Consider the following 230,150-nt stretch of genomic DNA (forward strand, 5'->3'; position numbering starts at 1 on the left):
GATTTGACCCTTTCTTTTCAGTTGTTTTTTAATTTAATTTGTTGCTTTTATGAATTTCTTACTTCCACCTGCTGTTTCTTTTCATATCCTCCTCCCGCTGTCCCTACACAATTATCACCCTGGTTTTAATCCGTGGTTGATTTCCTAAAAGGTTAGCTAAAATAATTGATGTTAACTTGCCTTCCTCTTTTCCAGGTTGATTTATCAACTCTTATTGGTTTCTGTTGCATGCAGGTCACAGCTGAGGCTTTCCTTTCATCCTTCTATTGAATCTATATGGGTTGTTTCTTAGTTTGAAACCTCTGTCGTTTATATAAATTTCTATTGTTACAAGTCCTAAATCCCTATTTCTTATCCAGTTCTGTTCATTTATCACTTCCAGTTCCTTAAGTGCCAGACTATTCTTCTTCTCCTTTTTAGAATTTATCTGTAATATTAGGTGTTGTGCTGTCTATAAAATTTACCAATTGATGCCTTCACATTCTTGGTTGTTATTTTATTTACTTCTTTCTCAGTTCTCTTATTAACACCTATTTCTTCTGCCATGGCTCACATCTGGCTCTTTTTTCCATGGCATAGCATAGGACTGTTTTGCATTGCCTTCCACATTTTGTCCTTGCACGTGGTGCTATTTTTTCTGTTTTGAATTGTATATGTTGAGAAATTTTACCAGTGGTGTGGTGTGGTGGTGGTGGGTTTCGCAAATAATTTTCTGTTTGGTTCCTGTGAAGATTGATTTCTTAGGTATTCGTTTTGCTGAGCTAACGTGACAGTTAAGTTTGTGTCTTTTTTAGGATTAAAGTATGATTTTAATGTGTGATTTCTTTGGTATTCGTTTCATCTTTACCTTATTTTAGCTCATTGATTTATTCCTTTTTCCAAAGAAAAAAAGAGGTTTAGGAATACTTATACCAGAGCATACTGCTGATGTTTTGAGGCATATGTATAATTTTACCTTATCAAAGTAGAGTTATGTTATTGATGTTATTTTGATCATTCTTTTAGATCTGATATCCGTCAAACCTATTCATTCCTTGAGAATAATAGTTTTCCAACATGGCTAAATTTGGATTGAATGTCATCTTTGACAATCTCCTTCTTTGCAACTCTTAAAGATAGTTTTGTTTTTCATTTTGGTCTGTTGTATGAAGTTTTTTTTTTTTTAATATGGAGATTGTATTTTAATTCCCTTAGTCATTGATTTGGTTGTTTGTCTTTCATTGCAAACCAATTATACTTTTTCCATTGCATAGAGGGGAATAGTGGGATTATTTTTGGTTTTGGACTAGGGCTGCATTAAGTTTGCGGTTTTTTTTATTAAAAAAAGGAGTTGCATGTGATCTATGATGTGGCAGTGTTAATTGGTATTATCATTGTTCCAATTAGAACAACTGTTTTCCATCATGACAAATATGAATTGAATGTCATCTTTGACAGATGTTGTAGCTTAGTGAAAATAATGAAAAATTTTGTTTTTCTTTTCAACTCTTAAAAACAGTTTTGTTTTTGCATTTTTGGTCTTGGCTAAGGCTGGATTTCAAATGATGCATCACTCCTAGCATAATATTGAGTTTATTGTATTGGTTTGAAGCTGAAATCAAACTGTAGTTTGTAGAAATACATTTAAAACAGCTTCCGTAGCCAATCACTAAATGCCCCTCCAGTAGGTTTTGTTTGTTGAGTGCATTGTTTTACCATTTTTGTTCAGTTATAATATCATCTTCATTCGTTATGAAGAAACAAAGAAATGGCTGCTATAATGTCCACAACCAAGTCTGAATATTCTTTTCAAATTGTGGATAAGGTTTTCTCTTCAACATGATGTTCTTTGATTAATAACAACTACATTGTTAATACATTATTGGTATATTTTTATCTTTGCAGAATACATATTCTTTCATTATTATTCCACTCATGATCAGATTGTTTGCTCTTCTTCACTCCACAGGACCTCTGATTTAGACACACAACTACATCAACAATGCTTTGAATCTCTGCTTCATCAACAAATAAGTTTTAAGACACTATCAAAGCTTTCGCCATATGTACCTCCTTTTGTTTTACAGCTCTTACCGTGTTCATATATAAACATCTACTTTTGTAAAAGCTTATGAATAGTTTTATACATATGTTTTCATTTCACTTCAACTACTTTCACATATCTTTTAAGTTTTTAGCTGAATTATGTCTATCCTTGATTAGTTTTTCTTCTTTTTTTTACAATCCATTTAGAGAACTCGCATACAATAGTAGATGTTACCCGCAGCTAAGTGTGGGCAACAAAACTAGTGGCTTAACTGAAGGGGAAAGACTCATTCAACACAAGTTGCCTGATTCGTAAGGAGTTTAGTGTTCACAACTTCCCATTAACACAGAAATTGTTTTGATGTGACTTTATTAGAGGAGAGATCATGACTAGCCAAGCCCATCATGCAAGCAACCAGAGAAAGTAGGGTTGTGTGTGTGTGTGTGTGTGTGTGTGTTATTACAAGATGGTTTGTTTTCATGTCAAACAGTCAATTCATTACCACTACCCGACTCATCAGTTTCCACAGATTACAACCAAAGACTTTTCTCCTTTCACTTTTTTCACTCTGGACTCTTGTGTGTGCTTCGAGTTGTTGGAAAGCAAGAAGACTTGTACATAAAAGAAAGTCTTCTTTGAAGGGGAAAAAAAATGATGTTTCCTACCTCTTTCTCTTGTTCAAATCAACTCAACTCAACCCCATCTCCACGTTTTCAGTGTAATAATAACTGTGTTCTTTCTCTTCATTTTTTTCCTCATTCTTCTTGCAGCATTCTTCTTGCTTGGTGACTTCTTATATGCTCCACACTTCCATTTCATCATCATCATCTTCATCTGGGTATGTCTCAAATCTTGTTTTCTTTCAGTGAATCTCTGAGATAAGTGAATTGGGATTTTAGTTGGATTGTTTAAGATTCGAGGTTGTTTGTTTGTTGACTTCTCTTTTGCTTTTTCCAAATTACATATTGTTCTGGTGGATCACTAGTAAAATTGGATTGTGTTTTTGGTGGAGTAGTTAGACCTTCTTTCTTGGATATATAGAGATGGGTTTGAGTGTTTTATTTAGCAGTACAATTTAGCGAGAACCCTTCACTTTGTAGATTCTGTTTTGGGCCAGGGACAGAAAGTTCGAGGATTTTTTTCCCCTTGCTAATGGCACTGAGCGAGAAAAATCCTATGGTTGTTGCCCATATTTTGATTGGGATGGTTTTGGTTTTGCTGAGTAGTAGAATATCTGTGAGTAATGCTACTGAGACTGATTTAGCGTGCTTGAAATCCATCAAAGCTTCTCTGGTGGACCCTAATAACTACTTGAACACTACATGGAATTTCGACAACAATACTGAAGGCTTCATATGTAGATTTATGGGCATTGATTGCTGGCACCCTGACGAGAACAGAGTTCTAAATATCCGCCTTTCAGACTTGGGTCTTGAGGGCCAGTTCCCCCCTGGAATCCAGAATTGCACAAGCTTGACTGGCTTGAATCTTTCGCAGAACCAGCTATCTGGCTCAATCCCTGCTAATATAGCAAAGTTTATCCCCTATATTACAAACCTTGATCTTTCATTCAACAATTTTTCGGGTGAAATTCCACAAAATCTTGCAAATTGTAGTTTCTTGAATGATCTCAAACTTGACAACAACCGGCTAACAAGCAAGATTCCGCCGGAATTTGGCCTGCTTGATCGGATCAAGGTATTTACGGTTACCAACAATCTTCTATCAGGGCCGATCCCCTCATTTATCCATAATAACATCCCAGCTGATAGCTTTGCAAATAATCTGGACCTCTGTGGGAAGCCATTGAATTCCTCCTGTCCAGGTGTCGCAAGGAAATCCCATGTTGGAGTATTTGCTGCATCAGCCGCTGGCGGGATAACATTTACATCAATTATTGTTGGTGTCTTTCTGTTCTTGTCTCGCGGAGCGGCTAAGAAGAAGGCGGAGGATCCTGAAGGTAACAGATGGGCAAAGAGCATCAAGGGAACCAAAGGCATCAAGGCAAGCTATCTAGCTCATCATGTTCAATGGATATACTGTGTTTTTTTCTGGCATAGGAATTGAATTTCTGTTCTTTTTTCTGGTCATGCTAACTCATCGATGATTTCATTTTTTATTTGACGCAACAAAATATCTAACAGCAAAGATTCTGTTATCAACAGGTTTCCATGTTTGAGAAATCGGTTTCAAAAATGAGATTGAGTGATCTCATGAAGGCAACCAACGACTTCAGTAATAACAACATCATTGGAGCAGGAAGAACAGGACCGATGTACAAGGCAGTGATTTCTGATGGTTGTTTCCTTATGGTTAAGAGATTGCAAGGCTCTCAGCGTTTAGAGAAAGAGTTTGTATCAGAGATGAAGACACTTGGGAATGTGAAACACCGAAATTTGGTCCCGCTGCTGGGCTTTTGTGTGGCAAAGAGGGAGAGATTTTTGGTGTATAAATTCATGGAAAATGGGACCCTTTATGATAAACTGCACCCAGTGGAACCTGAGATCAGGAACATGGATTGGTCCCTGAGGCTCAAAATTGCAATTGGAGCGGCTAGAGGTTTGGCATGGCTTCATTATGACTGCAATCCACGAATTATCCACAGGAACATAAGCTCCAAATGCATACTCTTGGATAACGATTTTGAGCCAAAGTTATCTGATTTTGGCCTTGCCAGACTCATGAACCGAATCGACACACATTTGAGAGCTTTTGTCAATGGGGAGTTTGGGGGGTTGGATTATGTTGCTCCTGAATATCTAAGGACCCTTGTTGCAACGCCCAAGGGGGATGTTTATAGCTTTGGTGTGGTTCTCCTGGAGTTGATCACTGGTGAAAAGCCCACTCATGTTGCTAATGCCCCTGAAAGCTTCAAGGGAAGTTTAGTGGAGTGGATCAGACAACTGACAGATGGTCCGCTTCTTCATACTTCCATTGACAAGCCTTTGCTTGGAAATGGATTCGATCACGAACTCAACCAGTTTCTTAAAGTTGCTTGTAACTGTGTGGTTGAGAATGCCAAGGAGAGACCAACAATGTTTGAGGTGCATCAGCTCCTCAGAGCTATTGGGGAGAGATACCATTTCACAACTGAAGATGATATTATGTTGCCAACTGATACAGGTGACACTGATTTCCCGGATGAACTTATTGTTGCCGATGCAACAAAGGAAGTTTAATGAATAACAGAGGTTAAGATTGATAGAAAAGAGTCTGAGGCCATCAATCGGCACTCGCAAAAATATATTCTACGTTGTAGCTGTGATCACATAGGTATAGTGTGAGTGTTTGTAACTATATTTGTAGCATTTCAAGCACCTGCTTTGGTTGAAACACCAACTTTATATATACCGCTGTCCTATTATCATAAAATCTTGCTCATTTATCCTCGTACATAGACAATTTCTTTGTTGGATATTGAGAATCGATAAATAAACTTGCTTAAGTAGTCGAGGTGTTTGTCTGTAAGCCTTTCGGTTTTCTAGTATTTTCTTTTTATTTTTCCCCCCAAAGTGATATTGTATCATAAGCAAGTATGCAACTTTATTACTCAGTAATTTCAAGCATCCGAGTATTGTTGCCTGGCCTGGACCCAAAAAGCAGAATAAGGAGATCCTTTGTCACCATGAGGAAGAGTAATATTTTTTTTAGAAATTCTCCAGTTCTTATATTTTATTTTTCTTACAAAAAAAATACTAAACTTAAAGTTTTTAGTCCATGTTTTTTTTACAATGAATACAGTTACAAACTAGTCCCCAATAAAAAAAAATTTCAATTTAGTGAAGTAGCATGTCGTTTAACTAAAACTTAGTAGCATGTCGTTTGACTGAAACTTTTAGTATCCAATAAAAAATGGGAATGCCATTTCTGAAGAATAGAAGGTTTAAGAATATGAGAACAATTGTTTAGGCAAGACTCCTAAATTTACTCTCGTATTTGTGTTAATTATTCATTTTTATTCTTATGTTTTTTATTATGTTTTGTAAATTTTTTCAGTTAATCCTAGTGATTTCTAATTTTTTCTAATAAACCCAGTAATTAACTTACATTAAGTCTTGATTTTACTATGCATGTCGATGTAACTTTATTTATTTTTCACTCTTGTATTTTTAATTCGATCAATTAACTTTTGTGTTTTTTGAAGTAGTTTTTTTAATCATTGTGTTCTCTGAACGTGTTGGCTTTGACTCAATACCTGGTTTTTAAAAGGGTGCTGATTATTTTTTTAGATGTTTTTTAAAAGTATTTTTTTAATATAAAATTAATATTTTTTTTAGTGTTTTTTAATAATTTTAATGTATTTATATTAAAAAATAAAAAAATTATTTTATTATATTTTCAAATAAAAAACACTCTGCATCAAAGTATTAAATACACTCTAATAAGAATATGTTTGATATTGTAGTAACAATTGTTTTTCAAAATGTTTTTTATTTGAAATATATCAAAATTATATTTTTTATAAAAAAAATTATTTTTAATATTAACATATTAAAATAATTTAAAAACACTAAAAATTTAATTTAAAATTAAAAAAATAATTGTTTTCAAAAATAGTTTTAAAATACAAAGTCTACGCTACGGCTTCATGTTAACCATGCATGTTAATAGTGTTGAAATTAAATACTTTTTATCGCGAGATGACTTTTATATTCATATGGGGTCTGAACCTTCAATTAGCTATGGAGCCAATTGAACATAAAAAAAATAAATAAATAAATAAACTGATTCAAGGAATAAAAAATGAAAAAGAAAATAATTTTATATTACGAAACACACGCATGATATTTCATTGTCTCGAAGAAAAAAATAAAGAGACAGACTGGCGGCTATGAGAAATCCAGCGTGAGAGGAAAGAGAGGAGAAACTGCATTGCTTTGCACTTTGCAGAGTTGATCATCCCAGGATTGGACACGCAACCAATGGCAGTCAATGCCATGATTGCCGCGAAGAAATGACAGGGAGCCAAAAAAATGTTAGAACGTAGAGGACCAGATTATAATTAATAAGTATTTTTGTCGAAAAAAATGTTATTTGTAACAATGTTTTATATTTACCGGAAAGTAATTTTTTTAGAGAGTGATTTTTTTTAGAAAATAGATTTTTCAACAAAAATTATTTTTTAATATTTAATAGGATCATAAAAAAAATAAGTTGGAAAATATTTTTAGTATTTGGTTATGTAATAAAAAATAAGTTGGAAAACATCTTATTAATAAATGTTTTTTAAGTTTATTAAAATAATAAGAAATAAATCTTACAAATAAAAAATTTGAATAAGAATAAAATTTTAAAAAATATATCTAATTTCATAAATTATTTTACATAAAATAAATAATAATTAAAATAATAAAGATCAAGTGTAATAGATAAAAAATTAAAAAATTAAAAAATTAAAAAAAATACAATGAAAAAAAGTTAAAGCTGTTGATGATTTATCCCATTATATTTATCCAATTATTAAGATTTTATAAATTATTTTAAATAAAATAAATAACAATCAAAAGAATAAAGATTAAATCTGATAGATAAAAAGTTTCAATTAAAAATATATATAATAATCAAAAATTAGAGAACTAAATTTGATATAGTCAGTAAATAACATGACATTTCTAAATTTTTTACAACTTCTGAAAAATATTTTTCCGTCTAAAATAGAAAGAACATATTTTTTCCGAAAACAAAGCTAATTTTTTTAAAAAAAATATTTTTTATTTATTAACTTTTTTAATAATAAATACACACATAAAAGTTTTAAAAAATAATTTTAAAAAACCACTTTCTATGAAAGTAACCTTGACAGTGAAATCATCGTTATTAAATAACTGCCTTTGTTATAAAAAAATATCATATGAAATTTTATTGTCTCGGATCTGTAAATAAACGTCATTTTATGTTTATTTTTTCATTTTTTTTTATCACCACATCCTTAAAAATTAAAAATTTATGTGTCATGTTTTTACATCATGAATTTTTTGTTATGTATATCTTGATTAGAGATGAGAAAAAAACTGAAAAACCGATTAAACCTAGATAACTAGAAAAAAAATAATTAAAAAAACCAAATCATGAAAAAAAAATCATTTAAATCAATTAAAATTTTATAAAAATTTTGAAAACCAGAAATTTTTATTAGGTATATCTTGATCTCTTGTTTTTTTTTTAGAAATTCTCTTCAGTTCCTGTATTTTATTTTTCCTGCAAAAAAAATTTCTTAGCTTAAAGTTTTTAGTCCATGTTTTTTTACAATGAATACAGTTACAAACTAGTCCCCAATAATTTTATTTTTTCAATTTAGTTCTTAAATATCAAATCATAAACTTTGTCGAGATTCTTCAAATAGATATAAATTATTATAGGAAACAAAAGTAAACAAAATCACAATAATATCAATCACAGTCATGAAAAGTAATCACATCCATGACCAATTGAACCAATAAAAAATTATCAAGAAATTCAAGTACCGTTACGAGACAAATTCGTTCTTATAATATCATATATTTATTATACTATTTTTCTGCTTTTATTTTTCATCTCAACTTCTTTGGACTAAAAGCAGGAAATAATTTTTTGCAGGAGGAAGGAAATTCTTAGAGTAAATATCGATATTACATTAAATAAAATCTATTTTTTAAACGAGCACATCTATTTAAATTTATCTAACCCTTACTTTATTCATCAATTCATTTAAATTATTTGATAAATTCTGAATGTTAGATGTCATCATCTAGATTGATGAAAATACAAGAAATTCAAACCTAACCTAGTTTATTAAAAAAAAATCATGTAAAAAATAAATTTGAACATAACAAGACATTTCTTTAATAAATAAGGTGGGATTTGAGTTTTTTAAGTAAGTGTTTGCAAGAAAATATATATTAGAAGAATATATTGGAGAATAACTTAATAAATATAAATTAAGAACAATTAGACTTGTAAAGATAGATTTGAGATGGATCTAAAATATAAAAATAAACTGAAATAATTTTTATAAAAAAAGAAAATCCTATTTGTTTGGTTTATAAATATGACACGAAATCCAACCCAGTCCATGTTATCGGGATGGGAATTAGTCAAATATCCTTACTTCTTTTCCGAGGGACTGGAAACACATGCTAGATATGATAATTTTTCTAGTGAGAGTAATTCCTTTGCATTTTATATTCTATTTCTCACTACTTTGACAAGAATCCTGTGGTTAAAACATCACAAGTTCCTTTTTTATTATTATTATTATTATTAGTGGTTAAAAAGCAAGGATGATACTAGTGATCTAAAAAGGAGAAGTAGCCAAGAAATAATGGCATGAGGTTGTCAATGGTGCGAATATGAAATGGACTAGCCCAAGACTTATCCCTGTGCTCAGTTTGAACCCGGCGACAGAAATTGTGGTGAGATTAATGAGTGAATATGAATGAATGGCTTAACTGAAGGGGAAAGACTCATTCAACACAGCTTGCCTGATCCGTAAGGAGTTCAGTGTTCACAACTTCCCATTAGCACAAAGAAATTGTTTTGATGTGACTTTATTAGAGGAGAGGTCATGACTCATGCCTGGCCAAGCCCATCGTGCAAGCAACCAGAGAAAGTAGGGCTGTGTGTGTGTGTGTGTGTGTGTGTGTTATTACAAGATGGTTTGTTTTCATGTCGAACAGTCAATTCATTACCACTACCCGACTCATCAGTTTTCCACAGATTAGAACAGTTCTGCGCGTCATTGGTCCGAATTTTCAAACCAAAGACTTTTCTCCATTCACTTTTTTCACTTTGGACCCTTGTGTGTGCTTCGGGTTGTTGGAAAGCAAGAAGACTTGTACATTAAAGTCTTCTTTGAAGGGGAAAAAAAAATGATGTTTCCTACCTCTTTCTCTTGTTAAAATCAAATCAACTCAACCCCATCTCCACGTTTTCAGTGTTATAATAACTGTGTTCTTTCTCTTCATTTTTTTCCTCATTCTCCTTGCAGCATTCTTCTTGCTTGGTGACTTCTTATATGCTCCACACTTCCATTTCATCATCATCATCATCTTCATCTGGGTATGTCTCAAATCTTGTTTTCTTTCAGTGAATCTCTGAGATAAGTGAATTGGGATTTTAGTGGATTGTTTAAGATTCGAGGTTGTTTGTTTGTTGACTTCTCTTTTGCTTTTTCCAAATTACATATTGTTCTGGTGGATCACTAGTAAAATTGGATTGTGTTTTTGGTGGAGTAGTTAGACCTTCTTTCTTGGATATATAGAGATGGGTTTGAGTGTTTTATTTAGTAGTACAACTTAGCGAGAACCCTTCACTTTGTAGATTCCGTTTTGGGCCAGGGACAGAAAGTTTGAGGATTTTTTTCCCCTTGCTAATGGCATTGAGCGAGAAAAATCCTATGGTTGTTGCCCATATTTTGATTGGGATGGTTTTGGTTTTGCTGAGTAGTAGAATATCTGTGAGTAATGCTACTGAGACTGATTTAGCGTGCTTGAAATCCATCAAAGCTTCTCTGGTGGACCCTAATAACTACTTGAACACTACATGGAATTTCAACAACAATACTGAAGGCTTCATATGTAGATTTATGGGCATTGATTGCTGGCACCCTGACGAGAACAGAGTTCTAAATATCCGCCTTTCAGACTTGGGTCTTGAGGGCCAGTTCCCCCTTGGAATCAAGAATTGCACAAGCTTGACTGGCTTGGATCTTTCGCACAACAAGCTATCTGGCTCAATCCCTGATAATATCTCAGATCTTATCCACTATATTACAAACCTTGATCTTTCATTCAACAATTTTTCGGGTGGAATTCCAAAAAATCTTGCAAATTGTAGTTTCTTGAATGATCTCAAACTTGACAACAACCGGCTAACAGGCAAGATTCCGCTGGAACTTGGCCTTCTTGATCGGATCAAGGAATTTACGGTTACCAACAATCTTCTATCAGGGCAGATCCCCTCATTTGTCCATAATAACATCCCAGCTGATAGCTTTGCAAATAATCTGGACCTCTGTGGAAAGCCATTGAGTACCTGTCCAGCTGTCGCGAGGAAATCCCATGTTGGAGTAATTGCTGCATCAGCCGCTGGCGGGATAACATTTACATCAATTATTGTTGGTGTCTTTCTGTTCTACTTGTCTCGCGGAGCGGCTAAGAAGAAGGCGGAGGATCCTGAAGGTAACAGATGGGCAAAGAGCATCAAGGGAACCAAAGGCATCAAGGCAAGCTATCTAGCTCATCATGTTCAATGGATATACTGTGTTTTTTTCTGGCACAGGAATTGAATTTCTGTTCTTTTTTTCTGGCCATGTTAACCCATCAATGATTTCATTTTTTTATTTGACGCAACAAAATATCTAACAGCAAAGATTCTGTTATCAACAGGTTTCCATGTTTGAGAAATCGGTTTCAAAAATGAGATTGAGTGATCTCATGAAGGCAACCAACGACTTCAGTAATAACAACATCATTGGAGCCGGAAGAACAGGACCAATGTACAAGGCAGTGATTTCTGATGGTTGCTTCCTTATGGTTAAGAGATTGCAAGACTCTCAGCGTTTAGAGAAAGAGTTTGTATCAGAGATGAAGACACTTGGGAATGTGAAACACCGTAATTTGGTCCCGCTGCTGGGCTTTTGTGTAGCAAAGAGGGAGAGATTTTTGGTGTATAAATTCATGGAAAATGGGACCCTTTATGATAAACTGCACCCAGTGGAACCTGAGATCAGGAACATGGATTGGTCCCTGAGGCTCAAAATTGCAATTGGAGCGGCTAGAGGTTTGGCATGGCTTCATCATAACTGCAATCCACGAATTATCCACAGGAACATAAGCTCCAAATGCATACTCTTGGATAACGATTTTGAGCCAAAGTTATCTGATTTTGGCCTTGCCAGACTTATGAACCCAATCGACACACATTTGAGCACTTTCGTCAATGGGGAGTTTGGGGACATGGGTTATGTTGCTCCTGAATATCTACGGACACTTGTTGCAACGCCCAAGGGGGATGTTTATAGCTTTGGTGTGGTTCTCCTGGAGTTGATCACTGGTGAAAAGCCCACTCATGTTGCTAATGCCCCTGAAAGCTTCAAGGGAAGTTTAGTGGAGTGGATCAGACAACTGACAGATGGTCCGCTTCTTCATACTTCCATTGACAAGCCTTTGCTTGGAAATGGATTCGATCACGAACTCAACCAATTTCTTAAAGTTGCTTGTAACTGTGTGGTTGAGAATGCTAAGGAGAGACCAACAATGTTTGAGGTGCATCAGCTCCTCAGAGCTATTGGGGAGAGATACCATTTCACAACTGAAGATGATATTGTGTTGCCAACTGATACAGGTGACACTGATTTCCCGGATGAACTTATTGTTGCCGATGCAACAAAGGAAGTTTAATGAAGAACAGAGGTGTTAAGATTGATAGAAAAGAGTCTGAGGCCATCAATTGGCACTCGCGAAAATATATTCTACGTTGTAGCTGTGATCATATAGGCATAGTGTGAGTGTTTGTAACTATATTTGTAGCATTTCAAGCACCTGCTTTGGTTGAAACACCAACTTTATATATACCGCTGTCCTATGCTATTATCATAAAATCTTGCTCATTGCTCCTCGTACATAGACAATTTCCTCGTTGGATATTGAGAATCGGTAAATAAACTTGCTTACGTAGTTGAGGAGTTTGTCTGTAAGCCTTTCGGTTTCCTCGTCTTTTTTCTTTTCTTTTTCCAAGTGATATTGTATCATAAGCAACTTTATTACTCAGTAATTTCAAGCATCCGAGTATTGTTGCCTGGCCTGGACCAAAAAATGCAGAATATGGAGATCTTCTGTCACCATGAGGAAGAGTAATATCGTCATTTGCAAACCATCTAGGTGGTGGTCTAGTAGTAAGAGTTTGGGACCAAGAGGTTTGCTTCCTCTGTGGTCTCAGGTTCGAGCCTCATGGTTGCTTATATGATGGCCACTAGAGGCTTACATGGTCGTTAACTTCAGGACCCGTGGGATTAGTCGAGATGCACGCAAACTGACCCAGACATCCACGTTAAACTTAAAAAAAAATATATATATCGTCATTTGCATATGTATCAAGTTTTAATTGAAAAATTACCAACATGAGATTTGAAAAACAATGAGACAACAACTGAATTCATTGGCTGTATGGGATCAGTAATCAATAGACTGATGATAGGAGATCAGACTGATTAGAGAAAAGCCTTTCAATAAAAGAAATTTCTTCGAATAGCCGAAACAAGAGGGGAAAAAGAAAAGGAAGACAGAATTGAAAGAATGTTCTAAATTGTCATCGTTACATTTTCCACCGAGGTTCATCTTGGAGGCAAACATCAATTTCCTTGACATTAACTTGTCTGCAGGTTCATTTTACCATATTTGCCTCAACCTTCTCTCTTGAAATTCCCGTTCTTAGACAGGAAGATTCAACTTCTTTTAGTATAGTTCCAACAATTTAGGGGCTTCCTCGTAACAAATTCACATACATCTGCAAAACGAGACTTCAAAGGAACAAAACCCTTTTCTTCTACTCCCTCAACAGTCTGTTTAAACGCATCCAGATTTGAACGAGTGATTGAGGCATGAGGCAGGGAGCCAAAACAGTATTTGATCAGGCACTCCATTATCTAGCAAAATCTTGATGTTGGGTGCCTTGGTATATTGACGGTTCCTATGTAAAATATCGGTACCAGGTTTAAGAGCAGCAATGGTCTTCTCATCATATTGAAGCGAGTCTCTAATGAATTTGTAATTAGGAATTGTATGCTTCTTTAAGCTTCTAATGACCAGGTGAGGGTTCTTATAGAACACGGTGGCAAGATCTGGTCCTAAAGCACCCTGAGAGTAGAAAACCTGAAACTTGGCAAAAGGTTCTTATCGGGAGTGTACGAAAGAATTTTTGGCCATCTGATGATTTTTGATATCTGGGTTTGACAGAAACCACGGGACTTGAACAAGTTAAAGACAAAGTCAGGTTTCCCAGGGCAATCAAAATGGAGATATTTAGAAGCTGATTAAGCTGATTTTAATGGGAATCCACAGGTGATTAGACCAAGTGACATGTATTTTTATAAAAATACATTTGGATTGAGAAAATTTCAGATATATATTCAGCATCAACGTATTAAAGTCATATAAAATCAACTAAAGAACATCAAATTAATGATTTTACAATTCAAACTTATTTTAAAAGGCACTTCTAAACACAGCGTAAAAGCAATACCAAATACTTTAGTCACTACAGTTCAAAACTCAAACCAGGTTAGGTTATGAGAAGTAAAATTCTCATAAATACCTTAATTTCTGAGTGCGGGCCATCTGTTTTTCACTGAAACCTGGAGATGGCTTGATTGCATTTTACAGAGGCTAGCTAGTTGGCAGCCATCACGCAACCATAATCACGCAGGATAATAGGAATGCTTGAGTTGTGATATATAATTATAGGAGGCATCTGCTTTCACCTATATTTGAAATACCAATAATATATGAATGGTTTCCCTATTTTATCTATAAAAAAAGGGACCGTTGCTCCCATGGAACGTGCAATAGCCTCTTGGAATGTTGAGAGAATAAGTTGCTTTACATTACATGTAGTTCCCGGAAATAAGGAAATGTATATAGAGTTTAATGTAAAAGGGCCATGAAGATGCATAACATTTTCCAGCTGCAATGATTTTGTATTTAGCAGGCACAAATATGCATCTGCTCTCTGTATCTGTCTGCGCCTATTTCCTATTTGCACCTTTTTATTTTTATTTATTTATTTTGTAAATCCCTTTTTAATTGTTAACCGAACCGATTACTCTTCACTGCATTGTAATTGCTAATCAAGGCGTTGACAAAAGGTATATTACTCTAACTCGATGGTACAATGGATCAACAGTACGAATGTACGATGAACACGCCATTCTTTTTCCTTGAGGTAAAATAAGAACCATGATATTATTAGTTCCTCTAGCTAAAGCAACCTCTCTACCTGAGCCCCGACATGCATGTTGATCAGCTCTCCAACAGCCCCGGGACGCGGGAAGATTTGGTTTAATTTTCTTCCTTCCATTCCCTGTCTGGAAAAGGGGACAGTAGGAAAGGAAACTGCATAACAAAGTGGGAAAGAAACTCTAGTTGAGATGATCTAGATTGACAAGAACCTACTAAGAGTCTTAAATATTATAATGGAAGAGGAAATCCACGGAGGTGTGAGGAATCCACGCCTGACTCTCGCACCAATGCTACCCTCCCAGTCCGTGCCACCTTCAACAAAGAAAAGAAGTTCTCTAAATGATAAGATGGAAACAAGATAAGAAATTCCATTTCATGAATGAAACTGAATTCTGGCAAGAAGTTAAATTGTATCACTAGTGTCTTCAAATCCGACACAATTGCAGACTAAACCACCCTCAATGAAACAACTGTTAGAAACAAAATCAGCTCCAAACACTCCTGAGACAACATAGTTGTTACTATGTTGAACTAGTGGTAACTTAAAATCAACAGATTGAAAAGATTTAGTCTAGATAATTATGAAGAGGCCAGTCCACATGGAACTACCAGATGGATCTTGAAAAAAAAAATCTGAAAACTTCAGCGACTGATGAAATTAACCAGGTTCAGCAAGAATCAGAAGACATACCTCACATATTCCATATGGCTCCAATATTCTCTGCAGAGCAACCATCTTATTAAGATCTCCTGTAAGCTGAAATGGATTCGAATGGCTAGAGCATTAGTAACAACAAGGACAAATAACGGGAGCTTGGAATAAACCACGGAGAGAGGCTAATACTGTCATAAAAATAAATGCGAAACTCCTGAATAGTGTGCAATAACAGGCATCCTTAAAGCAATACTCTAACTTGATTTTAATGCAAAAAGAAATGGACTTTCAGTTGCCAGATTAACTTTCGGGAAAGTGCAAGTAACCAGTAATGTGTTATATCAAGTTGATAACTGATTGATTTTAGCAGATTGTTCAAGTAACAAGACTAATGCCGACATTTATCTTGGCATCCCCAGTTCACATTCCTTCAGAGCTCTTTAACTACAAAAAGTTGAGACAAACAGCCAACCAATTTGAACTCCAGCATTCAAGAATTGATTTTAGCATTACGGTGCTTCTGGTGGACTTGATAACTATGTTGTGCAGGTATTGCTCCACTAGTCAAATCCAGGAAGACAAGAACTACGAAATGTCATGTTTTTCATGCCACAAACCCCAGAGATCTTACATTTTTTCTATGACAAGGAAACTTGACCTGCGCCGTTCGAACAAGGAGCGGGTAAACCCTGGGTAACTATGTAGCCAGGTAAGCCTCATGTACCAGAAATACAAAATAGTCTAAGTCTCCATGGAAATAAATAGATTTTCAAAACAAAAATCTTCGGCACAGATACCTCGATTTGCTCCAATACTAGGATGATGTGAGATGGTATTTGAGGATGCAATACTCTCACAAATTTGCAAGTCAGGACACCATTAAATAAAACCCCAAACACCAGTCTAATTAAATCTCCGCTGCGCCATCCTTATCCTTTCAAGCACCACGCATTCACCAATTCCTTGTCATCCCTAGACCTTCATCAGAAGACCTTAAGCGACCAACCAACTGATTCTTCAGTTTGCCAGCCCTTAAAAATAATGCTTGTCTAAACCCTTCGCCACAATAACCAAATTGTAAAAATAAGTTGAGAAGCTAGGAAGAGTACATTCGATCAATATATCAACCTAAGTTGACGCAGACTGTAAATAATCTTAGTTTTACTAGACAACAGGTAGGACCAGCCAAGTCCTATCCTGATATTGATTAATGTCTTAATCATCATCACAGTAAGATTGAGGTTTGTCTTGCAAAAAGAAAAGGCAATTAAGTGTCAGTGTATAAAAATGCTAGATGAGAGATTCGGTTGGTAAATGGGAAAGAAATTTACCTCAAGAGTAATTGTGTGATCAGAGAAGTCAACAGCTTTTGCCCGAAATATTCTAGCAATATCAAGAACATCCCTCCTAGCAGCACTATTTGCAGCTATCTTTATCAGAGTCAATTCTCGTTCTGCAAATGGCGAGTGAGTAATATCGCGAACCTGAATTAAATACCAACTTCTTTGTCATCCATTATGTAATTTAGACTGAAATTTCATTCAAAAGATAACAAAAACCATTGCAAGAACAGATCATTACTGCAAAGTTTAACAATTGAAAGAAATCAATTATTCAACAATGTCACAAATTTTTTTACAGAATCTGTAAAAAAAGAAATCTGTTGGGATCTTATATTTCACTATATTTAGTGAATCTCTCTCTAGGGGTAAAAGGGAAATTAATATTAAGTGTAAATATAGACTAAGGGTAGGACGGTTAACAGTGCTTATAAAACTTTGTTCTTCAAGATTATAAAATTGTTCAAAAAAAGATTTATTGAAGTGAACTAATTTTTTTAACAAAAACAAGATTCCTCCCGTAGACCATCGCATCCCTCTAGAAATATGATATAATTGATTTAGATTCTAGATTTAGTTATCCAGGTCCTCGACATATATAACCTGATATTGTTTCATATATAAGATTGGAGTGCATCTGACTCTCATGTTTTTACCAAACACTTTTGCAGAAAAAACTTATTGCCACATAAAATAATAGCAATTCCGACTTCCATGTGATTTCGAGGCCACTTGGTGTTCATTTTCATTTTCTTCCCTTTTTATTGAGATCATGTAGTTACTGAAATGAGATGCTCAAAAGTAGGGTTTTTATCACATGTTAAGGTCACCACCCCTTACCTCATGAAAATCTATTGACTTGTGAAGTTGCTGAACCAACTTGCCAATTGACTCGTCTGTTCCAGGAATAACCGTAGTAATGCGAGAAAGTCCCTCTTTTTCAGCATGCCCCACAGCAAGACTCTGAGAGGTTTAAGTTCAAAGAACTATACAACACATGTAAATAATCAAAATTAGGATGAACAGAATGATAAATATGATCATACTTACCTGAATGTTATAGCCTCTTCGAGATATAACCCCGGTGAGAATATTGAGAACTCCGGGACAGTTATTCACAAGCATAGACAAAGTGTGAGACCGAAGACCATTCGACTGAAACATTGAATCAAACAAACAATCAAAATTCTGTAATATATGAGAATGAAAGGTGAGGCAGCTACTCAAATATAGCTACCATTTACCATCTTCGCCAATTATAGTATATCAATTAAAACCACTGTTAACAAGTTACCAGTCCAGAAGGACAATTGAGTTTCTCATTTTAAATGCCAAATCAGGTGAATGTTAGCTCATATATCTAGTGATACAGAAAATGGAACCAAAGGAAAAAAATAACTTTCCCTGTTGACTATGATAAGAACTTGAAAATAAAGGTATAGGGTAAAAAATCTGAATCATAATTAAGTTCTGTGTCAAGATAACCTTTCAAAAAATTTGCAACACATTTGAACTGAATATTTTGATCATCATCATCATCATCACTTTAGTTATCCACATACCTCATAACTCTTAACTAAATAAATTTAAGTTTACTGATTAAAAATAAAGTTTAAGGTTTTGAAAGGCAAACGAGTGTCTTAGTCTTACATCTTCGTCATAAAGTACACCCCAGTGAGCATCAAGAACTTGATTTGCCAAGAAATCATCGTAAGGCTCCACGGCATAGACATCACCCTTCAATTAAAAAGAAAAAAAAATCAACAAATATCCAGTCTAGCATACTGATGATCCAATCCGAAACTCACAGCATACATGAACCAGAGGAATACGGGAAAAATTGTGATGTGGAAAACAAGTAAACTACATAGAATTTTGCTCGTCTACTACCTCGTAAACTTAAAAAACAAGTAAACATGGTATTTCGTCTAACCCACACAGGCTACCAAACCTACATGTGAGCATCATCATGGTCATTTAAAAAGAAATCCAAAGGACAATCTTGTTGGAACACAAGTAGGTAAAGTGTGAAAAGAGTAGATTAAAAAAGACGTTTTCTTCAAGCAATATGTAATCATGCACAAGTTTAGTGGGCTCTGATGATATCAGATATCACTTGTTTGAAATTTAAGAACCCATTAAATAAATAATTTTGTCTTCAGATTAACAACATATTTACCATCAATCTTACATCAACAACAACTGTTTTGAGTTCAGTAACATAATTAACATCCCAAAAATGGCAGTAAAATGAAGAAGTTATACCTTCGAGGATGAAGTGTTGCTGCCATTAAGTGATAGGTCTCCATTCCCTGCAAAGGTGTTAGTAGAATTCCTATCAAGAGCAACGCCAGATGGAATCCTGTCAAGGTCAGGATATGAAGCTGCAGAAAAACCCCAAAATGGAGCTGTCTCGCCCATTGTTTCCCGTTTCAGAGCAATCTAGAAATAGAGTGAAATTCAAACCACATTACTGAAAAAAATCATCTTAATATAATCAATGTTAAACTTGAATCTCTATTTCTTGTACGTGTGAAATAACATTGCAGACATTTACACATGTAAAATATTGTTTTGAGAAAGGAATTCCAGAGTTTGAATATGCTTGGAGACAATTTTAGATTTGAAGTTGTGCAGGAAAGAGCTGCATGTTTTAAGTAGACATTAACTTAATATGTTAGGTGAGGTTCCAAGAATAGTTTTATATTACTCTCTAACACAAAGAAACAGGCTGTACCTTTCCAGTTCTAGCAAGTTCTTTGATTCCAAACTTGCTTAAATTCCTTTGAACAGCAGCCATCTTCCCAGGGTCACCAGTGACCTGAGACATGAAGATAATATAAGCAGACCACAATCTCAGCCCTAAAAAGTATAAACAAGAACATATTTTAAGTAGACATTAGCTTGCCCTCAGGCAAACCGCATAAAGTAATTGTTCTGTGATTTGCAGTTCTATATAATTAGTTTACACCGACCAGTCAAACCACAATTTCATGTGGCTAATAAGAGGATGCAAAATACATGGAAACAAGCTAAACAGGTTTGGACTCCAGAGTAGCTATAGAACAGCAAGAAGTTTTTCTTAACATTGTTTCTAACTTTGATCTTTTAAGTTTCTTGCACAGAAGGCTTCTGCCCCACAAAATCTTTGACAAATTTATAGTGCCCGTCTAAAATGCCTAGAATTTTATATCAGACAGGTTTCTCAAATTAGATACGATACGACATAAATCCCCAACAAAGCTGTTAGAGAATAATATAAATCATATCTTAAGACCTCACCTAACAGCTTAAGCTATTGGATTGAGATGGTTCTTTAACATGATATCAGAGCCTTGATGACAAAGTGGTCACGAGTTCGAATCTCACCACCCCCATTCATTTGATAAAAATCAAGCACAAGATAATGTGGGCCTGTGCAAGTTTCAAGCCCAAAGGGCTTTCACTTGAGGTGGTGTGTCAGAAAATAATATAAATCATATCTTGGGACCTCACCTAACAGCTTAAGCTATTGAGTTGAGATTGTTCTTTAACAAAAGCCTTGACAAAATTTACCCTCCAGGCATCTACCTAGACCAACACCATCTGATCTCCAACTCTAATCACTAGTTCAAATCAACATTAAGCATCGTAGCCATGGGATGTAAAACAAGGAAAAAATTGCAAAATGGCAAAGCATCCTATCAAAGTCACCTCGATAGTAAGTGAATGTTCTGAGATATCAACAATTTTGGCTCTGAAGATGTCCACTAACCACATGATCTGAAGTTCGAAGCAAATAAAAAGAGATCAGCTACCTGAAAGCGCGGTGACTAATAAAATAAATGATCTTTGAACTGTAACACAATGGAGAACTACATGCTCAAAGAGAACTAGTTAAATCAATTGCTTAGCTTGTTTGCATTGGAGTAGTCATCAAAGAAATAAAACATCAAACAGATTTTGAGTAGTGTACAATTTGTGTACATAGCTAAAACTAAATACCACATTATTACCTCAGCACGAGTACTTGGATTAGCATTGAGTTTTATGAGCATCAGTTCACGTTCTACTTGAGGGTCCCTGGAGATATCTTCCACCTGATAAATCCAATCAGAATTATCAGTGTGCTAGGCAAAAAAGTAGAACGTGTTTGTAAGGGAAGAACAAATGCAAGGAACAGGCAATAAAAATTCTTTGTAGGTTTTTGCCAAATTTTGTGACGTAGGTGGGTCCGAAGAATTTGATAGTTGAATCGTTAGCCCGGGGATTTGTCGCAATTTTAACGTGCTAGTCAGGTATAGTTAAATTCAAGAAAAGGCATATTCATTTAAAATAAATAATCTAACAATAAAAGCTTTATTAAATTAGCTCAAATTTGATCAGATAATTTTAGAGGCTCGGTTTTACATGAGTTCGGCTTACTATTACCAATCAGAGTTCCAGAAAAGCCTCGAATTAGATTTGAAAAATGCTCTTTCAACCAATTTCGATATTTTTTCTTTTTCTTTTTAAATTTTAAGTTTTATATTGTCTTTCCTTTTTTCAATTAAGATTATGATTTTTTTACAAGGTGGCTTATTTAAAAAACTATAAACCTCGTTAGAAAAAATATATTCACTAATAAAGTGCGAAATTTAGCTAATTTTGCCCTTCTTCGTGATATGATTGTTGTTTCCTGTTTCCGTCTGCGTGAGTTTGCCTTGTTAAGCAGAGATACTTGGAAGTTCATATGGATGAGTCTTAACCTTTATGACATTCACAAGCTTGTTAAGCTGTTCTACAACTTGCCGCAAGACTTTTTCAGTTCCACAGACAACTATGGTAAAGAGAGCCTTATCCTTGTTCAAACCAACAGCAAGGGATTCGATGCTGTAACCTCTTCTAGCAAAGACCCCTGCAATCCGGTTTATTATACCAATTTCATCACCCACGAACACTGAAATTGTGTGCCGTTGCATCCTGAAAATAGACTTGTTAATTCATGATTTAAGGTTCCATCGATCTTGGATTATCTAACCTATATTATCAAATAGCTGCCAAGCCTTCGAGCTTCTAATTTCTTAGTATAAAAAGAAATGAAGAACTGGATTGGTCTAGTGATCAGCAGCTACTACTCACCGACCAAAATAAGCAAATCAAATCCCAATAATAAAGTATAGTGCCAGGAAAGCAAGAATGAACGACTTAAACACTTAAAGCACAAAGGAGATTAATATTTTGATTAAATTACCATTTTTAACCAGATAGAGAACATGAACCCCACTAAATTCAACAAATGAAGAGACAAAACAAGGGAAAAACGACAGCCCTTTCAATTTCAACTGAAACCCAATTGAAAAGGAAACTTCTTTATATATATAACCACAGTAACACAAACATAGACACCCCCCCCCCCCCCCAAAAAAAAAAAAAAAGTAATCTTGACATGAAGGAGCAAAACAAGGCCAGAACAAAAGAGAAACAAAAATTGAAAGATAACAAAAATGGAGCTTGAGTTAGAGTTAAAGACTGACTTGGAGCGAGTCACGGTAGGCACAGAATCAGCAACAGACACTGCATTCCCATTATCTTTGCTAATGGCACAGGAGACTTTAACAGCATTGTTGTTCTTCCAAATAGAGGGCCTTAAAAAATGTACAGAACCAGAGCTTTTCCTTGAAAACCCACCATCAAGATCCAGTTTAGAGGACGGGTTTTGAGCTGTAATGCGACTTGAGAGCAGTAAAACAGAAGCCGCCATGACTGATTGCACTAGCTGTAGGACATGTATTTAAGGGAGAAGGTGAGATGACTAGCCTCTAATGCTCACAAGTGTTCATGAACTAGTACAGTATATATATAAAAAGAGAAGGCACTTTGGTCCCTTTTGCTTGTACTTTGCAGTGAAAGGTAAAACCATAATTATTAAATTCAAATTATTAATCGTCATTGGTCGGACGGATTGATGGAGATTGACTAAAAAATTAAAATTATTTTTAAAAAAAAATAATGATTTTTAAAATAGTTTATAATAGTTTACTTTGTCATTGATTTAGATTCTTTTATTATAGAAAGTGTAAGTATTCTCACAATACTTCTCTTTTTTTCCACGTGATTTTTCAACTGTTTTACGAGCACGTGGAGCTTTTTACTGCTGGCCCTGAAATAAATTGTGTCGCCGAGGTAATTGCCGCGTGTCCTTTATTTGGACCACTATCCATCATCCCTCAACCCTCATGTCTAATTTTCTGTTGATAATTGCCTCGCGTGACACCACGTTTAAAATATTCCAAGAACATACGGCAAAAAAAAATTTCCCAATCTATTGAAAAAGAAAATTGTACATTATTACAAACAAAACTAAAAAGCATCCGTTTTTTACTGTGCTTCAAATATTGTGTAATTTTTTATAATACACTTTGGATTGAAGAGGTGTATTTTTTTTTGTAATTTGTACTTTAATTCTTGAATTTTTATTTTGCATGATTTGGTTTCTTTGAGCCCAGATTAGCTCTCGATTGCATATATCTTTTTGGAGTAAAGGTTGAATTGAAAGATGAAGGACTAAAGTGAAAATCTCTGGTAACATGGGGGTTGCAAGTTTTGTTGAAACATTCATTTTAATCTCTCGTATTTTTTAGTTATTAGATTACTGGTCCCTTGAATTTGAAGACAATACATCTTTGTACCTAACTTTATTTTTTTATTTTTAGTCTTTTTTTGTTGGGAGGAGAGAGAGAGAGAGTCATCGAATTCCGGCTTAAAGAGAGAAAATGGCTGGTAGGAAATATTTCAGTCACCAGAACGGTTAATTTTTGTATCAAAAGTTTCATATGATAAGGGGGTACTTTTAGGTGTTTTTTTACCTTGAAAACACCTAAAACAACATATCTGAACTCGATAATAATTTTTGTTCCGGGTGGATTTCAGGTTTTTGAGCGGTTTATTGGCCTTTTGTGGTCATAGATTGGTTTAACAAGGTCTCTGGGGTTTTTTAGGTGTCTTGGGTCAAAATGAATTGAAAATGAGATTTTGGGTGAAAAAAACAAAGGATCATGTTTTTCCAGCCACCACATAGGCTGGGTTCTGGGTTGACAAGACAACGTGTCATCTGCTGACGTAGACAACACGTCCTTTTTAAATATATACTTGGGGTGGACAACGCGTCGTCCACTCTATTAAACTTTTTAAAAAAAGACCCACGCGCAGGCCATTGCTTTATTAGATCAGGCACTAGGTCTGGTTTGTCAGGCCCAGCAACGCCTGACCTGGTTCTTTTTTTTTAATTTTTAGTTTTAAAAAAAATAGTGTGTTATTTGTCTATATATTTTCAAAAAAAAATTGGGTTTATGTTTTAATCAAATTGCAATTATTTTTAAATGATATTGGGTGTGTTTAATTTTTAAAGAGGTAGGTATGATTCATCTGTGATTCTTTTTCTTAATTTTATATAGATTAATTAATTTATTTTTTAATATTTATTTTTTTATAAGATTTTTCATATGTGCAGCCTTGTATTATTTTTTTTAATTATTGTTCAATAAATTTTATGTGTATGTCAGTTTCTATTATAAATTTTATGTGTTTTTCTATTACAAATTTATTTTGATAGAGGAATTCATTAAATATAACCAGATAAATTACTCGTATTACGATATTATATATCTTGATCTTTATTTTTTACTTTGTTTTCTCAATTTCATTTTTATTTATCATTTATGATTTTTTTTATTGCTTTACACAATGGTTATTGAGTTATTTAATTAGATGCGTGCATAAGTTTTTCGATTTACATCTAGAAGTTTTTTTTAGTGTAAAAAAACACGTTGAAAAAATATGTATATTCATTTTTTTATTATGTTTTGATGTTTAGGATTTAATACTTATTCTTATGATGTTTTTTTTTCCTTGAATCTTTTATGAAAGTTTCATTATTTTTAGTTTCACCTTTCAATCCAAGTTTATAATATATATTTTTTTGTTTTTGATTTTTTTTCTTTTGTTAATGTTTTCATTCTTTTCAATTGAACTCTCAAATTTAAAATTTGTTGTTGCCTTTTGATTTATTTTTTATTGCAATTTTAACATTCATTATTTGTATTGTATTTTTTTTTTATTTTGGATTTTTTTTATCCACTTGAGTTTTTTTTTCAATTTGATTCTTTTATATTGGGTTGATTTGAGACTTGACGAGTTGTTTCAATTGGCTTTATATAGGATTCTCATGGTATTGATAAGGAAGTTTGATAATTAATTGATACTTGATTTGGTCAAATTGAATTTGATTGTATTTATTTAAAACAATTAAACCGTTGAGAGTCAAATTTGAAACCGATAGATATAACCAACTATTTCTTTTTTTCTCAAACCAATGACTATAGTGTAAGAAAAGAAAAGAGTGACTGGCGCGTGTACTACAAGCGCCAACATGTGAGGGAAGTTGTCGTGCTTTGGCAGGAATGTGACTTCTTTTAACCTCTGAAAATGACCTTCCTTGTGTTGTTAGAATCATCTTTCCAAGGCTTTATTATAAGATGACGCATGTTGGGGTTGGGAGTCTAATGTGGCTCCAATAACCCATTCTTCTTTTCTTTCATTTCCTTTCCTTTTTCTTTATTTTCTTCTTGATCCTCATGTTTGAATCTTTATAAGATAATGAAGTGGGTTTCCATGTGTTTTTATGTCACATCTTGTTTTTATTTTTTTTATTTTTATTTTTTTGCTATTTAAAAAAAATGATATTTTTTCTCTCAATTTTATCATTCAATGTTAAGTTAGTTGAGAATTGAGCCTTGTAATGTTTTTGGATTTACCTGTACGAGGTGATCCCGATCTCATTACCAGGTTATAATTTTTTATGGTTAACTTGGATTTTTTTTTTCTTTTATCATTTGGCATTGGGTTTGTTGGGGACTACACTAATTTTTATTTTATTTTATTTCTATTAGATTATCTTGGTCTCATGACCCTAATCCTTCTCACTCTCCTTGCCTCGGATTTCACGCCAGCCCTTCTAAGAATTGAACGTGTCCTATCAATTTGTATTTGTATTGGTTTTTGTCTTTGTTCTTTTGCTATCTGTTTTGCTTATAATACTTTGTTAAAGTTGTTTTTTTTTTCAATTTCTCTAGTTAGCATTTTATTTGTTTAATTTTTGAACCCAATTTGATCATCTTTTTTTTTTATTGTTGTTTTTTTTCCTTTCCTTGATGATTTTTTGTTCAATTATTCCCTCATCATTTTATTTTGTATATTTTTTTATCTTGTTTGGTCCTCATTCTTTTTATTGCTGTTTTTTTTATCACTTTCTTGATTTTTTTTATTTTTCAAATTAGTCTCTTGTTAATTTATTTCATTCAATTTCCACATCATATTTGGTCCTCATTGTTTTAATTATTATTTGTTAGTTTTTTTTTTAAAAAAAGTTGGATGGTAAGGAATTTTACTTCGTGATTTTTTAATGTTTGCTTTCTATAGAGTAATGGCAGTCTTGTGATCTAAATCATAAATTTTGAAGAACATCATGATTTAATTCTGGTCTTTTTGAGGCCTTATTTGCAAATTGATCTTTTTTTAGTTTCGTCTTTCATCGTTTAATTTGCTTGATAGTTAACCTCCATTGTTTTATTAGATTCTGTATGTGCGACGTTGCCCGATCTCATGATCAGATTATGAATTTGGGTTACCGACTCGAGTCAAGTTTTTTTATACTTCTTTAAAGTTGATTTTATTTCTAGTTCCTCCCTCAACTTTTACTTTGTTGGTAATTCAAGTTCAAATTTCTTTTATTTTTCTATTTATGAGGTTATCTCGTTCTTATCAATTTTGTTTTGTTATTAAATAAGATTATTGAGACCTTTTAAGAATATTTAGAGGGTATATTTTTATAATATTAATGAACGTTAATTTTTTTCAATTAGTTATTGTTTTTTTTGGGTTTTTTTGTAACTTTCATTGATTTTTTTAATTATAATATTAAATTAACTAAGATTATTAAACCCATTCAAATCTCAATGATATGTGTTTCAAATTTTTGTTATTTTTTTTTAAAAATAATATCATCATCTGAAATTTTATATCTTTTTTATTTTAGAAAAAATCTGATCTGCCCTACATACCGGCTAGTTTCTACTATAAATATATGGCTTGAAGAGCTACTACTATGGTGTAATCCAACTCCTGTTTGGAGCTCTCGTGGAGGAAAACAAAATATACGAAGCAAACATTATATTACATTAAAATTACAAATGCCTGTCTCCGGTGTCTCTCCGTTCACGAGGAGGACATGGTTGGAAATGGAATACGAATTGTAAATATTGATGACGCGAGCTGTGCGTACTCTACGGAGTGGGCTGCGTGGACTGCATTGTATCCGAGGAGTGTTGTCAACGGTCCCCTGATAGTCCTCACCTTACGGGTTCAATGTCTCAAAAGCAAAGGATTTTAAAAATAACGTGATTAAACCGTGTATTTTTAAAATTTTATGTTGTTATGTTCAAGTTTTATGGTTGTTAATATTGATAGTTATTGAAAATTTATCTTGTTATTAATTTGAAGACCTGTAAAAATTAATTGAGGTATGTATAAACTGGCTCGAAGACCCTATAAATAATAAATAAATAAATAAATAAATTTTTCTGAAAATCATACACGGCCAACCTTCCTATAACAATTCTTTCAGCAATTCGCCATGTGAAAAACACTTCGTCACTACTGTTGATTGCTCAATGCTGTTAGTTCAACATTCATATGTTAAATGTAACTAGGTTATTTTGATATAATTTATGTAAATTAATTTAAGTTGTTTTTAAAATTTTATCTGAAAAAAATATAAATATGTTTAGTTTTAATTTTTTTTAATTAAATAACAAAAATTATTATGAAATTAAGTTAAAATTTCGAGTTAGGCCATGTTTGGTATGGTTTTTATAAATTAATTTAAGTTATTTTTTAGGAGAAAAATCATAAACATGTTTGGTTAGAAATAACTTGTTATGAATTTAAATTGAAATTTTAATTTGATGAAAAGTTAAAAATTTTAACTTAATTTATGGATTTTGTATCCTTTATTCAGAAAATTTTTTAAATCATTTTTACCGAGTATATTTATAGCCTAACTTCATCTTAACTTATTTTTATTAAAAGTTACTTATAAAAAAATAATTTTGAATTATAATTCAAAGTTTAAATTCCTAATTTAAAAGTTATGTCAAATGAACTCCTAATCAAAAGTTTGAAAATTTAACCTCTAACATACAAATAATAACCTATAATATATCCTTTCTTTGAAAAAAGTTATTTTTACGAAATAAATTTCTAATTTAAAATCAAATCAATTTATTTTAATCATAAGTTGTTTATAAAAAAAATATAATCAAAGTTTAAAGTCAGCCAGACAAAATTCTTAAAATAATTATATTTTCTTCTGTTTCAATTTCAGAAATAAACTCAAGTTTTAAAAGAAATGCTGGCCTGGCCAGGGTTCCTTTTATGAAAAGCCAAATCCAATGCAAATCCACTTTCATCCCATAACACTGTATTATGTCTTCACACACACACACACACACACACACACACACACACATATATACACAGATTAGATTAGCAGTATAGTTTTTTTTTAAAACGTGATAAAAAATGTTTAGATTGTGTGTGTGTATATATATATATTATTGCATATAACTGTAAATTATTATTATTATTATTATTATTATTATTATCATACATTATCTTCCTTGACTAATTAAATTATTATTGCCAAGATATTTGACCACGCTCCCTCACCTCCGAATCACCCTATTCAACGGTTCAAACCCATCTATAAGATCCCACAACTGCAAATGACACTAATCCAACGAATACAACACAAATGGGCTCCACTCATATAAGCCTAATATCTGCACTGCAATATACCCGAATATCTTTCCATTTGTCGCCCCAAGCCCAGGCGCCAGGCGGTACAGGCACAGCATGTTCTTCCCTCTCCCTCCCGAACTACCTTCCATCTCACCATGAACTAAAAACACTCTCTGTACTCCATTTTTTCACTCCTTGAAGATTTCCAGGGTACCTGTCGAACTCCTTCCCTGCCTCTCTCTCTAATTCTATGATTTTAAATCAAATCCTCATGCTTAATACCCGACCATCGTCAAATTCAGTTATCATTAATCACTTGGAACTTGTTTAAATGTGTTAATTGTTTGTATGAATCGAAACATTTAGCTGTTGTTACGTTTATTTAGTTTCTACTATTTTCTGGTTAATCTTACTTTATTCATCAAATAATCGCTATGGTTTGTTTGTTTGTATTATCACTCGAGCTAATGTTGTTTGAGAAATTAATTATCTGGGTAACATGAGATTATGTTTTACTGTTTTTTTTTTATCTATTTATAATGTTTAATTAGTATTAATACTGTGAACTACAGGCTGGCGAAGTCATGTGTATCGGATATGAAACTATTTGTTTAAAGCTTTGCTAGAGACTGAAATTTGTTGTAATAATAATGGCTTCGAGAGCAATCTTGCGGAGAAAGCGATCCCTCTTTGATTTCCTGAGGGAACCGAATTGCTTGATTCGGGGGGGGTTTTCGAGTTTCCAGTACGGGCGAGGACCGCCTCAATCAAATGACCTGCAAGAATCGAGATGCGTTATCAATCATCCGTTCGGGAGTACTGATAGTAGAAATGAAAGAGGTTTGTCATTGGTTTCCAGGGATGGGGTGTCGAAGGTTTTAGCCGCAGCAGGGTTTCTTAGGCATAACTCTTTTGGATATTCAGGTTTAGGTTGTGGAATTGGAAATGGAGATTTTGATTCTTCTTTGGGCATTAGGTGTTATTTGCAGTCTGTAAGTTATGCTTCAACAGCAACTGCTGGTCAACCTGAATATGGCCGTGGGAGTGATAGAAATGAACAACTGGATGCCAAACAGGCGAAGGAAGCTTCACCGGAGGAGTGTGATGAAGCTGTTGAAGATTTGACCGAGGTAAAAGCCAAGGCTAAGGCTAAGCAGGCTCATGAATCCCAAAAGAGCACTAAAACAGTAATGCAGAAAGTATGGGCGAAGCTTTTGGGGATTGGCCCGGCTTTGAGAGCCGTTGCTGCTATGAGCAGGTTAAAAATTCTACTCCTTGTTTCTTTTGGTTTGAGTTGAGTCATTGATTACACATTGACAATCTATTCTTTATTTAGGGAAGACTGGGCTAAGAAGATTCGTTATTGGAAGGATGAATTGAAGTCTACCATGCAACACTATTGGTTGGGTACTAAACTACTCTGGGCTGATGTCAGGATTAGCTCGAGGTTATTGGTGAAACTTGCCAGTGGGAAGGGCCTTTCTAGAAGGGAAAGGCAACAACTAACACGTACTACTGCTGACATATTTAGGCTGGTTCCTTTTGCTGTTTTCATCATAGTTCCATTCATGGAGTTTTTGCTGCCAGTATTCCTAAAACTATTTCCCAACATGTTGCCATCAACCTTCCAGGACAAGATGAAGGAACAGGTAGAGATACACTCTTTGAGCTTTGTTAGTTCAATGGTCACAATATCAAATGGTTTTGTAGGAAAAGAGTTGGTGTTCCTACCTTCATACCCCAGTTCCATATTAAATGCTTGACTTGTAGGAGGCATTGAAAAGAAAGCTAAATGCAAGAATTGAATACGCTAAGTTTCTTCAAGACACCGTGAAAGAAATGGCAAAAGAAGTCCAGAACTCTCGAAGTGGAGAAGCAAAGCAGACAGCAGGAGATCTGGATGAGTTTATGAACAAGGTACTTTTTTCCTTGTCCTCCTCCAAGCAAGAGAATGATATCTACTTTATGTTTCTACTCTTGTATCACAAACTAATGTTAGGTTTCATTCTGCCATCCAAACAGGTTAGGACTGGTTCTCGTGTTTCCAATGAAGAAATTTTAGGCTTTGCCAAGTTATTCAATGATGAGCTTACTTTGGATAACATTAGCAGGTCCTCATCTCTGCTGTCACATCAGTATTTCTGAAAGTATCTTGTCCTTTCCTTTCAGACTGCCCTTGATTTAACAAAGCACTGCTTTGGTTGTTATATGCAGGCCTCGTTTAGTAAGCATGTGCAAGTATATGGGTATCAGCCCATATGGAACAGATGCATATCTACGTTATATGCTTCGGAGAAGACTGCAAGAGTAAGATATCTCTTGTTAATTGTTTTTGGTATTTCTAGGAATTCTGTTCTTCTGCACCTTCATAAGTGAAGACTAATGGTGTGACCTGTGAAGAATGTTGGGTTTTTTCCTTATTAGCCAACTCTTATTTCATAATTGATTTAGAAATTATCCAATTATATATAGTAATTTGAAAAAATTGTTGAAGTATGTCCATCAAATCCGACTGTTAATGCTTTATGAAATGGAGACATACATGTTAAGATCTTTAAAAGATTTGCAGAGAAGTTATTGCCTATTTGAGGACTCGGATTTCCCAAAAAGGGGGACAAGAAATTCCATGAAACTCTAAATAATTGGTTAAATTCTTGCTTAAAACCTTTTAAGTTTGTTAAATCTGGCAGGATCAAGAATGATGATAAGATGATTCAAGCTGAGGGTGTGGAGTCCCTTTCTGAAGCTGAACTTCGTCAAGCATGTAGAGACCGGGGCTTACTTGGATTGCTTTCTGTGGATGAAATGCGGCAACAGGTTTGTCTAAATTTGATATTTGTAACTCTTACATACTTGGCAGAAGAACAATGATAGGGTACACAGGAGAAAAGAAAATGTCAAAGCCCTTGGTTGGAATCAAAATCTATTTATCATGGTAATTACATGAAACCATGACCACAGTTATGCTTTTTGTATCAGCTGTAAATAACTATCACTTTCCAGTTTCCATGCAGTTAAAGAGCCAAGCTACTATTGTAAACAGTGAAAAGATTTTATCATATCTATTTATTAAAGGTTTTCTATAAGTACTGAGGCAATTGCTATTTATTTTAGCACTAATTGACGTTGCCTTTCTTCTTTGTTTAATTCACCTGCCTGGCCATGAAAACTCAGATGTCATGCAGTGACCTAAAGCTAAGTTCCTGGTATATATGATAAATAACAACTCATCTCAAGCTCTTCCTCTAAATACACTTTTCACCACTTGCTAAAGTAGCAAAAGCTCCCCCACCCCACCCCCCCCCCCCCCCCCCCCCACACACACACACACCTGCATCTTGCCAACTGTTAAGAAGGCCAATGAGTCTTACTCTAGATTTGCTCAAATAACAGGGCATGTCTGAAGTGAATCTCACTACTGTGCACAAAGAAAGGAATACCATTGGTCTCAGTTAATTTTTATCCTATTCTCCATAGAAAGTAGAGAAAAGCTTCATGCTGTTCAGGAATGTAAATAATTATCTTTCTGCGCAGTTGCGTGACTGGCTGGATTTATCTCTCAATCACTCTGTTCCATCCTCTTTGTTGATATTGTCTAGGTAACTTAACACTTCATTTTTTGTACTTGTCTCAAGAAAAATGGTTGCAATCTAATCTTTTTTCTTTATTACTCTATACAGAGCTTTCTCTGTTTCTGGAAAAGTTAGGCCTGAGGAAGCTGTTCAGGCTACACTGTCATCTCTTCCGGACGAGGTTGTGGATACTGTTGGAGTTACAGCCTTGCCATCTGAAGATTTAGTTTCAGAAAGGAGAAGAAAGTTGGAGTTCCTAGAAATGCAAGAAGAACTGATCAAGGTTGGTTATTTGTTCGACACTTGCTCTAGCATTTTCCCTGTCTCTCAAACCCAACAAAGTAGTTGCATTTGCATATTAATGGTTTCGTTGCAGTCCAATAAAATCCTATACATACATTCATAATATGTATGCTGCATTTTTGTGCACATGGGAGTGCTGTGCTAATAGATTTCATTTTCCTGTTAGCTTTATTTTGACGTATTCCTTGAAACTTTCTTTTAGTCATGATTTCTCCAGTTTCTTTTTTTCATCTACCTATAGCTTGTATAGTGTCCTCCATGCCATTCTTACTCTGTTTAGCTTATATTCATAAATTCAGCATTTGAATAATACATCTCATTACAAAATTCTAAATAGTAAGGCCTTGCCCTGTTATGGACTCTTCAGTGTGAGGCTCAAGGCTATTACAGTTGCACTAGCGATGGGCCTTAGCTTCATTGTATTCTTCTGAACACATAATCCTAATTTAATTGTCTTGAGCATCCTTGCTGGTCGTGGAGCATATATAGTAGCCATATGCTGCTAGATTTATTGTGCTTTGTTTAAATGCTTTGCTTCTTGGCTAGTTGTTCTAAATAACCTATTATGCAGGAGGAGGAGGAGGAGGAGGAAGAAGAGCAGGCTAGGATGAAGGAATCTGTTAGTAGTCAAAAGGACGTGGCTTTGGAAGAGATGACTATTCCAACAGCTGGAGAAGCACAAGAACAGGCGAAAGCAAAAACATTGGAGAAACATGAGCAGCTTTGTGAGCTTAGTCGTGCATTGGCTGTTTTAGCTTCTGCATCTGTAAGGACCAGGAACATTTGTTATCTGCTACACATTTTTCTGTTATAATTTTATGTTATGTCATCTACTTACTCCACATTATTCACTGCTACCTATTCCAGTCTGTAAGTAGGGAGCGAGAAGAGTTCCTGCGACTTGTCAAAAAGGAGGTAGGAACAACTAAATTGTTTCTGATTTGTGATCCTATACATCTAATTTTGAGGGCATAAAAGGGGATGACATCACTCTTTTCTATTTCCTCTTTTAACAATCTTGCTGTTACATGACTTTCGAAGAAATGGTGGAATTTCCATGTTCTTGTTTTTTTCATTTTGAACCTCATGAATTTAAGTCATCCAAGATCCACTGTTGACAGCCCAGTTCAAGATCACCCTTGAGCTTTCTTGCCATTTTTTCACTGTTAGGCTGCATGAATGCTTTGTAATGTCTGTTGTTCCATATGACATGAATCTTTTTTGTTTCTGGCACTATCTGCTCATTTAGTTTATATGTTATGAACCGTGATAATTTGTTCTGTATGACGTTCATCTTTATGTTTCTGACTTCATCTGCACATTTAATTTATATGTTCTGAATCCTGTGAGAATTTGTTCGGGTGTGGTTCAAACCTCCTAGATGCCCTGGCAGTGAACCCCTATCCATTTGAGTTAGACAGGAAATATACTGCACCAGTTCCTCTTTGGAATATGATGCTTGTTCCTGGGAGATTAAACCGGTAATGCTATCAAAGAATTGTTCTTTTTCTTAATATTTTTTCTCCTCCGCTGATTGATGGTCTTGCTGAAAGCTGTCTGCTGAGGGTAAATTTCTTTGTAATCATTCTTGTTGTAGGTAAATACTATATTTGGTGTTGATAGAGTTTTAATAGAGCTCTCATTAGCTTATACAGGAATTCATATACGCTAAGCAAGAGAATATCCTGACCTTTTAGGAAACTTTGATAACTCAATTATCTGGGGATCTCCATCTAGGCCATTCTCACTTAAATAGCTTCGCAGTTGGAGTCCGTAGATTTGAGCTTTGCTAAGCTGCATTTCCTCTACCTCACTCATTTGTTATGTCATTCCAGATAGACTTGTATAACAATATGGTGGACAAAGAAGGTACAGAAGGTGAGGAAGAAACTAAGAAGGCATACAAAGCTGCCAGAGAGGAGAGCGATCATGCTGCTGGAACAGATATCTCTGGCAAAGTTTCTTCAGCCCTGATCGATAGAGTAAGTTTTTTGAAGAATTTTTTTCTTTGTTAGCTTCATTATCCATTTTTTAAATTTACTTTCAAGTCTTTTTCTTATAGAATACCAATGCATACTATTTGAAGCTCTGAACTGGAATGTAACTGAGGATGTTGCTGTGATGTGTGCACATTTCAGGTAGATGCCATGCTCCAAAAGCTGGAAAAAGAAATTGACGATGTTGATGCTAAAATTGGAGATAGATGGCGCCTGCTTGATAGGTTTGCATATTTCTGTTTTTGAAATTGTGGGGATTGTGGTGGTTTTATGTCAAACACACTCTGGAACTGCACATGGAAATTTCTTCAGGCTACTCCTGAAGAAGTTTTTCTGAAAATCAGCTTGATATCCGTGCTTGTAGCTGTCCAAAAACATGAGGCTAGTGATGTACATCGCACTGCATCTTACAAAGTCATCTGAATAACGTAAATCAGTTAAAAGTTCATTGTGAAATCTCATCTCACAGAAATTTATAGACCAATTGGATTGCAACTCAGTGATATGAGGATGGTTGTCACAAAACATAGTGCATTTATACACACATACATTGCAGGCACCCAATGCTGCCTGTCAAGTGTTTAAATCAGTCAGGGGTTACCTTAGAAGACAGGTTCACAATTCGGCACTTCTTGTTTGTATTTAGTTGCTCATATGTGAAGATTGCCTCGATGACTTAAGCTGTGCAAGATGATACAGGAGCAAACAGCATGTATAGTTTGGAATCAATCTGGCAAATTAATGGCTCGATTTGGAGATCTTAGGGTTTTCAAACAGATGAAGTAGTCAAGTAGAGGATAATGCTTTATGCTTGGAACATTATTGCTGGTTTCATAGCAATTGATTTTATTCGATGTTTCACATTTATGTATATATAATCTGAATTTGCTGGTGTCTCAGCCAGTGTTAGGAAATGCTGCTGCTCTTTGTCCCTGCAAGATGATTACTATTTACATGCCTCATTCAATTATAAGTTGTTTGCTTGCGTTAAAACTCACAGTTTTCCATTGCAAGCTCAAAAAAAAAAAAAAATTGAAGGTGCCCTAGCCTCAAGAATTTTGGTTTGAACTCTGTAGTGGTTTTTAAGAATTACCCCAGTAAACCTTTCATTTTGATGTCAGGGATTATGATGGTAAAGTGACTCCTGAGGAGGTTGCCTCTGCTGCTATGTACCTCAAGGACCACTTGGGAAAGGAGGGCATCCAAGAACTCATAAGCAATCTTTCCAAAGATACAGGTTAGTGATGAATTCCATCTTTTCTTGTCAGATCTCTCGCTACCACCTTCACTAGATGAATAATGTTTAAACTACCGCTATAATATAATTATGTTGTGGTGTTATCTACCAATCACATAAATATGCAATTTTGGTTTTGTTTGCTGAGGATTGTTTTTTTATGCAACATACTAACATGTAGATGGAAAGTTTTTAATGTTCTCGTAGTAAAAAGGTTGCAACAACACACCCCGGTTTATTATATATAGATATATGCTTTACATTATTCTTCATACTTTTGTTTTAACCTCCCAAGTATAATTTACTATTTTCTGTATTTTGTTGCAACAGAAGGAAAGATCCTTGTGGAAGATATTGTCAGACTAGGCAGTGAAATGGAAGATGCTGATGAAGTGGAGAAAGGAAAATCATAGAAAACATGTACCCAAAATTTTCTTATCTTTTCTTTTTTTTCCTGCCGAACTTCCATCTTTTCGGTTGAGTTGCTGCCCTGTTGGGCCATGTATTCCGTTGACTAGACACTGAGGATGACACCTGCATCGGTATCCATGAAATTTGAAAGCAATGGGAAAAAATGGGGAAGGTAAGGAAAATGAAAGATTCTTTGTCAACAGTAGGTAACTGAAATGCATATATCGGATCCTCTTCAAAATGGCATCTGTAAAATAAAACCAAATATGAGTGGACAAATTAATACAATCATGACCTTGTTTAGCATCGTAGTCTAATAATGGTAGCATTGTTGGCTGTTGATGACATGTATAATTTGCAAGAATATAACATCCTAATGCCTTTTTACATGGGTTTTTTAACAGCTAGAATTAATCTCCCTTGCACGGCTGACTGCTAAAGAGTAAATCCCGGAGATTAAACACCCCCTTGCAAGGGTAAGGATAGTACCAAAGCCACCAAACAGCCTTCCTAAATACCACCGGCCGTTGATCCGACTAGTTATGGTCTTGCTTACCTGCCTGTCCAGTCAAGTTACTTGGGAGCTACTTCCGGGTAATGCTGATTGCCGAGAACTCGGGTCGTCCTGTTCCACGGTTTCATGTGCCAAAACCCATCAAATTCTGTGTGCCTTTCGTTATGTAGGGGATCGAACATTCCCTTCTTCTGTAATGCTCTGCTTGGAACTGGAAATAGGCCATGGGTACGTACACTCGTTGCTTCACCCCAGGATCTCAGACATCGTAAGCGTCAAGCGTGACAAATGTCACGTACCCCGTGCACAAGTGTATCCACTCCCCGTTTGAAATATAAATCAAAACTAATTTTGGCTATTTTTATCACGAAAACTAAGTGTAAATTGAAAGTATTGTAATAAAATTACATATATATTGAAAAGAAAAAAATATTTTGTGATTCATAATTTTAATTTTATTATCAAGGACAAGCTTTCTTTTTGGATATATATTGATTTTTTATTTTATTTTTTATAATGAACAAGTTTATATTTGTTTTTAATCTTTCAAAGTATTTTATATTTGTCATCTATTTAAAAAATGACTCGTACAATCGGCATGATTCCTCGCTATTTATTTGAGTCAACTAACAACAGTTATATCCATTTAAAAGAAGTCCATGATAAGATTTAAAATCGTCTTTAGTTGGTAAATGGCTCATTTTTTGTCGATTATATTACAGAGGGTTCGTTTGACCAAAAGTCTGGAGCATGGGGACAACAATAATTTTTAGTGTGTGTATATATATATATATTCAAAAATATATATATATAAAAAAAACTTTTATTTAAAGTGTACATAAAGTGTATATATATATATATATATTCAAAAATATTTTAAAACACAAAAATAAACAATTCTTGTGAAATCCAACTCGAGTATAATTATGAATTACAGTGTCCCCCCTCCTCCTCTCTTTTTTTTTTATATATATAAAAGTTTCGAACCTTAAACTTTTTAAAAGAAAGAAAATATAATATCTGTTGAGGCAGGAATTTATAGGCAAGACTCATGTTCGTTGAATCCAGTTAAATATTTGATAGTCAAATAACTTAGCCTGGCCTCGCACTACAAAAACTCCTCCTAATCTCTGTATTGCCTTTTGAATGTTGATTGCGAGACTAGGAATAACCAATGAAATAAACAGCTGAATTCAGGCTATTGCCATTGCCATTGCCTCAGAGAGCTTCCTGAAGGGTTCAAGATCGTTGTGCTACACCCATACTTGTTGCTTCTACCTCAAGTAGTGTACGTAAAATATAATGTTTTGAGAATTTCTAACGTCATGTTTCAAGAAAATCTTGTATTTCTTTGTTAAATTTCTTTTATTATAAAATCAATATACCACTTTAATTTGCCTTCAGGTCTTTCTTCATTTCGTTTGACACGTCCAATCTCTGTCGAATTATATATATATATATATATATATATAAACACCTCGGTTTTTAGGTCCTCAGGTATAATTTCCGATGTGTTCTCAACAATATACTGGATATTTTTTTTCCCGGGCCCAGTTGCTGGGCTCTAAATCCATACCTACTAGGCTATTTATCAGTGAACATAGACTGCAAAAACACTTTCTTTTTTAGTAATAATTATTTTTTAAAATATTTTTTATTTAGAAAAATATTACTATAATATTTTTTATTTTTAAAAATTTATTTTGATATAACACATCAAAACAATTTAAAAATTCTAAAAAAATAAATTTTAATAAAAAATATATTCAACGATACCCCTGTCGTCTTGTTGGATACAAGGCTCTAAGCTTGCTTGTCCTCCAATTGGTGTCCAGACAGAACAATCAAATTGATTGGTAATGAACCAGGATGGTCAAAAAATAAAATAAAAAATTATATTTGAGCTTGCTGTAGCACGTCTTAAACTTATTATAAGATTTTTGGTAGATAATTAATAAAAAAATGACATTGTTATTTTCAGATTTAAATGTCATATTAATTTCATACAATTCTATACTTGTATTTATTTCAATTTAAAAGTCCTATAAGAATTAACTTGTTTCTGTGTTTCATATCGTAAATAATATATAACAATGTAATATTTCCATAATTATATACATATTTTTAAATGAATGAATAAAAGATTGTGTTGGATAATAATTACAATACTTGTATGTGTTAATATAAAACTGAGGACGCAAGATAATAATGCTTAGAAGTTAGAATAGTACGAGATATGGAAACATGGCTGACAGTTTCCAAACTTGAAAAACTTTAATATTTTTTTTTTTAAATAAGCGGCATTTTATCAAAAACAAAATCTATAATATTTTTTTAAAAACATGGATCTAGATGAAATCACCTTTCAATCCTTAAAATTAGACAATAACTATTATTGTTGTAATCACCCCTTCATCATTACCGAGCGTGTTTGAAAATATAATTATGGTTGTTTTTTTTCACTCAGAAACATATCAAAATAATATATTTTAAAAAAAATTATTTTTGATATCAATATATTAAAATAATTTAAAAATACTAAAAAATATTAATTTAAAATATAAAAATAAACAGGAAAAACTACCATAAAAAAACACAATCTAGCTCGCCCACTAGTACCTCGATTGTCTCCACTGCCGATAAAACTTACCAGTAACACCACCACCATGACAATTCCTTTTCCGTTACCACCGCTTTTGATGTTGGTCTCAGTGTGTATAGTAATAGTTTTTTAAAAAGAGTTTTTTTCAGAAAATTATTAAAATAAATTTTTTAATTTTTTAAAATTTATTTTTAACATTAATATATCAAAAACAATATAAAAACACTAAAAAATAATTAAAAATAAAAAATTTATTTTTTAAAAAAAATAAATTAAGAATCGTTCTAAAACACCCATGATTGCTACCACAACAACCATCATTTAATGACTACTATCATCATTAAAGTTAATTTTTCTATTACATACAGTTATGACATTATGTTTCAGAGGTGTTTTTGAAAAAAATAATTTTTTTTTTGTTTTAAATTAATATGTTTTTGATGTTTTTAGATCATTTTAATATATTAATATCAAAAATAATTTTTTAAAAATATAAAATATAACTACTCCCTCGCTGCCACCGCTTTAGTGCTATCAATGGAAAATTATTAAAAAAAGATCTTAACATGCCAAGCTAACCAAAAATTATACTCCATAAAAAGTATACTCGATAATCTATAAACACTCGCGGGGTTTTAATAAAATTCAAATTCAAATACACTTGCGTACATTGAATATTTTTTTTTTTGACGTCAAATTATATATTCAAGTACTACTAGTATATTTTCCAGTGAAACAAATTTTTAATCATAAACTCTAAATATAAAATATAATAGATGGTATTTATTTTAAATATTGATATGACAACATGTTAAATGATATTTTTTAAAAAAATATTAAGACGATGTCATATTAAATCGAACCGAGTTAACTTGTTAAATATACAAATTGAATAATGAGATCGTGATAACCCTATAGAAAACAAATTAAAATAAATTATAAAAACCAATTAATTCCTAATCAACCTAATGTTAAATGATGAAGTTAAAAAAAATATTAAATTTTAAAAAAGAACAAAAAAAACTATTCGGGTTAATTTGTCAAACCCGCAATCCAAGTCATTAGACTGAGATAACCACGTGAAAGAAAATAAGACAAAAGTTACAAAGCTCTATTCTAAACAAATTCAATGATGAAATTTAAAAAAAAATTCATGAAATCGGGGTAACTCCACACAAAGAAAATTGAAAAAAAAAAAAGACAACCCAATTTCCAAACAACATAGTATTGAAGGATATATTTTTTTAAAAAATAAAAGAAGACCGAGTTGTTGGAGGGATAAATTGAAAAAAAATATTCAATTAAAAATAACTCAAAAAATAAACCAAGTTAACCTAACAAACTCGCGATCTGAATCATGAGATCGAGATATATAGATAACCCCATAAAAAAATTGAAAGAAAAATATGAAGCCCAATTAAAAAATGACAAAAAAAAAATAAATAGAATCAACCTACCAATCTCGCGACTCAAGTCATGACATCATGATAACCCTATTAAAAAAAAAACAAAACCCAAATCTCAACCAGCTTAGTGTTGAATAATATATATATATATATATATATATAAAAGGCATCAGAAAAAATGACTTGTGTCAACTCGAGTCACGAGATAGGTATAGATTCCTACAAAGTAAATTTTAAAAAATTATGATGTTTCACTCATAGTAAATTTAACGTTGAAAGTTGAAATCAATGAGAAAAAACACTAAATTCATGAAACTGGTATGTAACTCAATAAAAAAATTACAAAGTATAATTTCCGAAACAACATAATATTGAAGAATAAAATTTAAAAAATAAAGAAAATAAGTTGCTAAAGGAAAAAATTTCAAAAAATAAATGAAAAAAACAACAAAAAAATACAGAATACTATTATGACTAATAATGTTTTGTGGGTGTCGCTACTAAGATATATAGCCACACCCTATAATGTCTTGGCGATGTTAAGGCTTGATAGGCGATAAAAGTGTCATGTAAAGAAAACACATGAAGCCTAATTAAAAAAATTAATTAAAAAATAATCTAAAAAATAAAGAGTGACTCAAGTCAATTTATCAAACTCGTAATTCAGGTTACGAGATTAAAATAACTCTATAAAAAACAAATACAAAAAATACAAAATCCAAATTCTAACCATTAAATGATAAAATATATATAAAAATTGATAAAAAAAATAACACGAATCAAATTAATATTTTGAAAAGAAATAAATACAGTAATATGAGATACTAATTACTAGCAATGAGATGCACAGAGAACTCTGAGGATCTACTTTGAAAAAAGTGTTTATTTTTATGTTTTAAAAATATATTTTTAAAAATTATTTTATATTTTAAATTAATATTTTTTTATATTTTTAGATTATTTTAATACGTTGATGTCAAAAATAAATTTCAAATAATAAAATATTATTCTAATATATTTTAAAATAAAAAATACTTTAAAAAACAACTAGAAACCTCTCAGCTCAAAAGAAATCAGAATCCGAAAAGAAAAGAATTGACCCGGGAAGGTGCTTTTTATTTTTATAAGAAAAGGCATGAAGATTCCACCAGAGGGAAGCTGTAATTAATCATTCAACTGATAACAACTGGCGAATTAGATAAAAATATAATTGTTAAATTTCAAGAAAGCCATCATCATGAAGAAAAAGAACTGTAACAGAAAGAAATTTCACCAGACACCTTCAAGGTGTAGCTGGATCATCAGTAAGTAATCATGAGTGAGCGATGCATGAATTGGGAAAAATCTAACTTGAATTTAATGTACACTGTCGAGAGTCAAGGCAAGGCATGTTAGCCCTCAGCTCTCATCATCAACGGGGAGAAAAAAGAAAAGAAAAAGGAAAGAGGAATTGAGTCGGCCCACGAACCTGCACTGGCTGGCTGTCAATGGTCGCTGGCACGACTGTACAGCAGCACTAATGCTTGAGAGCGGGGTTGATGCTGATTTTAGATGTTTTTTTTTTTAAAAAAAAATATTAAGTTAATATTTTTTATGATTTTAATGTATCTGTATTAAAAATAATAATAATAAAAAATTATGTTAATATATTTTAAAGTCAAATATACTTTTAAAAAATATATTATACTCTAATGCCAAACAAATCACTCATTTTCAGCTAAACCTACGCTTTTTTTTAAATTCGATTTGTTCAAAAAATTCAGTCAAACAATGATATTTTTTTTTGTAAAAAAAATTCATATATATTTTTTTTAATTTTATCATTTAACACTTGATTTATTAAAGATTATACTTCATAGCTTACCATGATTTGCTTTTTTCATGGTTATTTTAGTCTCATGACTCATATAACGGGTTTGACGGGTTAACCCAATTGACTCGAGTTTTTTATGTTTGTTTTTTTAATTGATTTTATTTTTACTTTTATCATTTAATATTTGGTTAATTATAAATCAGGTTTTGTCATCTGTTTTGGTTTGTTTTCTATGAAATTATCCTAATCTCACGACCCAGGTCACAAGTTTTGCAAGTTAACTCGAGTAGACTCAGGTTGTTTTATGGTCTTATGACCCGAGTCGATACAATATGTTATCGTCTCAACATTTTAAAGAAAAATATCATCTTGATTTTTTTGAGTTAAACTATATTTTTATCTACCGTCCAAGTTATTTTTAGACCTATCGAGTCGATCAAGTCATATCAAGTCAACCCTTATATTTTTATTTGTGTTTGAAAATTAAATTGTATAATCTCAAATTAATTTATTATTAAATTTGAACTGAAATTATATTTATTAAATTAATATTTTGAATTTAAATTAATATACATATATATAACCCGAAATCACAAGTTAAAATACTCGGAAGTCAAAATATACTGATTCAATTGAAAAAATAAAATGACACCGGATTGGAACTGTGAACCTTGCTGTCAACCGTCATCGCATAAATTCTTTTAATGTAAGAATTAAAACAAAATATTTTTAACAGACCGATCTGTAAGAAAAGTTGGTAAAAAATGGCTGCCATTAACGGGGGAGGGAAATTAGGCAAGGCGCCTTGAACCCTCCCAAAAAAGGAGGGCATGGTAATAGAATCAAATTTTGGAGCCCCCCCAATCCAACATTCAAAAACCATTCCGTTAGCACATCGGACGGCTGGAAACGCTTAATCCAAGTCGAACTACAGCTGCCAGCACCCAATCAACAGTAGGGGCGTAAGCAGAGGAAACAAACAGACAAGCCACCCAGCACCACAACGTCAACAGCTTAAATAAATAAATAAATTAATGAAATAACAACAGCAATAATCTCAAAAACACAAAGAGTAACTAAAGACTCCTATTTTACTTTACTTCACTCTCTCTCAAAAAAATATTATATTTTTTCTCTTCGCTTACATCTCTCCCACTCTGTTTTTTTCCCCTTCATTCTCCCTGTTCGATCTTTGACTCAGTGTTTCTCAACTCGCTCCAACTCAGTCTCTCTTCACCTCAAACTCCTCTTTGAACAAATCTCGCTTTCAAGACGTTGTCGTTTCGGTGGAGCTAGGGTTTCGGGTTCCTTTGCAGTTTTTTTAAGCTCCTGATTGGCGAATTATTTGAATTTCATGGAAATGAAGCTGTTTTGTTGTGCTTGGAAGTTCCTGAGATCGCATGGTAGCTAAATAGTGTAATTAGGGTTTCGTTTTCTGGCTGTAAAATTGGGGGTTTTGTTTTTGCGTGCCGTGTTCAATTTTAGGGTACAGGTAGAAATTTAGGGTTTTTAGGGGTCACCTTGGTATTGAAGGTAGGTTTGTGGTCGTTAATTATATCATAAATTGCTAAATTTGAAGGGTTTTTTTTTTGTTGTTGTTGGGGGCGTGTCATTAATAATTGAAAGCTCAGAGCTTCTGGCGGAGAACTTAGAGGGAACAAAGTGTTGTGTTTGAAATTAGGGTTTATGTTGTAAATCAATTAAATTTGTGGGGTTGAAGTGTTTTGGTTTGCTTTAGAAATTTAACTGGGCAGTGAATAAGATAGTTTCGAAGATTTACGGTATAGGTTGTTGTATGAGAACTGAAGAGGGTGGATTTTAATAATTAGTTGGTAAGAAATGTTTTATTCACAGTTTATATTGGCCAAGAAAGGGCCTTTAGGTACAATTTGGATAGCTGCTCATTTGGAGAGGAAGCTTCGGAAGAACCAGGTTGCTGATACCGATATTGGTGTCTCTGTAGGTTAGTTTTTACTCACCTTTGTGCTATTTATACTTTCAGTAATCTTTTATTTTGAATTTTTTGAATATTTTTTTTGAGAAAGGAAATGACACTATTAGGCGTAGTTGATTGATGCAGTGGACATCATAATTCCACAGTGTTAAATGTTTTACTATGGAATGCATCTGCTTATTTTTTTTCACTGAACAGATGTAACATATGATAATATTTTGAGCCAGTTGTGAATAAAATGAAAATGACAAAAGAAATTATTTTCAATCGAGGTACTTCACTGTTATTTACCGAAGTTGTCTTTAGTTATTGTGGTTTACCTTATTGGAGCTCAAACATTGACATAAGCAGTTGGTAAAGTGTAACCTTGAACTATTTTAAATTTATAACCCCTCGTTTTGTTGGAGGGAAATTATTCAATAGATCTAGTATATACATATATAGGATCCTACCTGTGAGATTCACTTTTGGTCTCCGCATGGATGTGAGAGAGGAGGGATGTCTACCCTGTGCATAATTGAATGGTTGTGCTTATTTTGATGAAATGAAATGAAATGAAACCAGGGCTTTGATTTCCTTTTGTGTTTTCTTTTATTAATTTTTTTCCTTTCTTGAGTTCAATATCTTTTCAAAGCTAAGCTGATGCTGTAGAAAATAATTGATGATTTTTTGTTGTAACTCTGGCAGTAATATTTTAATTTTTTGATTATTCGTGATCCAGTCATCTGTCTTATTTGGTTATTAGTTGATCTCCTGCTGACTTTTTGCCGTGTTATCTTACCATTGCTTTCCTTTTCTATCAACCCTTTGTAACCATTGACATTAAATTGCCATTGTTATTAAAGCTGGCTTTGCCTTTTGTTTTATGCTTTACTAACTAGTCATGCAAGATATAGTTTTTGGGGCACCACCTCCTGCACACTTTTAGTATGTATGAAGGAAACCAAAACCTATCAATCTACTTGCTATCTAAAAGCAGAAATTAAAGAAGGAGCAATTGTAGTTTTATTTCGGTGCTAGTTCCATCAAGCCTCTTAAAAAGATTCTTCCGACTTAGAAATGGGATATCCTCTGCTTCAAATGCCATTATTTCTCTCCATTCAAATTAATAAAAATAGAATACGAGAACGTAAACCCCAAAGGTGCTTTCTATTTCTTGGATACAACTCTGCGTTGCTAGCTTTCTGAAAGTAAGGAAACCAAACCTGCATGAACAAAAACAAAGCTTTTAGCCTGAAGCTCCATTGCAACAAATCAATAATAGCATTTTCCTCTTCTTGAACATGGTGCATCATTGATTTGAGTTATCATGGTTGATTCACATGAAAAAGTAATCATTAGTGAAAAGAACTCTCGTGTGGTAATTATGATCCATGTGAAGTAAAATAGTTGTGTGCTAGAGATGAAATGCATGTGGTAACAAGCCATTACGAGCCCATGGGACCCTACTTTATCTTCCTTATCAGTGCAAATTATCACTTTTGTTCAAATCCTATTACATTGACCATGCTCTGGAAAAGGTATTTCACTGGAAAATCAGAATGCTGTTTGACATTAAAAAACCCAGTATAATTGGTTCTTTCCTTGGTATTAGTTTGGGCTTTTGTATTCAAAATAGGAAGTGCTGCTGTAATTCATGTTGATTGAATAAATGTATCAGTTCTATATTATTATAGAACTATATGAACCTGCAAGCATCAAGTATATTTTAAGCTTATGCAAGTGGTAGATGTGTGACCATAGTTGAGTCATGTCCATCTGTTACAATTAAACATTGAAACTCAGAGCAGTTATATGAGTTGGAGAGCATTGTATGGTCTTTGATACAGTTTGTATTTGTCAGCCGTTGGTTGTCTCATATATGGCGTTTGTTGTACCTTTTCATTATCTTCAAAGAATTACCATTTTTGATGCCTTTGGCCTTCAAATATAAACTTTGAAATTTTCATTTTCTTACTTCCCATAATCTTCCATTTCATGTGTGTTTATCTTCCGGTAGCATCACAGTTAGAGATTCATTTAAATGGATATAATAAATTTCAAATTTGGTTCCTTGCTGCTTCCTGTTTTTGATTATTGACTCTTTCTTGGCTCATGCATCTTCTTTTTTTGAGCAGATTCAATTCTTTTTCCTGAAGTACCAATTGCGCTGAGATTGTCTAGTCATCTTCTGCTTGGTGTGGTGAGGATATATTCAAGAAAGGTGAATTACCTTTTTGATGATTGCAGTGAAGCTTTGCTGAAGGTAAAGCAGGCTTTCCGCTCCACTGCAGTTGATCTACCACCAGAGGAATCGACTGCCCCATATCACTCCATCACCTTGCCAGAGACTTTTGACCTTGATGATTTTGAGCTTCCAGACAATGATTTTTTTCAGGGGTTAGTTCCAAAACATCTGCATAATGTTGATAACTGAAGCTAATCTGCTGTATGTAGTGCTTTACTTTTGTAGTTCAAAAGAGTTTCAGATACAAGTTGACCTTGCAAAGATCTAGAGTTGATCATATATTTCTTTTGGGTTTATTCTTCAAAGGGTCCAGCCATTATATGTGCCAGTCTTTATCCAGTAATTGTTGGATGCCTGACCATTGAAGTTTTTCAAGTGACTGCATGGCCAGTTCTGCTGGACTAATTATATAGGATTGATTTTTATTTTTTTTGGTATTTAGATGGTAATGTCGTGCTGCAATTTTCTGATGTCTATAGAAGATTTGGCAAATTTTTTAAAAGTGTTCATGTTATCTGTTTTATTGATTGAATATAGGCCCGGATTATATTATATCAAATTCCTTCTAAGAACCTGTGATGCTTTCTCATCTGGATATTAACATACTACTCTATTGCAGCAACTATGTCGATCATCACATTAGTACAAGGGAGCAAATTACCCTTCAAGACACAATGGATGGTGTCGTGTACTCCACATCACAATTTGGGTTGGATGGTTAGTGCATGCCTTTGCAAGTCATTGGAATAATGCATTTAATTTCATAGAGAAGGCAATGCACTTAATGGATTTCTTATATATTTTTGGCTTGGTTTCAGAGCGGTTTGGTGATGGTGACACTTCTCATGTTGGTTTGGACATTGAAGAGGTAATTTTCTTGTGCTTGCGTCTAAATGTCTTTGCAAGTTGGGTTGGAATCTACATTGATATGCACTATGGTCGATATGGTTTTACAGTTTTTCTGATATTTAGTGATAGTACATACATCTGACTATATTGTCAAACAGGAAACTCATATGTACCACATGCATGGGTGTGCCACTCAGCATCTAAACATGAGCTTTTCTCAATGTTCTATATCATTCTATCATTCAGTTATTTATGGTGTTGGATAAATCTGATTCACTAGCTCACTTTATTGTATTACGTCATTTATAAAATTTCTTTCTTGGGATGATTATAAACAGGACCTGTTCCTAGCCAAGGCTGCAACTCCAAGGCCTGATGAAGTTTTAGAGTATGGCTTTCTATGTCCTTGCTATCTGATTTCTTCTCATACCATTCATGTAATTGTGCGTGTGTTCATTTGTTGACATATACATTTGAACTCCAAATTTTTTTATTCATTCTTTTGGGGGGGGGGGGGGGTGCTATTGAAAAAAACTCTTGTGCTTGCCCCTTAGATGTTTTTGCAGATTGCAGTTACTCAATGTTGATATTCTTATACTAATAAATGCAAATTAGAATTCATTTTCAAGTATGTGATTGAGCATGATTCCTATTCATATTATTTATATATGGACAATGTTTTGATATCTTTGGTCAAGTCTTTTGGTGAAAATGAGATATTTGTGACCAATGTTATTATAGCTGCTGTTAATTCGTTGAGAGCACAATGTATATATATAAAAAATCTGTTCTATATAAATGAGAGGTTAATAAACTTCTTGGTTGCAGGACAAATGTATCATTTCCATGTGCTTTTGTTTGCCCAGGCACTCCTCTTACTGCAAATTCTTACATATGGGATATTAACTTTTATCTTAAAATTGCTCTTTTATTTGTGCATTTTTGAGTTTAGTGTTTGTGGTCTCGAGTTGAAGCATGATGTTGTGGTTGTAATGAGGCTGTTGTAGATGCAATTACTCCAGAGGAAGAAAATAGTTAGCTTCCCTTTTATTTACATCTGGGCTCAACATCTACTCTATAAATAGTCTGTCACAAAGCTATTATTATTGTCATGGGCAATCATTATGGTTGATTCATGGATCATTTACAGCATACAGACTTTTTAAATGATGAATTCATAGAATTTGTGGGGGTAGTTATCCTGGTGATTGATTCATAAAATCATTCCTCTTTTTACAGGCTGAACCTTCAGACAGCTGTCGAACCAGCAGATCGAAAAGTGGAGGAAGATCATGACATGATTGGAGGTGCAGAAGCCATGCCAGTGAATGGTATTAGAAACAAGGTTGATATGGATATCAAAAAAAAATAAAAATAATATATATATATATATATATATATATATATATATATATATATATATAGTCACTTAATTTTCACCCAATATTCATTTTCCTTTTAATTGGGTCCGTTGATTTTTGCCTGTTATTTTTCGGATTGATCATTTGTCTTGTAGTGGGAGGATAATTACTGTTAGCTGATGAAAATGGTTTACTGTTGTGAGCAGATGGTAAGTCAAGCTTCAAATTCAGAATCTCTTGACTATGCTCAGGCTCCTTCCACTCCTGGTTTAATAGAAGAGCCAAACTTGTCCAGTGTTCAGGATGGTCTGGCCTGTGATGATCATTTGGAATCAGAAGATCACAATTTAACTGAAGTAGTAGGAATAGAGAGCACAGGCAATGCTTCCAGTAAGCCAGATCTTCATCAGAGGGATGGCACAATGAATTTGTCTCCGGGCAATCATTTAAACTACGATACTGTTGTGTGCATGCCTGCCGAGGAGAATGGCTGCCTTTCTGGTGATCTGGAAATCAATCAAGCAAAGTCACAAGGAGAGTTGCAATCCACTGCTTTGGCAGATGGGACCATTTGTGCGTTGGATGGATCAGACAAGTTAGAAGTGATAAATAATGTTGTTTGCAAGTGCAGCGAATCCACAGGAGTTAGGTTATATGAACCAGATAATTTTGAAATTACTTATGCTGTGGAAGACTTGAGCTCACTTGGAAAAACTGTAGATGCAAGTTCTGGCTGTCCATTGGAATTGGCTGGTGCCCCAGAGGATGTTGCTCAGGCTTGCGAAGGACCAGAGGATCCTGATACTTTGAACAAAAATGTTGATAATGAAAAGATACACACTTCCATGGGTATGCTCCGGGCATGCAATTCCCATTTGAATGAGCCCGATTCATCATCTCATGGGATTAATAATGATGAGCTCCCCCCTGAGCCACAAGATGTGCCAAGCAGGGAGGAAGCGCTCCATGGTTCTGGAATTTCCACTAAGGTGCAAGGTTTGTTCGGCAAGCTACATGAATGAACTTTGAGTAAATTTCTGTATAAAGTTTTGTTCGAATAATCTACACGTTCCTGTATACTATTTAATGTTTTAATGAATGTCTTACCTTTGCAGGTGAAGAATGCCATGCGACTGATGGTACACAATCAGTGGAGAATCAGATATCAGAGCTCAATTTACATGGAGAAATTCAAGTAGGAGGGAAACAAGATGAACAACCAGACAATGCATTCTATAGTGATAATCAGTTGGAGAACTTGAATGGTTCCTTGACCGCCGAATTGCCTACACCTGAAAAGTTGCTTTCTGTACCACAAGAACTTCTTGATAAGCCAAATGATTTGCTGGTCGAGTCAACACCAGACAAAGAAATGGTAGATGGGGGTGACAGAAGCAGTGCTGGAACCAACATTACTGGAAAAAAGCGCAGTTTTACAGAAAATTCACTAACTGTGCAAAGTTTAAATTCAATTGATTCTTTTGGAGTCTCCAGATCAAAGAGAACTGTAGATTCCATTCCTGATGATGATGATTTGCTATCTTCTATATTAGGTATATGTTTCTTCTTGATGCTTCTAAGCATGCCATATTGTGACATGACTCATGAAATGGGTTTGAAAAACTAAAAAGATTCTCCATCTGTTCCTAAATTGTTCACTAACTATTTGCTTTGAGAAAAGCTGATAATTCTATAAATGTTTTTTTTGCCTGACATTTTTTGTTTCAGTTGGAAGAAGATCTTCAGTTCTGAAAATGAAGCCTACTCCACCTGCACCTGAAGTGGCATCCATGAAACGTGCCCGGTCTGTATCTCGACCCAGTGCCATGAAGAGGAAGGTGCTCATGGATGATTCAATGGTCTTGCTTGGCGAGTATGTCATTTTTTTCATGTTCTACTTTTCATTTCACAATCTATCTGTCATTGATCACCATCTATAATAGTAAATATCTCTGCTCAGTATACGTGTCTGGCAGCAAAGAAAATCTCTTGGATGTCAAACTGTTGAACTAATGGGGAATTTTTGGTTGCTATTATGTCTTTTACAAGCCCTTCCCTCCTCCATCCTCATTGACCCATCACATCTTATGCATTTCTATAAAGTATGTTGCTGCTGATTTTTCTTGGAAGAGTCTCTTCTATCTACCTGTTGCATAAGCATGTTGCCTTAGCTCTCCTACAATCCCACCAGCCTGATTAAACAAATCTGACTCCTTTTGATATAATTGCATGAAGACACCCACAAGGCTTAATCTAGCTTTGCGCTTTTGGGTGCTGGTCTTTGATGGTGGGATATGCTATAATTTCTTATGAAAACTACTGCCTGGTTGTTTTGTTTTTCAACACCTCAGTATTTTTCTGATTCTCACTTGCATAATCAATCAGTTTAAACACATTAAGCTTTCAATCATGTACTCAATCTTTCCGTGTCATAGATTTTTTTTCTCATCTGAAAAATACTGACAATTTTCCATTATTTCCTGTCAAGTACTATACGCCAACAATTAACTAATACTGAAGACATACGTCGCTTACGAAAAAAAGCTCCTTGCACACGCACTGAGATTTTGACGATCCAGAGACAATCCTTAGATGAAGAAATTTTCAGTGAACCGGTATTGACTGGTGAGTGCATTTCTCTAAACCTTAAGCATGCTTGTTTACTGTGATTAATTTATTTGTTATTTTATAAACAGTGAGGATTTATTTTCTGCTTGATTATGTCCTGGCCTTGGTTATAATTGCTGATCTGACTCTCCTATTAACTTTGGAAACAACTTTCTATGTCTCACTAATCAAAGTTGAATACCCGTGATAATCACCCGTGTCTATCATGTACTCAATGTTTTGGTGTCCTAGATGTGATCACCTTTTTTTGTCTTCCAGCTCGTGCTATGAGTTCTCATGATTGATTCTTCTAGCTTGTGAATATGCAGGCAAAATTTCAGTATACATGAATTTGGCTCATGACCTTAGTTTTTCATCTGTCTTCAAATCCTGCATCCTTCTTTTGATTTTATTGCTATTCTCACAACCAAATTTCATTTGCTTATGAAGATACAGCTGATTAAATTTTGGTCTTTCAGGTATGTCGGCAGAGCTGACATGTTTGCAAAGTGAAACATTTGATTTGAGCAGAATTGATTTGGCTGAAAATGATGATAACAATACTTCTTCTGAAGTGGCGAAGGATTCTAGTAGACCAACTGTTGCTCAAGATAATGAATTGGAAGCAAGCACTGAACTTGCCAATTGCAGAAATGATGTTGATGGACAACCAGCTGAGAGTCCCATTTGGACTGAGAACCAGCAGGGTGAAGATCAACAATTGAGTTTAGATTTTGTTAATCAAGGGCAGATGAATGCTATTGCTGATGTTGCTGATTATAGATCTGCAGAACACAAAACATTGGGGGAAATGACCGAAATGGAAATTGACAAAGAGAACACAGAAATTGCAGATGCAGCAAACCACGCTGCTGTTCTGCAATTTGAGGGATCTCACACTGAACTGATTTCTGGCGATGCTGGTAATATGCTGGATGGGTTGGCTCTCATGGATAGCACCATTGGCGAAGATGGTTCTCTTCATATGGATACTTCAATCCTGCCATCAGATATGATGGATACTGAACTGTTTGAGGAGGCTGCCTTGAGGGATGTGGGTGATGGAAAAACACTTGATGATGGAATTTTAGATCATCATACAAAAAATGTTGTTGCAGTTGTTACTGAATTGAGGGAAGGGGGAGAGATTTTGTTGGAAGAAAGCAAAGCTGGTGCACCAGTGGAAGTTGGAGTAGATTTGCAGGCTGATGGTTTTGCACCTTCTGATGATGCAGACATGTTGCTTGCAAATATGTCTTCAAAAAATGGTGGATGCATTAACCTCGCTTCTGTAAATGTTGACCAAGCTCAAGATGATGTTGAAAATGACAAGCTAGGGGATGGTAATGAAGATGGGGTCCTAGCTGTGAGCCCAGGGCATGCTGACAAGGACAGAGAGTTTAATCATCTATGCAGTGAAGATAAGATGAATTCTGCATTTCCCAAAGGACTTGACGGAGACTTCAAAAATGCTTCTCTAAATTTTGGAGATTATCTAGTCTTTCAAGAAGCTGATCAAGAGAGAACTGCAGATGCTGAAATAACTTCTGCCGACCATCCTGCTGTAAGTTAAAACTCCTGATATCATCTCTGCTATGATTTTTTTTGCCGTGAAGCTTCTTCATTAGAACTCATTTCTTTGGCATTTAGGTTCTTCTAAATTTTTCTTGTTTCTTCTTTGTTGAATAATGTTATGAAACACGATCCCCTCTGTTGTTAATGAACTTGGTAAGTTTTGTTTCAGTTTTTTTTTTTTTTTAATTTTAATTTTCTATAAGAGACGTGCACAAGTAAGAAACCACTTGCAATAGATAGAAGACTGATAGGCATGCATTGATTTTTTGCATTATTGAAATTTATTATGCTTATGGAGTCTCACCTTATTATTGGATGAGTAGAATCTCTTTTAAATAATTCCAGCTTCAGCTAAATAGATTGGGTTATGGTGCAGGATCTTCAAGATGTTGCATTTGCAAATGATACAGGTGAGCTTCTTCTTCATATTTCAATGGTGTATTTGTAAACCTAATTAATCACGTTTCTTCCTTACCATGTTTGAATACGAGTACTTTGTCATGAACAGTTATATACATAGTGGAAACTCTTACATGTTCAGTGCTGGACAATCTTTTTGTAGCTTGTGATGTCTAAAGCTTAATGTTGAAGAAATCTCTACCTCAATTTTTAGTGTTTGGTAAATTATCTGCGACCATCATTTCTGTTAGGATATGAAATGCCTAAATAAGTCGCAAGCCATTCCCCTGTTATGACAGTGATGCAAACATGGAGCTCAAGCAAAGATGTTTAGAGGTTCGAGGAATTTAAAATTGTTTAGGTTTTGATATCGAAGCTTATTTGGGACTTACAGTGTTTTAGAATCATCTTTTTTATTTTTATTCAACCCAATTAACTGCTGATCAGTGTTCCTACAGTGAACCAAATTTCATATTGTAAGAATTCTCTCCTGCTTGCATATGCTATCTTGTAGAGTTTCTGTTGTTAATGGTTGTTAGTCTATTTTCTTTTCAGAATTTTTGAACGTAGATGATGATATGGGTGAAGAAGATGATGATGGCATGCCAGGTCCTGAAGATGCCCGCCTTCTTGACAATAGTGGATGGTCTTCCCGCACCAGGTGTGTGCTTCCAGAGTTTGGGTTCATATGACATCTTACTGGATGATATGGAAACAAAGTTTAGTTTGTGTGTGCATGTATCTGTTTGTTTGTGTACATTCATGTAGGATCTAGGACAACAATTTCCATTGGCATGCTGGCTTGCGTGTTCTGCTGTACACAGTATTTGAGAGTATGCTTATGTGGTCAAATTGATAGGTATATGATATCCGCCTGATTAATGTGTTGAAAACTTGGCCCTCCCCTTCCTCTCTTCTTGGGAAGTTTATCTGAGCTGTAGGGAGTAAAGCAGTATACTGTGGCTGAGGCTGCACTCTCTTTTCAAAGCGTTTCTTTTTACCTCTAAGCTTGTTTGGGTTGCTTTATAGAGTGGGATACTCGTTTTTGGCAAGTGTTGGTGCATGGGTAGCATATCTGGGGAAACGTGATGACATTGAAGACTTGGATTTTAGTTGAAAGCCCTGAATTTTTTGCATTGCAATCTCTGTTAAGGAAATTAATAGTAAACAGTTTAATGCTAACTATCTATCCTTTCTTTACTATAAAGGGTGAAAAAACTATCTATTTGTTGCAGAGTTTTGAAGATGTTGCTGGATGTTTCTTAGTTATGACGATTAGGATCATTTGATAATCTTTCTGAGCTTAGAGAATGGTTTTCCTGTTTAATCCTTGACTGGCTGTCGAGATTATTTGTTTACTTTTCAATCCACTGTTTTCTATGTTTTGTGCATTTCTAATTAAAAATTAAGTTGAATGATTCCTGATAAATTGTTATACTCTCTTTTGTAGAGCTGTTGCCAAGTACCTTCAGACTATATTTGATAATGAAGGTGGAAATGGTAGGAAGGTCATTTCAGTGGACAGCCTTCTGGCTGGTAAAACGCGGAAGGAGGCATCAAGAATGTTCTTTGAAACTTTGGTATGTGTTTCACACTTGGATTGCAGTAAACACCTTGTTGTGTTTTGAAGTTCTGCTGTTAAGTAAAGTTTTTGTAAAGGAGTTGGAAAATGGTGTAGACTGGGTTAACGTGGATTTTTCAAAATTTTGAGGCAGTAAGGACTTGTTAGTATAAACAGTAGCAAGCTGTTTTAAATTTTAACAGTGTCAACATAATATGGAGATTGGAGCTGTGCAAGGACCAAGACATTTTAATAGGGGTTTGAATGTGAAAAGATTAATCAAGAAAATAAAACAATGAAGAATATGCTAAAATGCCAGATGATTTTCTTGTTCTAGTGTTATCCATCTGTTATTTACAGCTTGTGGTGGTGGATCCCCTCTTTCCCTCGGATGATTATTGATGATGTACATTTACGCTTTTGCAGGTTCTTAAAACAAGGGATTACATCCATGTAGAACAGTTGAAACCCTTTGACAGTATCAATGTAAAGCCACGAGCAAAGCTCATGAAATCAGACTTCTGATCTCGGTAGGAAAGACAGAAACAGTTGATAAGGTCAATGTAGGTCTAGTTCAGCTAATGCTCTGAACGAGCAGGGTTTTGTTTTTTAGTCTCCCTTTCCATCCTATTTATTTCTTCTCTAAATTATTTCCTTTATATTTAGCTGGTGTAACTGATAGTTTAACGTTGGCGTAGAGTTTTGTAGCGTGGATCGTGTGTAAATACGTGTAACATATTAACACTGCAATTGAAGATTCTAATTTATTTGTTTGCCTGTACAATCACCGTGCAATTTGTTATTTGACAGGTACACTTGAGTGCTAGTTTCTATCAAGAAATAATTTCCATTTTAATTTATTAGCAGCAATATTGACAAATTAATATTTTGGTGTATTGACTTGTATTTGTGAGCCAAATGGGAAATATATGATTGTGTTTTCCTTCATCTATTGGTAATGTTGCGATTACTTTCATGTATCCTAATATAAATTAGTTCAATTTCAAGAACGTTTAGTTTATTCATTTTCATGCAAATACCTCCGAGCTATTGGTCTAACTATTACTAAAATCATATGCTTTGCAGAAATTAAAATACTAACGAGGATGAGGGATGTCATGGGAAGCTCTTTGTTAAAAGGCAATATAGAAGCACATGAAAGTAGCAAATATAATCCAGAGTTTGGATAGCCGCATGAATATCAAGTCAGGTCGGGTCAAATTACGAACACTTAAAATTATTAAAGTAAATGACGCTCAAATTGAAAGGATTGAAAATTACAAGCGAGAAAGGATCTCTCCAATCTTTATTTACACCCTTGTTCTTTTTACCAAACAGATGACAAGTACAATCCCTCCCCTTTCATCAATCTTTTCCTCAATCCCTCCTTGACAAATTGAGTGTAAAATTTAAAATTATATTTGAGGAGTGAAGCTAGTGCGGGTAAAATTCTTGATCCAAAAAAGTTCAGTTTGCTACGATAAAATTTAAACTAACACTGTTAATTTCTGATCCACAGTAACTAGAATCACAATCACTGCACTGCACTGCACTATCAAACCGGTAACATATGAAGCTACTCTCATGCGATTGCTGTGACTATGCACCATCTGCAAGTGTCCTCTTTGAAGTGCTGATGTACAGAACTGCATCAAAGGAGTTCAAATATGATCATCATCATGCAAACCTTGTAGACAGTTAAGAAATTACATTTGAAAGACATATAGGTTACTACCATTATTTCCTCGGATGAAAGCATCACCATATTTGTTTTTCAGTTGGCCATTTACGTATTCCTCTGTTTGTTCCATTGCTATGTTCATGTACCCATCAAGACAAGCTAAAATACCTGAACAAAAGAAAATTGCTTGTAATAATAAGCATAACCATGGAAGAAAAAAGAGATGCGAGCATGCTCTCTAAAGCGAGGGAGATCCAGCTGAAGATCAAGCAATATCATAACTATTTGACATCTGATTATTAGGATCATCATACCATATAAACACATCCTGAAAATCCTTGGATACAATCTAATCATAACCAAAAAATCTCTGAACAAGCAGCCCTGGGTCAAATTTGATGGCATGGGAGAAACAAACAAAAGCTGCAAACTTTAAGAGGTCAATCAATTAACAAGTCTTTATGTTTTCTAAACAGTTATCCTATTTCTGAACACAGCCTTGATGAGTAACAAGGAAAGGAAATGCTATTGATCTCAACCATGGACACCAGCAGGAAGTATTTATTTATACAAAAATGCTCTCCTTGTAATTTAATCCTCTCCTCATCAATACCATGGCATGACTTCACAGAAAAACTAGTGGTTCACTCAAGAGTAGCAGACTTTTTTAGTTCACAGATATGTTGCAGTGATGAGCAATGGCCACTGGCCTGTTGTACATATCTATAGCGTGACATGAAGCATATTAGAATCCATGTGGATGTGGCTCAAGTAGTATTCCATGTGAGTTTTGTTGTAGGGGTTAAGTTTCAATATTCAAGAACAGCACCCATCAATTTCCATAGCGTGACACTTACTAATTATGAAAGAAAAAAAAAACCATTTACTGGGAAAGCAAGAAGGTAGGTAGCTGTATTTTAGATAAAAATCCACCATTGCATCCATGTTGTAAGATAGATAGATAAAACCAGCAGAAAAGGGCATAAGAGAAAGAAAAAAAAAGACTTTACAGATGAGGTTATACATAGAGAGCACGGATTGTAAATTAAGCAAAGAGAAAACGACAGACCTCTATAATCAACTCCAGAATTGAGCTTGACTACAACAGGGCGGCCGCGTATCGATTTGAGGAAATCAGCGGGTGTTTTCGTGGTGGTCGATCCCTTCTCTCCTCCGCTTGACATTTTTTTTTTCAACTTTTCTGCAACGTACACATTAAGGAAGGCCAACAAGGTAACAATCATACATTTGACAAACAAAAGACCTAAATAAGGTTAGCACGTCAACGTTTTTGAATGACCCACAAAAAGAAACTTAAATCAGAAACCCTAATTTCATACCTGGTAAAGATTAAAGTAGTAATAATAATAATAATAATAATTGGAGAAGAAGATGGAAATAGTGGATTATATTTCTTACCTGAGCTTGTGTGGGCGACTGCGACGATCTTGTGTTTTTGCAAGTAGGAAATAATAACAAGGCAGTGCCTCTCTCACACTCACTGCCTCCTTCCTTCAGTTTTATGCCTCGCTCGTCTTTTTCACGCGGACGACTAGTCGTCTGGTTATTTATGCTTCTTTCCCGAAACTAGTGCAACGAATACAAACCATGGCAGCTGTGGTAATTAAACACAATCTTTTGGGTCTTTTATCTTTCGATAAATCATTGTATATTATACTGCACATTTTCCCTTTTGTGAAAAAAAATCAATAACATAACATTTAGTTCACTCATATTTACAAGTATTTGCCACCACTCAGTTTTTTTCACCTATTGACGCAAATGCCCTTTCAAAGTCAAAAGGCAAAGATAAATGTTAGTTAATACAGTTAGGTTTTGAGAACTGGCAGTCTTCTCAAGTTCTCTAATCCTAGAAACACCATCTCTTCGTAACCTTTTTTTTCCCAGTGATTTGTTTCACGCAACATACAAGTGACTGAGCCTTGATCAAATCAAATTATCAGTGTAGGAAAAAGAGAAAGGAGAGAGAACCACGATTTCATTCTAATATATATTTTCTGAGGGTCCAAATCCATATCCTATGTTATCATGCTTCTATGTACATATATATAAACCTAGGGTTTTTGGGAAAACAGAGATGTCTTGTGACCTCCGCAGAGAAATGTGATGGCAATGCATGTGTAAACCTTCATTGAGAATAAATAGGCAGATTTGTCTTTAAGATTTTGTTAACATGCACGAATAATGGTATTTTGCAGCAGCATAGCCATGCATAACATCTGCTAGTTTTTTATTTTATTTTTGCTGGCAAGAAATAGCAAAGAAGAGCTAACCGTAACCAGTTAACCATAAGACGTCTGATTAACTAGAAGATGCAGTTTCAGACATAAAAGAAGCACATAAGAAGTCCCTTCTTCGTGGAAATCAAATAATACTCTGACTAGACAGGATTATATCAGCCTGGCTAGTTCAATAATCCTGTTTTGCAGCTCATTTAATGCTTGCTTAAAAACAGGAGTTTATTTTTCACTAGCAGTACATATACATGCCGTCCATCACTCTTCTTTGCCGCTTTTCCCTTCAACACCTTTTAAGAACCGCATGAACCAATAAGCAGAAGATTTTGGGTGCCGAGAGAGCCCATTCTTGTAATCCACATACACCAAACCGAAACGCTTGGTATAACCTTGAGCCCACTCAAAGTTGTCCAGTAATGACCATGCAAAATATCCCTTCACTTGTACTCCATCCCTGTTGGTGCAGTTTATAAACAAGACTGATTATTCTTTCTTTACAGTTACAGACATTATTAACAAATTATTCAATATGCAACTCATTTTGATTTGATTTATAACGTCAATGAAAAATGCAAAAACTCCCACAGGTACATAATTAGGCATCAATCTCCAATACACCGCAAAAATATGAGAACACATCAATCAATACACTCAGGTCTATGACATAATAATAGTTAGCAACTCACTTGATTGCCTGAGCAACTGAAGCAAGGTATCCTTTAAAATAGCGAACTCTCAGATTGTCATCTAGAACTTCATGAAGTGGGGCATCAATGTCCTCGTCATCCATACCTGTCAAAACAAGTACAGTGAGGTTCAAGAGAATATTGATGCTGGTTTATTTTGTTCAAGACTCCATTTGGGAAATAGCAGATAAGAATGCACAAAGAAAGTTCTCTGGCTGGTAAACCGTAATCCTATATCCCAACTTATAAGATTCTAAGGTTGTGTCTCGCCAAACACAAATAAGAAGGTGGTATAATATTTGAAGTGCGAAAATAACAAAAGATATCATTAACACCACATAGAATTCTAATTGACAGACAAGTGTAAGAAAATACCATTCTCTGTAACATATATTGTGGGATTGTTGTATTTCTGAGCTAAGTAATTGAGAACCTTCCGGAGTCCCCAAGGACAAACATAAAGCCACTCTGATGCTGCCTGTCATTAGAAGAAAAAAATTCACCATCAGACTGGAAGAAAGGATATTTGACATGTGTGCAAATGTCTGTGTGTGTGTGCGCGCACGTGAGCATACATGCAAGCAAGAGAGTCATACCTTCTCACCAATTGGCTCCCCCCCTTCAAATTCAACTGATGATAGACAACAGCATTAGAAATTGAGAAAATTAAGCATGAAAAAGTTGGAAATAAGCTGCAGGTAATAGTGATTTACCTCTTCTCTCCATCAATTGTGCTTTATAGTAATAGGATTCTTCAGGGCTCTCTGTTGCATGAGTTATGAACCTTGAGGTGTAATGATTTAGACCTACAAAGTCCATTGGGTTTCTAAGCAACTCCTTATCTTCCTCTGTGAATTTTGGGAGCTGTTCTCCCAGTATTTCACGCATAACTTCTGGATAGTCTCCGTAATATAATGGATTCAAGTACCTGTTGGAAACAGTAAAAGGAAAATAGCACTTAAGAGAAGTCGCTAAAGATAAAGTTACAACATTTTGCAAGCGTTTGGGCATGAATGAACCATTCAGGATAATCATTAAGCAAGTGGCTACTATATTGGCATGGTCTAGAGCCTGGTGAGTCAGATACTCTAACAGAAAACAACTGCTTGGGGTTTAAATTTGGGATAATGAAGAGGTCGGATAATAATATTTTACAGCTTCTTATCATTTCTCACCCACCCCCCTAAACAAATGTAATCACGCACTTGCATAACTCAATAATCATGCATTAGTGTGAGTCAGAAACAGTAAATAGTTCAGTAACCATTAACATAACTGATTTTCAACCTAAAAAGTTGCAAGGAGAACTACCATCCAAGCTGAAATTCGAGGCGTCTAGATGCTGCAACTTTGTCTTCTGTTTTGTTTGAACCAGTTTCTGCCCATTCACAGTCAAGGACCAATCCTATTTGTCCCCCTTGCTTGTCCTGAATAAGATATCAGCAGCAGCAGCAATCTGTCAAGCTTTGAATGATTTAAAAAACAAAAAAGCGATTGACATAAATTTTAATTGATTCTTCCCTCTTAACAAGTTCATTTCTCAACTGATGAGGCAGTGCAAATGCCTGTGACGTACAAGAACCTTGCCCTACAACATTAATAAGTGTCTAAAAGTGGCCAATGTCCAGCATCTTTATTGACCATGTATTAAGTAGTTTCACCTATTGCTATTTTCTTGGAAGATAAAAACATTTGTGTTCGGATATCTAGTAATACCTCAAAGCTTAGTGGAGAAAAAAAAAGAGTGGATACAAATAAGAAAAAAATTCATTCTATTACTGCGGCAAATGATGTTGTGAAACTTTTAGTGAAGCCGAATAATAACAGATTTGATACTCAAATGGTACACACGGACACACTATGTAAGATCCCACATCGGAAGCAAGCGTCCAGAGCCAGGGCCTTATAAGTGCATGCTCACCTTGACTAGTAAGACGCGTTTTGGGGCCATGCGTGGCTGCCAAGAACAAACCCGTGAGGGAGACCTGGGTGGACTGGGAGGCCCAAAGCGGACAATATCTTGCTAGTGAGGTGGGGTGTTACATTTGGTATCAGAGCCGAGGACGGCTCGTCTTAAGGTGGGGGGATTGTAAGATCCCACATCGGAAGCAAGCGTCCAGAGCCAGGGCCTTATAAGTGCATGCTCACCTTGACTAGTAAGACGCGTTTTGGGGCCATGCGTGGCTGCCAAGAACAAACCCGTGAGGGAGACCTGGGTGGAAGCCCTGGACATGGGTGGACTGGGAGGCCCAAAGCGGACAATATCTTGCTAGTGAGGTGGGGTGTTACACACTAGCTTCATTTACATTAACTAACACTCTGATTAGAATACCACAATCAGTTCGAGAACATTTTGGATAATGCAAAAGAATGCAATAATCAATGCAGATAAAAATACAAAACTGAATAGTGTAACTGAAAGTGATTTATCGAGAAGATAGAATGATTAGTTCAAACAGGAAACAATTTGCATCATACCTTGTACTTGTTTCGGTATATGGAAACAGCTGCTGCATGGGCCAAGATCTGGTGGTGTGAAGCCAAATAAGGTTCTGTTGATGGCTGGTCATGTCTTCCAGGTGCAAAACTCCCAGAGTCATAACCATTTATTGCTGTTTGGAGAGGCTCATTAAGTGTGATCCAATGCTTAACTCTATCACCAAAACTTGCAAAACAAGTATCTGCATAGATTGCAAAATATTTTCTGGATGTTTGCAAAGAAAAAGATCACATGGATCATTAGTGACAAATCTAAGTAAACGTTGCTACTGAAGTCACATGAATGATGCAAATGTTTTTTAATTTATTATGTTTATTATACTGAAGTGCATAAGTTACACATAACCACATCTTTTTTCAGCAATTGTACTATATAACTCACAATTAAATAGGCAGCCACCAGATTTCCTGGTCCTGGTAAATAAGCACCTACAATCACTTAAGGACACAAATCTCACACATATATACCATGTAGAAAAGTGAAAAGGTTCCAAGCTCAAATTCTAATGAATTAAAATGACCTCTGTAACTCACCCAAATCTCAATTCCTCAGAGTGGGACATCTCACATTTGGATCACAAGCGTATTGGAATAATCTTATCTTTTTGGTAGTTTGGTTGCTTTAGGATATTCAAAAGATCTTTTTTTTTTTTTTCATGTTTGGTGATCTAGAGAATTTTGTCTGACAGGATGGAAGGATTGAAATTCTTCTACATTTTGCTTCTTCCCATGTATCTTTTGTTATCCGGTAATTTTTCTTATTTCATGTTATATTTGTTCAGCTTCTTCCCTGATCCTTATCTCTTTCTTCTCCCTCTTTCTCTCCCCATCTGCCCAACAAGAAAAGAAAATCCTTGGATCTGAATCTTTTACATGTTTAAATCACATGAAGCCTTCTAGACCACAGTAGCCTCCTTTCAGCTTTAGCATACGGGATACTTTTATTCAGAGCAAAAGGAAAGTGTGGAGACCCAAAAAGCACAAACACTGCTTGAAATTAAGCAACTTCTGAAAAATGATTTTATTATTGACCAAGTAGTTGACTTGTAGCCTTCTTTGCAAACAAGGGACGAATTAGAATGAGGATCAACCAAGTTTCTATTGCTTAATCATCTTTCCTAAAAATTCTATTTTTAATACACAAGTGGAAGGAGTTGCAGCGACATTAATTACAAGCCACAACATATAACAGCACAGTAGGAGAAGTACAGAAGGAAATCACTACTTTTCCTTTTTCAGATTAATAAGCTAGTCTCAAATAGAGAAGAAATGGTGAAGCTGAGGTCATCGCAAAATAATTCATGTTAGTAAGTGGATGTATTCATTGTTTACCATATTTGGCAGACACACAATAATTGTTCAATTTTCATAGGTGAGAAGTATATTCATGAACATATTTCCATTAATAATTGATTTTTAGAGGATAGCACTACTTACACAACTTCTTTATTTAACCACCCTTCCATTGACTCCTGAAGATGCAGGGGAAGGTCCCAGTGGTACAAAGTTACATATGGCTGAATACCTGCACAAAGTAGTTAAATATGAATTAATGATGCAACAAGAGGGAAATCGAGAAAAAATCAACTTCATAGTTCACACCCTTTTCAAGAAGAGCATTAATGACGTTATTGTAGAAAGCAATCCCTTCGTCGTTGACTTTGGTTCCCAAACCATCTGCCAGCATGTAAAATAAAAGAATAAATGAAAAGCATTATAGCAGCTGTAAATATAACTACATATGGGAAGACAGGGGGAAATCAGGTCATCAAAGGAAGGGGGTAAACTAAAAAGGCGAAACTGCATCAGCGGGACAACAAGATTTAAAATGGAAAAAAGAAAAAGAAAATACTTTAAAAATGGATATCCTTGAAGACCAAAAAGAAAATTAAAATCTAATATTGCACTCATCATCTGCTGAGTAAGCTTCCAGGTAAATTCAAGTAACTAAAGTAACTGCGTAGCTTATGTGTGGCATAATTGTGAATTAGTACACTCACACATATAAGCACATAGTTCACCTACTGAAGCAGGAAGGGCAGTATGTTTCAACTATCATGGTTAGGTTTCAGGTCACAGATTCATTTATCAACAGTCAGGTGAAGACCAACTTTGTTCTTTCAACCAGGTTTATTTTTGGAAGTGAATTAAAACAGGCTTATCTATCAACAAAGTATTAAAGGACTTCAAAAAATTATAAAAGTAGTTATTTCCTCCAACTGCTAACAATGCAGAGAACTAAATGGTTAAAACTGAATTCATCAAGGAAGCACATACCGGGGAAGATTCGAGACCATGATATGGAAAATCGATAAGCATCAAACCCCAGTTTGGCTATGATCTCAATATCTTCCTGTATATCATTAATGAGTTTTAGAAACTAAAATCTGAAAAAGTAAAAAAGGCATGGCACAAGGAGACATGAAGAAGTATCTCTAACAGTTTGTGTGTATATGTATAACATGAATACTAATGATACAAATCATCAATAACATCATCCATGCTTAGCTAAAATTTGCTGAGAGGTCATGAAGCATGCCACGGAGTGGTTACTGCCAAAGCTAACAAGCTACCAGAGAGGCAATAAAGAAACACCATCCAGCATGCTCCATGCCACATCAATGAATGTCAGAGAGACAACAAGGAATAAAAGAAAATGCAGGCCACTCGTTGCTAGTTTTGTTGATGCTGACCTTGTATCGATGATAATGATCCACTGCTACATCACCATTGCTTCCATCAAGTATGTTTCCTGATAAAACAATAGTGAGAACTTTATAATCAAGGTCAAAGACTATGTAAAAAAATAACACCATGGGAGCAGTTCACTATAAGCTTGTAATCAATACACGATAAAGTCATGTATCTATTTATTTAGTTTTAAAAAAATTTACCTTTAGACTGCGCAAAAGCGTCCCATATAGAAGGACCCCTGCCACCTTCGTTGCTGGCTCCTTCAATCTATAAGCAAGTAACAAGGAGCTTAATTCAAAGAGTGCAAGTTCTTCGTAACCAATACACACAGCATGAAACTATAACTATGCCAATTCCAAAGCATCTGGGACATCAACAATTGAGATCCGCTAGGGATCAGAGAAAACAATATATCAACAGAGAGAGCTGGATGATCCCTTTATGCGCGAGAGAGAGGGGAGAAGTCAGATAAAACCTCTGGTTTCTGAATGCAAACAAAGCAACTTTTTAATCAATTGAACTCATCAATCATCCCTGTACCCTAATAGAATCAGTATCGAGCCTCCTTGCGAAAAGGAAAGTTGCCCGCAAAAAATAAGAAAAATCCCTAAAAATATTTCCTCGCTTGATCGTCAAAAACTAGCACAAGGTAGGCATGATTTCAGAGGATAAGAAGCAAAGGTGAAAAAAATGTAGTAGTTTTAGAGAGAGCTAAAAAAATTCTTTTATTTTTATATTTTTGATGAATAAGAGCACTGAAAAAACATCCAAAAAATAAAATCAAACAACCAAAATGAACAATGGATCAATCAGTCACCGTCTTTAACAACATTGATATCATCTACACAATCAAAACTGTCAAACAACCCAGATCAGAATTTGCCACCAATTAACAGAAATAAAGACACGCACACAATGGGGCGCCTACCTGATAAGCAGAAGTGGCAACTCCAAAGATAAAATCAGGAGGGAAGTCAGAGCGGGACACTTCTTTCTCGTTCAAATATTCATGTTCCTTCAAGAACTCCTCTTTCTTTGCCATTTCTATTTCTTTTTCTTGTTGCCGTGAAGAAGAACGACTGGGAACCAAGTGTAGCTATTATATACAGTAGTTTTTAAAATACAAAAAAAAATTAATTTCTTTTAAAAATACTTTTAAAATATAAAAACAAACCTACCCACGTTGCATTGCAGAGGAGAAGACAGGGACGGAAGATTGGCAGTTGAGCTGATTTGATGTATTTACTAACAAAAACAAAACATTTTAAATTGATATCGCATTTTTATTCCAAACATCTGCATTATTGAAACGTGGAAGGCATAATTTCCATTTAAACGTATTGTTAACAGTCATCATAGATTGTAATGTCGGAGAGCAGATCTTGAGGTACTATATTCCGTCTTCTTCTCTTCTTTTTCTTGTTTAAAGAAAATATCCTACAATCCACAATTTAGACAGTGAGGAATTAAAATTAATAGTTAATACTTTTACTTTAATTAACAAAAAAAATGATAAGGAGGTTGTTGGCGCGTGATGAGCATATTTTCCTTTCAAAATATGCGATCGGCGGCTCCTCTTGCTGTTGTGCATAAAAAAAGAAGAAAAAAAACTATAAGCATATTTAAAATTGCAGTGATACCTTCATCTTTAGACAGTGTGTGGCTTCCTAATCTTTAATTTATTGTCAACAATTTTTATTTCTTCATCCTTTTCTTTTCTTCTTGATTTTAACATTTGACCCTTTAATTGTTCAAAATAATTTTGTAATTTATTTTTCCTTTATATTTAATCAATGTTATTTTAATTAATATTTATTTTATTTAAAATAATTTATAAATTAGACTTTTTTTAATTTCATCGTACTTCATTTTTTAAATTTGTCATATTTAGTTTTTTTTTTGCTATTTATCTTATTTTAGATAATTTTTAAATTTTTTTTTTTACAATTTTATCATATTTTAAGTTTTTTTTCCTATCATATTTTATCGTTATTTTTTTTGTGGCTATTATTTTTACTTTGATAAATTTTTTAAATTAATTATTTTTTTTATTTCATCCTTCAACATTAATTAATTAAAAATTAAACTTTTTGATTGAGTCTGGGTGTGGGATTTCAAGTGTTGTGAGTTTGAGAGATTAACCCAAACTTAAAATATTCTCTCGAGTTTCTTGATTTTTCCCTCCTTTTAAGGTCATCTTTTAACAATTTTATACCTAGGCATTTTTTTAATTAGAGATTAAGCTCTATTATTTTTTTAATATACAGAGTCTTTCACTGATTTTAAAAATGACTCGGGATATCTCAAGGTTTTTTATTTATCGTTATTTGTTAAGTTTAGCTTTTTCAAAAAAAAATTGTTTTTAAAATAAATTAAATGATTAAATATAAATATGAGATACTTACTTTATGGTATTTTATTTAATTTTATTACTGGATCATTGATCTAATGACATGTGCAACCTCTTTCGGTGTCGCATACAGTGTTTCACAATGAAGTTAAAAATGAATCGGTGAGGTCTTTAGTACTGATGGGGCAGTGTCCACGGTGAAGTGACAATAAATCTTTAATAGACTTTTATGTCTTGAGTAGTCTCAACATTATTTTATTGAATATATATATATATATAAAAGTTCATTACAATCACACTGATAATGTGTGTTTTACATCCGAATTAATGATAGGTTTTTAATTGTCTCAGCAGATGCCCTACCCACTCTCATCTTGTATTCTAGCGTGACGCAGATGCCTTCACTCTTGCCGGGTCTGTTTGGAACATCGAGCAACCCTGCTCTATTCTAGCCCCCAGTCTACTCAGGGACGCACCCACAATGGCACCCCCTTCTTCTTTTTTACTATGTTTGTTTTTTTAAAAAATAATTTTCAAGAAATTATTTTTTAGAATTTTTTGTGTTTATTTATCATAAAAAAATTAGTCAACAAAAAATATTTTTCGATCAAACAAAAAATACTTTCCAGTAAAAAAAAAATTAGTTTGGTTTTCATGAAAGTGTTTTTCTTTTATTTTGGACGAAAAACACTTTTTGAAAGTTATGAAAAATTTAGAAATATCATATTATATGCTGATTATATCAAATTTGATCCTCAAACTTTTGATTGCTATATATATATATTTGTTTTTTTTTTGTTTTGAATATTTTTTTTCAATTTCATCCCTTAAAATTTAATTTTTATATTTAATTTTGGTCCTCATTTTTATAATTGTTATTTGCTTTTTACTTATTATTTTTTAATTGAAATTTTTTATCTATCAAATTTGATCCTTATTCTTTTGATTGTTACTTATTTTATTTGAAATAATTTATGAAATGTTAATTATTATTATTTTAATTTTTTCATCTTTCAATTTTTTTATTTTTTAGATTTGATCTCTATTATTTTGATTATTATTTATTTTATTTGAGATAATTTATGAAATTATATTTTTTTTCAATTTCATTCTCATTTAACGTTTTAATTTGTAAGATTTGTTCCTCATTATTTTAATAAACTTGAAAAAAATAAAACATTAATAAGTTATTTTTCAGTTCATTTTCCATTACACAACCAAACACTAGAAAGTGTTTTCCAACTTATTTTTCATTATACTATCAAACATAAAAAAATAATCTACTTTTCTGGAATTTATTTTTTTAAAATTTATTTAAAAAAAAAAAACTATTTTTCGATAAACAAACGGAACTAAATAAAAAAAAAGTTTTTTATGCTTTTTTACCACTGATTGTAAAAATGGCCGGCTTGCTTTCCTGTCTCTATCGACCTTGAAACTTCATTTGAAGACTCCTTAGCTACATGCAGTTTGTTTCTTCTGTCCACTGACAAGTGGTGCCAGGCTCAAGGCATGATGATGCAAGGATATAAAATTTAGTGCTTATGCTTGAACTCCATTTCTCTATAGCTACTTGTAAGATATTCAGAATCAAATCTCACACGCACCAAAAGTGAAACGGGTTGAGAAAGGGGGAGGATTGATTAGTTACCTTCTTGCGTGACCCAATGGCCTAATATACTCTTTTTTTATTTAATCAAAGGCTCAATATGTTTTTTATACGAATAAAAGAAATTGATTGATGGGAGAGAAAAAAGGGAGCAGGAGCCAATCCCTGCTACAAAGCTTGAACACAAGAGAGAACAAACTCTCCCCGTTATCCAATGAGAAAGGGGACAAGAGCTTGACTCTGTAACTGAAAGTCATAAAGGTAACTGAAAGTCGTAAAGCTACGTAACTGAAAGACATAAAGCTACCTTCCAGGGCTTGACTCTGTAACTGAAAGTCGTAAAGCTACGTAACTGAAAGACATAAAGCTACCTTCCAGGGCTTGACTCTGTAACTGAAAGTCATAAAGCTACCTTCCAGTTGCCTGGTGGGAACTTTCCATGTAATTTCCTAATGCTTTTGTATTCAATGAGGATGTACCCGAGATGGTAAATGGCAGACAACTGTATAGTTCTCAAGAACACACAATTTGCTCTAACTTCTTCTTTTTCTTGTTTTTTTGGTTAGTGTAACAGTACTGAAACCATATCTATTTGGGTTTAGTTTTCTCTAGCAATGTCAAGCGGAACAAGGAGCCTCTTTGCTGCATGGGGGTTAGATGGATTCCGAAGCGTCCCATTCTAACGTTATTGATGGTATTGAGTCAGCAACTCTTTTTAGGATTCACTGGAACGTTGTGCGTCTGGGACGGCTAAAAATCAATTGCTCTTTGAGACACTAGAGTGGTTGTGTTTCAGTCAAGAGAGCCTACGGCTCAGCATAATTACCTCTTAAAACTATTTTGATACTAGAATTTCACCTGTGCTGCTGCATAGGATGTCTGAAAGATTGTTTCCATTCCAGTGTCTGTTTGATTTGATTTTCATCATTTGTGAAGCTGTGTTTGACAGAAGCTGAGATTCAAACAAAGCTGATTTTTTTACCTCTAATAAACGGTGAACGTTACGAACATGAACAGCACGAATGCGCATACCATTATACCACATGGGAGTTCTACGGCACTTCCATCAATCATCAACTGGTGCAAGAGGCATCACTTTGTTCTTGCACCAGTTCCCCATGACATGCTGACGTGTCAAAGCTCCCATCAACATCCAACGGGTACAACCAATCAGAGATGATAAGAACTATTATTTTATCAGAGACAAGCCATGAAAAAGTTGAGCTTTAAACACGGCATCCATTTTAAAAAACATCACTATCATTTACAATCAGAAATCACATCAGAAGCTTTTCTGCCCCCCTCCTTTTTTGTCTCTTTATCATGGATATCAACTTCTATTTTGGTAAAAATTAACATCAGGAACACATAGCAGTGTAACTGCAGCTTCAAAGTTAATTCAGTCAGCTTCAAGTTCAGCGCCAAACTGCTCCAATCGAGCTGCATCCTCATCATGATAAGTTAATTCAGTCAGCTTCAAGTTCAGCACCAAACTGCTCCAATCGAGCTGCATCCTCATCATGATCCCGGACCAAAGCATGATTAATTAATCCGTCATCCTCGCTAGCATCTACCTGTCTTCCGCCAAACCTAAATAGCAACAAGATGAACCGTAACATAATAGTTGTAGTAATAATAATAATTAGAAAATTTAGATGAGCTAAGAAAGATTGAGAAATGCCAAAGCATTAATCCATATTGATTTCATTTGATAACACATTCTTGGGTTGATCTACAACACTATTCTGACAGAATGTCTCATAGAATGCATGCTTCTTTCTGATTCACAACGTGATAATCACCTGTACTGTATGATATTGGAGATGGTGGCAATTTGCACTATCCAACAATATTTCCAAGCAAACAACAAAAACACTGAACAAGTTCTAGCATCCAACATTGTGCAGCACACTGGTTGTGTTGTAAATAATGCATCATACACAGTTAAGACAACAAGTGTGAGCTCAAGAAGGCAACCGTAATTTTACCACCAAATTGTATGCATGTATAGAGCTAAGATATCCCCATATGCATGTTCAAGTATACTTCCATTTCCCTCAAACCCACCGTCAGATGTAGTCCTCTATTCAATTTTGTTCAAGCAAATCAAATTTCAAGAAAGTTTGATATTGAAAGTATTCACTTCATATTGTGACAAATTGTTCATATTTTGTATTGCATAAATTTTCAATTTCAAAAAACTTATGTAGATAAGCACTTGGAATTTATCATTTATGATCCATACATATCATACCTGACAGTTTGATGAAAACCTCGTCTCAGTAGATCTCTTCCCATGTATACATAAATTTAATTATTCTCTTCCCATGTATACATAAATTTAATTATCTACTCGTTTAGTGCTGATACTTTAAGGCTATCAATGTCTGACTATTACTGCTTATCCAAAAGTAAAAATGAGGAATCATCATGCCAAACTTGTTACCGTGCTGGTCAAGTTCTAAGAAAGTAATTTCTTCACTCATGTCCAACTGAGTCATTTGAGTAACTACTAATTAACAAATCAGAACATACCATCGCCCATTCATCAATTCTATGCAACTTTGAGCATCCTTTCTGTCTTTAAATTTCACTAAAACAACACCATGTGGATTATTCTCACAGACCTGCAAGCAGAGCCATAAGAGAATATGAGGAGGCGGGGAAAATTAAAATTAGCAGAACATAAATTAAAATATAGTCAACAGCAACTTGACAATGGAACTCAAAAGTGGTAAGAATGCATTGGTAAAGGAATACAAGGAGAAGAAATATGAAAATTTTCAAAATTAGTTCTTAAAAATTGCATGGAGGCAGTAGGCAGCCAAGCAAAATCAAACAAAAGTAATATAACGACTTCTGAGCTTCCTGTTGCCATGAAAGGGAAATAATTCTTTTGTAAAGAATTCAGGCTGTATGAAGAGAAGATCTTACATTTTTTTTTTTTTTTTTGGGGGGGGGGGGGGGGGGGAGCCTGATAGGTTCCCCTGCTAACTTGGCCCAGGCCTAATTGAAAATAAAGTGGTGATGGAAGAAAATAATTTTCAATTCATGTTTGAAATTGCACAAACTGGTCCCCAGTAATGAAAGATAAATTTGGATACCCAGGAGTTCATAAAAGGTCAGTGAAATCAGTTTTGGAGAATGTAGGACTCTACCAAGTACCAAGAAAGAGTGCAATTAGATGAAATGAACAAAATCTGTACCATTACATGCAGAATTTACCAGCCAGCACTAAACACAAACCAGTGCAAAGTTTCTACTGCATGACTAGTTTCTTTAGCATGATTTGTAACAGGGTATTTAAAAATGCAATGCTTGGCTAAAACATTTCAGTTACCTTGACAGAATCAACTGGACCAAGCTTCGCACATTCCTCTCTAACATCTACCTCAAGTTCTGAACGTAAGCTTTCATCAGCCTATAATAAGAAATTCAAATATGACAATGGTACAAAAATCACTGAACTTCCATATACAAAAACAGAATGCAGCAATCCTACCTAAGGGTCCATGAAAAATAAAGAAATGAGATGGCGTTCTTTGTTGAGAAGAAAGTAACATGTTTAAATAGATTTAATGATGATAACATTTGTAATAAGAAGCTGCAAAGCAGATGCTGAGAACAAGAGACAATGTTTTTCCTCAGCGTGCATGAAAATTTTGGGATGGGTCACTTTTAGTTAGTTCCTTTGAATGCTTCACCCCATGCTAGTATGTTGTCTTTAAACTGTCAACACTTGCACTGTTGCATAATCATAACCACAGGTGGCAAAATTACATCAAGGGCACAGCTAAAAACACCCTTAACAAAATGAACTGCTAAAATAGACACAAGACTTGCAACTTTATCACCATAGGTCAAATTTTGTCTCTTAAAAACTGTGTGCACAAGGAAAATATTAAGCAACAAAAGGATAAGAGAGTAAACGTTCAACATGAAGTAAATAACAGAAAAGAATAACTTGCTGTTTCTTTTGCCTTATTTGCTCAACAAACGATAGAAGTTATCCGCGTCCAAACAAATGTTGGACAGATTCCAATAAAAGATATCTAAGCAAACAGTACTTTTGCTGGAAGTCGCATCCAAACCATAGATGGTTCCACACTCACCCTCATTTCAGAAAGAGTGAACATTTGGCGAAGAACTACAGTAGCTGGAATTGACACCTTGGCATCATCACGGCCACCTGTAGCATACAAGCACATGATGTCAGATGCATGCAAGGCACCAAGGCATCACATGTAAAAGCAACTCCAAAGAAACTCAAGATAAAATCCTCAAGGAAAAATCAGAAACACTCATGGAACAAAATTAAAAGAGCTACTTCGAAATGAAAATAGAAATGAAAATAAAAGCACGGCATATAATTTTCAAGCCTTCATCCACATCAGATCCACTCAAACCTGGTTCAAGATTTACCCTAGCCTTTTATTTCAATTGTATTGAAGGAATAAAACAAAAACACAGAAATTGTATTGAAGGAAAATTGTATTTTTCATGTATTGAAGGAATAAAACACAGAAATTCCTCCTTGATTTGAACAAGCCAAAGAAAAATAGCTGGAATTGACCCTTTCACAATCAAAACTTCTTAATGAAGGAGTGGTTTAAATCATGGATATTATGCAATGTCATATGAGTATATTTATTTAATTTCAGACAAGAGAGGGATAGAGAAAAGTAACTTTCACTAAGAACCCTTTTCTGCCACATTTACTGAATTACATTCAATGCCTCAGATTGAACAAGAACCTACCCCAACCAAGTATCCTGTCCTCAACCTTTTTCAGCTTCCTTTTCTTCTTGCTGTCTACTTGTTTGGTTATAAATCTGTCCCCTGCATGTATCATGAATAAGGCTCACTAAAAGTGCACAGCTTTTAATAAATAGATGCAAATAAAATAATTGAAAATCCTTCGGAACATAGAGATATTATTCATGTACTAATCAATATGCAAACAACGGTAACAAAAATCCTCCGTGGTATTGCAATCTGGAAATTTGAAACATAACAGTTTGCATTTGTTACCTTTCTGCTCAAACTTGGCTTGGGTGACCGACATAGGAATTGTGCCCCCGGGACGCAAAGGTGTCCCATCCAAAATTTGCATAGCCAAATCAACTGAGGGTTCCTACCATACAAAACTTGCATATACTCTGAGATACGAATCTTGTCAGTTTCGTGTTGCAAGTACAGTAACACAGTAAAGCAATTACCTTCAAATATGTAACTAGAGCATCTCCCTTTATTCTTCCAGTCTCTTTGTCAACGTAGATCTTCACGCGAGGCTTTTTTTTTTCAGGATCCTACAAATTTCGTAACTTGGTTTCTTAGATGTGCAATTCCAAATGAAAATTTATCTAGGATTAAACATCACAAGTCTGAGAAGCAAATGCACACACAAAAGAGAACCATAAAAAAAAATCCATTTCACCTTCTGCTAATGCATAAAGAATGAAAGTGAAAAAATAAATATTGTGTGAGGATGATTAAACATTAAACAGTATTATAGCCTAAAAGATTAATTTTATGATTCTGAAGGTATCATACTGGAACATAAATGCCAGCTAGCAAGTGTGATTTTAAGACAGCAAGATGTGACATCTCAACTATGTCCAGAATAATAAATGGAATAATAAGCATCAGCTCTTCTAAACCTGCAGAGATGGGTAGTTGGGCAACAAAAACAGTATTTTCCATCCTCTTAATATGTGCGTGCACTTTACAAGTACCATATGCACAAATTCTCTTTAATTTTATCATTATACAACAACAACAAAGCATTAATTGTATCATTTGATTGTAAAAATAAATAACCATATCCAGTCTTATCTTTCTGGAGAGGACTTCACCTAACATTTTAAAAGCCCTTCAGGAATATACAAAACAAATTAACCTTGTGTTTAATGCTCTCTTCTTTTGAACTTTTTTCTATCTCTAGTGCATGTATGTAGCACATGATTACTGAATTATTGAATTCACATCATATAGGATGATAGCTGAACATACTCTGCTACATTAACCAACAGATTTGCGAGCATTTTTTAATTGAAAGACTAATGATTATTTAACAAGATTCTTTTCCTGCACTGCTGAGCCTAGCCTAAGTTAGACTATCACAGGATAAAGGTGAGTCAAGACTTCAACCATGGGTAGATTAAGAAAATCTGTAAAATACAAACAATACCTCCTTAATTACCCCACACTTGGAAAATACCTCTACCACCTGCAATGTTTTTCTAAAATTAGTTTCTAGCCAAGATAAAACAATAACACAAGATTAGACAGCAAATAACTTACTTCTTCGGCAGTGACATCATCGGGCAACCCAGTTACATAAACATGCGTATTGACTTTCAATTCAAACCAACTATCAGGGGCCTTATTGGCTTCCTGCAAGATACATAACAAGGAGGTAAGCACAGCCAAAAACATACTATCCAAATTAAGAGACAAACAACAAATATCCCAAAAAGTCATCATGTAAGCTGCTGTACCTTCATTCTTGTTGTAATTAATTTTGTTGTATATTCAATTTTTATAGTCCCAAAACCCATGAAAATATTTGATAATAATGGGAACAGCAGGCTACAGTGGTATACTGTCAGTCGTTCTTAAAACCAACTTGCATGAACAAGGTTACTAGAAAAGAGGCAAGTTTCCATCTTCAATAGTTGTATGACAAAAGAAGATATGAAATAAGATACCTTCTTATCAGCTTGCTTGTCCTTATCAGCTTGCTCATCCTGTAATTTCCTCTTGTCACTACGTTGTGATTCTACTACTTCACCAGTACCATTGGCTTCATCCTTCAAAGAGGCATCAGCAGCATTTACATTCAGAAATACCTCCTCTTGTTCATGGAAAGTCATCTGTTCTACCCCATACTGCCCACTTACACTTGATAGATTATCCTAGAGGATCAGTTGATTATGACCAGAAGATTGTGATCACCATTTCAATCATATCAGTAAGAAGATGATATTAGGCCAAATAAAACAGTGGTAAAAATGGAGAAAAGAAAAGTAGCATAACCTTTTCCAATGCATCACTAGGAAAAAATTTGGGCTTTTTGATGTGATAGGGGAGGCAAGAAAACCATAACAAGGTATCCTCAACATTTTTTTAAAAAAATAAAAAAAACCACCATGATAGAACCAAGAAATCCAGAAAGATAGCAATGAAAGTTCAGAAGAGATCTCTGACTTGCCATGATCACAGAGATGATCATTAGAGACTGCCTTTTCCAAGAACAGGAAGTGCTGATCACATGATACAAAATTAATTTTCTTAAGACGCCAAAATTTAGGTTGGCAATGAGTGATAATTTTTATGATATTATCTATTGAGAAGACAATCTTGGCTTCATAGAATGGGCCACCAAAGGGTATGCTTTCTTCCCTAGGAATCCTCCATGTCCAATTGCTCTTACAGACCCTATTAATCATATCACTCGAGCCTAAACCCCATTGCTCTTTAGATACAAAAACCTAATTAGTCCTACAATTGCCCTGCACTGGAAATCCGATACACTTTTAGGCCATTCATCAAGCCCGCAACCCAAGAATTCAGCAATGCTGCATTTGATTAGTAATGATATCAAGAATCAGAAAATAAATCATCTCAAAAAGCTTCAAATAGAAAAAGTGATAACTCCCTCCATAACCACTAATGATAAGAAATAATCAACAGATTGCAAATGACACAACCCAAACCTATCCCTAGCCACTTCATATCCCTCAGCAATACTCTTCTCGATCTTAATCACAATGGATTATATGTGCAAGTATACAGAGGTGCATGCATATATGTTTACATATGCATGTATATGAACTTCTAAGAAAATAATAAGGTTAATATATGAATGCCAGAAAAATAATAATGCTAACACTGAATTTGAAAATAAAGTTTTAACAGTTCTTGAACTAATATCGGAATGAAAATGAACCCTCCAAAAGCTACAAAATGACAACCAACCTGAGGAACCCAGGCCCTAAGGCTTCTATCCCACTTGTATGTAGTCCCATCATCATCTGTGAATTCATCCTCACCATCTGGTGGTGACAGAATCCTATCAGAATCATCTATCCCGAAATCGTCTCCAGTGTTGCCTGGAAGAGATCCATTTTTTAACCTTTCTGCCTCAGCTTCTGCCTCTTTTACCTCCCTTTGCCATTTCTCAAACTCATCTTCATCATCGTTGGAAGACACTGCAGACAGAACAAAGTGTAAGACAGTCTTTTCTAGGAGCAAGAGGAGAAAAGATGGGGGGAAAGGATCTTCACCTAAAGTAGAATAGTTGGCTCTCTGTTCATTGTTAGAATGGGATCCATTTCTCAATCCAACAGATCCCAAAGTGGCCTCTCTGACCTCCTGCAACTTCTCCCCCTCGTTATCATTGTAAGAGAGTGCTGCATGAAACGTCCAAGGTTAAGAGCCCTCATTCAGAAGATGGAAATGATAAATATGCTAGTGAAAATACAAAATTGCATTGCATATGCATAAAGATATACAGACAGTATAAACAGGAAGAAAAGGAGATTCATCACCTGCTCTGGAATAATCAGATCCCTGTTGAGAAGTTCCTGACATCAACTCAGGGATTGAGGACAATGGCTGCCAGTCACTTCTTCCTTCGGACCATACAAGTGTACTTTCTAAGAGATACCCATTCAAGAAATGCTCTGTCCAGGCGAAGCAAATAAGCAAAGGAGATGGTTCAATAGCTCATTAGACCAATTGAACATGTTACAGGTGAAACAATTGTCCTGAAACCTTGCTATTGGTTACTGGTAGAACTGAAATTCCAGAAAGCAGAGAAAAAAAAAATTCTCCAGTAAATTATAAGCTCCCACAAATGAAATGTCAATGCATAATAAACCAAAAAAAAAGTTACAAGCACCCTTTTTTTCAGTCTTGTTCGTTCACCAAAACAATTCAAGCATGCTCCTTTTTATTCTTTATTTTTTTTTTAACAGAATGGCACAAGGTTTCAAGACAATTATTCCATACTTTGAAACCTAAATAACTTTAAAACAGCATTCAATGAAATACAGAATGCTCCCACAAATGAAATGTCAATGCATAATAATAAACCAAAAAAAAAGTTACAAGCACCCTTTTTTTCAGTCTTGTTCGTTCACCAAAACAATTCAAGCATGCTCCTTTTTATTCTTTATTTTTTTTTTTAACAGAATGGCACAAGGTTTCAAGACAATTATTCCATACTTTGAAACCTAAATAACTTTAAAACAGCATTCAATGAAATACAGAACTAAACTCACCACGTAGCTCAGAAAACACATAAGGTCCGACCTGTTGTTGATCTTCACCTAGTATATACCATCCAACTTCCGCAACTGTGTTGTAATTGCCATCATAGCCATTTCCAGCACCTGTACAGTAAAAAGAAGAGAATCCCATTTCAACTCCTTTTAGTTGCATGCAAGAAAACATAAATACAAGCATAAACATGATTACATGAACACTATTTTAAACCACAATATTTTTCCTATCTATAATTCCTCACAACATTTCACGTAGCATTACAGAACCCATCAATGCCAACGCAATTTAAAACCATAAAACAATCAAAACCATAGCCTAAGAATTAAAACCCATTATTTATACACGCAATTACACACTTAAAAATAAATAAAGTCACAAACTTTTTTATGTGTTTAAGCTATCCTAAGAAAAAAAAACGACCAGAACATATCCGCAACAACTAGTAAAACCCAGATTAGAACAGAACCCTAATTGACAACATTCAACCTAGTTAAACCTCTTACACAAGTAGTAACGATACATGTAAACTAAAAAAAATCGGTTCTCTGAAGAAATATTATAACATTAAAAAAATTTGCACGAGAAGTTATTATATTTATATAAGAAGTGCAGTGCTAACCGGAGTATGGTTGTTGTTGCTGCTGGGTTTGGAGATCGACGGATGAATCTTTCAGAGACGACATCGTTTTTCTTTTTATTACAGAGTGCTGCTGTTATTATTGGAGACGATGAAAAAAGGGCAGAAGAGTGGAGGGGGCCTAGGTGGAAAGGAATCGTATTGTTTGGATGTGACAGTTGTTTTGTCCGACTTTGAGCATAAGGATGTCCTGTGGGTTAAACTGACTGATGCGGTTTGGGAGTACATTAAAACATGAGACCCATAAAAAAAAACATAAGGTAGAAACTCAGTTTCAAGATAAGAATCTTATATCAGTTTCTCAAGAGTTCTAACATCGATTTTTTTTCTCTCTCAACCAACAACATACACTATCAGTGAGGGAGAAATAACCGTTACCAAAAAAAACTTCCAAAATAACCTCGGAAATCATATCTCTGTTAAAGATTGTCAAATTCTAGTAAAACTCATTTATCCCCTTCCATCATAACTCCCTCCCTCTTCACACGCTTTGCAGTAACACATATTTATCTCTCTAAAATCCTCCTTCAAACCCCACAATTATCTCATTCTCCTTTCAAAATCCCTTCATTTTAGATATCAGCATGGATGAAAAACTATACTCAAACACAACATATAGTTAAAGACTGTATTAATAATCCAATCTATAATATTTTAACTCAAAAATTATAAAATTAATATTAGTCGTTTTGTTTTTAAAATCACTTTTAAATATAATTTTAACCAAACACTCTTAAACTATTTTTTTATTCAATATCAATTTCAATCATAATTTTAACCAAATATGTATTTTATCAAATCAACCATAATTAAAAGTGTTTTTTTTAATTATTTTTTAAAAAATCATAACCACAAAAACTACTACAATATTAAACTACTACAATACTTGTCAGAAAATTTGCATATCCAAAATGTATCTCTTCACACACCTTGTTTAAAAAGTAATTATATATATATAAAAAAAACTTTAATGGTCTCTAAAAATATGATAATCATTATTTTTTAAAATATTTTTTATTTAGAAATATATTGAAATAATATTTTTTTTAATATTTTTATTTTTCACTTAGAAATACATTTAAATAATTTTTATTTTATTTTTTAAAATTTATTTTTGATATTAGTATGTCAAGACGATATGAAAAAAAAATTGAATAAAAAAATATAAAAAAAATCAATTTTTTTAAAAGTGTTTTCAAGAAAAAAAATAAACAATTTTTTTCCATGCTGCATTTTATTATAGGAAAAGTACCCTATAAAATAAACTTATATTTAATAATTGAAAACGAGTTGTTTCTAAAATGAAAATTCTTTTCATCAATGGCAGTCATTTATATTGAGGCCACGTGCTATTTTATAAGTATTCGAAACTAATAAATAAATTAATGATAAAATCAAAATATTTGATATGCAAGAGAGAAAAATAGAATGAATATCATGTGATTTGCAAAATAAAAAAAGTTGGTGTACTAAAACGAAAAATTAAAATTCATGTACCCCGTCAAGAAAAACTGAAACTTGATATCCCAACATTACAATTTTTCTCTAGAACATGTCCTTGTTTACATTGCATGCTTTCTAATCTAATCCGTGTAGTTACTATTAGAATATGTAAATAAATCTATTATGCGCTACCTAGACTCTCCACTGTCATGTATTTATATCAGCTTTCAAATGAATGACAGGCAACGAGAAACATGCTCATCAATTCTATCATGGTATCAGAGCAACCCTAAATCCATCTCCTTCACACCAAGCCGCCGCCAAGGAACTTTGTTCTCTGTAAATAAATCTTCTCTACACACACCTCCCCGGTGGCCTTCATTTTTCAGACCCATCTAGTTCCACCTTTCCCTTTCCCTTCCTTCTCCCTTGGCTCAAAAGAGCTGCTAACCGATTCCCCCATCCTCTCTGCTGTTCCCCCACTCTTTGACATCGAACCAGTGCAGCCTTCCTTCCCTCCCTCTCAGCTGCTCCTTTTTCCAGCCACCAGCTCACAATGAACCGTTTCCATGCAAGACCAGCCACCCGCACACTTCATTTCTGAAGCTGACAGACCCAGCCTTCGTCATTTCTATCTCCTTCCCCCTTCGTCATTTTTTTTTCCTTCTTCTGGCCAGTTAAGAGCTGAGCTCCCTTCTCCCCCGCAGCTTTCCCTCTTCTTCTCCTTCGGTCCCAGCATCTAGGCTGCCTCAAAACTGCCTCCCCACAAACACCATGACAGAGCTCACATCCGACCCAGCAAACTCCCCCCCTTCTCCTCCTCCTCCTAGACAACCTCCCAGACCTCATCCCTCTCATCCTGCTCTTGCAGTATCCAACATCAACACCTTCATCAAAGTCACCTTAGACATTGAAAAGGGTCAATACATTACGTGGTCGGAGCTATTTAAAATCCATGCTAGGGCTTATCAAGTTCTTGATCATATCATTCCTCCCTCAGCAGCAGAGATGAAGCAGGACACATCTCTTCAAGACACGGACCCTGACCTCTGGTCCCGTGTTGATGCCATTGTTCTACAATGGATTTACGGCACTATCTCTGAAGATCTTCTCAACACCATCCTTGAACGTGACTCCACCGCTGCACTTGCATGGAACAGATTGAGGGACATTTTCTCGGACAATAAAAACTCTAGGGCTCTTTATCTAGAACAAGAATTTTCAAAAGTTCAAATGGAGCATTTTGCAGATGCCTCATCCTACTGTCAACATCTTAAGTCCCTCTCGGATCAGCTGTCAAATGTTGGATCTCCCGTAACAAATGAAAGGTTGGTTCTTCAACTTGTTTCGGGTTTAACTGATGCCTATGCTAGTGTTGGTTCCCAGATGCGTCATGGTGATTCTCTTCCTCCCTTTTACAAAGCACGATCTATGCTGGTTTTGGAGGAGACCGCAAGGATGAAAAAGGCTGCCCAGACCTCTTCCAACTCTGCCTTCTTTGTCTCTCCAGTCGCCCATTCCAGTGGCCATACGGCTGGAAATCCATTCCACCACCGCTCCAATCGCACTTCCAACCGAAGCTCCTCCACCCGTAATAGCAGAGGAGGTGGCAGTGGTGCCCGTAGTAGCAAAGGCAGAGGAAGGGGTGGTGGCTGTGGAGGCCAGTTGCACCAGCAACAGTACACTACACCCTGGCAGCCAATGTCCTCACAGCAGCAGCAATGGTCTTTTCCTCCTTGGGCTGGGCCGTGGCAACCTTGGGCTACACCCTCATGCCCATACCCAACAGCAAACCACTTGTCTCACCAGCCTAGCTCTCAACGTCAGACAGGCCTTCTCGGGCCAAGGCCACAGCAGGCCCACATGGCAGCCTCTACACAGCAGGCCCCATCATCTTATGCTCCAACCGACATTCAAGCAGCTATGCATACACTCTCAATTACTCCTCCTGCCAATCAATGGTACATGGACACCGGAGCCACATCTCATATGACCGCAAACGGAGGTAATCTTACGTCTTATTTCAATATGAGCAACAATCATAATATTACTGTTGGTAGTGGTCATACTATTCCAATTATTGGTTGTGGAAACGCATTACTACCTAACCCCAACCCCTCTTTCTCTTTGAATAATGTCTTGCATGCCCCAAAATTGATTAAAAATCTTGTCTCTGTGAGAAAATTTACCATTGATAATGATGCTTCTGTTGAATTTGATCCTTTCGGTTTTTCTGTGAAGGATTTTCAAACGGGGATGCCTTTACTGAGATGTAACAGCACAGGTGACCTATATCCAGTTACCACAACACCACCCATTGGAATCTCACCACCATCAACTTTTACCGTTTTGTCTCCTGAATTATGGCATAGTCGTTTAGGACACCCAGGAGCTCCTGTTTTAAGCTCTCTTCGTAAAAACAATTTAATTGTTTGCAATGAATTCCAAGATAATTTTGTTTGTCATTCATGTCCTCTTGGGAAGCAAGTTAAATTACCTTTTTATGACTCTCTCTCATATACCTCTTTGCCTTTTGATATTGTGCATAGTGATATTTGGTCATCCCCTACTCTTAGCTCGGGTGGTCATCGCTATTATGTTTTGTTTCTTGATGATTTCACGAATTTTCTATGGACCTCTCCAATTGCCACTAAATCTCAAGTGCACTCCATTTTTCTATCATTTCGTACTCATGTTAAGGCACAATTTGAAAGGGAAATCAAATGTTTCCAATGTGACAATGGCGGGGAGTATGATAATGGACCATTTCACAAATTTTGTCAATTAAATGGAATGACCTTTCGATTCTCTTGCCCTCATACATCTCCTCAAAATGGAAAAGCCGAGAGAAAAATTCGTACCATCAATAATATCATCCGCACTCTCCTCGCTCATGCCTCTCTCCCATCCTCCTTTTGGCATCATGCACTTCAAATGGCCACCTATCTTCTTAACATACTCCCCAACAAAAAGCTTGCTTTCCAACCACCCACAAAAATTCTCTATCAAAAAGACCCGTCCTACTCTCACCTTCGAGTTTTTGGGTGTTTATGCTATCCTCTTCTTCCATCTACCTCTAGAAATAAATTGCAAGCTCGGTCAACACCATGTGTTTTTTTAGGGTATCCATCTAATCATAGAGGTTATAAGTGTTATGAGTTATCGAGTCGTAAAATACTTATTTCACGGCATGTGACTTTTGATGAATATACATTCCCCTTTTCTAAATTACATGCTCCTCCATCTCCTACTTATGATTTTTTGGATGCAGGAATTACACCTCTCTTTCACTCACCTAATCAACCAAATCCATTTGAAGCCCAAGTCTATCCCACCCCACTCGTTGATCCACCAGCCCAACCTACACCTCCTCTACAGGCCCAACAAACACCACTCATCACCCCAATTCTTACTTCTCCAGTTAGGGACCTCTCCCCGCACCAATCCGCTTCCCCTAACCGGACGCTGCCCAGCCCATCCAACTCCTCACCACGGCCCATATCTCCTTCTCCCACCGATCAACTAAATTCACACAGTTCACCTCCTCCAATGGACACAACCCAAGCCATTCCACTTGACCGTCCACCTCACTCTCCACAAATGACAACACGATCCCAACATGGTATTTTTAAGCCCCGCAAATTACTTAACCTTCATACCTCATCTGATAACTCCATTTCTCCATTGCCCACAAATCCCCTTAATGCATTCCATGATCATAATTGGAAAATGGCCATGAAAGACGAATATGATGCTCTTATTGAAAATAAGACGTGGGACTTGGTACCCCGTCCAGTTAATACTAATATCATTCGAAGTTTGTGGATTTTCAGGCATAAGAAGAAATCTGATGGTTCCTTTGAGCGGTATAAAGCCCGTCTTGTTGGTGATGGTGCAGGTCAGCAAACGGGTATTGATTGTGGTGAGACCTTTAGTCCGGTGGTCAAACCGGCCACTATTCGAACGGTACTCAGTATTGCTTTATCTAAATCCTGGTGTCTTCATCAATTGGATGTAAAGAATGCTTTTTTGCATGGGAATCTCGAGGAAACAGTTTATATGCATCAACCTCCTGGCTTCCGAAGTTCAGAACACCCAGATTATGTTTGCTTGCTTAAGAAGTCCCTTTATGGGCTTAAGCAAGCCCCTCGTGCTTGGTACCAACGTTTTACGGATTATGTGACTACATTGGGTTTCTCTCACAGTTTTTCAGATCATTCTTTATTCATTTATCGTCAGGGCAACGATATGGCATATATTCTTCTTTACGTGGATGACATTATTCTTACTGCATCTTCAGCTGCTCTTCGCCAATCCATCATGTCTAAGCTTGATTCTGAGTTTGCTATGAAAGATTTGGGTCCCCTAAGTTATTTTTTGGGCATCTCTGTTACCAGACATTCAGGAGGTCTCTTTCTTTCCCAAAAGAAATATGCCAAGGAAATCATTGAGCGGGCCGGTATGTCTTCTTCTAACCCATCTCCTACACCGGTGGACACGAAAGCCAAACTCAGTATCTCTTCAGGAAATCCTTATCATGATCCAACTGAATATCGTAGTCTTGCTGGCGCCTTACAGTACCTGACATTTACAAGACCGGATATTTCTTATGCTGTTCAGCAAATTTGTTTGTTTATGCATGACCCCAGAACTCAACACATGTCTGCTTTGAAGCGTATCATTCGCTACATTAAGGGCACTATCGAATTCGGTCTCCACCTTTATCTCTCTTCAGTTCATAAACTCATTTCCTACACCGACGCCGACTGGGGTGGCTGTCCAGACACTAGACGGTCGACTTCAGGTTATTGTGTCTATCTTGGGGACAACTTAATCTCTTGGTCTGCAAAAAGACAGCCGACCTTGTCCAGGTCTAGCGCTGAGGCTGAGTATCGTGGGGTAGCTAATGTAGTGTCTGAATCTTGTTGGATTCGAAACTTACTCTTGGAGCTACATTGTCCTATTCCGAAAGCCACTTTAGTATATTGTGATAATGTCAGTGCGGTGTATTTGTCCGGTAACCCTGTTCAACATCAACGCACTAAGCATATTGAGATGGATATACATTTTGTAAGAGAGAAAGTCGCTCGTGGTCAAGTTCGAGTTCTCCACGTCCCTTCACGTTATCAGATTGCTGACATCTTCACTAAGGGACTTCCGCTGCAACTATTTGATGATTTTAGAAATAGTCTCAACATTCGATCACCTCCAGTTTCGACTACGGGGGTGTATTAGAATATGTAAATAAATCTATTATGCGCCACCTAGACTCTCCACTGTCATGTATTTATATCAGCTTTCAAATGAATGACAGGCAACGAGAAACATGCTCATCAATTCTATCAGTTACACTACAAATATTATGTGTGTTTTTTTTTATTATAATAAATATTAATTTTTTTTTTAATGTGAGTCTTTGATTAATTTGTGCGTATTTTAATTAATTTTATAAATCATAAAACTAATAATTATATAAATATTTAATTATTCTGAAATTTATAAAATTTAAACCGAACTGAAAAATAAATTTAAAATCTGAATATTTAAGTTATAGCCAAGTATTTTTATTTCATTTCCTGCCAAGGAAGCGTTCTTGTCCTTTTGAAAGTCGTAACGTTAATATAGAATTTCCAAAAACCACCTAGGATCCCACAAGTCGCGCAAACGGATCATTTCTGGGGTGGGGTGGGGTCCCTTGATTCCCCTCCAACGGTCACATTTCCAAATATGACCGTTGCACCCAGAAAACCCCTCCCTATATTAACTCTCTCTCTCTCTCTCTCTCTCTCTCAAGCCTGCACACAAACCAGTCTCTAACAGATCTTTCAGAATCACTTGCAAAAACCACTTGGAAAAAATCATCAAACATCAAAAGGGTCTGTCTCATCAGTTCTCAGAAAAAAAATCAACAAATGGGTGCTAGTATCACTCTAGGCAGCACCAATTCTTCAGTGTCCCAATCCCATTACCACACTCACAGGGTTTTCTTGTTTTGCAACTACATTCTACTTGGAGCAGCCTCTAGCTGCATCTTCTTAACCCTTTCGCTTCGCCTGGTACCTTCAATATGTGGCTTCTTTCTCATTCTCCTTCATGTCTTCACCATTGCTGGGGCAGTTTCAGGCTGTGCTGCAGCGTCATCCGGGACTAATAGGTGGTATGCTGCACATATGGTGGCCACAGTGTTGACAGCCATATTTCAAGGGTCAGTATCGGTTTTGATTTTTACTAGAACTGGGGATTTCCTAGGGAACTTGAAGTCATACGTGAGGGAGGAGGATGGTGACGTCATATTGAAGCTTGCTGGTGGGTTGTGTGTGGTGATCTTTTGCTTGGAGTGGGTCGTGCTTACTCTTGCATTTTTCTTGAAGTACTATGCTTATGTGGAAGGTGATGCTAATAATGGTGGCGATATTGCTATGAGGAGGAGTGCTAAGGTGCAGCAAGACGAGGACTTGAAAGATTGGCCATGGCCTTTCCAAGTTTAATTAATTTGGGTTTGGATTTGCTGGATGGTTTCTTCAAGTACTATGTTCGTGGTGCTGCTGCCACAAAATTCTTTATTTGTTCATTCAACTATACAAGTATCATCTTTTTGGATATTGTTTGAATTGGCTTTTTATGGATATATACATATAATGGATTGTGCTTAAATTCATTTGTTTTGTACCACTGGTTGATGGAACGATGGTTATCACGGGTGCTGTAAATCTGAATTTCACTCTTTTACTAATAAAAATTTGAACTCTTTTATTAGCTGTTTTTTGTTCTTCCAAGCGTTTCCGGGAGTTATTTAAAGAAATTATTTATCCATGTTTGAAATTCTCATATAAGCTTTTGGTGGCAAAACACCTCTTTTGAATCACGAGCAAGAATGAAAATACCCAAAAAGCTTCCTTCATGGGATTAAAAAATTCACACTACAAGCTTGCACTCAAGATTCTATAGATAAAACGAGGTGTTCAATACATGCATATTTAAGCCAAAGATTTTGCCAACAGTTTATATATAGCTTACACTCGATAACAGGAAACTACTGTTAATCGATGCAAGAAAACATGTATCTACAATGCTTTCACCGTGCAGCAGTATCAGTACCAACTTATCACTTCACACCACAGTCCATCAAAACAGAGCTAAACCTGAGAGGCAATTGCCGTGTATTAGTCTTAAATCAATGAGATGAGATGGTGGATAGCAGAGAGTAGTTCTATGAGCTCAGAGCTTCAATTCTCTACCAAAAACCCAGCTGAATGGAGCAGTGGATGCTTGCTTGACCCTACCCTGAGCTCTCTCCTCCAGCCTTCTAATTCTCGGAGGCAATCCACATACAAAATCCTGTGCTTTACGTCCCTCACCAGAAAGACCGGTCAGCTTCTCTACTTTCCATCGCCCTACAAGAAATTCCAGAATATCTGCGTAGTCCTTGGCAGTGTAGACCCCAATCCGCTGGGCAACAGTTGAGTAATTCTCAAAAAGGTTATCATCCTGACCATCAAACATCAAGTGAGCTGGCATTGAGATCTTTTTCCTCATCATGTCAGCTAACGCCAAGATGGTGGCATCTGGATCAATCTCAAAGAGCTTCTCCACAATCTTGGTGTAAGCAGTTTCGTGGCGTTTCTCATCTGCGGCAATGATGCCACATATCTGTGCCAGTTTCATATCCCCATGCTCCTTCGCTAGTCTAGCTGTGTTCCCATGTGAGATGAATGTAGCACGCTCTTGAAATGAAGTGTATATGAAACCAAGGTAGGGGTTGTTTTCTGTTTTAGGATCCTGAAAAGCAAAATAATACATTTTCTTAAAGTACTGCGTTAAAAGACAAAATGACGTAGATCGGAAGGTAAACCTTAGATCAAGGTAATAGCAATGCTGATCATCATATCCTTTAAGAAATTGGTATTGAGAAATGCTGGGGAAGCCTGGCAGGAGATTTAATCAATCTAATCACTGTCATTCCACAAAAATAGCCACTGCTCATCCATACTGAACAGGCACGTATGACTACCTATCCAAGCCGAGACATGTATGCAAAGGCAAATGGAAGTTTTTTTCATCAAAGTGTTGTAAGATCTAACCTAAATGCCATTTAATTTGATATTCATACCAGCTAAAACAAATAAATCCAAAAACAATGAGTAATCCAGGCATCTGCACCCCTAGAAACAGTAACCAAACTCAATTTAAAGAGTCTAGACAACCAAACAAATTCTTAATATCATTAAAACTGCAGTTGTGTATGGATTATTTTCAGTAACTGGGCAAATATGGAAAACAATAATATGATCCAGTTGCCATGTAAAAATTCTCAGCTATTTGAACGACAGAAAATTGACACAAACTATTAAGATTTTATGATGCCCTCCCCCTCCTCTTTTCGAATGAAAAGGAGGAAGTAAGTTTGGGTTCACAAGGCAAGTGAATTTGTCAAAATAAAATCCACGTGGAGATTGGCTATGGTTGTGTGTGCACGTGCAAACTGTGTCACAAGTTTGCACAATTCACAGTGCCGGAAAAATAAATAAGGGATCTCACCATTCACAAGTTTGCACAATTCACAGTGCGAGATAAATAAATAAGGGATCTCACCATTCCTGACCCAATAAGATACTGAATTGTTTTCTCAATATGCTTCATGTCTACTCTTCCAGAGAGGTAAAGATACTTGTTGAGAAGGTCACCATGTCTATTTTCTTCAGCTGTCCATGCCCTTGTCCAAATTGCCCAAGGAGTAAGGCTTGCACCAGTCTCATCCCTAATACCACCATCAAGGGTGTTAAGCATTGTCTGGTAAGTTGGGAGGGCTTCTTCAGTAATCATATCTCCAACCAGCACAACAAAATAGTCATCAGGGAGTTCCCTTGCTCTTTCCCTCAATTCCTTAACTTGCTCATAAAATCCATCTGACTCGGGTTCTGGAAGGAAATCTTGTGGCTGCCAACAACTCTCAACAGGTTTTAGGAGCACTAAGAGGTTCTCCTCTGCCCAATTTTCCATGGATTTGAAAATCTCCAGCTTTTGCGGAGGCATCGAATGGGTCACTTGAACATGTACCTCTTGTGGAGGACACTTAGGCTTCTTCTTTAGATTCTGAACCTCTCTACAATCAGTAAAAAATAAAGTTACAAAAACTAAAATTATGGACCAGATTAACTGTCCTCTGTAATGCTACACAGATATCGTGAGATCACTCCAGCCGTTTCTAATCTGTAGATAGCATGAAAAATTTGGCGTAGTAACAAGTATCCAATTTTTGTGTCCTGAGGGTCATCCCACACTTAATTGCATATGAATTGGGTAGGGGTGTAAATTTTGACATGGTGCATGTACACAGAAAGTATTTCCTTTGGCTGCAAATATTTCCATTTACCATGTTCTCCTAGGTGAGCCAAACATGGAAAAATGTGAAAAATGTTTACCAAAGCATATTTTACATGAAACAAATATAGCCTTAATTACACATTGCAGTATAGGGCATGCTTCACAACTAATGATGCCCAACGCACCACCTTTAAAATATAGGTATACAAGCAATTGTCTCTAATACATTGGTAAGTGACAAATATTCTCTTTAAGATAAGTCAAGATTATTAAATATTTTCAAAAGAAATATCTCCCAGAAAATGAAACCTCGAGGAAAACTATGAATATTCATACATGAAAGACTATAGAGCATCTCACATAGAACAGCCATTTGGAACACACACGCATATAATGGGGGTGGGAGAGGGGAGCGAATGAATATTTAACGAAACTGAAAATTTGTGTAGCTGAAATAGTGTGGAGTTTTGTGTAGGTGCAGCAGCAAGTTAAACAGTGCAGAGCAGTGGGTTTTTGCTTTTTGGGTTGTTCGGCAGGGAATTTTAGCTGACAATGTAGCAAAGGGACGGAGGGAGGGAGTGGCTTGTTTTTTTCATTTAAGGAAAAAGGTATACACAGAAGAAACAAAACCAAACTCGACCAACTACCACAATATTGAGAGACAGTTAAGTAAAAAATCCAACCACCCAAATCTGTGGAAGTATAGCCCAAACACGAAATGCATACAGCCATATTCAATCAAAGAAAAAAGGTACAAATTCCATGTCAAGAGCATTAACAATCTTTAGAAATAAAATCCTTTGCACAAAATAAACCAATGCAGAAAACAAAGGATTAAAAAAAGAATTTTTGCAAATTGTATGCAGAATATGGTGGAAACTGAAAGTTCAAATCCAATAGAAGCATTTATTCAATTATTTCAACATTTTTTTCCACAGAACCTGATAAACTAAAAAAACCATATCATATTTTAAATATTTTCTTATAATACAGACTATATAATTACAAAATAAATTAAAAAACCAAAGCATTGTATTTTTGTTTGCCTTTCTTGGTAGTTCCATCTATATTTTGGTTCGATATGGTTAGTTCAGTTTTCATGATTAAAGAACTGAGATTTTGGTTTGGATTAGACATTAACCAACCAGTAACCAAATGGGAAGACTGAATGCTCACCCCCTAGATATTACATGAGATAAGCTACCCTGAATTCCGATCTCCAGATCATGTTGTATGACAAGATATGGAATTTGCGTACTAACAAGCAAGAACTATTTGTTCATAATATACTTAATCCAACTAAATCAAAGCATCCACTATAAAAGATGCAGCATCAAATCTGACCCAGCTTCAATGGTTTCTATATGGATAACGAATATTCAATAGCATGAAACAGGTTAAGCCAAGCATAGAGTTACTCATTCCCATCAAAGAAGGCAAAGCAAATCATGAGAAATCAGAATGGCATACATCAATCTCAGTACATATAAACGATTTATAAAACACGATTACAAAACACAACTGGTGTATTGAGGGGGAGAAACAGCAAGCTATTACAACCAAATAGGAAGAAAACAAGGACATATAAGACTATACAGGCACTGAAACCAGTCAACCAACCGGACTAGTTCAAAGGAATAAGTTACCTCACACAATCAGACCTAACTCTCGACGAAGGGGCAAAATAAAATAAAATGTACGCCCCCACATGCAGCTCACACGGCACACAAAAAAAATCCCTTTAGAATATTACCGTATGCTGCATTATATAATTGTGAAAACGATATTAACCGTACATGAGTCAGAATTTTCTTCTTTTTTAAGTCCCAGAAATAAACCAATATTTTTCTTCTTACATGTCTAACTGATCTTGAATAAACAATTCCATGCCTCTAGCTTTAAAAACAGTTTTATAAATTATGAGAATCACTGCAAGCATTTTTTTTAAAAAAAAAAGGAAAGAAAAAAGAGTACTGTGAAGTAAACTTAGATTCATACCACCTCATAAAAGCATCCTATAATAAAATTAGAGCTCCATGCTGATGCATGCATTCAAGAAATGGAAAAGACTATGTTAACAACATAATCAACCAATCTAATAAACCAACCTCATAAAATGAAAAGCAAAAATCAGCTAAAAAAATGTTAGGAGGAATTCGGCAAATAAATTCCAAGAACCATGTTTTGATCAAACAGAAATGCAAAAGATTGATTTATAGCAACATGATTGGTTATTATTTATAAAAAAAAAATGAACGAATCCACCGACTTGAATAAATCAAAAGGAGGCATACATAAATTAACTGCGGATACAAAATCAAGTTCAAACAACTGTACACAGAGCACAAAAATATTAATGAAATCACAGGGATCTAAATGAAATTTTAACAGTGTCAGGCCCATTTATAATAATAATAAAAATCAAAATCAATCTTTGATCAATCAACTCATGAGACCTGTCCAGTTCAAATTAAAAATGAAGAGGTGACAGGGAAATGACAAATTAAGCTCGTTTAGCACGAACTAAAGACAGCCCAGATCAAAAGAAAAAAAATGATAATTTCCAATCATACCCATTCACATCGGCAAAGGAAAAAAATTAAAAAAACCCATGATTCGTTTAATAGAAGAAAATGAGAGAGATGGGGGGGAGAGGGGCTCACTTGGTGGAAATGGGATTCAATGTAGAGGCCATGAGAACTCTATGAGGAGATCTCATAGAGCCAGATTGAGAAGGAAGGTTGTGGATTGATGGGAAGGTTATTTGGTTCAGCTTCAAAGCCATTTTCTCTCTTTCGCTTCCGAAACACACACAAAAGAAATGAAAAGAAGAGAGAGAGTTGTGGTGGTTTTGGTTTCTCTGCTCTTCTGTTTTTGTTTATGCAAGCTTCTTTTTTTTAACGTAAACGCAGAGAGGAGTTAGAGAGAGCTCGAGGAAACCGAGCACCGAGAGAGGGAGGAGAGCGGAAAATGAGAATGGTGGGAGAGAGACGCGGCATAAAAAAGAGATTGATTTGAAAAGGACCACTTTCTTTACCCATTTTACCTGTTTGCCATTCCCTTTTTCTTCTTGGAGATTACAAATTGTTAGTTAGCCCGACAGGAGACAAAACCAGGATGTTGTGAAATTATCAAGGATGCTTGCTTACACGTCACAAATATCATTTTAATTCATACTTTATTGTTTCAACTAGAAATAAATAAATGCTTTCCGAGGTATAGATCTTTAATCTTCTACAAGGTGACAAGATGTTACCCTGTTTTTTCGAACTTGAAAAGTAAATTATAAATTAATATGAATTGTATTTTGCATGGTTTTTAAACCCGACCCGATCCAAGCTCGGGTTCCGGGTTTTGACCGAGTCACCGGGTCGGCCAGATCAATCCCTATTTTTAAAAAAATTCAAAACGGCGTCGTTTTAGTAAAAAAAAAACAAAAGTCAACGGGTTGCAACCAGGTTTTTGACCGGATCAACCGGGTCGCCGGATCATATCAGATCATAGCTTATTCTATTTTTTCATTAACCCAATCTAATTTTATTCCTGAATTAGTTAGATTTTGAATCAACCTGTCAAGCCAACTGAATTTAAAAATTATGATATTTTGTGATGTGTGAAAGATCACTTAACATGAAATTGAGAGATTAAAAAATAAATATTGTTAACTCTAGAAGGCTAGCGCGATGGGCAAAGGGACAGGCTTCCTTTTAATATTTGATTTTAAGAAAAATTTATTTAAAAATATATTAAAATAATATCTATTTTTATTTTTGACTTTAAAATTATTCAAAATCATAAAAAAAATTAATTCAAAGAAAAAAATCAAGAATTTTTAAAAACACCACACAAACAAACACATTTTTAATGTCTTAATGCCCGTTTGATATTGAGGCTCAACTTGTTTTTCATCAAAATTTAATTATTATTTTTTTAGAATTAATTTTTTTAAAATATATTTTTATCATTTTAATATATTGATATCAAGACTAAATTTTAAAAAATTAAAAAATATATATATTAATTTATTTCAAAATGAAAAACATTTTTTTAAAAAAAAAACATTAGTTTTGAAGACCTATTTTAGTTGATAAATAGATATAAATTTGACACCATCATCCTCAAATTTTATAAAAAGGTGGAGGAAGATGATTTTTTCTGTGAATGTACTTAGTATAGAAGTGAAGAAACTTGATCGAAAATAGATTTGATTTTGGTACACGAGAATTGGCGTGACTTAATAATTTCCCTTCAATCTGCCAATCACTAGTCGTGAAAAAATTAATTAACGATTAAAATGGACGTGTTTAGCATAAACTCGGGGCTTTGTTTGTTAGAAACGATGAGTGGGGATAGACGTCAAGTGAAGGATGAAGAGTGTTTTTTTTTTTTTAAGATCATTTTGATATCAAAAATAATTTTTAAAAAATAATAAAAAAATTATTTTAATATATTTATAAATAAAAAAATATTTTAAAAAAAATTATTACTATATTCTCAAAAATCATCTAACTACTAGAAACATATATTGTTTTACACGTGTTGACGCATGAAGTATGAGGGGAGGTGTAAAATTTTATAATTTTAAAGTGCTTGTTTGTTTGTTTTCCTGTTATAATTTGTTTTTTAATATATTTCAGATTATTTTTTTGTTTTAAAAAATATTAAATTAATATTTTTAAATAATTGTATATATAATTTCAATTAAAAAATACTTCAAATAAAAAAACAGACTGCACGTATGTATCCCTTTGCGTGATCTCTAACAGCTTGCTGAATGTCTTCCCCGCCGTTGACACCTCCCACGCCTCGTATGTCGTTGCTTTGCAGCTTTTGACGATGACAACCTTCATTGTTTGTTTCGTTTATCAATCCGTGGTGGGAGAGTTCGTGTTTCAGTCGCCATAGCAGGACCCGCCGGAAAATGCCAATATGAACGGAAGAAATCTGCTCGATTTCATTTCCCAAGGCTACAACAAGTTCTAATCTTGTAATTATAGCGTGATTTAATCATAAAAAACTAGAGATGCACAAAAAAATATGTTTTTCATAAAAAATTATATATTTTTAAAAAAGAATGTCAGTCCTTTTAAAAGTTTTTCATGATTTTTATATTTTTTTTTGTATATTTTTAGCAAGCATAGAAACACGAAAAGAAAAGGACAAATTAAATTAAAAAAAATACATGAAAGAGATATTTACAAGTCTCGTACTAGATAAGGATAGATCTAATATTCATTCATTGTATTTGGTGTTTTCAAATATCCTTAAACCAGAGCTATTTATTATTTCATGCGGTGTGTGTGGAGTTTCATATTTAAAAAAAAATTATTACACTTGATTTGTAAAGATTTCTTTTCATATAATTTTTAATTTGACGTGGATTATCTCTCCATTTGTGGTGTCTAGAGTTTTCACAGGTTTTCATTTAATAGCTTTTTAACCGTGTATTAAAAAAATAATATAAATTATATTTTAAATTTGAGATTTTATTTAAAAATTTAAGTTATTAAATTGAATTAGTCATTTAATATAATGTTAGAATCTTAATATCAAAACGATCATAAATTTAAATATTACAATCCTTATTTTATCACAATATTTTTTATTTTATTTTTTATTGAAGATACCTAATCTCATTTCCTTGGCTATGTTTTATCATTATTTCTATGCATATAATTTGTTTGATGCATAACAGGTATTCCCTTTTCCCTGAACACGCAATAAGCTTAGATATTTCAACATGAATAAAACCGAGAATGAATATATTGTACAACCAATCCCTTGTTTTTTTTTTAATTATTATTAACGTGAATATCCAGATCAGCTTATACGTATTTTGACTAATCTCATGAACCTTAAAGTTAACTACTGTATAAGTTTCCAGTAGCCCTAAGGTTTGTGAGACTTGAATTGATAACCTTTAAAAAACAAATCTAAAATTTGACCAATTAAATTATTCTCAGTATGTTAACCAATCCCTTATACTTTATCTTTAAATAAATCAGTCAAAATTTCCACGCTATCTTAATATTAATTAATATCAAGTGGAGACTTTTTTTGTTTAATTTTCTCTCTCAAAATTCGTCGTTTGGTACCCACGCCACAAGAAAGAAAGAAATTTCATGGTGGGTTGAGTTTCTTATAGGCAAATTATCCGACTCGAGGCTGGAGTCAAGTGAATGAATTACAACAAGCTGTGGAATTTGATTTACAGAATATGGAGAGATGTTGGGTTCAATTTCTTATTAAGTTTCGAGATTTCAAACACGCATGCATGCCCGTCCATGAAATGCACGAAATTCCATTCATGAAAAACACAGAGCCAGCAATAAACAAAAAAGCGATGCCATTCCTCACAAGATCTAAGTACTACAAGAGCGAAGATCCTCCTGCTCGACGCCATTATTTTTTTTTTCTCTTCTCCCCTCTGAAAACACGAGCTCAATGAAAGTTCGTGAGCAACGAGCTTCACTTTCCACTGCTATAATCTCACATATACCAGGCCATTTCAAATATAAACGAAACGAGGCATTTATTATATGCTGAAGGAGCTTATACCAGTACATGGTAGTGTATTCATTACTGATGATGCATCGTATATCATAGATTCATGCTAAAAATATACAAAAAATACATGAATGGCTGTAATTTATCAACTGACTTCGTGAGGTCTGCTAAGAGCTAATGAATGGTTGTAATTTATCAACTCATACTTAGTTTTTTTAAGATATATAAAACAGTAGAGTTCGATACAATCAATGGCCTGATGACTAAGTATCTGACCAAAACATCGACAGCTCATGTATTGCTAAAATTTTCTTCGTGGCAGAGAATTCAATGGCTTTGTCTTTTTGTCAACCATCATCATATACTTTCTATTAAATTACAAGCTACTTTTTCCAGCAACTCAACCATCGAACAGCATGGGGCTTGGTGACGGATCGGGATAGCGGTGCAGATATTTTTTTAATGGCATGAGCCCAGCTATGGTTTCAAGAAACACGGCCTTAAAAATTGATGGTGATATGAAAAGCAAGCAGAAAAAAACAAAGGATCGGGTTCTTTTTTCATTTCACTTTAAGATGAAATTAATCGAATGCAGATCTGAAAAATAAGGGGGCGAAGTTTAGTGTGACTTGTATAATCATGTGAAGCGAGATAGATTTTTGCAAAGAATGGAGAGAAAAGGTGGAGAGCGAGATCACAATGCCTAGCGAGATTAAAAATAAAAAAAAATGTAAGAGTTCGGTCTCTAGGGTATCTTGAGGATATTTCGAAGAGTTTTCACCATATTTTAATATTTTAATATTAAAAATATTTTTTTAATTCATTTTCAAGTCTCTTCGTTATACAGAAGTATCATATTTGACAAAAATCATAAACTATAATTCTCTATCAATCAAATATTAAATAATATAATCGAAAAAAAAATTAATTTTTAATGCTAAAAGATAAAAATAAAAAAAAATTATATCTAAAAAAATTATCAAAATCAAATGAATAAAAAAACAAACGAATAAGGATCAACATGATATAAAAGTAAAGTGAAATTAAATGTTGAGGGATAAAATTAAAAAAATAAATTTAATTAAAAATATGATTAAAAATAAGATAAATAACAATTAAATGAACGATGACTAGATATAAGAGATGAAAAATATCAAATAAGAATAAAATAAAAAATAAATCTAATTTTATGTATCATTTAAAATTAAAAAAGGATCGAATTTAAATAAAAAATAAATTAAATGACTGGTTTGAAGTTCTAAAATGCAATACATGAAAATCAAGGTAAAAAAAATAAATCCAACAACACTAAAAAGGAAAATATATTGAGACAAATCCAACAATATTTAAAAAAAATCCTTTATTTACCTTTGAAAATCATTGTACCCGCCACCTAAAAGTGATGAAGTATATGGTGTATTGGCGCATGCTATCTATTTTTAATTAATATTTTATATTCAATAAAATATTAAATTGTGTGTGAGTTAATATAAATATAACAAAGAAACATATGTGAGAAAAGATGAAATAATCCCTAGATGACAACTTATAACTTTTTTGTTTTTAATGGTATTTGTGTCATTTAATTGTAAAAAAAGAGAGACTAAAATACAATAGCATAACAACTTGCTATTTTGTTTTTAAAAATATTGTGGTAATTTTATTATTTTAAAAAAAAAACAAAGAGACGAAGTTGTCCGCGGACACCTGCATAGCAACTAATGGCCCTTTGAATTTTTTTTTATGAGAGATAAAATAACAATTACACTATAACGGTGAATTTTTTCTTCGGTAGAAATTGCCACGTACTATTGTTGTCAACTTGTTTTATATTATAATTTTTTCTTCGGCAGCTAAGAAAACAAATCCTTGTACATATTGTGCCGTGTTGGACAGGCGGGAAAAGTTTGATCAGTAAACGGCGTGAGCATGTTTTCCGTTCTTTCTGACGGATCGAGCTCAAAGTCCATACTTGCTAGTGGGCCTGTATGCAATAAAATGAGTCTAGTCGGGCCGGGTTGGCTTCATATTTTTCATGTCCTATCTGGTTTTCCTATCCACGACCCCATGCCTCATACTTAACGGGAAGTGTTTGAAAATATAACAGTAATTGTGTTTTTAATGTGTATTTTACTTAAAAATATATAAAAATAATATTTTTTATTTTTTAAAAATTATTTTTAATATCAGTACATCGATCTGGAAACACCAAAAAAATATTAATTTAAAATTAAAAAAAAATTAATTTTTTTAAAATACTTTTAAAACACAAAAACTCGTGAATTATAAAAAATTAAATCTCTGACCCAGCGATTATAAAATTTTTATAATGTTATAGTTGATTAATTACAATTCAATTAATAAATATCTTATTACGGCTAAACAATTTCTAGCTAATAACAAGAAGAGTACGATTAATGGAACTCTTGATTGGGGGTGATTATTTTTTGTTTGGTTCGGTTTTTATCAAAAAAAAATAATCAAATTGAATTTTTTTTTTAAAAAAAACCAAAACCGGATCAAACCGACCGGTTTCATTTCGGTTCGGTTTTTAGGGCAAAAACCGGTTCAAACCGGTTTGGCTCGGTTTTCTCCGGTTTTGGCTCGGTTTGGGTCGGTTTTTTTCCGGTTCGGTTTGGTTTTTTTGGTTTTATAAACAAAAAACCGAAACCGAACCGAACCGGCCGGTTTTTTCAAAATTTTAATCGGTTTAATCAGTTTTTTTTTCGGTTATTTTTTTTTCGGTTTTCTTGATTTAATCGGTTTTTCGGTTTTTTTACTCTTCCCTACTCTTGATGCAAATGTTTTGTGAAAAATATTTTAATTATTTTTATCGACAATCACTAATACAATTACCATAGAAAACTATTATTAGAATATGTTATTATCACTGTCACTATATTATTCCTTAAACCTCTATAAATTGATATACATGAGATTATAAAAAATTAATTAATGATCTAATCAAAAAACTATTCGAAGTTCATATTTGTATTAATTAATTAAAATATAATTCAGCTAGGAAATTATTTAAAATTCATATTTAAGTCAGGATTGAAAAAAGCATTATTTAATCGATCGAGATCTAAAAAGAAACATGAGAGTATTTATAATTACGTGATGTCACTTGAGAGGACACTTTATACATATATCATAGATAGACTGCAAATTATACTGAAGATGAGCACTCTTTGACAGCTGATAGGTTGAAGCTATCATTCCCCACACACGGCACTGAACTCAAACTCTTACTTCTCTACCATGAATCCAGCTAAAAGGAATGGTTGATGCTTGCTTTGCCTTTTCTTGAGCTCTCTCTTCTAACCTTCTAATCCTTGAAGGCAATCTACACACAAAATCTTGAGCCCTGCGTCCTTCACTAGACAAACCTGTCAATCCCGCTACATTCCATCTTCCCACCAAAAATTCTAAATTATCGGCATAGTCCTTGGCAGTATAGACCCCAAGATTCTGGGCAACAGCTGAGAAGTTCTCAAAAAGGTTATCATCCTGACCATCGTACATCAAGAGGGCTGGCATAACGATTTTTTTCCTCATCATGTCGGCTAAGGCCAGAACAGTAGCATCTGGGTCAATCTCAAACAACTTCTCCGCAATCATGGTGTATGCAATTTCATGTCGCTTTTCATCTGCAGCAATGGTGCCACATATTTGTGCTAGCTTCGCATCTCCATATCTCTTGGCTAGTCTAGCTGTGTTGCCATGAGAGATGAATGTTGCCCTCTCTTGGAATGACGTGTAAATGAAAAAGTTGTACGGGTTGTTCTCAAATTTGAAATCCTATAAGAAACAGAGACAAAAAGAAAAGATTCAATTATTGAATACTAGTTGTGCTCATGCACGTTCAAGTGTCCTTGATGACAACTAGCATGGAAAAAAAAGAGGATCTATAAATCAATGGATAACCTTACCATTCCACACCCTATCAAATACTGGATTGTCTTCTCAATCTGTCTCATGTCCACTCGTCCAGATAGGTAAAGATACTTGTTGAGAAGGTCACCGTGCCTGTTCTCTTCAGCAGTCCATCCTCTATTCCAAACTGCCCAAGGAGATAGTGATGCACCAGTCTCGTCCCTGACTCCATCCAGTGTGTTAAGTGCTGTCTGGTATGTTGGAAGTGCTTCTTCTGTGATCATATCTCCCACCAAAACAACAAAGTAGTCATCAGGAAGTTCTTTTGATCTTTCCCTCAATTCCTTCACTTGTTCATAGAATCCTTCGGAGTCAGCTTGTGGCAGGAAATCTTGCGGTTGCCACGATTTCTCAACAGGCTTTAGATGCGTTAAGATGTTCTTCGTAGTCCAACTCTCCATGGACTTGAATATCTCAATCTTTTCTGGTGGCATGGAATGCGTCACTTGAAAATGGACTTCTTTGGCAGGCCAATAGGAGTCCCTCTTTGTACTCTCCGACCCTCTAAAACCAGTGAATAAAGTAGACTTAGAATGTGTCGTTTTTGCCTTTGCTTTTCTTTGCTAGAATGCTAGAATGCTAGTATACATTATACGATCATAAAATTTAAACTGGATAATGTTTTGCAGCTGGATACAAATTATAGATGAACAGCTTCAATTTTTTTGTGCTTCAGTTACAATCTTGAGCCTGTCAACAGACAGCCATGGTCTAACGATTGAGGCTTAAACAGATAGATTGCTTTAACTCATTAAACAAAATTAAAAATATTATTTTCGGTTAAAAGAAAGAATAATTTTACATTTTTATTTATTTATATTTTTCCTAATAGTTTTAAAGAAAATTCTCATATTTTCAAGTATTTTTAATTAAAAAGAAAATTCTTAATACTGTTCAATATTCATAATTCAAAAGAATGTTTTTTTAATTTTTAATTTTCCTGAAAAAATTAAAAGAAGTTTTAATTTCTTTCTTTTACTATAAATATCATAGATAAATCATTTTTTAAAAAAATATTCTTTTACTGATAAAATCTTGTTTTTATATTTAGCTTTCTATTTACATTTACATCTTTTTACTAGTTTTTTTTTCTTATAAATTAAATTTTAAATATGTGATGCCTTACAAATACGTTGTGTATTCTAAACGTAAAAGCCAGGATAATATATTCAAGAAACATAATAAATTAAAGTAATAATATATAAATAAATTAAATTAAAAATATATATATATATATATATATATATATAGAGAGAGAGAGAGAGAGAGATAGTTTGTTTTTACGTTTTAATTTTTTTTTGAAAAAAATTTAATTTAAAATTTTTTTACTTCATATAATTTTTTTGATATTTCTATATCATTTTAATATACTAATATCAAAAATAATTTTTAAAATAAAAAATATTTTAAAAATCAACCATTATTAATAATAATAGCCCGACAGTACAGGAAGAGAATTCAGTGCATTAACTCTATATATATTTAATATTTCATGATGTTGAAAATGAAAGGGGGGAAAGAGGTGAATTCGAAAAATAACAAAAGTGAGCTTTCATGTTTTCTCACGACAGCTAAGTGCGCAATAGAGGGCAGACAAAAAATCTTATTTTTAATATGTTGGTGGTTTCTATACACCTGTGCAAATAAATTCAGTACAGTCTGCATGTACATGGACCTCGCGATCCATGGAATATATATATATATATTCTTAACAGCTAAGCGTTTCCATAATTAACATGTCTGTGCTAATCAACAGAGCCCACTCTAAATAATGTTATAATCTTATCATTAAACTATAATCTTCTAGGCCTAATTATAATTATAATGTCAATTGCAGGGTTTTCATGCAATGGCATGCTAGGTACGTATCCGTCTAGCTAGCTAATTTCATAACAAATTAGTTTGTGAATGAATAAAAAAAATATTTATATTTAATTTACAATGAAAAGAAATATTCATAATTCCTAGTGTTTATATAAATATAGAGTTTTATTATATAGTAAATTAAGTGAAACCATGATAAATGATCTCTTCTAAAATAACATTTAATACTTGGACATTAGACATATGAAACTTAATATGTTAATGAGGTTAATTCTTCTTTGAGTTTTTTTTTTAGTAATTAGTTTTAATATTTATTTTTAATTTTTATAATTAATTTTGATATTTATAAGTGTTAGGATAAAACTGAATAATAAATATTCAGTTTTATCCAAAATATAATTATTTTATTAAAAATCATAAATCTTAATAGTCATAATATTTCAAGCTTATATAAGTAATTTCAAGCTTATATAAACTTACTATTACACAAAGAAAAAATATATACAAAATAAAAGTTATTCAATTCAATTCAAATTATAATTATTTTATTAGCAGTCTATATAAATTTGGAAAAAACAAATATTTTTTTTATTTGTATTTTCTTATTATTCCTTAATAGGATTAGTTTTATACTAGATGTTTTGTCTCTATGTAGACAAATAATAAACACGTTGAAAGCGTATCCAAACCAAATCTTTAATTGTTTTGATTTCCAAGCACTTTCTTTAAAAATATATGCCCTCCCTCTATATACGTTGAGAAAAATATTCTAGCATTGTTGTTCCCGAAACAGAAAAGTAGGCTTAGCATTCCTTTCCGGCAACTTGCAAAGTTTTTACATATTCAACATCGGATACCTGAAATAAGTGTTTGGATGCAGTTCGCAAAACAGGTTCTTGTTTCTTTAAAGAGGAAACTGTGGCATCATTTACTCAGTCTGTGGCAGCTAAAAATTTAAAAACAAAGACCTCTGTAATGGAGTGTGATATTAATGGACCCTGGCCTTACAGTATCAATATCAATGGACTCTACAAGCTGGAACCATGCATGCAACAAGCAGTAGCAGTCCCAGCAACTGTACCGACATTTTTAACTAAATGCTTGTGGTGTTTTTGGGTGGCAAGGACCACTGCATTAAAAATCCATAAACAGCAGTTTGCAACTGGGTTTTTGAGTTTTTGAGGTGTCCCAACTCACAGGCATTCACTTGAGTTGAGCTGAGCCAGTCTCTCTAATTTTTTTAAAAAATATATAATTGCAAGAGCCCTTCGAGTTATAAGGTGGTCGAGTAGCAATTATTCCCCAAGGACCAGGGTCGATCTCGAGTCTCGACTTCAAGAATTAATCTTCTTCTCTAATGTTAAGGGTTATGTGACTATAGATCATGTTCTTAGCTGGCTACATATTACTTTGAAAGAAAAAGTAATTCAAGAAATGAAAACAATCTAACCAAAACAAAGGCTGACCCGTTTAATTTGTAAGGCCATTACATTAATATTTGTAGTGGTCAACAAATATAGTAGAAGTGGATCAGCATGATTTATCCAGATATCACGGACATTTAGCCTTAAATAAAACCCCAGATAGATGAAGTTTCGTTTTTGTTGAGAATACTGAAGTTTAGTATGAGAGAGTTAAAGGAAGAAAAATAAAAGGAAAATAAGGAGGAAGAAGAAGAAAAGAGTAGATAGGAACTCACCTAGTAGTGGAGTACTGCATGGTGGAGGCTGCAAATACTTTGGCAGACTTGAGATTGTGGGACGGCAAGGCTACTAGGTTCAGCTTGAGAGCCATTTTTTTTTTTTTTTTAGGTTTGCTTATACTGTGTGTATGGGAAAGAGGAGGAGGAGGAGACGTCGTTGAGGATGTGTTTGGAAAGGGCAGCGTTGGGAGATGTGAAAATTAAAGTGTTGTATGTTTTTTTTATACTGCACTCAGTTTTAGTCAATTAAATTTCTATCTATTTTTGCTGGTTTGATTTTTGTGCTATTACGTGGGATGACGCTTTTTTCTTCAATTAAAAAAAAGGGGACTGTTAACGTTTCTTTTTCATAGAAAAAATCAACTATAAACTAACAAAATTAATATGCAATATGCATACGTTGTTAAAAAATTATCCAGACGTTAAGATAAAGATCTTGTTTCCCGAGAAAAAAACCATTGAATATTTATTTGAGTTTAAAATTGGGTTTATAAAGTTAAAATTTATTTTTAAACCTAGCTAAAGCCACATGTAAAGTTAATCGAAACAAAATATCAAACTTAATTTAAAGTTAATTTAATGTAAAATAATAAAATTAAAAAAAAAAAAAACAACCTACAATGAATTGTTTTTCTTCTATGTTACATTTATATCATTTTCTTAATACTTTTTTCATTGCGAATTGTCTATCATGTTTATAATTTCAAATATCATTACATTGTTTACCAAACATCAATTTTATAAAAGTAAATTGCAATTATGTTTCTAAGTCAATTTAATATTAACTAAAAAATTCATGATGAAAAGACGGAAAACCCTCAAAAATAGTTTATTAGATTCTCCTGTAATTAAATAATTTTAATATGCTAAAAGTCAAAAGGATTACAAAGCTGCTGGAAGATAGCTTTAATTGTATATTTATTTTAGGAGTAGCTAAGTAATTTTAAAATGCAGAAAAGCTAAAAGAATATTCTACCCTATATAATTTGGAAATGATGATTAAATCATGGTAATAAAATCACATTGCCCGAATACTTAGTTGAATTGTTAATTTTTTTTCTAGAAGTTTAGAAAAATGTGAACGAATTTTTTTCAGTTGATAATATAAAGTTTTGATAAATTAATTATTCTTAAACACAAACTTATACAATAAAGCTAATAAAAATTTAATATCAATAAAATTATTATATAAAATAAACTGGTGATTACAGAATATATCCGAATATCATTTTTTCTCCCAGAAAGCTTCATTTTATTATTTGATATGGTAATTTTTATATAATGTACCAAGAATACTAGTATCTTTCTGAACAACATATAGTAGAATATTACCAGACCCTCCATGTACTTTTAGAGAGAAAACCCACGAACTCTACATCCGAAATGCATATTTCAAACATATGGCTGTTTGTTTTTGAAACAATGTTTTTAAAAATATTTAAATTATTTTTAAATTAATATTTTTTAGTGTTTTTAGATTATTTTGATAGACTGGTGTTAAAAATAATTTTAAAAATATTAATTTAAAATAAAAAAAATCTTGTTTCATAATCCACGTTGCTTAAGAAGTATGAAAGTAATGGGGGATGATGACTGTGAGAAAGAGTTATGACCAATTACAATCAAGTGGTCCTAGTTGACATAACTTGTTTCCCTCTGGTTGCAGCCTCCACGGTGGGTAGGAAGTCAACTTGTCAAAGCAGTATATTGAGAGATCTGTGTAAAAAGTAATCAATACAGTAAACAGATGTACGTCCTCCCCGAGTTTGATGAACAACCTTTGTTCTTCTAATGCCATCGAGGTTCTTGAGAAGTGTGAAAGCAATATTGAATTGTCTTTTCTGTTAATGATTTCAAACATGGGAATATTCCCATCTTTGTCTCTTATGCGCAATGAATTATCTTTCTTCAATATTGTATTTTTTTCATTTTTTTAATATACATTATTTTATAATTTCAAATATTATTATATTGTTTACCAAACATCAATTTTATAAAACTAAACTGCAATTAATTCTCTAAGTCAACTTAATATTAACTAAAAAAACCAGCTGGAAAATAGCTTTAATTAATTTTTGTTTCGGGAGTAGGTACGTAACTTTAATATGCAGAAAAGCTAAAAGAATAATCTACCCTATATAACTTGGAAATGGTGATTAAATCATGGTAATAAAATCACATTGCCCGAATACTTAGTTGAATTGTTAATTTTTTTTTCTAGAAGAAATATGTGAACGAATTTTTTTAAGTTGATAATTGTTGTTTGATTGTTTTCTAAGTCGGGTTTCTATTCATTGGTCTTTTCTAAGGTTCAAGGTAGATATCTCTTCATGAAAAAGTCTCCACCTTATTGAGTTAAATCTTAACCATTTTAAAATCTGAATTTTAGCATCACATTTTACACCTTATATCTTTAATATCTGAGGGTGTATTTTATCGTGTAATTTTACACACCACAGATATTAAAGTCTACATTTGAATCCTAGAAAAAAGCTTGGAAAAAGGATTTTGATATTTGGTCAAATTCTAATGGATAATCATAAATTGGCTATGATATCCATTTTGCATTTTAAAATGTGAAAAAGATGCAATTTTTGTTTTTATGAAGATATACTTGGAAACATTTTAGAATTTGACCGTATGCATGAAAATATTTTTTTTTTTGAAAGGAAAATTAATTTAAAAGTTTTTGAGATTTTTTTTTAAAATTGTTTTGAATTTTTTTTGGAAATTTTTTGGAGGAAATCGGATATTTTAATACTGAATTTGTATTTTACAGTGTAAATATACAACCCGATATTATGCAAAATGGGTAGAAAAATATTTGAGAAAATCACAATTTTTTGAAATGATTTTTTTTTATTTTTTTATTTTTTATATAATAATAATAATAATAATAATAATAATAATAACATATTATTATTATTATTATTATTATTATTATTATTATATTAATATATTACAAAATATGTGGGGCTGGGCCGGCCCAGAAAAGGATGCGTCGGTCCCAGCCCAAAAATGATTAGGCGAGATCGGCCCAATGAAATCTTCTCGTTTTTTTTTTGGGCAGGGCCAAACCCAGCCACTTGGACGGGGCCATAACTGGCCCGGCCCAAACCATAGGCTAATTAATTAGCTACTGCATGCAGCAGCCACGACGAGGAAGAAAGAGGCGAAGCAGGGAGGAGAAAGTTGCCTGGCGTGGGGTCTCGGGCATGATGAGATGGTTTGGCCGATGGCTCAGGAGGCGTTGACTGGGGTGATGGTGGCCGGAGTCGGCTGTGGGAGGAAGAAGAAAAGGTTGCAGAGGAGAGAGAAAGGCTGGAAGGAGAAGAGAGAGAGAGCCGCGATGGCTGCTTGGTGGTCGGTTGGTCGTTGTGTTGGCTTCATGTGGTGTAGCTGGTGGCGGCCTTGGTCAGTAGCTGGAACGGCGGAGAGAGAGAGAGGGAGAGAACAAATTGCAGAAACCAGGGGTGGAGAGGTTGGTTTTTGGCCGATTTTGGACTCGATTTTCTCCTCCCTCAGACCCTAACATCCACCTCTATTTATAAGCGGGGAAGAGGGCAATCTTGTCTACACTGAGAAAAAATTTCAGCCCTTGATTCAGTTGGGAAGGATCTCAACCGTTGATTCAAAGCAGGCATGGTGCACTGTCAAATCTGCAGTTGTAGGCTGCCTGATTTGGCGTCTTTGGGGTGGTGCCACGTCCGTTTCTTTGCCAGTGAGTCGGTGACGACCATACACAGACGTAGTTGAGGGATGTCTTGTGATTTATTTCGTGCAAGTTTCGTCAAATTTGGTGGACGTTAGGTACATTAAATGCAGCTGCAAAGTAGGTAACCGAACCAATTTTTCGAGGAAAAAAATGAAGAAGATAATGAACAGTGTTGAACGACGCGTCGTTTGACCGTTTTTTTCCTTTTATGAAACGACACCGTTTTAGGTTTGAATTAGGGATTTTTGCCGTTCTTCAATTTCGTCCTCCAGCTTACATGACGTGCAATTGTACCCCTAATTGACCCTAAATTTTTGATTTAATGCGATTAAGCCCCTGAGAACTTCAATTGCGATTTGGTTCTTGGTCTCGGATTTATGCAATTTAACCCTTAATTGACTATTAAACTTTTGATTTCTTCAATTTCACCCCCGATTTTTGTCAATTAAGCCCTCTGGCACCTTTTGCAGATTGGTCATTGACTGTAAATTTTGTTAATTTAACCCCTAATTGACCCAAAAACTTCAATTTTCTTGCAATTTTGCCCCTAATTTCAATCAATTAACTTGGAAAAAATTAAATTTGGTCTCTTAAAATTCCAATATTTTCAATTAAGCCCAAATTAGGCTCCCAAACTTAATTTTTCACCAATTAAGCCTCAAATAAAATTAATTTGACCTATTTAAAGCATAATTAAGTCCTTGCACTTAATTAAATCCTTTAATTGGATCCAAATTAATTCTTAAATATAATTAAAATTTAGTTTTGCCCATGATTAAATCAAATTGGCCTATTCAAAATTTAATTATGTCATTGAACTTGATTTTTATGCAAACTCATCCAATAATCATTTAATTTGACTTTGAATTTATATTTTTTTGTTTTTGTGCATAATAGGTACAATTAGGCCTTAAATTTCCTCTAAAATTGCTGTTTAATTCCCGAACCTGCTTTCTCTTCTTTTCCAGTCTTTATTTCATTTTTGTATTTTTATTTTTTTAAAAAATAAATTTTAGAAAATAACCCAGAATTGAGTTATTACCTTCTATATCCAAAATGCATTTTTCACTTCTGCAATAGTCAAATTCCCACTCATTTTCACTAACTTCTTATAAATTTCCTCCACCAATTTGGTAAACAACATGCCACTCTCTTCCATTAACAAACCCACCATCGCATTCACATTACTACACTCATTTCCATTCAAAAGTTGATGCTGCTGTTTTGGTGTTAATGTTGCTCGCTTTCTCTTCAGGGTCTTCTTTGGTTGATCTTGGCCGTTCGGCTTAGACTCATCTTCGCCGTCGATTTCCATCTTCACCACTTCGGCCATTGCCTTCGCTCCAAATCGAAACCCAATCTTTGGGATTTTTTTTTTGTTGTTGTGGAAAGGATGATGCGACAGTGTTTACTTGAACTATGGGGTTTTCTTCTTCGATGTGCTTCTCGGGCAAGGAGGAGCCCTTGATTTCATTTCTCCCTCCCTCTCTTCTTTGATCTCTTTTAATTATCTTGTTTCTTTTTAAATTTTCAGATTTTCGTTTTTTTTTTGAAAAATGGGATATAAGAATGAGAGAAGAGGATGGGATTAAAAATACTTATTGTGATTTTATTTATTTTTATTGTATTAAATAGAGAAAGGTATGATTATTTAATCAGAAAAATGGGAAAAATATATATTTCCCGCCAAAATAAAAAGCGGTTTGGCTCCACAAACCGCCAAGATATTTTATTGCCTAAAATAAAGCTCCATTGGGCGCCGGGTGGGTGGCTTTGTAAGTAGATGCCTCCTGTCTATAAGCCCAACTCCAAATCATATTAGTCTTAAAAATGTGTGTCCAGCAAGGCTTGAGCCCAAATCCAATACGACTACGTTGCTTTTAAATGCACCTGCATTTATTCTTTTCATTTTTAAAAGTTATCGGCCCAGATTTTATACCTAGCATCTTCTAGGGACGTGCTGAATGAAAAATAAAAAATACTAATTTGATTTTTCAATACTTATTTTCCATGTTCCAAGATGAATACTAAATAAAATACCAAAACACAATTTCTCTTGCCATATTTTTTTGGATTGGCACCGGATATATGGGCCGAGACCCGACTAATTATGGGGATGCACAAGCTCTCGACAAGGAATTTCTTGTAAACACAATAAAATTAAATCATGGGCTTTGTCCATGTCTAATGGGTCCATGGAATTGTTTGCACTGGCAGGAGTTGAACATGAAATCTTGGATATGAATACACTTCCAAGTCCTAACTCTTCTTATTAGGCTAGTTATAAAGGGATTTCTTACAAAAATATTATTCCTATATATTTTGCAAAAATATCAAAATATTATAAAATATTATTCTCTGTAATGGTGTTTTTTCACTATTTTTTCATTCATTTTTTTTTAAAATATTTATTTTGCATTGTATAAGATTATCCTGGTTTCATCACCCTTATCATGAGATTAGCGAGTTTATTCGAGTTGTTTTTTTTATAATTTTTTTATTGAATTTTTTATTTTTATCATTTAATATTGAGTTGATTGAGAATTGTCTGGGTTGTTTTAAGATTAATCAAATTAACAAAGTCATATCATATTATTAAAATACAATCCGTTATTCTAAATATTTTTACTTTTAACCATTGTAGTCTATATTATATATATATATATAAAATAGAAATAAAAAACAACTATATTTAGCTTTTAAAAAATAATATTAACAATTTAACTATTCTAAATAACATCCATGTTCTAAGAGCATCTCCATGAAAATATTCTATCATAAAATAACATTTTGAATAGTATAAACATAGATTTTTTACCATGTATACTCCAATGAGAAAAAAATAATTGTATTGCAACGAAATAAATAAGTGTTTTATTTTTTTAATGATTTTGATGTTATTTTTTATATATATTTATATTTAATTGACTTTTTTGTATTAGCTCTACTTTACTGGTTTTGGTTTTTTTAAGAGATATATAATAATAATATTTATAAGAAATAAAATATATTTTGGCATTTTATTTAGCTTTCTGTTTGGAAAGAAAAATTAAAATATTAATTTTTGGCTTTTTATTTAACACTGGGTTGGAGTTGCCCTAAGAAAATCCAGTCCTGTACCTAGGCTAACTCTAGGTAGGTTGGCAAGAATCTAAAATCTTGATTTTATCAGAGAGTGAGACTGATTAAACTTTAAAGCATGAGCAAATAACAGCCCTTTCAATGGCAGCAGGAACAGGAACAACTTGAGAGTTCCATCAGCTTCTGCAACGCAGGGAGAATTTTGTATTGAAAATATGTCTCCTAACAAAATACATGTGCGTGTGATACCTGCATCTTATAAAATTCCTAATCAGAGAGGTTTTTTGTTTTATTATTATTATTATTATTATGGATATTTAGGTTAGTTTATGTATATCACAATTAATTTTATAGATTTTAATGTAAACTTTTAATAACTCTAAAAATTATAAAATTTAAATTAATAATTTAAAATCAAACTAATTAAACTATTGGACAAAAAAAGGGTTTTAAAAACACGGGATAGTTACAATAGTACGGGCATGTTGTGTTGCACAGAGAGAAGAACATAGATGCCCAAAGAAAATGGCAGCTTCCATTCATAGGGAATAGCGTGTGCATCATCATTCATATCACCATGCGATTTGACCAGTGACTGTAAAATGACATGATGAAAAGAAAGACAATACACTTTAAAGATCGGGTACTTTGGGAGTTTCCTCGCCATTTGCAAAACAACATAATAATCTAGAATAAATGAGATTAAACATGAACACTGTACGTAGATGAGGAGAGAAAAACACCAGCAGGCAAAAAACACAACCTGTAAAAGAGAGAGTAGCAGAGGACTGCCACATGAAAGTGTCAGACAAGCAAAAACAAAACAGGTCCTGGCCTGTCAAATAGCTGATTATTCATGCACTGAGAAATACCCTATCAAGAAGATGGTAATTGCCTCGACCTGGACCATAGGGTTATAGAAGCATTCTGGTCTTTTCATCCTTCTATTAGAACACGATACATCAAGGGTGTAAAGTGTGATTACAAGTTAGACAAAAGGTAAGGACACTGAGTGTTCACACACTCAGAATAAACTTTACCTTAAAAACATCATTTAATTGTAATGTCGAGTTTATTCGTGTAATTCTCTAATATGTTCGTCCATCGAACATTTTATCGAAATCAATTACAAGGAATAAAGTGAAAGTTGACGCGGACTATACATTAGTCAACAAAGATAGAGAGTTATTGACTACATGATGGTAAATTTTAATTCAACATGTGTACATAAAAGCCAATTCAGCAGCATGACGAATTAGCTAATCTTGAGTTATCTAAAAGTTCAATTCATCGGGACCACCCGATGTTTAATGATTCTTATTCGAGATTATGCTTAATTTTATATTATGATCTGATTAGATCTGTATTTACTCGTTTAATTTAAATTTTCTGGGTTTTTAAGCCGCCATCTCAACTTTGTTTTACAAAAAACAGCACCGGGAAAAAATCAAATACAAAGCCGAGATTTTGATTATAAAAGTGGTTTAATTACTGTCATTCATTCTCCATTTCCATTATTTTGACGGGGTTCTTGTCATTTATCATCCACTCCAAAATGAGTGGACAGAGTTGCGACACGTAGTATAAAAAGGAAGGAGAGATGTAGCGATCTCGATACCTTCAATAATCATAGTTTCCCCATTTTATTGATATCTTGATGTACTTAGACATTTTCATTGGGGATCATAGCGGAAGCTAGATAATATTGTGTAAGCAGCCATATATATATATATATATATATATAGAGAGAGAGAGAGAGAGAGAGAGAGATGGGCTAGTCCTCCTTCCTTCCACCATCGGGATTGAAGGGAATCTTTCTCTCAAGGTCTCCTTCCACCGGAGCCACTCTCCCTCTGGCAGTTGAAATAAACAGCAGCCACTGGCGACCCTAGATTGTAAAGTTCAGCAAAGTCCCTGGTGTTGAAATTCTGGCGCCACCCAGGGGGATACACTGTTTGCCTGCCTAGTTGCCGAAACAACACAAAAACAAACCGATGAATTCCCGCTGTCGGCCTTGGGCTCTCGTAGCACACAACCTCTTGCCCTACGCAAATCACCAATACATGCTTAGTTCATTGTATATACGAAACAACACAAAATTAAAAAAAAAAAGAGCATACAGTAAAATGGTATATTAGGATCAACCTCCGCACATCAGACTGAGTTTATTTTCCTAATCAACAAAGACAACCGCAACAAGTCGTGGTAATTAGCTGGAACACATACAATATGGCTCCGTACGTACATAGTAACCCTTTTCACTATCTTTGCGGGCCAGAATTCTCATTCACACTTTCTCTTGCTTTTTATAAAATTGCATTAACCGTGACTGGTAACGAAATAGACAATGCTAGCTACTTGCCTAAGAACTCTTAGTGTTTCATCGTAGCCTCCAACATCATGTTATTGTGAGAATATAACCACTACAAACTCTAGATGTGTTAGCAGCGCTGTTGTAAATATTATTACGGTATTAGTTGATTAATGCAGCATGGATTCAATTTAAATTAGACCCGGCAAGATCCATCTAAATACTGCTAAGATTAATCTACATGCTGCTGAAACGAGATTATTATGAGATATATTATAGCAATGACATTTTTCAACTAGGCTTTTTAAGAAATAACGCTTTTTAAAAATTAATTCTGTTGCAGATATAGCTAAGACCATCTAAAAGAGCTTCGGTGGAAAAGGACCACTGCACAATTAAATTTTGATCCAACCATTCGCCAGCAAAATATTCACTGAAATAGGATCATTAGGAATCATATTTTGAAGAATAATGTTGTCCTAGCAACCGAGATGCTCTACAACAAAATCAGAATATGTTCCCTGTAGTTAATGTCCCTCTCCACCAATCCTCCAAAAAGAAAAGATTGAAAGGGTCCTCATGGAATTTTGTAGTCTTTTAAAAATATACTAAAGTAAGTATACTCACCAAAGTTTGCCCCGGTAGTTGCTGGAATATCAGTCACCAACCTGCAAGTTCATGTCACAAGGCAGTAATTTAATTTCAGCTCTTGTTCAAATGAAAATGTAAACAGTCCGTTTAAAGTAACATGTAAGGGGATGCATGCGCAGAATTCCCGCGCGTTTTAAATTTATAATAATTAATAACTAATATGTATACGAGCGCTGTAGGCACGGGCTGATTTGATATTTTTCATTTCAGCCTAGCATTGTTTTTAATATAATGTTAATTTGTTCGTTTCCAGTGAAAGCGAAACGGCAAAATTGTTAGGAAAGGAAATGAAACCTTTGTCTTCATATAATTTTTTATTTTTACATGAGAATTTAAAAATCTATTCTCTATTAACACATGCATAATTTATATACATCACGGCACAGTGGATCATTTGATGGCACGTTGTAAAGCTCTGACATGAAGGTGACCTGGCTATAAGGTTATTCAGTTAAAGGCATGCAAACAAGATTTGTCTCTTGACCGTATTCAAATAAAAAATTAGTGAAAAGGAAAATATGTAAATTCCGAGGAACCAAAAAGGTTGCTCGATATTGCTACCCTTTATCATCGTACATGTAGGACCCGACATCCTAAAAAAAATCCTATCAATCCGAGGAAGACCCCCTTTCACAGTTTTGCTTCACTCACCGAGCCACCAGTAAACGACAACTCAAACAAAAAATGAAACGAAAAGAAAAAAGAAGAAGAAATGGAACAAAAAGAAAACAACGAAAGGAACAGGCTGTCAATCAAACAAGAAAGAAAATCACAAGCAGGGGGAAGTACAAAGGTCACGGTCTTCGAATTTACAGTATGCCTTCGGCTTCTTGTAATCTTATGGGTATATATGAAGGACAATGCATGGCATATATATAGCTTTTTCCCAGCTCAGTACTTGCTTCCATGAGTGTAAGTCACCCGTCCAGACCAATAATTCTATGAGAGTACTGTTACGAGTTGTAATAACAGATAATGGACAATGCGTTGAGCCATAGTAATCGTCGACGTACAGGTGAAGTCATTTTTAGAGAGCGCTTAAGTAGTTCCATGGTCGGTTAGGTTAACTAATTAAAGAACGATAGGAGTAAATCGACACTAAAAAAACACGTTGCTTTATAAATAATTAGCAGGTTTGATCATTTGTCTGCGAGACAATCATCCAAGGACTCACCATCACCTTAAATGCAGTGTTTAATCTGGTGTTTATCTGTCAAATAACTATCCCAGTTGAAATTAAGTACTTCTACATGCTCTCTTACGAAAGTCTTTCGAGTTTAAAATTGACATGTATAGATCTAGGATGTTGAGATTAGAGGATAGTATAATTCCAAATCCGGATCATTTGACGAAAAAATCCTTGGTATCATGTCAGGGAATCTCTTCAATCCAAATTAATAGCCTAAGCTCTCATGCCCCTCTGACTCGCACTTTTGTGTTAGATCTGCTAGAATAGCGAGATTGAAATGCAGTGTGGTGTGAGGGAGAGGCCAGTTACCAATACATGTATTCTCTTTGGTTTGGGTCACTTGATCTGGGTGCATCAGCGTCCAGTACCATATATTAACCTACGATGAAAGTGAATCTCACTGCTCAGATGTGTGTGTGTGCGCGCGAGAGAGAGGGTGGATGTGTGTGTGTGCGCGAGAGAAAGGCCAGTTACCAATGCAAGTATTCTCTGAGGTTTGGGTTACTTGGGCTGGGTGCATCAGGGTCCACCATAACCTAAGATAGAAGTGAATTTCACCGCTCATCAGGTCTCAAAGAATCCAGAGAATAAATTATACTCGACGAATGACCAAAAAACAAAAACATTACTGCGTTAAGGGGGAGGACATGGTTGGGACTTACCAGAGTGTAGAAGGTCCTTAGATCTTCCCCACCGATATCAACCCTGGGCTGGTTGACAACATGAGAGGGTTTGAGCTCACAACCATTGTTAACCTCTCTAGAATTGTAATTGACCCTGAGGGAGATAGATCTTGTGAAGGGGTCCAACACGTCCCCTATAACACGGCCAACACTAAGAGGTTCTCTATCCCTAGGCATTCTTGCTCAGCACTGATCAACCTGTGTGCAAATACAGTTTGAGTTGTTGAATGAATGTTAGTTGATTTTTTGCAACAATTTAAGAAGATACAACAGCTATTTATAAACTCTTTTGTGGTATATATTTTATTTTATTTACTGCTATGCTGTCAATAGAATCTACCTTGCTTTATTATTTTTCTTTTCTTCTCTTTTGGGGATTCCTAGATGACGTTTTGGGCTTGTGGTGATGCCTGAATAAAGGAGGCCACCTTTTTCGCTTTTCTCAAAATTAAACAAAAGCCAGTTTCATTTTTCACCTGGTCTAGTGGTCTTTGTTCTCAAAAAGAGCCAGATTCACGTTTTCCTACCCCCCACCAAGTTCCCTGCGATGTTCAAAATAAGCGAGGATCTCGAAGCCCTTCTACCTAGTGTAAACACACCCAACATAGCTAGGTATGTACGTAAGATGATAGAATGCCAGGATATTATTTGAAACTTGAGTTTAATTTGTAGGATACAAGAAGAATAATTGATACTTTCTTGTTCTTTCAGGAAAAAAAAAACTAAGAAGGTATTTGTTGAATTGCTGTGTTAATTTCTTTAATGTTAACGTTTTAAAAATATATAAGAAAAGGTGATTTTCTTTCTCAAAATAGCTATCTTGCAATAGAATTATCAAATTTCATTTTTGATGAGTTCTGGGATATTTTTCAAGTTCCACGGGATTTCCAAGAGCAAAGTTTTTTTTATCTTGTGGATAGATCTCCACGAAACTAATAATGGGATCAAACCGATCCAAAAATACAGTACAGGGACCGATGGGGTGGAATCTCTTGTTTAGGTACGAGTTGCATTTGGTGCAAGAGTTCAAGGGTTTGAACACCTTTAACCCAATAATAAACTATTGCTCGATCGATCGTTAGGAAAGAAATAATCATTACAGGAAAAGGTAATTAATTGTTTACTTAAAGCGATTTACTAACTGCTAAGTAAACCTGCGGGTGCCATGCACCACCTATCCTTGCAATTCGTATGGACCCCCAAATTAACGTGCTGTAATTATTCAAGTCTTGCATGCAAGGTTCTCCATGGTCCTTGTCATCCCAAACAATTTGAAATCCTTTTCTCAGTTTCACCAATAGAAAGATGGAAAAAAAATAGCGAGACAGAGACTTCCCGTCGTTAAGAAAGGTCTGGGATCGGTATATTTGCCTTGTCAAGTTCAAACCACAGGAAAAGCGGAGCGGAATCTAGAGTTTGAAGGAAGTCACCTGTAATTGTATATATAGTCTAAAACTCACCATAATAGTCCAAGGATTAAAAGGAAAAGAGAAAGAAAAGGGAGAGACAAGGTCCTTTTCTTTTCTATCCTGTTGGGCGGTTGAGATGAGTCCTAGCAATCATGCACGGTTATATCTTAAATTGCGAGTGTACACTTACGAATCTTCGCGTTCTAATTGTTAGTGATGAAAATCGATATCTACAGCTCAAATGTTTAATATATTTATAACTTATTGATTCTTTATTCATCGAATCTTAAGTATCTATTATCTTGATATTATTTATTGTTAAGTACAGATTTTTTTTTTTTATTGTTTTAAACCTTGATAGGGCAGCCCATGTTCGCCTTCTGAACAACCAACCCAGCATGAAACAGCCACGGTGCAATATAGTGGCAATTAACGGCTCCCCACGCCTGCATGATCTGTCCGCATCAGAAACCATAATTACCTGAAAGACGGAAAGCAGTGCTCCACAGTATGCTGGTGCTTCTAAGTACAAAGGCGGACACTATTCACAACAAAGAGTATGAAAGGTAACTCGAGATGAGAAGAATACACGTAACTCGAATATGAAAACAGATGAGGACAGCTGACCCTCCCTCCCTTCCTCCTCCGGGAAGGATCTTTAAGGCCACAAAACTCTAAACTGCGGGACCCAATCATAAAGCATGTATGGACCCAATTCACATAATGTGGGTTGGGGATATATTTGGCTACAATATTCGAAAATCCATACGAGTATTTCATTGGTTGCTTTTTCTTTCTTACCTTTCACTTTTTTCTCTTCTTCTTGATAACACCATTATTCCGAGCGACGAGAACTATCCTAAAATGGAAATGCATTGCTTGGCTGCCAAGCCACGGCCAGTCTCCATCTCGGCATACCCAAAATTAATAGATGCCTTGTTAAACCAATCAGAATGATTTTAAATATTTTATATATTGCCTTGTGTTAAACCAATCAGAATGATTTTAAATATTTTATATATAGCAGTGATATTTAAAATGGAAATGCATTGCTTGGCTGCCAAGCCACGGCCAGTCTCCATCTCGGCATACCCAAAATCAATAGATGCCTTGTTAAACCAATCAGAATGATTTTAAATATTTTATATATTGCCTTGTTAAACCAATCAGAATGATTTTAAATATTTTATATATAGCAGTTATATTTAAGCTGGGTTTGAGTAAAGTTTAAGTAAAATCTCAAAGAGCAAAGTCGAGCTTTCAGACAGGTAATGAATACTGCTCTACCTCTGCATGACCTCGGGTCGAGTCAAATTTAAAAGGACAAGGCCGAGTTTTCATACAGGTATATTTAAATGTTGTTCTACTCACCCTGAAACTTGATATCTACCTGGCCTCAAGTTTATTGATATACTATACATATATATATTTATGCCCATGAAACCAGTGAAATCTATATTTTTGTTATTAATTATAGAGAGGGAGTTTAAAGAATGAGTCGCTAATATCATTTATATGCAACGCTCGAAGAAATATGGAATTGGTGTGGTCCTTATAGAGGCCAATCATGAGTGTGTGTGTGTGTGTGTGTGTGTGTGTGTGTGTGTGTGTGTACACACACACATATGAGTAGTTTACATATCAAGAAAACAAAAGATCAAAGAGTTGATATGTGTGTGTGTATAGACTTTCGTATGTAATCAATGTTCATATTTTATACTGATCCATCTATTAGGCCCCCTCAATCTTAGCAAGGGAAGGACCAACGCAAACATTGGAGCGAGAGATCTGAAACTTCGGAGCAGAGAGACCTTTGATCAACACATCAGTTACTTGCTTATCATTAGAGATAAATCGAACAACAATGTCTCCCAATTAATTAAACATGTTCACGAACACAGAGCAGATATCAACTTTAATATGTTTGGAGTGAGCATGTATTAATGGCAAGATAAGCAGTAGATATATATGTTGTCACAAAATATACCAGTTCTTTCACTTGTCTTTAATTTTTTTAAAGCTTGTTGATTAATTAATTAGCTGAGAAAATATTAATTTAGTCTATTTAATTATGAGACATGCTGGTAATTTAAATGGAGTCCAATAAATGCACTCTGATAATTTAGGTAACTTTTTTCTAAAATCATTTGTCTTGGAAATATAGTTGATATTACAAAGCCAAACTGGGAATTTCCCTTAATCTGAAAATAGCCAGGTACCTTCTTTTTTTTCTCCCATAGAAATCCACAAAATCATATTTCTCCGGAAAGAATTTAACGCTCAGAATTTTTTCACGGTACAAAGGTACATAAAATTTTATCATATGCCTCGCAATTGTGTGCCTAGATTTTTATTTTTCTAATAAGATTCAAATTAATCTCTGAATTCAGGTGTGGGAACAATTTAATTTCATAAAATTGTAGACACATCGTATATATTTTTGCAAAAAATACAATTTAGCCTCTAAATCTGTTATGATCATGATTAGATCCCTAGAAAAAGATTTTCAATTAGGTACTAATTTCTTAGATTTTTTATCAAGTCTTTTTTCCATCAAGGTGCTTCTCGTGCAACTATCAGGAGACAGCAAAAACATTTAAAAATGACATAGATTGCCTAACTAAAAGGAAATAAATCGAAATTAAGGAACCAATTAGAACAATGTAAATCACGCACTTGACTGAAAAATAGTATATTTCAACACCACCAACAATATATAACAACAGTGGACAATGGAATACAGAATCTAGAAAAAAAAAAAAAAACACTACAGAAAAGACACCACTAACAACATGATCGGATAAAATGTGCTACAGCTAGATTGCCCATGCATGCTTGAGAAAAAAGTAGCTATGTGTTACAATGTGCAAACCCGACACTAGCAACTTATACATCAGCAACATAATTTGCTTCTCTATATATGTTCAGACAGCGTCCACATCCCTTGCTTTATTTTTATTTTTTCCAGCAAAACATAATCTCAACTCAACAATTCTCCAGTGTATATGAGCTAGCTGAAGCGTGCCACCAAAATAAATGTATACTTTACGGCAACCTTGTGCTCCTGAGTTGATGAGTTGATTTGAGTCGAGGGGCGTCGACAGAGAACAAGGTGAAGCTGGCGCCACTAGGACAGGGGATAGTTGATGAAACGCGTGGTGTTTAGCAAGAGATGCAAGGAGTTAGCTAAAACCTGGGAATAAAGTTTGATAGCAGGAGTGAGCAGAAGTCAGCCACATTCAATGACGATATCCGATCTTGTCAAGAATCTGATACCCAAAAGAGAGAGGCCATCTCTCTTGTAGATTCTTCCTCGAGGAAATCAACGAGTGAATGTTTCAAGATAGTCCAAGGGGTTAAAAAGTCACGGCCGAATTCAAATTCGGAAAATATATTTATTTTTTAGAAAATTATCTCCATGCATAAGGAGAAGTAGATGTTTATTTTCAAATAATAACTTTCTCCCATAAATTTTTCCTATCTGCCCTTGTGTCAATTCGGTAAATTTGTCCCATAGGTGGCATAGCATGGTGGCTTTTTGATCAAAAAGTAAAAGACATGCTGGAAAGTGGAAACCCAAAAGGCTCCGGAGAACTTTTTGGTCCACTGCAGTGGACAGACACTGGACCCAGATAAACCCGGCATCGTTTCAAACCACTCGATTCAACATCAACATCCAGTAAGGCCACCGCATACTTCAGCGTGAATTATGTGTCGCTTTTGGTTATTCTTCTGCTATGAAAATATATATATATATATATATATATATATATATATATATATATATTTAGTTAAAGAAATAAATATATAAAAATAAATTTATTTTTAAAATAATTTTAAAGTGAATTTATATAGTATCAAAACAGGAGAAACTAGAGAGATAAGTCTTCAAGGATAATATTTATTATTTTTATTCCAATAATATCCTAGTAAAAGACTCTCTATTTCAAAATTGTCCAACTAAAATATGTAAGAATAAAAATATCATAGTTTTAAAACACAACTCGGGGGTCGATTTACGATAAAGATTTGGTCATTGGTTGAGAATCGGGTCATGAGTTAGGCTAACTTTGCCAGCATCAAAATAAAAATTATTATTATCAAAGTTTTAAATCAAATTCGTAATAGACCCGTGACAAATCCTAGGTCATGAGTGGGTTTGACCATTGGTTAATGTCAACGTAAGGAGAAAATTAGTTGTTATCATAGTTTTAAGACCATACTTAGGGGTCGCTAACCCGGGATAAGGCCCATGTCATATGTCAGGGGGGCTGACTTTGTTAACCCGAGTCAATATATAATAAAAGTGGTTATTATCAAAATTTTAAAACTTAATTCGGGGGTTAACCTTGGATAAGATCGAGTTGCAGACCAGGAAGGTCAACCTGGGTTGATCAGAGACAATGTAATAAAAAAATTTGTATTATCATAGTTTTAAAATCTAACTAGGGATTGATCAGAGCAGGGCTCTCGTCACGGGTTAAGAGGATTAACATGAGTTGATCAAAGTCTCAATAAATGAATAAAAATTAATATTAATATAGTTTTAAAACCCAACTTGAGATTCGATCTGATATAAAGTTCAAGTCGCTGGTTCGAAGAGTCATCCATCTTAAAAAAAATAATAATTAATAACCACCTTATTTTTACCTTTATTTTTTTTCCAAAAAACAGGAAGTCTACGTGAATCTTGATTATTGATCTCTCCGGTGGTTCTAAAATTCATCTCATCCAGTGGTTCTAAAATTCATCATACTCACATTCAAACTAATAATTTTTTAAAAATAAACCTTAAATCTAATAAGTTGAATAACACCGCTTAGCAGCTTGTATTTAATGCATATGTGGATGCATCATGACATTACTGAATCACAGAAGTTGATGTATACGAAGCAAACTCAGATGTCGGAAAGGTATCTTCCAGTACTCCTATGATGTCAGTCCAATCTCATAGCCCTGTCTACTGCGATAGGCAACATCAATCTTCAACCCCTTCCTAATACATGCAGATCATGATTACCACTGCCAAATGATTCCTTTACTGTTCTTATAATTCCACTCCGATTATTTTTCTAATTTTACAAATCATTTTTCTCCACAATCAGTAAATATTTCACGCATGCAGCTGGCGAAACATTTCTTTGGATAATATTCACTTTACATTCAGAAAGCGATAAAAAAAAACACATAACAACACGCTAAAATTTTTTTTTTAAAAAAAACCCGGTGCGTGTGTGTGTGTATTAGTGATTGACCGCCCGTCGTCGTCGGAAGTAATTCTTCTTCCTTCTTCCTTCTTCCTTCTTCCTTTCACTACTAAAAAATATAGGAATTAGCAACTAACTTCTCCGTTGCAATTAATACTTAAATCCGTTGCTAAAATAATTTAGCAACGGAATCAGCAACGGCAAATCTCGGATGCAGATTTGTCGTTGCTGATTTTTTAGCAACGGATTTATCCGTTGCTGATTTGGCAGCAACAGAAATTCCGTTGCTTACAATCAGCAACGGATAATCCGTTGCATATATTAGCAACGGATTTTCCGTTGCTGCCAAATCAGCAACGGATAAATCCGTTGCTAATTTTGTGAATCAGCAACGGATTTTCCGTTGCTGATTGATGAATTATTCACAATCAGCAACGGAGAATCCGTTGCTGAGTTCTCCGTTGCTGAGTATATTAATTTTATTAAATTAATTTTTTTTATTTATTAAAATAACTTTTAATTTGTTTAATTAATTATTTATGAATATTTTAAAAGTTGTAGAATATATAAACCAACATAAATTAATATTAAAAATAATTGTATCACTAATAAAAAATAGAATAAAAATAATATTCATATTATAAAAATTTAGTTAAACTTGCATTAATACAAATAAATCGAAATACAATAAAAAGAAACAACAAAAAATACAATCATGGTGCTGGTTGCGAAGACGAACCATGATATTGTGGATCGACACAAGATGGATCAGGATATAGTGATCGAGGTGTAGGTCGATAAATTAGTTGAGATGTGGGACCCATAGGTGTCATTATCTGGGGAGCCATGGGTGGTGGTATATCTTGGCCAATATTTGATGTCCCACCATGGTATCCAAGATTGTTCACAAGATATTCTTTCATGGAATCCATCTGCCGTTTCATTTCAAGAATAAAATCATCTTTTTTCTTTATCTTCTCTTCTTTATTCTTTATCTCCTTTTGCAATGCTCTTAACGATGAACTGAGATATGATGACTCCACCGAGTAGGAATGTGATGAAGAGCTTGTACTAACTATAGATTTTGGCATACGAGGTGCACCATATACCCTACCCTTTGTAACTCCTCCTGAAGCCACACACCAAGCTGCCCCATCAAATGAAGGATGATTTTCCCGATTAGTTCCATACTTTGAAATCATCTCCATTTTATAATTTTCCTACAAATAAAATACATGCATCAATAAATTCATTTGAATGTTAAATAATACTTAAGTTATATTAAGAAATAATCAAATAAAAATACATACAACCACTTTTTTAGACTTGTTGTCGACAAAGCTACCAGACTGCTTAGCACTTTGATGCAAAGCTGAAAAGACATCATCCCATGGAGGTTCTTTTCCACCAGCTTCCTCTTGCTTTCAAGATTAATAAATATTATACAAGATAAATATACAAATTTTAATTCATTATCTTAAGCATAAAAAAAAAATCCTCACCATGTTAGCTCGATATGATGCAAATGACACTGTTCCTCCAGAATGAGTGCTTATTTTGCCATCTGTTTTAGTTAATCGATTCCTTCTAGCGGATTCAGACCTCCTTTGAAATTCAAGGGTGGACCAAACATCTTTGATCATTTGATTCCAGTCGTCATTGTTTATCCAAGCAGGACCTTTATCAAGGCAATCTATAATATTTGTAGTGTTTTCATTTGACATGGCTTTCTTGCGAGCTCGTGTCAATTGTTGATTCAAAGCAATCCTAGCCTTATCTTCCCAAATATTACGAACAATCGACTCATCTTCCTCAGGGAAGGAATATTTTTTCTACCAAATAATATATATATACACCAAGTAAAAAGAGTGCACAAAATTTCAAAGTATGAAAATGATTAATCATATTGTGTTATCTTGTTCAAAATTTGCAAGATTATGTAATAACTAAAGAAATTAAATGATATTAAAAAGTAAATAAGAAATAAGAACAAATTAGAACACAAATCAATCTCTGCTACAATACCTGTGTTGGAGAAGAGATGCATATTTATGGTTATCCGTAAATAAAAAAATGAGAGGAATATTGCAACTCCTTAATCCATATCTTATTGATTCAGCAAACTACATAAACTAAACACCCCACAGATAAGAGAAAAAGGAATATAAAGCAAGTGAATCCTGACAAGATTTTCCATTTCACATACAGGTTCAAAAATCAATACCCCAACACATCAATAAAGTAGTCTCAATGAAAAAGCGAATATATTTCCTTTTGAACCCAAACACAAATAATTTACAAGAATATTATAAACAGAGCAAAAAAAAGAATATGACAATTAGTGTTGGTTCTTACCTTGAACTCTTTAAAGAGTTCATCCCTGCACATTGAATCTACTTTTTCCCAAGAATGCCATGCTCCCTTAAAATTAGACCTCAAAATATCTCCGATTGCACGTCCACACGATGCGTTATTGAACCTGAAAAAATATAATAACAAACTTTTATTAAACAAATAATTACACAATACTAAGTAATTTTTTTCATACCTGAAAATATAACCTTAATAAGTTAAATTTTAAAAGTTTCAACTTACTCTGTTGTTCCATACAAACAAAGCTCTTTTTTTCTTGTCATTGGATCTATTTGTGTGTCAAAACCCTTCCTTTTAACACTTTGATCATAATTGTATGGAGAACAGGTTGAACCGTGGTTTGATGGGACACCATCTTGATCCTCATCATATACACCTCTCTCATTACTACCAGCTCTCTCATCACATACACCTCTCTCATTACTACCGTCTCCCTCATCTTCATCTCTAATGTTCGCATCATCATCAGTATCACCATCATCACCCTCAACTCTCTCATAACTCCTATATGCATTATGTCCTCCATAAACAAGTTGGTTATCTCGAGAGAAACCTCCTTGAGTTTGAAGCAAATCTTGAAAGCGAAAGCCCTCACAAAGTTGATATGCATCAACCCTTCCATAATCATGTTGAGGAGGATGTGTACTCCCCAAAGTAGGTATATAATACTCCTTCGAGGTCTGATACACAGGTTGCTGAAACGTGGATCCTTTGTTATTACGCCTTGATGGAGTTTGAAATGATTTGGATGAAGTGGACCTGTCACTCCTTGAAGTGGACCTGTCACTCCTAGAATCTAATATGGATCCTCGTCGAGGCATGCTAAAAACCATAAAAAATATATGCATTACTATCAATAATTATTGAGTTGAGAAAATATAAAACTAACCAAGCTGCACAATTATATCAAAGAAGGAATGCAAAATTGTTTCCTTTGTTCTTCATAATAGATTTAGGTTTTCTTAATGGTTGGGCCTTTATCATTCCTGTCACATTGTGGATAGTTTTGAAAGAAGCCATATTTTTGGCTAGGATCTAAAAAAACAAAAAAAACAAGGGCATCCATTATAATCCAACCAAAGTAACATCCTGAAAGAGGAGGCCTTAAAACAGCCCAACAGTAACATTTTCACAGTGAATTCCGAAGGCTAGTTACACAAAGATACTATTAAACCAGTGCAAACACACCAGAAGATTATAACAGCAAAAGTTTCTTTACAGCATGAAAAGCTCCTAGGAAGGTATGTTTATTGTTCAGTGTCCCAAGAAGCTAGTAAGCTTGTTTAGCTTATCGGTAAGAATTTTACCCGTTTTAAGGAGCAAATCAAATATGTTTTGAGTTTCACCATCATTTATAAATAATATAGGATCCTCTGTCATGTAACCTAATGAAACCCATTGTAGTTTTTTGGGACACAGTTTATAATCAAGGTACCATGAAGAGTTTCGAGACAGCAGAGTTTGTAATCTTGAAGAGAACTATCATGAGATTAGTGATAAGAGATTTAACTACATAAAAATCATACCCAAAACAAATCCAGACAAGTCAAAGAATGACCCATCCAAATAAAAATTATAACTACATAAAAATCATACCCAATAGGAGGATTATATTGGGGAAGCAGAAACAAACCTGCAAGCAGGAACAAAAATTCTTACTTCTTTGTATCCAGTGCTATCCAGAAACAGGTGCTATCCAGTGCATTCACTGTGCAAATAAGGGTAATAATTCTTTTCATGTAAAGAAAGAAATTCTATTAGAAAGACTATGCAGCAAAACGAGGAGAAGACAGCCTACTGAAAAGAAAATGATAACTAGGAGAATAACGTATTCTAATACCATTGAATATCATCATAGGTTTTAGGAACCTCCTCTAAAGGTGCTTGCAGTCAAGTGGCTGAAAGAATTAATGAATTCCTCTCCATTGAACTACTAACATAATTGTGCATCAAAACCAAATAATCAAGGATCTGGCATTTTCACAGAGCAGTCAAAATGGAACAATCAAGATTGGACATTGGCATATTATAAAGTTCCCAAAACCAAATGAAAGCATAAACCACAACGTCCTTCTATTTTAGGAAGTATTTCAACACCCTTTTTATAAAATAATCATACACATTGTTCAAACTTCTTATTTAATTATTCAATTCAACTAGGAACCTGATACGAGTTAGATTTTAAGTCTAGATTTTGACTTATTATATATTTTTAAATTGATTTTTTTTATTTTTTTCATTAATATCTTTCCTTACAGTAAATAAAAAAACATATTTCATTGTTCTTTTTAGAAGATATTTGAAATCATTTGCTAGATCTATTTTCTATTTTTATTTTCAAATTTTGAAATGACTCAACATTTTGGTCTTTCTACCTATTGATTAACTGGTTTTGTATAGATAACTATATTTACAAATATGAGCACACATGGTTTATGTGCACAAATACAAGTAAGCTGTATTCAGATTAAAGGGAGATTGAGAAAAACTAATCCACAATACAGAGACCAAATAGACAAACGATTTGTAAAACAATCAGAGTCATCTTCATGGGAAAGGAAAGGACATATCTTATATATTCAACTTCTTTTTCTAAATTCACTTGTATGCACGGTAAGCTAATATAATCATGGAAGCAATTATTTGTGTTTTCATGTCTTCTTTTCCAATTCATTTTACCCTTAGCACATAATAAAAACACACAAGACAAAACTATGTTAAGAAAAGCATACCATATTTCCCGACAATACCAGCCTTCTTGGTTCTCTTGGTCTACATATCAGAAAAGAAATTCAAAACATAAAAACCAGGCACCAAACTATCTGTAATTTGATTCCAGAGGATAAATTAAAAAAATAACAGCAGAGTAACCTATATTTATGTTTAAGTTCATATTTGCAAATATTTGAAATGTTTAAGTTTCCTCAGTCTGTTAAAGATTCAAGAAACCTATTGATTAACTTGTGTTCATAAATAAATTTGCACTGACTACAATTCTCAGTTCATAAACCCTTATTTTATCGAATGAATAGCCTAAAACCATTATTCAAATTAGCGATAAAATTTTTTTTGTTACCTGTGTTCTTGAGTTCTGGGCGAGCAAGATGCAATCTACACGGCAGAAGAACACCTGAGATTGGAAAAGTTAGGTAAAAACTTTTAAGTGTAAGTTTAATTGCAACAGAGAAACAACTAATTCCTAAAATTAATTACCTAAATTATTGAAGAAAATAATGCAAAACCCAACCCAAATACAAAGAGTGGGGGTAAATCAAGATGTTCGATGGTGATAATGATGGGTATAGTGGGATGTTTCCATGGGTTTGTGTTTCTGATGGTTTACGAAGAAAGATTGAATCTGTTAGAGATGTTGGAGACGAATGAGAAGAAGATGAAGAGAAATGTTAGGGACAAAGGAAAATCAGATCGATGAAGAGAGAGTGCTAAGTTAATTGTTTTTCTACTGTCATGGATGCTATGATCAGGGGACGAAGGGGATGAAGAGATTCACTGCAAGTTAATTAGCATTTTCTGGGTTGTTTGTTTATTTGCTCTGTTTACGTTTCTGAAGGGGAGAGAGTGTAAGTTCAGGATTGCTAATTAACGGTTGAGATTGTCAAAGCTAAATACTTCATCAACGGTCTGTGTAATTTTAGTTTTAGATTAAGATTTAAATATTTATTTTTTCAATCAGCAACGGATAATCCGTTGCAAATTTAATGTTGTTTTTAGCAACGGATTTTCCGTTGCTAAAGTCTGTTGCTAATATTAAAAAATTAATAAATATACAATCCGTTGCAAATCCGTTACTGAATTTAGCAACGGAATTATCCGTTGCTAAAATCAGATGCTAATAGTCCCCTTTTTTAGTAGTGTTTATCCCTGATAGCACAATCTAGCAGCAAGCAAACTATAGGTATTGATTATTATATTATCCAACTTATTAATATGAAATTCAACTTTCATGCGGAAAATTCAAGCCGATAAGAATTCAATCCCAAATAAATTAAATATCAAAAGAAACAATAAAAAAAAATTCAACCATATAAAAATTAAAATTAAAAATAAACTTGAGAAAATAAAAAAAATTAAATTGAAGGATAAGAAGATCAAAATTCCTTCACAACTAGGACTTTCTATTCTTTTCAATCAAAGAACAAAATAATAATTTTATTATAGCATTTCACAATGAACTGTGTCCATGACAATAGCAAAAAAACTCACGCAGTATAATTTTCTGCTTAATATAGTACGTAGCACCCTTGATAGTTATGCAATATTGTAGCCCAAGAAATTATATGGACACAGTTAATCAAGTTAGTATTTAATGGCATGTATATATTTTTACCCGATTCTGTATGCTGAGTAAGTTTAGTTATTCCTGACGAACTGAACAGCTTTATTAGGAGGAAATCGCCTCATTTAAGGGTCTCTGATTCCAAAACTTTTACCTGATACAGGAAAATCTTTTTAAGGAAATCTCAAAAATTATACATGTTAATAAATTACATAAATTTATTAACTCTAACCAAGAATTAAATCAAGAAGTTAAGATAAAGATATTGTTTTTCAAGAAAAAAAACATTAAATATTTAATTTAGTTTGAAATTGAATTTATAAAGTTAAAGAGCCACGTATAAAATCAATCAAAACAAAACATTAAACTCAATCTTAAATTAACTTAATGTGAAATAATTAAATTAAGAATAAAAAAAAGATAGTTATTGCAACCTACAATAAATTATTTTCCTTTTATATTGCATTTCTATTAATTTTTTTAGTACTTTTTTTATTACCCATTGTCTCTTATGTTTATAATTTCATACACTAATGTACAAAGAGCCGAATTACTGATAAAACTTCGGGCAAGCGACGATAATTTTATGAAAATAAAACTGCAATTATGCCTCTAAGTTAACTTAATATTAAGTAAAAAAATCATGATGAAAAAACGGAAAGCTCCTAAAAGATAATTTAGTAGATTTTTTTGTAATTAAGTAATTTTAATGTACGAAAAATCAACTCGAAGATAGCTTTAATTATTTTTTTGTTTCAGGAGTAGCTACGTAATTTTAATATGCAGAAAAGCTAAAAGAATATTCTACCCTATATAATTTGGAAATGATGATTAAATCATGGTAATGAAATCACATTGCCCGAATACTTAGTTGAATTGTTAATTTTTTTTTTCTAGAAGTTTAGAAATATGTGAACGAGTTTTTTTAAGTTGATAATATGAAGTTTTGATAAATTAATTATTCTTAAATACAAACTTATACAATAAAGCTAATAAAAATTTAATATCAATAAAATTATTATATAAAATAAATTAGTGAGTACATAATATATTCGAATATCATTTTTTCTCCCAGATAGCTTCCTTTTTATTATTTGATATGGTAATTTTATTAAATGCACCAAGAATACTAGTATCTTTCTGAATAACATACAGTAGAATATTACTAGACCATCCATGGACTTTTAGAGAGAAAAACCCACGAAATCTATATTCGAAATGCATATTTCAAACACAATATTAGTTAGTCTTGTGAAAACCTTTTTAGAACACACGAGTTGTCTGGTCTTCAAAGAAGATTGTTTCACGACAGTCTTTAGCCTACTTGAATATTCATCAAGGTATTGGTTAAGCCAAAAGTTTTATCACCTTATATTCAACTGTACGATTCACAACAAAAACCTTACTAATGCTAAGTTTTTTGGGATGATTTGTAATTACATGCCACAGAAAATGGCCAAAATATAGGGAAATTTAGAGGAGAAAAAACTGAAAGGCCAAAGATGATCCAGAAAAGAAGGCTATGGGTGGCTGTCCGTGCAGATTTGCTGGCCCCTCAGCAACTAAACCATGTTTAAGCGAGGGAGGCGAGGACCCTTTAGGAGTCGAGCTTTTAGCAGTAGGAGGCAAGCACCTCTCAAGAGAAATATAGAAATGTCTTTCATCCTCTGCCCTTTTCTGCTCATTAAAAAAAACAAGGGTTTTAGTAATAGAGTATCGCAGCACGATTTAACTCGCTGAAGACATGAACACATACATACCTGGTGAAATTCTAACGCCAACCCCGTACAAAACTTCTTTCTTAACCTGCACTTGTAATAGCAAAAACTGAGACCTTTGATTCAACATTCTAGGGAGGTTGCCTATCATAATTCCTTACTCAAACTCAATTTCCGGTATATCATTGGTTTATCTATTATTTCAACCACATCCAATCGCCACAACTAGGTATTGGATCTCAAAATCTTCATTCTTTACAGAGATTGGATACTGTCAAAGAACCATCTCAACCTAATTGCTTAAACTGTCAAGTAAAATTCCAGGATATAATTTATATTATTCTCTAATAGATACCATATTAAATCGTACACGTGAAATTCCGTGAACCAAGAAGAATTGAGTGATACTGAACTAAGGTCTTTCTTTTTATTGAACCATTGAACAGAGGTCCAGACTGTTAAAAGACGTTCATAAATAATTTCATTAATCAAAAGCTTTTATCAATCATCAAAACAATATTAGTGTCCTTAACAGGTAGATCCTCATCTATAACATGGGAATGATACAATATTTCAGGAAGCCACTAACCTGCCAACGATTATCCACAAAATCTGACATCTCACGAACTTTGTTTCTTAATTGCGACTTTGAGACAGAAGGGAATTTCTGATGCAGTGATTCAACCACTTTATTCATACTTTGCGAGCATGACTGAATAGCAAACACCTGAAAATTCATAAAGATTACAGAAAGCTGGAGAAGAAAAAACTTGAACTTAGCTGACACGGCGGGTTGACCTGGCTAACCTAGCAGGTTGACCTAGTTAAAAACTCAATTATAATCCATTAATTTAAACTAACATGTAAGGGGATGCATACGCGGAATTCCCGCGTGTTTTATGTTTATAATAATTAATAACTAATATGTATAGGCACGGGCTGATTTGATATTTTTCATTTCAGCCTAGCATTGTTTTTAATATAATGTTAATTTGTTCGTTTCCAGTGAAAGCGAAACGGCAAAATTGTTAGGAAAGGAAATGAAACCTTTGTCTTCATATAATTTTTTATTTTTACATGAGAATTTAAAAATCTATTCTCTATTAACACATGCATAATTTATATACATCACGGCACAGTGGATCATTTGATGGCACGTTGTAAAGCTCTGACATGAAGGTGACCTGGCTATAAGGTTATTCAGTTAAAGGCATGCAAACAAGATTTGTCTCTTGACCGTATTCAAATAAAAAATTAGTGAAAAGGAAAATATGTAAATTCCGAGGAACCAAAAAGGTTGCTCGATATTGCTACCCATTATCATCGTACATGTAGGACCCGACATCCTAAAAAAAATCCTATCAATCCGAGGAAGACCCCCTTTCACAGTTTTCCTTCACTCACCGAGCCACCAGTAAACGACAACTCAAACAAAAAATGAAACGAAAAGAAAAAAGAAGAAGAAATGGAACAAAAAGAAAACAACGAAAGGAACAGGCTGTCAATCAAACAAGAAAGAAAATCACAAGCAGGGGGAAGTACAAAGGTCACGGTCTTCGAATTTACAGTATGCCTTCGGCTTCTTGTAATCTTATGGGTATATATGAAGGACAATGCATGGCATATATATAGCTTTTTCCCAGCTCAGTACTTGCTTCCATGAGTGTAAGTCACCCGTCCAGACCAATAATTCTATGAGAGTACTGTTACGAGTTGTAATAACAGATAATGGACAATGCGTTGAGCCATAGTAATCGTCGACGTACAGGTGAAGTCATTTTTAGAGAGCGCTTAAGTAGTTCCATGGTCGGTTAGGTTAACTAATTAAAGAACGATAGGAGTAAATCGACACTAAAAAAACACGTTGCTTTATAAATAATTAGCAGGTTTGATCATTTGTCTGTGAGACAATCATCCAAGGACTCACCATCACCTTAAATGCAGTGTTTAATCTGGTGTCTGTCAAATAACTATCCCAGTTGAAATTAAGTACTTCTACATGCTCTCTTACGAAAGTCTTTCGAGTTTAAAATTGACATGTATAGATCTAGGATGTTGAGATTAGAGGATAGTATAATTCCAAATCCGGATCATTTGACGAAAAAATCCTTGGTATCATGTCAGGGAATCTCTTCAATCCAAATTAATAGCCTAAGCTCTCATGCCCCTCTGACTCGCACTTTTGTGTTAGATCTGCTAGAATAGCGAGATTGAAATGCAGTGTGGTGTGAGGGAGAGGCCAGTTACCAATACATGTATTCTCTTTGGTTTGGGTCACTTGATCTGGGTGCATCAGCGTCCAGTACCATATATTAACCTACGATGAAAGTGAATCTCACTGCTCAGATGTGTGTGCGTGCGCGCGCGCGAGAGGGTGGATGTGTGTGTGTGCGCGAGAGAAAGGCCAGTTACCAATGCAAGTATTCTCTGAGGTTTGGGTTACTTGGGCTGGGTGCATCAGGGTCCACCATAACCTAAGATAGAAGTGAATTTCACCGCTCATCAGGTCTCAAAGAATCCAGAGAATAAATTATACTCGACGAATGACGAAAAAACAAAAACATTACTGCGTTAAGGGGGAGGACATGGTTGGGACTTACCAGAGTGTAGAAGGTCCTTAGATCTTCCCCACCGATATCAACCCTGGGCTGGTTGACAACATGAGAGGGTTTGAGCTCACAACCATTGTTAACCTCTCTAGAATTGTAATTGACCCTGAGGGAGATAGATCTTGTGAAGGGGTCCAACACGTCCCCTATAACACGGCCAACACTAAGAGGTTCTCTATCCCTAGGCATTCTTGCTCAGCACTGATCAACCTGTGTGCAAATACAGTTTGAGTTGTTGAATGAATGTTAGTTGATTTTTTGCAACAATTTAAGAAGATACAACAGCTATTTATAAACTCTTTTGTGGTATATATTTTATTTTATTTACTGCTATGCTGTCAATAGAATCTACCTTGCTTTATGTTGTGTGTGGTCCCGCACCATGTGATGGTGGGACCACCACATTAATTATCAAGAGACAGCTGCTGTCTCTTGGAATTTAAATTAATGTGGGTCGGCTACTGTAGATGCAGTAGAGAGAAACAGAAGAGAGGAGAAGAAAACCGAGAGAAAGAAAAGAAGAAGAGGCAGCAGAGCAGCCTGCGTTCTTTCTTCGATTTCCAGTTCGTTCACCGTTGGATCGGGCTGAGATTTTGACAGCAGCTTCTAGACACATTCCTCTTCATTCTGGACGGTTGGATCGAAGATTGGTGGTGTGGAAGCTGGCCGTTTTGACAGAAAACGGGGCTGTCAGTATTGTGAGTTTTTCTCAAATAATTCTCCTTTAATCTTGTTGTAATCCGAGAATAAGTTATTCTTGATGATATATATGTTGTAGCCCTTAGTTGAATCTGAGGAAGAACAATTGTGAACCCATTATTTGTGATAGTGGAAGTTTTTAGGTGGACTCCGGTCCCGTGGTTTTTCCCGCATCGGGTTTTCCACGTAAAAATCTTGGTGTTGATTTGTGTGATTGTTGCATTATATTTGTTCATTGTTTGATTCTGTTTTTTACTGCACAAAGAGGGAAAAAGGATTGGAACTTGTGAATTGTGAATTGTATTCCGCTGAATTGATCCGGTTAGTTGTCCCTAGTTTTCCCAACAAAGTGGTATCAGAGCATTTGGTTGTGTAGATTGAATTCTTGTGCAGTTAAAATGGAAAAGGAAGATTCGGGCATGATAAAGCTCACTTCCTCAAATTATTTTCTATGGAAAACAATGATGGAGGATCACTTATATTGCAATGATTTGGCTTTGCCGATTGAATGTAAAGGAATAAAGCCTGATGATATGGATGATGCAAAATGGAATGGACTAAATAGAAAGGCTACCGCTAATGTTAGAAAATGGGTATCTTCTAAGTCCATTAATCATATTTCTCAAGAACATGACTGTTATACAGTGTGGAAGATGTTGGAAGAAACATTTGCCAAGGAGAGTGCACAAAACAAGGTTTTTGTAATTAGAGACCTTGTGAATTTGAAGTATAGAGATGGTGAAGATGCTTCAGTGCATATAAATGTATTCCAAGGGTTCTTGAATCAGCTGTCATTGATGAACCTTGAGTTAGCCGATGAAATGCAAGCATTAATCCTATTGAGTTCATTGCCGGATAGTTGGGAGACTTTGGTAGTGTCACTTAGCAATTCTACTCCGAATGGAAAGCTCACTTTGAAAACAGTGAAGGATTGTATCCTCAATGAAGAGAAGAGGAGGAAAGGGACAAGCACTTTCGAGTCTCATGCACTTGTTACAGAAAGTCGAGGGAGAAGTCAAAGCAGGTTCTCTCACGGCAAGCAAGATGGAGAATCCAGCAATAGAAAAGGCAAATGGAAGCCAAGAGGAAGATCTCAGTCAAGGAAGGGTTTTAAATGTTATTATTGTGACAAGCCTGGGCATATGCAAAAGGATTGCAGAAAGTATAAAAGAGATAAAAAGGGTAGAGATGAAGACAAGAATGAAGAGAATGGTACAGCTGCAGTTGTATCTGATGGTGATGTTGCCATTGTGTGTGATGATGGCTGTGTTAATCTTGCATGTCAAGATACCACCTGGGTTGCAGATTCAGCAGCTTCTTACCATGTTACACCCCGACATGATTTTTACACATCCTACACTGCTGGTGACTTTGGTCAAGTTAGGATGGGAAATCAAGGGATGGCTAGTGTTGTGGGCATTGGAGATATTTGGTTGGAAACCAATACTGGGTGCAAGTTGCTACTCAAAGATGTTAGGCATGTGCCTGATATGCGCCTACACTTGATCTCTACAGGTACTCTTGATGAAGAAGGCTATCACAGTTACTTTGGAGATGGTAAATGGAAGCTCTCCAGAAATTCCTTGATTGTTGCTAAAGGGAAGAAGATGGGTCTCTACATGTCACAAGCCAAGGTGATCAAAGGGGAGGTGAATGCAATTGAAGATTGCTCTACTGATCTATGGCATAAGCGGCTTGGACATTTGAGTGAGAAAGGCCTTGGCATCCTTGCCAAGAAGAACTACCTTCCATTGAAAGGTATGAACTTGAACACATGTACTCATTGTTTAGTTGGTAAACAACATAGAGTTGCATTTCAAAGATCACCTTCACATAGAAGGTCACATGTTCTTGATTTAGTTCATACTGATGTTTGCTCTATGATTGATAAGTCTCTTGGAGGTGCATTGTACTTTGTTAGTTTTATTGATGATCACTCCAGGAAGATTTGGGCCACTTGTTTGAAATCCAAAGATCAGGTGCTTGATGTCTTTAAGGATTTCCATGCCAGAGTTGAAAGAGAAACTGGTAGAAAGCTGAAATGTGTTCGAGCAGACAATGGTGGTGAATACAGAGGTCCTTTTGAGAAGTACTGCAGGGAACAGGGTATCAAGTTGGAGAAGACAGTTCCTAAGACTCCACAGCAGAATGGAGTGGCTGAGAGAATGAACAGAACCATTGTTGAAAGAATTAGATGTATGCTCTCTCATGCAAAGCTGCCTAAGTCCTTTTGGGGTGAGGCAATGAAGACTGCAGTTGCCATGATCAACCTTTCTCCATCAGTTCCTCTTGAGTTTGATGTTCCAGATAGAGTTTGGAAAGGAAAGGATGTTTCCTATGCACACTTGAGAGTGTTTGGATGCAGAGCATTTGTACATGTTCCAAGGGATGAAAGGTCCAAGCTTGACAGCAAGACAAAGCAGTGTATTTTCTTGGGATCTGAAGATGATGAGTTTGGCTATAGGTTGTGGGATCCAAAGGAGAAGAAAATTGTGAGAAGCAGAGATGTTATCTTCTTTGAAGATCAAACCATTGAAGACTTTGAACTGAAGGAGAAAACAGAGTCTACAACTTTTATTCCATCTAATTCAAATCCAAGACCTACTCCACAGTTACCTTTGATGCCTGCTAATCATGGGGGAGATTTGCAAAATGATGATAATGGTGGTTTTCTTGTTGAGCCATTAGTTGGTGATCATGAATCAACTAATGATGATATTGATGTTATTCCTGAACAGGTTATGCAGGAAGCTCCAGATGAGCCACAATTGAGGAGGTCAACTAGACCTCGCCAACCTTCCACCAAATATTCTCCTCATGAGTATGTGCTGGTTACTGACGGGGGAGAGCCAGAATGCTTTGATGAAGCCATGTCACATGAGAAGAAAAGTGAGTGGTTGAAAGCAATGCAAGAAGAGATGAAATCCTTGCATGAAAACCATACTTTTGAGTTAGTGAAGCTTCCTAAAGGTAAGAGAGCACTCAAGAACAAATGGGTGTTCAGGCTGAAAATTGATGAACATTGCTCACAACCAAGGTACAAGGCAAGATTGGTTGTGAAAGGTTTCGGTCAGAAAAAGGGTATTGATTTTGAAGAAATCTTTTCACCAGTGGTCAAGATGTCTTCAATCCGAGTTGTGCTTGGCTTAGCTGCTAGTTTGAATCTTGAAGTTGAGCAACTTGATGTGAAAACTGCTTTTCTCCATGGTGATTTAGATGAAGAGATCTACATGGAACAACCTGAAGGGTTTGAAGCAAAAGGCAAAGAGCAGTTAGTTTGCAAGTTGAAAAAGAGCCTATATGGGTTAAAGCAAGCTCCAAGACAATGGTACAAGAAGTTTGATTCTTTCATGGTGGATCATGGTTATGACAGGACCACTTCTGATCATTGTGTATTTATGAAAAGGTTTCCAGATGGAAACTTTATTATTCTCCTATTGTATGTAGATGATATGTTGATTGTTGGCCATGATGCTAAGAAGATTCAGATTTTGAAGGAAGAGTTAAGCAAGTCTTTTGCAATGAAAGACTTAGGACCGGCAAAACAGATTCTTGGCATGAAGATCACACGTGACAGGAAGAAGGAGAAACTTTGGCTATCTCAGGAGAGATATGTTCAAAAGGTACTTGAGAGATTCAACATGAGCAACTCCAAACCGGTTTGTTCTCCACTTGCAAGCCACTTTAAACTAAGTTCTAAGCAGTGTCCTTCAAGTGATGAAGAAAGAGATGAGATGAAAAAGGTTCCTTATGCATCCGCAGTTGGTAGCTTGATGTATGCCATGGTTTGCACAAGGCCGGATATAGCTCATGCAGTTGGTGTGGTTAGTCGGTTCCTCTCCAATCCTGGTAAAGAACACTGGTCAGCAGTGAAATGGATACTCAGGTATCTCAAAGGTACTTCTAGTTTCAGCTTATGTTTTGGTAATGATAAACCTGTGTTGGATGGATACACAGATGCAGATATGGCTGGTGATGTTGATTCTAGAAAGTCCACATCAGGATACTTGATGAAGTTTGCAGGGGGAGCAGTCTCATGGCAATCAAGGTTGCAAAAATGTGTGGCATTATCCACTACAGAGGCAGAATATATTGCTCTTACTGAAGGGGACAAAGAGTTGTTATGGATGAAGAAGTTCTTACATGAACTTGGCCTAGTTCAAGAGAACTTTGTGTTGCACTGTGATAGTCAAAGTGCAATCCATCTCAGTAAGCATCCTACTTTTCACTCTCGATCAAAGCACATTGAGGTTAGATATCAATGGATTCGAGATGCTATGGAGATGAAGTCATTTGTTGTTGAGAAGATCCATACCGATAACAACGTGTCAGACATGATGACCAAACCTCTATCGAGAGAGAAGTTTGAGTTTTGCAGAAGGGAGGCAGGCTTGTCAGAGCCTCCTAAATTGAAGCTTACATGTTGATCGCCAGTATGGCGAATTCCTCACATGGTGCGTGAGGGGGAGATTTGTTGTGTGTGGTCCCGCACCATGTGATGGTGGGACCACCACATTAATTATCAAGAGACAGCTGCTGTCTCTTGGAATTTAAATTAATGTGGGTCGGCTACTGTAGATGCAGTAGAGAGAAACAGAAGAGAGGAGAAGAAAACCGAGAGAAAGAAAAGAAGAAGAGGCAGCAGAGCAGCCTGCGTTCTTTCTTCGATTTCCAGTTCGTTCACCGTTGGATCGGGCTGAGATTTTGACAGCAGCTTCTAGACACATTCCTCTTCATTCTGGACGGTTGGATCGAAGATTGGTGGTGTGGAAGCTGGCCGTTTTGACAGAAAACGGGGCTGTCAGTATTGTGAGTTTTTCTCAAATAATTCTCCTTTAATCTTGTTGTAATCCGAGAATAAGTTATTCTTGATGATATATATGTTGTAGCCCTTAGTTGAATCTGAGGAAGAACAATTGTGAACCCATTATTTGTGATAGTGGAAGTTTTTAGGTGGACTCCGGTCCCGTGGTTTTTCCCGCATCGGGTTTTCCACGTAAAAATCTTGGTGTTGATTTGTGTGATTGTTGCATTATATTTGTTCATTGTTTGATTCTGTTTTTTACTGCACAAAGAGGGAAAAAGGATTGGAACTTGTGAATTGTGAATTGTATTCCGCTGAATTGATCCGGTTAGTTGTCCCTAGTTTTCCCAACACTTTATTATTTTTCTTTTCTTCTCTTTTGGGGATTCCTAGATGACGTTTTGGGCTTGTGGTGATGCCTGAATAAAGGAGGCCACCTTTTTCGCTTTTCTCAAAATTAAACAAAAGCCAGTTTCATTTTTCACCTGGTCTAGTGGTCTTTGTTCTCAAAAAGAGCCAGATTCACGTTTTCCTACCCCCCCCCCCCCCCCCCCCCACCAAGTTCCCTGCGATGTTCAAATAAGCGAGGATCTCGAAGCCCTTCTACCTAGTGTAAACACACCCAACATAGCTAGGTATGTACGTAAGATGATAGAATGCCAGGATATTATTTGAAACTTGAGTTTAATTTGTAGGATACAAGAAGAATAATTGATACTTTCTTGTTCTTTCAGGAAAAAAAAAACTAAGAAGGTATTTGTTGAATTGCTGTGTTAATTTCTTTAATGTTAACGTTTTAAAAATATATAAGAAAAGGTGATTTTCTTTCTCAAAATAGCTATCTTGCAATAGAATTATCAAATTTCATTTTTGATGAGTTCTGGGATATTTTTCAAGTTCCACGGGATTTCCAAGTGCAAAGTTTTTTTTATCTTGTGGATAGATCTCCACGAAACTAATAATGGGATCAAACCGATCCAAAAATACAGTACAGGGACCGATGGGGTGGAATCTCTTGTTTAGGTACGAGTTGCATTTGGTGCAAGAGTTCAAGGGTTTGAACACCTTTAACCCAATAATAAACTATTGCTCGATCGATCGTTAGGAAAGAAATAATCATTACAGGAAAAGGTAATTAATTGTTTACTTAAAGCGATTTACTAACTGCTAAGTAAACCTGCGGGTGCCATGCACCACCTATCCTTGCAATTCGTATGGACCCCCAAATTAACGTGCTGTAATTATTCAAGTCTTGCATGCAAGGTTCTCCATGGTCCTTGTCATCCCAAACAATTTGAAATCCTTTTCTCAGTTTCACCAATAGAAAGATGGAAAAAAATAGCGAGACAGAGACTTCCCGTCGTTAAGAAAGGTCTGGGATCGGTATATTTGCCTTGTCAAGTTCAAACCACAGGAAAAGCGGAGCGGAATCTAGAGTTTGAAGGAAGTCACCTGTAATTGTATATATAGTCTAAAACTCACCATAATAGTCCAAGGATTAAAAGGAAAAGAGAAAGAAAAGGGAGAGACAAGGTCCTTTTCTTTTCTATCCTGTTGGGCGGTTGAGATGAGTCCTAGCAATCATGCACGGTTATATCTTAAATTGCGAGTGTACACTTACGAATCTTCGCGTTCTAATTGTTAGTGATGAAAATCGATATCTACAGCTCAAATGTTTAATATATTTATAACTTATTGATTCTTTATTCATCGAATCTTAAGTATCTATTATCTTGATATTATTTATTGTTAAGTACAGATTATTTTTTTTTATTGTTTTAAACCTTGATAGGGCAGCCCATGTTCGCCTTCTGAACAACCAACCCAGCATGAAACAGCCACGGTGCAATATAGTGGCAATTAACGGCTCCCCACGCCTGCATGATCTGTCCGCATCAGAAACCATAATTACCTGAAAGACGGAAAGCAGTGCTCCACAGTATGCTGGTGCTTCTAAGTACAAAGGCGGACACTATTCACAACAAAGAGTATGAAAGGTAACTCGAGATGAGAAGAATACACGTAACTCGAATATGAAAACAGATGAGGACAGCTGACCCTCCCTCCCTTCCTCCTCCGGGAAGGATCTTTAAGGCCACAAAACTCTAAACTGCGGGACCCAATCATAAAGCATGTATGGACCCAATTCACATAATGTGGGTTGGGGATATATTTGGCTACAATATTCGAAAATCCATACGAGTATTTCATTGGTTGCTTTTTCTTTCTTACCTTTCACTTTTTTCTCTTCTTCTTGATAACACCATTATTCCGAGCGACGAGAACTATCCTAAAATGGAAATGCATTGCTTGGCTGCCAAGCCACGGCCAGTCTCCATCTCGGCATACCCAAAATTAATAGATGCCTTGTTAAACCAATGAGAATGATTTTAAATATTTTATATATTGCCTTGTGTTAAACCAATCAGAATGATTTTAAATATTTTATATATAGCAGTGATATTTAAAATGGAAATGCATTGCTTGGCTGCCAAGCCACGGCCAGTCTCCATCTCGGCATACCCAAAATCAATAGATGCCTTGTTAAACCAATCAGAATGATTTTAAATATTTTATATATTGCCTTGTTAAACCAATTATCAGAATGATTTTAAATATTTTATATATAGCAGTTATATTTAAGCCGGGTTCGAGTAAAGTTTAAGTAAAATCTCAAAGAGCAAAGTCGAGCTTTCAGACAGGTAATGAATACTGCTCTACCTCTGCATGACCTCGGGTCGAGTCAAATTTAAAAGGACAAGGCCGAGTTTTCATACAGGTATATTTAAATGTTGTTCTACTCACCCTGAAACTTGATATCTACCTGGCCTCAAGTTTATTGATATACTATACATATATATATTTATGCCCATGAAACCAGTGAAATCTATATTTTTGTTATTAATTATAGAGAGGGAGTTTAAAGAATGAGTCGCTAATATCATTTATATGCAACGCTCGAAGAAATATGGAATTGGTGTGGTCCTTATAGAGGCCAATCATGAGTGTGTGTGTGTGTGTGTGTGTGTGTGTACACACACATATGAGTAGTTTACATATCAAGAAAACAAAAGATCAAAGAGTTGATATGTGTGTGTGTGTATAGACTTTCGTATGTAATCAATGTTCATATTTTATACTGATCCATCTATTAGGCCCCCCCTCAATCTTAGCAAGGGAAGGACCAACGCAAACATTGGAGCGAGAGATCTGAAACTTCGGAGAAGAGAGACCTTTGATCAACACATCAGTTACTTGCTTATCATTAGAGATAAATCGAACAACAATGTCTCCCAATTAATTAAACATGTTCACGAACACAGAGCAGATCAACTTTAATATGTTTGGAGTGAGCATGTATTAATGGCAAGATAAGCAGTAGATATATATGTTGTCACAAAATATACCAGTTCTTTCACTTGTCTTTAATTTTTTTAAAGCTTGTTGATTAATTAATTAGCTGAGAAAATATTAATTTAGTCTATTTAATTATGAGACATGCTGGTAATTTAAATGGAGTCCAAATAAATGCACTCTGATAATTTAAGTAACTTTTTTCTAAAATCATTTGTCTTGGAAATATAGTTGATATTACAATGCCAAACTGGTAATTTCCGTTAATCTGAAAATAGCCAGGTACCTTCTTTTTTTTTCTCCCATAGAAATCCACAAAATCATATTTCTCCGGAAAGAATTTAAGGCTCAGAATTTTTTCACGGTACAAAGGTACATAAAATTTTATCATATGCCTCGCAATTGTGTGCCTAGAATTTTATTTTTCTAATAAGATTCAAATTAATCTCTGAATTCAGGTGTGGGAACAATTTAATTTCTTAAAATTGTAGACACATCGTATATATTTTTGCAAAAAATACAATTTAGCCTCTAAATCTGTTATGATCATGATTAGATCCCTAGAAAAAGATTTTCAATTAGGTACTAATTTCTTAGATTTTTTATCAAGTCTTTTTTCCATCAAGGTGCTTCTCGTGCAACTATCAGGAGACAGCAAAAACATTTAAAAATGACATAGATTGCCTAACTAAAAGGAAATAAATCGAAATTAAGGAACCAATTAGAACAATGTAAATCACGCACTTGACTGAAAAATAGTATATTTCAACACCACCAACAATATATAACAACAGTGGACAATGGAATACAGAATCTAGAAAAAAAAAAAAAAACACTACAGAAAAGACACCACTAACAACATGATCGGATAAAATGTGCTACAGCTAGATTGCCCATGCATGCTTGAGAAAAAAGTAGCTATGTGTTACAATGTGCAAACCCGACACTAGCAACTTATACATCAGCAACATAATTTGCTTCTCTATATATGTTCAGACAGCGTCCACATCCCTTGCTTTATTTTTATTTTTTCCAGCAAAACATAATCTAAACTCAACAATTCTCCAGTGTATATGAGCTAGCTGAAGCGTGCCACCAAAATAAATGTATACTTTACGGCAACCTTGTGCTCCTGAGTTGATGAGTTGATTTGAGTCGAGGGGCGTCGACAGAGAACAAGGTGAAGCTGGCGCCACTAGGACAGGGGATAGTTGATGAAACGCGTGGTGTTTAGCAAGAGATGCAAGGAGTTAGCTAAAACCTGGGAATAAAGTTTGATAGCAGGAGTGAGCAGAAGTCAGCCACATTCAATGACTATATCCGATCTTGTCAAGAATCTGATACCCAAAAGAGAGAGGCCATCTCTCTTGTAGATTCTTCCTCGAGGAAATCACGAGTGAATGTTTCAAGATAGTCCAAGGGGTTAAAAAGTCACGGCCGAATTCAAATTCGGAAAATATATTTATTTTTTAGAAAATTATCTCCATGCATAAGGAGAAGTAGATGTTTATTTTCAAATAATAACTTTCTCCCATAAATTTTTCCTATCTGCCCTTGTGTCAATTCGGTAAATTTGTCCCATAGGTGGCGTAGCATGGTGGCTTTTTGATCAAAAAGTAAAAGACATGCTGGAAAGTGGAAACCCAAAAGGCTCCGGAGAACTTTTTGGTCCACTGCAGTGGACAGACACTGGACCCAGATAAACCCGGCATCGTTTCAAACCACTCGATTCAACATCAACATCCAGTAAGGCCACCGCATACTTCAGCGTGAATTATGTGTCGCTTTTGGTTATTCTTCTGCTATGAAAAAAAATATATATATATATATTTAGTTGAAGAAATAAATATATAAAAATAAATTTATTTTTAAAATAATTTTGAAGTGAATTTACATAGTATCAAAACAGGAGGAACTAGAGAGATAAGTCTCCAAGGATAATATTTATTATTTTTATTTCAATAATATCCTAGTAAAAGACTCTCCATTTCAAAATTGTCCAACTAAAATATGTAGGAATAAAAATATCATAGTTTTAAAACACAACTCGGGGGTTGATTTACGATAAAGATCTGGTCATTGGTCGAGAATCGGGTCATGAGTTAGGCTAACTTTGCCAGCATCAAAATAAAAATTATTATTATCAAAGTTTTAAATCAAATTCGTAATAGACCCGTGACAAATCCTAGGTCATGAGTGGGTTTGACCATTGGTTAATGTCAACGTAAAGAGAAAATTTGTTGTTATCGTAGTTTTAAGACCATACTTAGGGGTCGCTAACCCGGGGTAAGGCCCATGTCATATGTCAGGAGGGCCGACCTTGGTTAACCCGGGTCAATATAGAATAAAAGTGGTTATTATCAAAATTTTAAAACTTAATTCGGGGGTCAACCTTGGATAAGATCGAGTCACAGACCAGGAAGGTCAACCCGGGTTGATCCGAGACAATGTAATAAAAAAATTTGTATTATCATAGTTTTAAAATCTAACTAGGGATTGATCGGAGCAGGGCTCCCGTCACGGGTTAAGAGGGTTAACATGAGTTGATCAAAGTCTCAATGAATGAATAAAAATTAATATTAATATAGTTTTAAAACCTAACTTGAGATTCGATCTGATATAAAGTTCAAGTTACTGGTTAGAAGAGTCACCCATCTTAAAAAAAAAAAAAAAAAAACCACCTTATTTTTACCTTTTTTTTTTTTCCAAAAAACAGGAAGTTTACGTGAATCTTGATTATTGATCTATCCGGTGGTTCTAAAATTCATCTCATCCGGTGGTTCTAAAATTCATCATACTCACATTCAAACTAGTAATTTTAAAAAAATAAACCTTAAATATAATAAGTTGAATAACACCGCTTAGCAGCTTGTATTTAATGCATAGGTGGATGCATCATGACATTACTGAATCACAGAAGTTGATGTATACGAAGCAAACTCAGATGTCGGAAAGGTATCTTCCAGTACTCCTATGATGTCAGTCCAATCTCATAGCCCTGTCTACTGCGATAGGCAACATCAATCTTCAACCCCTTCCTAATACATGCAGATCATGATTACCACTGCCAAATGATTCCTTTACTGTTCTTATAATTCCACTCCGATTATTTTTCTAATTTTACAAATCATTTTTCTCCACAATCAGTAAATATTTCACGCAGGCAGCTGGCGAAACATTTCTTTGGATAATATTCACTTTACATTCAGAAAGCGATAAAAAAAACACACATAACAACACGCTTAAATTAAAAAAAAAAAAAACCAGGTGCGTGTGCGTGTGCGTGTGTGTATTAGTGATTGACTGCCCGTCGTCGTCGGAAGTAATTCTTCTTCCTTCTTCCTTTATCCCTGATAGCACAATCTAGCAGCAAGCAAACTATAGGTATTGATTATTATATTATCCAACTTATTAATATGAAATTCAACTTTCATGCGGAAAATTCAAGCCGATAAGAATTCAATCCCAAATAAATTAAATATCAAAAGATACAATAAAGAAAAAAATTCAACCATATAAAAATTAAAATTAAAAATAAACTTTAGAAAATAAAAAAAAATAAATTGGAGGATAAGAAGATCAAAATACCTTCACAACTAGGACTTTCTATTCTTTTCAATCAAAGAACAAAATAATAATTTTATTATGGCATTTCACAATGAACTGTGTCCATGACTATAGCAAAAAAACTCACGCGGTATAATTTTCTGCTTAATATAGTACGTACGTAGCACCCTTAATAGTTATGCAATATTGTAGCCCAAGAAATTATATGGACACAGTTAATCAAGTTAGTATTTAATGGCATGTATATATTTTTACCCGATTCTGTATGCTGAGTAAGTTTAGTTATTCCTGACGAACTGAATAGCTTTATTAGGAGGAAATCTCCTCATTTAAGGGCTTCTGATTCCAAAACTTTTACCTGATACAGGAAACTCTTTTTAAGGAAATCTCAAAAATTATACATGTTAATAAATTACATAAATTTATTAACTCTAACCAAGAATTAAATCAAGAAGTTAAGATAAAGATATTGTTTTTCAAGAAAAAAAACATTAAATATTTAATTTAGTTTGAAATTGGATTTATAAAGTTAAAATATAGCTTGAGCCACGTATAAAATCAATCAAAACAAAACATTAAACTCAATCTCAAGTTAACTTAATGTGAAATAATTAAATTAAGAATAAAAAAAAAGGTAGTTATTGCAACCTACAATTAATTATTTTCCTTTTATATTGCATTTCTATTATTATTTTTAATACTTTTTTTATTGCCCATTGTCTCTTATGTTTATAATTTCAAACACTAATGTACAAAGAGCCGAATAATTACTGATAAAACTTCGGGCAAGCGACGATAATTTTATGAAAATGAAACTGCAATTATGCCTCTAAGTTAACTTAATATTAACTAAAAGAACCATGATGAAAAGATGAAAAGCTCCTAAAAGATAATTTAGTAGATTTTTTTGTAATTAAGTAATTTTAATGTACGAAAAATCAACTAGAAGATAGCTTTAATTATTTTTTTTGTTTCAGGAGTAGCTACGTAATTTTAATATGCAGAAAAGCTAAAAGAATATTCTACCCTATATAATTTGGAAATGATGATTAAATCATGGTAATGAAATCACATTGCCCGAATACTTAGTTGAATTGTTAATTTTTTTTTCTAGAAGTTTAGAAATATGTGAACGAGTTTTTTTAAGTTGATAATATGAAGTTTTGATAAATTAATTATTCTTAAATACAAACTTATACAATAAAGCTAATAAAAATTTAATATCAATAAAATTATTATATAAAATAAATTAGTGATTACATAATATATTCGAATATCATTTTTTCTCCCAGATAGCTTCCTTTTTATTATTTGATATGGTAATTTTATTAAATGCACCAAGAATACTAGTATCTTTCTGAATAACATACAGTAGAATATTACTAGACCATCCATGGACTTTTAGAGAGAAAAACCCACGAAATCTATATTCGAAATGCATATTTCAAACACAATATTAGTTAGTCTTGTGAAAACCTTTTTAGAACACACGAGTTGTCTGGTCTTCAAAGAAGATTGTTTCACGACAGTCTTTAGCCTACTTGAATATTCATCAAGGTATTGGTTAAGCCAAAAGTTTTATCACCTTATATTCAACTGTACGATTCACAACAAAAACCTTACTAATGCTGAGTTTTTTGGGATGATTTGTAATTACATGCCACAGAAAATGGCCAAAATATAGGGAAATTTAGAGGAGAAAAAACTGAAAGGCCAAAGATGATCCAGAAAAGAAGGCTATGGGTGGCTGTCCGTGCAGATTTGCTGGCCCCTCAGCAACTAAACCATGTTTAAGCGAGGGAGGCGAGGACCCTTTAGGAGTCGAGCTTTTAGCAGTAGGAGGCAAGCACCTCTCAAGAGAAATATAGAAATGTCTTTCATCCTCTGCCCTTTTCTGCTCATTAAAAAAAACAAGGGTTTTAGTAATAGAGTATCGCAGCACGATTTAACTCGCTGAAGACATGAACACATACATACCTGGTGAAATTCTAACGCCAACCCCGTCCAAAACTTCTTTCTTAACCTGCACTTGTAATAGCAAAAACTGAGACCTTTGATTCAACATTCTAGGGAGGTTGCATATCATAATTCCTTACTCAAACTCAATTTCCGGTATACCATTGGTTGATCTATTATTTCAACCACATCCAACCGCCACAAATAGGCATTGGATCTCAGAATCTTCATTTTTTGCAGAGATTGGATACTGTGAAAAAACAATCTCAGCCTAATAAATTAAGCTGTTAAGTAAGATCCCAGATAAGATACCATGTTAAATCGTGCACGTGAAATTCTGTGAACCAAGAAGAATTGAGTGATACTGAACTAAGGTCTTTCTTTTTATTGAACCATTGAACAGAGGTCCAGACTATTAAAAGACGTTCATAAATAATTTCATTAATCAAAAGCTTTTATCAATCATCAAAACAATATTAGTGTCCTTAACAGGTAGATCCTCATCTATAACATGGGAATGATACAATATTTCAGGAAGCCACTAACCTGCCAACGATTATCCACAAAATCTGACATCTCACGAACTTTGTTTCTTAATTGCGACTTTGAGACAGAAGGGAATTTCTGATGCAGTGATCCAACCACTTTATTCATACTTTACGAGCATGACTGAATAGCAAACACCTGAAAATTCATAAAGATTACAGTAAGCTGCAAACCATGGGTTGGGTTGAAAAAAAAACAGGAAAAGAAAAAACTTGAATTTAGCTGATATGGCGGGTTGAGCAGGCTAACCTAACAGGTTAACCTGATTAAAAACTCAATTATAATCCATTGAATTAAAGTAACATGTAAGGGGATGCATGCGCGGAATTCCCGCGCGTTTTAGATTTATAGTAATTAATAACTAATATATATACGAGCGCTGTAGGCACGGGCTGATTTGATATTTTTCATTTCAGCCTACCATTGTTTTTAATATAATGTTAATTTGTTCGTTTCCAGTGAAAGCGAAACGGCAAAATTGTTAGGAAAGGAAATGAAACCTTTGTCTTCATATAATTTTTTATTTTTACATGAGAATTTAAAAATCTATTCTCTATTAACACATGCATAATTTATATACATCACGGCACAGTGGATCATTTGATGGCACGTTGTAAAGCTCTGACATGAAGGTGACCTGGCTATAAGGTTATTCAGTTAAAGGCATGCAAACAAGATTTGTCTCTTGACCGTATTCAAATAAAAAATTAGTGAAAAGGAAAATATGTAAATTCCGAGGAACCAAAAAGTTGCTCGATATTGCTACCCTTTATCATCGTACATGTAGGACCCGACATCCTAAAAAAAATCCTATCAATCCGAGGAAGACCCCCTTTCACAGTTTTGCTTCACTCACCGAGCCACCAGTAAACGACAACTCAAACAAAAAATGAAACGAAAAGAAAAAAGAAGAAGAAATGGAACAAAAAGAAAACAACGAAAGGAACAGGCTGTCAATCAAACAAGAAAGAAAATCACAAGCAGGGGGAAGTACAAAGGTCACGGTCTTCGAATTTACAGTATGCCTTCGGCTTCTTGTAATCTTATGGGTATATATGAAGGACAATGCATGGCATATATATAACTTTTTCCCAGCTCAGTACTTGCTTCCATGAGTGTAAGTCACCCATCCAGACCAATAATTCTATGAGAGTACTGTTACGAGTTGTAATAACAGATAATGGACAATGCGTTGAGCCATAGTAATCGTCGACGTGCAGGTGAAGTCATTTTTAGAGAGCGCTTAAGTAGTTCCATGGTCGGTTAGGTTAACTAATTAATTAAAGAACGATAGGAGTAAATCGACACTAAAAAAACACGTTGCTTTATAAATAATTAGCAGGTTTGATCATTTGTCTGCGAGACAATCATCCAAGGACTCACCATCACCTTAAATGCAGTGTTTAATCTGGTGTATATCTGTCAAATAACTATCCCAGTTGAAATTAAGTACTTCTACATGCTCTCTTACGAAAGTCTTTCGAGTTTAAAATTGACATGTATAGATCTAGGATGTTGAGATTAGAGGATAGTATAATTCCAAATCCGGATCATTTGACGAAAAAATCCTTGGTATCATGTCAGGGAATCTCTTCAATCTAAATTAATAGCCTAAGCTCTCATGCCCCTCTGACTCGCACTTTTGTGTTAGATCTGCTAGAATAGCGAGATTGAAATACGTACAGTGTGGTGTGAGGGAGAGGCCAGTTTGGTATACATATATTCTCTTTGGTTTGGGTCACTTGAGCTGGGTGCATCAGCGTCCAGTACCATATATTAACCTACGATGAAAGTGAATCTCACTGCTCAGATGTGTGTGCGCGCGCGCGCGCGCGCGAGAGGGTGGATGTGTGTGTGTGCGAGAGAAAGGCCAGTTACCAATGCAAGTATTCTCTGAGGTTTGGGTTACTTGGGCTGGGTGCATCAGGGTCCACCATAACCTAAGATAGAAGTGAATTTCACCGCTCATCAGGTTTCAAAGAATCCAGAGAATAAATTATACTCGACGAATGACTAACAAACAAAAACATTACTGCGTTAAGGAGGATGACATCGTTGGGACTTACCAGAGTGTAGAAGGTCCTTAGATCTTCCCCACCGATATCAACCCTGGGCTGGTTGACAACGTGAGAGGGTTTGAGCTCACAACCATTGTTAACCTCTCTAGAATTGTAATTGACCCTGAGGGAGATAGATTTTGTGAAGGGGTCCAACACGTCCCCTATAACACGGCCAACACTAAGAGGTTCTCTATCCCTAGGCATTCTTGCACAGCACTGATCAACCTGTATGCAAATACAGTTTGAGTTGTTGGATGAATGTTAGTTGATTTTTTGCAACAATTTAAGAAGATACAACAGCTATTTATAAACTCTTTTGTGGTATATATTTTATTTTATTTACTGCTATGCTGTCAATAGAATCTACCTTGCTTTATTATTTTTCTTTTCTTCTCTTTTGGGGATTCCTAGATGACGTTTTGGGCTTGTGGTGATGCCTCGACGGCTGAAACTCTATTGCATTCGGAGTCCAAGTAGAATAAAGGAGGCCACCTTTTTCGCTTTTCTCAAAATTAAACAAAGGCCAGTTTCATTTTTCACCTGGTCTAGTGGTCTTTGTTCTCAAAAAGACCCAGATTCACGTTTTCCAACCCCAACACCAAGTTCCCTGCGATGTTCAAAATAAGCAAGGATCTCGGACTCGAAGCCCTTCTACCTAGTGTAAACACACCCAACATAGCTAGGTATGTACGTAAGATGATAGAATGCCAGGATATTATTTGAAACTTGAGTTTAATTTGTAGGATACAAGAAGAATAATTGATACTTTCTTGTTCTTCTAGGCAAAAAAAAACTAAGAAGGTATTTGTTGAATTGCTGTGTTAATTTCTTTAATGTTAACGTTTTAAAAACATATAAGAAAAAGTGATTTTCTTTCGCAAAATAGCTATCTTGCAGTAGAAGTATCAAATTTCATTTTTGATGAGTTCTGGGATATTTTTCAAGTTCCACGGGATTTCCAAGTGCAAAGTTTTTTTTATCTTGTGGATAGATCTCCACGAAACTAATAATGGGATCAAACCGATCCAAAAATATAGTACAGGGACCGATGGGGTGGAATTTCTTGTTCAGGTACGAGTTGCATTTGGTACAAGAGTTCAAGGGTTTGAACACAATTTAACCTAATAATAAACTATCGCTCGATCGGTCGTTAGGAAAGAAATAATCATTACAGGAAAAGGTGATTAATGGTTTGCTTAATGCGATTTACTATCAGCTAAGTAAATAGTAACTAGTATGATGATGTGACAGCTAATGTTTTAATCATATCGGCATTAATTAATTATGACTCTCTAGAATATATAAATCATAGAGTTTAGGATTTGATAATCTGGGACGGACAATCTAAGAAGTCCCCTTCCCAAACACCCCCTAGTCTTATTTGTTTTCTGCAAAGGATATGCTTCTTCTCCAGGCAGGACGACAACACGAGCTACAGAGGCGATGTTGTTTGACTGTCTTCAGTCTTCTTCATTCGTCTTAAGAATTCCATCAGGAAACCTGCGGGTGCCATGCACCACCTATCCTTGCAATTCGTATGGACCCCCAAATTAACGTGCTGTAATTATTCAAGTCTTGCATGCAAGGTTCTCCATGGTCCTTGTCATCCCAAACAATTTGAAATCCTTTTCTCAGTTTCACCAATAGAAAGATGGAAAAAAATAGCTAGACAGAGACTTCCCGTCGTTAAGAAAGGTCTGGGATCGGTATATTTGCCTTGTCAAGTTCAAACCACAGGAAAAGCGGAGCGGAATCTAGAGTTTGATGGAAGTCACCTGTAATTGTATAGTCTATAACTCACCATAATAGTCCAAGGATTAAAAGGAAAAGAGAAAGAAAAGGTGCTTTTCTTTTCTATCCTGTTGGGCGGTTGAGATGATCAGTCCTATCAATCAGAGACAGTGCTGCTAATGAAAGCTCTTGCAATCCTTCTATCACTAATTTTCTTTACTAATCTCTTTTCCCTTTCCAGTTTTCTAAGCCATCCTTTTCTTGATAGTAAATTTTCCTACCATATATATATTTCCTTGCTTTCATTTTTAGTCCAAGTTATATCTTAAATTGCGAGTGTACATCTGACGAATCTTCGCGTTGCTAATTGTTAGTGATGAAAATCGATATCTACGGCTCATATTTTGAATATATTTATAACTTATTGATTCTTTATTCATCGAATCTTAAGTATCTATTATCTTGATATTATTTATTGTTAAATACATATTATTTTTTTTATTGTTTTAAACCTTGATAGGGCATCCCATGTTCGCCTTCTGAACAACCAACCCAGCATGAAACAGCCACGGTGCAATATAGTGGCAACGGCTCCCCACGCCTGCATGATCTGTCCGCATCAGAAACCATAATTACCTGAAAGACGGAAAGCAGTGCTCCACAGTATGCTGGTGCTTCTAAGTACAAAGGCGGACACTATTCACAACAAAGAGTATGAAAGGTAACTCGAGATGAGAAGAATACACGTAACTCGAATATGAAAACAGATGAGGACAGCTGACCCTCCCTCCCTTCCTCCTCCGGGAAGGATCTTTAAGGCCACACTCTAAACTGCGGGACCCAATCATAAAGCATGTATGGACCCAATTCACATAATGTGGGTTGGGGATATATTTGGCTACAATATTCGAAAATCCATACGAGTATTTCATTGGTTGCCTTTTCTTTCTCACCTTTCACTTTTTTCTATTCTTCTTGATAACTCCATTATTCCGAGCGACGAGAACTATCCTAAAATGGAAATGCATTGCTTGGCTGCCAAGCCACGGCCAGTCTCCATCTCGGCATATCCAAAATCAATAGATGCCTTGTTAAACCATTCAGAATGATTTTAAATATTTTATATATTGCCTTGTTAAACCAATCAGAATGATTTTAAATATTTTATATATAGCAGTGATATTTAAAATGGAAATGCATTGCTTGGCTGCCAAGCCACGGCCAGTCTCCATCTCGGCATACCCAAAATCAATAGATGCCTTGTTAAACCAATCAGAATGATTTTAAATATTTTATATATTGCCTTGTTAAACCAATCAGAATGATTTTAAATATTTTATATATAGCAGTTATATTTAAGCTGGGTTTGAGTAAAGTTTAAGTAAAATCTCAAAGAGCAAAGTCGAGTTCAGACAGGTAATGAATACTGCTCTACCTCTGCATGACCTCGGGTCGAGTCAAATTTAAAAGGACAAGGCCGAGTTTTCATACAGGTATATTTAAATGTTGTTCTACTCACCCTGAAACTTGATATCTACCTGGCCTCAAGTTTATTGATATACTATACATATATATTTATGCCCATGAAACCAGTGAAATCTATATTTTTGTTATTAATTATAGAGAGGGAGTTTATTGATATTTTCAACGCCACCAACAATATATAACAACAGTGGACAATGGAATACAGAATTTAGAAAAAAAAAAAAAACACTACAGAAAAGACACCACCAACAACATGATCAGAGAAAATGGGCTACAGCTAGATTGCCCATGCATGCTTGAGAAAAATGTAGCTATTTGTTACAATGTGCAAACCCGACACTGGCAACTTATACAGCAGCAACATAATTTGCTTCTCTATATATGTTCAGACAGCGTCCACATCCCTTGATTTATTTTTATTTTTTCCAGCAAAACATAATCTCAACTCAACAATTCTCCAGTATATATGAGCTAGCTGAAGCGTCCCACCAAAATAAATGTATACTTTACGGCAACCTTGTCCTCCTGAGTTGATGAGTTGAGTTGAGTTGAGTCGAGGGGCGTCAACAGAGAACAAGGTGAAGGTGGCGCCACTAGGACAGGGGATAGTTGATGAAACGCGTGGTGTTTAGCAAGAGATCAAGGAGTTAGCTAAAACCTGGGAATAAAGTAAAATTTGATAGCAGGAGGGAGCACAAGTCAGCCACATTCAATGACGATATCCGATCTTGTCAAGAATCTGATACCCAAAAGAGAGAGGCCATCTCTCTTGTAGATTCTTCCTCGAGGAAATCAACGAGTGAATGTTTCAAGATAGTCCAAGGGGTTAAAAAGTCACGGCCGAATTCAAATTCGGAAAATATATTTATTTTTTAGAAAATTATCTCCATGGATAAGGAGAAGTAGATGTTTATTTTCAAATAATAACTTTCTACCATAAATTTTTCCCATAATCTTTTGATCCAAAAGTAAAATACATACCGGAAACCCAAATCTGCCCTTGTGTCAATTCGGTAAATTTGTCCCATAGGTGGCATAGCATGGTGGCTTTTTGATCAAAAAGTAAAAGACATGCTGGAAAGTGGAAACCCAAAAGGCTCCGGAGAACTTTTTGGTCCACTGCAGTGGACAGACACTGGACCCAGATAAACCCGGCCTCGTTTCAAACCACTCGATTCAACATCAACATCCAGTAAGGCCACCACATACTTCAGCGTCAATTATGTGTCGCTTTTGGTTATTCTTCTATGATGAAAAAAAAAAATATATATATATATATATATATTTAGTTGAAGAAATAAATATATAAAAATAAATTTATTTTTAAAATAATTTTGGAGTAAATTTATATAGTATCAAAATAGAATGAACTAGAGAGACAAGTCTCTAGGCATAATATTTATTATTTTTATTTCTATAATATTTCAAAATTGTCCAACTAAAACTGTAAGAATAAAAACATTTATTATCATAGTTTTAAAACATAATTTGATAGTCAATTTATGGCAAAGATCTGGTCATTGGTCGAGACTCGGGTCACAGGTTAAGCTGACCCGGTAGACATAAAAACAAAAATGATTATTATCATGGTTTTAAATTAAATTCGGTAGTAGACCCGTGGCAAGGCACATGTCATGAGTGAGTTTGACCATTGATTAATGTCAACGTAAGGAGAAAATTGGTTGTTATCATAGTTTTAAGACTAGACTCAGGGGTCGTCGACCCAGGGTAAGGCCCATGTCATGTGTCATGGGGGTTAACCCGTGTTAACCAGAGTTAATATAGAATAAAAGTGGTTATTATCAAAATTTTAAAACTTAATTCAGGAGTCAACTCAGGACAAGATCGAGTCACAAATCAGGAAGGTCAACCGGGATTTATCCGAGATAATGTAATTATAGAATTTGTATTATCATAGTTTTAAAAATCTAACTCATGGTCAATAGGGGCAGGGCCCGGTTCACGGGTCAAAAGGGTTAACATGAGTTGACCCAAGTCAATGAATGAATAAAAATGATTATTGATATAGTTTTAAAACCCAACTCGGGAGTCAACCCGATGCAAAGTTCAGGTCACTGGTCAGGATGGCCACCCAGGCCAAACCCAAAAAAAATTAAAAAATAATCAAAGCAACCTTGTTTTGACCATTATTTTTTCCCAAAAAATAGAAAGTTTTTTATCCGTGTTTTATCCATGGTTGACCTGGAATTTTGACCGGATAAGACCGAGTCAATCATTCATTTTTTTTCAAAGTTGAACTAGTCCAAGCTCCAAGTCAACCGGTAAAGTTAGCTTTGGTTTTATAACTAGGATTATTATAATATTATTAATCTCAATACCAAATATAAACTAAAATGAAAAAATAATAATATCTAATTATTTAAAAAAATATATAAAACTTTGATAAAAAATATATTAAAGTTAATTTGTTTTTCATATTCTATTATATTTTTTTCATCACAACTAAACAAAATACAAAATATACATACTATCTTATACATCACTATCAAATATAATTTTATTTCCATCTCTTTTGCTGTCTGATCTTCTGTATCTCTATTGTCTCCGTCATTCTATTCCAAAAACAATAATGAAACACTACCCAAGTGCTCCGATCCAGGGTTTAAAGGAGCATACCACCTGCTGACGGACTTGTCGTGAGAATCTTTGGGCGTTTCGTGGATAGCCCAATTACACAAGATGGCAGGTCCTAATATTTAACTATGTGGGTCGCTTTACAGTGGGCTATGGATGGAAGAGGCCCCTTGCCACTTCCCATTCATACACTCCATTTTTTTTTTCCCTCAAGGCTCACCGTAGCAGAACATCTTCAAGAGCAAATTACCTAGAAATTACTCCTGCATCTAGCTTCTGGCTTTACATGAAATTAATTTTCTAAGTAGCATCTGCCGTATCTAACCCATCTAACATGAACCATCATTTATAGACGGAAAGAATACACCTCTCTCAATTCAAGGCTGATCCTGTAAAGAACATGGACTCATTAAATCAATCAAATCATAACACCCAATTCTCTTAAACATCGCTGTCTCTGCACTGGTTGTATTCAATCCATATGTGGATGCATCATTACATTACTGAGTTGATGCATACCAAGCAAACTCAGGTGTGGGAAAGGTATCTTCCAGTACTCCTCTGTTGTCACTCCAATCTCATAGCCCTGTCTACTGCGATAGGAAATATCAATCTTCAACCCCTGCCTAGTACATGCAGATCATGATTACCACTGCCAAATGATTCCTTTTCTGTTCTTATAATTCCATTCCGATTATTTTTCTAATTTTACAAATCATTTTTCTCCACAATCAGTAAATATTTCACGCATGCAGCTGGCGAAACATTTCTTTGGATAATATTCACTTTACATTCAGAAAGCGATAAAAAAAAACACATAACAACACGCTAAAATTAAAAAAGAAAAGAAAAAAAAAACCCGGTGCGTGTGTGTGTGTATTAGTGATTGACTGCCCGTCGTCGTCGGAAGTAATTCTTCTTCCTTCTTCCTTCTTCCTTCTTCCTTCTTCCTTTATCCCTGATAGCACAATCTAGCAGCAAGCAAACTATAGGTATTGATTATTATATTATCCAACTTATTAATATGAAATTCAACTTTCATGCGGAAAATTCAAGCCGATAAGAATTTGTGGAAGAGGCTTTCAAACTTTTCCATTTCCTTGCAGGGCAGGGCAACCAGAACATTGACGCTATTCTTGTCATCGATATCCGGGAAAAGCAAGATAATATCCTTTCTGTGGTACACCACAGGACAACTGTACCTGGGGCACCCCCATGGATAGTCCACTTCATCAAATCCTAATTTCCACCAAGATGATAGCAAGAAATCTCCATGCGGAAATCCTTTGTGAATCTCACCCCAATCTATAGCAGACCGCGCATACTCGTCAGTCATTCTCTTTGAACCCTCTGCCACTCTCTCCACCAATTTAGAGATTGGCCCCTCTCGCAGCTCCTTGCACGTAGCATTTGCGTAGGCAGTTAACACAGCATTTCCAGCATATGATTCTGGTAAAGGAGGGGTCAGTCTTGGCCTAATGTTGACAGCATAGAGAATTGTTGACACTCTATCGGGATCCTGGGCTTCCGATTGTGACAGTGCCTTGCATCTCCAAATATGAGCAGTCACCACATTAAACCCAGAAACGCGGGCGCTTGGACTTGTCTTGGCCTTCTCTTTCATGTCGGAGAAGTTGCCGGAAGTTAGCCGGAAAATCTTGAAGTCTAGGGCTTCTTGGGCGTCATCAAAGACCGGAGCATTCAATTCTTGCCCCAGGTGAGTCTGAAGTTTGACCAATTCAGGGTGAGGGAAGGTGACACGTGGTGGAGATCGAGCTGCTAGTAGTTCACGGTCGTTGCAGGGAGTGACCGCCAGGGGTTTGCCACCAGCTAGGGCAGCCAAGTTTTGTAAGAAGATCTTGAAGCTTATCCCATCAAATGTTGCATGGCTGGTTGATATGCCCATTGCAAAACCACCACACTTAAATGATGTTACCTGTAAATTAAGGAGATACATAAATTAACCTCTTATAAGCATTTTAGGAGATTCATTCGTATAATGGATTTTATTCTCAATTTAAATATTCATTAAAGAATCGACTGGAAATTGAATCAAAACATATATATTTAGAGACCATATAATTTTCACACTCAAATTCATTTATAAATGTGTTTCAAGTTCTCCAATTCTCGAGGGAAAAAATACCTTCGGTATTTGATAGAATCGTGGAGGCCGAAAGGTTACCCAGACCCTAATATGCCTGATCCTATCGAACCAATGCATGTGAAAGTCAAAAGAGTCAGGATCTCCGTTTGGTGGTTTCGGGTTCGTAGGGTGAGATTCATGAAGGGAGAGGGCTGTCCTCGTGCAACCCATGCATGATCCATGGAGTCTTCCAATATATTTTTAAAAAATAAAAATAAAAATAATAATAATAACAAAGAATATGCTAGTATGTTAATGGCAACAAAATCTCGATGTGCAGGTGATGGCTAACTCTAATATTAAAATTAGTTGGCTTGATGTCAAGCAATCCGCGGCCATGTTATGCAATCTATTTCTGGGTGAACTTTCTATGCATTAAATTAAAAAAGAAAAAGAAAAACTTATATATATATATATATATAGTCACAGGCAAAACCTGGAGATGTATCTTTTCTATATATAAAAAAAAAAAAAGCGAACCACATCTCCTTGCTTCTCTCCAATTTTCTTCTCATTAAAAATTGCACGTGATCCCTTAAAATTTATGAATTTGGTCACACCAAATTTTCGATTTTAAATGAAGTTAGATCAGTTATTGCTAATCAAATTGCCAAAATAATGCTCAAACATATATGATATTCATGGATTTGGATTTTTATTTTTTTTTGTTTATAAGGGAACATGATCGGTCATGTTCAAAATCTCATAATTAATTATGAATTTAATAATTTGGATTAAGTGAGAAGAGTAAAATATTAACCACTTGTTTTGTGCAAACTATTTTTATAGAAAAATATTTTCTAGATTTTTTTGTATTTATTTTTAAAAAACATTTTCTAGAAAAAAATTTGTGTGTTTATTTTCTTTAAATTGATAAGTAAAAATTATTTTATAATCAACCTTTAAACTTAATCACTTATTGAAAAGTATTTTCAACTCATGAAATTATATAAAATATTTTATGAATATTAATTCACTCGCAATATTATTAAGCTATTTTAGCCACTACCTCCTCCATCATCATCACCATTTCTTTTCCTACACCACTTTTTTTTTCACCTTCACCATGACCACCCCCTCTATCACCATCATCATCTCACAACAATCACTACCATCATTATCTTCTTTTTTTTTAACATTATCATGATTACCTCACCATCACTTTTTTTTTTTCATCATCATCACCTTTATCTTTTTTATTATCACCGCCATCTCACCCCAGCATTCTACCCCACCATTGCTATTGAAAAATATTTTATTCAAAACAAATGTAGCATGAAGAGTTAGGTTGTTTCTATTTTTTTCTTATAATAAATTATTATTTTTTAATTTAAATTCAAATTTTATAAATATAACAGTCATGTTTCTATATAAAGACAAATATATTCTTTTTAGTGCACTGAATGCCACGGACATTTTATTATAAATGGTTAGTTTATTTTTTGGAATGTTGTAAGGGATATTTTTTTAGAGTGTTTTTATATTAAAATAATATTTTTTTAAAATTATTTTTAATATCAATGTATTAAAATAATTTAAAAATACTAAAAAATATTAATTTAAAATAAAAAAATTAATTTTTTATAAAAATATTTTTGAAGCACAGGACAACCCTAAAAAAAAATACTTATTAATTCCAAACCAAAAAGCGGCGGGGCATTGATTATTTAGGTTCGCAGGAGGTATTAGCTACAGTACTCCAAAGAGAAGCGGTGCACGGGACGTCCGAGTTAGGGTCTCTCAATTCTCTATGAAATTGGACAGCAATTTGAATTTTAATTAGGCGATCGATCACATTAGCAGGAGAGACTAATTGAAAGAAGCAGCTAAATTAACAGTATCAGCTAGTTTATAATCACTTTACACCCTTACCTGGATAATGCACAGTAGTTTACCATCTTTTTCCAAGCTATGATCCGAACTGTTAACAACTAGCTTAGCAAAAGCAGCGTTAGGATAAACCAAGTCCCCGATCTCATCCAATGTACACTCACTAGAGGCCACCACGAAGCCAGCCCCAGCCCCATTACAATCAACCTCCAAACGACCTGTTCTGGCGTTCGACTTCAATCTTCCAGCCAAGAAATCATATGGCACCAGTATCTTCTCAAGCGCATCTTTTATCTTCTCGGCCACAGTTTGAGGAGGAAAGTCTTCATGGGATGCAAAAAAATGGACTGTTTCGACATTGAAATTGAGCACTTGGTCGATGTTTGACAGGAACATGGATTTCCTCTGAGCTGTTTCATGGTTTGGAAAAACCAAAGAAGAGTTTTGGATCGTGACCTTAAGGTCTTGAAGGGGAGGAGGGGTTTCCTGGCACTGGATTCCCATGATCAATCTGGCTTGGTTTGGTTCTTGTGAAGGTCTGTGCCCTGTATATATACATTCCATACAGGAGTGGCGACAGATGTTTGTTTCTCATCGATGCTCGACAGTTGTTATCCCACGTGAACCAATGGGCATTACCGGCCATTAAATATATATACGTGAAAGCTGTTGCCCTTAGATTTTGTGGTTTTGGCATATGCATGATACATCAGTGTTTATAAATGAGCTTGTAGATAAACAAATCGAGTAGCTAGCTGCTACTCAAGAAGTGGTTGATAAGTAGATTTAAGAGATAAATGTGGGTCTGCATTGGATTGCTGTAACATCTCAGCTCAACAAGTATCAGGCAATATATTATAGAACAGTACAATTAGGTTAATATAATGCAATCTGTCAAAAAAAAAGAAAACCAGAACGGAGGGGGGAATCACGCCAGAACTCCAACCACACGATAAAGGGGACCAAGAAAGGCTAAAGTCGTGTAATTATAAATTAGTCACTTAATATTGTCGGTGTAAATGAGTTTCTTTTCAGAGTGGACAGTTGAGTTTCCTAGCTCAGTTACGAAGCAAGGAAATAAGTTATTGCTTGGCATGTGTTTTTAAAACATTTTTTTTATTAATTTTTATATATTTTTAGATTATTTTGATGTATGATATAAAAAAAATTAAAAAATATATTATTTGATATATTTTCATTAAAAAGTTTAATTTTTATATATTTTTAAATCATTTTTAAAACAATCTCTACTATACATTGAAAAACAAAAAATATTATTTCAATGTATTTTTTGATTAAAAGTTTAAAATAAAATTTTTTATAATAGTACATTACAAACATAAAAAAACACTAAGAAATATTTATTTAATGTTTTTTTAAACTAAATATACTTTTAAATCATATCAAAACATAGTTTCAAACACAAAAATAAACAATGATTTAGAAAACTAAATGTGAAAATGGGAGAATAAACCTCTGATCAAATTATATTGGGTTAATTAGGTGACAGATCCAGTTAACCAAATTAATCAACAGTTGGACAAGTGAAATTTGGGTTCAAATTGGACCATTTTTTCTTTTTCTTTTTCTTTTTCTTTTTCTTTTTCTTTTCTTTTTTGGTGGGGGTGGGGATTGAATTCATGGGTTGTTTCTTGTTAGGCAGCAAGCCACAAGAACAGACTAGAGGGATGCCCAACCCATTGACAGCACGTAGCAGCCAGCCAGCCGACATGTACTGAGCTAATCGGAAAATGTAGTAGGGCTTTCAAATGCAGGCAATTCTGTGCTCAATTGCTTCTTTATTTTCCCCTTTTAAAATTATTCAAAACGACGGTCCTTCTTTTGCTTGTAGTAATTGTGAGGAGAACGTGCTCGTCTTGGATTTTCCTGGTAAACAAATTATTATATTTATCTTTGTAAAAATATTTTTTATTTTAAAAAATAATATTTTTTATTTTTTTAAAATTTATTTTTAAAATCAACGCATCAAAACGATTTAAAATACTAAAAAATTTTAATTTGAAGAAAAACAACTAATTTTTTTGCAAAAGCACTTTACAACCATAAAAACAAACGGGGATTAATATTATGTTTTCAATTTATTTGGGTGCATTTTAAAAGTATATTTTTATTAAAAAATATTAAATTAATTTTTTTAGTATTTTTTATTATTTTGATATATTGATGTAAAGAAAAAAAATATAAAAAAATACTTTGATATATTTTAAAAAATTAAAAAACATATTGAACTACAATACCATATATATATATATATATATATATATATATATAAAACGATAGTTGTACATGCCAGCAATATACAATTCAAGCAAAACTCAAAAAAATATTTTAAAAAATAATATATGTTTATAGGTTGTTTTGCTAAAAACAACTTAACCTGTTAGATTGTATTTTTAAAAAACAAGGCAATATATAGGTTGCCACGCTGAATCAATTTTTTGAAAAAACACATATAGCTTGTACTATTTCGTACACCGCAGCTTGTGTAGTTTTTTTGATATTGTTACTAATAGTTCAATTTAATGGGATGAGCAGCAAACCATGAACATGTGCTATTTTTAAAATATTTTATGGGTTGTGTTTTTTTTTTATTTGTTTTATATAAAATTATTTTAATTTAATATCTTAGGAGTTTGGTAATGTAACCTGATTCAATTCATATTGTTTATTTATTTATTTTTTATGAAATTATCTCAGTTTTATTATTTAAATTATAGATTTGTTTTTTTGTATTAATTTTTTTAAATTTTATCATTTAACACTAGATTAATTGAAAATTGAGATTCATAATTTATTTCAATTTAATTTTTTATAGGGTTATTAAGGTCTCTTAACACGGGTTATGGATTTAACAAGTCAACTTGGATTGACTCGATTTTTTTTTCTTATTTTTTAATTTTTTAACGAGTGCTGACACCTTTCACGAGTGCTGACAAGGGTTCATCTGATCATAACTGTCATAATTCCATTCTCCTAGGTAACTTTTTCTCGTAGACCAAAAACACTCAATTCCATTCCATTGCAGTTAGGGCTGCGACGGTAGTCACCCAGCAGCATGTTCAGAATTCCTCGCGGTGGGGCTCGCACATTAATTAGCCGTAGGTGGACAGAGAGGGACTGGAAGAGGGAGCATTGCTTGGACTCTACAGAGTGGGCAGTTCATCACAAGTTGGATGTTGCCACCACCAAGAACAGAGAGACCCTTTCGTTAATGCTTGCCAGCTACATTTTCGGCTTTAATGTGAACAGTTAGCCTTTCAATTTCTTCAAGCTTGATTGATTGAATTGTATAATTGATGGGTGACGAGGACAGTTTAGCATCTGGGCTTCTGAAGCTCACAGATCGTTTCTTAAGAAATAAGTATCTCTTTACTCGTTTCTTTAATGAATGAATCACTTTTCTTGATCAAACCATCAAGAACAGCTAGAATAGGAGCCAGTCAGTCATTGCCACGAACCATTACAGCTATTAATATCTCTGTACTATTTCCTTGATTATAAATAAATGCAACTTCTTGTGCAATGATCACCGTATGAAAGAGGCAGCTTGATCGTTTTCAACTGCTCGAATGGAGATCGATGTTGGAATTGAAAAACTAGCGAAAGTAAACCGTAAGAATTGAGAGTACATCTCTCCATGCTTTTTTTTTTTTAATTTTAAAAAAATACAGGATTTTATTTCTGAAATATATTTATCTTTATTTTTCAATCAAACATATGTATCTATTTATTTTATTACAGGACACTGATCAAAAACTAATCTCTATGTGTCGAGACATTTGCTACTTCAAATGAAAACTTCTTCGATGAATCCTCACCGCTCAAGTTGTCTCAACCTCTTTTTCATAAATAAACATGCCACGAAATTGGGAATGTGATATATGAGAACCTAGCTAGTTCATTTATATATATTTTGAAATATAATTTAAGAACTAGATTGAAAATATAAAAATCTTTTTTAAATGAGTCGATGATAAAAATAAATAATAAAAAATATAAAAACTAAAAAACAAAAAGAAAATAAAACAAATATGTATTTTATCTAGAAGATAGAGAAAAAAAAACAATCATCAATGACAAACCACCTATCAACCACTATCATGCACTATACCAGAAGAAAGAGTACACGATGATATTCTTACCTTTTAATATCCAACATGACTATAGAAAAGACCAAAAATACCCACAAGACTTATTTTTTTCAATTAAAGAATAAAATGATAATTTTATTGTAGCATTCGAACCATTAACTATGTCCAGGACTACAATGAAAAAACCCACGCCATATAATTTTCTGCTTAGTATAGTACGTAGCACCCTTAATAGTTATGCAATATTGTAGCCAAATAAATTATATGGACACAGTTAATCAAGTTAGGGTATTGAAAGAAAACATTGGGCAAGGATAAGTTAGTCTTTAATGGCATGTATATATTTTTACCCGATTCTGTATGTCGAGTAAGTTTCGTTATCCCTGACGAACTGAACAGCTTTATTCAGAGGAAATCGTCTCATTTAAGGGTCTCTGATTCCAAAACCTGATCACTCGATAAATTTTCTAATCAATCTGGTGAGATGATCGATAGACTTTCTAATCAATCTGGTGAGATGATCGTTAGACGGGTATTGTCTGCACCATGCTACTGGAGGATACTATATATATATATATATATTTTTTTTCTGATCATTAACACATCTTCTTTCAAAATTTTGGATATTTTCTAGTGAAATATATCTCAGGTCCAGTAACGATTTATATCAATTCTTTAGCATTTTCTTTTCACCACACCCAATATTACTTTGTATTTGATCTAATTAACCTAGTATATAACCAGATTTGCAACATCTAGCCACTATAGTTTAAACTGACCCTGATGCCAGGGGGACCTTCCAAGCATCAAATACCATGTTCTTCGGATCGCAGCATTCCATTCAGGATCAGACTTCTGATTGCTTGTCACCATGCATCACGGTGATGTATGACAGCATACGATCTCCTTTCCTTTGGCAGCTCCAATTACAAAAACGCTAAACATTAATAAATAAATAAAGCAAGCACAGCACGTACAAATAATACTACACAAAAATAAAATGAGGACACTGCAGTATAGAATGATACTCGTGCAGGGCAACCAGAATCATATACACTCCTTGGTGGGGGGCAACCTTCACAAAGGGGATTCTTGCACCAAATTGGTGGCTATCACCAATCTGGGAAGAAGTGTTTAACTAAATCTGGTGTTCGTTCGCTCTGTCCATCATTTATGCCCTATAACCTCACCCACCGACGATTTTATGGCTGTCATATCATCAGGTAATCAAGGAGAGAATATCGAGCCGAACAATGAATTTTAGTTCCATAATCTATTCAAATCTACGCATTATTTATGTGATATCATGAAACATCAACAATTCAAGTAAAAAGGAAATACAAAATTGCTGCTTCCCAAAACTTCTTCAAATGTCAATCAAATACACTATAACCACTCTACTACTTATTACTAATTGCATGGAATATACATCTCCAATTACATCACCAGCGGTCCTCGGTCGCAGAGATTGCCAAGCCTGAATTTTGATGCATCAAACAGAATTAATCATCTCAGAAGCGTATGTATTATGTACATCCGAAACACCTACAGCCAAAAAAGATAAAACGTCAACTAAAGAAAAGAAACCAAGAATCATTGCCTATGACAAAACCCATTCACAGCTTCATATTTTGGGGGTTGGACTGGTTTCAACTGGGTCTCAACTCTCAACAAGTTGTTGCAAGCAAATGACAGACAGCTGGCAGCTCCGTGTTGAAAACTGGAAGACAACAAGTTGACCACCATGTCTATCACTTGATTGACTTTGTAGTTCAGTGTGTGCAAAGGTGGCTTGCTTGAGAACCAAAGGCACTGCACCATTTCAACTGGGTGTCAATTGATGTAAACTGCCATTTGGTCCACAAACAGTTTGTTAACACTGTTCATCGAGAGAAAACAAAGCCAGTAGACACAAAGTCATGCAAATGAACTTGAAAAGAAAACAGATTTTAACCAAATGCATTGTAGAAAATGCCCCTTGCAAATGAACTTAAAGGACTCCTGAACCTTGCAAATAAATAAGCCATAGGGATCCTGAACAAACACCAACTTTTCAGTTTTATTTGAGTAACTTGGATTGATGTGTAGCAATTACCTATTTCAGCAAAGTTACAGTTTCTCCTGTTTAGTTCCGAAGATATGCCAAAGCTGGTTCGAAGTACTGACTGTACTATCTATAAACACAATATATAGCACTTGAAAGTAATGTGCTTGTAGGGACACGTGCTTTTGAAATGAGAAGTAAATGAGCAGAGGTTACCAAATAGCACATTGCAAATCTTAAACCTTTCACAAGGTCAAAAGCTACAAGATAATGAGGACAGGACAGAGTTCAGGATTCACAGGGGCTTACAAGTATAGTGACACAAAGCTTGAGGCAATTTTGAGGCTTCCGGAACAAAATTTCGCAAGAATATAGATGATTACATAAAACTGAATTATACAGCAGCTAGAGCCATCACTCAAAGCAACATTGCTTACTAAAACGACAGAAAAGTGACTAGTCATTTTCCTCAAACAGGTGTGATGTGTAGGGGTTTCTATGATTCTTGAACCAATATATTGATTCTTGTTTAAAAAAAAATACAAATTAAACAGAGATATTTATATAAGTGCAAAGAACTCAAATAGAAATGAGTACCTCTAATATGCACAAAGTATTTTGTTCCAAGGCATATGATCAATGTCCTGAGCTCCCTCCCAATAATTGATATTACCAGATTTCTGTCCTTCATCAACAGCTCTAAGGCATACACATTGAAATCAAGAGCCTTGGGAAATTTTATCCTCCTTGATGTGATCTTCAGATACATTTTCCTTCAGTGCAGCCCTTCTTTTGGTTTGGATTTGGCGGACAAATTCCGTGACTATCACATGCAATTTAGGAGCAAGCTTACTCGGTGAAGAGACACTGAGACCTGCCTTTTTCAAGGCTCTTCCTACAAGTCTTTCAGCCTTTTGACAATGCATTGGGCAGAGGGAGGGGACAGTTGATATCAGAGCTGGTTTCCCACAAAGTACATGCCTTCCCTGTGCACTGAATATCCAGGAGTACAGTAAGGATACAAATATCCAATCATGCTAAAGAAAAAGCAATATTTGCAATGAAGAAAAAGTAGTAGCAAGTCGCAGGTAATGACAACATCACTCCTCTTGTAGCAATGTATTCTGAACGACACAAATGGTGCCAATAGAAACATCATACTCGCTTTCATGGTGTGTGAACTTAAAATAAAAGTTAAAACACAATATTAGTGTGTAGCTGAACATCAATGTCCTATGCCGGAACCTAATGACATGTTGGTACAATTAAACTGTTTAATGTCAAAACATCTCTCCTACAAGTGCACTCTCGGTTGACAAACATATTCATAACCGTTTAGCACACTGCCTTCCCAGTCCTTTTTTGGCTTGTGATTTCCAACTCACTCAATAAACCAAGCCACGACTTGTTTGAGGTCCTCTAAATCAATCTCCTTCCAAGCAATTGCAACAAAATCTTTTAATATGCTTGTGATATATTAAAATGCATGTATAGGAGAAGAAAGATGCAGGAAAAACTTTTTAAGGAAATCTCAAAAACAGGATAACTAATTTTTTGAAGAGCAGAGTCACCACCATTGCTTTCTCTAAGAATGATTAGACACCTAATCAAATCCATCGTTTTAAAGCAATTTTTAGCTCAACTTTGTTCCCATAAAAGGTACAAATACCCAAAGCACATGTTCCAAGAATAATTGATCATAAAAGTTGTCCTAAACTGTCATTATCATTAATTTCTGGTTTATACTTTGCATCCTAGACTCTTAAAGAAAATAAACCAGAGACCCTTAGAAATTCTTAAATAAACAGGTCCTGCGCTTTGCAAACATCACAAAAAAGCCTTTAGATTACAGCAAAAGCAGATTATGGTTTTCAATTGCTTATAGAGATGCAAACTCGTGAGACAATACCTTAACTGTTGTACCCACATGAGTTCACACAAAAGGGTCATATATGACAAAAAGTCCAATTTCCATGGGAAAAGGGCCAGATATTTTTCCCATGGCTTAATCAATAGCATATATATTCTATACAATTAACAGAATATGCTGCCAGTGACCTCCTTTTAATAAAAAAAAATCTTCATAAATATATCCTAGCACACAAACATTTACACAGGGCAGTCAATGAAAAGGTGCCCAGGTTTTCAAAGAGAGTGAATGAATAATACCACTTCGAAACAACAAAATGCATAATACCACTTCGAAACAACAAAATGCAAGACACCGCCTTTTTATTCTTCATTCTATAAAGCAAGACACTATTGCTATCTAGCATGGAAGATCACCAAATTAAACAAAAAAATCAACAATTTGAAAAACATCTTTAATCATCAGCCTAAGATGACCAGCAGAATAAATTTAGTTCAAATAACCACCAATAACCCTATATGATGAGCAACACATTTATCAGTTCTGTCTCACTAAAATTCCACTTGAACACTGAAAACAAGGAAAAATATAAAGGCCACTGGATCAGAAATCATGTAAAAAAACACTTTCTCTCTTCCTGCATCGTTCGCTGACCAAGGGAAACACAAAAGAAAAAAAGGCACAGTGAAGCCAAACATGCTGGACGTGCAGATAGTATGTTAGTTAAGATGGGCTTTTGACTTTTTTATATTCCAAGATAACATACATACACAAATGTAGAGTTAATTTTCTTGTCATTCTCGTTTCTCAATAAATATCATGTCACTCTTATTTCTCAACAATGGTTGCATTTGTTTCTCATCCTTAACATTCCAAATAATCAAGCAAAGACTCAAAACCATCATGTGAAGCCAATTAGACATGTATTTACAGGTATTGACAAAAACAAGCATCCAGGAGATAAAAAGCATCCAGAGGAAAAGGAAATTGAAACTGATCGGACGCTTAAACCGTAATCACCCTAATCTTCGTATCATTTTCTCGTAGTTAACATTCTCTGAAGCCAAAATCCTATTCGAATTAATACATTATCAGCTCGTACAGAATCCACAATATTTACCTCACTGTCCAACATCTTAAGTCTTAATACACAACCTAGTAAACAGCTTAAACTAGCCCAAACACAGCAAAACCGTAAGAAATTCAAACAAACGAAAGCAAAAATAATGAATAAATAAATAATCATACCTTTTAACAACATAGGCGCAGCCTTTATAAAGCTTTTGTTTAGAATCCGATAATATATGTGTATAGCAGAACGTCGTTAAAGCCATCGGTTTCGCTTTACACCCACTAGCCGAGCATTTCCTTACCCCTTCCTCCTCTCTCTCCTCCGCTTCCTCTCTCTCCTCCGCCTCCACTTCACCGCCGCCATTAATCCCTAATTTCGTATTCCATTCAAAATTCTCTTTATCACTGTTAAGATCTCTCTTTCTTTTCTTGTTTTTCTCATCTTCTTTATATGGACTTTTCCCATGTATCCAGTAATACTCTTTGTGTTTGATTTTGAGCTCTTCCATTAAGGTCCAGTAATGGGCTCGGAAGATCTGAGCGAGTTGCTTTAATCGGCGAGATCGCCGAGTTAAGAGTTCTTGGTGAGTTAGGTACGCTGAAGATGAGAGAACCGCGTCTTCATCTGCGCCGTCGATTCTGATGGGATCGGAAGGTTGTGGAGGAGGCGGCGGCGGTGGTGAGGGAGGGTTGGCCATGGGTGAGTTGGGAGTTTGCGCTTCAGTGGGAAGGAAAGACGACTAGTAGTGTCCTCATGTCGGTTGCGGTTTCTTTTATTCTAATTTGACAATTATTCTACTTTGGACTTTGATGGTTTCAAATTTTCAATATCGCTCTATTAATTTCGAAAAGTTGCAAAAGTTGCAATGCAGCTCACAATCTTAGGATTTTTTTTGAGGTTGTGAAGTTACGGTGATTTAAAGTATTTTTTATTTAAAAAAATTATTTTTAATATAAACATATTAAAATAATTTAAAAATATAAAAATATTTTATTTTATATAAAGAATATTCAATTTTTTTATAAACACAGTTTACATAATGTTTCTAAATAGACCCTTAAACAGCGAATAAAAGTTGATGAAGAGTCTATTTTTAAAAAATATTTTTCCCCTTTTTTCCTACCCTAAGAACCTGTACATTTAGGATATTATTGGATATTGACCTGCCGCAAGACTGAATTATTATTTTTTTCTTGAAAACCAATAAATAATGTTAATTTTTTTTAATGGTCTCATAACTAGGATTAAGTTAGTCTAAATTAACTTATTAATCTCATAATACAGATCATGAAATAAAAATAACTTAGTAAAAAAACAAAAAACAAAAAAAAATCACAAAATTTTTTTTAAAAAAAAAACATTGAATGATGGAATAAAAATAAATAAAAAATCAACTCGTGTTAACTTTTGCAAACCCGTGACTTGTGTTATTAGGCTAAAAGCATTGTACATGAAAAAATAATAAACACAATTCCTAATTAATCAAGTATTAAATTTTAATTTTTTAAAAAAAATAATCTCACATAATGATACAAAACAAAAAAAAAATAAGAGAATAAGAATTGAAATCGAAATAAAATATTAGATTAAAGAGTAACTACAATTTTTTGATTAAATTGTGAAATAAAAAAAATAATAAAATGACCTAGAAAAAATAAAAAAAAAAAGAAAAACATATCACAAATTAACAAGTTGAGATTTAATGGAAGGGTCATGAAAAAAATTAAAAATTAGAAATTAAAAATTAAAAGAAGAGTGGTAGAAGTTGACATCTCAATAACGGATAACTCTGAATTTTTGAATGGTGAGCCTGATTTCAAGGGAAAGAGATAGAAAATTAGGAGGGGGAATAAAAAATATCACTGACATCACAGCACCATTAACCGTCCGTGAGGAATATCTTGGTGCAACGCTTCTATTATGCAAGTTGGTTTTTGGTCATCATAAGACGTCGTACATGCTATCTAGAGAGCGCGAGCACTACTCAAACTCTAATGCACGCAGTACGCTTCAGTGTATATATTGTAAGAGATGACTTGCTCGTGTTGCCGCGGGCTTATAAAACAAATATATTTAATAATGTTATAATTGTAAACTAGTGCTAGATAAGTAATAGAAATTAAAGGTATGATAGAGCAAATATTTCATGACGGAAAAAAAAGTTGTGTTGGTGATCAAAAACTTAGAGACTGAACAAAATGATTTGTAGCAATCTACAGTGTTTTGTGAGGAAAGATACAGTGCTTTCGCCACATGATTTAGATTTGCAGTTAATAAAAAGCAAAAAAAAAATACAAAGCTAAATTCTCTACCAACTTAATATTAAAAAAAAACCAACAAAGATAATTTTGGAAGGAAAAAAACCCATGAGAAAAGATGTTGCAGTAATTGACTAATGTTTTGTGAGGGAAATTATAGCGTTTTTCCCAATAAAATAAACTGAAAAAACTATTTAGAGAAATATTATAGCAATCCACAGTGTTTTGTGAGAAAAACTACAACGCTTTCTTCATATGATTTAGCTTTATTGTAATTATAATTCTTAACCAACTCAATATTAAAAAAAAAATCGACAAAGATAATTTTGGAAAAAATCATAAAAAAATCACATGTAAAAACACTACAACAATTCACAGTGTTTTAAAGAAAAAAATAACAAAGCTAAATTCTTAATCGGCTCAATATTAAAAAGAAATCAACATAGATAATTTTAGAGAAAAAAAAAAAACAAACACCAAAAAAAGGGGAAAAAATCATGTTGGAAACACTGTAGCAATTCACAGTGTTTTGTGATGAAAGCTACAGTGCTTCCCCACATGATTTAGCCTTATTTGTAATGACTTGTAATTGTAATTCACAAACAACTCAATATCAAAAAAATAAAATTGAAAAAGATAATTTGAAAAAAATTATAACAAAAAAAACTATGCGGAGAAACACTGTAGCAATCCACAATGTTTTATGAGCAAAGCTACAATACTTCTCCCCACATAATTAAGCTTTATTACAAAGTTAAATTTTAACCAACTCAATATTTTAAAAAAATAAAATGGACGAAAATGATTTTGGAAAAAAATATTACAAAAGAAGAAAACACAAAAGAAACTGGAAAAAAACTATGTGAGGAAAAACTGTATCAATCCATAGTGTTTTTTGAGGAAAAACTTGTATTTACTTGTAATTACAATTCTTAACCAGCTTAATATTTAAAAAATAAAATTGACAAAGATAATTTTAGGAAAAAACATAACGAAAACAGAAAAAAATCATAGTGGGAAAAAACATTGTAGCAACCAATAGTAATTTTCGATGAAAGTTAAAGTGCTTTCCTCACATATTGTAACTGTAATTTTTAACCAGCTCAATATTAAAAAATAAAATAAAAAAAGATAATTTCGGAGAAAATCATAAAAAAAAACCATGCGGAGAAACACTGTAGCAATAAACAATGTTTTAAAGAAAAAAAATTACAAAACTAAATTCTCAATCAGCTTCATATTAAAAAAAATCAAAAAATATAATTTTAAAAAATAAAGAAATAAAATAGAAAAACTATGTGGAAAAACATCAGCAGCAATCCACAGTATTTTCAAGAAAAAAATTACAAAGCAAAAATTTTAACCAGGTCAATATTTAAAAAGTAAAATCAACAAAAATAATTTTGGAAAAAACAAAAGAAAAAATAAATGAAAAAAAAAGAAAAATTAGGAAAGTTGAAAAAAAAAGTAATTTTGAAAAAAAATATTTAAAAAAAACGAAAAAAAAAAAAGTGGGGAAGAATCACTGTGGATTACTGTTGTAATCCACAGTGAAATGTGTGTGGGGGAACAGTTAAAAAAATCGAAAAATATAATTTTCAAAAATAAAGAAATAAAATAGAAAAACTATGTGGAAAAACATCGCAGCAATCCACAGTATTTTCAAGAAAAAAATTACAAAGCAAAAATTTTAACCATGTCAATATTTAAAAATTAAAATCAACAAAAATAAATGAAAAAAAGAAAAATTAGGAAAGTTGAAAAAAAAAATTTGAAAATTTTTTTTGAAAAAAAAATGAAAAAAAAAGGGAAAAGTAATAAAAAAAAAGGGGAAGAATCATTGTGGATTACTGTTGTAATCCACAGTGAAATGTGTGTGGGGGAACAGTGATCCCCCCACACGGTTTAATAAAAAAAACCATGCGGAGAAATACATTGTAGCAATAAACAATATTGTAAAGAAAAAAATTACAAAACTAAATTCTCAATCAGCTTCATATTAAAAAAAAATCAAAAAATATAATTTAAAAAATAAAGAAATAAAATAGAAAAACTATGTGGAAAAACATCGCAGCAATCCACAGTATTTTCAAGAAAAAAATTAAAAAGCAAAAATTTTAACCAGGTCAATATTTAAAAAGTAAAATCAACAAAAATAATTTTGGAAAAAACTAATGAAAAAATAAATGAAAAAAAAGAAAAATTAGGAAAGTTGAAAAAAAAAGTAATTTTGAAAAAAAAAATTTAAAAACGAAAAAAAAAAAGTGGGGAAAAATCATTGTGGATTACTGTTGTAATCCACAGTGAAATGTGTGTGGGGGAACAATTAAAAAAAATCAAAAAAATATAATTTTAAAAAATAAAGAAATAAAATAGGAAAACTATGTGGAAAAACATCGCAGCAATCCATAGTATTTTCAAGAAAAAAATTACAAAGCAAAAATTTTAACCATGTCAATATTTAAAAAGTAAAATCAACAAAAATAATTTTGAAAAAAACAAAAAAAAATAAATGAAAAAAAGAAAAATTAGGAAAGTTGAAAAAAAAAACAAAAAAAAAAGGAAAAGTAAAAAAAAAAAGAAAAAAAAAAGGAAGAATCACTGTGGATTACTGTTGTAATCCACAGTGAAATGTGTGTGGGGGATAGTGATTCCCCCACACAGTTTAGTATATTAGTTAATGTGCTAGCTATTTTTTATTTTTTAAAATATATTTTATATTTATAAAAATATTATATTAGTTTTATCCAAATTGATAATAATTATAAAAACAGTATAAAAATACAAAAAAATCCATTGTAAGTTAGTTTTAAAATTATTTTTTTCAAAAGTATTTTACTCGTACTGTGCTTCTAAAATACAAAAAGACGCGTCCATCTCTATTTAATCCGACAGTGACAAACTCTAGTATTATGGAGAGAATGTGCTATCAATAATTTACTGTGGGAATGACACAATTATCATTTTACTATCTTGATTGTCTTGATCATAGTATTAAAATTTAGCCGGGCCGGTGGGTCCAGAGGACGGAGCTAAGATTATTTGTTAGGGAGAGGCAAAATTAATATAATAAAATATATATTTTTTTTAATTTATTGTATATTAGTTGTAAAACAAAACCTACATAATTTAGTTTTATTCAAATAATTTACTACAAACATATAATGACCTTTGTATAAGGTAAAAAAGTTTAGAGCAATACCAAATTGAGTCAAATCATTAATGAAGTTAATTTCATCTTTATAATGTATCCATCACTTTAATGTTGTTGGTCTTTATACCTATCAAATATAAACATACAAAGTATATAAGAAACATTAGTTAAAACGAAGTATTATTTATATTTGATAAACTTTGAAATAAAGCAAAAAATAATAAAAAATGATTCTTACATATTTATTTTAATTGTACTCGTCGTTCTTTCATAGAATATAAATCATCGATTATCATATCAATTGTGAATCTTTCAGCAATTTATTTTTCTATATAGACAATCAAATAATTTACAAGAAAATCATCCTTCATCCAATAGCGAAGTCTTGTTTTAACAATCTTTATCGCTGAAGAAGCTCGTTCAGTAGGCTATGAGTTATTAATATTTTTTCTTTTTTTCTCGAAAAAAGAATCAATTATTCTTATTTTATTAATGGCTCAACCTAAAATCAAAACATATATCGTAAGAAAAAATTGATAATTTTGGTGGCTCTGCTAAAAACATAACATAAAAAAATCCAAGCATAATCAAAACAAACCAATAAAATATATCTAATTAATTAGAAAAAAAATCACTATAACAAGAATTCAAAAAACAATTGGTAGAACTAGCAGATCTGAGAAAAAAAAAGGAGAAAAAATGGTAAAATTATAAAAAAAAACCTCATTAAATTATTAACAAACATCTCAAAACAAAACAAAAATATATTTTAAATTTAAGTTACCCTGTTTTGTTTGATGAAAGATAAATTAATTAGTAGCTCTGCTTCAATCTTTTTGTAGAAAAATTTTGCTCGCGATTTATGTTTTTATTTTTGTTTTTGATCGGCTGCAGGATTTATATTAGGATAAATTGATGGCTCTGCTTTTTATTTCACAAAGTAATGCCTTTATATTTTTTTTCTTTTCCACGTAGATCAAGAGTAAATTAAAAGGAAATAAAAAATAAAATCACAATTAATTAAGATTCCCACCTCCTTAAAATAAAAAAATATAACCCTCCCTCATATTTAATTATCTAATTACCTAATAATATATATATATATATATATATATATATATATATATATATATTGTAGGGGCCCCTGCTTGCCCCCCCTGCTTCGGCTCCTGGGTGGGTCGATCCGGGACCCGGCCGATCCGGGGCTAGAACCGGGTCGGGTTGAAGAAAAAACAGGGGAAGAAAAAACCTGGTGTGGTCCAGTTGACCTAGCAAGATCATGTTGCAACCCGTTGATTTTTATTTTATTTTACTAAAACGATGTCGTTTTGATTTTTTTATTTTTTTTAAATTGACTCGAAAGACCCGGTCAAAACCCGGAACTCGGATCTTGGACCGGACCGATCACCAAACCGGGTCTAACAACTATGGTCTTGATAGACGCTAACTCTAAGTATAAACATGTTTTTTAAAGAAGTATTAGTTTTTGTTACTTCTTGAAATTAAAAATAAAATAAACCTCAAACTTACAAGTCCAAACAAAATATTTTTTGAGCTCAAGGATCCAAAATACAACCTATCCTGTATTTTATTTAGTTATTTTTTTATGGAAATATTTTACTTTATCTGTACTTAAAAATAATAAAAAAGCAACAGTGCACATACCATGCCCCTGCATTTTTCTAATTACGAGACAATAAGAACGAATTCCGTGAAAAAATCTTAACCACTTGTTGGTGTTATGTTTTTTGAACACACAAGTGAAATCCGTAAACATTTTATATTATCTGGAAAACTGGTCTGGTTAGATTACGAGGACGAACAACATTGCTTTTCTATCATATTTAACTGGCTTTACATGATTATTATTTTTCAGGATAAATTCAATTATATTTTCTGGAAAAAAATTAACCTATGCAATTCAGGCTATTTAGAAGTGCGGTTGTGGTTACTTTTCAAAATGTTTTTCATGCCGAAATGCATTAAAATGATGTTTTTTTATTTTTTAAAAATTATTTTTGAGATCAGCGCATCAAAACAATCCAAAACATAAAAAAATTAATTTTTAGCAAAAAAACAATTTGAATTTTTTAGAAATGCGAATTGATCCGTATTTCCAAACATGCTCGAAGTGCGGTGTTATTTTTAATCAATAAATTATTAACTTCAAATAAGGTTGTCAATTTCGTTTCGTTTCTTTCTGAATGGCCGGAACATTTTATACCAATTCAAAAAACATAATAATTTTCATCTCATTTCAAATATCGGTCTGTTCCGTATTTTTCGGATAAATTTCGACCGAAATATTCCGGTTTTATTTCACATGTTTCGTTCCGCGCTTGAAAAACATTTGAATCAAATTGAACCCGGTTCAATTTGATTAATTAAACCATCCAGGTATAAACTGTAAAAAACTCTTTTTCATTACTATTTTCAATAACAATGATATTAATGATGATATTGAGAATGATTATTACTATTTTCATTAACAATTATATTAATTTTTTAAAATTAGATTTGTCACTAATATATATAGTTTATATTCATGTTGTTTTTTTCATGTTTGTACTTTGTAGGAATTTAAACAAAACAAGTTATATTTTAGATTCCATTAGTCTTCATAACATTGACTTTTTGAATGAATGGATTTGTGAAGAATCTAGCATTTTTTACAAAGAGAATATAAGTTGAGAGACTATTAAAGCACCTTTGTCTCCTTTAACTTTAGAGGATGAAAATATATGTTTTGATAACGAGAATGAGGTTGATGAAAATGATCAACTATTAAAATATTTAGTTGGTGACTTTCCCTGCATACCACCACGAGATCAAAATCCTTATTTATATTTTAATGATGAATATGATGTTTGATTTATGTTTTTTTTGTGTTAAAACATTTTATTTCATAATATTTTGGTATTTTGTTTAAGTTGAATTACTTTAAGTTAAAGTTTTATTTAATCTTGACTATTTAGGAATATTTTAAAATTTAAAATTATATTTGTTTGACATTGTGTTTGTATTGTATAATTTATAATTAATTTATCTTGAATTTGAAGTATATTTGTTGAATTACACACACACACACATGAACAATACAACCCCAAAACAGCATGCTAGAACACTCCAAAACTAAAATATTTTATTCAAATTAAAAAAATAAAATATTTATCAAAACAGAATTGACACCCTTCACTTCAATTATTAATTAACTATTATTGGTTTACAAGAATTAACTCTCATGTAACTCTCTTTTTTCAATTCTGTATCAAAAATTACTCATTCATTATTTTTATGAACAAGTTGGATTTTAAATAAGAATAAAATTAGTGGTTTGATAATTTTATAAGATTGAAATAGGTCAATCGATGAATTTTTTTTTCTCTCGGACAACGAAATTTGGAAGCACATGTATGTAGCTGTCAAAGTTAAGTGTGTAATTTGACAGAAACAACAAACTTGATAGGGCAAACCGAAGTTTATCTTTTAAAAAACCCACTTCTCTTGCAATAAATAATTTTTTTATAAAAAAAATTGCAAAAAAGTATTATCTTCTCTTCAACAAAAAGCCAACAACCAGCAAGGGGGGACTTCTGATGACTGAGAGGCCTCGAGGCTGGTCTGGAGCATAGAAAAGCTAAAATGGGAAGGACACGAAGAACGGGAAGGAAGACAAGACCTCATGGTGGTGGAGTTGTTACAATAGATCTTGAGTCTGGTAAAAATTTTCTACCCATCAAAAAGTTTCTCTCCTTTTTTGCTCTACCAAGTCATGTTTATTAATTTTTATTTTTCATTTTTGTTGTTGATGTCTGTTGTTTTTCATGAATTGTATGAAAAGTTAGTGTTTTGTTGTCTGGATTAGCATGGGTTTGCAATCCGTGTTCTTCTCAGCCACCCACAACACTAAAACACAAGTAAAACTTGAAGCTTTAACTGGACTAGAACTTCAGGACTTGAAAAAAAGATAAATTAATTGAAGTTGCACATGGATTATTAGTTGAAGTTGCACCATGGGTTTTTCACTGTGGAATTGCTTATGAACCTCAGAACTAGAAGAAACCCACAAATGATTTGTTGATTCTACTGGATATGAACTATAATGTTCTTTGCTCATGGCTAGCCTTTGGAAATTCTCATGCTCACGATAGTTAGTCTTAAACCATCGAGGTATTTGTTTAGCTTTCTTAACAAAGTCCTTTTTCTCGATAAATTTTTTTTTTTTTTTTGAGAACACTGGAAGGCTGGCCATAACTATGTCAAAAGATTGAAAGAGTTTTAACAGGCTAGTCTTATTGTTTTCTAACTAACATGATAATTTGTATACAGGATTTAGAAATTCTAGATTCTCTGCCTTTTACCAATCCATTTGCTCAAGTTTTGCGTGAGTGATGAATTGTGAAATTTGACTTGTCGTGCTTTTACAGAGGGTTGCACAGATCAACCTTCAAAACATCGCACATGTTGGAAGCATATCCAAGCTCGTATGCATGCTCGAAGAACAAGGATGACCAAAAAACAAGCTGAAGAAATTGAAAGCTTTAAATTAACATCCCCATGCTTTTTACAGACAATTCCTTGCCGTGAGCGATCAAAGAAAAGATTCAAGCGCAATAATGCAGTCTCAAAACTGAAAAAAGAGCTAGATAGTGTTTCTTTCAACTGCTACATGGAGTAAGTTGGTCTTTCCTATTCTGGTAAGGTAGACTGATTTACAAATTTATTGACTGTGCTATCTCTCTGGAATGTGTAGAAATTTGTGGAAGAGCTTCTCAGAAGACAAGAAGATGTCCTTCGCATACCTTGACAGCTTATGGTTTACCATGTATACAGAAGCATCCTCTGGAGTGAAAGTCCTGGAATGGATCAAGAGGAAACACATCTTTTCAAAGAAATATGTTCTTGTTCCTATTGTTCGCTGGTAGGTATTTCTGTTAGCTGGTCAACTTGATATCTTGCTTTGTGTTAGTGCGTACGATTTTACTGCTTGAAATCGTTCTCTTTAGGTGTCACTGGAGCCTCTTGATCTTTTGCCACTTTGGTGAGAGTTTGCTATCAGAAAACATAACACCATGCATGTTGCTACTGGATTCACTTGAGATGGCAAGTCCTAAGCGGCTTGAACCAGACATAAGAAAGTATGTGTTATGCTTTTGTGAAAACAATTTTTTCCTTTCCAGAGTATAGTAGTCAAATATTTGTTAGCGCTCCATTTCCAGGTTTGTATGGGACATCTACGAATCAGAGGGCAGGCCTGAAAACAAGCATATGATTTCTCAGATTCCATTATTGGTGCCCAAGGTGAACTTGGCATTGGTCCTTGAAAACTTCCTATTTATAGCTGCTTGGAAATTCACTCACGTATGTTTTTGGAATTTTCCAGGTGCCACAACAGAGAAATGGTGTCGAATGTGGCAACTATGTCCTCAACTTTATAAATTTGTTTGTGCAAGATGCTCCCGAGAACTTTCACATGGAGGGTTACCCTTATTTTGTAGGTTTTTCCTGTTGCTGGCACGTTTATTAAATGAAGCAAGTATCGTGTGTTTTCGTGATTGGGTGTTATTTGCTTTAAACTGCAGATGAAAGACAATTGGTTCAGTCCTGAAGGATTGGAGCACTTCTGCGAGAAACTTGAATCCCTTGAAAGCGATATCCTTTAGTTCTACAAGATCTAACATTAATATTATCATTCGTGTCGCGTACAACACTGATTGCTTGTATTATTCTTGGTTATATGATGAGATTAGGGGCAGACAATGATTGGTCATTTACGCAAGAGGTGTATATATTGCAAGTTCTGCTCTAGGTTCCTAACTATTAGTATTTCCTTGATGTCTTACATTTATTGTATAAAAAGCTATCATGAAGATGAAATGTAAGAACAAACTGCTGCAACAGTTAAGATTAGCAGCGCCAATTAGAATTTTGAGAACTAAGGTACTAGGTTAGTGATGACTCCATCTTGATACTGTCATTCGCTGTTGGGTTTGAGGGCAGGAAAGCTCAAGCCTTACCAAGCTTTCAACTTTTCTGTGATGATCCTTCTCTGGAAACAGGCCAGGCTTTGAGAAGTTCCAGAGGCCATTTCTTCCATTCCCGTGTGCTGCAAAAGAATCAAGGTTTCTTGCAAACTTGAAGTCTGAGCTGCGTTTCTCATAGCACTGGTTGTTCGGCTTTACAGAAAAAGAATGGAGCGCGGTATGTTAAAATCGATAGTATCCTTTTTCTCTATACGACGGTGAAGTTGAACAGTAGTTTCCCCTCCCCTTGTCGGAAAGTCGGAAAAAAAAAAGGAAAAAGAAAAACAAAATCTCTCCCTATATACACGTGTGTTAAAAATGTATTTTTTAAATTTTTTGACGGTCATGTATTCTCGAGTCGGGTTCGGTGTATAGAAATCGAAGCAAGTCTCTCTCTCGCTAGGGTTTACACAACCCAACCTATATGCATCCTTCATTTAAATTTAAGTAGAAATAGTATATGAGAAATAAATTTATTTACCATCCAAATTTGAAATTACCGAAACACTCTAAAAATTAAAATCAATTCACAAGCAAATATCTGAATTTAATTCATGAAAAAGGAATCTAACATCACACCAACAAAAAAACAGTACAACAAGCTTAACGCATGGCGGGTTTAAGATGTGTTTAGAATAAAAATTTTAAATTTTTTTTATTTAAAATAATTTTTTTTATATTTTCAAATCATACTGATGTTAAAAATAATTTTTTAAAAAAATATATATATTTTTTATTTTAATATCTTTCTAATAAAAAACCATCACCTATTACCATCTCCAACAGGTTATTAATGCACGGTATTGTAGCCTCTAATTTACCTCCCGTCCACTCACGATCCGCACAGGTTTTTCTGCTCGTGCCTTGTTTCAATCGAAGTTCAATCTTGAAATTGAAAGCATCCAGTCTTGAAGATGGATTTGAAGAGCAAGATTGCTTGTGGGACTAGGAAGCTAATAACATGTAACACGGGTAGATGAGACGGCGAGGGTTAGAAGAAGAGAAGGAAAGAGACGGTGAAGGATTTTGTAAAAAATAGGGTGTGTTGATAAGGGTATTTTTAAAATATTAATTTTAATATCAATTCAAATGAAAATTACTGTAGTAAATTAGAGGGTATTTGCTTTTATATATTTTTTTAGAATTTAATTTTTATTTGGAATTTAAATCCATCTTCAATAAGATTTAAAATACAAAAATTTAGGTGTTGTAGCTTGCTTTTTGGCACACTTATATAAATTTAGGTGTTGCAGGTTTGAGAATATGAGAGAGAGGTGATAAAAACAAAATAAACAAACATGGATGACATGCACTTTTCTATCTTTTTTCCTTTATTTTCCCCTGGTTTTTTTCTTGCTAGTCCAAAAAAATCGATTATATTCATTTACTTTTTTATTTTTTACATGATTTTTAAACACAATTATAAATTTTTATTTCAATTTTAATAATTTTGGTTTCAATTATTATGTATATGACATGAAAATAATAATATTAATAATAAATTTTTCATGAAAATTAAATTAAAATAATTTTTTAATTCTTAAATTTTTTAAATAGATTATAAATAAGATTTTATCATATTTATGATCTTTTTTATTTTTTAATCAGGCATAAAATTTAAATATGTTATTTGATATTTTTTATTAACTCGATGTAGCAATCATATAATTTTTTTTACTATAAACAACGAGTTAAAAATATTTTGTTCATCAAGATAAATAAAAGACATGTTAATAAAAAAAATTCTATCTTAAAAAAAGAAAAAAATTTCAAAACAAATAGTTTAATAACAATGATAAAAAAAATTTCATAGACCTTGGATTTTTTTACATTTAAAAAATTATTGATCCCCACATCAGGACATTCAAACTAGTGTTACCTAAATAAAACTTTCATGATAACCTAAAAAAAATAATAGATAGAGACATTTGACCACAAATTGGATGATGAACAAAGTCCATCCACCCAAATCCTCAGGTCATCCTAACCTCCAAGGCCCAAAAGCACATACGGACCCACACAACCCTCCAAAACCATAACGGCCACAAACTAACCACCCTTTCAGAAAGCTGAAGCTCGAACGATTTAATAATTTTTTTTCCCTGAACAAAAAAGAAAAGAAAGGTAACACAACACAGAGACAGAGATGCTAAGCAGGACAGTTGTTTCAGTGTCTGCTGTTTCTTCTTCCTCTTCAACATCTCCATCTCGAATCTTGTGCAAAGTAAACCCAACAATCCCTAAATTCTTGGGTCTGAAAGGACCCTCTCATAATTTCACAAACTGTACCACATGGAACAAAAATTTGAACTTGAGTAGAAAGTGCAATACAAGAATGGAGAATTTCACGACCAAAGCATCAGCAGCAGCTCAGCCTTTAAAAAACGCAGACGAGCTCATTGACTCTGTTGAGACTTTCATCTTTGATTGTGATGGTCAGTGTCTCTCGCTCTCTTTTAAGTTTCTTTTCAATTCATTTCTTGAATGAAAAAAGTTTTTCTTTTCTCTTTTCATGTACTAATGAAGGGGAAAATGATTTGCAGGAGTTATATGGAAAGGAGATAAATTGATCGACGGCGTCCCTCAAACTCTTGATATGCTCCGTTCAAGGGTTTGTATTTAGTTTATGTGATAGTGCATTTTTCTTCTTCTTTTCTTGTGCTGTTAGTGTTTATTTTCTTTTGTAAGATTGTGGGTTTTCTTTGTTGGTTTCAGGGGAAGAGACTAGTTTTTGTTACAAACAACTCAACAAAGTCTAGGAAACAATATGGTAAAAAGTTCGAGACACTTGGTCTTGATGTCAGTGAGGTTAGTAAGTCACAACCCTTTCTTTTCTATTCTTTTGTTTTGTTTCAGCAACTTCTTTATATCCATCCCATTGTTTCAGGAAGAAATTTTCGCATCATCCTTTGCAGCTGCGGCCTATTTGAAGTCAATTGATTTCCCAAAAGATAAAAAGGTTTTTTTTTTTTTATGAATTTCTTAGAATGAGGTTTTGTTATAATTGTGTGGTTACAGTTGTGAGGATTATGAGATGTAGTGGTTGATAGTGGACTGATATCCGGGCATGATTTTTAGGTTTACGTGGTTGGTGAGGATGGCATCTTGAAGGAGCTTGAGCTTGCTGGATTTCAGTATCTTGGTGGGCCAGTATGTATGAGTTCCAATTTGCATTATATCTCACCTCATCTTTTATACATGCTTTGAAATATTCAGCTTTTAGATGACAGTATGATACCAGAAATTGCCACGAGTGATTCAATATTGTGCAACGTGATTCAATATTCAGATTTGAAATATTCAACTTGCAATAATATATGTTTCTGCTAATGCCATTTTTCTAGCTTACTGACTGGTTAGCAGTAGCTTTTTGGATTAATATGTTATTTCTAATTTGTACTGTTCACTTATACAGGAAGATGGTGGGAAAAAGATAGAGCTGAAGCCTGGGTTTCTAATGGAGCACGATAAGGATGTAAATTTCTTTTCTTTTTTCTTTTCCTTTCAATAGAGCATTCCTTGACAGGCAACTTGAGTTGGACATCCCTAGGTTTTGTTTTGTTACAGTTGCAATTGAGGAGCCAAAGTAGCGTCCTTTCCCAAAATTTGGGCTTGCTAAAGATGTTTCTTCATTGCTTCTAGGTTGGGGCAGTTGTTGTTGGATTTGATCGCTATTTCAACTACTACAAAGTCCAGTATGGAACACTCTGTATAAGGGAAAATCCTGGATGCCTCTTCATTGCTACAAATCGCGATGCAGTCACCCATCTTACAGATGCTCAGGAGTGGGCAGGTTCTCATCTCCCCGTCATCATCACAATTTATGTGTCATTGTTTTCTAATCGTGTTAAGGTTATATAGGTTGTGATGCATGATGTATAGAAAATGAAATATGCAATGATCTCCAATATTCAGCTTGATGCCAATTTCAAATGAAAACTGTGGCATCAGAAGACTTGTACACCCTTGGCCTTTTGAAGAGCTACATATCAGCAATGAGTAAACTAATGGAGTTGTCTGTCATCCTTCCAAACATTAAATTGAGTGTTCTGATGACATGAAGTTCAAATCAGTTCCATCTATGCAATTTCAGCATCAATAAGATATGATAACATGATTATCGAGGACTTTGAGTACATGGACTAAAAAATAGGTGAAAGCTGTCCTTTTGTATTGACAGCTTGAAGGTTCAAATGTATGCAAATGTGGTTAATAAGTGAGTGTTATGTGATAACAGCTCTATTGTAACACATGTAGAAATATGAGCTAGTATAGGAATAGCGAGAAACAGTTGGGATTAGACTTCCAGATACCTGTTCCCACTTTAGGATTATGGTTTAAATTACATGCAAGGCACTGGTCCAAGCAACAACTGTTGCACTAATCTATTTTGGAGGTTTACATTATGATAATTCCTTGCATCCTCCTTTTGGGTAAGACTAACTTGTTCAGATCAAACCTGTCACCATGTTATGTTTATTTATGTTCCTCGCATGTTTTTCCAGAATCCATTATAACGTGTGCTTAATATATAATTTCAGGCGGTGGTTCTATGGTCGGTGCTTTCGTTGGTTCAACTCAGCGTGAGCCACTAGTTGTGGGAAAGCCCTCAACTTTTATGATGGATTACTTAGCCAACAAGTACGGCTTACAATACTTTAATTTTTCTTTTATTCTCCAATCTCTTTGAATTGAGCAAATTCAGGATGAGAAATGCATGATTTGCAGACAGCTCAAACACTGCTTAAGCATTCTCTACATCAATTTGTCAAATTATAGGATTCCATGTCCACCAACCACCATGTATTTGAATTCATATTATTCATGGTTAAGCAAGTATTGTTTGGTCAGCAAGTTTGTAATCTAGGATTTACCTCAAACCACCCCATTGTTTCACCAAATGAGCTTCGAGTACCAATCATACATGTATGGAGTACCTTCTCGTGCATGCTATTTCTGTTGTGTTGCTATAAGGTTGGTCTTGCACAAGTATAGGAAATTCCATTCTAACAAGTGGTTGCTTTTCTTTATCAGTAGCAGAGAAAAAAATATGACTTCTAACTTCCATATAAACACACTATTGTGGACAAGTTTTCCTCACCTTTGCATGTTATTTTCATGTATTTGATCAAAAACAGATTCGGGATTCTCAAGTCACAGATATGCATGGTTGGGGACAGATTGGATACTGATATTCTGTTTGGACAAAATGGTGGTTGCAAAACTCTTCTCGTTCTCTCTGGTAACTAATTAATGCAGATTTTCCTCTCCTAACTTTTGCCTGTACATTATATGCACTCTAATCGAGGATTTTATTCCAAAAAGGTGTGACCTCATTGTCAATGCTTCAAAGTCCAGGCAACTCCATCCAACCAGATTTCTACACCAACAAAATTTCTGATTTTCTTTCCCTCAAAGCTGCAGCTGTATGAGCATGCAATGACATTGTGTGCTGCGTTTAGGCCCATCTCTTATTTTTTCAATTATAATTGCAGATATACATTCCTGTATTTTTTTCCTTCAAAATCTAGAAGAAGAGATGTTGCAATTTATAGAAATCAGCAAGATGGAAACTTGTTTCACTTTTATTTATATTTTTCTCAAGCTCCACTTGAAATTTATTTCTAACAAGTTCCATTCTTGTTACGTGTCCTTGGGGAGATAAAGGGAAGGGTGCGGCAACATTAGCAGCTGTAGCTGTTAAAATCTGCGGTTGTATTAACCAGATAGATTTGACGAAAGTTCTTAAATTTAGATATGTATTGTCCTAGAGAGCAGATACTGAAGTAACGCACACCATTTTTCTTACTGTGTTTACATAAATTTGCTACCTGACAAAAAGGGTACTTTTCTTTCACGAGACATCCTCTGTTTTAACCTTTGTGTCTGTTCTGCGGTTTCTTTGTGCATCTTGTGTTGTTTTTTTCATTGTTTCCATGTTGTTCAACCAGTCTCGATGATGCTAAGGCATACCACAAGCTTTGGCAATTTAATTCTGGTAAAATCTTTAGCCCCACCAATCGTTTGTTGAAGTGTCTTGTCAAAAGTGTGCAGATCTCTCTCTCTCTTTTTTTTAATTGTCAAACCAAAAAGAAAAAAGACTTGAGTGTTCTTTCCCTTTTAAATCACTAGGTAGCTTATGTGAGGTGATCATGAAATCATGGCCGTGAGTTTCTCTTCTATGCACTGTTTTTATCAAAATATTGAAATTTGATGGTCGGATTAAAACTGCTCACAGCTGACTGCCCTAACGTTAATTGATCTTATGCACTTTGAATATGTATGTGCTTTAGGTGAGGTGAGACTAGCTAATCACCCAACCACCTACAGTAACAATGGCATCAATCTCTTCTCTGGTCAAATGCTCGTCGCATCTTGTTGATTAGAGATATAAAGAAACTGCAGTTAACACTCTGGATCCATCAAAGTCTTGCTTGTGAAAAAAAAAACATTACTTTCTTGAGTTTCCTGTGCGTCTGAAAATGCCCTGCAATAGGAGTCCAAGAACATACAAATACAATCTCTCAAGAATTCAGGGATCTTTGTGTTTCATTGATTATCAACGCAGACACGGGACCCATTAGCATTTATATACCTTAATGCCCACGCAATTGCCTTGTAGAGTTATTAAACTCCTCGAACGTCAACTTTATTCTGTAAATGAACCTTAATTAATATGGATATGGAGGCAATTAGATCATGTGCCAGCGTCATTAGGAAGGATTTAATGCACGGTATCCACACAGCCACCGATAGGATTCAAGTCGCTTGCTTTTCAAGCTCCTACGGCATGAATAGTGAGCTGAATCTCTAAATTCCAATGGAATGAGATACCTTTCACCGCATATGAAAAATAATAGTTGATTCCCTTCAAGGGAGATTTTTTCTTGGATATCTTGTTTTTGATTAAAGCTGAGAATTGGACGGGTATAGGCTGGTTCTCAAAAAAAAAATAAAAAAATAAAAAATAAAAAAATATCAACTTGTTTATCAATTTACGATACATAATCTATTTACTAAGTTTTGTTTTCAAAAATGTTTTTTAATTAAGAATATATTAAAAAAAAATATTTTTTAATTTTTAACATTAATATATTAAAATTATAAAATAACACTAAAAAAATTAATATTTTTCCTGCATGCATGGCTGTAAACACTATACAAAACTAGGTTTAAACTATTCTAATTTCAAATGCTTTTTTTATGAATGCAATTTAAGATATTTGTTTCCAACTTATTAATCATGCTCCGAATCCAAAGTATTATTAATAAAAAAATAAAAAATCAACAAGCTTTTTTCTTGGAAAGAAAATAACCTTTAATAAAAACAGTAAATAAAATAATACTAACTAAGGGAAGAAGAAGAAGGAACCGGGAGCCGTAGACAGTAGAGAGTCTTGAGAGCGGAGAAGCGGCGAGTGACGTTACATTTCACCATTATCTTCTTTTCACTATTTTATATAATTGCGTAACATAAATAAGACAGCATCAATAATAATAATTCCACTTCCGTCTCTCTCTCTTTCGGCTATCATCAAACCAAACAGAGAGACAAAACTTAAACTCTTTATTTTGCTTTTCATGGTAAATTTGTAAATTTTGGTTTCTGAATTTTGATCTACCGAAGGCAGATTTCTCTTCCTCTCTCCTTCACATTCGCCGTTTTCACTTCAGCAAGATCCAACTCACTCAAGGTATGCTTCGGGGTTTTTTTTTTCAAATTTTTTGAGTGAAAATGTAATTTTTGATTATTTTGTTATGACAGGAGAAGACATGATAGAGTGCAGTGAATGCCACTCGAAAATCTCAGCAAATAATAATAACAGTAAAGCAGTAGCGAGAGCATACGATAGACATAGAAGCGATGTGTCGTCTAAAGCACGCGTTCTTAATCTTCTTTTGGTCGGTGGTGATTGCATCTTTGTCGGTCTCCAGGTGATTTGCTTTTCTTTCTTTCTTTCTTTCTTTTAAAAATCAACTTATTGAATTGATGCTTAAGATTTTTTGTTTTTGTTATTGTTATGTTGCAGCCTATATTGGTGTATATTTCAAAGCATAATGGGAATTTCGATTATAGTCCTATAAGTGTTAATTTCCTCACCGAGACTGCAAAAGTTTTTTTTGCAATCTTCATGCTCTTGATCCAGGTATTATCTTTTTCTTCATTCGTTCTGTCAATGCCACTGAGTTCTTTTTTTTTTTGTGGGTTTTGGCACCCCCTCCCTTTTCTTTTTAAATAAATTTTACAGCATAACAGAGATTGTTGCCATAAATTGTTATTTCGGATGTATGGGGTCGAACAGGAAAGAGTGATTAAAAGACATCGAAGACTGCTTAGAAAAAATAGTGTGAGGAGAGAAGACTGCTTAGAAGTTATTTGCAAATGATGGTGAAAATGAATAAAGTGGTGAAATTTACTGTTGTTGATATATCCTAGACTGGGGAGGAATAATTTATATCTTGCTCAAATGTTACCTTTACTCGCTATAATATAGTTCAATCTAGCTTTTCTTTTAATTCACTGTGAAGTCCACTGAACTTTGGTGCAAAATGCAGGTAACCATTATCCTCTCTGTCTCTGGGTGTAAGAGGGGATTGATCTTAGGTCTCTTTAGCATGATACTGAATGAGTTTACTGTTTACTAGCTAAGCTAGCTTTTTGCTACTAAGGTAGTTCAATGTAGTGGAAATGATTTTTGTATATTGAAGGTTTCTCAAGTAGGTCACAATTACTTGAAAGAAAGTACTTAACCCCGTATATTGCATGATTCCATAATCTTGTACTAAAACTCTGTACAGATTTTTTTGTATATTGAAGGTTTCATAAATTTGCTTTGATAAGAGGAAAATGTATTGAAAAAGGTGTCAAAAGACGGACACCACGGTAAAGAATGAAGTATATACTAAAGGAAGTTTATGCCTAGCTACTTGTAATCTAGCTCATCTGCTAACTGTCTAGCAATCAACCATTTTTGTGAGAGTTTTCTTTTTACATCTAAGAATGGAACTTGAAGCGGCATTACACCTTATGAGGATAAGAAAAATATGATGAGATAAGGAAATTTTGTCAGCATGAATGAATCTATGTTGTTTAGATCATATGATATCATACATTAGAAATGCTACGTTTTCCATTATTGACATAATCCCAAAAACATTCAGGCACCTTTGGAAGTTGTTGTTTTCAAATTGCAATCAGAGTGTCAGTACAAAAAACTAGGATACTTTTGAATAAAACTGCTTCTCTAGCATTATTTATAAGGTACCTTTTCCTATATCAGTCCTATCCTTAATTACTGTTTTACCTTAAAAAAATCATTGATAATGTGGCTCTTCCCATTCCTCCAATGTGTCAGCTCTTTAAGCCTGGTTTTTCTTGTAGTCTTAGTTAATGTTTCCTGGTGTACTCAACATTGCGTTCAGCTAGGTTGATTTACCCTGACAGTTGGAACCATCATTGTAGTGAGAAACATGTCAATGGATGTGTCCTAGACTTTCTTGTGAATTGTGGTTGCAGATTTGTCTTCTATGTTATTTTCTTTTTTTGTAAATGTTCATTAGGTCTTCTCTTTATTTTTATTTTTCTTGATTTTTGTTTCCTCAGGCTCGACATAAAAAGGTTGGGGAGAAATCTCTTCTTTCTTTCTCTACCTTTGTCCAGGTAAGTGACGTACTTTAGTATTTATCAGGATTGCAATTTGGATTGATGTATATTGTGAGTGATATTGATAGCTTTTCCCTGTCTAGTTTACTTTCTGATATGGAATTACATTGACTTTATCATTATTATTCTTGTACATATAAATAACTCATCATTAGTTCTTGGAAACTTGTTAAAGCTGTTACATTTTTTTTTTTCAACATTCCAAAGATTCCTTTGGCCTTATGGATGCTCTGGATCACACATCAGTTTCAAAAGTGGTGCATTGCATGTTGCCTCTTCTATTGATTTTAACCCGTTCACAAATAGTGTACTGTAGACTTGCTGAATGGCCAAAAATAATGCTTTTTGTGATCAATATGGTTTGTTCTGATTTCAAAAGCACATCATTTTTGCTAATAAGTAATATTAATTTGACCCTTTTTTCTACTACTTTGAAGGAGAAGAAAAGTGTCAACTTTCATGATTCGTGCTATAAAAATCTTTGTCTATGGAGCTAAAGGAAATGAGACAAAACTGAATGTAATCGTGCGTGTTCTGGTTGAGAACCTTGTATGCTCTGGGGGTATATGTGGTTATTCTTAAAAGAAAACTCGAGATCATTTGTAAGTTCACAGAGAGGGTGTTTTTTAGTTGCATTTCTCCATACCTTTCTGGAGAGTTTAAGATTCTTCAACATGTTGAATCTGAATGCAATAATGTGGTTCAAAGACTATTTTCTTGGTTTTGCGGTTTATAACAGAACGTTGAGGCTCTTCTATTGCCATTTGTATCTCATGTACCTTTTCCTTGTCTGGTCATTGTCTGCCATTTTGCTATTGATTTTTTGACTTAAATCCCCTGAAGTTTACTGGTTTCATATGTCTCTTTTCTGTGCACATTTTTCATATTTATATCTTCCATTCATGACTTTCTGAGTGCTATATTGCTTGGGCAGGATTAGACTTTCTGAACTTTAAGATGCTGTATTTATTTTCTTCTCCCCACAGGCTGCTCGAAACAACGTGCTTCTTGCTGTTCCAGCTTTCCTATATGCTATTAACAATTATTTGAAGTTTACTATGCAGGTATAATTTTTCTTGTTGAACCAACTGCAAAATATTCTTTACATAATATATCGTGATTATCTTTCTCTTGACTCTGGGAAGAGAGATGTGCTTTGTTTTTTTTCCCAGTAGAAGTGCAACTTTTTGAAGCTATAATTTGTTGCTAATATTTTTTTGGGATTAAATTGTTGTGGCAGTTCTAATTTCTAATTTCCCTACTTATTGTTGTGCAGCTTTACTTTAATCCTGCAACGGTGAAGATGCTGAGCAACCTGAAGGTAGCTTATTGCATGATGTGTATAAAGGACATTTCAAATTGTGATATTTTTTTTTATAAAATATCTGTAGTTTATGCTTAATGAAGTACATACATAATTAATAATGTGCTTTCAACTATCTTTCAGGTTCATGATCAATTATTTTCCTGCTCACTTATAGTGTAGAATTCTTGTTTGCACATTTAAGACTCTATCTATTCTTTAATATTCCAATGAATATGTAGACTTCTTCAGTGTCAGTTCATTTGACTGTGATACATCTGTCTGTAAAATAGGATTTGAAAGTTGAAAATGGAGGTAAAAACTGCCTCTATCTATAGCCTGACTTTGTTCCCGTCTTTTCATGGAAGGATCATATGATCAACTCACTGTCTTTTTTGCTGCTTTTTTCTGGAGCATTATTTAACATTAAGTCTTCCATTGTGGATTATAAACATGTCAGGTTTTGGTGATTGCTGTGTTGTTGAAGGTGATCATGAAACGGCGATTTTCAATCATTCAGGTGAGTATGAAAGTTGTTTCTCATTGATGCATGTCAACTTCAATTTTGAATTTGAAGAAGAATAGTTGGTTGGATAGTTGGATGCCCAGAAAGCGTGTGCCAAACTAGTATGTTTTTTTTTACCTATACCTGAAATATTGATTCGTCTTTTTTTTGGCAGTGGGAAGCTCTTGCTCTATTGCTCATTGGGATTAGTTTGAATCAGTTACAATCTCTGCCTGCAGGCTCCACTGCAATGGGTCTTTCAGTTGCAACGGGGGCATACTTGTACACACTAATTTTTGTATGTATCCTGTATACTTGTCCTGCGTTAATATGCATAGATTTTGTTCCTGTCAGTCATTAGATATTATGCAACTATCTTCTTTCTTGATGGTCGAAAGTGTTTTCAATGGTGGAATTGATGGAATGTCAAGGCACAATGAATTAAATGCACAACATGCACTTGCCCGGATGCAAGCTTGCATTGGATATGCATTCTTTCATCTTTAACAGGGAAGGAAAATTTGTCATGAAAGAACAAACAAAATAGAGATAAACGAACAACATGCACCAGACACACTCATGCACACATATATGCATACATATATCCAGGGCCATGGCAGGAAATTTACTTTATCGAGGAGGCTGTAAAATATGTGTATCCTGTAGACTCACATACATGTGCTGGAAAAAGTTTTTCTTGGTGAACATCTATGGAATTCTGTTTATTTTTTTTTAAAAAATAAAGGATTAAGAGAAATTTAATTTGTAGGACTGAAAATATGTCATGAAATGCTATGGTTATAAGAGTATGGCTTTCAGAAATATAGCTCTAATGACAGAAGCTGGAGATTGGCCCTCTTCTCTCCTACCTTGGTTCCTTGACCAAGCAGGTTCTCATAAACACATAGGCTCGTCCTTCCATTGGCTGATAAGATAGCCCCAACAAGGAAATAAAGGTCAACACCTGCTGGCCCCGACTACACATTCCCATGCACTGCCTTCTAAATGCCATTGCCTTCCCCCATAATATCTTGGATATACTGGAGTGGTACATTTTTAAGTAGGAGGACTAGCTATAAAATTTCCTATGTGATGTCATTCAGTGTGTTTGCATATACTTGGTCCACCTTTATCCCAGACCAGCAGCTTAGCCAGTTCCTGTTGCAGTTTGGTTTTATGGCATTGGTCTCATCTTGGTTTTGACAATAACATATCAGGTTGTTCTAGACAATGTAATATCGTAGGAGCTAACTTCTGGAATTAATGCAGGTTACTGTTCCATCATTCGCATCAGTCTACAATGAGTATGCTTTGAAGAGTCAATTTGAGACTAGCATATACCTTCAGGTGGTTTCTAGTGCTATAGAATATGATGCTTTGTTGCTTTTTGGCTATGTTGTTTATTGACCTTCAACTTAAATTTAGTATACAATGGTCTCCTCATGGATTGCTCCCTTCTCAGGCAAACCTGAGAGTGAATAGTGGGGTCCGTTGCAGGACCTCTTGGCTAATTCCACCACCAGATGCTCCTATACAGAAACTTACTATTTTAGAAACTTAATGCTTATTATGCCTTCTTTTTGAAAGATTATTTTATACATGTTCTTACAAGAAAGTTTGTGCTCCATGGTTTTCAGAACCTTTTCCTGTACGGGTATGGTGCCATATTCAACTTCCTAGCCATTCTTGTGACTGCCCTATTTAAAGGTATGGGCATGCTGCATATTGTTCTTGAATGCGTTCTAACAGGGTATTCCATTAGCTCTGTTGGGTTTTTTTATGTATTGGATTTGAGTGGTTAATAGTATAGCGCAAGCATTGAGGATTAATGAATCAGAAATGCTACTTCATGGTTGTAAAAGTATATGTAAATTTGATTTTTTGCTTAAATTTCCATATCTTTACAAGTGTAGGTCCAAGTAGCTTGGATATACTACATGGGCATTCAAAAGCTACCATGCTGTTGATATGTAATAATGCAGCACAAGGGATTTTATCTTCTTTCTTCTTCAAATATGCAGGTGATTTTCCATTTTGTTCTTTAATATTCTTCATTCTTACGCATCACTATCTTTCAGCTGTTTCCTGGATGTCTATAATTTTCACTATTGAAAAGCACCACCTATGCTTTACTAAAAGAGAAAAGTTGTCTGTATACACATCTAGTTCATTCATTTCAATTAGATAATCTTTGGAAAGGCTTAAGAACAGAGCTAATGGTATTATACTATTCTTCTTTTCCTTTTGTCTGGTTAAAATCTAAGGCGGCTGTTTTCTGATGATTAAGGATAAGTAGGCTTCATACTTCACACTTAATTTTCATTCAAAAACTCCCAATCCTTTAGATGTCATTGAGTGCGCTACTTCATGTTATTAAAAGTTTTGATTGACAAAAGTAGTTGGATGTAAGATGTCTTGACATTTAGAAAATTGTGGAGAATCAGCAACGAAGAATTTACTTAGAAGATTTAGACTATTGATAGCACTTGGAAAATTCACATATATTTTAATGCTCGTACTTGGAGTCATGCCAGTTTCTGTCACTAATCAAACACAAAGATGATGTTCAAGTATTAATATATGAATAGGCTCTCATTACATCCTAACATTTCTTGTTCACAAATAGTGGAAATTGAAACGAGAGACTAGAAGAATTTATGAAAGTAACTAAGAGAGTACTTTCTAGACTCAAATCACTTATCTCAAGTACTGGTGTCAATCGCATATATGTTCTGTATTTTCTAAATCAAAATTTCCTCTGATTCATGCAGATACAATTTTGAAAAAGTACTCGTCAACAGTAGCAACAATTTTTACTGGAATAGCATCTGCTGTACTTTTTGGTCATACCCTGACTATGAATTTTATCTTAGGAATCTCTATCGTGTTTATCTCCATGCACCAGGTAAATATTAGATCTGGCATATATTTCATTTATTTTGCTCACTGGACAGGCAGCTTGGGGGACGAGACAGGAAGGAGAGGAAGAGAATGGGGTGAGGGAGAGGGAGAGGGAATATTTCCCTGTCTGGATACTTGGCTTACATGATACTGTTTATCATGTCTTTTTCAGTTCTTTTCACCACTTTCGAAGGTTAAGGATGAACCACAAAATGGTAGTTTGGAAACGGTTGATGGTCAGAACAACCAGAGGTTGGTTCTTTCTCTTTTTGCACTTTTTTCATTTACCATTTGTGAATTATTCTATAATTGTTAGGGACAACACTTCTCTGAACTCCCAGTATTATTACTTTTTCTCCCAAAAAAACAAAAAATAGTCTTCCTACACGATGCAGCACCAGTAATCTATGAATGCAGCCAGGGTCATTCCTATTTTATTTTCTTGCTCAGCTAGTCAAGAAATGGACAGGCTCCAGTCTTCTGTTCTGGAATGGTGGGGAATTCCAGGAGAGCATAGACACATTTGTCTTTTTAGTAGAGGCACTCCAAATCCATATTTTTCAAGCTCATTTTTTGTGACCTTGAGGCATTGGGCTCCTTAGGATCAGAATATTATCCGGGAGATAGAATGCCTGAATTTAGACATTGTATTTTGATTGCTTTGAATTGGACTCTATAAAAAATCCATCTTGCCTTCTGGTTAGGTTGTCATGTTCCACTTAGTTGAAACTATCTCATCTATTTGAGCACAAGCATGTGGACTGTTTGATATAACAATGAAGGAAATGCTCAGGACAAAGAATACAACGGTAGATTATTAATGCGCAGTGGATGTTTGAAAGTCAATTTCCAATTTGCAAGGCATGAAGGTGTTATGCCTTTGCTATGGTAAAGAAAGTTTTCCATCAGTTTCCATGACCACAGAACCATGTCTTTTCTATTAGTCAACCTAATTCCTGCTCATTTTCTTGTTAATCTTGCTTGTGGATCCCATATCACAGCTTTTGCCATTCCATGTCACTTAGAATTTTTCCACTGAGAAGGACACTAGCATTCATATCATCTGCTTAACCTCTCTTCCTTGTGAGACGTTTCTTTATGTTCTTAACCAATAAAGTTTTGAGCTGCTTTCAACCCTTTCTGATTTTTTAGTTGATATTTTTACTGAAATTCTGTTTGACATGCCAGATCTAAGGATTCATCCTTCATAAATATGGCAGCTGGAGCAAATGACGATGTGAGAAGTTTCATGTTCAATTCTGTTAAAATAGTCTTTCTGAGATTTCGATTGATGAATGTAACATCTTGTTTTGCTATTTTCCATCCAGGCTAGTCATCGTGTTGAACATGATGAGAAGGCACCACTACTTCCCATCTAGAGTTTGCAGTGGGTATGGATCCGCACTATTGTTTTCTGATGCTGTAGCTAACAACTAGTAGACTTACCTTCCCTCCACAAAGACAAGGCTCCCGTAACTATTAATATTGCATGGAAGCACAGATGATCTGCCAATAAATGAAATTCCCCGACTCTGTTCGTTTGGTCCAGCTGGCAACTACAAGAGCTAGGGACCTTAGATGTGCTGTTTTCCCTTGGGAAAGTAGGTATAGAAGAATTAAATGAACCTGTGCACAAAATAGACAACACGTGGTGCCTTGCACTAATAGAAGAACAATTCATGAAGCTGTTCTCTTAGGTTGTCTACCTGAGTTTGTTTATTTATTCTGTCTTGGGTTTTGACTATCAAATCAAGAACGTGAAGAATCTCATGAAAATTATTAGCCATAGCTGAGAAACACAACATTACAAATGAAAGCACAAAATTAGTGACAAATTCTAAATAAGTAGTAGGACGAGTAACCCCAAAATTTCCCACTTGTCACCACCTCGTTTTCACGGACTCCTTTTTGCCAAGCCCAGATGACTGATTGTTTTATTTGTGCATGAAATATTCCCATTCTATTTATTTACTACACCCCTTTCCATGATAATTCGATGCAGGGATGATCTTGGCGTGTACGTTTTTAGAGGGTGGATTTATCAATACAGCTGAGAAGACTACCAGTTTTAGCAACAGAATGGAACAAATGCAGTTAAAGATATTCTTTATTTCTTTTCAGGATTCCCTACACCATTGCCGACGGGGACCCGCAGCATCCACTGAGCAAGGGTCGCTGAACCATCTTTGAAGTATCGGGGGCATTGTTGATAAAGCCGAGTTTCTGAAACAGACCAGGAAAAGAACAATCTTATAGCGAGCTGTGGCAAATTCTGTTCTCGTCCCCTTATACAATGCAGAAAGCTATTATTCTCGTCAGATGCCTCTTCCAACATGTGTTACTGTTTTTTTCTGTAACTTTTCCGTGTAAATGTCTTGGATCAGTGCTCTCTGAAACAACAATATAGTGCAGGCTCAGAGGTATATTGGATTTCTGGGACTCTTCGTGTTTATTTTAAATTCCAGTTTTTGAGCACCATTGACTTCATTCAGTTTTTGTGATCATTTGGTCACCGCTGTAAAAGAGGAGACAGAGTCGCCTCTTTTCAATCGTAGGTGTAAACTCCGGTGGTCTGTTTTGGATTGTGATCGCGACCCTTCCATCGATGATATTTATCAGTCGATTTCTTTGGAAAGGTATGCGCAATTATGGTGGTGCTGTATTTTAAGCAAAAGAGAGCAAAGCACGCAGATTTCTGTGGTTGTGCCATTCCTGTTGATTTTTAGGGGCTGGTTCCACACAGTATTGTTCCTCATTTGACAGTTTCACTCAAAGATGCCATAACATGCATGGGACCACAGGCCTTGCTTCGTTTTGAGAGAATAGAGTACGAGGCAGGTTCTGGATGGGACAAATCTCTGAGCACCAAAAGCCAACGCTGGCTTAACTAACCTCTGCCTGTAACCTGTATACTGACTAGGAAAGGAAAGGAAAAAACCAACCAATGTGTTGACTCCCTTGAATTAAAGCTTTTGTAGTTTTCTTATTCTCGTTACCTGTTCCCTAGCCACACCGGTTGTTGCCGGCTTCACTTTGAGGGCTTCCTTGGTTGTTTCTCTCTCTTCCCTTTCCCGGTTACACCCACCATCTTCTTTTTTGTTTTTTTTGAAAAAGTAAAAGATTTTGGGAAAATGATATAAAAAAAATTGAATACAGTGGCGTTTCTGAATATCATTTCTGTTTTAAAATTTATCTCTTTTACAAATTAATTAATCTCTCAAAATTTTATGAAGATTCAAAGATAAAAAAAAAAAATTAAGATCTTGTAACCAATAAATAGAAAAGAAATAGGTTAATGTGGTAGGTGAAAAAAAATAAAGTTAAAAAAAAATAAAAAGAAAGATCAAAGACATACCGGGTATCCATTTTTTACTCTTCTTGTATTGTTAAAAAGATCTTGATGAGATAATTTTAACTGTGAAAACCATTAAACAATACCGTAATTAACCCCAAATAAAACCTTTAATCAATTACGATCCTATTTGATAGTCTTTCAAGGTGTAATTGAAATTATCTGGTCAAGATTTTTTCTAATAGTACCGAGTGTGTCAAAAGTAGAGCTTCATTATGTTCTCGATGACCTTTTTTTTTCTTTGTTTTCTTCTCTCTCGTGGAGATCAACTTATCTCCTTCTTTTTTATTTGTCATTAAATCTTAAGGCATAGTTTAAGAGTGCGGTTATGTCATACTTTTTAATTTTTTTTTAAATAATATATTTTAGTTTTTTTTAATTGTTTTGATATGCTAATATAAAAAATAAAAATATATATATTATTTTGATACATTTTCAAGCAAAAAATACTTTACAACATAATTTCAATCAATACCTAAATTTTATCTTTTAATCATTAAATCTCAAAACAACTACTATTCTCAACCGTGATTATATTAAAAATTATGGTATTTTTTTAATAATTTTTAAACTTGTTTTATTTTTCTAATATTTTTTTTGAACTATGTTACGACAGTGAAAAAACCTTCTTCTTGTCAAGCAAGATGACCATTACTGGCGCCATCATTATCAAGAGCGCGTCACAGCCGTCTGTTTCGTTTGACGTTTGTGGAGTTGGTGATTGATCAAAATGTAGAAAATTGAATTGAACTTGGTTTAACCACTCAGTGACATAGTCGAATGAAATTGACAAGATATCTTTGTTTAAATTCACCTTGTAAGATTTCACCATGAATCGCGCATTTCTTTTATTAGAACCAGTTCAATTAAATAATATTTAAGATTTCGAAGTAAATAAATGAAATCGCACACGTGTTTTTAATCTCAACCTCGGATTAGCAATCAAAAAATTAGAAGAAAGGATAGACCAGTGCTAGATACTTCAATCCTTTTTCAGCAGTGAAACTGGCTAAGAGCTTGTTTTGTAGTGTGGTTGTGGGTACTTTTCAAATAACTTTTCGTGTTAAAATGCATGTCAATGATGTTTTTTCATTTTTTAAAAATTATTTTTGACATCAGCACATCAAAACGATCCAAAACGTACAAACCATATTAAATTTTAGCAAATAAAAAAAAATTAAATTTTTTGGGAACGCAGGTTGAACCGCGTTCCCAAACGTTCTCTAAATCTTAGGAAGAAGGATTGAGATTTCATAAATTGGTGGTGTGGGCACAGAATCCTCTTGTCCTCAGGGCATTTTCTTTTGATTCCAGGCAGAAACCACCTGCACAGTTAGTTTGTTTAAGTGGGTTAGAAGAGTTTGATAACGGTTATTTTTAAAAATATTTTTACTTTATAAATATATTAAAATAATATTTTTTTTATTTTTTTAATTATTTTTAACATCAGTACATCAAAATAATCTAAAAACAATTATATATACATATTAAAATAAAAAAATAAAAAAATATATATTTTTTCAAAAATATTCTTATAACACAAAAAGAAATGTGATATAAGTGTATATCTACATAACGCATGCGTGAAGAAAGAAAAGTCCTCTCCTCCTCTCCTCTCCTCAATCCCTTGCCTAAGGAACGCTTCCATCTTCTAATCAAAGCATAAAGCCAGGTCCAATTTTGTCCATTCCGTTCACCAAAATAGGAAAAAGCCTTGCCGGTATTTTTATTAGTTATTCAAATTATATTTTAACATGTTAAATTAATCGAATCATATTAAATTAATTTCTATATAATTTAAAAAAATTCCACTATAAATTTTTTTGACGATACTTTAACATTTTCCCGTGTTAAAAAAATATCTAACTCTCGATAACATCTCAACACAATGCAGCCTAATAATCTAGCATAGAATTCTAAAGTAAAGTAGATTATTTGAATAGAAAAAAATAAAAACATGAGATTTTATTTTATCTTACTACAATCTAACTTGACCATGATAGTCGAGGGTGTTTAAAAAACGTTTTTAAAAAAATTTGATTTTTTTTATTTTAAATTAATATGTTTTTGATGTTTTCAAATCATTTTAATATGCTGATTTAAAAAATAATTTTTAAAAAATATAAAAATATTATTGGTATATGTTTTTAAATAAAACACACTTTAAAAAACAACTATAACCACATTTCTAAACACGAAAATCTTTAACTTCTTAAGCCAAAACTCTGAAATTAGAAAATTAAAAAACATTTTACAGTATAATGGAAGTACACACACCCTCTTCAGAGTTCAGACAACCAATCTCTCTGTGGGTCTTAACTTACCAATCTTATTACAGTCCATCCTCCAATAAATTGTATATTATATATTAAATGAAAGCAAAAGCTCTCTCTCTGTATCCCCTTTCCTCAACCGGGGGAGGACGTGACAAAGTTGTATCAAAACAACCCCATCATTTCTCTCTTAGACACAACCAAAATTCTTATAAATTGATTTCTATGATTTTTTTTTATAGGTTAATAAAATTGAAATTGAATAAAACTAATCCATCAAATTCAAACCTAACAATAATTAATTATTATTTTAAAAAATCATTCATTCCCCTCCCTTTGCTTCCAACAAGCAGCAGCAATAATAATAATAATAATAATAATAATAATAATAAATAAATAAATAAAGTAAAGCAAAACCATAAAGCATTTCTTCCTCTCTCTCCTCCCTCGCTTTCCTCTCATTTCTCCCTCGCCAAATCTCCATTACATCCCTGTCTTTTCATCTTATCTTACAACCCCTTCCTCTCTCCATCTCTTTAATCATCTATAGTTTGTATCAATTTCTTAGGGTCTTGAAGGAACGCAAAGAAACTCAAAATCAATGGATTCGGAGGACGAGTTCGATATGCAAGACGCGGCTGCGGAATCGGCGGAGGATGATTTCTACAGCGGCGGAGAAGAAGATGGTTTCGACAGCGACGATGCTGACGTCGCCGATTATGAGTTCATCGATAACGACTCGGATGATTCCGATGATCTCATCTCTCATCGCCACCAGGTACTTTTTTACTCCTCATGGCAATTGTGTAATTACCATCCTGATTTGATGCCATTTGTTTGCTGTGTCTCTTTTTAAGCTTTGATCTGTGTAGTTTATCAGTAAAGTTCGATTCTTTCTGTCAAATCTGTAAATTCTTGGAATGAATTTTGTAATTCGTTTACTGATGAATTTGTTTAATGTGAAAGCAAAACTATACGGTTTTGAGTGAAGAAGATATACGGCAGCGACAAGATGATGATGTTATGAGGATAGCTACTGTGCTTTCCATTTCAAAGGTTGCGGCCAGTATACTTCTCCGGTACTATAACTGGTAAGGCAGTAATTGACATGGTTTCATATTGGATGCTACGGTCTTTTGTCTGTTTGAATGAATAAAATGAGCCTTTTTGGTCTGTGGGTTTACATCTTAGTGAAGAATATTTGTATTCCTCTGGATTTACAGGAGTGTGAGTAAAGTGCATGATGAATGGTTTGCGGATGAGGAAAAGGTTCGAAAGGCTGTTGGTTTACTGGAGGAACCGGTTGTTCCATTTCCTGATGGTAGAGAAGTATGCAGTTTATGTTTTGCTTGCTTGCTTTCTTTAATTATATTTTTTTTGTGAATTTGATGCGATGAATGCTCCTGCTTTGACAGATGACTTGCGGGATTTGTTTCGAAACTTATCCTTCTGATAGATTGCTTGCTGCTGCTTGTGGTCATCCGTTTTGCAATTCATGCTGGGCAGGTGTGTTGTATCCCAAGAACATCAAAGCCTCATCTCTGTTAGTTTTGTTGTAAGGTTATCTTGAATAATGCTTTGACATTTTATTATTCTTGTATTCCTGCCTTAATAATTGATATGTTTGTGAAACTATTGTGATTTTTCATAAAAGACGTGTCTGGTTTCCTTTAACATCATAAAAAAATGTATTACCTTTGAAGTATCTTTTACGTTGTTGATTTCATTGTTTGTTTTGTTCCGAGCATTTTAGTGAGTCAAAAATATTTCCCAGCTGAAAGTTTATTTTGCAAAATTAAAACTATTTGGTTTAGGGCTTTGAATTGTATAGTGGCATTCCTAATGGCAATAGATGCGGGGTTGCAGAACAGCTTTATTATTATTTTTTTGTGGTCCAGCTGAATTCCTTGTTAGAGATATTTGTAAATAATTTCCCAATCAGTTTGGAAGTCACAGTGGAGGTGTGTTATCTCGAACGTGTCAGCTGGAGTTCATCATTAATTCAAGGGCAGTCTCTTACTCTTGTCAGGAGCTGATTAATGAATTCCTTATTTCTCCTCTATTATTGTTCTTTTTTTCATCATTGTGGGAAATACAGTACAAAAAAGTATTATTATGTGAACAAGTAGAGGTTACACTGTTTGAGCATCTTCTTCTAAATGAGGATGAGGTGTACTCATCATTACCAAGTGGTTTTGAAGTTTGCTGTATATCTATTATGCTTACAGTTGTGACCACCACAAATGGAGAAACTGTGGCTGTCAAGTTGTTAAATATAGGGTAGAATTGCTCCTTCTTCATTAGAAAGAAAGAAGAGTACACCAAAATGTGGGTGCTGCACCGAATGCTGGTGGTTGTCTTACCTCTTTTGATATAAAATATACTGTCAAGGAGGAATGGATAACTCCAAAACAAAGTATATTAGTGAGAGGTCCAGAGAAGAAAGTTTATCTTCTCTTCCATTAGCAGTAGTCATTATGGTTATGTCAAAACGTAGTTTTTGAAGTCTATATGGGCATTGGGAAGAAAGTTAACATGTGAGAATTATAATGGTTCTATTGTTTATTAGCTGGTTTGTGTTATTGATTCACAAAGATTCCAAAGTTCATATGTAAATGCTTTTGATCTAAAAAGATTCCAAAGTTCATGTGTAAACGGAAGCAACATAAGAAAGACAACAAATATAAGAACACAAAATTATACCGAAAAGGGATTACACGAAAACCCTAATTCAAAATTTTATTACTAAATATTTTCTTTTTAAGTAGTCTTCTAAAATACAAGCTAAATAACCTATTTATACTATGAAAACATCCTAGACTAACCTGAAAAAAATATTATAAGAGGTCCAAACCAAATAAGAAAAAAAATGTCAAGTCAACTAGGAAAATATTGCAAATCTCAAACAGTAACTTCTAGTCATTATCGGAAGACCTTCTTGATCTTTGATTGTTGTGAAATTTTAACGCCATAGGTAAAGTGCCTCTAGAATCTTTTAGCAAAATTTCAACCCAATCTAACAGTTGGATCAAAAGTCATGCCCAATAATTTAAAGCTATGTATTAATTTTTTTTTTCTTGCACCAGTCTCCCCGGGTTGGAGAGAACTCATCCTCAAGTTCAAATTGCTCTTGCCTTGATTTCTTGGATATCCAATTAAGATTTTTCAACCTTTCACCTGCCCAACCTTTTCGTTAGAAACATCATACCTACAAACAACATGCTCATCCTCCCAAACAATGAAAGTAGTCTTAGAGTTACGTTGAAGACCATGTGCAACAGCTCTTGTAGTAGCCTTTTCAAACTCTGACTCAAAATTCAGCATAACGTTCTTGCCCTTGACAACAACTAAGATGTTTTCTGTTGGCAACACACCTTTGTTGACAACTCCAAATCCACCTTGAAATTCTTCAAACATCAACTTCTGACACTTAATTGTTAGCGATGACTAATAACTTGGTCCATTAATTTCTTTGTGGCCGGAAATTTCTAATACTTAAATATCTTAAAAGTTAACTCCAAAACACTCTTTTGGAGTTTCAAATAATTCTTCACTTTCACGAGAGAATCATTGTAGATCCCAATTTACATAGCTTTTAGGATTTCAGCAACCCGCAAGCTTAGTGACATCTTGAGCTTCTTCTTCATCAAATTTTGGTGGTTGATTCCAATCCACACAAGAATTAGAATCATAAATTTTTTTAGTGTCAATGTCATATTCATCCTGATAAAGTAGTTCCCTCCTTTGCTTCTGCCCTTGAAACGGGTTCTCAAAATTAGTCATGTTTCTGTGACCACTCTTCTCACGATCCTCCAATATTCTTTTCTTCATCTCTGCTAATTGATGTGATAATTCTTCAACTTGCCTCTGCATGTTTATTACCTTAAGTCGACAAATTAATTTTGTAATTTGTCTTTGTATGTTATATCACCAACTCTTGAACATTTCACTCTTGAGAGGAACCTCTTATCCAAACATGTTTTGCTCAACAACCTCTTCCAACCATGGTTATTTAGTAGCACACAACAAACAAAATAACTTGAGATTGTTGCACACATCAAGCAATAACCTGAGATCGTTGGGCTCTAATACTAACTGACATAGATGGAAGTAACACAAGAAAGACAACAAGAACGACAACACAAATACAAGCTAAATAACCTTATTTATACTATGAAAAACATCCTAAACAAAACTGGAAAAATAATAAAAGAATTCTAAACCAAATAGGAAAAAAAAAAATCCTAAATCAATTAGGAAAATATTGCAAATCCTGAATGGTGGTAACTTCTGGTCATCTGCCACTTCTGCGAAATTTTAATTCCATATGTAAAAGTGCCTCTAGAGTTTTCTAGCAAAATTTCAGCCCGACTCAGCAGTTGTATTAAAAGTTATGTCCAATAATATAAAGTTGTGTATTAGGAAAAAATCTCATCAATTGCTGTGTAGGAAAAATGGAAATTGCTTCTTTGTGGATGCTGATGAAACTGTGTAAGTAATGGCAGGGAAGATTGCTTTTCTAGCCTATGTTGTTGAAGAGAAGCAATTTTCACCTGGACATTGATAGCTCATTGTGCTGCATGCCAAACTCATTGCAACATTTTGAATGATTATGTTTTGCTTTAACCCTTATACTTACATTTTTTTTCCTTTTTTTCTTTGATTTTTCCTTTCTAGGTTACATCAGCACAGCCATTAATGATGGTCCTGGATGTTTGATGTTGCGATGTCCTGATCCATCTTGTAATGCTGCTATTGGTCAAGATATGATTAATTTATTGACTTCTGATGAAGACAGTGAGAAACATTCTCGTTATTTCATAAGATCTTATATTGAGGACAATAGAAAGGTACTTCATTCTAAAATGTGCATGTGCAGGGATTTTTTTTCTTTTATATCAAATTAATACTTTTGACCTCACTTTTAACTTTAGTGATGCTAAGTGCAAAAGAGTAAAGATTAGCTGTGATCATAAGCTAAAGCATGAGCTTTTTTTTTTTTTTTTGCAGTGATCTATAAACATCAAAATTATAAATTTTCTACTTGTATAATTAACACAATCCATAGTCACTTCTTTTTCTTTACCAGCATTCGGTGTGCATACTATTTTCGGACTATTTAACTATTAGGATTGTGACTTTGCTTAGGGACCAGTGAGCAAGGACTTTTTCTTTGCTCCAAGCATGCCTTACATTGAGCTTTCTTGTTAATCCTAATTTAGGAAGTAAGACCAAGACTCCCTGCCTAATCAGGGTTTGGAAATTTGTACTTCTAGGATTCAGCTAAGTGAGGAACTGAAGCAGGGTTTAGGGTTTGATTTGGCAGGCTCCACCTCAGATTTAGACCTTAATTCCATGTTCATTATTTTTGAACTTGTTTCTCTTTGAGCTTAGTGTTGTCTGAATCAGCCCACAATAAAATGATACTTTGACAGTCATCTTTTTAGTGACTTATGACAACCCATGAAACCAGGAAAAATTGGCCTGTTTATTGTGAACTTTTTTCTTATTCTTTTTTTGCAGTGTAATCGATATTATTTGGGTTATTTTGTAGACCAAATGGTGCCCTGCTCCTGGCTGTGATTATGCTGTGGATTTTATTGTTGGCAGTGGGAGCTATGACGTTACCTGCCGCTGTGCATACAGCTTCTGCTGGAATGTGAGTCTCTTCAAGTTTTCAAGGATCTCAGTTTTTCTTGCAGTTCTTTGAGAAACATTATTTTCATAATAGTTGCGCTTTTGTGAACACCTGATAATTCATTTTCTTGTCATTGTATCTCATATGGACTTGATTTTGCAGTGTACTGAGGAAGCTCACCGACCTGTTGATTGTGGTACTGTGGCCAAGTGGATACTGAAGAACAGTGCCGAGTCTGAAAATATGAACTGGTATGGAACATGAGAACAACATCTAGAACTATTCTTCTTTAATCATGTATTGTTTTGGCGGCTGAAGGATATTAATGAAGGACAATAAAGGGAATGCAATTTAGGGCTTGGGATGTTGGACTGGAATAGCTATCGTGGTTCTGAAGATTATGGCCATATCTGCACATATTTTACCTAGCTCATTCTTGAACTGCTTTGAGAACTAGTACTCATGATAGGAAGTTGATCTCGTGATAGACTTTTATTGATGTGGAAAAGTTAGTATATGAATTTGTAGTCAACTGAGCTGTATACAATAGAAATAATTCGTGCTGTGATCCATGCTGCACGTGATGTTTTGCTTGTAAGGTTCTTGGCAGGTTGTAGGCAGAAAGAGTCTCCATGTCTCCAGTTAATGGCTTTAGGGATAAGATAGGGACCCAAAGCAGAAACCCTTAAAAGTGCAAAATCATTGTGATTTGTATTGTTTCCCAATAAATATCTGTTCCTAACTGCAGTTAAGTTTGTTGATGGATTATGTGAGGAGAGTGGAATTATCATTTAATTTATCAGATAAATCTTATTTCTATGTTGTCAATTAACTTAGCAACTATCAAGTTTGGAGGATACACATTCATTGTTTACCCATGTAGCCTCATTGGAGGATACAGTTTTTTGGTGCATTGTAAGCACATGAGCACGTGCTTGCTTATCAGTAAATATGATTTGTGTGATGCTCTACTTGCCTTTGTACAAAATAATAATTAATTCCCCGGGAAGTCTTCTGCTCTGTTCTCAAAACTTCTCTATTCCCTAACGGTAAATTATATTTTCATTGAATTTCAGGATATTGGCTAATTCCAAGCCTTGCCCGAAGTGCAAGCGACCAATTGAGAAAAATCAAGGGTGTATGCATATAACATGCACACCACCTTGCAAATTTGAATTTTGTTGGTAAGCTAGCACGCAAGTTGTGCTCTTGCTCTCAACCAGGCAATCCTATCTTGTATGCCTTGGCAACATCAGAATTCTTTTGATACAGATTTACACTATGAATAAGCGATCCACAACCTCATTCTTTTACTTAAATTTGGAATTACTTCTATCCAGAACAGATTTGATTCTATAGTGCATCTTCTTAATAACACTGTCAACTCAACAAGAGCTCAGCTTGTATGAGCTAAATGCCTTAATCCATGTTTGTTTTAAACATCCTCTGTGCTTTCTTCTCCATAAAGAGAAAAGAAAGAAGAGAAGAAAAACAAGCTTTTTTTCTGTGCATTTCGAAGCGTATACTCATTTTATTACATGTGATTGCAGGCTTTGCCTTGGTGCATGGTCAGATCATGGAGAGAGGACAGGTGGTTTTTATGCATGTAACCGTTATGAGACTGCAAAGCAAGAGGGAGTGGTATATTGATTTTTTTCAGACATTTTCATTTCTTATGCTTGCATAGTGTTGTATAATCATCTGATGTTGTGTATTGGTTCTTCTGGTTGCAGTATGACGAGTCTGAGAAGCGAAGAGAAATGGCCAAGAACTCTCTGGAGAGATACACACATTATTATGAAAGATGGGCAACCAATCAATCAGTAAGTACAAACAGCTGACCTTTTTGCTTGTAAAGTTAATCCTTGTATGGTATTGACTTATCTCTCTGTTATCAATCGATCTTCAGATCATTTGTTTGGCACATATTGATAAAAAAAATATTTCTGGAAAGCACTGTATAAACGTTATGTGATATTCTTAGAAACATCTTTTCGTGATCAGGACCCTAAACTTTTAGGCTGAAGTTTGGTCATTAAAACTGGATTCATTATGAGGAAACATGAACTTTGGGAGAAATATAAAACTGAGGAATAGATATAGAGGCTTGGAGTTTGGGACGTGCTAGATTTTAGATCTTTGTTTGAGAACCCTAATTAGCCTCCTGTGTTCGATCAAAAGGTCAATTTATGCTGTGTTCTATTTTCCGACAACTCCAAGAATGACAACTCAAGCGGGGAAGAGATTGAAGATCTAGCAGCTGCACACATTTGTTGTATTGCTGCTTATACAGTAAAGTGCAACTGGAGGAACCGATGGCTGACTGTGGCAGTATGTACTTGGATGGTGCAGTTTATAATAATAAGACCAACACCCTTAAAGATGAATGTGCCCCTCTAGGCACCAAGTCATTTTACCTAGGGTGCTAGGCACCAAAAGGTGCTCAGCTGAGCAATGCTATGCCCAACCAAAGCAGCACTGAAATGATTACAATTATTTTTTAAAATGTATTGAATGGGTCATGTAGCTACTGTTTTCTTACTCTGTAATGCTATGAATTCTGTCACAGTATTTCTTTTGAATAATATGATTACCTGTCTCTTATATTCTGCCAGTAACTGAATTCCTAATCTTGCTTGACACGTTACTGATCTGAATCCATGGCTCTGAACTTCTCTTTCTTCCCTGCAGTCTCGGCAAAAGGCATTGGCAGACCTACAGCAAATGCAAAATGTACATGTAAGCACTACTTGCTGTCAACTATGTATGGCAGCTATCCTTTCATGGTTGATTCTTTGAGAGTAATTTTTACTGAAAGGCATATCATATAGATTAGCGCTTATTTTCCTAAAGTTGCATTGGCTAATGTCAACCAAGAAATTGTGGTAGCAACCCGGAAACTTGAAACCGTAAAACTATTATTTCGTTGTTGGAAATTTCTGTGGGTTATTGCACACCCAGCTAGAGATCAGGCCTGTGGAATAATTACAGATTTATTCTAGAATCAATTTTTTAATCAAAGATGACTGCAGTCTTCACTGTCTTAAGTAATTTGAAATCAATCTTATTCTCTTTGGGGAACAGAAAGTATACATGGGTACATACAAGCATATTATATGCACACTCTTGTAACTTTCAGAGAGTGATGATTTTGTTTTTTTGTAGCTTGAGAAGCTGAGTGACATACAGTGCCAACCTGAGTCACAGCTGAAGTTCATAATAGAGGCCTGGCTACAGGTAAGCACTCCTATACGAACATAATATGTCCATTTCTGTTATTGTAAATTCACGATACACATTCATATGCAAGGCATTCGATATGTGGATTAGGACATTACAATTTGGCATACATGAGAACCTTTTGCAAGGATATATGATATTTTGGAGTTTGAGGATTTTTTTATGTGATTTTTGTTTCATGTAAATGGATGGCATCCCTTAATGCCTTTATTAGTGGATTTGTTTTTTCATTATGTACATGTAAGTATTTCTTCTCAAGTAATGCTTAGGCATATTTGAACTTCTTACTAAAACTCACTCGACTAAATGGTGGTGTTTATCGTATAGGAATGTTTTCAAATTAGGGGATGCAAATCTTTTCACATTTAATGACGCAATCATAATTATGGAATGGATGGAGTGGTTGATGTAATCACAAAATGCTGTGTCATTTAGTGAAAGACTTTTAGTTAAAAGTATCTCTAGCATTTTTCTTGTTTGTTTGTTTTTGTGTGTAATATTTATTTTATTTGTTTTGTCTGTCCACAGATAGTTGAATGTAGGCGAGTTCTAAAATGGACTTATGCCTATGGATATTATTTACCTGAGCATGAACATGCCAAGAGGATGTTCTTTGAGTATGTGCAAGGTAGGTCATTTCTTCCAATTCAATGCAGATAGTTCAATCATTTTGTGTTTTGATCGACGCCATTTACACAGGTGAGGCTGAGTCTGGATTGGAGCGACTTCATCAATGTGCAGAGAAGGAGCTCCAAATTTACCTAAATGCAGAGGGCCCGTCAAAAGATTTTAACGAGTTCCGCACAAAACTTGCTGGGTTGACCAGGTACTTCTTAAATATACACTGATTACATCACTAGAAACATAGTTTTCTATCTGGATAACTTGGCCCAAATCAGAAGCTACAGGAATCAGTCTCAGTTCTCTTGGAAAAGAGGGGCTGGGAAGTTACTTAAATTGTCTGTCTTTCTCCTGTCCTTGCCTTTGAATTTTCGAGTTAATAGGTTTTTTTGTTATTTTTTTTGTGTGAAGTGTTACTCGGAACTACTTCGAGAATTTAGTCCGGGCTTTAGAGAATGGTCTATCAGATGTGGATTCCCATGGTACATGCAGCAGAACAGCAAGCTCGAAGAGCTTGGGAGGTGGTAGCAGTAGGGCAAGAGCTGGTAGAGGCAAGGGCTCAACATCTAGGTCAAGTGGACCTAGTAGAAATATTGATGACCCAGGCCACTGGTCCTGTGAACATTGCACCTTTGCAAATATTAAGCCGGCCACCATTTGTGCGATGTGCCAGCAACGACGGTAAATCTCATTTCCTACATCGATTGGCCACCCGGATGAATCACCAGTTTGGCCTCTTTGGCTGTCCAGTTGTAACAAGGCCATTAAGAACATTGCCAGGGAGTGCAAAAAGGGCTTTTTTAATCTCTTGGTCTGCAAAACCTGAACTGCAACAACAGAGGTGAACAGAAACAGAAGGAAAGGGTGGGAAAGGGACAGGAAACGCGTCTTGTTGTTTGTTGTCTTCTTTCTGGCATCAGCTGTATATAGTTCCTATCATCACTTCCATGTTAACTTAAAAGAGTATGATGAATCAGGATCCATGCAAGTGCATTCAGTCATATGATCTTCTATCGATTTTACTAGTAGCTGTTTCTGGTGCTCTTAAGCTTTCAACTGTATTTTACGAGTAAAAACCTACCTGGGGACAATGGGCTTGCATTGCCCCAGCTAGAATGAAATAAATGTTGTACCGTCTACCTTGACTTGATCTGCCGGACGAACAGCCTTAATGTGTAGCATTTATCTGCTTAATAGACATCTTACACTCTGGAATTCTGTCCATTCCTTTCCCCGGTCTTTTTCAATAACTTGATGTGGCATGCCTTTTTGTTTTCTTTCAATTTGTACGACTCCATCTAATCCGCTTCAAGGAAAAATAAAGTGCTTCTGCTCATGCAATTCATTTGCAGAAAATAAACCAAGTTTGACTAAAGTCATGGAAGGAAAACCCAGTCTGATGAGTATATGCTATTGAAAACAAGAAGCATGCTTTGTCTAGTCGATCAAATCTTGCCCACAGATAATTCTTCTACAGATTAGGGTGGATGTGAATCTGACAATCAGATTGTAATTATCTTGTTATTGAGCTGGGAAAGACGAGGACTTCAACAAAACTCGCACAGAAAATAGCATGAGATGCAGACAGGGAATTTTGAAGATCAATATCGAAGCTTGTCAAAGGATTGTCATGTTCATGTTCTAGAAGATGATTTGAAAGGCTCCACCAACCTTGAATGAAGTGGAATGAACTGCGCACCACAATTCATGACTCCAACCTACAAGCTAATTTCATCTAAACAACTAACAAAATAAGGGGTATTGTAAGTAGCAAAAGACCTTGCTACCACCATCCACTAAAATTCAACCCCATATGTAAATTAATACATAAAAAATATACATATAACAATACAATATAGCATCAGCAAGACTTTGAGCTTGTTAACATATACCATCACATACATTTAACTCCAAAACAGTGAATCCAAGCTAAAGCCTAAAAATATCTCGGGCCACCGTAATATTGGGTTCATTTGTCATTTATTTCTCCTTTTTCAAGAAAGAAGACACAGAAGCACTCTGCAAGAAAGCAAATAAACAGCCAACATATTCACACCTCGGAAAGCTACAATTTAACAGAACAGGTACCAAAACTTATTGGTCGTGTCCATCTCCAAGAATCCACTGTGCAAGATGAGTCAAATATGGCTCTGCTTGGGAACTATTGCTCAAGATTGGTCCCAGACTCTGAAGCTCAGCATTGAATTCCCTCTCAAATTTGCTACAAAAATATGATGGTGAATGAGGGTTTTTTTTTTTCTTTTTGTGTGTGTGTGTGAGCGTGTCTATTGAATAGCCAATCAGCAAGACTTACAGTATAGAATCAGTGACACTTGCGTTTTCAGTTGTCATTGTTAGCATGCGAGATGGGCGGCTTGATTTGGAATGTTCCTCTAGCTTTGGAATGCTGATGGAAGATGATATCAACCACTGAGTTGCAGCTGCATACTGCAAGCATAGGGATTGCAGCCTCTCCACCTTCTGCAATCAGAAATTCCATTAGCGAGAATAAACCGAAAGGATGAATGAGTGAAATAAAAAAGCAATAACTAGGCATTGCCCTTCCAAAAGAGTGCCAGCATATTCATGCTTCATTATATAGTTTTCATCTGGTAATGGACAATCTTGTGTATTGCTTCCAGACTCATGCTCATCCTATTGGAACTAAAATGAGATCCCAAATCAGTAATGTCATTAAATTTAGTGAACGACATTCCAGACATGCAAAAACTCTATTGCAGTGGTACAAGTTAAGCTTCAATATTCACTATTCAGAGGACACGTGGACAAGATAAAGACAGGGAAAGGGATAAATTGTGTTTACTATCAGGACCTATTGATAGAAGAGCTGCAACCAAAGAGGATTTTCAGCTCTCTGAATCACAGGAAATTGTTATCGAGTCAGGGACACTTGTGCCTTTGAACCACAGATTTGCTATGAGGCTCAAAGAAGATTGTCATAGGTCAAAGAAATGATGGATACATTCTTTTTCTCTGGATAATAAAACAAGATTTTGAACAAGCCAATCTGAAGTCCATCATGCTTTAGAAAAGAAAAGAATTCCTCTAAACAACAACTCCTGTTCTCTCTCGTTTCATTTGAAAGTAAGCAGGAAATTGTTCCTGAAAAAAATGAAGTTTTGCTGGTAAGTTGTAATCATTTTCATCATATTTCTCCCAAGTTTGTCCCCCATTCTCTTCCCTTTCTTGATTTTCCTTCCCAACACCCAAATTCATTACTGATCCAGTGGTTTACCTTAAATGGACTAACTAGTTTTAGAAAATTAAAAAATAAGATGATGAAAATGAAAATGAACCTTGAGCAGTTCAGGTAAAAGAAGCAGACATTCTCTCAGGCACTTGTCGAGGAAAAGATCATGATATTGAATAACCTGTTGCATAAAGAACATAGTAAGATATATAGAAGAGTTCACAGACTCAAAGCTTAGGTGGGACACTTCCATATCTGTTGAAATGAAGTACATGCATTAAAAGTATAAAACAGTTGCTTGATATTGGATATCTTGAGTACATTAAAACCCAGCAAGTTAGTGCTGGCTGTACCTCATCTATGCTTTTGGCCGTCTGAAGTCTATTGTGCATCACATGCCAGTTAGGTTCAAGAACCTGAAAACAGATGTTTTAGTACTGCTATCAAAAACCATAAGCAAACTTGTAGATTTCAAAATACTAGGGAGAAAAGGAAAAATAAATTGCAAATTAAAAAAAAAGGTAGATTGAAGGATGCAGTCATTGATCAGATTATTATTTTTCATTCATTTTTCTTTAATGGGCAATGATAAAATTAAACCTCAAACCCTTCAATTTTCATGATTCTTTTGAACTTCATCAGGTCAGAAATAGTTGTGCAGATTCTCATATTCTTTTATCATTAATATCAACTGCAAGAGCATGTAAACTGTAAGTTCTGAGACAGACAACAATGGTACTGCTCAGCTGCACGCTCTTTAGGAGAGAGAAAAATCCATTTTATTTGACATGAAGGAATAATTTCAGGTTCAATAATATGTCCAAATATAAGTAGGCAACTTATAACCATGTCATGTGAGCCACATGAAGATCAGTCACCTTAGGGAACAACAAAACATTTGAGTAACATTAGAGAAATGAAATACCAGGAAACAGGAAAAAACAGAAGCTAGGGAAAAAAATTCAAGTTTAAACCTAGTATGCAATAACTCAGCAAAACAAGTTCAAAAGATTTATGCCTAGCACAATACAGTAAACATGCCTCAAATGTTAGATAGTGAAGAAGGCTGTTAATGAATTTCAGCATACTGCGACAGATTAGAGATGATCTAGAGATGGCGGTTCCACGCATATTAAGTGCACGAACTCCCTGCAAAGCATATTGGAAATGGATTAGAAGCACAAAACGATGTAGATAAAGTCTAGCTACTCTAAATGATACAATCTAGCCCATACTTGATGCACTTGCCAAGCTCCGCAAAGCTGGCGGTCTACATGTTTACAGCGAAACAGAAAGCGGAAAATCAACTGGTATTTTGCCAGGGCTTTTCTTGAGATAACAATAGATAATGGCCATTCAACCTGAACAACATCAACAGGCTCAATAATTACAAGATATTTTAGATAAGAAAATTGTGGTCAGGATAGAAAGTGATTAAGAGTGGAAAATATCAACAAAGCAAAGGTATGAACAATTTGAGAAAAAGAAAAGTTACAAAGAAATGCCATTTATAATCTCCAACAAGAAACTTCATGGGCATGTCAAAGAGCAGACCTTGTAACTCAATGAAAATGTCTCAAGACCAGTAATGTTCAGTGGCTCTGCTAGAGCATTACCATCGGAAACAGTCCTCACTTCAAGATCTTTCAGGGTGCTCAATCTTTTAAGCAAGGATGATCTTTCCTGTAAGCAAAAGGTTGTAATAACAGTTAATGTAATTTCAAATTCGCAAGTTTCACCTCTTAAAAGAAAAAGGGATTAACCTACTTACCACACAGCATGTCAAGTCCTCATGACATGGATCTACTGCAGCTGCTGTGGTGCGCAGAGCAAGGTCTAACAGCGACTAAGCAACCAAAGAGTGTGCTTTCAGATATCATTGCTATACTTAGCTTAATAATTCTTCTGCAGGTTAAATTTCATTTTAACAAAAATATAAAAGGATGAAACCTGTAACTTCTCCACTGAAATCTCATCAAACTTTTTTGTGAGCTCATCCCGAGCTATATCCATAAAATGCACCAAAAAGTCACCCTGAAATTATTCAATTAGGTTAATATAGAAGAAATTGAAATAAGAACCAATCCTCAACACATTAAGCAAAATAAATTGCTTATTTGGGAAGGCAACCCCACCCCACTCCCAACAAACAGAAAAATTGGGGATGAAAAAGTAGGTAAAAAAGGACACATATCAAATTCCCCTACATACTGAGAAGTGCAATAGAAAGCCTGTAAAGCACATAGACAAGTAAATGGTCCCCTAAAGTAGATCCTCTCATTTCATGACAGCGACCATTTAACAAGGAAGAGCTAGTTTGAAAGATAACAATTTGATCTGCACCCGGGCACTCACAGATCACTTGGTACCCCACTCTCAAATCACTATCTTTGAAAATCTAGGCCTGAAGACCAAGCATGCTCCTCACTCAAGGCTTAAAAACCTCATGCTATGTTGCATGCTTGACCTTGACAAATCAAACAGATGCCTGAGAACCAAGTGTGCAAACCATTCATCTAACAAGCACGGCACATTAAATTTTTTATTGAAAAGGTGCTAGAAATTTGCAAATAAAATCCACCAAAAAGTGATTCCCAATCTTATGTGACAGGGAAAAGGAAGTAAAGAAAGAGGTAGCCTTGACTGGCCACCTCACTATACACAAACAAGTAGATATTAACCAGTTTCACAAACAACCCACTGAAAGCATAGAATAAATCTCAACAATGGTTTAAATGGCAGTCAACTAATCAGAAACTAGAAGTACCTGATCAAGAAGAAGGTAGTGCTTAATAGACCGCAGCTTTCCCATTAGATCATACTGCAGCAAAGAAGAAAAAAACCCAAGAGAAGAACATTTTATTATAGGAAACTTGGCACCACGGAAAACAATTTCAATTTCCATGGATGATAATATAAGCAGAGCATAAAGTCACTCAAGTATATAGATGAAAATTATCATGCCGATGCAAACTGATGCTTACCTTTTCTTTAATGAGATTTAAGAGCTCGCCGCTGGCAAAGTCATAAGCAGCTTTTATACACTCTAGATAATGATGGTTTGAGCCAAAGATCGTTAGTTTATAATTTTCTGAGGCAGGGACCTAAACAGTAAACAACCAATCATGGATTTGAGGGTAGGTACCAGCACCATACAAGTATGAAATATGTTCTACGTACTGAGGGGATAGTAATGAACAAACCTGGACATTGTGTCCACATTCTCTCATGACATTCAAGTATTTTCCCGTGGTCAAAATTGTCCCAGCAATATTTGCAAGGAAGCTAGGAATTCCTTCCTTAAGGCTGTAACGTTGCCGCCAATATTTGGCATCATAATCTTGTGTGAGGCTCTCCTAATAAAAAACAAACCGTGACCATCTTAAGCAAATTTTAAGCGCTCATGATCACAAATAAAGTCATTATACCTTTTGAAGAGATTTGTTCTCAGCAATGAAAAATTCACCATATGGATCATCAATCACTCCTTCATAGACCCACCTACAAGTTTCATTTTCAAGTAAAGAAGAAGATAAATCAAAGAAAATTGCAACCTTATGATGCCAAAAGGTAAGAAAAGCAGAGAAATGCTCAGACTGGAAGTGCATGAATAGTAAGAAACATCAGTAAATCTATCGTACCTCTTCAAATCAAGTACAGAAACTGACTTTTACTTTAGGCAAAACAGAATCCAAATCAAAGCAGCATTTAGAGTTTAAAATGCAGTCTTAAATTCTGAATATATGGAACATGAAAACAGATAAGGGGCATGCACATGAAACCAAAGAGAGATGACAACATGATCGATCATGGAAAAATAAAGTGTTACACACATATCTACAAAGTGCATGGCATATCCTTAGCTTTTGGTACATTTCTTTTACACTTTATTTTAGATCATAAAAATTAAAATAAAAAAAAAATAATAGCAGCTTGCATATAGACCAGTGAAGCTTTATCATGGGTTTTGCAAAGACCAAATACAAGAGCCACTACCACAAAGGAGAAGTTACAGTACATATTTTGTAGGGACAACGAATAGTAAGCCATTGCTGCCGAGCAATATTAACAGCAAAGGGAAGAAACTAAGCAAACCAGCAATTTGTTAGCTTGATAGTTTCAAATTCAGATATTTTAAAGGCAGGTTTTGATAGTATTGAAGGAGAGGAATTTGTTAGCTTGTTGCAGTCTTAGAATTTGCATGGAAGGGGATGATTTTTGCAACCACCTAACACGAGTAGATGACAAATCAATTGTCCTTGCCAAATGCGCAAATACAAGTTTCCCTTCATGGATGCCCCAAAAAAGAAAGGACATGATGATTTAGTCAGTCAAAACTAAAATGCAATTACTATTATCTTAAAACGCTCTTAAAAGCATGATCCATGACAAACCTCATGGATGCCAAAAAAAAAAACGATTCAATAGTAAGCTTGCAGAATGCACCTCTCTAATATGCTAAGGTATGCATTGCTTGCACATTGCGTCATCTTTTCTAGCAGTGATCTCACTGCATTATCACCAGCCATTGCCTTAGCCTGGATTTAGAAGGGGGGAAAATGTTGGAAACAAAAGAATAAAATTCTAAAAGTTTAAGAGCATGAACTAGTGGGGCAAAGTTAATTCTGCCAAGGAAAACAGTAATGAAAACAGCCATATGTTCACTCAGCAAATCAAGTAAGTGAAACATGACAATTCACCTGACTCTGCAGGAGGTTAAGGACAGACGAACCGGTAAAATTATTTGCTGAAGCCTTCTGTATCACAATGGATAAAGCTTGCATTGAACCCATCATGGGCTGCAACGTAGCATGAAAACCACTTGAGAAAAGAATCCAAGAAATGGTTATGCAGATTTGGAGCAAATTCAATTAATCAAACCTGACAGTAAAACCACAATCCTTGTATGGAAAGTCTTCCAAGTCGAAATTGGTGTTCAAGCTGTGCAACCATGGCCTGATAATCCTAATTAAAAAAATAAATCAGAGATTACTTTCAGTTGAGGAGAAACATTTGTATCTAAGACTTTAATGAGCAGCTAAATCTGGGCAGTAACAGGATAATCACAGTTCAAAACAGAATGACTCCCTTTGTTTATGCTGAACAGCATACCTGTGGCTCAACTTATGGTGAAGACACACGTTCTGTTAGAAGGCATGATGCAAGAAAGGGGAAAAAAGAAAAAAAAAAATATATATATATATATATTATACCATTAGTCAAAACAGTCCTGATTATGATAACTGTCCATAAGGTTTTGGTGTCATATTTACTCCATTGTTTTACTAATTTTAGATGGTTAAGAACAGGCACGTGTTAAAGACCTGATTGGGGTCTGACCATCACATTTCAAGGGCATTTCCTCCTGTATTTTAAAGTTATGCTTCTTTGTCAAACTAGGCTTTCTCTTACTTTCTGCTCACTTGTGGCTAAGAGGAATGTGTGTTCAGGCAAGAACCAGGACTACTAAGAAAGAAAAAAAACTGCAGCCATCACCGTGCAATATAAGCTTAACAAAACTATTAAACAGATAGGAGCAACAATGTTACAATAGCAATAAAGTGAGACAGGCATGCAGCAACCACCCCTGCCACACGTATAATAATCAAAAGACTTGCAACACAAAGAACCTACTACAAGAAGTGCCTTGAGCGCAGCAGCAAAGGCATGATTAACTAAACCATTCTTGAATTGTGATCTGGACTCGACAAACTGGTCAATCAACAGATAGCTCTCACACAAAGGGAACATCCTTTTTGCCAGTTCCTGAAATGATGTCTTTATCAGCTTAAACGATCAGGCATAACAATCCATCAATATGCATGATTTAACTTAAAAGACAAACTTATTCAGGCACACTGTCAATGACAGACTTATGAGATAAGCATCTGTCAACACTCAACAGGCTCTTTGCCAACATACCTGTGTTCATTCATGCAAATACACACACACATACATACATAGATACATGAATGGGGACAACCCTCTACTTCATACCTGGATTGCCAAGTCCATGGAAGCATCGACCTGGAAAGAGATATGATCCTCCTTTCCACGTACTCTTCTAATTGAAATATATCGTCCTTCAATTCCAACCATAGCAGACAAGAGGTCGTCAATGACGATAAGTTCCTATTTACCAAAGAAAATAGCAAGCAACAAAAATATTCAGGTAATTCACGAAGCCAGTAACCAAATTAGAAAACTAAATCATTTAAACCATAAAAGTAGTAGGATGAAGGTGTGAAAACATACCTGAACAGCAGCATTGTAATAGCCAATGGGTCTCTCCAAACCATGGCTGCTCAAATGCACAAAGTACATATATATAGTGTTATATACACAGAATTTTAACCTATAAGAACAAAAGAGAGATAAAAATGCAATTAAGCAAATTATGTATATAGATTTTATTTATACCTAGATAAATCCATAGAAAATCCCTTGGTATCAGCGAGCCGCGAAGTTCCTTTCGTTTCCTAGATAAATACAAATATTCATAAAAGTTACAGCATAAAGCAGAATTTTGTTTTAACAAAAATAAAAAAATGAGGCAAATAAAAAGCAACAACGGGAATTTTTCGTAACTCGAGTGGTAGGATTGTTCGGTTCTCGGGGAAGAAAAATAGAGAATGGAAGTGAAGAAGAAAACCTGGTGGAAACGGCCGGTGAGGAAAGGTCTGTCAATATTCCAGCGAGGTGTTGAAGGGCACGATGTTGAGGTTGCTGTTGCTTTTTCCATTTCTCTCGATCTCTCTTTCTATAGCTCTCGCATTATTTACTGAATCGAGGAGAAGAGCGGCTTTTTTTTTTGAAAAAGGTTGAGTGCGGGGGCGAGGGCTGCGACTGAAACTTGAACTGCTGCTGTCTGTGATCTGTTTCCTTTAAAGAAAAAAAACAAAACCGAAACGAACGTTCATTTTTTAATTATGATTTTTTATTATTTTAAATCATAGTTTAAAGTTATATATAGAGCAGTGCTGCTACACTCGAATAAAAATATTTGAATGTAAAATAAATAATATTATAAAAAATTATTTGATATTATTATTAAATTTAACTTAATATATCAATTTTAAAAACTCAATTTCTATTTTAGTTTAAAATTAACTTTATAGATCTTAAGATAATTCATATGAGAGGTAAATAAATAATTTGACTTCAAAAAATCAATATAATTTTTTTATTTTTATTAAAGCGTTGGATCGATTTGGATTTCACAATTTAACCCATTAACTTTATTGGGTTTAAAAATTTTAGTTTTTAAATACTATTTTTTTCTTAATTATACAATAATAAAATAAACGGTTATAATCAAATATGAACTTTTAATTATTTTTTATTTAAGTTTTAATTAATATTCCCTCTCTCATTTATTTATTTTGTTTCTTTTACTCTGCATTGATTTTTTTATTTAAATTTTAATCAATACTCTCTTTTTTTAATATTTTGTCTAGGTTATATTTTTAAATATTAATTAATTATTTAATTATTTTTAAATTTTATGACGCTTCAAAAAGATTATTGTAATTTATTTTTTATTTTTATTTTATATAAATAAATTATATTTACATGATATTTTTATAAAAATAAAAATTGTTATTGACAATCATAATTAACTTTCAAGAGAAAATAAATACAAACATATAAAATAAAAAGAATTGTTGAGATTAAATATTTATACGTGTATCTATTTTTTTTCTTTACTGTAAAGATTAACCTTTTGTTTTATATTTAATTACTATTAACAACTCATTTCTATTTTATCGGTTCATATATATATTTTTAATTTCTTCTATTAAGTGGAAGTAACATCTTTATATTTTTTTAATTAAAAAATTATGATACTCGAAAAATGCATTTACACTGTATATACCTTATTCTCTTTTATTGAAAATTAATTTGGATCCCTCCTCGTAGCAGCATAACGCATGTTACAAGACTAGTTAAAGGTCTCCTCCATGGACCATGGAGGCCTTTCCAGTGAATTCTATCAGGCAGCATTAGTTTTAACTAGATGTGGGGTTGCGCTAAGCTGCAGTTTTGCTTAATTGTTTTTGTAAAATATAATATTTAGATGGCGCAAGTATGTATTTTTTTTTAAAGAAAAGCTCAACGACTTAGGTTATAGTTCTGATTGGTTAAATAAATTGATTTTATTTTAATTATATATATAAAAAGATAATAATAGTAAATAGATAAAAAAAAAGCAACTAGAATAACCTAGAAAAAAAACCTTTTTTTCAAGAGCAGAAAATGATAATGTTCAATTCCAAGGGAATTAAATATGGAATTGTGAAATGGGATTAAAAAATGGTAATAAAATCAAGTGCAAGTCAACATGAGCTAGCATGATAAATATATAATATCGACAACAAAGAGTGAGCCATCTCGGGCTAACCTACCAAAATAACGTTCCATGTTACTAGGTTGAGATAACTTGATAGAAAATAATATGAAGAAAACGACGTAGCTATTTTAAAAAAATAAAACTAATGTCGAATGATAAAATCAGAAAATAAAATAATCTAGAAAAAAAAGATGTCAACCCTATTAACTTTTTAAACATGTAACCTGGTTTATTAGATCGGAAACACCACACATAGAAAAATCACGAAACCCAATTCCCAACAAATTAAACACTAAAGGATGAAATAAGAAAAAAAAAACACCATACAAAAAAGATTCAAAATTAAAAAAAAAAGAGATAAAAAAACAAAATAAAAGGATAAAAATCAAAATAAAAAATAAATTAAAGAAAAACTATAAATCTTTTATCGAATGGTGCAATTGAAAAAAAAAACTTAAATAAAAAAAATAAGAATCAATTTGAAAAAAACAATGCATCATAAATTTAGATTAAATGAAGATATTGTTTTTTATTGATGAAAATAAAAAGATAATTAGATGATTTTATCATGCTTAAAAAAATTGAAGAAAATATACATTCCCGTTAATCCTTTAATGACTAATAAAATATATGAAAAAACTAAAATACCCGAAAACAAAGACATCTAATTTTCTTGTGAAGGATAGCATCATCATTTACTACCGCCGTGGTGAATAATAAAACATGATTATGGCCATGGTGAATTTGCCTCCTTCAGTTATTCTTTTATCTTCTATGAACTTTATGTTACAATGGGGTTTATACCGTCCCAGCCGAACGCTAAAGTAGAAATACTGAGCGATGGATTTTCTTTTTAGATCTATGCTAATCTCGACAAACAGACAGACATTCTAGCGTCATTCTACACAAGAATAATTCATGAACATTTTATATAGAATAATTTTATGTGGAATTCATTGGGTACTGACCTAAACCTTTGGTGCTTTTAGGTTCAAAACAAGACGAGTGAATTCCATTAATCAAAGGATCAGGTCCAATTTCAAACCATGACAAACAAGCCATAAGCCCATGACCGGGAGCTGTGATTAGGGTCGTTAAAGCCGAGCAACAAGACCCATGCAAACACACAAACATGGCAGAACTCTCAACACTCCAGTCTCAACCATAGCAAGGTTCTTGTTTCATATATAGCAACGTTGCCATATATTTACTCTCAGTTTTTAGGCATCCCCCCCTTTTTTTCCCAGAGAAAATATGTAAGCATTCAGGACAAAATAAGCATCTGAACACACATCGGTGACAGTGCTTCTATTGAAATTTTAGCCATGGAAAACCCTTTTACTGCTTTTCTTGTAACTTTGCTTACAATTCCACTAGTCATAAGACTCATAACACGTACTAATAACTTAAAGAACTTCCTATCCTAGAAAACTCAATCGTAAGTTAGCCGGGAAGTTTCTTGATTGCATATCATCCGGTACCTTTTATTGTAAACACGTCAGTCCTCAACGCACCTGTTTTTGTTCAACAATTTGCAGCTTCGGACAACTTGAAGTTGTAGTCAAGTGTGGTGTCAAACCATGTCATCATGATCCTTCTTCGATGTTTCTTGTGCTAATAAAAAATTGCATTCATACTTCAACGGTGTGGAACAAGGCTTGCTTTCTGCAAAAAGCTTATTGAATACTCCTTCATACTTCAACGGTGTGGAACAAGGCTTGCTTTCTGCAAAAAGCTTATTGAATACTCCTGGTTTTGTACACGGTGCAAGCCAACAGCAGTGGAATTGCAAGGCTATACACTGGAAAGTGAAGCAACGGGTTCATCTCATATGCTTTCGTGAGAGCTTTGCAATTCTGTGAGACAAGGAACTGAGTCAGAAAAGGAAAGAGTACGATCAAATCTAATATACTGTCATCCAACATTTTTAAATGGTTCCACGAAGTTAGACTAATGACAGGGAAATTTAGGGCGGGTCACTTGCATGATTCAAAGTTAATATCCTTTTCTTATGTAATCTAAGCATATCATATACTGTTTCGATGGGAACTTGGGCAATGATCATTTTCAAATCTGTTACTGGATGAAAAGGTATAATCCTTGACAAGCAATGAAAATTGGCTCAGGTCACTAATAACAAACTTTCAAACTGCACAAGCCAATAATCTACTGACTAAAGCAATTAGTGATTTACTGGTGTAGTAATCCATCAGTTTCAACTTTCTAGTAAAATAATGGAAGCGACCCCTATGACGTGATGAGATGCAATGCATACATTTTTTGACAGAGATATTGTGCACATAGAATGGAACAGAATTGATCCTCACCGTAAAATGTTTCCAACAAATCACCAAGCAAGCTGCCAGGAGAACTTTCCGAAACCACCTCTCCACAAAATCAAATTTTGATCTTCTATGCCTGTGGTTATCATACGTTCCTGATCTCTTATTCTTCTGACTAGAATCGTCGTCTTCTTTCTTGCCTGAAAGTGATAGAAAATGCTCTTTGTAGATACCTCTTTCAGCAGCCAATGCTCCAGCAACCAAAATAGAAGGTATAACCACAAAGAAGAAATGTGGAAGCACAACCACCATTATATCTGGAGATCCAATATAATCGTGTTTTTCCCTGCTGTTAAAAATTTTCACCAGCCATCCCATGCAGGTCATGTACCCCCTGTTCCCACCATCAGTGAAAACTTGCCCAATTAGCCAGGGACATGATACGAGGTAGATCAAGTATCCTAAAAAACCAAACCACACTACATGAACCCTGCAGAGGTCCAGCAAAACCCATGCTATACAATTTATTAAGCCTTTTTCAGAAATGAAATTCTTGTAAGAGTACTGCTTCTTAGAGAACATGAGGACAAATTTTGGAATGAGAAGAATGGAGAGCATTAAAAACACTGCAGACCAGAATATCGGGTAGTACAAAGCAGCCCATTGACAACCCATGACAAAAAATTCCTTCCATGTCCATGAGATCTTAGCACTTAGACCGTTTACAGAAAATGGCCTTAGTTCAGACAAAGTTGATCTTCCCATCACATCAATTACTTCTATTTGCAGCCAAAATCTAACAGGAGACGGATCCTCAAAGGCTTTATAGTTCCATGCAGCTGCATAAATGTCTCCCCTGGATATATCCCTCACAAACTTGGTCATGGTTGTCTCCATGATCATAAGGGGATTCCCTGGTCTTGTGTCATAGATCCTAGCCACAACAGACGTGATTGGAGAAACAGAAAACACAAGGCATCTGATTGTCTCAAAGGAAAAAGGGACCATGTGTTGACACCCATACATCTGATGTAATGAAGATGTTAACATGAAGCGGGAATCCAGTGGAAATGTGGGCAACACAATGGTTTTTTTGGTTCCTGATTTGAAGTCAATGTCCAGGTATGAAACATGACCTCTGTCAACAGCCACAATTCGCATAGCTCTACTTTTCCTCCAATCACCCATCTCCCACTCCCAGAACTCCTTAAGTGGCGGTGCTTGAAACAAACAGTTTTTAGGATTCTCAGAAGGTTCTTGGTGCATGTTTAACTGAAAAAACCTATGTGATGACAGGAATTTTTCATTTGACTGGTGATGCCGTTTCAAATTCTTACCGAACCTCGTGTGAAGATGCCCACATAAATAAGCTGACACTGAATGCTTCAGAAAAACATCTCTCAAGCTTTTCTGAGACTCTGAGAATGCCGAGAATGAAAGTGGAAAATGCCCAAAGGATATCTTAGTTACGGATTTTCCTTTTTGAGAATCCCATTGCGATAGCTGTGAATCTATTTGAGACAGTAGTTGGTCAGTTGGATGCCCAAAAAGATTAGTTGGCCCTCGTAAACCAGTAGACATCGTGCTGTCCAACCCAACAAATACATGTTTGCGGTCACCAGTCTACAAGACAGAACAAAACGACATACAAAGAAGAGGAATTAGTAAAGCTTTACATTGTCACCGAGCAAAACAAGAGGTATGCATTCATGACTACAGCTAGAGGATTCACTCTGGAAGTTCAACTTCATATGGGATATGAATCTTAAAATGAGAAATGAAGAATCATATCTTTTTTTTGGGTTTCAAAGCTCTGATATAGGTAGCAAGAATCCAAATACAAGTATTGGTAGTATGCTGAGATCAACAAAAAAACAAAAATCAAATGATTGTCATAGTTTTGAAATTCAGGAACGAATGCTGCAAAAAAAAAAAAAAAAAAACGAGAAAGAATATGAAAAGACATCCTGGGTCACCTATTTGTTCTTTAAAATGACAGTTTATGTCTAAAACCACATCCTGAAGGTAGAGACCAGAGACTAACCTCAAGTGTGACACTGTTGACATTTCCTTTTCTTCCGAACTGCCCATTAATACTATAATTTGAAAAGAAATCAAACGAACCACCAATGACTGGTACACCAAAATTATCATGGTTTCCTCTGAGATCATAGAAGATGCTCTTGTCTAGTCCACTGCTTCTCGCAACATCTTCCATTACATTCTGATATTCTATCCACTCATCCTCATTTTGTTTCATTGTTAACAAGTCCTTGCTTTTCCCATCTGGTAAACAAAAGTTAAAAAAAATTTCACCGTATCCGCCCAGCAGCCATCATGATTTGCCAAAGTCAATAAAATAAGAACATTATGTACTTGGCTTACTCGTATGTTAAATCACAATCATCAATATGCATGTCTAAAAGAACACACAAAAAAAAAAGGTGATGAACATGAAAGGAAAAATCTTTGCAGTATGCTGGCAGCTAATTAAAGCTGATCGACTCGCTTGTAAAGAATGGACAGTTTGATTAGCACCAAGATCACAAAGCATCAAAACTCTTCCACTCAATTTTCTAATTTGGGAATGGAGGTGGAAGCTCTATAAATGCACGCACATTTCACATAATCTAAATCCCAAGATTCAACAAAAACAATAAAGCTTGGAATTAATAGGCACTCAAACTCGCCAACAAATGAAAAATAAAAAACACAAATAATTATACCTGTGAGATCACCGGTGATGAGAACAAGAGATGGGTTAATCATCTTAAGAGCAGGGCCCACAATTTTCTTGAAGTCAAGGGCTCTTTCAGGATGGTGGACACTAAAGTGGAGATCAGAGAGCTGCACTATCCATACAACTGATTCTGGCCCTCCTTTCACTTCTATAACTCTGTCTTGCCATTTTCTGGGCTGTGAAGAAACCAACTCCTCTGCTCCTCCTCCTCCTTGTTGTATAGAAACTGAAGTGGGCACGGTGGTAGTGAGGCATAACAGCATCAAAACCACAAGACCCATCTCCCTAAACTGTGGAGACTGTCGTTTTTCCATCGCTTCTTGTGAAACCAGGGAATGAACTTTATTGCTATATACATACCCGATAAAAAAAAAAAAAAAAAACAAATTCAAGTAGGGGGAAGGTTCTCTGCAGCGAGGTGCAGGCAGTTAGGGAATCTGTCCACTCTCATTTTGCCACGTAGGCCCTTTTCTTTTCTTGGTTTCCTTTCTTATTTGCTGGGCTCTTTTCCCCTGGAACCTCACCCAACTGGCATTGGAGAGTGGCAAAGAGATTCAAAGCTGGAAACTTTCTCCTCAACATTATCATTCAAAGGTTAGGGTTTTACTGCTCTGTTGAGTTCATCATTTTATCTATCGATTCAATCTTTCAGAATGATTAAGCACCGTTATAGGTCTTTTCCTAGAATTTTGGGTAGTTTTTCACTTTCACATTAACTGGATGCTGCGATGAATGTATTAGCATTGACAGTTTGGCATTTTTCTAAAAATTTTACAAGGGACTAAATTTGATCATTTTGAATTTGAGGAGCACTTATTGAATTGAAGATTTGAGCAATGACAATGATTGTACATTGGGTCTGAATGTTATGAAGTTCTGTTTGTAGTTCTTCACGGCTTGTCAAGTACCGATGAGGAAAAATATCAGGCTCCGAACCGGAATGTGGGCCGAAATATTCAGCTCAAGCCCATCCAATACCTTTCGGGCCGGGACAATACTATCCATTTCTTTTTATTTTTTTCAAATTGATTTTATTGTCTGTGCAAGAAATCAGGATCCGACAAAATCATATGTGTTCGAGACTTAAGATCCAATCAAAATCTTGAACAATAGGATTGTCCTATGAAATACATGTGATTACAGGATTGCCGTCTTTTCCTTCTCCATAGTTGTTCAATTCTTATGCTTCTTTTTTTTTTTAATTCCAACTACTATATGAAAGTTAGTTATTTCATATTTCTTTTCTAAGGAATTTGTTTCTGATAAATATTTTATCAGATTCAGATAATGCCATGTTATGTATATTGCGTGGTGGTATAAACTAAAGGAGCTGGATTGGAAATTTGCCAAGGCTAATGAAACTGGAGGAAGAAAAATTAAGATAACCTATATATATGCGGGCGATTCTTTATTTCTTGTGTGTTTAGTATTTAGATATATAATTATTTTTACTTGAAAATATATTAAAATAAAAAATTTTGATTTTTAATTTATTTTGATATCAAAATTATCAAAAAAAATATTAAATTAATATTTTTCAAACTAAATATACTTTTAAAATATTACTTTAAATAATTTTAAATGCAATGAAGGAGGGAATACCTACCACCACTCCATCCAAATGTAAATCAAGCCTTCTATTGTTACATTTTAATAGTTAAAGCCTTAAAGGTGATTTTAATTTAAGTGAAAGTTAACGAAGATAATTAATTATATCAACTAATATTATATTAATATAAAAATTAATTAGCTCACAAGTTACATGGGTATAATAGATAACAAAATTAAGATTGTCTGGTTTATAAAAACTAGAGACAGTTGAGTGCAACAGATAAAGAGTCAAATTCAGCATAAAAAAGAAATGATTTTTTTTACGTGTTTATATATAAAAGCTAGATTAAAGAAAAACTATGATGGTAATGAACATTTTTTCAAATGAATAGAAGCTACGAGCAAACACGCCCATTTGAGCAACAACAAGGATTTAGATGTTGATTTTGGTAATCAAAAACTCAATAATTGAAGAGGAATAGAAATAAAGAAAGACCCACGTTTTAATACTGTGTGTTTCCTTCTATGGTGCTTGTTCTTACTTGAGAGGTCAAAGCAATCAGCTGCTCTGGGGCTACCCATGCCAGGAGCTTCTCGGCCACCTTCATTGCAGAAATTCCAAGCTTCAAAGGCCACTCTCAAACCATCTCTTCTCATTCCCGGGTGCCCAACAGCTGTTTCTCCTCTTGCGCCAGAAACACCCAGCACAATCACATTTACCAGGAAAAACACAACATGCAAATGTGTTTCCATGGCCATTCCCATATGGGTGCTCTGCCTTGGAAACAGAGCTAACAGGCGTTATTTATACACTAGTATTGGATGGGGTCTGAGCCAGCAGGAAAAACAGCGAACGCTTTCAGGGAGAAAAATAGTCTATGGTAAGCAGCAAGCTAGCAAGTATATCTGCTAATATTTTGATTTCATTGTTGATTGAAATGAATCAAGTTAGCTAAAGCTAGAGATCGCATCCAACCTGGATAAGGAAGATTGAACTTGAGCTCCTCTTGTGAAAGCATGATTACCTTATGCAATAAGCTCTGATAAAAAAACAAAAATAAAACTAAGGGTAGTTGAATAACAGGATTTGTGGAAACAAAGAGAGGGTTCCGTGGGACTGGAGTTGTCGAGTTGGGATTCCTGTGCAATCGACTAACTAAAACATGTGAAGAGGCTTCAGAATACTTGTTTTGGGATGCTATTCATCCCAGTCTGGCAGCCTATCAGTACATTGCTAAACATGTGGAGGATAAATTAATTCCCATGTTACTACTGTAAATTAACCACACCATCTTCAGGTATAATTAAGTAAATTAAGGCCTGGGGTGAAACTTTTGGCCTTGGCTCCAAAAGGAAACACGCTCAAGTTTCAAGAGTCATCAATTTTGTAAATATAGGATCGTAATCTAGTCCTTGCCAACGGCAAATTTTGGTAATCATGAATAAAAGATGATCGGCATGAAATTCTTCTCGATATTATGCATGTGTTGATTGATTATTCTCATCTTTCATCTGTTTCTTGAATTCACTAGGTCTTGAATAGCTAATACTGTCGGAAAAGCTTTGTCTGGCCAGCTGTATTGTCTTGAATCTTGATCAATGACGATCACTAAGCTTCTTGAAAGTATTCTCCTTGGAGCTAAATGATACACACATATGAACCTTGCCACTTGCCAGGAGTGTTTATAAATGGCCCTTCATTTTCTCCATCAACTAGAGACAAAATATTGAAGTATATCTGCTCAAGTTTTCACCGGATAGAGAGACCACAAATGACTTGAGAAGGGGGAAAAATGTAGAAAATAGAAAATGCCGACGTGAGTGATGCGCGATGGTTAAAGTAACTTGATTTTAATTCACACCGTAACTGGCCTGATGATAGCCCTGCCATGGAACAAAAAAATAATAATATAGAAAAGGCAAAGGAAATTTTGAATCATTATACATGTTTGTTGTTTTTATTAAGTGATTCTGGTAATAATTTTCTTATGATGAAAACTTTCCAATAAATCAAAATAGTAAAACATTTTAACTTAAGACTAGGAAAACAAAACAGAAATAAAGAACATATGGATGGTAATTTTCTTAATAAAAAAACAGTTATATATAATAACCATATAAAATTTGCAAAGACAAAGGTCATGCCTAACTAAAAAAAGCCTACGTGTTTTATCTTTCCAAATTTTGTATGACGTTTTAAATAGTGATTTTTTCTCTTTATTTTTTTTATTTTTTTGATGAGAATGGTAATTTATTTTGAATTCGACATATATTGATACAGATTAATTTAAATTGATGAAATTTTTAGATAATTATCTTATTTAATAAGTAATGAATAAAATATGAATATTGTTAAATTCAATTTAAA

At 34.4% G+C, this 230,150-nt stretch overlaps 20 protein-coding genes and 2 long non-coding RNA genes across 50 annotated transcripts; 9 read left to right on the forward strand and 13 right to left on the reverse strand.

Annotated features, from left to right (window-relative positions):
* Positions 1-2,821: 2,821 nt before the first annotated feature.
* LOC7464590 (probably inactive leucine-rich repeat receptor-like protein kinase At5g48380) lies at positions 2,822-12,605 on the forward strand. The gene is made up of 3 exons (XM_024610946.2): positions 2,822-2,946; positions 10,145-11,228; positions 11,392-12,605. Exons 2-3 carry the CDS (start codon positions 10,377-10,379, stop codon positions 12,403-12,405), a joined length of 1,866 nt encoding a protein of 621 aa, XP_024466714.1. The 5' UTR covers positions 2,822-2,946; positions 10,145-10,376; the 3' UTR covers positions 12,406-12,605.
* LOC112328945 (probably inactive leucine-rich repeat receptor-like protein kinase At5g48380) lies at positions 2,943-12,605 on the forward strand. Its single transcript, XM_024610503.2, has 3 exons — positions 2,943-4,030; positions 4,192-5,217; positions 12,418-12,605. The coding sequence occupies exons 1-2, from the start codon at positions 3,179-3,181 to the stop codon at positions 5,203-5,205; spliced, it is 1,866 nt and encodes a 621-aa protein (XP_024466271.2). The 5' UTR covers positions 2,943-3,178; the 3' UTR covers positions 5,206-5,217; positions 12,418-12,605.
* Positions 12,606-14,842: 2,237 nt separating this feature from the next.
* LOC7464592 (acetolactate synthase small subunit 1, chloroplastic) lies at positions 14,843-22,754 on the reverse strand. 6 transcript variants are annotated; one of them, XM_002316131.3, is made up of 12 exons: positions 22,452-22,754; positions 21,684-21,897; positions 20,952-21,035; positions 20,650-20,718; positions 19,694-19,777; positions 19,222-19,398; positions 18,607-18,693; positions 18,007-18,111; positions 17,797-17,919; positions 16,948-17,100; positions 15,653-15,718; positions 14,843-15,273 (listed from the first exon to the last, which is right to left on the reverse strand). In XM_002316131.3, exons 1-12 carry the CDS (start codon positions 22,676-22,678, stop codon positions 15,190-15,192), a joined length of 1,473 nt encoding a protein of 490 aa, XP_002316167.2. In that variant the 5' UTR covers positions 22,679-22,754; the 3' UTR covers positions 14,843-15,189. The 6 variants fall into 6 exon arrangements, 4 of the variants coding, with proteins under 4 accessions (XP_002316167.2, XP_024465694.1, XP_052312028.1 ...); XR_008060216.1 differs by lacking the exons at positions 14,843-15,273; positions 15,653-15,718 and adding exons at positions 15,730-16,274; positions 16,414-16,672; XR_002984078.2 differs by lacking the exons at positions 14,843-15,273; positions 15,653-15,718 and adding exons at positions 15,730-16,305; positions 16,414-16,672.
* A 6,066-nt stretch (positions 22,755-28,820) lies between these two features.
* LOC7464593 (uncharacterized) lies at positions 28,821-37,265 on the forward strand. 4 transcript variants are annotated; one of them, XR_002984413.2, is made up of 16 exons: positions 28,822-28,983; positions 29,346-30,031; positions 30,110-30,422; positions 30,544-30,690; positions 30,796-30,884; positions 30,988-31,080; positions 31,464-31,590; positions 32,308-32,372; positions 32,454-32,628; positions 33,220-33,414; positions 33,516-33,563; positions 34,484-34,630; positions 34,787-34,869; positions 35,767-35,882; positions 36,213-36,465; positions 36,698-37,265. XR_002984413.2 is itself a non-coding variant. In XM_052456538.1 (15 exons), exons 2-15 carry the CDS (start codon positions 29,424-29,426, stop codon positions 36,293-36,295), a joined length of 2,286 nt encoding a protein of 761 aa, XP_052312498.1. In that variant the 5' UTR covers positions 28,821-28,983; positions 29,346-29,423; the 3' UTR covers positions 36,296-36,596. The 4 variants fall into 4 exon arrangements, 3 of the variants coding, with proteins under 3 accessions (XP_052312498.1, XP_052312499.1, XP_002315110.4); XM_052456538.1 differs by lacking the exon at positions 36,698-37,265 and having other exon boundaries at positions 28,821-28,983; positions 33,223-33,414; positions 36,213-36,596; XM_052456539.1 differs by lacking the exon at positions 36,698-37,265 and having other exon boundaries at positions 28,821-28,983; positions 33,232-33,414; positions 36,213-36,596.
* Positions 37,266-43,682: 6,417 nt separating this feature from the next.
* LOC7464594 (sister chromatid cohesion 1 protein 4) lies at positions 43,683-55,945 on the forward strand. Of its 2 annotated transcripts, XM_052456566.1 has the most exons (15): positions 43,683-44,591; positions 46,700-46,961; positions 47,429-47,526; positions 47,628-47,677; positions 47,997-48,046; positions 48,898-49,003; positions 49,226-50,015; positions 50,135-50,572; positions 50,748-50,892; positions 51,508-51,644; positions 52,106-53,190; positions 53,578-53,611; positions 54,156-54,261; positions 55,051-55,180; positions 55,588-55,945. In XM_052456566.1, the coding sequence occupies exons 1-15, from the start codon at positions 44,468-44,470 to the stop codon at positions 55,684-55,686; spliced, it is 3,654 nt and encodes a 1,217-aa protein (XP_052312526.1). In that variant the 5' UTR covers positions 43,683-44,467; the 3' UTR covers positions 55,687-55,945. The 2 variants fall into 2 exon arrangements, with proteins under 2 accessions (XP_052312526.1, XP_024465876.2); XM_024610108.2 differs by lacking the exons at positions 43,683-44,591; positions 46,700-46,961; positions 47,429-47,526; positions 47,628-47,677; positions 47,997-48,046 and having other exon boundaries at positions 48,898-48,989.
* Positions 55,946-56,398: 453 nt separating this feature from the next.
* On the reverse strand, positions 56,399-58,422 carry LOC7464596 (sm-like protein LSM36B). Its single transcript, XM_002316132.4, has 4 exons — positions 58,262-58,422; positions 57,912-58,043; positions 56,897-57,010; positions 56,399-56,807 (listed from the first exon to the last, which is right to left on the reverse strand). Exons 2-4 carry the CDS (start codon positions 58,024-58,026, stop codon positions 56,761-56,763), a joined length of 276 nt encoding a protein of 91 aa, XP_002316168.1. The 5' UTR covers positions 58,027-58,043; positions 58,262-58,422; the 3' UTR covers positions 56,399-56,760.
* A 696-nt stretch (positions 58,423-59,118) lies between these two features.
* On the reverse strand, positions 59,119-66,311 carry LOC7474389 (beta-glucosidase 42). 2 transcript variants are annotated; one of them, XM_024610109.2, is made up of 14 exons: positions 66,158-66,311; positions 65,908-66,058; positions 65,180-65,246; positions 64,979-65,037; positions 64,563-64,638; positions 63,888-63,962; positions 63,723-63,810; positions 62,265-62,490; positions 61,098-61,213; positions 60,500-60,714; positions 60,383-60,417; positions 60,162-60,264; positions 59,787-59,892; positions 59,119-59,554 (listed from the first exon to the last, which is right to left on the reverse strand). In XM_024610109.2, exons 1-14 carry the CDS (start codon positions 66,166-66,168, stop codon positions 59,359-59,361), a joined length of 1,524 nt encoding a protein of 507 aa, XP_024465877.1. In that variant the 5' UTR covers positions 66,169-66,311; the 3' UTR covers positions 59,119-59,358. The 2 variants fall into 2 exon arrangements, with proteins under 2 accessions (XP_024465877.1, XP_002316169.2); XM_002316133.4 differs by lacking the exon at positions 66,158-66,311 and having other exon boundaries at positions 65,908-66,075.
* A 3,838-nt stretch (positions 66,312-70,149) lies between these two features.
* LOC7474390 (splicing factor U2AF-associated protein 2) lies at positions 70,150-79,071 on the reverse strand. Of its 3 annotated transcripts, XM_052456560.1 has the most exons (16): positions 78,849-79,071; positions 78,226-78,336; positions 77,491-77,625; positions 77,227-77,352; positions 76,919-77,151; positions 75,649-75,855; positions 75,242-75,334; positions 75,129-75,167; positions 74,158-74,247; positions 73,970-74,072; positions 73,697-73,777; positions 73,051-73,127; positions 72,279-72,359; positions 71,474-71,565; positions 70,397-70,528; positions 70,150-70,329 (listed from the first exon to the last, which is right to left on the reverse strand). In XM_052456560.1, the coding sequence occupies exons 1-15, from the start codon at positions 78,910-78,912 to the stop codon at positions 70,405-70,407; spliced, it is 1,656 nt and encodes a 551-aa protein (XP_052312520.1). In that variant the 5' UTR covers positions 78,913-79,071; the 3' UTR covers positions 70,150-70,329; positions 70,397-70,404. The 3 variants fall into 3 exon arrangements, with proteins under 3 accessions (XP_052312520.1, XP_024466911.1, XP_024466914.1); XM_024611143.2 differs by having other exon boundaries at positions 70,150-70,528; positions 78,849-79,069; XM_024611146.2 differs by having other exon boundaries at positions 70,150-70,528; positions 77,491-77,739; positions 78,849-78,876.
* A 7,030-nt stretch (positions 79,072-86,101) lies between these two features.
* On the forward strand, positions 86,102-87,065 carry LOC7474391 (uncharacterized). Its single transcript, XM_024610374.2, has one exon. It carries the CDS (start codon positions 86,222-86,224, stop codon positions 86,795-86,797), a length of 576 nt encoding a protein of 191 aa, XP_024466142.1. The 5' UTR covers positions 86,102-86,221; the 3' UTR covers positions 86,798-87,065.
* Positions 87,066-87,223: 158 nt separating this feature from the next.
* Positions 87,224-92,612, reverse strand: LOC7474396 (stearoyl-[acyl-carrier-protein] 9-desaturase, chloroplastic). The gene is made up of 3 exons (XM_002316140.4): positions 92,297-92,612; positions 88,902-89,412; positions 87,224-88,088 (listed from the first exon to the last, which is right to left on the reverse strand). Exons 1-3 carry the CDS (start codon positions 92,416-92,418, stop codon positions 87,528-87,530), a joined length of 1,194 nt encoding a protein of 397 aa, XP_002316176.3. The 5' UTR covers positions 92,419-92,612; the 3' UTR covers positions 87,224-87,527.
* Positions 92,613-99,194: 6,582 nt separating this feature from the next.
* Positions 99,195-103,830, reverse strand: LOC7464597 (stearoyl-[acyl-carrier-protein] 9-desaturase 5, chloroplastic). Its single transcript, XM_002316135.4, has 3 exons — positions 103,600-103,830; positions 100,073-100,580; positions 99,195-99,941 (listed from the first exon to the last, which is right to left on the reverse strand). The coding sequence occupies exons 1-3, from the start codon at positions 103,692-103,694 to the stop codon at positions 99,381-99,383; spliced, it is 1,164 nt and encodes a 387-aa protein (XP_002316171.2). The 5' UTR covers positions 103,695-103,830; the 3' UTR covers positions 99,195-99,380.
* An 8,192-nt stretch (positions 103,831-112,022) lies between these two features.
* LOC7474393 (protein HEADING DATE 3A) lies at positions 112,023-150,103 on the reverse strand. 9 transcript variants are annotated; one of them, XM_002316137.4, is made up of 5 exons: positions 150,057-150,103; positions 115,212-115,430; positions 115,024-115,085; positions 113,337-113,377; positions 112,023-112,442 (listed from the first exon to the last, which is right to left on the reverse strand). In XM_002316137.4, the coding sequence occupies exons 2-5, from the start codon at positions 115,407-115,409 to the stop codon at positions 112,219-112,221; spliced, it is 525 nt and encodes a 174-aa protein (XP_002316173.1). In that variant the 5' UTR covers positions 115,410-115,430; positions 150,057-150,103; the 3' UTR covers positions 112,023-112,218. The 9 variants fall into 9 exon arrangements, with proteins under 9 accessions (XP_002316173.1, XP_052312085.1, XP_052312081.1 ...); XM_052456125.1 differs by lacking the exon at positions 115,212-115,430 and adding an exon at positions 132,837-133,055; XM_052456121.1 differs by having other exon boundaries at positions 115,212-115,390; positions 150,017-150,103.
* Positions 129,945-130,963, reverse strand: LOC127905809 (uncharacterized). Its single transcript, XR_008060224.1, has 3 exons — positions 130,826-130,963; positions 130,279-130,324; positions 129,945-130,195 (listed from the first exon to the last, which is right to left on the reverse strand). It is a non-coding gene; the product is annotated as an uncharacterized LOC127905809 (long non-coding RNA).
* Positions 146,895-147,909, reverse strand: LOC18102675 (uncharacterized). Its single transcript, XR_002984072.2, has 3 exons — positions 147,772-147,909; positions 147,247-147,292; positions 146,895-147,163 (listed from the first exon to the last, which is right to left on the reverse strand). It is a non-coding gene; the product is annotated as an uncharacterized LOC18102675 (long non-coding RNA).
* Positions 150,104-156,078: 5,975 nt separating the features above from the next.
* Positions 156,079-160,158, reverse strand: LOC7474394 (acyltransferase GLAUCE). Its single transcript, XM_002316138.4, has 2 exons — positions 159,661-160,158; positions 156,079-157,578 (listed from the first exon to the last, which is right to left on the reverse strand). Exons 1-2 carry the CDS (start codon positions 160,120-160,122, stop codon positions 156,694-156,696), a joined length of 1,347 nt encoding a protein of 448 aa, XP_002316174.4. The 5' UTR covers positions 160,123-160,158; the 3' UTR covers positions 156,079-156,693.
* A 4,813-nt stretch (positions 160,159-164,971) lies between these two features.
* LOC18102678 (uncharacterized) lies at positions 164,972-169,516 on the reverse strand. 5 transcript variants are annotated; one of them, XM_024611413.2, is made up of 3 exons: positions 168,893-169,516; positions 166,372-166,767; positions 164,972-165,542 (listed from the first exon to the last, which is right to left on the reverse strand). In XM_024611413.2, the coding sequence occupies exons 1-2, from the start codon at positions 169,411-169,413 to the stop codon at positions 166,494-166,496; spliced, it is 795 nt and encodes a 264-aa protein (XP_024467181.1). In that variant the 5' UTR covers positions 169,414-169,516; the 3' UTR covers positions 164,972-165,542; positions 166,372-166,493. The 5 variants fall into 5 exon arrangements, with proteins under 5 accessions (XP_024467181.1, XP_024467180.1, XP_024467182.1 ...); XM_024611412.2 differs by having other exon boundaries at positions 164,972-165,577; XM_024611414.2 differs by having other exon boundaries at positions 164,972-165,609.
* Positions 169,517-177,643: 8,127 nt separating this feature from the next.
* On the forward strand, positions 177,644-180,048 carry LOC7474397 (probable ubiquitin-like-specific protease 2A). The gene is made up of 7 exons (XM_002315078.4): positions 177,644-177,846; positions 178,556-178,802; positions 178,882-179,049; positions 179,135-179,266; positions 179,348-179,429; positions 179,512-179,622; positions 179,711-180,048. Exons 1-7 carry the CDS (start codon positions 177,771-177,773, stop codon positions 179,789-179,791), a joined length of 897 nt encoding a protein of 298 aa, XP_002315114.1. The 5' UTR covers positions 177,644-177,770; the 3' UTR covers positions 179,792-180,048.
* Positions 180,049-182,198: 2,150 nt separating this feature from the next.
* On the forward strand, positions 182,199-185,743 carry LOC7464598 (phosphoglycolate phosphatase 1A, chloroplastic). Its single transcript, XM_002315079.4, has 10 exons — positions 182,199-182,586; positions 182,695-182,762; positions 182,867-182,959; positions 183,039-183,110; positions 183,230-183,301; positions 183,567-183,626; positions 183,794-183,944; positions 184,693-184,792; positions 185,290-185,393; positions 185,477-185,743. The coding sequence occupies exons 1-10, from the start codon at positions 182,298-182,300 to the stop codon at positions 185,581-185,583; spliced, it is 1,116 nt and encodes a 371-aa protein (XP_002315115.2). The 5' UTR covers positions 182,199-182,297; the 3' UTR covers positions 185,584-185,743.
* Positions 185,744-187,497: 1,754 nt separating this feature from the next.
* On the forward strand, positions 187,498-197,011 carry LOC7464599 (CMP-sialic acid transporter 2). Of its 4 annotated transcripts, XM_024611168.2 has the most exons (17): positions 187,500-187,845; positions 187,917-188,086; positions 188,182-188,298; positions 189,756-189,812; positions 190,802-190,879; positions 191,092-191,136; positions 191,579-191,638; positions 191,799-191,921; positions 192,893-192,970; positions 193,261-193,330; positions 193,537-193,644; positions 194,395-194,528; positions 194,697-194,776; positions 195,713-195,761; positions 195,853-195,915; positions 196,527-196,541; positions 196,646-197,011. In XM_024611168.2, the coding sequence occupies exons 2-15, from the start codon at positions 187,925-187,927 to the stop codon at positions 195,901-195,903; spliced, it is 1,212 nt and encodes a 403-aa protein (XP_024466936.1). In that variant the 5' UTR covers positions 187,500-187,845; positions 187,917-187,924; the 3' UTR covers positions 195,904-195,915; positions 196,527-196,541; positions 196,646-197,011. The 4 variants fall into 4 exon arrangements, 3 of the variants coding, with proteins under 3 accessions (XP_052312088.1, XP_024466936.1, XP_002315116.1); XM_002315080.4 differs by lacking the exon at positions 196,527-196,541; XR_008060225.1 differs by lacking the exons at positions 194,395-194,528; positions 196,527-196,541; positions 196,646-197,011 and having other exon boundaries at positions 187,498-187,845; positions 194,578-194,776; positions 195,853-195,874.
* A 3,508-nt stretch (positions 197,012-200,519) lies between these two features.
* On the forward strand, positions 200,520-210,872 carry LOC7464600 (probable E3 ubiquitin-protein ligase ARI8). Its single transcript, XM_002315081.4, has 15 exons — positions 200,520-200,927; positions 201,116-201,240; positions 201,373-201,478; positions 201,565-201,655; positions 204,827-204,999; positions 205,704-205,808; positions 205,950-206,038; positions 206,864-206,971; positions 207,338-207,428; positions 207,521-207,610; positions 208,479-208,526; positions 208,953-209,024; positions 209,556-209,655; positions 209,727-209,853; positions 210,060-210,872. The coding sequence occupies exons 1-15, from the start codon at positions 200,751-200,753 to the stop codon at positions 210,331-210,333; spliced, it is 1,776 nt and encodes a 591-aa protein (XP_002315117.4). The 5' UTR covers positions 200,520-200,750; the 3' UTR covers positions 210,334-210,872.
* A 573-nt stretch (positions 210,873-211,445) lies between these two features.
* On the reverse strand, positions 211,446-219,781 carry LOC7464601 (gamma-tubulin complex component 2). Its single transcript, XM_024611307.2, has 21 exons — positions 219,512-219,781; positions 219,280-219,338; positions 219,115-219,160; positions 218,857-218,991; positions 218,494-218,625; positions 217,741-217,824; positions 217,560-217,658; positions 217,306-217,397; positions 216,288-216,360; positions 216,063-216,215; positions 215,844-215,963; positions 215,627-215,680; positions 214,810-214,893; positions 214,631-214,705; positions 214,414-214,542; positions 214,095-214,220; positions 213,901-214,008; positions 213,213-213,275; positions 212,966-213,040; positions 211,963-212,129; positions 211,446-211,869 (listed from the first exon to the last, which is right to left on the reverse strand). Exons 1-21 carry the CDS (start codon positions 219,599-219,601, stop codon positions 211,743-211,745), a joined length of 2,091 nt encoding a protein of 696 aa, XP_024467075.1. The 5' UTR covers positions 219,602-219,781; the 3' UTR covers positions 211,446-211,742.
* A 2,691-nt stretch (positions 219,782-222,472) lies between these two features.
* LOC7474398 (putative metallophosphoesterase At3g03305) lies at positions 222,473-226,574 on the reverse strand. 2 transcript variants are annotated; one of them, XM_052456130.1, is made up of 5 exons: positions 226,218-226,574; positions 225,536-225,777; positions 223,537-225,114; positions 222,926-223,065; positions 222,473-222,865 (listed from the first exon to the last, which is right to left on the reverse strand). In XM_052456130.1, exons 1-4 carry the CDS (start codon positions 226,543-226,545, stop codon positions 222,946-222,948), a joined length of 2,268 nt encoding a protein of 755 aa, XP_052312090.1. In that variant the 5' UTR covers positions 226,546-226,574; the 3' UTR covers positions 222,473-222,865; positions 222,926-222,945. The 2 variants fall into 2 exon arrangements, with proteins under 2 accessions (XP_052312090.1, XP_002316178.4); XM_002316142.4 differs by having other exon boundaries at positions 222,473-223,065; positions 226,218-226,573.
* Positions 226,575-230,150: the final 3,576 nt, after the last annotated feature.

The sequence above is a fragment of the Populus trichocarpa genome, chromosome 10, assembly GCF_000002775.5.
Source record: "Populus trichocarpa isolate Nisqually-1 chromosome 10, P.trichocarpa_v4.1, whole genome shotgun sequence".
In the NCBI taxonomy this organism is placed as follows: Eukaryota; Viridiplantae; Streptophyta; class Magnoliopsida; order Malpighiales; family Salicaceae; genus Populus; species Populus trichocarpa.

Coding starts and splice junctions, on each gene's coding strand:
- LOC112328945 (XM_024610503.2), top strand. CDS start 3,179: ATGGCACTGAGCGAGAAAAATCCTATGGTTGTTGCCCATATTTTGATT. Junction 4,031..4,191: donor AGGGAACCAAAGGCATCAAG/GCAAGCTATCTA, acceptor TGTTATCAACAG/GTTTCCATGTTTGAGAAATC.
- LOC7464590 (XM_024610946.2), top strand. CDS start 10,377: ATGGCATTGAGCGAGAAAAATCCTATGGTTGTTGCCCATATTTTGATT. Junction 11,229..11,391: donor AGGGAACCAAAGGCATCAAG/GCAAGCTATCTA, acceptor TGTTATCAACAG/GTTTCCATGTTTGAGAAATC.
- LOC7464592 (XM_002316131.3), bottom strand. CDS start 22,678: ATGGCGGCTTCTGTTTTACTGCTCTCAAGTCGCATTACAGCTCAAAAC. Junction 21,898..22,451: donor CCTACCGTGACTCGCTCCAA/GTCAGTCTTTAA, acceptor GTCTATTTTCAG/GATGCAACGGCACACAATTT. Junction 19,399..19,693: donor AACTTGCTAGAACTGGAAAG/GTACAGCCTGTT, acceptor CTCTATTTCTAG/ATTGCTCTGAAACGGGAAAC.
- LOC7464593 (XM_002315074.4), top strand. CDS start 29,424: ATGGCTTCGAGAGCAATCTTGCGGAGAAAGCGATCCCTCTTTGATTTC. Junction 30,885..30,987: donor ACTTTGGATAACATTAGCAG/GTCCTCATCTCT, acceptor TGTTATATGCAG/GCCTCGTTTAGTAAGCATGT. Junction 35,883..36,212: donor CAATCTTTCCAAAGATACAG/GTTAGTGATGAA, acceptor TTGTTGCAACAG/AAGGAAAGATCCTTGTGGAA.
- LOC7464594 (XM_052456566.1), top strand. CDS start 44,468: ATGTTTTATTCACAGTTTATATTGGCCAAGAAAGGGCCTTTAGGTACA. Junction 47,527..47,627: donor ATCACAATTTGGGTTGGATG/GTTAGTGCATGC, acceptor GCTTGGTTTCAG/AGCGGTTTGGTGATGGTGAC. Junction 53,612..54,155: donor TGCATTTGCAAATGATACAG/GTGAGCTTCTTC, acceptor TTTTCTTTTCAG/AATTTTTGAACGTAGATGAT.
- LOC7464596 (XM_002316132.4), bottom strand. CDS start 58,026: ATGTCAAGCGGAGGAGAGAAGGGATCGACCACCACGAAAACACCCGCT. Junction 57,011..57,911: donor TTCTGGAGTTGATTATAGAG/GTCTGTCGTTTT, acceptor TCTTTTGTTCAG/GTATTTTAGCTTGTCTTGAT. Junction 56,808..56,896: donor TTTCATCCGAGGAAATAATG/GTAGTAACCTAT, acceptor CCTTTGATGCAG/TTCTGTACATCAGCACTTCA.
- LOC7474389 (XM_024610109.2), bottom strand. Junction 63,811..63,887: donor TAATGCTCTTCTTGAAAAGG/GTGTGAACTATG, acceptor TACTTTGTGCAG/GTATTCAGCCATATGTAACT. Junction 61,214..62,264: donor TATACCGAAACAAGTACAAG/GTATGATGCAAA, acceptor TATCTTATTCAG/GACAAGCAAGGGGGACAAAT.
- LOC7474390 (XM_052456560.1), bottom strand. CDS start 78,912: ATGTCGTCTCTGAAAGATTCATCCGTCGATCTCCAAACCCAGCAGCAA. Junction 77,353..77,490: donor ATCTGATTATTCCAGAGCAG/GTGATGAATCTC, acceptor CGTTTCATGCAG/CACTCTCTTACAATGATAAC. Junction 72,360..73,050: donor TCACTCTTTCTGAAATGAGG/GTGAGTGTGGAA, acceptor TTCTTATTATAG/GCTGATGAAAGCTTACGTTC.
- LOC7474391 (XM_024610374.2), top strand. CDS start 86,222: ATGGGTGCTAGTATCACTCTAGGCAGCACCAATTCTTCAGTGTCCCAA.
- LOC7474396 (XM_002316140.4), bottom strand. CDS start 92,418: ATGGCTTTGAAGCTGAACCAAATAACCTTCCCATCAATCCACAACCTT. Junction 89,413..92,296: donor TTGAATCCCATTTCCACCAA/GTGAGCCCCTCT, acceptor TACTGATTGTAG/AGAGGTTCAGAATCTAAAGA. Junction 88,089..88,901: donor ATCTTATTGGGTCAGGAATG/GTGAGATCCCTT, acceptor TTTGCTTTTCAG/GATCCTAAAACAGAAAACAA.
- LOC7464597 (XM_002316135.4), bottom strand. CDS start 103,694: ATGGCTCTCAAGCTGAACCTAGTAGCCTTGCCGTCCCACAATCTCAAG. Junction 100,581..103,599: donor ATGCAGTACTCCACTACTAG/GTGAGTTCCTAT, acceptor CACTGGTTTTAG/AGGGTCGGAGAGTACAAAGA. Junction 99,942..100,072: donor ATTTGATAGGGTGTGGAATG/GTAAGGTTATCC, acceptor TGTTTCTTATAG/GATTTCAAATTTGAGAACAA.
- LOC7474393 (XM_002316137.4), bottom strand. CDS start 115,409: ATGCCTAGGGATAGAGAACCTCTTAGTGTTGGCCGTGTTATAGGGGAC. Junction 115,086..115,211: donor TAAGGACCTTCTACACTCTG/GTAAGTCCCAAC, acceptor CTTCTATCTTAG/GTTATGGTGGACCCTGATGC. Junction 113,378..115,023: donor CTCAGAGAATACTTGCATTG/GTAACTGGCCTT, acceptor ATGAACTTGCAG/GTTGGTGACTGATATTCCAG.
- LOC7474394 (XM_002316138.4), bottom strand. CDS start 160,122: ATGGGAATCCAGTGCCAGGAAACCCCTCCTCCCCTTCAAGACCTTAAG. Junction 157,579..159,660: donor AACTACTGTGCATTATCCAG/GTAAGGGTGTAA, acceptor CTTAATTTACAG/GTAACATCATTTAAGTGTGG.
- LOC18102678 (XM_024611413.2), bottom strand. CDS start 169,413: ATGGCCAACCCTCCCTCACCACCGCCGCCGCCTCCTCCACAACCTTCC. Junction 166,768..168,892: donor TGCGCCTATGTTGTTAAAAG/GTATGATTATTT, acceptor CTGGATATTCAG/TGCACAGGGAAGGCATGTAC.
- LOC7474397 (XM_002315078.4), top strand. CDS start 177,771: ATGGGAAGGACACGAAGAACGGGAAGGAAGACAAGACCTCATGGTGGT. Junction 177,847..178,555: donor TACAATAGATCTTGAGTCTG/GTAAAAATTTTC, acceptor GTGCTTTTACAG/AGGGTTGCACAGATCAACCT. Junction 179,267..179,347: donor CTTGAACCAGACATAAGAAA/GTATGTGTTATG, acceptor CTCCATTTCCAG/GTTTGTATGGGACATCTACG.
- LOC7464598 (XM_002315079.4), top strand. CDS start 182,298: ATGCTAAGCAGGACAGTTGTTTCAGTGTCTGCTGTTTCTTCTTCCTCT. Junction 182,960..183,038: donor TTGGTCTTGATGTCAGTGAG/GTTAGTAAGTCA, acceptor CCATTGTTTCAG/GAAGAAATTTTCGCATCATC. Junction 185,394..185,476: donor AACTCTTCTCGTTCTCTCTG/GTAACTAATTAA, acceptor TATTCCAAAAAG/GTGTGACCTCATTGTCAATG.
- LOC7464599 (XM_052456128.1), top strand. CDS start 187,925: ATGATAGAGTGCAGTGAATGCCACTCGAAAATCTCAGCAAATAATAAT. Junction 191,922..192,892: donor ACTTGTACACACTAATTTTT/GTATGTATCCTG, acceptor GAATTAATGCAG/GTTACTGTTCCATCATTCGC. Junction 192,971..193,260: donor AGACTAGCATATACCTTCAG/GTGGTTTCTAGT, acceptor CATGGTTTTCAG/AACCTTTTCCTGTACGGGTA.
- LOC7464600 (XM_002315081.4), top strand. CDS start 200,751: ATGGATTCGGAGGACGAGTTCGATATGCAAGACGCGGCTGCGGAATCG. Junction 200,928..201,115: donor TCATCTCTCATCGCCACCAG/GTACTTTTTTAC, acceptor TTAATGTGAAAG/CAAAACTATACGGTTTTGAG. Junction 205,809..205,949: donor CATACAGCTTCTGCTGGAAT/GTGAGTCTCTTC, acceptor TTGATTTTGCAG/TGTACTGAGGAAGCTCACCG.
- LOC7464601 (XM_024611307.2), bottom strand. CDS start 219,601: ATGGAAAAAGCAACAGCAACCTCAACATCGTGCCCTTCAACACCTCGC. Junction 218,626..218,856: donor CCATGGACTTGGCAATCCAG/GTATGAAGTAGA, acceptor ACATCATTTCAG/GAACTGGCAAAAAGGATGTT. Junction 212,130..212,965: donor TTTTACCTGAACTGCTCAAG/GTTCATTTTCAT, acceptor TTCTGATTGCAG/AAGGTGGAGAGGCTGCAATC.
- LOC7474398 (XM_052456130.1), bottom strand. CDS start 226,545: ATGGAAAAACGACAGTCTCCACAGTTTAGGGAGATGGGTCTTGTGGTT. Junction 225,778..226,217: donor CATCACCGGTGATCTCACAG/GTATAATTATTT, acceptor TTTGTTTACCAG/ATGGGAAAAGCAAGGACTTG. Junction 223,066..223,536: donor TTTGTTGGAAACATTTTACG/GTGAGGATCAAT, acceptor CTTGTCTCACAG/AATTGCAAAGCTCTCACGAA.